The following is a 288358-nucleotide window of genomic DNA, read 5'->3' on the forward strand; positions in this document are numbered from 1 at the left end:
CCAGACAACTAAATGGATGTAGCTAGGGAGTGAGCATTAGACCTGCTAGCAGGTGGTTTTAGCCTCAGGACCTAAAAGTATTACTCACTACTAGAGAATGACTCCCAGTGAGTAATAAAGACATGAGTGGGGAAAGCCATCAAGTTTTTGCAGTAGTTCTGTGTTCTGTGACAATACTGAGGAGAGGGATATTGTATGCTTGATGCCACACTTCATGTGCTAATTACACCTCATGGTTACATTTCAGATCTGATTCTATGTGGCAGTTTCAGTGCTCACTGAAAGCTGTTGTGGGTAAAGAGTTGTTGAGTCCTGTAAGTTAAAGTTGGAAGGGAACTGAGCATCAAGCAGCTGCTCACTCACTCCTTCCCTCTCAGGGATGAGGAGAAGAAAATAAAACAAAAGGCTTGGGGCTTGAGAGGAAGACAGAGAGGAATTACTCATCCATTATGGTCACAGGCAAAAGACAGACTCGACTGGGGAAGGAAAAAGAACATTTGAACACCACCACCACTACTTAATTTACTAATCAGAGTGGGATAGCAAGAAATACAACCACATCTTAAAAACACCTTCCCCCTACCCTTCCCTTCTTCCTGGGCTCAACTTCAGTCCAATTTCTCTACCTCCTCCCTCCGAGCTGTCCAGGGGGGTGGGGGATGGGGATTGTGGTCAGTTCATCACACATTGTTTCTGCTGCTCTTTCCTCCTCACGGGAGGACTCCTCACACTCTTCCCCTGCTCCAGTGCGGGGTTCCTCTCACAGGAGACAGTCCTCCATGAACTTCTCCAACATGAGTCCTTCCCATGGGCTGCAGCTCTTTACAAACTGCTCCAGTATGAGTCCCTTCCATGGGCTGCAGTCCTTCCGGAACAGACTGCTACAGTGTGAGCTTCGCTCAGAGTCCTGGCCTTCTTCAGGCACAGCCACCTGCTCCGGTGTGGGGTCCTCCATGGGCTGCAAGTCAGGCTCTGTTGCACTGGTGACCTCCATGGGCTGCAGGGGGACAGCCTGCCCTCTCACCACGGGCTGCAGGGGCGTCACTGCTCTGGCACACCTCCCCCTCCTTTCTTCAACTGGTCTCAGTGTTTGCATAGGTATTTCCCTCACAACCCCTCTTCTTCTCAGGTTCCCCTTCTTAAATATGTTATCACAGAAGTGCAGTCACTGTCGGTACTTGGCTCGGCCTTGGCCAGAGGTGGGTTTGACTTGGAGTCAGTGGTACTTCGAGAAACTTCTCACAGGAGCTGCCTCTGTAGCCCCTCCCCCACTAACAACAGCCCCCCCCACAAACCCAAACCCAACACAGCAAAGTATTTTGCTTTTAAACAGAATGAAATAGAAAGATGATTAATTTAAAAAGCATATCACTCATTCGAAACAGTCACCTTCTGGTACTGCAAGCCCTGAGGATGCAATAAAGCTATATTAAGTCTTACATACTACACATGAAATTAATTCAGTTCATCTTTCTTGCCTATCCACTCCACTCAAGGTACCTGAACTTTTCCCAGCTGTGGTGATTTACAGTCACCTACAGGTGGTGAACTTGTTCCAGTATATGGAGCTATGCAGCAGAGACACCAAAGTACCATCTGGCTATGAGGCTTGCCTTTCAGTAAGGAGAGTCTCAGAGAAGCTATGTTACCAAAGAAGACATAGTCTAATTGTGTGGACCTTTCTCCTGATGGAGACTCAGATGGGACATCTTGGGACTCACTTGTAAGTTTCTGCTGGACTAGGGGCCTGATATGTGGAGCTGCACACGTTTCCCTGCCTGTATCCCAAGATGGAGAAGCTGAGAGGTTCAAGCAGGCCCAACAGAACTTCATGAAGAAGGACTGACTTCTGGAAATTGCAAAGGATTTCTGCAGTTTAATCAATTTGAAATTAGAGGAGATGGAATCTGTCAACTACATCAGTACCTTCCCAGTGGTAGAGGAGCATACCCTGTTGGTAATGTGGAGCACTAACAAGGAGTCCCAGACATCTCAAATTCTCTCTGACACATGAGGTTTTATAGATGAAAACACAAGCCTTGATTTTCTAGTTTTGAGGAACACATTCTTTAATTATAAAGGCATCAGTGTTTATCTGATTTTTCAGACAGAAAAAAACAGCAGCTTCAAAGTGCAAACACCTAACCCTTCTTTTTACTGGGTGAAAATTAAGATGACAATGATAATATTATTAAATGCCAGCTTTGTCAATTAATTTGATAACCCTCTAAGTACCTAAGAAATGAGAGGAAATAACTTATTATGGAGAGCCAAACTATCCACTTTGAATGAGTGACAGCTCACTTTTCGTGAGATACCAATAATGTGTAGTCTTGATGAAGGAGATTTGGACTGATTTTATTTCTTTGTAAATAAGATCAACTTTCAGATGCTGGGAAGATGCTGGGTTTGATAACTGCAACTGGCACTGACCCAAGAACAAATTAAGTTTGTCATAAAAGAGTGTGACAATGTGATCTTGATTCCACAGCTGTTAAAAGGGTACCCTATGGCATATTCAAAGGAATCATAAATCTCATTAAACCGTTGCCAACAACATTGATTATGTTTATTCAGTGGATTGTTTCATAGATGAGGCATTGATATTTACGCTCAAAACTCTAGGGCCAGTTACTTAGGAAAAGTGAGTCTTTCTTAAATTCATAGCAGATCTGAAGATTCAGAGCAAAGTGAAGATTGCTTTAATTTTAAAACTATTTTTTCAAGCAGTTAATGTACTCTCTTGAGACTTGATCCATTCTCTTTGTTTGGTACAAAGGTCAGATTTTCCATGCATTTCTGTGTCTGGAAGTGAAAGTCCTGCCTGAAGTTCTTATCACCTCTCCACATGTGTTCAGAAAGTTCAGCTATGATTCCAAGGTCAGTGAAGTAAGGTACAGATGAAATGTTGTCCACATGTAGCTTAGGTAGGCTGAAGACGACAATCAACAAGGTTGACATACTTCCTTCTAGATTCCTTTTACATTCTATGATTCTATGATTCTATGGAGAAAACTCTCAATAGAAAGCAAGGAATGAATTGACTATAGAAACATTAAATAATTTGAAAGAATGGTTCAGGTCAAAGCCAAATCTTAAGATTTAATAGATAGAACTAACCTACTTGTAACAGTGCTGTCTAAGAGTGATAGCAACTAGACAGGCATAACAACCATTTTCTTAATGAAGGCAGAGTTTAAAGTAGTATTCTGACAATTAATGTCAATAGGTTCAAGATTTCATACCGTATGTCTAGCTATTTATCATTTGTTTGTTTACTTTCTTGTCCTCTCCTTTTTTCATGATTACAGTTTTTTTAATCTTTATCTCCTTTTCATCCTAGAGTAAAATGCTTTTTAACCATATAATATCATGGCATTTAATTCAATGTAATTATGACCTGCATTGTCCTCAATTTATCATCCCTTTAGTAGCCTCATCTTGGATGAAAGTGCAGATTCAAAAAAGACAGCCTCACTGATCCAAAGGGGAGACACTGAACTCCCTGAGCAAGTAGGCATTTTGTATTATGATGTAGGTAGAAGAGAAGGGTACCATAGAGAGGTGACTAGTACAAAGCAGGGAAGGTACCTGCCTCATTTAGTGTTTGCAAAGGAAATACAAGGTGATGTGAGGGATCCCAAACCACCAGTCATGGAGCTCAAGAGATCACATCCCAGATCCTCCCACAAAAAAGTAGAAACCTGTTTTCAATAGGCAGAGTCCAAACCTTATACAAAACAAAAATCTCTTGAACTAAATATGAAATTTTGAAGACCCTTAATGGAGGCAGGTCTCAGCAGCACTGAATGCCAGCTAGAATTTCTGGTGTTATTTCTAGAATTTTTAGAATTTCACCTCAACAGATGTATCTCCTACAGCAAAAAATACTGTAGCTTTCTCTACAATAGAGACAATATATTTCATTCTCTATGACGTAGCATCAAATGTGCCAGAGCACATCAAGTCTCTTGAGAAGAGGAAATAAACCTTCATCTCTGTCATTTTCAAATCAAAGTTTTGACTTAATTTTACTGTAAATATAATCTTTCCATGTTAGAACTAGAAAGTCTTCCTAACTGGATGAGTAATCAAAGCTGCAAAATGCTTATGCTTGGGTGGCTAATCAGAGCTGCAGACTGTCTGGTTGCTTAGAGCTAGACATGCTTTCATGTTCAACTGAATAATTAAAATTGAATGTTTTCCTGTAGAAAACGAGATACTCAGGGCCTAATTTGCAAAATATTTATGTATTAGCAGTTTGAAGACTCTGTCAAGAAAGAGAGGAAGAACTAAAGAGCCCCATAAGTATCTAAGCTTTGAATTAGGATTTGTTTTCCCCATCAGAAGTTTAGCTTTTCAAAGTAATCAAAGTTGGGGGAAGATGTCTCTTAAATGGTGGCTGTGCTCCTCAGAGATTCCATCTGTTTCAGACAGAAAAGATTAAAAATAAATCCATACGATCAGGTGCACCTGCTTCAGCCACAGTAAATAGCAGGGTAATGGAGGACTTGACAATTTTTATCATCAGTGCCTGGTACTTGTGGAGCGCTTTCCAATTCTGTCTTTTGCAAGACTAATTTATCATCACTGGGAGTTTTTAAGGTTATGCTATAGAATGGTCTCTAAAAGTGGCTTCCTTGTAAAGTCTGTGCATATATGACTCCAGAGTGATCTCCCTCTGATTCTCCACCTTTAAATACAAGAATTTTGATTGATATGTTCAGATCCAAAAATTGAGTAAGATTTAAAGTCAGCAGTAGATACCCAAAATGTCTGACTCCCAAGACTACACAGGGAAATTTACACAGCTACCATTTAACATTTCAGTGTAATCTAAACATTCATAGGCTGCATGGAGTCAAATCATACTAGGGTATGGTGCTAAAATACCCAAACTGGTGGCAAATACCATTCAGTTACAGTAGTTTCAGGTAGGTTCTTTTGGCAGAATTGCATGTAGACTAATATCGATGACACACCATGGATATATGTATGGTACTTTCAGTTCTAGAGCTGGTTGTTTGAAGTTAGTTTGGCTATCTATGCCTGGCACTTGTCTCCATGTTGACATAAACACAATAATTTAAATCAAAACCCTTTCTCTCAGAATTATAGAAGAACAGTGTATTCTTACTCTAGTGCAGTACTAATCCCTTATACACTTTCTGTGTGCAGCATGTAGAGGTTAAAAAAAATTCCAAGTCAGTTTGCTGGACCAAGATAAATTAAGACACTTCCCCTTCAAATTCTCATCCTTGAGAGAAAAGTGTCCTACCAATTAGCATTTCTGAAAGTCAGGAAAAGCTGACTGCAGACCAAGCATTGTCAGAGCTAAACATATGGAGCTTTAGGCACAAGAAGAAATGTAGATGCTGGATGTATCTTCATTAAACAGAGGGAGTAAAACACTCACATATGTGGCAGAATCCCCACAGATGTCAATGGGACAAGGATTTTTCCCATGGCAGTGTCATTTGATTTTCACTGGAATGAGAACTCTACTGGTTTATGAATGAATACCAAGGTAGTAGAATTTACAACTATGAACACAGATTTTAATCAAATGCAGTTACAAGGATCCCTCTATAGAGAACTGTGGTTGGTTACTTTGCAACAGTTCAAAACTTTTAAAAGACAGCTTTTTTACTGCTTCCTCTCTGTTTCAACCTTTGTTGATTAAGAACTTCTACTGTACTAAGGTCTGGGAGGAATAGGGAAAACTAGATACAATGCCTATCTTTTACTAGAAGGGAAGAAGGCAGCATTGGAAATTGTAGACCTAGCCAGCTAACAAAACAGGAGCCATAATGTTCTTATTAAAAGTCAATAATGAGAAACAAAACCAGCTATACTTATATCTGGAATTCAGAAGGGTTTTTGACACTTATGGGATGCTGTCCTCATCAGCCAGCCAAGACATTATATTCTAGAAGAAACAACATAATGTAATACAAAATTCATTGAAAAGCATCTTCCCTAGCGAGCAATCTTCAGTGTCTCAGTGACATTAGGAATGCCTCAGCTAAAACACTTTGTCTGCTTCTGGATGCTGAGCTTTAAGAAAGGTGTAGACAAACTAAGAACTGAAGTAAATTGTTAGCAATGACAAGAACTTAAAAACCAGTGACCCATAAAGGAGAGGCTGAAGGATTTGAGATTTGATGTAGGAAAAGTTAGATTGAAGGATGACAATATAATTATCTTTCTATCTATAGGGATCTGATCCCTATCTATGAGTCAGAGGGTGCTGAACATGACAAAAATTATCCTAATTTGCATCACAGATGCTCTAAACTAGCTATTTTGGAGCATCTTTTTTAAGTTGACAAAACACTGGAGCAGACCAGCAAGGAGGTTTTTAAATCTTCCGCACCAGAGATTAAATATGCATTTGCAGGAGACTGTACATATGGCTACTCAGGAGTAGCTATGTTCAGTCTTAGAGTATTGGGATTTTCAGCTGGAGGCATAATCTGATATCCTGCAGCATGAGCTCCAGAGAATTTATTAAAATAGACCAAGTTACTCTGAGGGAAGGCTGTTTGCATTTACATTTTTTTTTCCAGTCGTTCTTGTTCCTTCACATGTGGCACCAAGAAGCTTTATTTGGCTTGGGAATCGGTCTAGCTCTAATGCACTGATCTGACTTCATGCCTACATTATTAAGTGCTATGACATAACAGGAGCTCCTGAAGACCTGATGTTCATACTACATAACAGCTTCCTTTGGACTAGCTCTAGTCTGGTCCCATGGATTGAATGCCCAATAGCACTTCAAGCACACCACATGAGTTCCTGTAGCACAGGTGTGCTATGGATCCAAAAGAAACCAATTTTCCCTTTCTGAGATCACTCCATTGTGCAAACCAGACTGCAGTAAATGGGGTTAGTCAAGAGATTCACTTCAGAAGACCCAAAACATTAACGTAGTTTCACATTTGTTAATTCAGGCTGCTTCTAGTCTGTGAAACACCAATAAAGATTCATGAGATCTGCAAGCTTTGAAACTGCTCCACATTGGATTGATGCACATATTTGACGTGCACATATTTGATGTATTTGACATTAAGGTTATTCCCCAAATCACTTTCATTAATATTGTGACCATGAGTATGACCACAATAGCTCAGCTAAAAGTAGAAGTAATATTTACTTGGCTGGACATCAAAATTTACCTACTATAACCCCCTCAGTTGATAACCTTGTTTTCAAAGAAGACAAATCATCATAAAGACAGGGAAAAAAACTTACTAATAAATCTCTAATTATTAATAAACTACTAATAAATCTCACAAGATCAGACTTATCCCTTTGGGTTTAACATGTCATTGGTAAACAAGTATTTGATCTCCTTAGACAGAAAGTAAATTTAAATAAAAGCAAATATAAATGAATTTTCAGTTACATTTCAATTACACTGTAAAAAGAGAAACCCACAGGTACTTAACTCAAATATAGATGTTAACTCAGGCACTTCAAAAAACAAAGGGAGTTGCTAAAAGACTTTTAGTTTGGATCAGAAGTTGCCTTAGAGGTAAATCTCTCAATTGCATTCATAATGGTTTGCAACCTGAAAGTTTTGGAATATGCAATCTAGATCCCTTTTGGATAGAACTAACCTGGAAACTGCTCCAGTAGCAATCCCAATTAACTGCAACCACTACTGGGCTGACCCAAGGCAGCCAAGAATGCTAGTCCAAAATAAAATAATAAATAAATTAATATATTTGTTCATTTATTTATTTATTCAAGTCCAAATGAGTCCTTTTCAATTCCAAAAGAACCTCTCACATTAGCAGAAATACTCATAAAATAACATGTCTGAAAATCTAATTTAGATCTGTCTAATCTGCACAGAATTTTACCATTTCCATTGGTGTCTTAACAGGAAGTGCACTCTACAAAGTCCTTTATTACCTGAGTCACATTCACCATCTTGGCACCTCACTTCCAAGTATTCTGCATGCTGGGGTGTTCATTGAAATGTGCTGCTGATAGAAGATGCAGGAGAAGAACACAGTTGGTGTCCTATTATCTGAGCAGCTGCATCTAGATCAAAACATCTTTGAAGCACAGCACAGCAGGAACCTGTGAAACAAATGGTATCAATTGTATTTGGAACATTGGGAGTTTGGGGATCAAATCTTATCACAGTGCATAAGCAAAATGTTGGGATGATGTTGGATGACACTGCTGCTAGACCAGCCAATATCTAGTGTAATATAGTATTAACATGAAATTCAGTATTTCAAATATGCTATGACCTTGTAATGTAGTTTCTAACAGTATCTTCATTGTAAACAATATCTTTCTCATCCTCCACAGTCATGCACAACAGGAAATTAAACAATATTAGCTCCTAGTACTTCTCTGCTTATTTGCCTGTTAATTGAATAATAAACCATAGATGGTTGCAATTCTGTCTTCAAGTCTGAACCTGAGGTGTTCTTCATTTAACTACCACTGCTATATGCTTAAAATATGATGAGCTTGAGGACAAAGAAAGAAAAGGAAAAAGTAAGAAAATATTTGGTAACATCATGGAAGGCTCCAACGAGAAGTTGAGATCATTTATCCAAGAGGTAGGCAAAAGTATAGACAAGCTTCAGGTCTGAGCTGGTGAAAAGGTTGTAAGGAGGTCCATAACTAGGAAACACGTGTGGGAGAAGTGCATGTTGAAACAAGAAACCCATACCAGAATAGGGTGAAGATGGGCAGAGATGTGTAGTGTTGAACAGCATTCTCCATCTGTTGTTTCATTCCATTCCTTCCACAATACTCTCCTACCAAACTCTTCTTTTTCTCTCTCCACTTGCTTCTATTTTTTCATTCTCTGGAAAACTTCTATCACTGTGAAAATATTAGACTGCTGCAAGGATCCCTTGCTTTCCAATGCTGGAAACAAATCTTTCCAAAGTAGAAGCAAGAATTATCACCTCTGGTCTTGTAGCATTTCAAGTAATAACTTAGGGTTCTTCACAAGTCTCTCAAGAGGAATGTTTTGTGATAAGTCAAAAGCTCCAAGTGTATCAAAATATTTTCACTATTTAGAAATTAAAGTTTGTTGTTGGCTTTTGCTTTTATATGTATGTAATTTTTGTATATATCTTTTCCATTTTCACTGATGTATAAATATTCAGGGAAATTCCCTTCTCTGCAATTTTTGAAAATCATAAATATTTATGAATTTTCTCAAATAAACACCACATTTAAGTAATTAAGTTGTTGTCTTCCTCTGGCCTACAGACAAATTTTCTGGCACACATTTTACAAATACAGACATTCCTGGAGGCATACCAAAACGGTGCAACAATTCTTGTGGTAATTGTACATGATCCTTCATATACCTACACACTATTACCTAGTGTTCTACAATGAAAGTCCTGTGCTATCCCTGACATATCCCACAAAGAGAAATCACCTACATCACTACAATACTAAGAAATCACTAAAAATAGTGAAAGCCACCGCAGAGCATATATTAAGTACTGCCAGTTCTCTGCCAGGGGATCACTCTCCGTTATATTAAAAATTCGTATAGTATACAGACTACACTTCAAATTCAACTTGCAGCAATAAAAAAAAAAAAATATTGTTCCAACAGTGATGCTTTTATCATGTTTCTGTGCACCATAAGACACAGTAAGTGATTTAGAAGAATATGAGAAGGCACATGTCCAAAACCATAGGCTTCTCCTCAAAATAGAAGGTAAGGGATCTGTGATAGCATGTTCTTGTCAGCTGTGGTCAAACAGTTAGCAACTGTCAGGGGTTTTAAATAATTCTGAAAGTTTCTGAACTTTAACCCTTCTCAGCGATTCTCCCTCTCTTGTTTTCACTGACAATCTCCACAACACAGCCTTCAGGCATCATTTAGGCAGGTATCATTCAGCTACCTTAAGCTTCCCAGTTAGTATCCATCAACACCTCTTCATTCTCCTAGTGGCATCCTATTTGCATGCCTCATCTAGAACAGTGATAAATGGGTAGACTCTCTATGATCACTGCAGAGCTTGTTTTGTGTCCTTCATGAATCTCTACAGTTGTGGAAATTGCACTTTAAACTGTAGGCAGTATAATTTTCTGAGAACTGAAGCATTTGTTATACATGCTTTGTCAACTTCTATGATCAACATTTCTAAGAAAAAACAGAACTACTCAAGGTAGTAGACCATAAGCTTGTATTTCTCCAGGACATCCCAGTAGCCCACTAGAGACCCACCCTCCTACTCTTAGGAAAAAATAGGTCTGATTTCCTGAAAACCATAGAAGCATGCATTACCGTAAATTCGGTCTCAAAAGAACCCTCTTAAGACTTAGTTTGAAGTTTTAGAAGGCAAGCATTCTTTATTGAAGTGCTGGATGCACAGGGGATCGTTCCACTTAATGTGCATACACTAAAACAAAAGTTCATCCTTTATGTACCTTAAAGACATGAATATTCACACATTTTCCAAGAAGTCTCCACCTTTCTCCCTATCTACTATATTTACATAATGCTGGCACTGCAAAACTACACTATGAGTGCCGCCTACTCCTTTTTTCCTTTTATGATCAAGAGTCTTTTGAGGACAATTTCTTCTCCTTGAGTGTTTCCCAACTCTGTTGTCCTGCCAGGCTGTTCTTTCTTGTTTGAGCATTTCTGCCAGGATGTATCTATTCTCAAGGTTAAGATATCTTTTCTGTACATTTTAATCACTCAGGCCTTGTTAAATACAAAGTTAAACATTGTTTGGTAAAAGAATTTCTTAATATTCCCCCCTTTGACACTTTCAGATATACACAACTGGGTACAACATGACCACATAAGGTATAATGGAATGCTTCTCTTATCACTAATAGTTACAGGCCTCAACTTCCAGGCACCAACTGCTTTCAGGCATCAGCTAGCAGGCATCACATGCACATATATACAGTTAGGACGTATTTAGTCTAAAGGTAACTTTGATTCCTCTTGATTTCCCCAAATCAGGGAAAAATTGGGATCCACTAAATCCCAGTTCCATCAAATGTCCTAAGGTGTGACAGCTGCAGATTATTTCAAAATACTTTTTTGGTTTTGTTAAGAAGCATTATGTAGTTTGTAAGGGAGCACTCTAGTTGCCTGAGCAGTAGAAGCCTGTGCTGGGTTTGTGTGGCAGGGTTTTTAGTAGCGGGGGAAGAGGCTACAGCAGTGGCCCCCTGTAAGAAGCTTCTCTAAGCTCCTCCGGCTTCAAGTCGGAGCCACCTCTGCACCAAGGACAGGCCAATTAGTGATGGCGGCTGCGCCTCTGCGATAACGTATTTAGGAAGGGGAACCTGGGAGGAGGAGGAAGAGTTGTAAGGAGGAGTTGTGAAGGAGACACTTATGCAAACATCAAGGTCAGTGGAGGAAAGGAGGGGGGGGGGAGGGGGGTAGGTGCACCAGTGCAGATATTCTCTTTGCAGCCTGTGGTGAGAGGGCAGGGCCGCCCCCCAGAAGCCCATGGAAGTCCACAGTGGAGCAGACGACAACCTGCAGCCTGTGGAGGACCCCACACCAGAGCAGGTGACGAAGGCTGGGACTCTGTGGGGAGAAGCCCCCACTGTTGTAGTTTGGCACTGGGAGGACTCCAACACTCTGGGGGGACCCACGCCAGAGCATCTCAGAAAGAGTTGCAGCCTGTGGGAAGGACTCACATTGGAGAAAGTTTGTGGAGGACTGTCTCCTGTGAGAGGGACCCCACACTGGAGCAGGGGAAGAGTGTGAGGAGTCCTCCTGAGGAAGAAAGAGCAGTGGGACTGACTGCACCCCCCATTCCGTGCCCCCTTCACTGCTGGAGTGAAGGAGGTAGAGAAATTGAGAGCAAAGCTGAGCCAGGGAAGAAGGGAGCAGTGAGGGAAGGTATGTTTAAGACGTGGCAAGGCTTCTCACTGTCCTATGGTCTGTTAAGTATTGTTGTTAATGTCTGAATTAAATTGATGTTCTTTTTTTCTTCCCCTAATTAATCTGTCTTTTGCCCTCGACCCGTAATGGGTGATTCATCCCTCTCTGTCCTTATCTCAATTCTGGAGCCTTCGGCTTTATTTTTCTCCTTCCCATTCCTGAGGGGGAAGGGGTGAGTGAATGGCTGCATGGTGCTGAGTTGCCCTCTGGGCTCAAACCATAACAGAGCCAAATTTATTTCCACAGAAATCTGAAATATCTTCTCACCTAGGACAGGGGCACATTGACCCAGGATTACTAAAGAGGATGTTGTCCAGGAAGAATGTACATGGAGAAATTTAACATCTGCCTAAAATTTTAGAAACTTTTGCATGTCTAAGGCTTAAAAACCAATCTTGTTGTATTAAGAAAACTGGAATATTTCTTCTTTGAAACACTTACAGTTGAAAACAGTAGAAACATTTTAAAACAGATGTGTGATAGCTCTTTGGATTTCCTAACCCAAATGGCATTTGCTTCCTAGAAGGTGGAGTTTGCTTTCCATTTGACTTAAAGTTAAATTTGTGCATAACAGTCAGCTATTTGGCATGCTTCCCTGTCTTCCAGCTCCGGAAGGTATTAGCAGTGCTTCCACTATGTAGCTGTACCTCTGCTGTCAAATGTCTTTCTAAAACTCTCATCAGCAATCTTATCTTTTCTGAGATAGGCAGCGTCACATCTTAACTTTGGAAGACAAAAATACACATTTTTAATAACTTTTAGTTTAAAATACATTCTGTTACCTGACACTATTATTTAAGACAATTGCTTCCCTGGTAGCTTGCTTTCAAGCTGGAATTTTTGTTATCAAATGTCAGTTCTCTCTTCTCATCCTTTCCTTCACATTACACAAGGAATGCAAAAACAACAGACAGAAAACAAAAACAATTAAGAGCTGTCTTTTTCCTCTTCATAATATGGATGGGAATATCTAATAAAAATGGGAAGCTTGGCTTTAGAACTGGTATTGCACAACTACTCTTCAACCTTAAATCTGTTCAGCTACACTGCCCCTCGGGTGCCCTACAAACATGACATGTATGTTACATTGCACAACAGTTGCTTCACCCACCACTGAAGTGTAGGTCCCTTGGTGGTGACTGCCGCAGGACTTCAGGACCATGCGGCTTCGCTCTCTGACAGTAGAAGGCTCTGTCAAGGGAGCTTGATCCCGCAATCTGCAACACTGTTGTTTCAGTATGAAACTGATGCTCACAAGCTGATAGGCCCTACATTTTGGGTAGCCCTTAGGAGTTGCAGCCCTTGTGTGCATCCCTGGGCAGCAGCTGGGCGCCAGCTCCCTGGTGTCCAGTGGCTCAGGAGGCGGAGGGCTGGGGCAGCCAGCCTGGGCTCCTGGTGTTTCTCCTGAGGGGTAAGCCCTGTCCCTGAGAGCAGGATTAGGGACACTAGCACCGTGTCTGTGCCGATTTCATTACTGCATTCCTTCATGGGTCAGAATAAACACACAGGAGTGAATAAACGCACAGGAGTGACATGAGGTTTGCATTCCCAGCCACAATGCAAATTTTGTTTGTCATAGTGACCAACCTTGTACTGCGCAACAAGGAGATAGTCCTGAAATTTTTCTGTCATCTCTGGATGTGTTAAGGCAGCTTTGTGATTTGCAATTTGCCCGTGACTCTTAGGCACTTCAGCCCCAAAACAGGCTTGCCAAGCAGGGTGGAGACACATGGGGAAGGGGACCTCCAGGAAAGACCATATTTAAAGCAGTTTGATGCATCATCCAAGACTTGCAGAGGAAAGCAGACAATATCCAGAATTGATATAAGCAGCAGGAAAGGGATTAAAAAAAAAAAAACAAACCACCAACAGGCAACTGGGTTAGGACCCGAAAAGGCAGGAGTTTAATTAATTTCAGACCTAGGTAATTAACTAGATTTTTAGCCATCATAATTTAAAGTGTAATTTGTGTCTTTCTGTCATCACCACTGAAAGTGAGCCTGAACAATCCCACTCCCCCACTCAGTAAATAAAAACACGCCACCTAAATGAACAAGGAGTGCTTGGGCACTTCAGTGTGCATTTTCTCTTCATTACGTTTAGCCAAGCACTAATCAAAGCAGAGGTACTCTTGTTTTCTAGTCCTCATTTAATCTGAAAAATCCTCTTGCATTTCAGATGTGCCAGCATATACAAAGCGGGGACAGAGTTGCATCTGTATGATGGTGTTTCTGCCCATGTGAGTTATTCTCCTTTCTGTATTCAGTGTTACAGAGCATGTGCACGCCCCTGTCCAGCTGCATTCTCTCCCGTATGTGCACTAACACACGGGCATGAACGGTGCATTTCATGCAGGGAGATACACCTCCCAGGCTAGGCTGGGCCGCAGGATATCTTATCAAATCTTGAGTTTCTAAGATTTCCACATTACAGGCTGATATCCAAGGCCAGTTAGCTAAACTGCATCACCACCCTTTTAAAACTCTCCTCCAGTATAAATCCATATTGTTCAGCAGACTGGTATCCTTTCCATCCTCATGCACTTTCATGCTGTCTCTGCAATTCAGCCACTCTCACACTCAGGACACACAGACTGTGCCTCTTTGTTTTTAAGGATTTAGTTAATGATACATACAGTCTTGGAAACAAATAATTTCACAGATTGTAAGAATAAAGAAATCAGTCCTGTTTCCTAGAAATTTCTTTGAGGGACTTCCTGATACTGGTGTGAAAGAAAAGTATCTCTGACTGATGCCTTTGCCTCAGCTGTGGTTATTTCTAGTGTTTCTTTCCTCTTCCCAGCAGCTTATTTGAATAAAAATTACAGAAATCTTATTTTGTGGAGTTCTTCGTGACTCTGTTGAACAGGGTAGAAATCAGTCAACATAGAAAACCATGCAAAAAGTAAACTAACTTTTCATTCAGTAAGAATGTATGTTTTTAATTAACTGAGAGCATAATCAAGCATAGAGCATCCTTTACACTTCCTGAAAAATATTTTTCTCCCCAAAATCCAATGAACAACAATTGCAAATTGTACTTGAAAGCCATGTAATTTCAAAGGATCAAAGATTTATTTCATGGAGAATGAATGGCTAATGTGCAGCACACTAGGTATAGTCTTTGTGTCACTGAGCATACTACAGAAAACATGTCAATTTTCTTTTTGGGATAAAAAGATTAAAACAGGAGAAAGAGAATAAACAGGGTTGCTGAGATCCATCTTTTTTGATGTAGCAAGAGAAAAAAACCTGTCAACTTCAGTCTTTCCAAGAGTCACAGAACAAGGGGTAATACGTTTTATTCCTACAGAAGTGATATTCTAGGACATAAAAGATTTCCTCTCTTTTGTACTTCTCAGGTTCACACTGATCTTTTTTTCCTTCTCCCCTCAGGTCTTTCTAGTACCACACCACAGGTGGACAATTCCCCAGGCAAAGCTATTTGGATGAATACCGAGCTGAAAGCGAGCTCTCATGAGCTGGTTTGCTGTCAGTAAAGGTACATGAAAACCACAAAAATTATGTCTCAGTTTTGACTGCTCTGGCAGTAGAAAAGGAAAATTCTCTCCTACCAGAGAATTACCCCTCTGAATGAATCCACACCTGCTGGTCTTTGGGTGAGGGTCCTGGAAGGCAGGATGGGCCTGGGAGGGACGCCTCTGGCTCCACAGCAAATGGCAGCAGGGACAGGTCAGATCCATGAATGGAGCCTAACGCACTGAAAAAGAAAGCCTTCCAGAAGAACTGCATTTTCAGCTTTCAAACTGAATGCAAAAAATTTTAAAAGCACTGTTCAACTCATCTCACAGCAGACCTTAGCTGTGACCTTCCAAGGGCTTTCCAGGAGAACACCCCCATATCTTTTCACTTACTTAACTGAGGAGCGATCATAAAGAAACACCTAAACCTAAACACCAAGGGACAGCCAGGTGAGACAGAAGGTCTCCAGTCCCCATTCACAGCATAAATTTTAGTACATCTTTAGTTATGGTGGAGTTGGGTATTCTCCACAAGAACAACAGCTTCACTAAGAAATGTTAATTCTGTAAATCAAATGCCTTTTTAAATACAATTTACTGAGAAAGAAAACTATTAATTTATTTCTCTCGGCATTTGTCAAACAGCCCTTCCTCTTTCTTTCTTGTATGGCTGCAGTGATGAATTCCAGAGCTCATCTGTTGATGATGCTGGCACCTAACCAGTTCCTCAGCTCTCCTTTTGCCTCATCCTAGAAAAACTAAGTCTGACTGTAAATGAGTGAGGCTGAATCCTTTCCAGGAAGGAGAAATCTTAGCACCTGCAAAGTGGATTTTGAGATTTTGATAATGGATTTTGAGACGTTACAGTTTGTTGTGGAGATCACTTCGTTATTAAGTTCCTGGACTTCAGGGTCAACAAAGCAGTTTGAAAAATTAAGCTGTCTAGTGATGTCATGGGCAGAAAAATTAAGGTTGCAACAAAGAACGTCTTTCAGCATCCTTACTCCCATTTGAATTTTTATTGACTGACCAAAGCTCCTTGAATTTTGAGAACATCACACCTTAATTGTCTTTTTTCCCCTGACTTGCTGTTTGATGATTTACAAGAAGTGGTTGCCTCTGAGGTGGAGCCAGACACATCCCTCTCTCTTGATTACAGTAAAATTCAGAACTTTGTATAGAACCATGCTGTGGCACTCAGCCTGACTAGTAACTCATCAGCAGGCCATGCACATTTCCAAGCAGCTGGAATGACTGTGGTGGTGCAATCCTTACACCCCCCCTCCCCCCCCCTCCCCTTTGTTGGGCTGCTTGGTGCTACGTGCGATTCCACCCACATCCCCGAGCTGTACACCAGTCTGTGGAGATAAGGACTGATAACATTAACGAGCCTGGCTCCTGCCTCCTCCCGATTGCTCGGAAATGGCCATAACAGCCCATCATCTCCTAAGGGCCTGGCACACCTGTGCCTGGGATGTGGTCAAATGGGAACAATAACAGAGTTGCACAGTCATGAAGTTCTTGTGCAACAGCTGGAAGGCACCAGATGGTATCTGACAAAAGTCAATTATCTTGGACCCTATAAACTGCAACCACCAGGGACACCCTTTGAGCTCTCCTGGATCGCAGCGGGCCTGTGACCAGCACCTCCCCTGAGCTGGGACGCCTCTCAGGTACCAAACCCTTAAGGTGTCGTCTGCTGCCAGAGCTGACGGAAGGCCAGGGCCAAGTCCACCCGCTCGAGTCTCAATTATTGCCCGTTGAGGAATGCCAAGGCATTGGGAGTATTTGCTCTAAACTCGAGAGGGAAATTTTCTTTGAGCGAGCTTCTCTTTCACCCGTCCTTTCTCTGTTCATTGGGGGGTGTGTGTGTGTGTGTGTGTGTGTCGGTACATACCCTTGTTTGCGTGTGTGTATGTCCGTTCTGTGTTCATTCTACTGAATCCAAACTCCTTTGTTTCTGTGTGTCCGTTTTGTTTATGGCGCATGTATATATAAAGGTACTGTTAAGTAAGTTAGTGTGAATCTTGTCATTTTAGAATCTCTGAATAGGTTGCTTTTCTTTCTTTCAATATCTCTGAATCATTTTGCAGTAATAAATAGCTGTTAGTTATTAATAAACCTAGCTTTCTTACTAAATCATTACCGTGTCAATACTTTCATCCACGACAAATTGGCATAGTCGGCAGGATGACAAGCAAAATCACAAAATACTTACAAAACCACGGTATCCAACCAAATACCACCTTCCCAGAGGACTGGGCTTATAATAATTGGCACAACTGGGAAGAGGTAGAAAAACAGTTAACTAATGCTAGAGGTGCAACTAAATTTGGAAAAAATAAAGGTATGATTTGTAAAATGCTGGGAGTGTGCCTGGAAGCTGCCTGTCATGAACAAGAGAAAGTTAATCGTAAAGTACAAAATTTACAAGATGTGATTACAGGGCACAAATCCACGAATTTGCTGTTATCGATTAAAATAGAGCAGCTGCAAGAACAACTTAAGGAATCCCAACTAAAACAACAAAAACTGGGGGAACGCGTTGAAATGATGCTAATGCAGTCTCTGAACCCCCCTGATATCATTCAAATCAGAAAATTAATTGTGTCCCCTGAAGACTGGGATGGTAACATTTGAAGCGATACACATAATGACGACTCAGACAAAAATAATCGTTTTCAGCCGCCTGAGTCTCCTCCACTTGCAGTCAGACCAATTTTTAAAACAGAGGAAAAAACAGGACCTCGGGGTAGTGCGAGAAGTCGCATCAGCAAAACAACCCTCTTTGATCCAATTCAAATAGCCAATTTACAAGATCGTTACAGCCGTAAGCCTGGAGAAACTGAAACTGAATACCTATGGAGAGTGTCTCTAAACGGGGGAGATAGAATTTTACTAGATGGCAATGAAGCCAGTGGATATTGGGGTCCTGGTGTCTTTTTGGGTGCTGGTCCCAACCCCCCGAATGACCCCCACTCACTAACAAGCAGAGTGGCATATTGGGCTGGTGGCATTGATGTCTTAGAGAGAGGAGAACCTCTGTTAATACCTATCAAATCTCTAAATGACCTCTCCGCAGCTTTTACAAAAGCTGCCTGTATTCAAGCCATGCATCAGTGTAAGCCTACTGATGTTCCTCTTTCGGCAACTGTAGCTCCTGCTATACTTAAAGTACTGATAAAAGGAGCCCCTGCCATGCTCAAACCTTTTCTCATTGCAAAACGGGATGAGATCCAGAAAGACTTAAATTATAACGAATTTATAAATTTAACACAAACTATTGGAAATAGTGGGGAAGAAGAATTAGAACCAAGAGTATTACCCACTTGGGCAACATTAATGCATGGAACTATAAATCATGCCCGAGAAATGGGATGGAATGAAATTCCCAATGAAACAAAAAATATAGGTCGCACTGTTAGGCAAATTAAACAATTGCATCAAAATAATTCTCAGGAACAAAAACCCTCTGACCGACAACCCAGGGGTCAGGAGTGGAGAAATGAGCTATGGAAGCAAGCATTGTCACTAGGAATTCCTAGAGCCGCGATTCAGAGACAGCCTACCGGCGTCATTCTGAGTCTAATTCAGGCATTTAAGAAAGGTATCGCTTCAAATGCTCCAACTCCCCCGTCAGCAGCTCCCAGGAAAAAAAAAAAAAAAAAAGATAACCCTTTCCTCCCTCAAGAGGATCAGTTGCAAATCACAAGATCAAAAAACTGATAAGGTCCGGACGGCAATTGGGCCTGCCAGTCCGGCAGGTAGAAGCTTATCAGTGGATAAATGAGAACGGCCCTTACATTTTAATTCCAGTTGGTCCTCAACAACAATTAATAAACTTTTTAATTGATACTGGTGCACAAATTTCAATAATTACACAGCGAGATGCTGATAAGCTAGGCATACGACCTGGCCGGCGAAAGGTTAAAATTACCGGAGTTACAGGAATTAGCACTGTGTGCCAGACAGCAAAAGTTAATTGGCAAAAAACGTGTAACATCTCTTTGCGATCAAGGAGCATTATGAAAATATCCTGGGTTTTGACGCATTGAACGGCCGGACCTGGCGTTTGCCAGACGGCAGTCTGTGGTCTTTTGGTTCAATTGCCAACCCCAGCCCTAATAAAAATCAACAAACTGCCACAGTGCGTGTACTCCGTGCAGCTCCAGCACTTCCCGAATCAAAAATTACTAATGTCCCACAGTATCCAATTTCTGCTACAGCAGGAACTGGAATTTCTAAAGTAATTGCAGACTTAGAAAAATGACAGATTATTTCCCGAACTCACTCCCCATACAATTCTCCTGTCTGGCCAGTCCGTAAACCAGACTGGAGGTGGCATTTAACAGTCGATTATCAGTATTTAAATGCCAATACAGCCCATTGACAGCGGCAGTCCCCAACATTGCAACTTTAACCGCTACACTGCAAGCCGTGGCACATCCTTGGATGGCAGTGCTAGATATAAAAGACATGTTTTTCATGGTCCCTTTAAGGGAAAAAGGTAAAGAAAAATTCGCGTTTACATGGGAGGGTATCCAATATACCTTTAACAGACTCCCACAGGGATATAAACACTCACACACAATGGCTCATGCTGCACTTGCTGAACTTTTACAGACAGTTTCACTCCCTGCAGAGGTAAAACTATATCAGTATATAGATGATATTCTAATTGGAGGACCCTCTCCTAACAAGGTGGGAGAAGTGGCAGCAACAGTTTGGCAAACATTGCATGAAGCAAAAATTGAAATTCCACCTGAAAAATGTCAGGGACCAAGTAAAGAAGTGAAATTCCTGGGCACTTGGTGGATTGCTGGAAGTGCAGCAATCCCACCAGATACTCTAAATAAAATAGAACAATCAGAAATGCCCCAATCTGGAAAAGAATTACAACAGCTAATGGGCACTTTAGGATATTAGAGAAAACATGTACCTGGCTTCTCCATCATTGCCCATCCACTGTATTCACTTTTACAAAAAGGAAAATCGTGGAGATGGGATTCAGAACATGAAGAGGCAATTAAAACTCTAATACTGGAATTAAAAACATCAATCCCTAGGACCTGTTCATCCTCGTGACCCTATTATAGCAGGATGGGGTTTTGCAGAACATGGTACTTATTGTAACTTATTTCAAATCGGCCCTGACAGGCCAGAGAGACCTTTACTGTTTAGCTCAACTGCATTCAAAGAGACAGAACAGAGATATTCAGAGTGGGAAAAGGGTCTTTTGTCTCTAGTCTGTGCAGTTAACCAAGTTGAGAAAATACGTCAAGAACGTTCAGACCAGAGGTCCCTTTAATTTATTAGACACAATCCTAAAAGGGACTGCTCCTTCAGAGGGAATTGCACAAAAACCTACAATTAGGAAATGGTATGCCTATCTAGTGGGTGTGGCAGATGAAATGCAATTAAGTGAAGGACACACAAAAGTTTCTAAATTACAAATGCCTATTAATACTGACCCCCTAGCATTACAACAACCATTCAAACCTTCACCAATTTTAGATGCACCTCCCTTCACTGAAGATTCACCAACCGAGGGTGTCTGGTTTTCCAATGCCTCAGCAAAAAGAGTGGATAGCAAATGGCAATATAAAGCTGTTGCATTAGAAATCAAAACAGGCAAACAAGTTATCAAAGAGGGTGAAGGCAGTGCTCAAGTAGGAGAGTTAAGAGCAGTTGTTTTGGCAGCACAAAATGAAGCAAAAACCATTTATGTAGACTCTTATGCTGTCTGGGCAGGTGCCACACAGTAGCTTTGTCAATGGGAAGCCCTAAACTGGGAGATAAATAAATCACCAATCTGGAGAACTGAAGACTGGCAATTACTATTAACCATGGCCAGAAAAACGCCATTCCAAATAGGATGGGTAAAAGCTCATGCTAATGACAATAAACCAGCTACAAATTGGAACCAAAGGGTGGATGAATTGACAAATTATGAAAATAGACATTGAAAATTCCTCAAACCCCACATGGTATTGATTGGGAGAATGGTTACACCAAAAATTAGGCCACATGGGTCGAGAAGCACTTTACTTTTCAGCTCGAAGCTGGGGATGGCCCCTCAGTAGAAAAACATGTGAAACCATCCTGAGTGCCCCCAGTGTAAATTAAAATTGCAGATGGACCATCCTGCCAAAGCACCACCTTTACACATTAAAGAAGTGAAAACTTTGTGGTCTACTTGGCAAATTGATTACATTGGTCCTTTAAAATCCTCTACCGGCTACAAATATATTTTAAGAGGTGTAGAGATAATATCTGGACTCCTTACAGCTACCAAGTGCCAAAAGGCTAACGGACAGAATACTACCTGAGGCCTTTCCTCATGGTTCTCAATTTTACCTGTCCCTGATTCTATCCAGAGTGACAATGGCTCACACTTTACTAGTAAAGAAGTACAAGAATGGGCAAAGCAAAAGTGGGTATTTCACACACCTTTATTACCCACAATCTAATGGTATAGTTGAACGAGCCAATGGACTGCTGAAAAAATATCTTAAACTACATGAAGGACAATGGGACAGCTGTCTTTCTAAAATTTTACAGCAGTTAAATCGGTATGGTCCCTATGGAAGTCCAATTACTTGAGCCTTCTTAACACCTTCTTCAGGAAAAACCTGCAACAATGAGCTCACCTGGTCCTCAATGAAAGTAGGACAGCCTGTGATGGCAAAAATACCATCTGTAGGAACAATACCCGTAACCCTGGTCAGGCCACGAGGATTTTTAGCATGGGATGCTATTGATAATAATGGAATAAAACATAAAATCAGTACTAGATGGATTTATCCAGTATCCTAAGGGGTAACCTGTACAGCTCCCCCCCCTGCCCGCCCACCCCCACCCCCCCCCCCCCCCCCACCCCGAGACTGTTCTTTTCTTTCCTTTTCAGAAATAACCAACTCCATCAATGACATCGTGGAAACAAACACCACATCCAGCAAGCCCACCAGTAGCACTGTGAAAACAATCCTCGTCTTTAATATGAGAGTCTCTGCAGAATTGTGCCTACCCTTTAAAAACTGGACAAAAGACTCTTATCACGGTCCAGCATGATATAGAAGAAATACATCAAGTGTTAACAAGAGTCAAAAGGGATGGAGAGCATCGATGGTGGGAAAGCTTATTTGGATGGTCACCAACTGCAACAGGACTGTTTAATTCCATGTTCCACCCGGTCGTGATTTTCTTAATTCTAATTTTGATATGTTTACTGCTCATAATTGTATTGTATATTAAGGTTTGGAGGATGGTTAAACAGATTACTCAGTTGCAGAAGTATCCCTGTGTGTACACCATCCCAGAATAATGGGGTTTTTTTGAAGCTAATCAAACACAAAATTTCCTTCAATTGTAATTGGATTATGGCATCCTCTGTTTATAGGCATAGAGGCAAGAGGCAACAGGCAACCACACTGCCACTCTATGGACAAGATAAATTGACTTTAGTCATGGGGTGGATTGTGGTGGTGCAATCCTTACCCCCCCACCCACCTTTGTTGGGCTGCTTGGTGCTAGGTGTGATTCCACACACATCCCCGAGCTGTACACCAGTCTGTGGAGATAAGGACTGATAACATTAACGAGCCTGGCTCCTGCCCCCTCCCGATTGCTCAGAAATGGCCATAACAGCCCATCATCTCCTAAGGGCCTGGCACACCTGTGCCTGGGATGTGGTCAAATGGGAACAATGACAGAGTTGCACATTCATGAAGTTCTTGTGCAACTGCTGGAAGGCACCAGATGGTATCTGACAAAAGTCAATTATCTTGGACCCTATAAACTGCAACCACCAGGGACACCCTTTGAGCTCTCCTGGATCGCAGCGGGGCTGTGACCAGCACCTCCCCTGAGCTGGGACGCCTCTCAGGTACCAAAACCCTTAAGGTGTCGTCTGCTGCCAGAGCTGACGGAAGGCCAGGGCGAAGTCCACCCGCTCGAGTCTCAATTATCGCCCGTTGAGGAATGCCAAGGCATTGGGAGTATTTGCTCTAAACTCGAGAGGGAAATTTTCTTTGAGCGAGCTTCTCTTTCACCTGTCCTTTCTTTAGAGTTTATTGGGTGTGTGTGGGTCTGTGTGTGTGTGGGTACGTACCCTTGTTTGTGTGTGTGTATGTCCATTCTGTGTTCATTCTACTGAATCCAAACACCTTTGTTTCTGTATGTTTGTCCGTTTTGTGTATGCGCATGTATATATAAAGTTACCGTTAAGTAAGTTAGTGTGAATCTTGTCATTTTAGAATCTATGAATAAGTTGTTTTTCTTTCTTTCAAAATCTCTGAATCATTTTGTAGTAATAAATTGTTGTTAGTTATTAATAAACCTAGCTTTCTTACTAAATCATTACCGTGTCAAAACTTTCATCCACGACAATGACAAACAAACAAACAGAAGGCAGCTGTCTGCTGGCTAGCCCTTAACCAGGAGATGGCATCTGGACAGGATGACCACAAGAGTATGTTTTTGCAGGCAAGACAACTAAGAACTTGATGTAAAAGAATATAGGTAGAGTGGGAAGTCATGATGGATATGCACAGCTATTTCATCTTCAGAAAAATGCATCCCGTATCTCCTCCCCAAGAGAGAAACAAAAAAATTAAAATGCCACATGATGTACATGTGTAAAAAAGTTCTTGTGAACACAAGTTATTGACAATCGCATCAGCAATGGGTTGGAGCAATGGGTTCAGACTAGAACCCATTCTTCACATGGATGTCTTCTGCTTTTATAGGTCTGTATAGAGTACTAGAGGTACTAGACAGTACCTCAACCTACAGGATTTTACTGAGTAAACATGGACTTGTTCTTGAAACTAATGCTGGTCTTGAGCATCAAAGATGTAAGGACATTTAGGGAAATTCACTGCAATATAACTAAAAAAAAAGTGTTCCACAATTATCTGAAGTTGTAGACACTTAGGAACTAGAGGTACACGAGTGTATAGTCTTCATCCACTAAATTAAGGTATTCTTTCCCAGCCTGGAGTGGAGAGGGATGGGAAATTATACATACTAGTATATACAATCAGCATGTGTTCAATAACAACAGCAAGCAGAACCAGCAGGCTGCTACTAATACATGAGTCAGTCTAGATTTCAAACCAGATGGACATCTCCATGACAAAGTTGGTGAGGGAGTCAACAAGGGAAGGCGTCCCACTGGACCTTTTGTTTGCAAACAGAGAAGAACTTGTGGGTGGTGTGATACTTGGAGGCTGTCTTGGGCATAGCGATCACAAAACGATAGATTTTTTGATTCTTGGAGAAGTAAGGAGGAGGGTCAGCAGAACTGCTACTTTGGACTTCTGGAGGGCAGACTGGCCTTTTTAGGAGGCTTGTTGACAGAGTCTCTTGGGAGGCAGTCCTGAAGGGCAAAGGAGACCAGGAAGGCTGGACATTCTTCAAGAAGGAAATCTTAAAGGCACAGGAGCAGGATATGCCCATGTGCCAAAAGACAAGCTGACGCGGAAGAAGACTGGCCTGGCTGAACAGAAAGCTTAGGCTGGAACTCAGGAAAAAAAAGGAGAGTTTATGACCTTTAGAAGAAGGGGCATGCAACTCAGGAGGACTACAAGGATGTTGTAAGGACTACAAGGATGTTGTAATGTTATTCAGGGAGAAAATTAGAAGGGCCAAAGCCCAGCTAGAACTTAATCTGGCTACTGCCTTAAAAGACAAGAAAAAATGTTTTTATGAATACATTAGCAACAAAAGGAGGGCTAAAGACAATGTCCTTTATTGGTTGCAGGGGGAAATGTAGTGACAAAGGATGAGGAAAAGGCTGAGGTACTTAATGCCTTCTTTGCTCAGTCTTTGATAGTAAGACCAGTTGTTCTGCAGGTACCCAGCCCCCTGAGCTGGAAGACAGGGACAGGGAGCAGAACGAAGCCCCCATAACCCAAGGGGAAATGGTTAGAGACCTGCTACACTACTTAGACACACACAAGCCTATGGGGCTGGATGGGATCCACCCAAGGGTACTGAGGGAGCTGGCGGAAGTGCTCACCAAGCTGCTTTCCATCATTTGTCAGCAGTCCTGGCTAACTGGGGAGGTCCCAGTTGACTAGAAGTTAGCAAATGTGACACCCATCTAAACGAAGGGCTGGAAGAAGGATCTGGGGAACTACAAGCCTGTCAGTCTGACCTCAGTGCCAGGGAAAGTTATGGAGCAGATCATCTTGAGTGCCAATGCATGTGGCACATGCAGGACAAGCAGGTGATCAGACCCAGTCAGCATGGGTTTATGAAAGGCAGGTCCTACTTGACTATTCTTATCTTCTTCTATGACTAGGTGATGGAAAGGCTGTGGATGTTGTCTACCTGGACTTTAGTAAAGCTGTTGACACCATTTCCCACAGCATTCTCTTGGAGAAACTGGCTGCTTGTGGCTTGGATGGGTGCACTCTTCGCTGGGTGAAAAGCTGGCTGTATAGTTAGGCCCAAATAGTGGTGGTGAATATAGTTAAATCCAGTTGGCAGATGGTCACAAGCAGTGTCCCCCAGGGCTCAATATTGGGGCCAGCTCTGTTTAATATCTTTATCAGTGATCTAGACGAGGGGATCGAGTGCACCCTCAGTAAGTTTGTAGATGACACCAAGTTGGGTGGGAGTGTTGATTTGCTCGAGGGTAGGGAGGCTCTGCAGAGAGATCTGGACAGGCTGGAGCGATGGGCTAAAGCCCATTGTATGAGGTTCAACAAGGCTAAGGGCTGGGTCCTGCAACAACAACCCCCTGCAATGCTACAGGCTTGGGGAAAAGTGGCTGGAAAGCTGCCAGTCAGAAAAGGACCTGGGGGTGTTGGTCAACAGTCAGCTGAATATGAGCCGGCAGTGTGCTCAGGTGGCCAATGCCAATAGCATCCTGGTTTGTATCAGAAATAGTGTGGCCATCAGGAACAGGCTGCCCAGGGAAGTGGTTGAGTCACCACCTCTGGAGGTATTTAAAAGACACATGCTTAGGGACACGGTTTAGTGATGGACTTGGCAGTGTTAGGCTAATGGTTGGACTCACTGATCTTAAAAGTCTTTTCCAACCTAAATGATTCTGTGATCTCAGTTGGGCAACAGACTTTCTAAGTTTGAAATACATTATAGCATGGTCATGGTTCTGGCTTGTAATCAGACATTTTCTGGAGACCTGCACAATTTAATTTATAGTAGAACCAGAACACAGTTTTACATAGAAAGTCAGATTCTATAAAGCTGGTGCAGTAAAAATGAGTAAACTTGAAAAAAGCCTTGACAATTTCTGCATCAGAGAATGATGTTTAAACAACACAGAAGGAAATTAAAGAAAAACAAGTAGGTAACTATGATGACAATCATGGAGAAAGAAAAGAGAGGAAAGAACCCTGAAAGAGAAGATAACTCTGAATTATCCTTTAACAGAGGGTCCTTGTGGTAAGAGCCCAGACAATTTACAGTGACTGCAGCAACACATCAATGGGGCAAGACCACTCATTATCAGTAAGGGCATGTTTCTGGACATGTTGTATGTTAGGGCTGCCAAGGTAACAGAACGAAAAGGGATGATCGGGGTTGAAAAGGTGCTGTATGTAAGATCTAAGAACTGGCAGCTCCCAAAGCATGAGACAAAGCCTTCCACTGACAGCACCAGAACACCAGCTGCTGTGGGGTGTTACACACAGGTACAGCTGCTTAACTGCACCTTTCTTTCATTAAGAAGTCAGAATTCATTCTTGTGTCAAAGCTTTACTCATTCCTGCCACTGCAATGGACCCCAATGGACCTACAGTTTAACAAACAAACCCTCAGCCTTTTGCCCCTTCCCGTGCATTTTGGGAGTACAGCCACAACAGTAGCTCTGGGGGGGTTGTTCACTGGGGGAAAGATTCAGTCCACAGTTCAAGTGAAAATATTTACTCCTACAAGATAAAAATAAGTTAAACAACAAATCAGTGTAAAAATGCTCACCCATTTAATGTTCTGGTGCCCAGTTTGAATGCAAACACAGAGCAAATTTAGAAGCAGTAACAAAAGGTGAAGAACTATTCCAGAGCTTCACAGAAAACAGAGGTTAAAAAAAAACAAAGGTTGGAGAACATGTGGATAGAAACATGTGCTTCTTTCTTAAAATCCTCCTGCACTTTAAGTTAAATCAGCTGTAAATTATAAAATATAAGCTATACAAATTAAAGCAATTAAAAATACAAATTTCTTGTCAGCATGTTGTTGTGTTGAAAAACAGAGGTTTTGCTGCAGAGGGATCAAAGAACCCTGTCGCCATGGATTCACAGCAACCAGGGTTATTCCTTTGTTAGAAAAGACGCACATGGATGCTCAGACGGGACACTTTTAGTTGCTTCACTCAGGTTTACTTTCTTGGTGAGGGTTAATGATAGAGAGAAGAGTTGGCAAATCACAGGCTGAGTTTTGCTGTCAGAGTTACGATAGGAGCTGCTTGGCAGGAGATGGCTCTGTGTTTGCTTTCAGGCTGGGTGCCAGCCCTGGGAGAGCCCCTCGGGCCACCTTTCTGCCTCAGCCCTTCGAGGCAGCCCGGGCCGGGACAGACCTCCACAGCACCCGTCCACATGCTCAGCTAGACTGACATCAGTCCTCCCACGCGACCTCTGGAAAATAATTTCACTGGTACCTCATCAATATGCTTACTAAAGCTTTGTTCGGGCTACTGAATGCTGATGGTTGTCAGACAATTTAACTAAAATCTGATTACACTTCCTTATAAGTTTAGTGATACTACTCTCACATGAATATGATGTGACTTTTAATATTCCTTCAGAGTAAATCTAAATAAACAATGTGTTGCACTATTACTGTTTACCATGTATGTTTCTTTTCTTTCTAGGAAAACACAATATTGAGAAGTCCAGCTCACGTGGGTTAGGGCACGCACACCTTGCAAAGTCTCGGTTGAAGTGAAAACAGCATGCTACTGCCGAGCTTTGCTGGGTCATTTATGTTCTGTTATGGAGATAGCTGGACTATTCTCCATGCAGCTCCCAACCTGGTGCTGTAGCAAAGAGTTTCAACATTTTCTCCCAGGGAGAGCATTAGTCCCAACAGCAAAGCCAACCACATCCCTCATAAGATGTTTGGAGATGATAACTGGTCACAGGACTTCAGGGAAAGGGGCCACCACAGAGCACATTAGGCAAAAGGAAGAATCAAGTTTTCAACCTTTTTTCTGACTGAAGGAGGGAAAAAAAAAATATTGCTAGAAGAATGCCCAAATCCCATCTCAATGATCTTCCGACATGCCCCTGTGTCCTGAAGAGACAGTTTCAAACATCTTTGTTTTGAACTTACCTTTGTGCAGTTTCCAGTGTGTTTCTTTTCTGATAGAAGTTTGGTTTTTCTGCCAAAGAAAAGACACAGAAGAAAGGAAGGAATCTTGTGCAAAAACCTTCCTCTCTTTTATGAAGGGAGAAAACATGTATTTTGAAGTGCATGAGTAAGAGTGATTGATAGCTCTACAGGAATTTTTTAATGACTCTGCTTCAGTAATTGAAGAAGTTAATATTGATGTTAATAGAATATTTTTAGGGCCTAAGACAGAAAACTGTAAACATCAGGAAACAGATACTTTCTAACTAGCTACAGGGCAGCACAAATATATAAAAATAAACAAGCTCCTTTTAATCTTATTTGTATTTCAGTCTTAGCAGAAGTCCAGACTTTAAGTCCTTTTTAAGGGCTGCTTCTCTGAATTTTTAAACTGGATGCTGGCTTGTTTTTTTGTCTTTCAAATGTTTATTGATTCAGTTATTTTTTTAAGCACCAGCATGTGAACATCTGAATCCCAGCAGGCTCATATGTATCAATGCTTAGAGTTATTAATTTCCCCAAGCTGTACAGCCATTTGTAACCCACTGCCATATGGCTCACTTCTCATCTTCTGTGCACATACATATAAACACGTATGATACTCAATTTATTTAAAATATACCCTCAGCTTTCTCTGAACGTTTTTCTCAGTTGGCAGCAATTGTATATCCTGTTTCCTTGCAAGTATTTTAACTGGAAAAACTCAAAACAGCTTAAAAAGCAACACACCTTCCTTGACCTGGCTTTTGAAGAGTTTCTTTGAATTTGGGTTCTGTGATGTCATCACAGGAACTCTAACCCATACCACAGCTAAAGGCACAAAAGTTTCCTCCATTAAAATAGAGAAGGAAGAAAGAGCTGGCTCAGAAAGGACATGAAAGCAACACGGTTTAGCCATGGTTCAGAAACACATACTGTCTCCCAGGAGCCCTTAGGACTATACCTGCTTATTACCTATCATACTACCCTTAAACTCATCTAACAACTCCCCAAACCCATTCTCAACGTAATTTAGTCTTTGCCCCTCTGGCTCTGGAAACATGCTTAAGAGTTTACCTGTGTACTAGATGGAAGAAATCCTCCACTGGGCAATTCAACAGTCCTTTCTGGGCTGTTCAAGCTTGGAGACACACACACATTTTCTGAAGACCAGAAGGGCTCAGTTTTGCCATAAATTTCACAAGGCAGAGGACTACAGCAAGTGGTGGTTGAGGAGTGTGGTTTTAACGCAGCACATGACAGTTTCCTTTAACTGAATGGCAGAGGCACCAAGAGGTGAGCGTGACCTGGCAGATGAGAAGGAAAACTGGAGCTGTGCCATTTCATACCAGTACCATAGCTGTTTAGAAAGCCAGCGTCCCAAAGCTGAGGGGCTTGAGGCTGCAGACAGCAGAGCACTGCTGCCTGTTTGCTTGTAACAAAGCATAAGGAATCGTGTACCCAAAAGCAGTTGCTTAAGGGGCACGAGAGATGGAGAGATTGAGCTTTGACCTGACATTATATATTTTATATTTCAAACCCAACCACACATAAACCTTGCATTTCAGAGAAAAGTCATAGAATCTGTCCTGGTTTGAGCCCAGAGGGCAACGGAGCACCACGCAGCTGTTCACTCACCCCTTCCTCCACAGCGCTGGGAAGGAGAAAAATTAATCAAAAGGTTCAGGATGGAGATAAGGACAGTGAGAGGTCACTCACCCATTAATGGTCACAGGCAAAAGACAGGCTCATTAGGGGAAGACAAAGGACGTCACTTTAATTCAAAATACTAATAACATTTAACAGACAGAATGGGACAGTGAGAAGCGTTACCATATCCTAAAAACACCTCCCCCCACCCCTCCCTTCTTCCCGGGCTCAGTTTTTCCCCCAATATTTCTACCTCCTCCTCCTTCAGTGGTGCAGGGGCAGGGGATGGGGGGTGCAGTCACTCAGGACTTTACATCTATCTCTCTCTCTCTCTCTCTCTCAACCTTCCAGTACTTAAAGGGGGCCTACAGGAAAGATGGGGAGGGACTCTTTAACAGCAAGTGTAGTGATAGGACAAGGGGTAACAGTTTTAAAGTGAAAGAGGGTAGATTCAGATTAGATACAAGGAAGAAATTCTTTACCGTGAGGGTGGTGAGACACTGGAGCAGGTCACTCAGAGAAGCTGTGGCTGCCCCCTCCCTGGCAGTGTTCAAGGCCAGGTTGGACGGGGCTTTGAGCAACCTGGTCTAGTGGAAGGTGTCCCTGCCCATGGCAGGGGGGGTGGAACTAGATGATCTTCAAGGTCTCTTCCAACCCAAAACACTCTATGATTCTGTGTTCACACAGTGAAACGTTGTGCTAACTAGCCTACAGCTCCCTTTGTTTGGCCACCTGAGACCTGCCAGTATGTTGAATTTCATGGACCTCAAAGACTGTAGCCATGTAAACAGACACAGTGAACCTATTAAAAATAAGCTGACCACTTTTTCCCCACTTCCAAATGGAATACCTAACAGTTCAAACAACTCACACACAAAATTTTCTCTGAAACACAAACTGAGTGACAGATACACTGATGTCCTCATGGCATTAAGACACACCAGGTTCAAACTTTGAGGATATTGCATCTGTTTTTTTAAAGTGCAAGACAAAGATTTCTAAGAACAGAGAGAAAAAGGTTATTGATGTCCTTCCCAGAAAAAAAACAGTGAAACAACAATAAAGCAGCCTGAGTTTTAGGGGTTTTTTTGTTTCATGTGAAAAGGCAGATTTTATCATGTCACATTGGATCCAAAGAGGTTCAGAACCACACTGCTAACAGCAGCCAATACTTTATTTAAATATCTTGTTAGCTATTATACTTGTGAATTTTTCAGACAGCAGTGAGCACCTGGAGCTACATCAGGCAAGAAACAGCACAAAAGGAGTAATGTCGATCACACCAGCAACCAGGCAGTTTTGATGATGACTTACCCTTGCAAATGTATATAAAATAGAAACGGGAATTATTGATCACACACATGTTCTCTTTCTGATCGATCCAACTGCTTTGAATGGAGCATTGCACATATTTCATGATTTTAAAAGGTAATCCGTGTATATTTTATCTTGCCTAAGCAAGCTTATTCTGCACCAGTTCCCATGTTTTCACTCCTTTTAGAATCTGACATTGCAACTCACAAAAATATCTGCACAGCATCAGGGGTTTTTTTCTGTTTAGATGGTCATCAGCTCTTGATCAAATCAAGAGCCAGTGTTCCTGGTCTCTTTATGACTAGACGTATCCATCTTGTACCTCATGCCCGTATTTTGGATACTCCATGTGCAAGTCTAATTCAGTTATTCAGGAAACTCCAGTAAATTGTTCAACCTTAAATTAACATAAGATACTCTATATTTATTAGAGACGACACATGGAATGAACAGCCTCAAAGAGAAAATCATTAAAGGCCAATCAGCAGCAATTTCAGTGATAAAGTGACCGAATTAGTATTCAGCAGATCTTATTTCTTTTCCCACTATAAACCTCACTTGTTTTGATAAAAATAAATGCTTATTACTCCTGCATCATTTCTTCCAACTTGAGGCATCTGCTCAATACTTGGCCTCTGAGCTGTTTAAGTTTGGGTATAATGCAATACTGAGGTATCATATATTTAATCCCCAGCAGAGGAAGAACTCCAGGATTCATAACTGATGTTTTCACAGAAAGCAGTTATCATGACATTACAACACATTTATGCCAGACTTACAGGTGTTTGCATTTTGATGTGGGACAACAACACGGATGGGAAAACTTAAGCAGCAATAAAGATAAACCAAAACCAAAATACAGTTTCCAAGGGGCCTTTTGAATTAACAATCAGGATTTCTTCACATTCAAGAACTTACTCCCAAGTATAAATCCATGTTTTAGCGTACAACAAAATATTTATACTTAAGGTCAGACTGCTGGCTTCACAACAGACTCATGAAGAGGTTAATGAAGAATCTATGTTTTGCTGTCAGTAACGTCAGAAGATTCCCCTCTGGAATCCACCCCACCTTCCCCAATACTTTAAGGCAGTATGAATACATACATGTGTGTGCATATATAGATGTAGATGAAAATACAAATGTATAAACACACACAACCCTTGCACATTCAGAATGCAACTAATACATTAAGAAAAACTAGTGGATAATGTATACTCATCATAGCATAATAAAAGCAACACTCTAAAATTATTTATTTTTTGAGTTTCTTGTGTTGTTCTTGACAATTCCTTCCTTGCAAGTGCCAATTTAATTAGAGTGCAATATTACATTGGAATATTTTATAAAGGATATTTTGCCTAGAGCATCAGATCAGTAAAGATTATGATAGGTAATTTCCAAGTCAAAACTTGTTAATTATATCTATCATAGTATTTTAATAGCTATCCAGCTACCACACAAGGGTAAACATTTTTGTTAAAAGAAAGCAGGTTTTTTCAGAAGTAGCTTAAACCTTTTTTAAAGGAAAAAAAACTCCAGCAATTACTTCTCCAAGCAAAGTAGTACTAAACCTTGAGTCTGAAATTACTGCAATAGTCTTGACCTAAACGCTTCGCTGATACTTGGTTCTCCTACCTCAAAGACTGCAGCTAAGTTGTCTTTTGACCTTGCTGATCTTTATTCATAGCACAAATGCAAATGCACTGCATGGGGAGGAGGGGAAACAAATCTCACCAGACCTCCAGAACGCTGTTACAAATGGCACATAGGACTGGCAGTACAAAATTTTAAAACAAACTAAAAATTCTTATTACACACTAATGTGTGATTGACTGCAGGCTTCAAGTTCATCTAATCTGCATAATGAGAACAGAAAATATAAATTGACAGAAGGCAAGGAATTTCAAACATTATAGTGGTAATAATGTCCATTATTGAAACAAAGAACAGCAAACAAATAAAATATAAGCTTCAACCTTATTTGTTACTCTCATGGGGTCTGATGTTTCATTAATGAAGAGCCACTTTTTCACACAGGACATATGTACAGACCAAATCCTTCCTCTTTTCCTTCACCCTCCTGAAAAAAGCACCCCTGTGTTGAGGTAGAGGAAAGCAGTGCAGATCTCTCTCCTTTGATCTAGAAGGGTTTATCCAGATCATTTGGGTCTTGTACACAAAAAAGATACAGGATAAGAGGATGCAATGTGTACTTAACACAGGAATATACCTGAATACTTATCAACCCTCCCCAGTAACTACCTCCATAAATGTGGATGTACCCCCTGTGCAGGGGTTTTCACAGAAATGAACAAGGAGTGCAACAGTGCACATCCTGGCAACAGATGAGACCTTGCAGTGCAGACACCCATCAGAACTTTGCCCTAATAGATAGCTCCTTAACATAACAAGTCTTATTTTAAGGAATTTCTTATTTCTATTTTGTTTCAGTAGCATAGGAAGGATGCACATTTGAAATTAACAGAAATACTTTAAAATAATTAAAAACCCCCTTTATTAATAAATTTAACATTCCTTCCATTTATTTAAACTTGTAGAAGATACATTCCAAATATGCAGCCAAGGAAAACACTGAAAAAGAAAATTAGAAATAAATAATGCAAGTCTGCAATAGCCAAGTATTTTCTCAGAAATTCTGTAAACAGATTGTGATTGGGACCTCTCAGGAAGTACTGTTTCTTAAAATGTAAGATTTCAAGAAATAAAATCCAAGAAAAATTGAAGTATGGTTCTCAGAAAACCACCTCTTTTAAATATCCACCTTCTATACTTTGTATAAGCCTACATTAATATGCTGAACAAAGAAGCCTTAAAATTAAGTGGACACAGAAATGGAAATGCTGATAGGAAGTGCCTCCCTGTGGTTTGCAGCCATTTAATTATAGTAGCTTACTCTGCAACAGCACAGAGGGTTCCTCAAGGCAACAAATCATTTAAATAATACAATGTCCTTAACTCTCATAGAAAGCAAAATAAAAGAGACTATCTGACATATCCTTTCTGAGAACACCATGATTGCAGATAGATAAGTAATATGGAAAAAGGAATTAACCTCTTCCCTGTGTTCAGTTGTTCCCAGGACCAAACAAGAACTCCCTTGAAACAGACACACATTTGGGCAGAATGTGAGGTGTAGTCATTACATATTGTAATACAGCTCCTGAAGAGGTAACCATTTCACTTGACCTTTCCTTCTCTGTTGCAGGAGACAGCAAAATTATGCTTCCAGATATCTATCCCACAGTAAGGAGAATTTGACAAGAACAGCTGAAATTCTCATTTATATTGAAGCTTCCTGCAATAGACCTGAGATGACAAAAGCATGTTAGCTATGAATCCTTCACTCCTCCTTCATTACTCTATTTCCCAAATTTCACAATGTGTTCTTAACTCTGTGTTCCCAATGATTAAATCTCAGGTTACTAAGTAATATTCATATAAATCTCAAAGCACTTACTTTATGCTGCAAAGTAATCAACTACATAAAATCTTTTCTAATCACCTCTGCCTGAATTCTACCACCTTGTTTGACGTTATTGCCCAACAATGAAAATTTAGATGCAAACCAGTAATGAAACAGTAATACATTCACTGAGCCTTCTTAAAAAGCATTTTCAAGACAGATTTAAAAAAACAGAATGAGAAGGGAAGGTTTGCAAATTGTGTTTTAACTTACTCAGGTAGGAGTACAGAAAAACTTTTCAGTATTGGATATACAACACAGTAACTGCTGTAAGGAGGAGGAAAATCAGCTTCCTTGAAAAGCTCCTGCATTTGGAGGGTTTTTTTGCAAGCCACAACTGCTTGTTTCCCTCTTAAATTCTCACTATATTACTTCATCATTTCACCGATACTAGTCTGCAGAACTTATAGGAGAGTCAAAACAATCACAACTCAGAAACTACTAGTCCATAAAAAAGGAACACTTATTTTTCTCTCAAGAGATTCTTACAGAGGTCTGAAATAATATTGGAAGAGATGCAAACTGCTAGGCCACTTGTTGTATTTGTGTGTCTCAGTACTTTGGTACCACAGAACACAGCAGCTTTCCTGCCAGTACACAATATATTAGGCATTCTTTGCTGTGGAGCTGTAAGCAAGCTATGAAAAAAAACCAAACCACCTAGGGTGGAGCTCTCACAACTGACCCTTTTTTGGTTTAACTGTATTGACAATGTCAATTTAAAATAAGAAACAAAAATCTTCAGATACAACTATTCAATACAATTAACCATTCCAGTTTGTTAAACTGAAGCATGCTCATGGCCTCTGTACTCTTACATTGCAAATATACCACCTCTGGACTTGTGCATCACAGACAGAATGCTTAACTGGTAACACAGTATTTACAGTGGTATCTGAGGCAGAAGCAGCACTTCTGAGTTTCTCATCTCAGGGTACAATACAGGTGCTTTTCCTGTTAGCCATTTTCTAATTGTAAATTAGTCACTTGACATGAAGCACAATGTCAAATGAAAATGACACAACCGAGAGTATAACCTGACCTTGACTAATACCATTCAATATGCAGCCACCAGGTATACATTTACCCTTGCTTTGCTTCAGAAAAAGCTACTAAAAGCTATCTAGTGTCTCTTAGAATGTGAACAAATTTCTCTGCAAGCATGACCGAGTCCCAAATCAGTAATCTAAAATCCACATATACGAGGAAATTATTCCACTTGAATTAATTACCTGTATAAGAAACATAATACTGCATTCATGTCATTCACATTTCACTCAATACTGCTTAATATTGAAATATTAAATAATTTCTTTGGCCAATAGTATTTGAATTTGGGATTTTTTTTTCTTTATGATACATACTACTTTGCACATCATATGCTTGTAACTCAAGGCTTTATTTTCTTTATCTGACTATTTGTTTCATAAACAGTGGCATTTAAAACCAGAAGTGAATTCTCAAAACTCAGAAGTATGGCAAACACAGTCATTTGGAAAAAACATTCACCTACGCAATAGCAGCCTCTGACAATTTCTTTGAGAAAGCTGTTAGTGCAGAAGAGATTTTCCCACAGCTCTGAAAAAGCTTACTTCAGCGACAGCAAAGTTGAAAAACTTTCTCACTATGCTACAGACAAATTTTAATGAAAAATTTTAATTCCCCTATAAAATATCTCCTTTTTAAACTTCAGCAAATTGTACTGAACTTCTCAGATCATTTACCCAGCCAGTTAACAAATTGTTAACACAAACTACAGCAGAATATACTAAATAATTAATTTCCAGAGTTCACCTTTATTAAAAACAACGTTTTTGTTGTGAGAACAAATAATCTCTCACTTGTAGCTTGAAAGCCTAAGATAGGATCATTGGCTTCCAGGGTTGCTACTAGCTGCTTAGCAACCTGTCCTACTTGTCTTCCTTCCTTCCTGTTGTAGAGAACCGTGGACAGAGGAGTTGGCTGACGATAGATGAAAACTCGTCGCAAGCACTCACAAAGAGCAGCGTAGGAGTAATCTGGAGCACAAGCCATGAACTTCTTGTCTTGCTTTGATGCTTGGACATAACCTGTGTAGCCCAAAAAGAAGTAGAAGGGATAAGTAATATATCAGTTTCAACAGCACTTTAACTGGCTAAGACAAAATCAAGCTTAGCTTAAAAAATAATATGCAATTAGTAACAAAAAAATGAAAGAAATATATGTTGTTATAAAATAAGCCAATAGTTTTTGGAAGTATGCATCAACCAATTTAATACCAATATACATTCTTCCTAACTGGTGTTTTTGATGCACATGTACCCACATCTAGCACCTCTCTGCCTCAAAAGGTCTTCCATTTCCTCAGCAGGATCATAAGGCACAGATACACATCTTGGGCCAGCATTAGTAGTCTAAGTAGAATAACCCTTTTCTCTCCCCTCAACTCCCACTCTGTAATTATGTTTATAATTTAAGATTTCTGAGCCTATCTAATCTTGAATAAACACTTAAAACTTATCTTCTATTTAGAACTGACTGAAAAAAACATTAGTTACTTTTCAACACACTGTAATCTTTGTTAATATTCACTCAGAAGGGAAAGGCTTCCTTTTCCTCTCCCATTACAGAACTCAATTAGTAAACAGATTTATTTCAGACTGATTTTTTTTCACACTTTTATAAAGAAACCTGAGACACAATCTTTGCAGAGTGATCTACCATCCTTCTGAAAAGTTACGTGCTTCACTTCCATTGAACAATGCATGGCAGTGACAATCACTGAAAGACACCAAGCATGCTAGAGTTTACTTTTTTTGGCTCTCCCTCTTAGGGAGAGGTCAAACCCTCATAGGGTAGAGGTCAGACTACTTGTACTGGGGCTGGCTGGGATGGAGTTAATTTTCTGCACAGCAGACCATAAGGTGCTGTGTTTTGATTTGTGACTAAAACAGTGTTGATAACCATGCGATTTTTTGGCTATTGCTGAGCAGTGTTTGCACATTGTCACACTTTCTATTTTTCCAACTCTGCTCGGCCCCAGTAGGTTGGGGATACACAAGCAGTTGGGAGGGGACACAACCAGGGCAGCTGACCCCAACTGACCAACGAGCTCAACCCATAAGCTTTCTTGGTTTTGCTTTTCCTGTTCCCTCCCCTGTCCCACTGGATGTAGGAAGGGGAACTGGAAGAGAGCAAGCAGCTGTGGGGTGCTAAGCCATCCACCAGGCTAACCCACCACAGTACCATCATACTTCAATACTCCATTTGCATGCCTTGAGGGTGTTTTGGTTGTTTTGAGGTTTTTTTAAACATTAACCCTAAAACTTCTAAATTTACAAATGCTTGCTACTGTCCTCAAAACATGTTCTCTATTCAAATCCAGCTTGACAGTTTTCACCACAAAACAATTAGTAAATAGCTAGACTACCAGTTTACATGATTGCTGTACTGGGAAATATTAGGACAGCCAGAAAAACTTTCCAAGTGTAACTTCATTAATTTAATTAATATATTTAAACACTGACACTAACAATAAAAGGAGGATTTAAGTATAGGTTTGCAGGTGAAAGAAGCTTTTGAACCAGGGGACTTGTATTTAAATGGGATTTCCCAGAAAGAAAATCATAGGCTAGTTTTTTAAAAAACAAATCTAAAAAAAGTCACTGTCCTCTATTTTCGTGGCCTACATTACGACACTGTTAGGAGCAGGGGATTTATATAGCAAGACAAATAAGCAGTCAGTGAAAGATATGGGCTTCTTCAACAAACTGTGGTAAGAATGGGCAAGATCACACAAATGCTCCTTCAATCAGAAGCAAATCATTAGACCTTAGCAGCCAAAGGTCTATTCAAGACCAATTGCTTTTTTTCAATAGAAAGTTGTTAGAATGGATATACAGAACAAAAAACTTGGTCCCTTCAGTTTCCCTTCAGTTCCTTCCCTAGCTTTCAGTCCAAGACTTGAACTGAAAAATACTAATTTTTCAATCATCTTTGTATAGCTTGTTAAAAACTAATTCCAAATGTTCAAGCAGAGGAAGAAGGAAATAGGGCTATTACCATTGCTTTGATCAATATAATGAATACTGTAGGTTTTGGAAAACTAGCCTTTTAAGCTAGAAAATACTAATTTTCACTACTAGCTCTTCAGAAGTACTTTTAAATTTGATTGTAGATAAACTAGCTGATGACTTATATCACCTCTGGCATATAAAAGGTGAATAGATTAGTACAGAAGTATAAATTTCAATGTAGTACTGTAAAATAATAGTACAATAAGGAGAAAGAACAACAATGTTGGGTTTTATCACCTTAGGTACAAAAAGGTCACAGATACCATAATTTCCTTCTTGTTATTTTCAAAACAATAGAAACACATACTTAAAACAGTACTACAAAGGCAGCATAGAAACAAATAGTAATTTGAAAAAACATCTTAATCCTTATGATCCACTTTTTTCCCAGCATAATGAAATTTGAAATGAGTAAACAAAGAACAAATTGTGAAATTAATCCCTTTTGTTAGAGGATCTGTTAAGCTGCTTACAGCTTAATTTGATTAAGTTAAAACAACAGGCTATTAAAAAAAAAAATCATTCACATTACAAAACTAAATAAATTGCAAAAACTCAGAACAAAACTAATTCTGTGTTATCATAGAACCACAGAATGGTTTGAGTTGGAAGGGACCTTAAAGCTCGGCCAGTTCCACCCCCCCTGCCATGGGCAGGGACACCTTCCACTAGACCAGGTTGCTCAAAGCCCCGTCCAACCTGGCCTTGAACACTGCCAGGGAGGGGGCAGCCACAGCTTCTCTGAGTGACCTGCTCCAGTGTCTCACCACCCTCACGGTAAAGAATTTCTTCCTTGTATCTAATCTGAATCTACCCTCTTTCACTTTAAAACTGTTACCCCTCGTCCTATCCCTACACTCCCTGTTAAAGTGTTCCTCCCCATCTTTCCTGTAGGCCCCCTTTAAGTACTGGAAGGCCACTATAAGGTCTCCCCAGAGCCTTCTCTTCTCCAGGCTGAACAACCCCAACTCTCTCAGCCTGTCCTCGTAGGGGAGGTGCTCCAGCCCCCTGATCATCTTTGTGACCTTCTCTGGATCCGCTCGAGCAGGTCCATGTCTTTCCTACACTGGGGGCCCCAGAGCTGAACACAGTACTGCAGGTGGGGTCTCACAAGAGTGGATTAGAGGGAGATCCCTCGACCTGCTGGCCACACTCCTCTTGATGCAGCCCTGTTGGTGATAACCTACGTGAGCTCTATAAAACACCTAATATCTTTCCTTTCATTTTGGACCCAGACTGAGAGTGGTGTGGTCAAACAAATGTGTTTTGGGGAGGGAGGGAATAAATTGTCACATTCATGACATTATTGAAGGAATAGGTCTAGAGAACACTTAGAGAACAAGAAGAATATAGCAGACAGCAGAAGTAAATTCTGGACCAGATTAATTTTCATGAAAACCAATCTATCTGTTTCTTACTTGAAAGGTATAATACTGGGCTACGTGGACCATACTATTTAATCTGATATAGCACTTCTTATTCTTGCACCCATATTTTTCAAAGTACTTTCTGCTTCTGAGCTTTAGGATTCTGCTTCAGTGTGTAAAAACAAATTCTTAGTTCTGATTGCAAGAATACAGCAATAACTAAGAATCCTTCACAATCACATTGTCTACTCTTCTGGCAATCTGTAATTTCAGAAGAGTTAGGGGCTTCTTCAGCCAGAGCTGGCACTTATGCTCCTGATTGATTTTTCCTGTCACGATGAATTTTTTTTTTTTTTTCAAATTCATGAAAACTTCCCATGTTCATAAAGTTTTGTGACAGAGGGTTCCAGAGCTTAAATGCGCATATGTGAAGTATTTCTTTTAGCTTCTTTTCAACCTACTACATACCAGCATCATTTGATGCTCCTAGCTCTTACAACAGAAGAAATAGTGAACAATCATGTCCAATTCTTCAGACTTGTCGCCTGGGACATCGAGATAGGAAAAATCTAAAGGTCACTTATTAAAACATCCTACCATAAGCATATATACAGTGCAGCTGTTTCCCTGATGATTTCTGTATGAGTGTTAAGGTGGTGATTGTGCTTTTAAGGCTTTACCTCAAGTTCACCTATCCAAGAAACTCTCCTTTTTACTGTGCAATACTGTGCTTGCATCCTGTATATGGTCTCAAATGGCCTATTTTCCTCCCAAGGCATAAACACTTTTTTTCTTACGTTCTAATATTTCTAAAATTAAGCTACCATGCTGCTATGAACAGAATTATAGTACCTTTCAAGTCAAATGTAATTAAGTGAAATATCAACAGAAGCCATACTAAGAGTATTCAGGTAAAAAAGTCTTAGACAGAGGAGTGTGACACAGAATTTAATTTCTTACCTAAAGCGTTAAAAGTTGCAATGTGTTCCCACATGTTCTCTGGTTGGTCAGAGTGGGGCTGCCAGAGAAGAGCATCAACATCATGCCTCAGACAGAAGCATGGCATTTCTCTGGGATCCACAACAACTGAGAAAAGATACTGGTTGCTTCCAAGATTAATCTGAAAACAAAACAAAGAAATACAAAATATTGATTCAAAGCATAAATAGCAGATTCTGTCACACATAGTGCCAAAGTGAAATGTTCAACAGCTTCATGTTTGTTAGTTGACAAAATGTTTGAATGCATTACACTGCATCCTACTGATCAACAGCTCAATACACTACAGGTAGCTAATAAATTTCAAGTAGATGCTATTAAGTTTCTTGGGATAATATTTAGGGAAACATGATGTCTACTACACAAACAAATGGGAATGTGTTTTGTGTAGAAACGGTTTTCTCTGATACAGGATCCTAACCTACAACTTCTGATGTTAGGAAAAGATTCTCTCTAATCACATCTGGTTTTCTGCAGTGCCAACGGAGAAGAAAATACTGTCCCTCTGCAGGAAAAGTTGGTAAGCACTGGAACAAGAATTAGTTAGAATATTAAAATTATGAAATGTCAACAATTTTTTATTCACTCACAATCAAATAGTTACTAAATTTGAGATTATCACATTCTTCATCAAATATGTCTAGATCACCAAAAACATTCAATAACCAATTCTGTTCACCAGGAATGACCAATTACATAAGATAGACAAGACAGGCATATCCTGCTACCAGAATAAACAATAGTAAGAATACACAATAAAACAACACATATTTTGAGTTTTCTATTGTGAGGAACTGAAGGAGTTAATGCCTCAAACATTCATCGAACTGTCTGCTGTACTGATCTTCTAAGGAGGACCACTGGCTCTATTGTGTAAGTTTGATACTTTGTATGAACAATGCAGGCCTTGCTAGTGACTACAATCTTCAAGAAGAGCTAGAAGATTGGTAAGAGGGGAACACCTGCCCCAGAAGGAGACAAAGGCTGGATGGTTGCCCGAGAAGCATGAAGTCAGCGAAAACCAGCAGTAACTGGGGAAAAGGTAAAAGTGGCAGGGGGAGATCGCAACCATTTTCTCAATTGGATGAAAGGGTTAATGCAGTCCATACCCTCTCAATGCCTGCGCAGAACCCATGCTCCACCTTTCCTCATCTCTCATGATAATGAGTTCATTCAAAACTTGTCTCTCCTGTCTAGTATGCAAACCAGCCAATCAGATGAACTTAAAAGGCAACAGAAAACTCTGCTGTGTGTGCACCACCACCCAAGATTACCAGACCCGAGACAATGCTGGAACCTGGGGTGGTGATCTGGATCCTTTCCCTTTCCCACAGATTTATCAATAAGAGACCACATTGCTTATTATCCTTTTCTAAGTTTAAGATGTTTCTACCACAAGTAAAACGTTTTAACCGGTTGTTTGGTGTCATTTCACCTTAATTTGACCCGAGGGGATCATGAAACCTTTACAACTCCCTAGGCTCCCAGTCCGGGTCCTAACATCTATGTAAAGCCTTCTTAAGGAAGTTAATAGCAATACTTTTAATGTAGCACTATGACTAGCAAATGCACAAAGAGGAAAGAACAATCTGTTCCCTTAATGTCTATCAAGAAAGGATGCTCAGGAATTCCTGTTTGTACTTGCAGCTGATCTACATTGTTCATGTTACCACATGAACAAATATGTTTGACCTATTTTTTATATCCAGAAGCTATGTCTGCAACAGCAACATGCAGGATTACACTCTAATACATAGTACAATGCATTACTTCTCAATGAGCATTTCAGATGCTGACATTTGTTGACTAATCGTTCTTAAACAGTTGTCACAGCACTCTTTATTACAGGTATTGTGAAAATAACTATGAACCTCAAGCCTTTTATTCCACCATTGTATAAATGTCACAGGATGGGGTCTCTGTCTTGAAGACCCAAATTTAATCTTAACATAAGATCCAGTGGACAGAAACAACAGCTATCAAGACACAGAAATTTGTTTACTTGAGGTTATACAGCCTATGGCAGAACTAATACAATTATTTCAGCTGATTATGTTCAAGTCTAATGGCTCAACTTCAAAACAGCCTTCTATTACTATGCCATTCAACAGGCATACAAATTCTTCAGTTTTATTAAAGCTACAAAAGAGATGAAATAATCCTGTCTCCATTAGGGCCAGATGGAATCATGAAATGTGGGTTACTCTAATTTTCTAAGCAACTAAGAGGCAAAGAAACACTAACAAAGGTAATGTCAAGATAACTAATAAGATGCCTTAAGGAGAACAAAGAAAACAAGAGGCAGGTGTTATATTGGTGCAATGTGCTGAGCAACACAGAAAGTATGAAGTTCTAGTCCCTCAAACTCCTTAAAATCTGAAAAAGGTAAGAAGTCAGCAGAGGTTAGGCAGATGACACCAAAGGTGAGTGGAACAGACCTCTAAGCACAGGAAAAATAGGCAGAATGAAGGGGAAACAACTTGAGAAAGGAAACAAGTTGAGAGTTCTCATACATTCAGCGCAAGACTCACTCCCATGGGACCCTACTGCACGCTCACAGTAGTACCTGCTTCTCACACCTGGGAAAAAGTCAATCATGGGGATTGTGCATAACAGGGTCACAGACAGTCAGTTACAGTATGATTTGACCAGAAGAACCTGCTAGAAGGGCCAGCCTTCTCAGCCATTTTTCATCAGTGTGACCTCTGTTTTGCTGATCCCCAAAAGTCATCGTTATTACTTCTATTTCACTCCCTGATCTCCCACGTAAGAAAAGCAAGTTGTTCCCAGAGCACTAGAAGGAAATAAAGCTTGGCTTCATACAAACTGAAATTACATTTCCACAAGGTTCTCTTCCCCAGAACTCCTTGTAGAAGTCATCTCTTCTTGTTTTTAAGTTCTTTCCTCCCATAATCCCTACCTGGTTTGTTGAGTATGAGGTAGAACAGTCTATGACTAATCCTGAGCTTTGGTTGTGCTTACAGGCCAAATAGCTACTGCCTTTCAAACTGGATATGAACTGAGTTACTGTGGTGGTGTCCTGGTTTTGGCTGGGATAGAGTTTAACTCTATCCCAGTCAAAACCAGTACAGGTGGGTTTGACTTTGTTTGGCTGCCAGACACCCCTGCAGACACTCTCTCACTCCCCCTCCTAAACAGGACAGCAGGGGAGACTAAGACAAAAAAGAAAAAGCTCGTGGGTTGAGATAAAGATGGGGAGATCACTTACCAATTCTACCATCGCGGGCAAAATAGACTTTACTTGAGGAAAACTGATTTAATGTATTACCAATTAAAAATAAAGTAGGATGATGAGGAACAACGAGAAATATTTTAAAAAACCCTTCCCCACACCCTTCCTTGGCTCAACTTCACTCCTTCATTCCCAACTCTTCTACCTCCCCCACTACCAGAGTGATGCAGGGAGATTGGGAACGGGGTTGCAGTCTGTCCTCAGCACTTCCTCTCTGCTCCTCCTTCCTCTTCATACTGTTCCCCTGCTCCAGCATGGGGTCCCTCCCATGGGATACAGTCCTTCAGGAACTGCTCCAACATGGGTCCTTCCGATGGGCTGCAGTTCCTCATGAACTGCTCCAGCATGGTTCCTTTCCACAGGGTATGGTCCTTCAGGAATAGACTGCTCCAGCATGGGTCCTCCACGAGCCATAGTTCCTACCAGAAAACCTGCTCCTGTGTGAGCTCCGTTCCATGGGCCACAGCTCCTACCAGGGGCCTGCTCCTGTGTGAGCTCTCCACTGGCTGCAGCTTCATCCAGGGAACATCCACCTGCTGTAGTGTGGGGTCCTTCATGGGATGCTGCATGGATATCTGCTCTACGTGGTCCTCCATGTGCTGCAGGGGGACAAGCTGACTCACCATGCTGCTCTTGATGGGCTGCTGGGGAATCTCTGCTCTGGCACCTGGAGCACCTGCTCCCCCTCCTCTTTCTCCACTGACCTTGGTGTCTGCAGTGCTGTTTCTCTCATATTTTTTCACTCCTCCCTCTCACTACTGCTGCACAGCATTTTTTGCCCTTTCTTAAGTATGTTTTCCCTGAGGGGCCACCAGCATCCCTGATGCGTTCAGCTGTGTCCTACAGTAGGTCCACCGTAGCTGTTTGGAACCAGCTGTGTCTGGCACAGGGCAGCCCCAGCCTCTTCTTGCAGAGGCCACCTCTGCAGCCCCCCTGCTGCCAACATCTGGGTATGAACACCCAATACAGCTCTACAAGATGAGGCATGGTGCACAGGTGTCTCTTTCTTATTGTTGTATCTGATCTGACAGAAATGAAGCATCTTTGAGATGGATAACAGACAGAGCACTCTTCTCATCCACAGCTCACTTCATTATGCATCAGTCCTTCAGATAAGGGAGAGAGGGTCGGACTCCAAGGAATCAACTTTTAAGAAACTTCTTTGCACTGAGGAAGTAATTTCATAGAGAATCAAAAAACTACACAAATATTTATGACACGACAGTAAAACCCCAACATTAGCACAAAAGTAGCTTTGAAGTCACCAGCAATCACCATTTTCAGCCAAAGGTACAACAGTATACAAGTTATTTACATATGACAAGAAGTAAGCCTTATAGCAGACATCACTGAGTAACTTGTGCATGTCTTTCAACAGCAACTACACATATTTTTAAGGGTCAAGCACTTAGTATTTTGTAAATCCCTTATTTAGTAATGCATACATCAAAATTTAAAAAATATATCCTTTTAGAAGTACCATGTCAGAAATGTGGGAGTTTTACAAACATCAAGTTTTTGATTTTAGTAAAAATAAACATCTGTAGTTAAGTAAACAAAACACCCAACATGCAATTTAAATCTACATGTGTCCTAACAATAACATTATTACATATATGATAAGTACAAGTGTCATGTTACTTAACTATTGTTAATTTTTACATCACAAACCATTTTGAACTGACTGAAGGAATTAAGGTTTCTTCCAGGTTTTAGTAAGTTTGTGGAATATGTAGAGAAATATTTTAAATGTACAGCACCTCAGCAAAGTAGTTCTGAACTTTAATTATTTTCCTCCGGAAGTAATTTACAGGGTTTTGAAAAACCCAATAAATACTATTTAAGCTGCATTAGTTGCCTATTTTACATGCAACAGAGATACAGATCACTTGGACAGAGTGCCCAAATGCAAAAGAAGTTTTATGAGTGTTGTCAGAACTGAACTGCAATGAAAAAACATTCAACCTGAAGCAGTTATTCAGGCAAAGCATCCAGAACCAGAAAAGCTCTTGAGGAAAGCCTTGCCTCTTCTCTTGTCTATGACCACTAGAGCATCTCCACTCCAATGGACACACACAAATACATGACATGCAGTTTTAGTTAACGAAGGTCATTCTGGCACCTACTGAAAAGGAAGACTCATGCTTCTATATAGGCGTACGAGCAAGGAAAGAGTGACCTTATATGTCAGCTAGCAGAAAATGAACAGAAGTTCTTCTGTTGTGTTTCCATAATCAATCTATCAACAAAAAAAGTCTTCTGCCACAGATCAACTGCTCTCTGAAACTACCTACTGCAATTAGCTATTCAAAGATCTAGGTTTACATAGTCCATTTCCTATTTTCTGCGTGCTCCACAAATCACTGGGAATACTCTCTTCTTTTGTATCTAAAAACCAAGAAGCGTCCTCTTCTCTTAAGGCATCCCAATTCTGCTAAATATTGGGATGCCTGGGTTTCCCCATTGCAGGCACACAGCATCACTTTATACTTCAGGCATCTTTCAGCATTTTTTCAACTATTAATTTCTGTGCATTTTGTCATACATGTGCCTGCAACTGGTTTTAACGTAATACAGAACTCAAGGATATGGTAGTATACATATTAATCTGCATAACACAGAAGGCAAACTTTATCTTGTAAATGCTACTTCAAGCAGTTCCAAAAACAAGGTAATGTTTTTAGGCAGCCTATACTTCACCTGACAAAGCCCCTCCCCCTCTCCAGCAAAAAAAATTGTCCATCATGCATGTCTAGTTTCTGATAACTTGGTAATACAACATGCTGTGGACCTAACTTAAAGAACTTATATTAATAAAGCAAGTATCTCTCTACAGGAAAAACTTAACAACTGCATTTGAGCTAGAGCACACAAATGTAATTCTGCCACACAAGAACAGGCCAGTATAGCAATATATTTGTCAAAAATTGCTGGTTGTCAAACCCATTTATTTCAGTTGGATCATTGCCATTGAAATGCACTAGAAAACGTCACGAAGAATAGAATCAAGTCTCTTTACAGAACAGGTATCATTACATTATCAATGTTTTATATCCTTAAGTTATAACTCAAGATGGGAAATGTTCCTATATACATATTTCATGGACTTCGATTCCCTAAGATTCTGAACATATGTTTCACAAATTTCTCTCCAACTTAAGAGGAAAAAGACATATTAGAACTGTATCCTACTGATGGTTTACTACAAAGGAGAAAAGCTGTATCAGCAACATTTCTTAAGGAAATAGGCCACTGAACTGCTAACAAAAAAACCCCAAACAATTTGAAAGGCCTAAATCAAAGCAAAAATATATTCCTGTATGGTGAAAAATCTACTGAAATATTCATGTTACTATGTCCTCCAACAAGGACCAAAACCACAAGATCACATAGCTGAGGTTGGAAGTGATTTCTGGAGGTATTCTAGTCCAATCCTCCCTGCTCAAAGCAGGGTCAGCTAGAGCAGGTTATACATGCATGAAAATTTCCTACCCACAGTAATTATCCCTTTGACCATAGTGTTTTAAACACATTAGCCTCTGGATTACTTTTATGCCACCCATTTTTAAGACCTCTTTACAAACACCCTGGAGTTCAGACTTGTTCCACAATGTCTTGCTGCCTGCTAGAACGCAGTATGTGAGATCTGCCTTTCCTGAACCTGTGATATCATAATCCTCCTGTGAAATGTCTCCTGGGGCACAAACTTCTTACCCTTCAGGGCAAGACACAGTATTTTAGGCTAAGTTATTCAGACATTTATCCAGTCTGGTCTTGAAAACCTCAAGGACAGCAGCTGCACAACCTTACTAAGCAACCTGATCCATGCTACAATGATGGTGTGAAAGTTTTTCCTTCCATCCAGTTTGAGCTTCTTGTTTCTACTTGTGTCTGCTGTCTCTTGTTCTCTTACCATGCATCACTCAACAGCTGAAATCCATTTGAGCTGAGTTGCTATAAAATTACAGGTTTTGTCTTCTGACAAATGTTAACTATCACATCACACGTATCCACAAAACAGACCACTTTCTTGGTGAAGCATGCTAGCCTTTAAAATTAATCTTTTTTTCTTTGTCAGCACAGATGCATGTACAGGCATATATACACACGCACACACACATACAGACATATGCATCTATACTGCCCAATGAAAAAGGTATTTTTTTAAAAAAAAAGAACAAACCAAGATCTGCAAGACACAGACTTAAGACTTCTAGAGCTTTTCTGAGGAAATGGGAAGTTATGAACTGGTTCAAAATCTTATCCTGTAACTACGACATTTTCTGTAAAAAACAGATTATCCTATAAGTACTTTGCATGATACAAGGTAGTGATGAGGTGTAACACCAATGTTTATTACAAGCTTAATAGAGCCATCTTGAAAAAAATCCCAAACCCAAAAAAACCACCAAGATGACAACTTGATCTGTGATGTTTTCATATGATTATTTTGTTTCCCACTTTAGTCAATGGACCAGATCAAGTCCTAACTTACTGTTAGTCAAAGATGCTTATAACCAAGATCAAGCCTCCCATCGAAGCATTTTGCTTACAATCTGTTATTTCCAGTGTGACTAACAAACAAGTATCATAAGGCGATCTATGCTCCAGCTCCTTAGTAAAAAGCGTCAACTTTCTGTCAGGCTATCCGAAAAGTTACTGAGAAAAATGCAAGCTAAGGAATCTAGAAGAATTTTATGCCACTGAAAAAGACCCCTTTCTTATAATTATTCTGACATAACTTTGCTTTTTCAATTGGCTCACCTGTGAAAATATGTATTTTTTAAAAATCAGATTAAAAGGAGTCTTGTTTTTACATTAAAATGACATTGAAGAACATATCGGTTGATAATTTCTGTTGCTGCTGTGATTTTACATTATGGAAGAAATTTGTGTTTTCAAGAGTTTGCACAGATTTTTGTTCTGATAATAGAATTCAACTTGCATATCATTAAAAATGTTTTAAAATATTTCTGCAATTTTGCAGCACTTACTACATGAGTGACTTTCAAGGTATCACCATCAAATCTGCACAAGCTTGCGCTATCTTCAAGAAAAGCATCACATTCTTCTAATTCTTGAGCATTACATGGTGGGTTTTCCTTTTCAGGGTTTGGATTCTGAAATAAAAAGACAATGAACTACACTGAAAATCCAAGCTACTGAATGTCTATCTATCTATATATATATTCCTTTTCATAACAAAAAAAGTTCAGTAGAACAGGAAGAATCATTTGCATATCCTTACATACTTAAAGATCAAGCTATTATGTACTTACTCAAAATGAACAGAACCATTTCTGTTGTGGAGGACAGCATGAGTGGTAGGTACAACAAAATCCATTTCAGTTTAAGGAAAGGTACATAAGCCACTAAAACGGACAAAAAGTTCCCTTCTGTAAGTAACAAAAGTATACAATCCTGAAAACCTATGCAGGTTTAGGAAATTTACATTAGTGTAAGCTTCTTTTAGATTGCCATCAGAAATGCTATTAAAAAATGCATTAATTCATTTTGCAAGTAGCTCTAAATACATGCCTCCTTTTAGCTTTGCTAATAATTATTTAAAATTAATAATGTTGTTATGTAGATTTTTTAATGCACTCAAAACAAGAAAAAAATGTCACTTTCACTACTAATTCGTGAGGAAGATACAACGCTACTGCAGACAGAAACAGCTCACTTTTGCTAATGACATCTTCCTTGGAGAATTTTCAAAATCACCAAGCTATGTTACCTTTCTCATATATTTTAAGAACTAATTTAATGATAACTGAAAGGGACCTTTAGTTAACAGAAGGCAAAAATACACACTTCCTTGTTAAATATGAACTAATGTCACTTCTTGAACAAAAAAGACACCATCTTGACAACTAATATAAGCTGAAAGCTGAGGCCAAACAGAATGTGTAAGGAAAGATTAGACAGGGCACTGACTCAATTCATCTGACAGGGAGAAGTTCTTGAGTTCCTGTGCTCATTTCTTCAGCCATTTCAGCTGATTATTAAGAACTTTATTTTGGTTCAGTCCACAAAGAGAAAGAGATCAGCACAAATTTTTTTTAATTGCTAAGACAATTTAAGGTCAAAGAAAACAAACATGAAGCGATAAAGAAACGTCCTTAAATGACAGAAGCCAGGAAAATTAAGTGTTATATACTGCAGGCTTAATATACTGCACAAGACTTAACACAGCGTATCTATCTCTTTATAGGCTAGTCTTTGGGGTTCCCCTCCAGTTTACTGTTTCATTGGGTGGCTTTTAAAAAACCTTCCAGGTAAACATCATTACCACAATCAATTGAGATGACCAAAAAGAATCCACGCCTTTATTATACATATGTAGCTGAAGTTCCGGTATAACAAAATACATAACATTTATTTAAATTAACAGTTACCTAAGGAAAGATTTTTTTTTACATGATCATTGTTGCACACATGCTGAAAAGTTGATGATTTTTTTGGTCACACTTTAAGCTCAGTATGAGTTACAAAAGAAAAGAAATTTGAAGTTCCCAATAAATCTATGGTCAAAAGGTGTACTACAATATCTTGCCTACAAATAGTGAGGGTGAGAGGGCAGAAATCAATTTAGAGCACTAATCAGAGTTTATTTTAATAACACTTTTCAGCCTTATTAAAAAAAGTAATAATCCAAAAGTAATATATATCAAGACCCATCGGGAGTCACACTTCACAAGTTTTAGATGAGATGCCATTTTCTAATTAAACCAAAAGTATCAAGCAAACAAGAGCTAAAAATTACATTTTATTTTGGTTTAAGTAGACTCCTTGTATAACAATAATGCCAGAAAGTTAATGAGTCATGCTTATGTTTTCCTAAATTTTCCTTTTTAAAGTGTCATTTACACTCACATTTTGTAAGTCAAGTATAGTATTCCTAGGAAGACAGTATAAAAGTGTTGCTAACCTATTGCTAAACAAGATTAAAATTTACTTAAATCAACTGCTTTAAAACAAACTGCCACATCATAAGTGGTGGGAACAAAATTTATCTTCAGTGTTTAATCAAACTTCTGTTTTGGTGCAGACACTATCATGTAAGCTAAATACAGTCCCCAATGAAGATGATATTAGTGTTCAAAGTATATTCACAACTCTAGTGCCATTAGTTTGTTAAAAGTTTCAGTTGAAAATGAATGCAGAGTTAGAATTCTGAATAGTAAATGAACAGATAAGCTCTGTCAATTAAGTGCAAATTAGGATATCAGGAAAAGGCAACATGCAAACCTACAAGAATTTTAAATGTTTTATTTTCAACTCCTTACCATTACTTCAGAGGTAAGATGCATCAGGCTTTCAGTTATTTCAGAGCATTGGGAAGAGTCCATAATGAATTCCCCTCGTGTGTCACCAACTATTAGCTCTGGCCACCGGGGTCCCTCATTTTTCTTAATTAGAGAAACTTCCAAACTAAAATGCAAATAGAAGACGAAGAGTAGTACATGAAAATACTGCATCCATTTCTCACATTAGTCAAAAAGCTCTAAATGTAGATTTGAGCACTTCTTCCCTCCAAACTGAATTAATAATGAAAATCACGAAACAGAAACCATTAGCATTCAATTTATAAAATAAACTATTCTAACAGAAAATATTCCAAAGAAAAACAGACCAAGGACATGTGATTTTTAAAAGCCTAAGAAGAAAGAAAATGTATTCATGTAAGTGTCCTCAAGGTTTTCAATGTAAATGCAGGTTCTCCTGAAGCAGTCTTATTAAAGTATTTTAAATACTGTAGGAGATCACCTGTAAAGAAATCTATCCAACGAGTAACAGAATTTTACTATAGAGGTTCATCTGAAACCTATGAAGTGCTACTTAAGTGTGCAGTACCTTTATATAACATCTAGGACAAAAATATTTGTATTTTATAAACCTCAGAAATACCACAATAGTTAATTATCTACATTGTGTACCTAAAATCATATCTCAGAAGAGGTATGATTTCTGTAACCTGTAAAAAACCTGTTAAAAAACACAAAGTGAAGAGAACCTGGTATAACCATCAGGAACAACTAACTAACTAAATAGAAAACAAGAGACTTAGCACCAACACATTTAATTCTATTTAATCATTGCATTAGACCAACACATGGATATAACGATAAAATGAGAGCTAGTTTTATAATATTCATTTTTAGATACACTTATAGGGTCTACAATGACAGTCTTTTACCTGACTGAACAGGAAAACCTTCTAAGTTACTAACTACTGCATTAGAGCAATAACTATTCGGTGAACTCTGAATCAGTTCCTGAAGCAATTACATTGGTATTAGAAATAGCAGACTTTTACAGAAGATATTTAGAGCATGTTTTAGACTTTTAATCAACAGAGTTGAAGTGGCATTGCAATACCTTTAGACATTAAGAACATTAAGAACAGAGTGCAATTTATTACTTCAAAATGTGTAATTAATATTTCCCATTAAATAGAAGTCTGAGATTCATGTAATATTGCTCACTCGATTGAGTAATAAAAAAAATGAGTTACTCAGCTGAGTTATTTTTCACTACGATATTTAATAATCAATGAAAAGTCACATTTTAGTATATAGTATTAGTATAATCTTTATACAAATATTAGTCCCTCTATTTAATTCTTTTGGAGAATAACTATCTTTTATAACTAACCTTTTGGGAAAAAGCCAAGATTTTTGATGAGGGAAGCTAAAGGAAAATCACAGAATCATAGAATATCTCAAGTTGAAAGGGACCCACAAGGATCATGGAGTCCAAATCCCTGCTCCTCGCAGGACTACCTAAAAATAAACCATATAACTATCAAGAGATCGAAAAAAATTTTAACTGGGAATGTCTTGCAGAAAATGTCACACTAGTTTTCTTATTATAAACAAATCTGACAAGGTATACACACCTGTGCACTTCATATAGAAGATTAAACAATGCAATAATGAAAAATATCAAGCTTGACCAAGCACTCAGAAGTCAGTATTATCTCTACCATATGTTTTTCACTTTGTATTTTAAACTATTATAATGGCAATTATAATAGTATTACATACAAAGCAATATGCAAAACTTTCATAAGATACAGACACTCAAACGTTTAACACTCTACTCCCCAATTTCCACACGCGGGGAATGGTAGTGAAAATGTATGTATTTACAAGTTGTAATTTGAAACTGTAATGACTTTTTTTTTCCTTTTTTCTACCTGAAACTCAGACTTCATGGTGTCAGAAAGCTATGGTTAATATAAAGTCTATTGTTCACTGAGTCTTCTCAAAATATCTTCTTAGATGGCCATATTTTTCATAACATTATGGCTGGGAACATTACTGTGCCATTGAAACAAATCTGTATTCTCCCCACTTACTGCATGCTGGTTCAGGTTTATAGGAATAAAGTTTGTGCATCTCAAAACCTCTGAGAGGAAACTAAACTTGGAAACTCTGCAGACCAAAAATGCCTAATGGAGACCCAAGGACAGATCTGAACAGTTACAGGTTTATTTTCATATCAGTAAGCTTCACATATGCAGAAATAAATTATTGAACCGGGACTCTGAGATAGAAAAATGAAGTGCACACACTCTCATAAAATAGGTATTAGATACTGAAAAGTGAAGGGGATCAATAAAACCACCTGCCCTGCTCTAAGGCTCTATCGGGTAAAAAAACCCTGAAATCTTCCTATTGTATGATTAGCTTTATTACAATATATTGCATTTAGAATAACTAAACTGTAAAACCAGTAATAAATATACAGCAAAAAGGGAAAAAAACCCAAAGGAGCACTGAATTTAAAACAAAGGTAAGACAGACTGAAAGATTATTTTACAAAATGATACCACTGAAATTTGATTCTTGAATTGCTGGAGTCAAAAATAAGATTTCCAAGAAATATGCATGGTCAAAGGGACAGTTTTTCTTCAGAAGAAATCACTAACTACAGCACAATCATATTTTACTGCCAGATGCACAGCAAGAACCACTTCTACACTACTAGATTATTAGGAATTTCTTTTAACACCTGTATATTTTTGCTCAGAGCAAGTATTTGGTGACTGATAATCAAAGAAAGTTCAAAAACTAAAAAAAAAGTCAATAACTAAGAACTCAAAAGTTTTCATTAGTAAGTTTAGTTTATGTAAATGCAAAAGGGACTGTAATGCAAGTAGCAAATACTGTTATCTGGTATTTATCGCTATATTTTTCAGAACCCATAGTGCTTCAAAGTAAAACTATATTGGATATTAACGACTGGTATTAGAGAAGAAGAGGCCAAGCAGAGAACAACAGAAGACATTTCAAAATGCCTTGGAAATGGACACAACTAATACATTCCCCTCACCCCTGTCCCATGTCCAGGAGGCATACTGTTGCCATTAATACATAAGGAACTTCAAGGCAGAGGTTTTCTTAACCAAAGAAATTATTGATCCTTAAATCTAGTTAATGGATTTAAGTACTTTTGTTGCACTCATGTACTGGCTTTGGCTGGGATAGAGTTAATTTTCTTCATAGCAGCTCGTGTGATGATATGTTTTGCATTTGGTTTTGATTTGGATAAAAGATAAATATGCTTAGTGATATAGGCAAGTTTATATTTTGCCAAATTTATGTCCTTTATCACAGAGTATTTGCAAAACTTTCCCAGTGAGAAAAATTGATTTTTATCTTATTTAAAGGAAATACCTCTGTTTCCACAGAAACAACTCCTTTCTTCTTACATTTTTTCACGATGACACCATATATGGAAATTACTCTTTAAGCAACATTTAACCAAATGTTATAAGTAGATTTCTCAAATTGATGTGAGTCAGAGCCAATCAAAATTTCAATTGTTTACTTAGCAAGCGGCAACAAGCAAAACAGCGCTGGGCGGCCGGGGAGCCCTTGCTCCACCAACGGCGCGCACTCACTTCCCGAGGGTCCGTCTTTTTTATATCCTCTGCCTTCCGGTATCGGGTCACTCTGAGAGGTGTACCCTGCATCTGCGCACTTTGCAGCTAGGGGGTCGCTCCATCCGGGTCTTCCTCACGTCACCAACTCCTCGTATTTCCTGCTTTCCTGAGAGTGGCTCACAAAGCTTTTGTTTATATCTTACAGAGTATAGACACTACCCCTTTTTTCTTCTCCCCTTTGTCTTTCTCCTCTTTGTCCTTCTTCCTCTTCTCCCTCTTTTCAGTCTTTTGCACAATAGGAGTCCTTGCTTCAGCATTTCAACTTAGATAAGCACTTACAGTCAGTTAGTCGTTACACAATGTAATAGTTAAGATTAAGTTTAGGCTTACATAGTTTATGGAATAACATGTCACGAGCTCCCAGTATCTTTAATGGAATTTGATGAACAAACAGTTTACTGTCTATCACACCAAACCTGCTTGTTTCAAGAAATAGTGGCTGATTACTTTATCCTAGAAGAGAGCAAAAGCAGTAAATGTCCAAATATGTATTATATACTGACTGACCTTGTTGCTTTTCTTATACTTGTTGGAAGATCCAAGACAAATTCCATCACAAAACATATCTGAACTATGAAACTTCAAACAGTTTTACTTATTGACCCATTTCCTTGCATTCCCCCTCCCCTATCAGCCTGTATCCCTTTTCCCCACACTTTATCTCATGTTTAAATAATTGGTTCAGAACTTAGCCTGTGGTTCTGCATTTACAGAACAATCAACACAAGGGGTTTCCAGTCTGCAACCAGTGTTACACAGAGCCTATGACAGACTAAACCTTAGGGGTGGAATGTGACTCACTGAACAAACCACTAAAATGGAAGATTACTGGTGGAGACTGGCAAGGGGATGTGCCCACAACCCTCAGGAAACAATGCAAAGAAGCTGACCTTATCTCAACACAAAGGGTGGCCTTTGTTTTAGATAAACAGCTATCAACAGCTGAGTGGATCAACTGGTTGATGTAAATGCTTCTCCTTGAGTTCATGAAAGGAGTGTGAATATCTCCTTGAGTTAGCCAGACCAGCAGGGGAGGAGTAAATACACGGCTCAGCCCAGGCACAGTATAAAAACTAGACAATAGAAGAATTTGGAAGAGAGCAATGGCTGGAGCTGGCTTCAAGCCACTTATTCCTTTTTGGCAATCGGGGATGCCCAGCGTTGTGACGGTGAGCATATTATAGAGACTGATAATGGTAATCACATTGGAATGGTCACTAAACCATATATTGTAATTGCTATATTTTGCTAACTGTAACTTATATTTGTATCAAGTTTTCAGTGTATTTTCTATCACCCTGTTAAATCAGAAACCCTGTGTAACATCAACTGTCTTAAAATAAATTTGATCATTACACCCTCCATGTGTGGACTAATTAAAAAAACTTGGTCAGAGAGTATTTGAACTCTGACGGGTCAACACATTACAGCTGCAGCTCACAGTCTTTTGGCTGAAGTGAACAAACCGGCATGAATGCCTTCTATATCCAAATATCTTCTATATCTTAAAAGGAGTACCAGAGGTAGCCAGATAAAAAAAGATTAACTTTTCATCCTGTAGCCCACTTCTGCAAATATGGCCTCTAACAAGGGAAAAAAAAAAAAGAAATCTCACAAATTTAATACTGTAATAGGCATTGAAAAACAACTGATTTAAGTTTGTTCTTATTTAAGTATGGACATTTCTACTACTCTGAACTGCTTTTGTGATTATGTATTAATTATAATAGCTGTGATATTAACTAAGGCCACAGTAACTACCAAATGTATAGATGGCCAGCACTGGTTAGAATACTTTACCTGTAGCACAGAAATATATGGATGTCTAAATTCACAGATATTACAACGAGAATACTTGAAGAACGTGGACAACTATCTTGTACTAAGTCTATACATATCAATATCTGATAGCTGTGAACTTACGCACAAATCCCTACTTGAACATTTAAGAGACTAATATGAGACTTCTATACAATGAAACACACCCCTAGGTTAAATAAACAATGCGCTGGGTTACAGACTGTAAAACATATGAACTTTTCAAAGTTCAGAAGTACTATCACAAAGCTCTTAGAGCAGAAAATGTTTAGTCAGTTCCAGACCTTCAAGCCCACCTCCCTCAAGCAGACAAACAGAAATGCACCAGTGCAACTGACAAGACAAGGTATAAAAATTCCAAGGTACTTTGACAGGTGTTATGGGCTTAAGGTACAAATAAGAACAAGATCATTAAAGTGTGGATAAACTACTTATTTTTTGTAATGCACATACTGTATTTCATTCATCACGACTCAAGTTTTACTTTGAACCATTCAGATGGTGCTTCAGTTCTAGCTGTTCTGACCAGGTAGCACAAGGGGAAGTACAACTGCAAAAGATGAGCAGAGACTTTAAATCCCTCTTGTAAGTGGAAGGATCAGTACGTTTAAGCAGTATTTAAGCATTCAACAGCACTCTCAGTTCCTGAACCACAAGCTAGGACAAAACGGTACATGTAAGTGTTCACTGCACCTGTTAACTGCAACAAAGAAACTGGCTTATAACACAAGCTTTTATCTTCAAGTCTCAAACAGAAAACTTGGAAGGGTACATTTCCAAATACACAAGGATTTCATACTCCCTTTTACATGTGCAGAAACACATGTGGAAGTAAATCTGAATACTTACATCACCTTCCACATATGAAGCATTTGTATTGATGCAAATGCTGTAGTCAATTTGCACCCATAAAAATCCCTAAAACAATGGTCGAACATGTCACTGAGATCAGTTTAGGGCTCTGAAGGGCCCCTGGAGGCTCTACTAACAATGTAGAGCCTAAGTAGAAAGCAAAGTTAGGTTGCAATTCTCTACCAGAGAAATAAAATTCTAGAACTAACAGGCTTTGAAATTAAAAAATAAGTAACTTGGGCTATGGTTTAGGGATCTCTGTATTCTTTCCCCCCCCCGCTCTGTTTTTTCATGTTTTATTTCAGAGAGAAAGAGACAATTAAAGTTTACTTCTCAAATAAAACCATGAACATTTCTATTTGAGGTCTACAGCATGTTGAGTTCACACAGATTAATTTTATATCACGTACATATGTACAATGGATTTGGAAAATATAATAAGGAATTTATAAGTCAAACCTGAAGAATTTATGTTACATTATTACCAAAAAAAGCTTCTGTTTGTGGAAAGCTGAAGTAGAAGAGAAATTATTAACACAAACAACAGGGTAAATTCAGGCTAATCAATCCTAAAATTTAGTGGAAAAAGTTAAACCAATTAAGTTTACTCTGCTTACAAAGCTATGTTTAACATTTTGATATCTGGGGGGTTTTCTGGCTATTTGGAAAAAATTAAGTTTTTCTTTAGTACTACAAAATATTACTGAATTTACTTACTGAATTTATTACCAAAATTTCATAACTATATGATACACTATCTTTATGAAAATCATTTAACAGTTTACCTATTCACTTTTCCACTGTGATCAACTAGAAGTGAATGGACAAGATTATTCTCAAAGAGAATAAAAAAAAAGAGGTAGCCATACAGACAGGTAGTCATACAGACATGAATGGGTGAATCTCCAGTAGCTCATATCACCAAATATGGTTTTAGAAAGGCAACTAACAACATTAGAACAGGACATTAACTCTGGCTGCCAATAAACACAGTCAAAACATGTGAAAATAGTGTGAGGAATTATGAGCATCAAGGTATCCCTAATCTTGCAAAGAACTGCTTCACAGCTCAGTAGTAGAAACTCTCAATTTCCTAGTCTGATACAGGTTTAGCTGTCAGTACAGACAGTTAGACATAATGCCTTTTATCTGAAATAAAGAATTTATTATTTTGTAAAAGCTGTTCTGTGTTGTAGAAAATAGCTGGATACACAGTTTACAAGCAAGTAACTGTAAGAGGAGGGAATTACTTTCACAAGTAGCTAAAGAAACCGTATTGTGAGACAGCATTGCAAAAGCCAGTGAACTATTTTCAGCAGAGGAGATAAATTCTTGCAGGGAGAGATGCAGGGTGTAGCACTAAATGAGTCCATTCCCACAGGGGCCAGAAGTCAGATAGGGTATACACTTTGAAATCAGTTTTTATCAACAGAAAAACTAAAAACTGCATACAACACCTTTTGTTCTCTCTAATTATCCATGTGCAGCTTTCATGGTCCACAGATGAATAGAGTTTTCCTTCCATCAATGGAGGTTGGTCTTTCAGTGTAACACATATGTTATCAGGGGAAAAGAGTACTTTTATGTCATCCTTAGTGATGCCTTGAGGAATGTGAACTGTTATTGTCACATCATCTTCAGTCTGCTGCCAGTAATAGAGAGGGTCTACAATTGGAAACATGCAGAAAAATATAAACTAGATTACAAATGCTGTCCTGGATTCCACAGCATGCAATGCTGGGAGATAGGGAATAGAAGTTCGTGGAAGAGTGAAAATTAACTTTTACTCTGAACAATTTACATAAAAATATTTTCTGATTATAAAATGGAGAAACATTTTGTTAGCAATCAGTTTCATTTGTGTCCCTTGTCTAGGGAACAAGCTTATATTCATGTCTATACTCAAGTATGCTGATAGTTAATGCCCACTGTATAACTCTATTACTCTAAGTTTATTGTAGCATTACAAAATTGATAACCAAAATGTACTTAAATACACTGAAACACTAATCATTAATAATTTGGTTGAAGAGACATCAGGTGCAGTGGTACTAACAAGTGACTGCATGCTCAGAAGTATATGCCATTCAGAGTCGTGAACATTTTTTGACTGACTATTCACCAGAAATTATTTTAGAAGACCAAGTAGTCTTCATCTGCCTCAGTTGATGGAGATGAAACAAAACTTCCTGCCCAGAGGTAATGATTGACTTTTGCCCTTGGGTCTAGAATCTGCCTGATGTCTATCTTGATTATCAAACTCCTATAAGAAGTAGCCTTTTAAGAGAAATGTTTACACAAAAGGAAGCCTATGACAGCATCACTGGGTAGTGCACAGTTGGTCACGGAAAACACACATACAGATGCATTCACTTTCTAAAGAGCAATCTTGTACATGTTACCTTCCTGTTTAGAGGAAAAACTACAGATAGACCCTTTGGAAGCCCTCAAGTTGTCACAATACAATACAAGATTTCCTTGATCTAAGCTTCACACATCAGCAACCGTGACTCTGGAAGGACTCTTACACTGTTGCCCATTACCATGAGTTTCCAGTTTGCAATGGATCAGTCACAGGTGCTACAAATACACTTCCCAGAAACTGTTAGTATCTGAGATATGACAGCCTTCAAAATTCTGAACTTTAACACAGATTGTATCTGATATTAAAAATCTTAGTTTATGAGAAAACTGAGTGACACCAAAAAAGTAGTTTAGACTTCCCTTCTCCCCCATCTTCAAGACAGCCTTCTCATGTCAAAAATGTGCAGAGGAGACTATGAAAGAACAAATTAAAAACCAAAATACCAATGTGCAACATAACTGCCTTAATATTTTTCTATCTATTGTTGTAAATTTCTATCAAAAATAGAGTTCTATTGCTAGCACATCTTGTTTCATTATCTGGTATCTATTATGCTTACAATTTTATATAACCATGCAACTAAAACTGCAGCTTACATTAGGTTTAGCAAAATAAATTCTCTCTTAAAGAGATATTAGAGTTGCCTCTAAACTAGGAGTTCAGGTTTCAGTACTTTCTCTACCATTAGACTTTTATGCCATGAGAAGTTTTCTAAAGGTATTGCTGCAAACATACTCCACCGAATACAGATTTCTGGGCTTTGGCAACACCATATGTGCACATACATGCATGAAATGAGCTACGCTAAGAGCCATATAGTGCTCTTTACTGTGTTTCTTTAATCACTCCTAGCATACAACTCAAGCAGCTCTTAAAATCCTTAAAGCATTGAACACGTTAATTCAGGTGACAACTGCATAGACGTTGCATTGTGGTGTTCAGTGCACTCCTTTGCCTCAAAATTTATACGTACAGACTGTTCTTAACACAATTACAGAATCACAGAATCGTCTAGGTTGGAAAAGACCTTGAAGATCATCCAGTCCAACCATTAACCTAACACTGACCATTCCCAACTACACCATATCCCTCAGCGCTATGTCAACCCGACTCTTGAACACCTCCAGGGATGGGGACTCCACCACTGCCCTGGGCAGCCCATTCCAACACCTAACAACCCGTTCTGAAAGAAATGCTTCCTAATATCCAGTCTAAACCTTTCCTGGCGCCAACTTGAGGCCATTACCTCTTGTCCTATCGCTTGTTACTTGGTTAAAGAGACTCATCCCCAGCTCTCTGCACCCTCCTTTCAGGTAGCTGTAGAGGGCGATGAGGTCTCCCCTCAGCCTCCTCTTCTCCACACTAAACAACCCCAGTTCCCTCAGCCGCTCCTCGTACGACATGTGCTCCAGACCCTTCACCAGCTTCATTGCCCTTCTCTGGACACGCTCGAGTTATTCAATGTCCTTTTTGTAGTGAGGGGCCCAAAACCGAACACAGGAATCGAGGTGTAGCCTCACCAGTGCCAAGTACAGGGATCAGATCACTTCCCTGTCCCTGCTGGCCACGCTATTGCTGATACAAGCCAGGATGCCATTGGCCTTCTTGGCCACCTGGGCACACTGCTGGCTCATGTTCAGCTGGCTGTCGATCAACACCCCCAGGTCCCTCTCTGACTGGCAGCTCTCCAGCCACTCCTCCCCAAGCCTGTAGCGCTGCTGGGGGTTGTTGTGGCCCAAGTACCAGCACCCAGCATTTGGCGTTATTGAAACTCAAATTATATGCACAACGTCACAGTTATCACAGAGTGTAACATTAATACATTCCAGAAAATTGATCTTTTTGCATTGTTTCCCAAACAGATTTTTGCACCGTTCACAGAGACTGTGCTAGTATCACGCAGTTAGGATTGGGTCTTTAACCAATGCCTCATACTCAGAAGCAAAAATAAAATCTGAAATAACACAATATAACTACATATACATACATAGTACAAAGACTCAGTGATATTTAAGATAAAACAACTTTATTAATAGGTTTTTCCATACTTAATTTTGCATTGATCTTAAAGAAAAAAAGTATGGATGACTTCTGCTGAAGTTTATTTTTTTTTCTGAACTGTTTTTTCACTGGAGAAAAGACAATCTTTTACAGGATTCTCATTCTTTAAAAAAAAAAAAAAGTTGTTTGTTGGATTTTTTTTTTAATTTAGAAAGGCAAGTGTAAGTTACATATCAGAGAGCTTTCTGATGAACAACTATTTGGGGGAGTCAATGGGTGCCACACTGCACTCTCTCACCTAGAAGTCTGTCTTCTTAATTTGAGTAAGTCAGCCAGATGCTTAACTTAAGGTGTTACCTTAGCAATTCAACTGCTAGCAAATACTTAGTATAGTTCTGTTTGCAAAATACTCTTTTTCTTAGGACAACAAAATTCTTTAACTGTCTCCTATGCAAAAAAGCTTCTCATATAAGTTTATGGACAATACAGCTTCCCAGGGTGAAAACAAACAAACAAAAAAGCCAATCTGTCCTTAAAAAAACATAAAAATCTGGAAGGTAGATATGAAGACATTTATTGCTAGAGTTTCCAAACAGATGCTAAACTGACAAGCTATTTTCTAAGCCAAAAGGGAGAGCAGCCTATCATAATGTCAGATAAGTCTTACCTTTCTTCTCATTTGTTGCTTTTGCACTGTCATTTTCTTCTAATTTGTCATCTTGATCTTGCATAAATTTGAATGGTTTGTAGGAAACAATCATTAGACCATCCCCACTTGGCTCTATTGCTGCATAATGGGGGACTGATTTTCCTTGTAAAACTCTCCTTTTAAAGATTTCATATCTATGATCACCTATAAAATTAAAGAAATTAAAAATCTTAGTGGCAATATTTTTTGAGAAGACAAGTCATTATACAAAAATCTCATTACACTCAAAAATACTAAGCAATCCTACCAGTTAAATCACAGTACCACAGTTTAAAAAGAAATCTCTCTTCTGTTTTCCAATGAGTCTGTTAAACATGTAGACCCTAAAGTTAATCTAACATTGTCCTTTTTTCTCATGATGGCTTTGTTGATCACAGGTAGCCCAGCAATTCACAAAACCACTCACAGCCTCTGTACAAACAAGCTTTCCAAATACTTTCTGAGCTTCTGTAAAAACTTGAGAAGTGATGAAATAGCTAGTGCTAACACTTTATTCATAATGGAAAATGCTTGTCTTCCTTGACTTTTGTAAAACACTGCCATTTAAAAGGGAGCTCCCAGATGTTAGCTACTGGCATCGAGGTCCATGCCATTCCATACTGTGCTCCCAAACACATTGAGTACTGATGACTCAAAACACCAGTAAGTTGACAGGTTCTAGCACAACGTTTGTTCTCCATTAGAATCTTACTGCCCCCAGAGTCCTCAATAACTGATCGACTTCTGAATAATAACAGATGGTACAAATGGATTTGTAGCAAAAAAACCCCCCAACTTGATAAAATTCTCACAGGTGACAAAATTATTCCCAGAAATTGTTTAGTTTTTCACATTTATGCTTCATCTCTTCATTAAAAGAAATCACTGTACTTGTAACTACAGCTTTACTTGAAAGAAACTGGGAACTCATTAGCAGAGACGTTAGACAACATGAGATTATGATGGCAAAAACCATGTATGCCACTCTAGTATTCCAAAATGTGTTCCTGTTTTGATCTCAATGTTAAGCTTAAAGAAACATTGAAATCGTAGGAGAATATAGATAATAATGGACAAGCCAGGTATAATTTAAGACCTCCACTGGTTTTCCTGTTTGGTAAGCAAGAAGTGGAGTACAGAGTAATAAGCAGACTACAATGTAATTTAGGTACTTAGCGGTGTTAATTAAAGCCCCCCCTTTTTCCTAAAAAGTTTGGTCAGGACAGGGGGGTGGTATTAATTGAAGAGATTCAACCATCCTAATTAGAGACAGAGTAAGAGATCTATACAATGAGAAGACTCCAAGTAATAGGATAACCTGCTTTAAAAGATTAGCAAATTAGCTCATCTTAGATACATGACCAAAAAGAACATGTCTTTGTTGGGGTGGGAAGTTAGCCACTCATTGAACAAGCTGTTATTTAACTGATCGAATTTAACTGTGCACTGAAACATATCAAATTTGTTTGCATGTCTCTCTTACAGCATTTGCTCACTTGTTAAAAGGCTCTATAACATGTCATTGTGACCAAGCCTATTTTCAATCAATCATCAACACTTTTACATTTAAGTCTTTATGATCTTTTCAGTCACTTTATACTACATGATTTTTCTTGTAAAGAAGGTCACAAGAAAGCTAAGCACATAAAATTTTCTGAATCTAATACAGTAGCATAGTGGTTCTTCATTTCAAGCTTTTACAGTAAGGATTCCTAAAACATTAGTTAACTAAAGAAAACAACTACCTTTCAAAGGGTGTACCTTTGTCACAACCCTCTGAAGTACCACAAAATGTGAACAGACCTAACCACTGCTTCCATTCAGATTTATTTTCACGCTTCCATTTTTTGATCTTTGGTAATACAATAGCGGTAGGTGTGATCACTTCGGCTAGACAGCCAGACATGACAGAGACTCTCAGTTGTTGGTGTCAAAAGCCATAAGTATGTTTTAAGGCTTCACTTTGATGAAGCATAGATTTGGTAATTTGGGAAATGGCTTGCTGATTAACTACTTATTTTTTACTACAATCTGATTTGATAAACTCCACCCACAGGCAGAGTTTCAAGAACAGTTAAGCATAGCAATTGCCTACTGAGCAATGAGGATGTAAAGTATTGCAATTCCTCAAAACAGTTTTTATCTTCCAAGACTGGTTCGTACATTGCTCGGATTTGTGAGATGTTTATTTAAAAGAAATCAAAACTTATTTCTCTCTTCATAATTAAAGTTTGCTTTGAATCTTGTTATTTACATCTCTGCTGACTGCAATTACAAAAAGTTTGTCTGTTCCTTGGAAATGCTGGAGAACTGGCAAGATTTTTGGAAAGATTTTTAAATCCACTTTTATGGAAAAAGTTTAATTCCATGAACATTTGCTTTAAGTAATAAAAAACGCACTGTAAAGAAGGATTTGTTTATGAAAACATACAGTATTAAAAAATATAGTAAAAATCTGTGTTAGTGCTCCCTAAGAAATGGTCTTCAGTTCTAGACTGGCAGTATTACTGATTTAATTTTTCTTACATGACATAACCAGTAATATTCAGAGGTTTCTTTCTCTTGTTGAGCTGCTCACAAAAGCGTAAGACAATCTCACATGCCTTTCTGGCTCTCTTAGAAATATTTCCATCACCCAAGGTTTCAACAGCAGACAACATGAATAAAGTCACTCAGGGCAACAAAGCTGGTGACAGAGCTGGAAGGAATGTCCTACGAGGAGCAGCTGAGGACTTTGTGTTTGTCTCCTTTGGAGAAAAGGAGGCTGAGGGGTGACCTCATTGCTCTCTACAGCTTCCTGAGGAGGGGAAGGGAAGAGGGAGGTGCTGATCTCTTCTCCCCGGTATCCAGTGACAGAACACATGGGAATGATTCCAAGCTGCATCAGGAGAGGTTTAGACTGGACATTAGGAAGCATTTCTTTATCGAGAGGGTGGTCAAACGCTGGAACAGGCTTCCTAGAGAGGTGGTCGATGCCCCAAGCCTGTCAGTGTTTAAGAGGCATTTGGACAATGCCCTTAACAACATGCTTTAACTTTTGGCTAGCCCTGAACTGGTCAGGCAGTTGGACTAGATGATCGTTGTAGGGCCCTTCCAACTGAAGTCTATTCTATTCTGTTCTCCTATCCATACTATATATGTAGGAGACTGAGGAACATTTGGATAGTAACACTACAGTATGCAGTCAACTGCTTTAGTTCAAGCAGTTAAAGAACTTGTTTCTATCGGTATCAAAACTATATTTTTTGGAATATAATGAACAAGACTGTATAACAGTCTTCCCAAAAAGGTAAGTTAATTTAATCCACACATCTTTAAATCAGATGCTGAAGCATATGGTCTTGTATCCTTTATGGAAATCGCTATATTTAATGTAAGTATATACGATCATATTGAACAGATAAATTACCCTTTGCCAAACTCTATTAGGATAGTACATTAATTAGGAGGTATTAATACACTAATATGTTTTTCATGTGTTGGTCTAAAATTAACTGAATAACTTCATACTCTTTTATTGTAGGAAAACCTAGAATATACAGTATTTACTTTTCATGCTACAGTTCTTAAATTTATCTCATACTAATTCCAGTTCCATAAGACTATTAATTGGAGTCTAAAAAAACCACAAAAAACCCAAAACATAACCAAACAAAACCCCATATCCAGCTGTACAACATTTTGAAAAGTGCAACAGATACTACTTAGAAATAGTTCTGTATAACCTGATTTCACAAGACCAAGCTAAATGGGAATTGCATTTCATAATGTCACAAAGTAAAGTTCTATTTTGTTTTCCAATTACCTTAACCGCACATGTATAAAACTTTACTTCTTAGTGTCTTCCAAAGGTTTGCCAGAATTTAGGTCTAAAACAAATAACTTTATCTCAAAATGTAAGAAAAAATTATGTATGTAAAATCCAACCTGAAGTTTTGGGGAAAGGAAATATCAGAACGTGAGGAACAATCAACTTCTAAGACAAAGAATAAAAGCATGATTTTTTTTATTTTTTTAAAATTACTCACCAGTAATATAAATGTAAAACACTTACCCTCTTTGCTTATCTCCACAACTGTAACCCATTCCAAGGTAATATGAAATCCACTTCCTTTTGTGTCCAATTCATCTTTCTCTACCCTAAGCAGTAGCACAGCTACTGAATGCATATCAGATTTTACAAATGAAACACTGTGTGCTATAATAAATGGACTTCCTAGTTCTTCATTAAACACAATCTAGAAGACAAAAGTGTAGTAAAAATCAGTTAAAACTGGAAGTCTTGCTCTTTCTCAGCAGTGAAAGGCTTCAGTGAATGTCAAATCAGTTAAAGTTTGCTTCCCACAAACCTCTCTGCCAATATGAATCCACCATTTCTGGTTCCTCCTTCCTTGTCTATCAAGCCACTGCTCTGAAATGTTTTTAATTATTGTTTATGTTATAAAATAATTATAAGGGCCCATTAAACAAAGCACAAAGATCCACAAAATTCTGCATTATGGTTGTTGACTGCTACAATAAGTAGAGGTGCAACAACTGATGAACAGAACAGGATCCACAAACACAGCGTATCAACTGGGGACAATGTCTCACACTCAAGATGAAAATGTAGGCATTTCACTAAGGCCCTCACTATTTCTTTAGACACTAACATCCTGAAAATCTTTGTAGACCTTGACATGTGTAAACAAGAAGATGAAAAGGTCCAGTGCATCGCTGCCAGTGTTTAATCATCAGCCAGTACTGAGAGGCAGGGGGTTATTTGGCTACTATCTTTACAAAGAGATTCAATTTTCCTTCTCTATAAAGTTTTATGAAGGGGAGTAAGAAACAAAAACATGTAATTAAATGAAGAAGTGTAATATTCATGTTTAGGAGGAGCTAGGGTTAGAGGTTTTTGAATTTTTATGTATATGGTTTGGAAAAGTCCATTTGATATTTGGACGGGACTAGGTAGGCAGAGTTCGTAAATATTACTGTCATACTGAAAGGCGAATAAGCACCACTGTAAACATGAAATAATTTCATACAAAGGACTGCACGTCTTGTAGCTTGAGATGTTTAGCATTTGGTACCTACAGCTGGAGGATTTTATTCTAGAAACTATGTATTTCAGCTTTTCTCAAAAAAGTACTAATTCAGCAAAAACCTCAAAATTAATCTAAACAGCATTTATTACCAACCACCCAAAAAACAGGATGACCTATTTCCTAGGTACTGAACTCTCAAAAGATGTAGGGGAAGGAGCTAATTCATGATGTTGAAACCTTATACTTCAGAACATACACCAGAGCTCCTGCCAATACTAAAACCCCCTGGACTGCTTAGGAAACTGCCCTCTAATAAAGAAAACAGATGCAGAAATGTGGGTGCTTTATACCACATTCGTCTTTCATGAATAAAGAGGAACTAACCACAGACCACAAGACTCATAGTAGCTCAGGTAGAAATGTAACCTAATTATATTTGTTGTGTGCAAGTAGGATGATCAATACTATTGTTAGAGTGTAGTAAGATCACTTTGATGTGGATAGAAAAAATGCTCCTTATCAAGGCTCTTTAAAAGAATTAATTATGAAAAGAATTTAATAACAAAAACCATAAAAACATACTTCAGTTACAACCATCAATTTTAAGCAAAAATATTAAGCACCAATAATTTTCCAGATCTAAGTGCACAGTATGAAGATTTTTGCTGCTGGAGTGGAAGTGGAAATAATATTACTTACATTATACCTACTCTGCAGGTAACCCTCAGCATTACTTATCAAAGATTTTTAATCAGCAGTTTTGTTTAAGTTTTATTCTAGTCTCTGTGGATGTATTTTTAAGAGGGGGCAAATTAAATGATGAATAATCCAAGCACAATTACATCTGCACAGACAAACATCACTCTAACTTAAAAATTAAAGTAGCTTTAGCATGATTAACAATAGTTTCAGACTTTTTTAAAAAAATATGTATTATTCCACAGGCCATTTGAAACAGCAAACAATAAAAGATTGGGGGGCAATCCTAGACAGACACATATGAATAGGGAAGGGAAAGGGGAAATGGTTTTTAGAAAAAGTTCAGCTAGAGAAGCACTTAGCCACCTATTCAGAAACACTTTTACTTAGACATATTGTTCTTCCATCAAAAGGCTGTTCCCTTTCAAACACTTGAATTTTTGTTATTTTGTGCATAAAGAAATCATTGTCACAAAAAATCAGTGATTTTTATACTTGAACACAATCCAGTATCAGTGATACAGAGTTATGATTTAAAGCTTAATTCTTCACAACATTACATACATGCAATTCTCATTAGAAATGCAAGAATAAGAATTGTTTGGTAGATGTACAATTCTTGAATATGCTATTGCAAGACCTACCTCCCACTTTTCAGATGCACTGTTTCCACGCTTGCCTGATTTAATCAAATACAGTCTTCCTGTACCATCAGAAAGGGTAACCCATGTGGAAGATGAGAAGTGTATGGAGGCACAAAGGCGATTATCATAAGCTGTCAAGTCTGTAGGTAGCCTGAAGACTTCCCTTGGTTTCTGTAGAGCAGTGTCCTATAAGCAAACAGTCACACAATAAGACCTTATGAAGTATTTATCAATCTCAGTAAGTATTACAGACAGATTAAGAGTAACAAATCTCAGCAGCAATTCATCAGTTTCTTTGTGCAGTTGAGAGTATTTGGGAAAAAGCAGGTAGCAAGCATCATTCCCACATATGTGGAAAAGGTGGTAGAATTTCATTATTGCTTTGGTTTCTATTTACTGAAAACATGAGTGCTCTATAATTGATATTTCAGCACTCTATTTTTTCCTTCCCTTTTACAGCACTAATTACATTTTGCACTAAAAAAAGGCTTTTCACTTCTTTTTCCCTAGCAACCCCATATAATTAATCACTTACCTCAAATAATTCTAGTCCCAGTAAAAATGTGGAGATTTAAAAGAAATGAAAGCCACAGAATTGTACTCAAACTAGTTCATAAAAACTTCTACATTAAAAAGAATTTTAGCCTATTCACTTAAACAACTGGTATATTCAAGCTCACATATAATTTCTCAGCTTTCCTAGAGTGGTCATTTTATTCAGTAAGTTAGAGAAGTAACAACTGTGATTAGCTAGCAAAGAAAAGCTGTACTAATTCATATAATATTTGCAAATAACGTTCCTATCCATAATTATGATTATACTACACATCAGGATAAATTTAGTTAGCATACTCTATCAGTGGCACACTGCAATCTTATTTTTTAAGCCAAACTACAAGCATGGATAGTTTTTCAGCATGAATAAACAGAGATGCTATAGTGAACAAACTGCACAGATGATGTAATTCCCCAGTGAAGAATAAAGACATGGATTTTTAAAAAACAATATATATCACTAAATTTTACCAAAACAAAAAAGAAAAATCCACTATTTGTTGCTGTGTAAACTTCACACAAATCAGCCTGCTTGAATAATAGTGCAAAATGAATATTACCAATTTCATCTATATTTCTAGCAATTGTTCTCCACTTTAGCTCTGTGTTGCTTTCTTAATTTCCTGCTAATTCTAACAGAAGAAACTGCTTTTGTGCTGTAAATTGAATTTCCAATTGTTGTCATTAAGTACAAAGGCATGTCTTCTAGGATATCTTTTAGCGATTACTCTTTATCTTGTGCCTTCACTCTCACATACAGCCCTTACTTTGCTGAATTAGGTTTTGTAACTCTCTGCTCATTTGGCTTGCAGAATGCCAGTAATGCCACTGCCTTTACTGATTCACTACGATTTACTTCCCTTTTCTGAGTTGAAGTGATCTCTAAATATCCAAGACACTTGTTAGAAAAAAAAGACCTGACCAAATCTTTATGATTTAAAAAGAACTTGGTATCACAGTTTAAAAAATGGTCAGGACATGCTTTATCAGCAATACATTTTGATCAGCTACTTCAAAGTAAATCAGGCTGCAGTATTAAGGACACAAACAAAATATTTTTACAGAAAAACATAAGATGCAAACTGGAGATTCAGCAACATCATGGTCACATCTCTATAATCTTTCAAATAACTGAAAGAGAACTTAATTGTTTAAAGTTTTCCAACTGACCTAAGTAGTTGCTAAATAAAATGGGCTGGCAGTCTGTCACAAGTGGGGTCCCCCAGGGTTTGATACCAGGCCCCACACTGTTGAACAACTTCATAAATTACCTGGATGATGGAATTGAAAGCACCTTCACCCCATTTGCTGATGACACTAAACAAGATAATGAGGTAGACATGTCATAAGGGAGAGCCATCTTGCACAAGGACCCAGGTAGCCTGGAAGAGTGGGGTAGCAAGAACATTGTGAAGATAAACAAAGACAAGTGCAAGGGCCCGCACCTGAGACGGAATAACCAAAGAGCCCTGTACAGGCTAGGGTCTGTGTGTCTGGGGAGCTGCCTTGATGAAAGGGACCTGGAAGTCCTGGTGGACAGCAAGCTGAACATGAGTCAGCAGTGCACCACTGCAGCAATGAAGGCAAATCAGATCCTGGGCTGCATCTGCAGGAACACTACTAGCAGAGATAGAGATGTGATCATCCCACTCTACCCAGTGCTTGTCTGGCTGCACCCGGAGTACTGTGTCCAGCTCTGGTCCCCACAGCTGAAAAAAGACATGGACAGACTGGAAAGGGTCCAAAGGAAGGCCATGAAGACAATCAAAGGGATGGAGAACCTGCCCTATGGGGGAAGACTGAAGGAGTTAGGTCTTTTCTCCCTGGAGAAGATTCAGGGAGGACCTCATCAGAGTACTTAAAGGGTGGCTACAAAGAGGATGGAGGCTCTCTCTTCACAAGAAGTCACATCACATAGAAAAGACAAGGGACATTGGGTAAAAGTTGCATCAGGAGAGGTTTTGTCTTGACATAAGAGAATTTTTTTACAGCGAGAAGAATCAATGACTGGAACAACCTCCTCAGGGACATGGCAGAGTCCCCATCACTGGAGGTTTTCAAGACACAACTGGACAGGGTGCTAGATAATCTCATCTAGGTTCCTTTTCCCATGAAAGGTGGATCATATGATCTTTCGAGGTCCCTTCCAAGCCAGGCTGTTCCGTGATTCTAAAACAAATAGTGGACATTAACAATATAATTAAAAAAGAAATATTCACCACCTTGCCCCTTGTACTGATTCACAGACTTCAGGATCTGATCTGAGGTCTCCAAAAAGGTCTTCCAGTAATAACAAAGAGAACCAATTCCTGTTGTTTCTGTTCTGTATCTTAAAGAAACATTTCTCATGAAGTTATGGTCCTTTCCCCTCATGTTGCAGACAGTTTTATACATATATCATAAATGAAACAAAATTAGATACAACAGGTTTCATAGATATTTTGTAGGCTAGTGCACCTACATATATTTGAATAAATAGTCACCTCTGGAAAAAAAGGTGCCTGACCGGCCTTCACAGATCAACATTTCCCTTTTTAGGCTCAATCTATCTTCTTAATCCAATTAGACTATGTTGAGAACATAACTAACGGTCATAGAGCAAATTAAACTATTTTCAGTTTTATTTCACTAGACTCATTTCCAGTCAGTTGATCCACAATTATTTTAGAAGCTCCACAAACCAAAAAAACTCTGCTTAACGATAAGGAAATTCTTCCCTTGTTACTAAAACTCAGCATTAGTGTCACTAAAATGAAAAGATACTGAAGTAGAAATATATCTTTAAAAACAGAAAAACGGGATTTGAAAGAAAAACATCACAGGGAAAGTTCTGAAGATATTTACAAGTACGTAAAAGGAAGCACAAACAAATAGAAGATTATTTTTGTACTGAAAACCTAAGGGGGGGAAACAAGTAGTTATCTATTCTGTGCCACACAAAATGCACTCTTATTATAGTAAGGGTGGGCATGAGATTAAGAAATAGCAGTGAAAAAGTATCAGATTAAAACAGCGTCTCATTACAAGCCCTAAAATTTCAGCCACAAATTCTTATAATATTTTCTAAGCATCTCCTGTCCCTCGATTTTCACTCAAGCAATGGATACCTTGGCGGAGAAAGTCATCTCTATACATATCTACTTCTAGTAAAAGAAACTCACTCATTCTCATCTATGAAATAAGGCAGTCAAAAATATACATACAAGGCATCATCTTTAAAAACAGTTTTTTGCCCTGGTACATGTGTATGCAATACAGAAAGAGCACATTTGTGCATGCAAAGCATTCTGTGGCCCCATTTGTTGAGAATCCTGTATTTGAGAGGATTTAAAATCCTTCATATTTTCCAGATGTTATTAAAATCAGATGTGCATTTAAAACATGTTCAAAGGTAAGCAAGAGAAATTGGATTTGGGTAAGTACCGTTTTAATAAGCAACAGCAAAAAAGACCAGATGACAAACAGATAGTCTGCTTGCCTTTTGGGCCTGCTTGAACTTGTATTAGAGATTACTGTGTACTACAAAAAGGCACAAGGGCTATTATGAAACCTGCAATGGAGAAGATGCAAATTTGTTTTTTAATTATTGGAAGCATTCAGGGTCACTTTGTAGATTCAGTTGTATCACTATGCCCCTTGAACTATTCCACTAATTTATAACACATTCAGGAGGGGAAAATGAAAGAACTAAAAAAAAAACCAAAACAGAACCAAAACAAACCCACAACCCAAACAAACCAAATAAAAATCCCACAAACACTAGATACAAATAGTTTTGGCTTCCTCATCTTTTACTTAATTTTAAGCTTTCACTGAAAGGCAGTGTTTTCCACAATAAAAATGTTCCATTGTAACTAGCTATGTTACAATGACTACTGTGCCTAGGGGAAAAACCCCAAAAAACAAAAAACCCCCACCAAATCCCATGCATCTTACATGGAATGAAGCAGCATCATTCCTGTTAACAGTGGTTTACAGGGCTATACTATGTAGCATTATGGAAGACCACACTTTTGTTAGCCTTCAAGTGAATCTTAACAGTAAGCTTTAAATAGTTTTGGATGTAACATTAAAAAAAATTATCAACTATCAACCATTTAATCTTCTAAAGCTCATAACAGATTTATCAGTGCTGAGCACTAACGTCAAGACTTGATATATCTCCTAAAAAAGTGAAAAATAATCTTAATTACACATTACAAATCCTCCCTCTCAATAGGCAATTTCACTAATTTAACTTCAGGCATTTATTAGAAAAGTCTCTAATCTCAGTCCAACAATAAAAAGGATGGATTTACTTGAAGCTGAAATAAAGCCTGCCCTCAAAATGCTTCTGTCAGATTTGCTTTTTGACTTACTATTTCACTGTTCACCAGCTGGGTAACAGGGGTTAACAGTAACTCCCTACTTCAGAAGTATGAGCGGATGCTGAGATACTACAATCATGTATTATACTAGCAAGAACTGCCTAAACCAACTACAGTCATTTTTACAGAAGTTGGGTTTACTCACTGAAATTAGGTATAAATGACAGCAATGCAGTTTTTTTAAGAAAAAACTAGATGCAGCTTCTCTTCAGACCCAGTTCTTCATCTTCCTTCACCTCTCTGCAAAGATTCTTAGTTTATTTAACTTTCACTCCCAAGTCACAGAATCATAGAATGCTTTGGGTTGGAAGGGACCTTAAAGATCATCTAGTTCCACCCCCCCTGCCATGGGCAGGGACACCTTCCACTAGACCAGGTTGCTCAAAGCCCCGTCCAACCTGGCCTTGAACACTGCCAGGGAGGGGGCAGCCACAGCTTTTCTGAGCAACCTGTGCCAGCGTCTCACCACCCTCACAGTAAAGAATTTCTTCCTTATATCTAATCTAAATCTATCCTCTTTTAAGTTTCAAACCTCATCCTATTCCTACACTCCCTGTTAAAGTGTTCCTCCCCATCTTTCCTGTAAGCCCCCTTTAAGTACTGGAAGGGCGCCTTAAGGTCTCTCCGGAGCCTTCTCTTCTCCAGGCTGAACAACCCCAACTCTCTCAGCCTGTTCTCATAAGGGACGTGCTTCAGCCTCCTGATCATCTTTGTGGCCTTCTCTGGACCTGCTCGAGCAGGTCCATGTCCCTCTTATGTTGGGGTCCCCAGAGCTGACACATTACTCCCAGTGGGGTCTCACAGGGGTGGAGCAGAGGGGGGGAACCACCTCCCTCAACCTGCTGCTCACACTTCTTTTGATGTGGCCCAGGATATGGTTGGCTTTCTGGGCTGCGAGTGCACACTGATGGCTCATAGTCAGTTCTCCATCCAATAATACCCCCAAGTCCTTCTCCATAGGGCTGCTCTCAATCCACTCATTGCCCAGCCTGTATTTGTGCTTGGGATTGCCCTGACCTATGTGCAGGACCTTGCACTTGACCTTGTTGAACTTCCTGAGGTTTGCACAGGCCCAGCTGTCAAGCCTGTCAAGGTCCCTCTGGATGGTACATCCCTTCCCTCCAGCTTGTCGACTGCACCACACAGCTTGGTGTCATCAGTAAACATGCTGAGGGTGCACTCGATCCCACTGTCCATGTCTCCAGCAAAGATGTTACTCGGTGCTGGTCTGAACACCAACCCTTGAGGAACGCCACTTGTCACTGCTCTCTGCTTGGACATCGAGTTGTTGACCACAACTAGAGCGTGACCATCCAGCCATTTCCTTATCCACCGAGTGGTCCATCCATCAAATCCATGTCTCTCCAATTTAGAGACAAGGATATCATGTGGGACAGTGTCAAATGCTTTGCACAAGTCCAGGTAGATGACATCTGTTGTTTTTCCCTTATCCAGCAATGCTGTAATCCCGTTGTAGGCATGATTCGCCATTAGTGAAGCCATGCTGGCTGTCACCAATCACCTCCTTATTTTCCATGTGCCTTAGCATAGTTTCCAGGAGGGTCTGCTCCATGATCTTGCTGGGCACAGAAGTGAGACTGACAGGCCTGTAGTTCCCCAGGTGTTTGTTTTTCCCCTTTTTAAAAATGAGGGTTCTGCTTCTCCTTTTCCAGTCAGTGGGAACTTCACCGGACTGCCATGACTTCTCAAGTGTAATGAATAGTGGCTTACCCACTTCATCCACCAGCTCCTCAGGACCCACAGATGCATCTCATCGGGTCCCATGGACTTGTGCACCTTCAGGTTCCTTTGATGGTCTCAAACCTGATCTTCTCCTACAGTGGGCGGTTATTCATTTTCCCAGCCCCTGCCTTTGCCTTCTACAACTTGTGTGGTGTGGCTGGAGCACTTGCTGGTGAAGACTGAGGCAAAAAAAGTCATTGAGTAGCTCAGCCTTCTCCATATCCCAGGTAACCAGGTCTCCTGTCTCCTTCTGGAGAGGGCCCACATTTTCCCTAGTCTTCCTTTTATCACCTTTGTACCTATAGAAGCTTTTCTTGTTCCCCTTGACGTCCCTGGCCAGATTTAATTCTTTCAGGGCTTTGGCCTTCCTAACCTGATCTCTGGCTTCTTGGGAGAGTTTCTCTGTATTCCTCTCAGGTTATCTGTCCTTGCTTCCACCCTCGGTAGGCTTCCTTTCTTTGTTTGAGCTTGTGCAGGAGCTCCTTGTTCATCCATGCAGGCCTCCTGGCATTTTTATCTGACTTCCTCTTTGTCGGGATGCACCACACCTGAGCTTGGAGGAGGTGATCCTTGAATATTAACCAGCTTTCTTGGGCTCCTCTTCCCTCCAGGGCTTTATCCCATGCTACTCTACCAAGCAGATCCCTGAAGAGACCAAAGTCTGCTCTCTTGAAGTCCAGGGTAGGGAGCTTGCTGTGCACCTTCCTTGCTGCCCTAAGGATCTTGGACTCCACCATTTCATGGCCACTGCAGTCAAGGCTGCCCTTGAACTTCACATTCCCCTCCAGCCCCTCCTTGTTGGTGAGAACAAGGTCCAGCATAGCCCCTCTCCTCATTGGCTCCTCTATCCCTTGGAGAAGAAAGTCATAGTCAATGCATCCCAGAAATCTCCTGGAAAGCCTCCCTCATCTTTTCCACTGGCATTTAATTCCAGCTCTGCACACTTCTATATTTCTTGAGAGCATACTCTGCTTCCTTTTGGCCTCTGTCATTCTGTTTGGCTATTTCAGATTTCATCTGTGTGTCTTCACCATTACAACCACCCCTTTCCTTTAAGCAGCTCCTTTGCCTCAGCTGCCTGTGACACTAACCCTGATTTTGAGCCTTTTAAGCAACCCAGGTTTCTACTCTGTGTAAAAATTCTGGTCAAACAGCTCCTCCACAGGCAAAGTCAGGCAGACCAAGCTAGCGTGTACTCTAGTTGCTCAGAATAAGGCAGCCAGTGAGCAGGTACGAGAGGCAAAATGCAAACTGCAAGTTTAAAAATTCCCTGTACTGTTCTTGACTCCCCCGTGCCAGGCTCCATTTAAGTAAGCATGTCTTAACTATTTAAGCTAAGCAGTGAAATTTTACTTAGCTTCTCTGGCGTGCCTGTAAGATTAAAATTTTTAAATTCTATTAAGAAATTGTGTTGTTCCAAAGTTACAAACAGTTTGTCATACTGTACAAAGAAGTGGTATTTCCTAAGAGATTTAGAACGAGTTTTCCAAGGAAAAGACAGGGAATAAGAAAAGACAAAATATACCAAAAGAGAAAGGAAAAAGTGAAAGCCATAAGTTATATTGCAATTTTCATGAAGTAGCCATAACAAATGCAAAACCTCCTTTTTATGGAAAATCAAAATACCTAGGTGTTTGACACATCTCTCTGAGCAAAAATGTCCACACCCAGCATTCTGAATAGCAAAGAGACAAATATTTAAAACCCTGATATAGGTGTCTAAAAGATTTGTTGTTCTTCACTTTATCTGCTTCCTTATTCTGACTTGTTTCAAACAGAATTCCCATGCTGTTTCTGGTGCCACTGATAGTTGTTCTGCATTGAAGTTAACTGATAGTTACGGAAACAGCATGCCACAGCTAATTCTTACTGGAATTCAGAAAGATGAAAATATAGATACCATTAAGGGTTTTAATGAAGTGTGAGAAGAGTTACTGCTGCCACAATTTCTCTGTTCTATTATTTGAATATGAAAAGAAACAAAGTTGTCTTTGCAAGAAGAGCTGAAGGTCTAGAAATCAAGTCCAAATATTTAACTGCTGGAGGAGTAAACTTTGAATATTTTCCAGCTATATTCTGGTATTACAAACATCAAGCAATTAAAAAAGTCAAGTAATACGCAAAAAACCCCACAAAGATCAAAAAAACCCAACTCAGTAATCCTGTCACTACACTACTCAGTGGGTCTTTAAAACAAAGTACTGATGATGGCTTATTAAACGAAAGAAGTGCAATAGCTGTAATAGAAGAGTGTTAAAGCTTTTATACAGTATTTCCAGCCAAGTCAGGGTAACAGTTTTTTCAACGTGGTATAAAAACCCACCTGAATCCACTGACTTAGGAAAAACTGCTTATGTTGATCACTTTTCTTTTTCAATTATATCTGATTTTGAGCAAGCCGCAAGGTATTACCTATACTTTTTGGCCTTTGCAGATGATTTAAAACACCTAAGTTGCAGGGATAATTCATGATTTATGGATAACTAACACACTGCCATATTAGAATCAAAGTTGCAACCAAAACAGGAGGCAGAACTAGAAATAATTATGTGTTAAAAAGCCTACGTGTTCTTCCACTTTGGATTTAGGATAAGCATGTTAACCTGGTTCCACCTTCTGTTTTAAAAACAACTGACATTAATTTTAATTGTGGCCGTTGCTGACTTGTAAGCTATACTTGGCTGAAAACAATATTATTTGTAATATACATTTAACTAATATATGGCCAGGCACAGTTGTAATGAGACACCTCGTTGATGTTTCTGAACACACGTTCCTTTTTATACATATGCAAACATGTTTCCTTTGCAAAACAGCACTGTATTGTGTATTAGGACACAGGATGGCAGCTACTTATTTCACAGTCCAGTTGAACTGAAACTCGTGACAAGGTATTAAACAAGCGTTATTTTCTTGAAGGTTACAATGGACCCACCAGTTCTATGGAAAAATATTTATTATTTCAATTTACTGCGCATAAAAATGCAAATTAGTGCCTGTTGTAAAATCCTTTATCTAGTTTATCTGCTAAGAAAGAAATTTACACACTTTAGTGCCCTTCTAATAAAGGAATGTATTGGGTGTCCATGTTGTGCTGGCAGTGGGGAGCTGCAGGGGTGGCCTCTGTGAGGAGCAGCCGGGGCTGCCCCATGCTGGACACAGCTGCTTCCAATGGCTCCAATGGACTTGCCACAGGGCAGAGCTGAGCCTGCCAGCCAACATGGTGGTGTGGAGCAGAGGTTTACCTGCAGCCCTTGGAGATCATGGGGATGCAGGTTGTCCCCCAGCAGTCTATGGAGGACCACAGCGGGGCAGATATCCACACTGCAGCCCATGGAAAACCCATGTGGGAGCAAGCTGCCTGGTAGGAGCTTTGGGTGACTATGTATCTCATCATCCTACTCTAGTTTTAACTGGCAATAAATTAAATTAATTTCCCAAAAGTCAAGTCTGCTTTGCCTGTGATGGTGACTGGTAAGTGAGCTTCCTGTTTTTATCTCAATCCACAAGCTTTTCTGTTTTATTTTCTCCCCTTCCCGTTGAAGAGGGGGAGTGAGAGAGTGTCTGGGTGGGTGTCTGGCAGCCAGCCAAGGTTAAGGAACCGTAAGGAAAAGACACAAAAAATGAGATTGTAACAAGCCACTGTTCACAGGCAGCTTTCTCTGACAAGCTCCTTTCTTTCAGATGTTCCTACTGGGAATCAAGATGATCTCAAAAGATTTGGAAGAAATCCCAGAAGATTATTCTGTTTCAGCAAGAGTCTGCCAAAGGGTCCAACTGCTTCTATGTTCTATGAAAAGTAAAGGAACTATCTTGCAGCTTCGGTTCTCAGCCTACCATCCTCTGGAAACCTGCATTTCCTGAAAAATCTAGAACTACCATTTCAGGATTTTCCTCAGCTTAGCCCTGGTCTCATAATTTCTAACCTCAGAAACCTGCAGAGTAAACTACACTCTCTCTCAAAAAAAAAGTCACACATCACCCTGTTTTCTTTTGTTGCACAAGGACACAAGCCAAATTTCTTGGTAGCATGACAACGGGTATCTTCCTTTCCTCAGAGTCTTTTACTCTTTAATGACCAAGCACAATTGCATGTACCAGAAACAGTGTCTTTTCCCTCCAGAATGAAGAATAGCTTTGTAACGGAAACTAGTGCATCCATGCATCAAAATGGCTCAAAAGAAAGTTTCACTACTTAAGAGTATCAATATAAAAGCAGAAAACTGTCATGTTTTTCAGACTTGGCCTAGCCTGCTCACACTCCATTTCAAGTTTGATCAGGGCCACCAGCATCTTTTTGCCTCCCAGATTAAGCTATTAGTCCATAAATGCCTGCATTTCTAATTCTAACGCATACAGCTTCTTTCTTGCACAGAATCACAGAATCAACTAGGTTGGAAAGGACCTTGAAGATCATCCAGTCCAACCATTAACCTAACACTGACAGTTCCCAACTACACCATATCCCTCAGCGCTATGTCAACCCTACTCTTAAACACCTCCAGGGATGGGGACTCCACCACCTCCCTGGGCAATCCATTCCACTGCCTAATAACCCGTTCTGTAAAGAAATACTTCCTGACATCTAGTCTAAACCTTCTCTGGTGCAACTTGAGGCCATTCCCTCTTGTCCTATCGCTTGTTACTTGGTTAAAGAGACTCATCCCCAGCTTTCTGCAACCTCCTTTCAGGTAGTTGTAGAGGGCGATGAGGTCTCCCCTCAGCCTCCTCTTCTCCACACTAAACAACCCCAGTTCCCTCAGCCGCTCCTCGTACGACATGTGCTCCAGACCCTTCACCAGCTTCGTTGCCCTTCTCTGGACACGCTCGAGTCATTCAATGTCCTTTTTGTAGTGAGGGGCCCAAAACTGAACACAGGAATCGAGGTGCGGCCTCACCAGTGCCGAGTACAGGGGTAAGATCACTTCCCTGTCCCTGCTGGCCACGCTATTGCTGATACAGGCCAGGATGCCATTGGCCTTCTTGGCCACCTGGGCACACTGCTGGCTCATGTTCAGCCGGCTGTCAATCAAATCCTTATATCTGCAATGATTGTATTTTCAAATTAGCAAACAACCAACAAGTAAGGCAGGGGAGAAAGAGCCAGCAACTAGAAGTGTCTACTCTTTTCTTCAGCTTGTCACCGTATCTATCTTCCCCATAATGGAAGCAGATGCAACACTACTGCAATACTAATGCAATATTATTAACGAAAACATGTTGGAAACCTCAGTTAAAATCCTTTCATCCTTCCTGGTGAACTGCATTTCTGTTAATCTACCTGTCTTCCTGGCAATAGCTTCCCCCAGTTTTTGCATTCGGGTCCTACTTGACAGATTTTCTACCCTATCTACCCCCCCATCTTTTCAAATTTAATAATTTTTTTAAAAAGTTTATTCTTACCAGAGTCACTGACAGATTCATAACCCTTCCAAACTGATCGACATAGTAGACATTATCCTGGTACCAGGAATCAAGGTGAAGATAATTATACATGCCAAAAGCACGCATGTGGTCAAGGGTGTACTGATCATCACGAAGTTTCACTTCTGCTACAGCTGGGGGGAAAAGAAAAACAAAACACCATTTTAACATTTATTTATTTATTATTTAATAAATTAAAGTTCAAATTAATAATTTAAAAATAATTATTCCTTCCTTAGTCCATAGGTCTGGTTTATTTGAAGAAAAATACATTATGTATACATAGTTTAAAATTTCACCATAAACTTGGAAAGGTCATCCACACTGAAGGCCACTACAGTCACTCACTGTGATCAAGTAATAAGTATGACCATTTACAGTGGCCCATTGTGGTGGGTTGACCCTGGCTGGAGACAGGTGATCACCAAGCTGCTCTATCACTCCCCTCTGCAGCTGGACAGGGGAGAGAAAATATAACGAAAGGCTCTTGGGTCAAGATAAGGACAAGGAGAGATCATTCAGCAATTACTGTCATGGACAAAACAGACTCAACTTGGGGAAACTAATTTATTACAAATCAAAGCAGAGTAGGATAATGAGAAATAAAAACAAATCTTAGAACACCTTCCCCCCACCAGTCCCTTCTTCCTGGGTTTAATTTACTCCTGGTTTTCTCTACCTCCTCCCTCTGAGAGGTGCAGGGGGATGGGGAATGGGGGTTACGATCAGTTCACCACATTGCCTCTGCCGCTTCTTCCTCCTCATGGGAGGACTCCTCACACTCTTCCCCTGCTCCGGTGTGGGGTCCCTCCCATGAGAGACAGTCCTACACAAACTTCTCCAACATGAGTCCTTCCCACAGGCAGGACTTCACAAACTGCTCCAGTGTGGGTCCCTGTCACGGGGTGCAGTCCTTCAGGCACAGACTGCTCCAGCATGGGTCCCCCATGGGATCACAAGTCCTGCCAGCAAACCTGCTTCAGCATGGGCTCCTCTTTCCATGGGTTCACAGGTCCTACCAGGAGCCTGCTCCAGCGTAGGCCTCCCACGGGGTCCAGATTCTTTCAGGTGCATCCACCCGCTCCAGTGTGGGCTCCTCCCCGGGCTGCCGGTGGAGATCTGCTCCACCATTAACCTCCACGGGCTGCAGGACACAGCTGCCTCACCATGGGCTGCACCTCGGGCTGCAGGGGAATCTCTGCTCCAGTGCCTGGAGCACCTCCTCCCTCTCCTTCTTCACTGACCATGGTGTCTGCAGAGCTGTTTCTCTCACATATTCTCACTCCTCTCCTCGGCTGCAGCTGCACAGTTTTTCTCTTTCTTAAATATGTTATCCCAGAGACACTACCACTGTCACTGATGGGCTCGGCCTTGGCCAGCGGTGGGTCTGTCTCGGAGCCGGCTGGCATTGGCTCTGTCAGACACGGGGGAAGCTTCTGGCAGCTTCTCACAGAAGCCACCGTTGTAGCCCCCCCACTATCAAAAGCTGGCCACACAAACCCAATACACCTATACTGTCTCTTTCCATCATGTATTAAGATCCAATTTGTCAATAACCCTCCCAAGATGAAACACACATGCAACAACAATGTAAAACATACTTTCAAGTCTGCTTGGGAAGAGCACAAATCATTCCTGATACATACATGGTATTACAGTGAGGGGAAAAAAAACTCTGCTCTATGGTAACTCCAAGAAAAAAAACAGGCAAAAGAAATATCCTGTCTAACTACATGGATTCCATAGCCTTAAATTCTGAACCAAGCTATCAACACTTGCAAGGAAAAAGATTAAAACAGTACAAAGTAGAATTAATACATGGTCGTTACAAAAAAAAAAAAAAAAAAAAAAGTCTTTAGTACTCCCACTGAGGTTGAAATCTCAAGGAATGTCCATACCGTCAAAATTTCAGACTAAGCTTTTTCTAACTGAAAGAGGCTACAAAGAACAGCTGTTCACTATAATGGTACCTTCTTCAAGGCAAGAAGCATGCTACCTACAGTCATCCACTTGAGCAAGATTTTTCCACACAGAAATCCTCTCCTCAGCTACCAGTAATCAGAACTGAGATTATCCTTCTAAGACTAACCAAGTTTTTATTTGAACTAGCTACAGCAATTTCTTCCTACTCCATATCTGTAGAGACCAAGGACCTGTAGTTCCAACATCTCAAAACACAGAAAATGCTCAAGTTTTAGCAAAGACATTAGCAGAGGTCTAGTCCATCCTTCCGCAAATAGTCTCAGACAGACTGGAGTTCCAGTTAACTCTCCACTACAGTCATCCCAGGGTCCTCAGCTTCCCCGCAGGAAGTTTATCTCAAACTTCACACAGCAAGCAAAATCCTTTAGAACACTGGTTCTCAATCTGTGGTCCGCAACCCCTGGGGGGGCTGCAATGTCATCACAGGGGGCCTGAGAAGGCTTAAAGCAGGGGTGGAGAACATCCAGCCCAGAAACATTTGGTCTGGCCCGCAGCAAGCACTGCGCCTTCTTCTCTCACAGTCCCCTCCCCTCAATGCTCCTCTCATACTCAAGCCCCTTCCCCTTCCTGCCCTGACATGCTAATATATTCGGTGCTAGTATGCTTGGTGGGACCTATTTTAACTAGGTGGTTTTTCTCTTAAAGACATTTTCTTAACCCAATGACCCTCTTTAGGGCCACAACGGGGCTGAAATCTGTTCCTCCAAGTGGTGGCCCTGGACCCATAAACAAAAATATATGGTGACTGAACACAGACAAACAAGGGGGGAGGTGAGAAGAATTGTAAAAAGTTTTCATCAAATTTTCATGTAAAAATTGGCATCAAATTCAGAATTAGCATGTTAAAATACCATAATATGGGCCATTTGAGCAAGAAGAGTGTTGATGCTATTATTTAAAATTCATATGGAATCATTGCAATAAAGATATTATAATAGGAGTGTTGCATTAACAAATTAATTCATTTCCCTTTCTCTCCAAATTTGAAGATCCTTCATGAGAAAACTGAAATAAATATTTGATGCAGTCTAGTGCTTTAAATCTTGAATTAAGTCTTGGTGGTCCGCTCCCACAGAAGGTATTTAAAGTGGGTCTGTGGTGAAGGAAAGGTTGAGAACCTCTGCTTTAGAAAGTTATAAGTAAACTCTGTCAGCCCATGATGATTAGCCTTCAAACCCGGAGTATGGGTAAAGCACCTCAAGGCTAGTATTTCTCATGGCAACAGGTATTTTAGTTCCTACTTTTTCAGCTTCCACTTTCTTCTCTTTTCTGCTCAGAAACAGGGCAAAGCTATTTCCAGTATTTCACTTCCATCCACCCCTGTAACAGGGACCATTCACAACTCTATGCAGCAGTCCTCACCTTAGATTTCTTACACTCTTCTTTAGCATCTACTTAACATCTACTGAAGAAGCAGTAGTTTATTCTACTCTGTCAGAACACCAATTACTGCAAACAGTAGTTCATTTTGCAGTGCAATCAGCGCAATAGCTACCACAATACCATTAATCAGATAGTCACTAAATGGCTCAGAACTGACCCCATTAGAGATACTGGCTATTAACATAAAAGTGGCTATAGGAAACAGTGCAAGATTAAACTGTCTGATTAAGAAAAATCCAGTCATACAAAATGCTTGCAAAATGACAGTATAATTAGCAATTAGTCTCTTAATCACTGTTGATATGTGCAAACCAACAGCATTAATTCCACTCAGCATAAAAAAATCATTATTCATATTCACCACACAGGAGGGATTTCCGTACCTCTGCAATTAATAAATTACTGTTCCCCAAGTCATGGCCCTTAAAAAGAACCCTAGAATATCAACAAAGAAGTGAGAAGAAAATATACCTGTCATAATGGGAGAGAGTGCTACCCATTCCAATTTCAACTTTAACTAATTAGGATATTTTACATTAAATTACACTGTAGAAGAAATTAGAAGAATGTGTTGTGAAAACACATTTTAAAGCTGTTTGTACAATCAAGCTTTATCAGAGATATTCTTCCCAACACCAAGAGATGATGTGAGTAAACAATTAAAACCAAAACCAAATATAATCCAGGGTAATTATTTTCCAGTGAAACCAAATATGTCATTTACTTCCTGTATAGCTACATTAACTGATCTTCTGAAATTAGAATACACATGCAGAAGCACATAAAGCTTTTTTAGCACAGAAAACCTAAAATAGTCTTATTTTGTAAAGCCGCCTTTCTCCGTTTCTCCAACCCCACCTCCCCTCCCCCTAGACCCATTGCTACTGTCAGAATTGTAACTAAAACACATACAAATAGTGAAAATAGTCCAAACTAGATGCTTCCTAAAGCAAATGTATAAGCTTTCAAGAAAATTCTTGGAATAATATACTATTGATTAGCTGACTGTAAAGCAACAAATTTATAAAACCTGGAAGAACATAAATAAATCCTCTATCCTTTACTTTTTCAGCATGTAGTCCTGACAAGCCCTGAATAATAAAAGGTCAGGAATAGGAGATCCAAATCCCTTGCGTAATTGCAGTATGTAATTAATTCCTCATAAGCGGAAGTCAGAAACTATACAACCTGTAGGTGATTTTAAACCAGGAAATTAAACAAATGTGTATTGTAATGTCATGAAACACTTCAAATAAGGTTAACAACTGCTTGCAGAATGTATCTTGTATAGGTAGCTCTCTGCCAAGAAGTAATTAGAGGAAGTATTCCATCCTCAATTAATTGAAACCCATTTTGTCATCAAGTGAAATCTGTGCACAAATGCCACCTGCTATCACATACCATGTGCTCAGATAGTTTATAGAAGGTTTTACACTAGGATGAAGTTCATTCCTTCCTTTCTACAGTCTTCTAGGTTCAAGTTTTCTTGATGGTCCTTGGACAAATGAGGAGAAAACCAACAGAGCTGAGTGCAAAAAAAAAAAATGAGGGACAAAAGAGAGAAGAAATGAAGACTTTTAATAAAGTAAATTCAGAAAAAGAGAAATTAATATAAAGGGAAAAGAAGAAATACATCAATCATATCATCACCTTAGTCACAGTTACAAAGTTTTACAGTTTTTTCTTTGGCTGTTTGGTCAGGATTTTTTGCTCATTTTTTTTTTTGCTATTTGGTTTGAGGTTGTGGGGGTTTGTTTTGTTTTGTTTTGGTTTTTTTTTGGGGGGGTTGGTTTAGTTTTTTGTTTTGTTTTTTAAGAGTCAGACTAATTCACTACCTTCAGGTTTTTGGGTTCAATTAACAAGCAGCAGTTAACAACAGCAATTCAACAGAATGATACATGGTCTCCTTGAAGTTTCTGATTAATAAATCTGCACTACTAAAACCCAGGAATATTTATTCATACTCCGTCATACCAGAAAAGTGAGCAAATATACAGAATGTATAAATTAAATCTCAGCTTTCAATATTATTTCCCAACAATCTCATTTAGGCGGTATATTTCAGACCAGTACAAAAAAAAATATGCCACTTTTCTAGAATTGTATTTATCTCCAGCTCCATACTTAAAAAAAAAAAAAAAAAGACTCAAAATAGTTCAAAGATCATTTTCACTCACACTGCCTTTACTTAAAAGCAAAAGCACTAAATACAAAGAAACTCAAGAATCAACAGGAGTAAGACGTCACTAACCTAACTGGATCTTATTCTATTACTCTGCGCTGCAGAAAAAAATCCCCTCTGAATAAAGAACACTATAAAAGGACTTATACTTTAAATGAACAGTGAAGTCTTAGATCTGTCATCAAACACTATGAAGCTGAACTGGGGGAAAAAAAAGTAGAGAATAAAGGGTGAGAGATTGCTCCCCACCCCCACTCCCCCTTTTTAGATGTTTTACTGAATACATAAAAACAACTTTACAATACCAGAAAATATGTAAAATAATTATATCAACATATTATTTGGGGGCATTGAATGTTACATGCTTGTATGTCATACTTTGTTTTGCAATGCCACCCAGTGGACACAATTTAGTACTTCATACACATTTATCTACTACTAGAAGAGATCACATTAATTTATTTTCTAGTATGAGCATTCAAAGATCCTCTATCCTAACAAATCTATCTAACAAACATGTTTTTACTGTTAATGGCAGCATCATCTCACTGCAGTCCTTGAGTAAAAGTACAAGGTTTGTTTATTTTACTGCAATGTGTTAGTAGACTAAACACAAAAATTTACTGTTCAGTAAACACGTAGCTTGCTGAAAACAAGCACAGGCAGACAGATACCATGCAATGAAGTATTTTTCTGCCTGATCAAATTACTTACACAGGTGTGAAAAGTAAATGGCATCTATCATGCACTAAATTGAACAAATAATTTGAATGAGATCCAAAAACTAGCAAGGCATTTGTGAAAGTATCATTACACAATGCCTTGATTTATAAGCTGACTTGTGCCAGCTGCAAGAACCATTTTAACAACAGTTCCAAGGCAGAACTTGCCTCCTTATTATCTTTTTCTTTCTCAAGAAATTAAAGGACAACACAAGAACAGATACACATGTGCCTGAGACTTAAACCTAGATTTATGAACTACAGCTGTAAAACACAGAATCATCTAGGTTGGAAAAGACCTTGAAGATCATCCAGACCATCCATTAACCTAACACTGACAGATCCCAACTACACCATATCCCTCAGCACTATGTCAACCCAACTCTTAAACACCTCCAGGGATGGGGACTCCACCACCTCCCTGGGCAGCCCATTCCAACGCCTAACAACCCATTCTGTAAAGAAACACTTCCTAATATCCAGTCTGAACCTTCCCTGGTGCAACTTGAGGCCATTACCTCTTGTCCTATTGCTTGTTACTTGGTTAAAGAGACTCATCCCCAGCTCTCTGCAACCTCCTTTCAGGTAGTTGTGGAGGGCGATGAGGTCTCCCCGCAGCCTCCTCTTCTCCAGACTAAAATGTCTGGAAGTGGCTCACAGTTTTTTAGTATTTTCCATACATTAAAGACTTTTTTCTACATTTAATTTTTCAAATGGAAATGGAAAATGCAAATGGAAATCTCTATAAATGTTTGAAACATATCAGTGCCTTTGGGTCCATAAAAAGACACAAATACATGTTTTCCATGTAGCATTACTAATGGCCAGCTACTTTTCACTAAAGTACAGTGAATGGGCAACTACTTTTCACTGAAGTACAGACTTTCTAGTCTAAACACGCTGCAAATAGGGCAGTCATTTATTAACACCATTTTTCAAAAAAAGTGATAAAAACCCCATAAATTCACACGGTCAAAGGAATGCACCCTCTGCATATTCTCCTGACTTGCAAAAGGAGCTCCATGTTTGAGTGAATGATTACTATGCCTTTCAGCTGTTACTGTATCAAAAAGCATACGCTGCAGCATATGTATAATGGTTCTGCCAAATAGACAAGATACACAGGAAAGGCATGAGAGATATCCACATTTAAATAAATTCTAAGCCTCTGGAAAAAGGAATGAAGTTACATCTGACCAGTGAAAGTCAAGAACACGGTTCTCATTCCTTTAAAAATGTTGTGCATCTTAGACATGCTCCTTGTTGGAGACAAGGATTTGCCCCACAATCACTGCGTTGGGCTCTGCTGAGATCACATCAGGGCAGAAGAGGTGGGAGTAAATGAGACGCTCTTTGCTCTCTCCCAAAGGTTCAGTGATCTAAAAGAAAGGCATTACAAAGTTCAAAGCAAAGGAAGAATTTGAAAATAAGTTATGAGAATAAACTAAGGAAAATAAGGAGAAAAATAGACAAAATTTAGGATGAAGAGTTGGGAATTAAAGGTATAATAGTATGGGACTCGTTACTAGTCGAAACATGTTACCAGGATGAGAAATGTGAAAAGAGAATGACTGTGAAAGTTTAGATTAACTAGGACAGAATGGGTAAGAGTAAGGAAGAAATACAAGAACATACAAATCAGAGTATTTAAATGGAAACATGAGATATCAAAATTTCACCATTCTTCTTCACTGTGACCATATATTTAAGAAATTCACTAGAAAATTCCCCTCTACCACAGATCTAATAAATAAATAATTAAATAAATGTTTTAAATTTTTTCTGCTTCAGCTGCACATCTGACCACAGCAAATTCCTGGCAACCACAATTTGACAGTTAAAGGCAAATCAGAACTGAATACTAAGTTTTACACAACAGTGAGAAAATTAAACTCATTATAGTCCACATGAGCATGACACCACCACAAGTTGCCCCACAATACCGCGTGCTGCAGTACCTGCTCCAGTAGTAGCCTGCATCAATTCCATGTGTCAATTTTTTTTGGTCATTTTATTTTATAGCTAGCAGTGAAATTCATAAAAATAGATAATTATAAAAACATAGATGAAAATATTGACAAAGAAGATTAATGCTTAATACACAAGTTTGTAATAACACTTCATAAATACTTCAACTACAGCTGAGTTAACTCAGTTCTACTTAAGAATGAGCAGCTATTTGTATTTATTGTCACTTATTCCAGGTACTCTAAACCTCACATGTTCATCTTACTGCCATGAAATTTGGGTTGCCACACAGGCAGAAGTCCAAATCCCAGGTCATTTGAGACAAGCACTCCTGAAATAGTTTCCTGGAAAACAAACAAAAAATTCAACAGTCTTTTTACATTAATCTTCCAGATTCTACTACCACATTTTTGCACACAGTTGTGAACAAAATCAGAAATTAGTCATGCTGACAGTGTTCCTAAACATTTGACCCTTTTTTAAGCCATTGTACTTTACTCACTCCAACTTTGAGGAAATAAAATCAAACTCTTCACTCAGTGACAAATATTAATTTAATAACCCACAAATTACTGACTTCTTCATCACATTCCTGAGACTTTTAATCTGCTCACCAATGTGCTAGAAAGCAGAAGTAAGTCCTTGGCCTTCTCAAACAGTATTAATTTCTTCACCCATACAGTAATTTGAAAAAGCCACAGCCTACACACCATCCACAGTCTCTACAACTCAACCCATTATTCCTGCGCAACATAAAAGTTACGTTACAGAAGGATGCCCTCAGTCTAACGCGTATGTAGACCACTGACACCAGGAAATACAAAGTTCAGGTACAGAACATCTCTGTACTGTGAGGAAACTGCCTTGAAGTAAGCAGAAGAAAGCCAGCAAGCAGAGCCAGATGTATGGCCTGAGAACAGGCTGAAATATGGAACATAAAACATCTAGAAGATGGATATAGGGCCTGGTTTGGTTTATATTTCAGGTTACTAGTTTTAAAAAACAACAATAACAAAAAAGCTTTCCACTCTTCAGTGGACTGATCTATATATATACAAACACACACATGGAATGGAATAAGTGACTTGGTCTTAATGATTTTGTAGGACAGTCAAGTAAGTTAGACTGGAGTCAGGGTCTTTGTGCTTTGGGAAGTGGAAAATGAAAAGAACACAGGCACACATATCAATCTTCTGTCACACACAAACCAATCTTCTGTCACACAAGTTACTGTAACTATTATGTAGAATATCTGAATGGACAAGAACTGACTAGATCCGTCTCTCCATTAGCAACTCCATCATTCAAACATTTTAATGAAAATCTGTAATCCTCATCTATTTCGAACAGGTGCACAATTGACTATCCAAGAACCACACAGCTTGCTTGACCGTAAGCAGAAGATCAAACAAAGGACAAACTGAGAGACTACCCACTCTATGCGAACTGTTGCCATCTTTGACACAGCTGTAGTACGCTTCTAACACACATACACTCACATTTGGACTGTCTTTTGAAAGGTGACACTTAAATCAATCTTACAGTAAAAATGACAAAATACATAACAAAAATGTTACTCTCATTAAATTTTACAGTCCTATCATAGATACACATACAGTATCACCTTAATCTCATTCACTCGTCCTTCAATAAACAATTCACATACAACTTCCATCTTACTGGTGACAATTCTCCATGGCAAACACGCCCTTCTGACCCTCTGCTAATACAATGTATTAAACTCAAAACTAAACATATAACAGGTAACTCTGTAGACAGGTATATTATTTAGTAAATTATGAGGGAGAGATCAGTCACAGAATCAAAGAATCGTCTAGGTTGGAAAAGACCTTGAAGATCATACAGTCCAACCATTAACCTAACACTAAAAGTTCCCAACTACACCATATCCCTCAGTGCTATGTCAACCCACCTCTTGAACACCTCCAGGGATGGGGACTCCACCACCTCCCTGGGCAGCCCATTCCAACGCCTATCAACCTGTTCTGGAAAGAAATGCTTCCTAATATCCAGCCTAAACCTTCCCTGGCGCAACTTGAGGCCATTACCTCTTGTCCTATCGCTTGTTACTTGGTTAAAGAGACTCATCCCCAGCTCTCTGCAACCTCCTTTCAGGTAGCTGTAGAGGGCGATGAGGTCTTCCCTCAGCCTCCTCTTCTCCACACTAAACAACCCCAGTTCCCTCAGCCGCTCCTTGGACGACATGTGCTCCAGACCCTTCACCAGCTTCGTTGCCCTTCTTTGGACACGCTCGAGTCATTCAATGTCCTTTTTGTAGTGAGGGGCCCAAAACTGAACACAGGAATTGAGGGGCAGCCTCACCAGTGCCGAGTACAGGGGCAAGATCCCTTCCCTGTCCCTGCTGGCCACACTATTTCTGATGCAAGTCAGGATACCACTGGCCTTCTTGGCCACCTGGGCACACTGCTGGCTCATGTTCAGCCGGCTGTCAATCAACACCCCCAGGTCCCTCTCTGACTGGCAGCTCTCCAGCCACTCCTCCCCAAGCCTGTAGCGCTGCTGGGGGTTGTTGTGGCCAAAGTGCAGCACCCGGCATTTGGCCTTATTGAAACTCCTACAGTTGGCCTTAGCCCATCGCTCCAGCCTGTCCAGATCTCTCTGCAGAGCCTCCCTACCCTCGAGCAGATCAACACTCCCACCCAAATTGGTGTCATCTGCAAACTTACTGAGGGTGCACTCGATCCCCTCGTCTAGGTCATCAATAAAGATGTTAAACAGGAGTGGCCCCAAAACCGAGCCCTGGGGGACACCACTCGTGACTGGCCAACAACTGGATTTAACTCCATTCACCAGTCAACCCAAATTGCGTATAACTGTTCCAGCTTTATAAAAAAAGGAAACTAATTCATCCACCTTACAAAAGACCTAAATTGCACAAATCAAAAAGATAGAATGCTGAGAGATTTCAGGGGGCATGGCTGAGGTTGTAAGCACATACCCAACATGACTTTGTGCTAGCGTTCTTCTCAGTGAATTAACCCATTAGCGGGCCCACACCTCAAATGTTAACACTTTGCAGAAAAAGCAGAGCGTGGAATGCATAGCCTGAAGATCCACCTCTGAATTGCGGGCAGAGTAAGGAAGAAAAATCGCTAATTTGCTAAAGTAGAAGATACTAACTCCATATATATTTCTCTAAATTGCGTGTTCTCCATCATGCTCATACATACTACTGCTTTGAACTACCTCAGCTGGTCATCTGGCCTCACCACGTGTGCACAAGCCAGACCAGATCCAGCACACAGGTTTTCTTACCCATTTAGAAACTAAGTTTAAACTCACAGGGGCAGACAGCTGTAAGGCAGTGATTTGTGATTTGAGAAGAGTCAGCGACCTTGCTCCACCATGAAGCCACAAAAGGCTGGGGGGGGGGGGGGGGGGGGCGGCAGCAATAACAACACTTCAGCCAATTATAACGAGAAAAATCGAGACGAAACGCTGAGTCTCTCAAACACCCGCCGTTCCCGACAGGGGTAAGCGCGCGGGCCTCCCGGTAAGGCGGCCGGGCTTCCCCCAGCTCAGGGCGCGCTTAGACCGAGGGCCGCTGGGCCGGGCCGGGGAGCACCGCAAGAGGACGCAGGGAAAGGCGGACAGACCCGGTACCCTCCCCCGCTGCCCGAGGGGCCGGCCGGGCCGCAGGGCCACGGGGAGGCCCAGCGGGCCCACTTCCCCCTTCCCGCGCCGCGCAGGCCGCCGGACCCAGCCCCGCTCCTCACCCGCGTCGAGCCCCAGCTGGTAGCAGGCCAGCGGCTCCAGGGACAGCTTGTAGCCCTCGAACTTGGGGTCCAAGAGCAGGCGCTTGGCCTGCAGGGAGCAGTGAGCGGCGCCCGCCATGCCGCGGCTCCGGGGACAACTTCGGGAAGGGGCGGCAGCTCGGCGGCCCCTCGGGCGACGCGCGGAGCCGCCGCGGAGCACCACGGACCGGGCCGGGCCGGGCCGGGCCGCAGCGGCGGGGCACGCTGGGAGCGGTAGTGCAGGCCCGAGGGCAGCCCGGGGCCTGCCAGGCGCCGCCACCGCGCTGTCAGCACCTCCCCAGACTACCTCTCCCGGCGGCACCCGCGGGAGCGGGGCAGCGGCGGGTGGGGCGTCCGGGAGGCGGCTCCGCCTCCTGCCGCCGGGGACTGGCGGCGCCGCGGCGGGGTGAGGCGGGAGCGCGCTGGGACCGGGCCTGGGCCTGCCGGCGCCTTTTCCCGCGCCCACCTCCTCGCTGCGGCCGCGGCGGGGGGGCGCTGGGGGGGGCGGGCGAGGCGCCGGGCGGGAGGGCCGGGCTGCGGGGAGGCCGCGCTGGCGGGGGGAGCCGCGCCCGGGCAAGCGGCCCAGTGGCCTGCCGGTGCCGCCGGGTGCATGGCGTTCCGGTGCTCTGTGACACCCTCGTCCCCTGAGCTGGTCACACACTGGCGCTCCGGTCACGGGCTGCCGCGATGTGGAAATAAACGGACGTGGCACTGCGTGTAATTCCCTGCAAGTGACTTCTTTTTGTCGTGTCAGTGACACCAGTAGTTGTGAAAACTCTCTTCTGCTCTGTGTAGGTTTGTGAAAAACCTTGGTTTCCAAAATGAATAAAGATGCCCAGATGAGAGCAACCATTAACCAAAAGCTAATAGAAACAGGAGAGCGAGAACGGTAAGTAGGCTTCCTGCTCCTTGCCAGTAAGAGGCTTTAAATGTTATCAAACTTGAACTGTATCTAGAAGTAAAGATTAAGTAAATTTAACTCTGATTTGTTCAAATCCCTGCATGTGAAAGTCTTGTGATTCACACAAAGCTATATATTTTAAAAAAACCCCTTATTTTTGCCTTTTGAACAGTTATTTTAGTTTTACACTTGAGAAGCTGGGAAAATAAAGGATGGGTGGTTGGCTTATGAACTGTAAAGGTTGTTTTTATTCCAGTATTTTGAGTTGGAAAGCTCTTGGTTCATATAAAAATCGCCCTTAAATGCAATTTGTCACAGTTAAATCATATTTCCTGATAAAGAGAATGAGACAAAACTTTCTTTTTTTGCTTTTACGTTTTTCTTGTGCTTCTCTCTCCTGCTGTTAGGGAAAGAAATATACAATGGAACACATAGAACAGCACTTGTGCAAGTCATTGTAGAGATCCCAATAAAGGCAAACAAGTACATTACGCAATGTAGTGTGGCAGCTAGTTTTTGGCCTTCTGTTGTCTCTTCAGTCTGTTCTATTTGCTTTGTTTTTATGTATCACTAGTGTGTTTATGACATTCTCCTCCTCGTAATTTCCCTGTATTTGTTTCACCATGCACCAAAAGCTCTATTTCCTTCATTTTTCAAGGCCTGTACAAGGAGTCTTCTTCCTAGGTCATCGCACAGCCCTGTACCTAGTGTAACATTTTGTAGACTGACATGGTGTCTGTGCTGTACTTCTTTCCTGGTTGTGACAATCCCCTTGGAGATTGCAGAGCTTCAGCAGACCAAGCAATTTCTTGAAATGGTATTGGGACCTATTTTATTCTAATTTAAGAGTAAGAAGAGTTTTGACAGGATGCCAAAAGTTGTATTATAAACAAGCTTTATCAGAGCTGTACTATAATCAGAGACAGAGAGCTCAGATTTCTTGAACTAAGAAATATACAGAATCAGTGAATGTCACCTATATTGTTACTCTGCTCTTTGTTATCAGTTCATCTGCCCTCTTCACAATTCACTGGGTAAAAGAGATTAGACCTACACAGTTCACCCTCTTGCTGCAGTCCTTTCATTCATAAAAACAAATTTTGCTAGAGTTATTTAGGATGGTACAAGGTAAGTAGGCTTGCTAGCTGATAGGATAAAGATACTAAAGCTTATTTTATCATATCTTACTTTAATTTTCCCTTCTTCTGTTTTGCAATACTAATTTTCACTTTCTTAGCTAGCTTTCAGTATTTTCTTTTGATATATGAAGTAGATGTATCATTGCGGCAGATTGTTGTGTGTCTTCTCCATGTAATGCTTGAATCTTTGTTGCTTATAATTGCTAACCACACTTAGGAAGATAAGATATATGGTCCCTTCATCTTCACCCAACATGCTGTAAAGTGTAACTGGGGAGAGAAACCTGCAGTTGAAGACAGTATAGCACAGAGTTCTCCTTTCAGAAAGGAGGGGGGAAGGGTTTATTTATTTTTAAGGGCTGGTTTCAGGTGAAATATTTTAATTTGAAAGTTACCATACATTTGCTAACAGAGTAGACTTGGGCAGTTCAAGTGATTCAAGGACTTCTACCTCTTTTCTGTGGCTGCAGCATCAATGCTGCCTGAAGAAATACTGTGAATTAGCTTCTGAGCCACCAACTCCTCATAGTCTAACATGGTAAAATGAAATCCCATTCAGGTTAGGATTCACATGCTGTTCAGCCATTTCTGCTGCTGGTCTGGGAGTTCTGCTATGAGTAGTAATTGTAGGCTTAACTTTTACACTGAAGCATATTTGCGCTCTCAGGAATGTTTTCCTAACTAGTTTGTATATTGTCTTAACAGCCTTAAGGAGTTGCTGAGAGCCAAATTAATTGAATGTGGCTGGAAGGATCAGTTGAAGGCACATTGCAAAGGTAACAGTGGTCAAATAACTAATATCCTTTGTAAGCAACTGAGGTTCTGGTCAAATAAAAGTCTCAGATGAAGGCTTTACTGCCTAACAGTCAATTTAAATGAGACTTGGACAAGAGGAAAGTACCCCAGGTGATTGGTTTTATGTGCAAGAAAGCATCTTGTCATCTTGGCAAAAAAATCTTGAAACTTCTCTGATCTGAACCTTAATAAGCTTCTGAGAAAAATACTGGAATTGATTCCCTAAATACTCATTATGATAAAGCTTTTTGTTTCGAGAGAGATGGCTTCCTTACCACAGGAGAATAAAAACCAAGATAAAGGAAAAATGGAGCATATACAGCGGTACACAACTTAGAAACTTAAGAGAACTTTGTTGTCTGCATATAGGAGATAAAGAAGTGCATTTGTACTTTCTGAATATGGTTCTTGAAAATAAGATCATTCACTTAGATGAGAGAAAACAAGCAGATGAACATCTAAATACCGAAATCTTTAGTTTTGAGTTAAGTATTTAGCATTACTGCATTTTACTGACTGTATATAACTGTTATAAATAGTATTTAAGCATCTAGGAATATTAACACATGATGAAATTTCTTTACAGCAAATAACAAACCCCTTGAGCCTTTGCTTTAATTCTGATTTGGTCTATTGTGCCTGGCAACTCAATACTCCATTACAAAGTTTTTCTTTTTGTAGGGCTGAGTGTGTTAAATTGTTTTCATAGGTGGATATGCAGAGAAGGCTGAAATGATGCCTGCTTGCAGTTGTCTGCCTGATGCTGCTGCCAGAGATTACCCATTTCAGTAGTACAGATAGCGAAAGGGATGTTTATCTGCCTTCTCAACTATACACTTTATACTCTGCTGTAGCAAAGCTATGTAGAATTATTTGATTTACATTAGTGCTTTGAAATGTAACTGCAGCTGCTGAGAATGCAAATAGAAGTTCATTTGTCCCTGTTAAGGACCTAATAACCTCCAAAAGAAAGGACAGAGAGGGATTTTGGGGGCTTTGGGGGTTTTTGTTGTTGTTTTGTTGGGGTGGGAGTGACTTTTTTTGGTAGCTTGTTCTAGAGCCTCTTGCCATTGTGGATTAGTGCCAATAATTGAGCAATCCAGGATTAACTCCTACAGGGAATTCAGCCAAGGAGAACAGTTTACAAATAATTCATGTGATATCAGTTCAGAAAACATATGTCCTGGAGACAGTCAATCCTACATACTGACATACGGTTAAAAACATTCATGTTTAGACAAAATATTTTAGGTTTATGCTACTGAATTGAGGTTTCTTCTCAGCATTGACTTCTGCATTTTCAGTAATCTTCAAGACATTCTAAATAGATAATTGTTTAAATACTGGTATGTATTAATCATACAGTGTATCTTAATCATAGCTTTTATTTTGCTGTAGGTGTATATCTGTCTTTCAGATACGCTTTTTTACTTTGCTGAGATATATAGAGAGATGTTTAAACCAGTTAGGAAGAGTAGTATTTACTGTCTCTGTGCTCTCCCTTGTGTGTTCCAAAGTCTTTTTCCAGTTGCATCTCTTTCTCACTATTATGTAAACAATGTGTTTGAAGAGATAAGAGGACCAACTTGTGAACTGCTGCAACACTCTAGTAATATGCACATCTGGTAATGTTCAGATAAGCTTGAACTTTGGAACGTTTGACTTTAATATACAAGCTGATCAAGATGCATCAGTAGTGACAAGTTCCAATCCTTAAGCTTATGGTATGAATGAGAGACTAAATCTACTGTACAGTGCAGTAGGTACTGAGTTAATAACCTACATTTAAGTCACATGGTACTTCATATTCTCTGATGACCTATGCATGCAGGTTTTGTCTCTTAATCATTGGCACAGGTTTTGTTTTCTAATGAATGGATTAAAAGACTTAAAATATCGGTCTTGGTCTTCCCCAGATGTCATTAAAGAAAAAGGATTAGAGCACGTTACTGTTGATGATTTGGTGGCAGAAATCACTCCCAAAGGCAGAGGTAAGAAAATGCAAACATGGGTGTGGTGGTACGTCAATAAACATACCTATCTGTATTTCATTGATATTTTGCAAGCAACGTTATGAACTTGCCTATGTGGGATTCAAGGAAAAATGTTAATAGCTTGATATTAACTAGAAATTAAATGTGAATTTGTATTGTGTAACAGCCGTTCAAAATCTGTAATGAGCTCTGTGTGTGCAGACTACTTTTGCAGGTTACATTATTTAGTCATGAGTCTGTATTCATCTTTATAATTGACTTAATGATCCCAAGAAAACTTGGGGTACACAGCAGACATGTTGTAAAATTTCAGTTCTTTTTAAGATGGAAAATCAGAACTAACAGTACTAGTGTAATGGGAAGTGGGAAGAAGAAAGGACGTAGCATACAGGTACAGAAAAATGGAATCTCTTAAGGAAATACTGCAGTCTTCTTTATATAGTTCTTTTTGGCCTCTCTGATAGGCTTTGGTGTTAGTGGGAGAAAAATCATTAAGTCTTAAATAAAAACAGGCCTTGAAAATAACCTGCTGAAGACCCTTGCTCTGAGGTCATAGCTGAGATGTTTTGGTTTTTTTGCTTAAATTTGTGAAGAAAAAAGGTAGGATAATCAAACTAGTTTCTGGTGATTATATCCTGTTTACTGTTGAACAATCCTTCCCCTCAAACTTTTCTTGACTATGGCTAAGCAAAAATCTACCAATAACCGCAGTATTCTCAATAGACTTCAATTTCAGTCGATTCTAAATGGGAAAAATATAGATGTGCTATATGAAAATCAAGTAGCTTCAGTTACTGTAGATATTAACTTCAAGAACAAAGAAAGAATAGAAGTAGCTGTTGTAAAAGGCTGATATTAGCATATTTTCCATTTTGTCTTTTTTACTTCTTGCTTCTTATTTGTGTTTCAGCCTTGGTACCAGACAGTGTAAAGAAAGAGCTCTTGCAAAGAATAAGAACCTTCCTTGCCCAGCATGCCAGTCTTTAACTTTGACATTCGTCTGAGATACAGTGTTTCTGTATTATCTCAATCATGTCAGGATTTGAATGCAGTTTACATTAAGGATGGAAAAACATTTTTTTTTTTTTTTGTATGATGAGTTGAAGTTTCTTTGCACTGCATTGATTTCTTAAACTTGGTGTTATTTTAATAAAAAAATTTGTGGACTTGGGATTCTAAGGCTTTTCTCTGCAAGTGCACTGTAATATGGTGTCACCTATTCCAGTTTTTAATAATCCATAATTTTATATTGTGCAAATCTGCTCAGATTTTCCAAAAAGAAGTGTGATTAACAAGTATGTTAACTAGAAATGCAGAAGGGGTAAAAAGGTTTGTGAAAAATGGGATATGATACACTATCTGAGTAAGTAGCTGGACAGCATGAAAAAGTTAAGACTACATGAAACTGTTGGCGGGCACTCCTGTCGGTACTTCTTTGCTAGAGAGTGAGTGGTTTGAAGTCTCTGACTTGTGTTGCAAATATCGACTCAGTAATTCACGAGTTTGAATTCTTCAAACAAAAAAAAAGCAGTTCTATCTTTCATGAGTAATTCTCTCTTCGCATTTACTTTAATTAAAAAGAGTCACTATTCTGATCCATGACAGCTACTGTTTCCTAGCTTTGCCTGTATTACTGCTAATTTTTAATTATGTGATTTTTTGGGGCCTTCGGAAATTTAAGTGTAATACAATAATTTGCCAACGTAGGTCTCTTAAGATGATACATTTTAAATTCTTGTATCTGGGACTGCACCATCAGCCAGGTCTATAAATAGCTGCAAAAATAAAGATGAATAGAGAGGATCAGGAAAGGGGCTTTGAAGTGAGAATGTTTAATTTTTGCCAGCTTCAATTTGAGGTGTCTTAACAGATCATGAAGTGGAGGAGAAGCATAAGCAGAAACTGAATGAGCAGTTAGATACTGTTGTGACTTGGCTACTGTGAAAAATGAATTGACTCAACATAAATCTTCATACTTCTAATTAGAAGAATACTCTAAGAACTGTCACTTGGAGTGCAACTCCAAAAGCCATGCTTGCTCCTGTGGATTTGTGCCATTCCCCAGCCAGTGCTGCGAGCTGTGCAGGGCACACGCACCTCACGCGTGGGGCAGGTTGGGGCTGCTCCCTCTCCCCCCCACCCCCGGTCTCCAGCCCCGCTGCCACCCCCAGCCCCTCTCCTTTTGAAGAGAAAAATAACGCGTGTTGCTGGAGCAAAGTGCTTCCTTCCCACGCCGCGCAGCGTGCTCACTGGCTGAGCTGCACTAGTCACCTGTGCAGGGCTGGGATGAAATGGCAGCGGCAGGGTCATCCCTGCCAGGCTGCAAGTATTTTACTAACTTGTCTGCTCAGACTGCGAATTGGGGAATAGACGTGAGAGGAGAGTCTAGCAATAGCTGAAGGTGAAGGCTGGCACTAGACAAAAGTCAGTATAAACGGGGCAATGCCAATGCTCAATGGGACAGGATGTAATGGGTTGTGAACACCTTTTGTCTACACAAGACCAAGTTCCTGTTGAGATTGGAACGTTGCAGGAGCCAGGATCAGGGATCTGCTGCAGTATACAGGAACTCCTCCTGAGGGCCTTTTCTGTACTGTTCTAAATCTACTTTCATGCCAGTTTGAGCATACTTGCCGTATGTCATTGTCTCTATTCTGTTAAATAACATGGGTGTTAAATAATGGTGGATTTCAGAAAGGAGAAAATTCTTTCTTAAAAGTTGGTTTTTAAAAAGTTTATTTGCATTGAGTATGTTAATTCAATGTTTGACTGCAACTTCATTTGCAATGGGTATGTTGTTTGAATTGCATTTATGTATATTTATTCTGAGCTCTTCATTCTAGACTTGATTTACCCAATGCTAGTAACTGACGGGAGTACAGAATGTTTCTTCACAGAGTCTAGCAGAATATACACTAGCTGAGTGGTTTAATATATGGCAAGGCTGTAAAATATCTTCTGTGTTCATACTCCTTTGTTCTTAGAAGTCTTTGCTGATGTTCTTTGATATTTTGCATGTGACTTTAAAAATCTTTGCTCGATGAATGGCTGCAGTGTGTTATGGGCACACAACAACTTGCTCCAGAGCTTCCACTCAATTTACTTCACTGGGGTGGGAGAAGGCCAGACTTAAGGTCTTCACACACCTAACTGTGGAAAGCTTGTTGTCTGATTAGTAAACGTTTGAGATTCCATCTAGAACATGACAGTTGAAGTCAGTTGCTGTAGCTGCGGTGTAGTTCTCCTCTGTAGGCAGCTCATGCTTGGCACAGAGTAAAGACTGAACACCGTATAAATTTTCAGAATGTTGTGCTGACCAATCTGAAGTTAAAGACCTGACAAATGGCACATTCATATGCTTCCAAAAATAAGTTGTAAAGTTCTGCCCAGACTGGCTTAAAATGCAAGGGCATTCAGAGACTCAGAAGGAAGAGGAGAGAGTGACTGCCCTCCAGACACACCAGTGGCTCCCATCTCAGGCTAATGCTGGCTGCTCTCTGACATAAACAGCCCCACTCCACGTGTTCCCGCAGTGAGTTCTGTTAACCACACCAGCGCAGCCTCCATTCAGTAGCTAGGCAAAAAGCACGTCTGACACCATGTGCAGATCCAAATTACACTGGGGCGGACTGGTCAGAGAGATCTTGATGGATCTTCTAAGAAATGAAGTTAGATTTGGGGTGATATCAACAATGGGAGATGGTTTCTTGAGGAATAAATAGGTCCCCTTAGTGGCCACATATTGTTTTTTAACTGCAGGTTTTAATCTTAGATGCACAGGGTGGTTTTGTTTTGCAAACTGTTCTCTGCACTATCTCAGTTTCTACTCATTTGGTTGAGTATTGAAAACAATCGGTAACATTCAGGATTCAGCCAGAACATTATTATTCTGTTGATGTTTTTTTCACACACTGAAAAATAAGGTGATCTGTGCTATTAAAGGTTCCATACCTATAGCATATGCAGACAGATACATTAATTACTTTTTCTGCAAAATGTCAGCATTTTCAATGTCATGAAATGCATCTGTTCCTTACAAAGGCAGACAGCACCGAGAACTAGATAGCCAAGAAGTGACAATTTAGGATTCATGTGAATTACCTCAGCTGTGGGCATATACTTCTTCTAGATGGCAGCCCTATACATACACTCTAGTAGCTGATTTAGCTTGGTCTTTTTGTAGACAAGACTATAAAAAATAAAATGTTTGTAAATTGGCATTGAAATAATATGTCAGATAACAGCTAGAGTAAATTGGCCTGGTTCTGGATGTGCACTAATCCAAATTCTATGTGACAGTGAATTGAATAGCCCTACTGCTGTCAATGAAAGACCATTAGAAAAAAAGTTAGCTTAGCCTTTCCCTTAGTCAGGCCCTGAGGGGTCTGAAATACACAATGAACTGAAACTGGTTAGATTCTAATTTGTTTGGTAATTATTTCCCCATGAATACTTCTCCACATTGACATAGTCCAGCCAAATGTTATAAAACAGTAACACCAACAAGAAGCTCTGTTGAGATGTCAAAACTTACATCTTAGGTAGAACCTTATCATTTTGCCACTGCAGGTTTTTCAATTGTTTGGGGTTTTTTTTGTATTCTTTTTTCTCGTTCTTCTTCATTCTTGTTTACTGTCATAATGTTTCAGTAAAGATCTTTGTTACTTGGGGAACAAGTATGTCTGAAGTCTGTTTAAATCCAGTAGGAGCCCATCAGTGCTATTAAAAAAATACTGCTGCTTCTCAGTTCTTCTCTCTGGAGGGTCCTTTGGGGTGACAGCTGTGCACTATGTGGCCCATGTCCTCTTTTCTTTCATGTAATGGAATATGTTTAATTGTAGTGATTGTCGCACCTTGGTAGTTTGGCTTTAACTTACTTAGTGATGATTGAGTTTTCACTGAAGCAATGAAAAAATATCCAATGCTTTTTACCTGCTGGCTTTCTTTAAATTTCTAAATATTTGCAATTGAAATCAGAATTGTGTTCTACTTGGCCTGTTTTTCACAGCTATTTAGTTTCTAAAAGAAACAGCTGTGGCTGCAGAGCCCAGTTTGTAATGACTAGAGCCCAAAAAGAGGAAAAATAAATTCCTTTCCTCATAAATAATTTATACTTCACCACTTTAGTGTAATGAATAAGTTAATCAGCATTCTGCTTGGAATGAGAAAAGGCCCAAGCTCGCTCTAGTGTATTTCACATTTACCATGGTGCTTTCCATCTGAACAGTATTATTCTTAAAAATGTTCTTTGCACTTACCTTGTAACTAGTGAAGTGATTTCGTAGTAGAGCATAAAAAATATCCCCCTAAGAAATCCCTGGTGATTTATGTTTGTTGGAGATACTAAGAAAGTTGTTACCCATTCTTTCAATCATTGATCCTGAGGTAAAGTATCAAGTCACTGCTGATAAAAGCTGTGGCTGACAGCCTGTGGGTGAACACTGACATGGGCAGAGCAAGCTGGCCTATTCTGTTGGCTGGCTCCCATCAACTGCCCATGTACATCGTCAGCACAGTGTTCAGCTTTCACATCTAGTGCAGAGGGCAAAAGCAACGCTTAACTCCCTGGAAAACAATGACACTGGAAATCACAGTGAAAAACTCATCATCCGCTTCCATGGGATCTTCGGATCCATATGTGAACAGAGATGAGCATAACGCTGATCTTAGCTTTGTATACTGCATTGCTGAGACTGATACTCATGATGTACGACTCGCAATTTTGAAAGGAAAAGGAAAAAAAGGAGTACTGAAAAAGGAATTATTGAGGGCTAGCACTGCTAGTTAAGCTTTAAAAATCTCCCAGTGTTAGTTTCTTGAAAAGAAAGCTGATAGAAAATACAGTTATGATGTGTCAGAACATCCTCAGGGAGAAAACAGGAAACAAAGGGCACTTCAATCTAACAGAGAAAGGCATAAAGAGTAGATGGAAATAGAAGTCAAATTCAAATTTAAAACAAGATGGCGTTTGTAAAAGTACAGCTGCTTAATCACTGGAACAAACTATAAAGAAATATAGTGGATCCTTCATTTTCCAGTGCTCTCCTGAGTACAAGATGCCTTTCTGGAAGAGCTGCTCTAGTTCAGAGTTACTCAAACTAGCTGGAAATGCAGTACTCTTCTCTGAGTGTTCCCTAGAGCTGGCAGCAGCAGCTCAGTTTCTTCCAGCTGTGAAGGGGAAACCTGAATAAATACTCCATGTTTATATTTCTGCTCCTTTGCAAAAGAAACAGAGCCATCCCCAAAAAATGGAAGAGTCCATAGCAGTTCACTGATTTGTATAAATGTCTCTGCTTTTTAACTCCTCTGTTCAGGAAAATCTGAGTGGCTTCTTAAATGCTATTTTCTAACACTTTCCAAGGTGAACCTTTTAATGAAGTTTCCATAAAGAGAAATGCTGCTTTAGTTGAACACAAGCAGAAGTTGTTAGCTCCACTACTGGTGTAACTGGGTAGAATGCAATGCCCTCAGAATCTATGATGGAAGTGGCAGTAGCAGTTAAGCATTACAAAATCTTTTTTTTTGTAACTGGGATTGAAAAATGCTCCTATCTAGCTAAGCTGTTTGTTAACTTTTTCATGCACATTTCATTCTGAGGTAAGTTTCTGACAAAATCCTGGATCAGTTTGCTAATATTTGAGAAGTTCAGGTTACATTTCAAAATTCCTGTTGACATATTTTTTGCAAGGAGGTATTTCATCAAGCAGTCAGTGGATGGAAGAGGACTGTCCTTTCTCTGCTGAATAAAGATCAGAAAGAGTATTATTTATCCCTGGTTCCTGTTTACTCACTGCTGCAGTCATAAAGATGACTTAAAATGCTTCCTCACTATCATGAGGTAAACAGGAAAATGATAAATGTATTTATTTCACTTCCTCATTTCCCTTCTTCAATTGTTGTCTTCTCTAGACTATATATGTGAGGTTACGCAGCTATATTCAAAACCAGCTGTTGGTTTTTCCCCCCATCAAAGCTGGGATCTAGATGTCCCAATCCAAGTTTTACTGAGACAGTAAAGTTTGTCTGAAGCTGGCATTGATTTTAGTCAGGTTTTGGGAGCTCAACACTTCCAAGAGCCACTTGGGCTTGGCACATAGATGCTCAGATAAGAACTTGAATTTTGAAGTTTTTGAGCTACAACATAGGTCTTTTTTTGTTGAACTGATTTGTTTTAAACTGGGAAAAGGGAGGATTCATGATTAATTTAAGGAGGTTTTTTCTATTAAGTTCTTTTCCCAACTGTAGAATAATTCTTCTTGAAATGAGATGATTAGACCTGGCAAAAGGCATGACATAAAGAAAAGAAACTCATATTTTACCAATAGGTAGAAATTCTTCTAACACACACTGAAGTATGAAGAAACAAAGAACGGTTTCATGATTCTTGCCCCTCAAAAAAAAAAAAACCAAAAACCCTAGAAAGAAAATCCTTTGCTTTCTTAAATGCCTTTGTCAACAAAATTTCATGACTTTTATCTTTCCACGCTATGCACTCTCCTCTCCTATTTCCCTAAATGCAAGTCATACACATGCAGACACGCAAACACAAGCATATCCATGTAGAAAACTATTTTTACAAAGCAACATGCTAGATACTGAAGTATTTAGAGGATTTGAATTGAAATGCTAACGCTATGCCTAGGATCCATCTTCTAATAACTTTAACCTAGTGCATGTAATTCTTTTTCCTTGTAAGAAACACAAGAAAGTCTGTGAACGTAAGTCAAGCAAGATTACTTAATGGCTACATACTACAGGAGGGAAAGGAAGATTTTCTATTTAGTAATGAAGTGATAAATCAGTTCTATAAAGAATAGGTCCCATTATCTTCTTCCTAGTTTTCAGTTGGGGAATATGAGGATTATAAGGAATACAAAGCATAAGCTTTCTTCCCATATAAAAAAGCTAGGGAATTATCTTTTTTCCTGGCAATTCTAAGACTATTTTCTAGTTTAGTTTATGCACCTCTTTTATCTATTAAAATCATTAACAACTGAGAACCAATATAGATCATAATCACCTATAATACATTTTAAGTGGAGTTTAAGCACCAGTATCCACATTTGCTATCTAAAAGCTGCTCAACTGCAACCAAACGGTAGTTACAGAAGTTCTTAAGTATTGTGACTAAAAAATACATTTATTGATGCAAAGTTAAGCCTATTGACAAGCTTGTCTCTGTACATGCTGGAGTTGTCCTGTTGTCTGCAGCTAAAGGTATGCACAGGCAACCAGCTGGCACCTAAAGGAAACTGGGATCTAGGAGCCAGAACAGAACGCTTTAATCCCCCTGAGATCTGAATCCCAAGCACACCTTGCACTTATTGAGGGGATTTACTTCCTGACACGGTGCAGCAGCAGGCACCGCTTTCTTTAGGATGTGGCTGAATGAAGAGGAAATAATTGGGATAACTTATATATGGAGCTTAATAGTTTAATCACACAGTCAAGATCTAAATAGCTGGTAGATTCTTTATTTGGGAAAGAGAAGAGATGGTTTGGTTACCTCCTTCCTGATCTTCCGAAATGTAAGTAATTCCACAGTTTAAATCTTCTGCCTCCTGGGAGAATGGCCTTATTGACAAGCTACAGTCTTTTCTGTCATCAGTCATGGGGGAATCAGAACTCCAATACTTCTGTTCATTTGTGCTACTGTAAAAGAAGTAATAACTGAGAGAGCAAAAGGAAGCCTGGCTCTTGATTAGCTCACTCACCTGGCAGGGACTGAGAAAACTCGGTTCTGGTACCTACTTCCAGCACCGATTCTATGTATTAACCATCATCATTAAATACAGGAACACTCTAGGATGGAGGAGCTGGTGACATCAGTAGAGGGAAGAATCCAGGATCATCTCTCCAGGAAATTTCTCAGCATCAGGCTAAACTCACACATTCTTTAAGTTCTTTACAGCACTGAAAAACTAACCAGCCTCTTTCAACCTGAGGTGGTTATTCCTCTAGGCTGCCTGGGGTTCTGCCCCCTAGAAGGTCCTGTCAGCTGGCCAGGCTCCAGTGTGAAGGTCAGTGCCTCGCAGAGAGATGCTAAAGGAGACAGAACCCCTGAATCATTCTCAGGGGAGAAACAAAATCTGCCCAGTTCAGCAGCAGGTCAAACCTCCGCAGTCTGCTCTGAGCTCAGGGTGGCCTAGGCAGTCACTGCTGCTCTTTGGCCTCTCTTGGCCACTGCTTCCAGAAAAATTACTCTGGGTCTGCACCTTCTCACAGTTTTGAACATGATTTTTTATATATTATATGCTTGTTAAAAGTCAGTTTGTTGAATTTTCCTACAAAGGCCTCTCACCAAGATCACTGGTCTGGAAATTTCCTCTACAAGGCATATCAAGACTTAATGTGCATGAAGGAAGGAATTTAAGGTATGCTGGCAGAGGCAGCAGAGAGTAGAGCTTCAGCTTGGAAGACCTTTAGAGACAAAAGATGCTTTCATGACTACTTGCCTACTTACTTGGGAAAGGGAACAGATTTTTGTACATGCTAGGATAAATATTTGCCTAAATCTAGGCAAATTCTTTGGACAATACTTAGATTTTTCCAAAAAGAGGTGCTCAGGTATACTACAAAGCAATGAAAAATGTATCTAATGCTGGAACTTCCCCCTTTCATCTAGATTCAAGACAGTTAATGATGAAATTTCAGAGAGCAGAATATGAATTTGTAGAAGCAGTATAGAAATTTACTTCTGAATTGTGTAGTAAAAACCTGCATTTTTTTCTGTGGTTGAAACTACAAAAACTCTGATCAGAATCAAACACTTGTTGAGGGTAAAATCTCTTCTGCAAATGTAAAACTTGAGTTACTGCACAATTCAACAGGACTGTAACTAATGAAAGATAAGATAAATACTATTTGTAGCTTTAACAAATGACTGAACATTTGGGAGAGAAAGCATTGAGAACACACAAGTAAATGAAGCACATAAACCGTAGGAAGGAGAATTCATATTGAAAGAGAGATTGTATCTCTTACAGACAGGATGAAGTTATTAAATAGAAACATGAATGTATCAGGATGACATCTACTCAGTGGCTGTGGAACAATCAACCATGAAGTGATGGAAATTGCTTTAGATCTAAAGAAGTGACACTAGCAAACTTGCAAATTGTCAGGTGAGATGTTTAATCCTTAATATCTGTAGAAGAAAAGCATTAATTTAAAAAAATATAATACCCTAACAAACTTTATTAGTTTACTGTAGCAGTACTACATTTACTGTGGTAATGAACTATCTAAGAAGATCTTTTTGGGAAAACTAACTGATCTGAAGGAATCTGAGTTAAAAACTTAAAAGCTAAATTTCCTAAAATTGAAGTTGCATAATTATGTTTTTACAAAGACAGTTATTCTTCATTAGTGGTCTGCAAATTTCCAGGATTTTTTCCTATTAATACAGCAGCCACACATGGGTCTGTTGCGCATTTAGGGGGATAATGTGGGTGAGCCACTCTAGCAGTTTTTGTCTTAAGTGTGGGTGTTTATATGCGTATTTTAAAATGTTTCATTCTCACTGTGGCATATACCCTATCAAGTATATAGACTGTAATGCCAAAAACTGAATTTGTTTTCAAAGTATCACTGGCTATCTTCATAACCTGACCCCTCCCAGTGTGCCATGCTTGCAGTTTTGCTTTTATGTGTGAATGGAGATGAAGATTATTTTTGTTTCTGCTTTAGGCAGAAAGCTATACTGAAAGGTGTAACTCTTTGCTACACAAATGGTTTTGAAATGGTGCTTAAAATAACACCAGCACTGCACATATTGAATTTCTCTTACTGAATGCAGATTCTGCAGGCGTAGGGGTGTCAGTCCCCACCGGAGCAGCACTGTAGGAGCACTGCCCTTCAGCTTGGCCATAGCTGTGCCCTGACTTACTATGGACTGTTGATTCTGGACCAGTAGACTGGCTCCCTGGCTTGTCCTCGGACCTGCCTCATCACCAGAAACCTGCCTGAGAGCCTAAACTCTGAGCTGCCCCCAGCCCTGCCCTGCCCCGCCCCAGCCATATCATGCCTGGCTGCTTGTCGCTTTGGGGCCTGCTTCCTGATAAGGAGCTGGGGAAATGCAGTTACAGAGTGCGGCAGGAAGAGGGAAACGAAGGAACCCTTTATACCAGTGCCTCCCCACAAGAGCCATCCTCCCAGCATCCATCTCCTCACTGCCTGAAGCAAGGGAACAGGAAACAGCAGCTAGCAGGTTAGTTCTACTGGCAGAACAGGAAGTCTTTAAGGGATGATATTTAAGGAGAGCAGAAAGAACTGGGTGGTATGGTTTAGAGTTGAAGGGACTTTCTATCAGCGCCTTCCTAGAAGTTGACTAGGCCTCCCAGTAAGGAGGGGAGAAGGCCTCCCTTTACCTCGCCTGCTGAGTCTGTTGAATGGAATGCAACTGGAGGCACACACAGAACTCTGGAAAATTTTACATTAGATTGCTTAACATCTTCCTCCTTCTCTATTCTGCACATCAGCAGTGAATGAATACACTGTACCCAGAACCTAGTCAGTTAACGCGGACGAGCACTTTTTGAAGCATTTGGGCAAACAGACTGAGAAGACCTCCTGCCAGCGGAGGCTGCACCCTGTCAGAAGCTACTTCGGCCAATTTTTTTTTTTTTTTTTCAGTAGCTTCCAAATTTACAGCTCAGCAGCTAGCCAATCACAAAGGAATACCTTTACAACCACATAGGCAGCACCTTGATAACATCAAAAAACAACGCTTTTTTCTCACAGTTTTCCCCCAGTTTGAGCCAAAGACCTGGCTGAAACCCGCCCTGGGCCAGGCGGCCGCTGAAGCGAGACGCGGAGCGCGGCCCCCGCCAGGCGCGGTGCGGGCGGCGGGAGGGAAGGAGGGCGGCAGAGAGCGAAGGCTGCTGGCGGGGGCGGGCCGCGGGGCAGCCCGGCGCGCCCGTGCTGCGGGTCGAGCGCCCGCCCCGCTGAGAGGCCACGTCGCCGCGGGCCGGCGCCCCGGCAGCCGTTGGCCCCGCGGCCCTGGGCGGGAGCCGCGGGCCCAAGCGCGACCGCCGGTTGGCGGCGCGACGGGAAGAGGCGCGACCGGAAGGGGCGGGCCCGTCTCCCGGGTGACAGGAGGCCGAGATGGCGGCGCGGGAGGCGGCGGCGCAGCGGTGCGCGCCCGGCTTTGAATGAGGGGCGGCCGGCGAGGGCGGAGGCTGCGGGAGCGGCTGCCTCGGCCCCTGGCGCCCCGCGCCCCCCGGAGAGCCCTCCCCCTTGGGGCAGGTGAGCGGGGAGCGCCGTTTCCTTCGCCGCCCGGTGTCTGCTTCCGCCTCGTCTCGTCTCGTCTTGCCTCGGTGCGGCCGGGTAGGGGGCCCGGCCTTGGCGCCTTCCCGTCGCGGGACGGGCCCTCGCGGTTCTCCCTCAGTAACGCCCCCCGCCCCGTTCCCCTGCGCGCTCGGGACGCCCCGGCCCCGGGGCGGTGCGGCTGCCGCCGCCGCCCCTGCGCCCCGCCGGCCCTCGCCCGGCGGCAGGCCTGCCCGGCCGTCCCCGGGAGCGCGGGGCCCGCGGCCGCGCCGTGTGTCTGCCCGGCTGCTCCGGGCCCCTTCTGGGCTGGGGGAGGGGGGACGCGAATCGCACGGGCTGGGAAAAACCTGAAGTGAGTGACGGGTAGACAGGCAGCGTTTGGGGACTGGGAGGTTTGGCAGCCTGTGGAAAAGGGGAGGGGGGACACGTCCTGTCAGAGCTGACGAGGTTTAGGCCTTTTCGGGTGTTTCTAGGGACCTGTGTACTGCTTGGGGTTACCTAATCTGAAATTTTTCTTTATTCAGACTGACAAATTGCATAAAAGTTAATGTGAAAGTTGCTCGGTACACTTTTTAAAGACTTAAGAATCTCTAACAGGTCACAGAAAACTTAAATGCTACCATCTGGCTTCAGTGCTGTCTGTAATAACACCCGAGCCTGTGGGATGGTGGGGCACTATTTCATGGTCATGATTTGCAATGTAAGTGCTTCAGTTGCATATCTAAGGAAAAATAGTATAGCTTGCTGCTTTATAGTCCTGAATACTCTGGAAGTATGGACATGCCCTGTAGAGATATTTTTAAGCCACCTTGCACAGCATGTCTTGTAGTGTATCTTGGTTGTAAATAGCTGGTGCTTGTCGAGACAGGGGCTGTTGTAAGATGATTTTGAGGTAGTGACAGTGAGGGTGTGTTAATTTGTCATCACTGGCTTTCCGTGTAGCTACAGATAACTTAAGTCCAGGATGACTAATAAAGAGTAGAACAGGACTGGGGTCTCTTGAGCTCTGTTTATGTGTTTGAGAACTTCTCCAGTGTGGCTAAGTGAGTTACATGAATTAGTGCATTATGTCAAAGACTTCTTTCAAATGTGAATGAAGTTGTAGTGTAGTATCATGGGATTGCATGACTTCAACTTTTGTATTGTGTATTCTGGTTTTCAGAAGGCAGTAGCATATATAGATAAGGAATTGTCAAAGTGACTGTCATTAGTGGACGTAAACTTTCTATTTTGACTAACGTTGTCTTGAAAAATAGAACTTATTCGAACTGAGAACAGAAAGCTTCAAGAGATCACATTAATAGGACTGGAACTATATTCAGTTTCTTGGAGAGGAAGGGTGAGATGAGGTGATATTACTATAAATGTGCTACTCCTAGAGCCATAAAACTTCTAAAAAAAGTTGAAATTCCGTATGTTGTACAACAGAGTGTTGGGTATCTGGGAATAACTTAAGAATCACCAGCATGCACCAATTTTTATTATCTTTAGTTAGAGAGATGAACATTCCTTCTTGAATTTTGATATCTTCTGCAGCTCCTGATAGTCCTGAAATCTCTCCCTGGATTTGAGCACCCTGGATGACTTTGCTCACTCCCATAAATGATAGGCAGAGTAGTCTTCTCTCTCAGCTGCCTTACAACTGCTTAGTTAGGGTGCTTGCAATGCAAGTTGGAGCATTAGTGTTGGACACTAGTGGACATCCCCCAACCACCTACCTATAGTTAGATAGAGGAGGTGCCTCCTAATCTTTGGATTCTGCTCCTCTCTCTAATGCCATAGTAGCATGGCTTCAAGGTTTAGTCATGCTGCCATTTAATCTATCCATTTGTCAAACTCAGTGTCAAACAAAGACATTGACCTGCTAAGTTTTTTTCCTCCTCCCTCAGTGTTCCCAAGATTATGTTTCTATACAAAGTGATTAAAAAAAAAACCAAACACAAACAAACACAGAAATCAACCAGGAAGAGGACAGTGGAACCTCCTCATTAGGCTATAGAATCATGGTTGCTCTCTTTGAAATGCAAGAGATGCTGGTTGTATCTTTCAGTACCTGATTGGATGCTGTGCCTGAATCATTACATTGCCTTTTTTAAAAGACGGAATGTCTTTGTACATCTTGTACGTGATTTGGAGGAGGGTTTGTGTGCTTGAAAATAATCAGATTTTTTTAACTCTGTCTACTAATCTTCATAAGATTCTACGTCCCTGTAAACCTACTTGGGCATCAGTTGTGGCCACACTGCTTTTGTAAAATTTCATACAAAATGAACTTTTATGAAACCCTGTCCTTGCCACTGAAACTTTGGACTAATCATATGGTACTTGCTAGGCTGTTCTAGTGAAAACATACTGGTTTAGTGGTGATTTTGTGGGCTTTTGGTGCTGACACATGTAAGCACTCAAGGCCATGTTAGTCTTTTGTACTAGGAAATGGACTTCTCATTTTGCTTTAGGAGGGTGAGGCTTTTTTTATGGCTACTCATGTAAATATGTAGTTGGCGGGGAACCTTTCCGTTTCAGACGAGTTATTTTTAGTCTCAATTTAGACACTGTCCTTTGGCTATTTAGCTAGCTGTGTTTAATATAAGTTAAAGTCACCATTTCCAAGATGTTTTCATGTATTTATTCCAGTGTTGCAGATAAGCTGATGCAATTTAATCAATTCACAAAGCACTGGTAATTCAAGGCAGAAATTCCATTTTGAAGATGGTGATATCTAAAGAAAACTACGCAATACAAATCAGTCAGCGTTCTAGAGGAACAGAGGAGAACAGGATAGTCTCTCTGAGTGTTTTGACATCTTTTTCACTGACAGTAGGAGATGTATTCACTGGGAGAAAACAAGTTTCTAAGCAGTTTTAGTGCCACAAAGTGACTTTATTTTAGAATTGGCTCTGTCTCTTGAAATACTGTTTAAGTGCTGTTTGTGTGTGCAATTAGGTATGAAAGAGGAAGTGCTTCACCAGATGACAATGTGCTTGTACAGTGAAGGCCAGTGAGAGTCTTGCTTACTGCATAGTTGACTAACTGAGATGGCCTACACGTGCCGCAGATGGTTTGCTGGCTAGTGTCAGTGAAGTCAGAGGTGCCAGGAGTTTTCATGAGGCCACTGCTGCAAGCTGAAAGCTATGTAAAAATGTTTCAGTTCAATAAACATCTGAACTTTCCCTCCCTTCACTATATTTCCTTTATGGATCCATAAAAAGGTTTTGGGAGTAAGTTGCCTTATTCTTCTGATGTGGCTCTAATATGTTTAACATCTTGCTGCTGCCATGCTTTAATCCTCTCTGTGCTCATCTTCCATGTAAGCAACTGCAGTGACTTTTTACCAATAAAAGACACTGAGCTATGCAAGTCAAACTCCAGCTAAATTTGGTGTCTGTTACAAAATTGTTCCTAAAATTAAATTAATTAGGATTCCTGTCCTGATTTATCTGCTTATTTGTATCTGTTGTAATGGAACTTAAAAGTTCAGTTGACAGTAAGTCTGATAAATGTAATACATTAGAAGCAATCTCAATAATCGGGAAAGGAAGCTCTATCCCATTTTACAAATGGGAAGCTGAGGCATGGTATGCACAAGGGTGTATTGGGCTGGCAGACAACTCTATCAGATTTTCTGAATTCTAGTCCAGTGTTTCACCTTTGCCTCCATCTGTTAAGAAACGTTCTAGGATTCTTGCTGGAGCACTGCCACTTTGTATTGTGTGTCTGTGCCATCCTGTATCATAGTCATCTGCTGATATAATTGTAGTTCCTTTTGGGTTGATTATCAAGGAAAGGCTTAAGAGAAGAAAAGGAGTAAAGAAGGTTGTGGCCCTGCCATTTAGATTACACTGTTCAGTGTTTGTTTCCATTCATGAGATAAGGAAGATACATGGTTGTGTTTCTTTCCAGTGTTTGACAAAGATGGACAAGAAAAGAATGAATGCTTTTTCACTTAACAAGTTTAGTGTAATGTTATAAGGTGAATTGAGTTTGCAGTGAACTCAAGAATATTAAGGTTCTTTGTACATTTGTATTCATACAACTGCTTCAGAATATAAAATCATTTACCTTTGAGAAAATTAATTAACTACCTTTAAAAAAAAAAAAGGAAGCACCAACAAAAAAAAAAAAAAAAGCCCCCGAATCACTCAAAACCTTTAGCTAACCTTTACATTTTCTTTTTGGTTAGTGCTGTCCTTAGAGCAACAATGAAAATGCTTCAAGAGCTGTTTCAGACACTGGGGAGAATGCTTGACTTGTCCTAATCTTGAGCTAATAATTAGTTCAAGATTCTATTTTAAACAGCTTTTAGCATATTGCTGAAATTAATGCATATATACTGCTTCATATATTAATTAGCAGTATAAAAACTAGGTGCATGGATGAAAGTACTTTTTAAAGGTGGATGATTGCTGATATTACTGTGACTGGATGATAGCATATTGTTGCCAAAACTCTGGTTGTGCATCTGACAATTTGTAGTGTACAGAGCTTAACTTAATTGGAAAGACTACAGTCAAAGCTCAGAGAAGAGGTGGGCAAAACGCTACTTACTATCTTGAAGGGCCTAGTGCTCCCACAGATGAAGTGAAATGCAGCTCCCACAGAAATATGTTGTGATTGTGTGTCTCTACCTCTATCATAACTCTGAAACTTTTGCATGACATGTAGAAAGTGGAGAGGGACGAGTCATTTGATTGTTATGGGGAATGATGGTAGCTATTGAACCCTGTCAAACAGGCATATACTGGTGATATTAGAAGTATAGCCACTCATGTATGGGAATGACCTGGGGAAAAATTGATTAACTTCTGGTGGCTAACTCTTTTCAGCAGTGGACTTCACAAGCTTACAAGCCAGACTTCTTATGGTTTCTGTTTTTTTAGTTGTTTAACTTTATGTTGTGAAGTCAATACAGTATACAATTTGCTATATAAAAAAAATAACATGGAGAGGAGTTGAAAAACTGAGGTGTTATACATACATAGATGTACACGTACATATATATATATGTAACTGACACACTTGAATGTTGTTTTGGTTTTAGTTTTGCACTTAGGTAGTAAACTTCCCAGTCCTTTGAACTTGGGCACAAATAATATTGAGTCTACAGAAGTTTTTGAGTAATTGTTTCTTCCTAAAACAACCTTTTCAATTGGTAGTTAGTTTTAATTTAGGATCTGTCTGGAGTGTCCAGTATGGCAGTTAGGTAGGCTAAACAGTGGGGAAAATGGCTTTACTCTTTCTAACATTGAGTACTTTTCTACTCCTTCCCTCTTGCCCCCAAGCTGATAGAAGAGTGAATTCTGATAGAGAAGAGTGGAGTGAGCTTCTGAACAAGCTTCCTTTCAGCAAAGACGTACCTTTATTCTCATTTCAGCAGGTCACCTGCTCTTCATACCTCAGATCTCAGGTAGATGGCTTCTAGCTGCCTCTTTTAAAAGTAACAGTTTCTTTCACCAATTCAGTGTTAGTTTGCAATGATTTCTACCTTTAGAATAGAGAACTGTCCATCTAGTTACTATCCACTGTTTTTTCACTAACATCCACTATTTCTGAATCCTTCCAATTCTTGACTGATGCATTCTCCTGTCACCTAGATATTGTCAAAATTGCTTATTCCAGAAGGTAGTGAAGTGCTTGAGCACAGTATGAAATGATAGTTCTGTCTTTAAAACTAGAAGCTAAATGTGTTGGGATGGTGTCTGCTGTTCTTGCTTCTTTGTGGGAAGTTTGATTGTTTCCTACTCCTGATAGATGAAGAGCCTGTTTAATACCCACTCTTGCATAAGGTTCTCTACATTTTTAAGTCTCCCATGAAATGAAATCAAGACAATGCTAGTGTTGAAGTAGAGGTGAAATGTGTCCTATGAGGCCTTTTTCCTGAGTTACAGCTTGGTAGTGGAGTCTGTAATTTGGTGGTTACTTATTGATTTAAGCCTTCCATTTTACAGTAAAAGAGTCTGTTTGTTTAAGAGCCACCCTGTATGATTTTTCAGTAGCAGAAATTCCTGATCTGGACTGTATGTGAAGCAATATTTCCAGTACTGTATTAGTACAGTGTTTAATACTAGTTACATTATCTAACAAATGAGCACCAATAAAAAATAAATCTAAGCTCCATGAAGCTCACAAATCCCATTATGTACTTTTTAATAAAATCCTCAGGGCAGTATTGGAGCAGCCTACCTAATGATCCACCTTCCTGACTCTTCCTAACTTAAAGCCTGGAATATAAAAAGTGATTTAAATGCCATAGCATATTTGAAATCAAGCTGTCCTTCCATGGAATACTCATGGCCTGAGGAAAATGTCACAGGGCTGCCTTCTCTTCTCACCAGGAGGTATGTTAAACTTGCAACAGAAAATGTTGTTACAAGTGTAGATGTATATAATGAAAAGCTATTTGTGAAGCCTAACCTCTTATTCTTTACTCTGAAATCTTCACCTGTAGAAGAGAGAAAAGGGATCCTTGAATTAGAGGAGATTATTCTGACTCAGTCTGCACCTATTTCAGGGGATCTGTTGGAAATGTGATATACTGAGTATAAATTCTCTAGATTATCAAATTGATACTGAAAAATAGCTGCCAACATAAGTGACTTCAGCCAAAAATTATTTTTTTCTTGGCTGGGTTTGCTAGCATGATCCAGTCTGGCACAGGAACATTGATAGATCTAGGGGTTAACTGGTGCTATAGTGCACACAGGATGAACAGAGTCTTTCTTTGCTGATGATTTTTCAGTGACACTGGTTCTAAAATAAACAATGCTTGTTCTCATCATACATTTCTATCAAAATGGAAACTGAATTTAAACAGCCAATTTTGGTTTTTGACTTAATGACTAAATTTATAATTTGTATATGCAAGACTTGCTCGAGGAAGTGTGAGCTTACTGATGAATATTCTGTTCTCCTTGGCATTGCTAGTGTTCAGTGCCATTGTTAGCATCTAAAACAGATCAGTTGTACAGTCACTGCAACTGATTGCCCACACTTCCCCTTTAAAGTGGGGACTTTACCTATGATTATGTGCTGTGTCTTTAAAGGCCATATGTATTATTTACATCAGTGAAATGTCCTGATAGTAGGCAGGTAGCATCTTTGCTCCAGGTACCTTCTCTCTTTTCCTGCATTAATATAGTTTCAAAGAATGCTCCTTGCTTATCAGCAACTAAAGAAATTGACTTTTAAGAACTATGTAAAGATGTATAATCCTCTACATCTAACTTTTTTCTTTTTCAGGAAGGGTTTCTCACCATGGCCATAACACAGTTTCGACTCTTTAAAATCTGTACTTGCCTGGCAGCAGTGCTTTCTTTCATTAAAAAGTTAATATGCAGGTAAACATACCTTATTTAATTTGGTTACCTTTTCTTTTTTAATTACAGGTTCTTGCACTTCTTTCCTTCTCCCAACACCCACCCATCACTTTTCTCAGTTCTGATTTTATTAATGACAAAACAAGACAGATAGAAACTAAGTCAAATTCATTCTTTAATCTGCATATTTCTTCAAAGTTCAAAAGTCTATGTAGTGCAGTTGTGAGTGTATTTTGTGGTATGATAGCTTTTATGAGGAGTGTTTTCTAAACAGCTATGACAGGGTTTTAAAATTGCCTTTTGAAACTATTCTGTGTCAAACTTTAAGAAAAATTGTTCTCTGCATTTTCTAGAAGAACTTGGCAAGTGATATTTTGGTTTTTTAAGAGATTCAGTGAACAGCAGCATCCATGTATTCATCAGTCAGTAGGCTTTCATTATAAATGTAAGCGATTCTCATCCTGCTTTGTCATGAAACAGTTTTCTGAGACTTCAAAATCTTCTGCCTATTGAAGATTCTTTCAAATGTTTGGAGGACAGTGATTAAAGGGAGCTGCCTTTTTTTTTTTTTTTAATGAACAGGAGTTATTTTTTGCTTATTCTTGTAAGTTATACTTAGTGTCCTTTTGAGTTGTAGACTCGTGAACGCAGCAGTGTAGTACATAGAAGCATGCAAAAAACCCTCAAGAGTTACGGTCATATAATAGTAGAGTTCAGTATTACAATAGCAGAGTACCTGAGGTAGATCTTTTCGGCACTGTGCTGTCATGTGAACTTTTACAGAATGTTGTTTTACATAAACAAATAACAATTGAGAGAATTGTATTCTTCTTTTGTGTATGATGACTACTACTTTACTAGTGAAGTTAAAACATATGCAGAATATGTGGTAGACAGAAAATAACTGTTTATTTCATATTCACCTTTACCTATTCCAAGAATAAGAGGAAGCTCTCAACTGGTTGGTAAAATCACTACAGATCTAGTGAAGCTTTAAAAAGATACATTTGAGTGCTACATACAGCTATACAGATGTCAACCTTAGTTCTGTGATTTGAATTCCAAATTAAATTAAGAATACTTGCTGTTCAAGTTCTGAAAGAAGTCAAAACACTGAGTTGATGATAGTTTCTATATTATGTGGACCCTTCATCTCTCTAAGTATTAAGATAGCTTTTATAAGCAGATAATTGTTTAGTAGGTGTAATGACAGTATTTTCCTTCATTTTTCAACTTTTGAATGAACAGTTAAGGAACTGCTTGGAAGTAAAAAGTAGAACTTTTCTTCTGTGAATAACCATTAGTTGAAAGAATGAAAACTTAAAATTTTTCATATAAGCAAGTCAATGGATAAAATTAGTTTAGTCTGTTAACTGCAGATATTTCTCCTGTTCAATGTCAGCTGCAAAGCATAGCTTGATAAATTTTGTTTCCCTGTAATGCACCCCTGCATATGAGTATGCCTGATAACCAGCAAATCTGATTTAATTAACTGTGCATTTTAATTCAATGGATATGAGCTAGTACTTATTTAAATTGTATAGTTTACATTAGTTTTTCATTTAAACACGTGCTTGTAGAAATCATATATCTTTCTAGTCAGCATAAAGCCTCCATATAGTACTAGTCATCTCTTCAGTTAAAACTTTTTTTTTGGTAAGCAACAGCCTGCCTGAGTCCACTGTTTCCAAGAAATAAAAGGTACAAAAAGAGATGAAAGTTCATTCTATTTAAAATCTGTATTTATCTTCTCCAGCTGAGAAATGAGGATGCTGCTAATTAGTGAGGAGAAACAAAACCAAGAATTCTTGAGGCATTTGGCATTCAGAGCAGTGATCAGTATCTGTCTAATGATGGTTGTGAAGCAACTGTTCCTATAAACATCTTGTTCCCTTTGTAGAAGCGGAGATACGTAGCCTTCGTCAGCGCTGCCCTGTGTAGCGTATTCTTTCTCATGTTGTATGACAGAAGCTGTTCCCTCCCACCTTCACCCTTGTCAGTGTAATCATTTTGGCTCGATGAGTAGTTTTTATAAGCCACTTGCTGGAGTCTTCTAGATCATATAAACAGGGAAGTATGTATAGTTGCAGAAGTGATGGCTTAGAATAATATTAAAGATATGTATGTTGTACAGGTCTGAGGTCTGAGGGAGGATGTTTCCAAACTTGGGTTTCCTTTAGAGACATCAGCTAAATCTAGTCAGCCAGAACCAGAAAGTCTCTAATGTGTTTGAGGAACAGTGTGTTCACCTTTCTTTTCCCCTAAACTGTGTTGCTTTTCAGCTTAAAGGGACAGTTTCTAAAGGGGCTTGAGGTAATTATACAAAGCTTGAAATCATTTGATGATAGCACCTGTTCTTTCCTAAGGAAGAATCTATTGGGCTTAAAAGTAGGAGAAAAATATATCTAATCACTCACCAGCATGCAGCAGAGGTGGTATTACAAGCAATTCAGCTATCCTGAGCTTATGGTAGAATGTTTTATAATAGTAAAACTAAAGGATACGAACTCCATCAGTAGTAATAAACAAAACTTAACTTTTTCCAAGCTGCATAAGGTCAGTTACATGACTGTCTTGCTATAGGAGCTTACACTCCTTGGGGACAACATGAGTGTGAGCCTGAATTTCATTCTCTTGTGTGGTTTTCAAATATAGTGAATGTCAGCTAAGAATATTTTAATTATCATTGTGATCTTTGAACACTGTCATTAAGTAAATATTGAGGTGGTTTATTTGCAATGCATTAGTGTTTATTTTCAATTAAAATCGATACAGTTGCTGAAATGTTTTCATTGAACAGTATTCTTTAAGTAAGTAGATGAGTTTATTGAACAGAAGCTGTTGACGCATAATCTTGTACCACCTCTGTTTAGACTTTGAAGGAAAAAGTGCTTTAGAGGGGCTTTCAAATCAAGCAGCTCAAAGCGATTTGTTAGACGCAGTGTAACATCTAGGACAAGTACAAAGATTTCTTAGTTTGCAGTAGAAATGGTTATCTTTGAACAAATGTAGATCAATAGCATTTGCTTCATAAGCACTAACAATCTAAAAATTGTAACTGACTATGCAAATAACTGAGTTAATTTGTTCATTTTCATATTTCTTAAGTTGCTTGTCCTCTATTTCTACTGCAGTTTGAAAAGTAAATTGCACTTTGAAATTCTGGTGACACTGCTTTAAATTCGTGATGAAATTCCTTTGTTTGGCAGTAGTTAATACTAGGGTAGTTTAAGCACTTGATGTTTTAGCCATGACTATTTTCAGTAGTGCTGTTCTCAGACTTCCTTTTTGTTTTTCTTAAACTTAGTGCTCATGTTTTCAGAGCTTGGAGGAATCCTACATTTTTCTTTCAGGTCTGGAAGAGGGCGAAAGTTAAGTGGAGACCAAATAACTTTGCCAACCACAGTGGATTATTCATCTGTTCCTAAACAGGTAATTGCTTAAGTGGTAGGTGACTTAATAGATAATCACTTAACAGAGTGATTATATCAGTTCTACAACAGGATTGGTATATGTCTTTGAAAGATATAGTATTATATATGCTATATAATATTAAGTATATATCTTAGCAAGATACAAAGAGACAAATTTTTACTTGCAGATAATATTAACTTGTACCACATGCTTATATTCAGCCTGAAGTAGAAGACTGGTCTTCATGGGATGAAGATGCACCTACCAGTGTGAAGATTGAAGGTGGCAATGGTAATGTGGCTGCTCAGCAAAATCCTTTGGAACAAATGGAACCTGATTATTTCAAAGATATGACACCAACTATAAGAAAAACTCAAAAAGTAAGTATTTCACTTTCAACTATATTTATGGAGGGTTTTCCTTGCTTTAAAATAGGCTATAAGTAAATGGGCAAGGAGGTGCTGATAGTAAAATTGAGCTGTCCTGTCGAAATGAGAATGGTGCTGATGTGTAGTCTAACATGTTCAGTTAAAAATACTGACTCTGAGATCTTAATGAATGTGATGCTCCAGTCTTAATGTTACTGGAAACTTACGAATAATTTCATAGTCTGAAAGCTCCAGGAAGTGTAATGTGAGAACCCTCAAGTCACTTTAATTCTGAAAATGGAACCACTGCACTAAGATATTTGTGCTCATGCCCTTCCATTATTTGAACAGAGGCATTCCATGTCCTGCTCTTCTGAAGTCTGAGGTAGCAGCCCTGCTGTTTCAGAAAACAATGGTTACTTGTTTCATCAAGTTATACTGGGGAGGCTGGAATTAGGGAGCTGATGTGTCAAAATAGCTTGCTCTTCAAATATCCGTTTTTATTATGGAGACAAAACAGAAGGCCATATCCACAAGAGCATCAACACCGTAAATAAATGCTGATTAAACTTCTGGTAATTGCAAGTTTTGTTTCTATGTGAAAATCTTCCAGCTGGGTACTTACAGGGCTTGGAGTCAATTGGAAAACCTTTTTCACCACAAAGGCAGTCAGGTACTGGAACAGGTTACCAGAGAGGTTGTGCAGGCTCCATCTCTAGAAATTTTCAAGACCTAAGTGGATAAGCCTTGAGTACCTTCATCAGCCTCAGAGCTGACAGTGCTTTAAGGAGGTTGGCTTACAGACCTTCAGAGGCCCCTTCCAAATATGAATCGTCCTGTGAACTGGAGATGATACTGGGGTCAGTTTTCTGTACATTCAGGATCTGCAGTATTCTGTGGACTAAATTCTTTTAAGGATTTTGATCTCCTAAAATCTGGGCGGCAGAGGAGGACTGGGGAGAGGGGGTTTTCTCCTTTGTATCTAATGACATTTTTTGCCTAATAGAATGAGCTTCAGGTTCAGAACAAAATGTGAGAAGAGTCCATGCTGTTTGATACTGTATACTGTGTATCTCTAGTGATGACAGTAGTCACCATTCCTGCAAACTTGGCCTTGTTACCACCCTTAAATATGAATTTGTGTTTGTATTTCCACTGAATCTGGGCTCAATATAAACCCCAAGATCTGAGGTGGAATCTACTCGTGTTACTGCTCATGTCTTCAACGTCTGGAAATGGAACTTCAGTCAAATAACAGTCTGTCATTGCTAAATAAGATGGTCTAGTCCTGTTTCCTTTATTGCACTGGTACTAGCATTTGTACAGTCAGTGGAACTGTGAATGTACCTCTTTTGGAAGCAGCAGAGACTTAAAGTAGGCTAAACAAAACAAGTAAGTTGGTGTCTTTGAGGTCAAGACAAGTAAGGGATACATGATCTTAGCAACCATGTCAAATTTGCTAATGAGCCTTTTAGGAGAAGCATTAGTGCATGTTTTTCAGCTAAATCAGTACAGAGCTTTACCAGTTGATGGGATAGTGAATTACATTGCAACTATTGAAACTGTCTGCACAGATATGCTATTGAAGTAGCTAAGAGAGCTCATGTTCCAAAGCAGTATAGCTGTGCAGACAGCACTGTCCTCAAGAGTAGTATCTTACAGTGACCTATCATGGAAGCAGGATTTCTCCAAGGAATATGTCATGTAATTGGTAGCTTATATGAGTACTGTGAGAAGTGGGTATTTGATCTGTAATTCTTTGTGCCCTTTCTCTGTCTTGATAAAATCATAGGTTTCCATGTGACTTAAGAAGAAGCTAGTGGGGGGAGGAGGGAGTTCATGGGTCTCTTGCATTTAGCGTCTCTCATTTATCAGTTCATTTGGCTGTACAGCTTCCTAAACCTGAGCAGGTTTGAGACACAGTGCAGTGTTGTGTAGCTGTACCTTCACAGGCACAAAGTTGTATGATCACCAGGGAATCTGTGCAGTGCTTTGACTTACCACTTTTCCTTTTTTTGAATATCTTCAGATAGTTATTAAAAAACGAGAGCCTTTAAATTTTGGGATTCCCGAGGGAAACACAGGATTCTCTAGCAGATTAGCAGCTACACAAGATATTCCTTTTATTCACCAGTCTGTAAGTATGCTCTGTGTATTGCTCTTGTATTTGACAGTTAAATGACCATTCTGTAGGAGAAGGAATAGTCTGCCTAAGGTCTGCATTGTGGGGAGCAAGAGGAATAGTTGTGAAATAATGTAAATTGGTTTAAAATTGAGTATTTGGTTCAAAGCAATGAAGTAGTTAACCTAATTTTAACTAATCTATACTACTGAGAAACTCTTTAACAGGTCAGTGGTAAAAACGTAAGAAGCTTCTAAACACTTGCAAAATACAAAACCAAAAGAGGAGAAGGCTTTCTTTTTTTATTTTTTTGGTGAAAGCTTCTGGGTTACCTTTGCTTAATTATCTTGGACCCATTTTTAACTTTCTGCTTCTCTCTTCCTTTCTGTAGGGATTGTATTCTAACAGTCTCCTAACTTTTGCTCTTTTAGCCTTTGAAAAAATAGTCTTGTTACCTAAGAGCCTGGCTGTTTAGAGGGAGATGCTCTCCCTCCCTTCCTCTTTGCCTTCTCTAACAGTGCTTCTTCTTTGATTAACATAGTGTACAAAAGGGTCTAGGCAGAAAGCAATACAGCATGGTCATAGCACTTCGTTAGACTGTCAGCAATGAAAAGGAAAGGACTTCTAGTGAGTAAAAGCAGCACTCAAGTAATATTGGACACACAAATGTGTGGATGTACATGTTGGTTTGTCCTTGCAACTTCCAGAAATATTTTACACTATCTACTCATATCATCTGCTCAACTTACCTTCTTCCTAAAAATGCACTCCAGTACTTCCTTCTGCCCTCTGTTACCCACCAGTAGAAACCAAAAAAACCTTCCAACAATTACCTGGAAAAAGTCAGTAAAGCAGGGGAAAACGCATAGAGAACAAGTTGAGTAGTACTGTCATATCTCAAATATTTCTGGAGTTCTGAAGCATCAAGGTTAAAAATAAGTGTTCTACCTAATTTTTCCATGTGTTTAGAGCTTCTCTTCTTTTGTTTCAGCCTGAACTGGGAGACTTGGATACTTGGCAAGAAAATACTAATGCCTGGGAAGAAGAGGAAGATGCTGCCTGGCAGGCAGAAGAAGTTCTTAGGTAACTAAAAATAATGTAACACCATGTAAACTTTTTACATGTAAAAGAATCAAATACAGGTTTGTTTTTTGTAATGCCTTTCTAATAAGTGCTAAGAATTGTTAAACAGTTCTTAAGATAAATGATTTTTATGCATCTAATCTCTCTAACTGGTACTTGGCAGAATACATTTTGAATCTGATCAATTTAGTAGATGAGATAGCAGGGGAAATCTGAGAATCACTGGGACATTGGAACAACACATGAACACCCCCCTCAAAAAAAACCCACCGAAACACCACCACCAACCCCCCAACTCCAACAATTTGTTATGTACAAATAGCATGTTTCAACTTAAGTAAAATACCACTGGATGCTTTATAAAAGGATCATAAGCATGTGCTGTAAAGTAAACAGAATTCAGGGTAGAAGGTGAAGTGATAAATATGTTCTTAGAGTCCCTGTAGGAGCTATGCCCCTCTAACAACTAGCTGATAAGGCTTGTATGTAAAATCAGTGTCTTGCACAAAGTTAGCATGAATACTTTATCTGGTCCATTTGTGTTCTTTTGTTTTTTTTCTGCTTGAAAACGTGGAAGGAGTATAAAGGGTAAAGAGATGCAGATTGAGTTTAAGTTAATCACATGCAGTGATTTGAATTGGCAGTGATTTATGTTAATCTGTTTCATGTCAAGGTTTTATCAAACTTTAATTGCTTGCTACGTCATCAGATAACCTGCCTCAGATAGCTCCAGCTTCCTAAACTGCTCTTTCTACTCACAAAATCACAAATACATGGCTTCAGTGGGACAACAGTGATAATATGAAATAAGGACATGATATAATAAAAAAAACCTTTCTAGATCTGTGAATCTTTAAAAGAAAAAAAAGTCTTTGCAAAAAAAGGATTCTGGTCAACTATTTAGTGTAATATTCGGGAAAATTTACTTTGTTCAACCAGTCGAATAAGACAAGAGGGAAGTCACCAGCACACTTTTGATGCATTACTGATTGATAATAAATTCAATTCTAATTGTCAGTCTTGCTCTGCAGCAGCTTAACATGTGAGAATAGGGTTGTAATGCAAGTATTTTTGTAAACTTAATCAGATATGTCTCTGTGTACATTCTGGTCAGTATCTTAGTGGGGTTTTTTAACTTCCATACTGAAACTGTTTCTGGTCTTTCACTAACGTATCACAAAAGTACAAGCTTTGTGATATGAATAATGTGCCTTTGGACTGTTTTTGTTCCAAGGATAGCCCCTTTTCCCGTAAAGAATATCAGTAGGCTCAGTAGGTTCAATATACCGTACATACGGTATATTGACACTTAATCTGTGATGCACCAGACAAAGAAAATGAAAGACAACGAAAAATACTGCTTTTTTTGAACTGAGAAATGAAACAACTACTTTTGCTAACTGCAGAGGCCGCATTGTACTTTGGTTAACCCTTGCCACATTCTATTACAGATGTTTTTAGGACTATGGAAAGAAGGACTCAAACTTTCCGAAGCAGGGACTTGTTTTATACAAATTGGCTTCTAAAAATAATCTGCTCTGTGCATATGCCACTTTATTTCCGGAGTGTAAAATTTGTGTAGTGGATATTCCCAGGATGGTCAAAGGTATATTGTCTGCTAATTGTCAGGTTCATGCTCTAGAATACTTAGAGACATCCCTTATGTGGTGATAGCAGTGGGATTTTCCCCAAAACTCTGTTTTTCAGAGTTATCTTACTTGGTTGGAGCTGTTCTAAAGATTTCAGCCTGGCATCTTTACTATTGAAAGGCTTCAGCTCAAGTAGTTAACTTTCATTTCCTCCCTGGCCCTACTAAAAAGTATCAAACTTTACTTGGTTTGGATGGGATGTGTCCAAATATTTCAAGTAAATAGAACATGATTAGAACTGTGACTGTATTACGTACTGTTTGTCCAGCTATGAATGGCCACCTCAGTACAACTGATCATTGTGTAAGCTGTATCCCAGCTGTGTGAAGTGAAATCTTTGTTTTATTCATGACACATCAAATTACAATGTTTTTCTGTAATTGAGGAAAATGCTGGCTGATTTTTAGCAAGATTGATAGGAAATACCTTCTGGGTTTACAGTTACTCTCGCAGTAGGCATCTGTGGTATAATTAACATCTGACATTTAAAATAAAACATAAGTATAGTACTTGACAGGCCTGCCTCTGTTTACAACAGACTGTAGTAAGGAAGTGATCTGGAGTCTCTTAATGCTAGAAGACTGCATTGTGGTCTACAAGATGATCTGAAGGTTTCAGACTACTAAATGGGGGCCAAAGTCCCCCTAACCCTCCAGAGCATTAATGATGACTGTACTGCAGCAGTGCTTATTGAGAGTGAAATGAGTGTGCAGAAGAGGTAAGGATTTCCCTTACCTAGCTATGTCTGGGTACCTGCTGGTGCTCAGTTAGCATTCAGAAGTGTCTTAGACTGGAGTAATTGTTGTGTAGTAGTGGAGTGCTGATCAATCATGCAAAAATGGGCTGTGGCCTGCTAAATAGCAGAGAAGACTATCCTGTGGCCTCACTGGTGACTTAATGTGTATGTGTGACAGTTGAAATAAGCACGTATAGTAAGCCAGATGCTTCCTGGAATCAAAGCATGCTGAAAGACAGTGCTGAGGAGTAGGCTACTAGTGCCTGAGAGGTTCCTGTAGTCTGTTTTTTTTTTTTTTCCTCCCGTTCCCCAGCAGGTTCTGGGCTGAGATGTGCTAAAATTTTCCAGTCAGTGATGAATCAGCATATTGGGTGATAAACTGGATTTTCCGTTAATTGAAGTTAGTTAGAACTTGTTTCTTCTGCAAATTGTAGATACCTATCTGGACCTTAGACTTTCTAATACCAATGAAGTTTTTTTTTTTCCTAGTGGGAACTGTTAAGCTAAATGCTTGTGCATTTTCTGTTGTGTTGAAGTAGAAGACCAAATGGTATGAAATCATTCTTATTACAGTTATTCAGAAGGTATACAGTAAATAAAAACATACTGGAATAAGAATGTCTGCTAACGGTGTTCTGATCATAATTCATGTTCTGCTAACCAATGAGAGAAGTTCAGGGATTTTTGGACGTGTGTTAGGAATGCAAATTAAGGTTGACATCAGGAATGAATACTTTCCTGGTTTAAATAATTTATGTCATTCCGTCTAAGCTCTGCTGAACTCCTTGCTTTGGAACCCAGAAAAAGTGAGTCAGATATGGCTGCAGTTCATCATAGGCTCTTCCTTTATTGAGAAATGAAACCTTTCTGAACCTGAAAGGTAGTAACTTTATGTTGAAAACATGCAGGCAGTTTGGAACAGAGATCAGTGTTTTGACTAATGACCAGGTAAAAGAGCGGTGGAAAGTAATCACTTTGTGGTAAGCTAAACAATATATTTTTTGGTGACTTCAGTTTCTCTATCTGAGGTGATGTGAAGATTTCTTCTCATTTGGGCATAACTGAAATCCAATAAAATTACTCAGCCAGTAGAGGGCATGGAAACTGCTTCTCTGTGCAGAGTTGTTCTGTATCATGCAGTTTATAGGGGGGAAAAGAAACATGATCTGCTATGGCTTTCCTCACTTCAGAATTGCAAATGAATAGCAGCATTGCTTAACACCTCATGTGGCTTTTTGGAGTTCTACTGTCTCTACATGCTGGCTGGTGTACATCTAGCTTCTTGCCTTCTGCATCAGTTCAGAGGTGTGGGGAATGTAAGAAAATCTGCTACTGCAAAGTGGCAAATATTATTGCTCTGCATATGCTAGACTGACAGCACTGTCAACTATCCAGCTTTCTGGTGGAGTGTGGAATAGCGGGTCATGATCTCAAAAAACTTGGGAGGTAGATCTTGATGCAAATGACTAATTTCATTCTTCCATGACAGACAGCAGAGCAGCTTAATAAAGTATAGGAAAATTTCTAACCATTAATAATCAATCAAGAGAAACCATGAAGGTATTAAAGAAGTGCAGTCCCTCTCCTGTCCAATGCAAAGATAATATGTAGTCTTTGTACGTCAAATATTTCTAAGTTTTGTGTGCCCAGTTAGTCCATAGTTGTAATCTACCAGAGAAGGTTGCTTCAGGTGGTGATACTTTTTAATTCTTTGTGTTTTACACTCTTAAATGGATGTGCACAGGTAATTTGGATACATTGAAAGCAAACGCCTTACTGCCTTGTCAATTAGAATTCTTTATTCTTTTACTAAGCAATTCTTTATTCTTACTGAATCTGTGTTAAATTTCACCTTTTTAAGTTAATGAAGCTTCATTTTTGTTTAAGTCCTCTTGCAAGCAATGTAATGAATTTTTCACACCTAATAAACTGAATCCAAAGCAGGAGTGAGACCTCCTTATGCCATTCTATTACTACTTATGCAATAAAGGAGAGCACTGCCATGTGCCACTTGGAGTACTGATCCGGTTGTTGCCCCTGTGCCACTCGGTGATGTGTTCTAGCTGAAGTGGAGGAATAAAATGAGTGGATTTTTGTGTTGGTTTTTTCCTTTGCTCTAGTCAGCTATGTATTTGTTGAAATCAGAAACCTGTATCTGTAGACATACTCTTTGAACTACCAGGTAGTGATATCTGGAGTTTTATAGCAATGATAAGAAATAATGCTAAAAGGATACACAACTGAAGACTTCTAAATTAGTTTTTTATTTCCTTAAAGGCGGCTGTTTATATTTGTACTGAATCATAGAGTACAACACAGATCCTGAACACATGAAAGAGAGTATTAGAAGTTATCTCATCTGATCATGAGGAAAATGTTTGTAGTAGTTGCATTACAGAGAGGATAGCTACTGATGCCTCTGCTGAGAGGAAGGGGGGACGCAAGTCGGTGTTCTAGACAAGTCAAACTGTTTTGGTCTGTATTTGAAAAGATGGGTAATCTTGCCTCTCAAAGCATTAGATAGTGGTTTGGGTTTTTTTCCCCTAAATAGCTCTAGGCCTTATAACTGTCATATATTCTCACTGATTCACTTACCCTGAATCTTTGAGTGGCTTTTAGATTGTAAAATAATTGAACAAATATTACTGCTTAAGACTAGATTAATCTGGAAAAAGGGCTTCAGCACAATTAAAGAATAACTGTTCCAAGCTTAACTGCAGTAGACTGAAGCTCTGTTTTTATTAGTTATAATAACCTATTTTTTGACAGGAACTTAACATATGACCATGCTGAAAATTGGATTCCTGTTATTTAGTAAGTCATGTTTTCTTTAATTACAGACAACAGAAGATAGCAGAAAGGGAAAAAAGAGCAGCAGAACAACAACGAAAAAAAATGGAGAAAGAGGCCCAGAGGCTAATGAAAAAGGAGCAAAACAAAATTGGTGTAAAACTGTCCTAACAGAAACCAGGCATCAATGGCAGTGCCAGTGAAAAAGCAAATTTCAGCTCTACAAAATACATATTGGTATTGATTTAAGTATTTCTAGGACTTCAACACGCTGCTTGGTTTCAATGCATTCTTCAGGTCATCTTGGAAGCCAGGATTCTCCCAAAATATCTTGAACTACTAGTAGGTGGTTCTTAAAGGAGAAAAAAAACCCCACAGAAAATCATGCCTTGATGGAATGATGTTTCCTGCAATAGTTCTATTCCAGCACCCTTCTTTGCAGCAAAAGTGATTGAGCAAGGATGTTGATTGAAAGACACTCTTATTGAACATCTCAAGCCTAGAGGAAAGAATGTAAATATTCAGTGGTGGGAAATATACTGTATTGTCTGTGCTTACCTGAAACATGTAATTAAACAGTTTTAAAGAACCCTTTGTGCTTCCTGCCTGATAAAGAATGTCTGCTTTTGCCTTTTGATAAAAGTATTTATAAATACTTTAGAGTTTTCCATGGGAGATCATACTGACCTGTGCAGAAGAAAATGACTTGTTGTGGATGAGCTGCAAGTCTAAATGTACTCCTGGTAGAGTATGCTATGGTAGAGCACAACTTACAGCTGGACACTGAAGTGGATTTCTTGTCACTTTGTCACTTGCAGTTTCCTGTGCTACCATGCCCATTTACATGCGACACTGCCATGGCTATCAGCAGTGGCGTCACCACACAACAGTGGTGCACACTGCTTCTTTCTTATGAAGGCTTATGTTGTGAACGTAGGGGAGCAATTTAATCACTTACTTGTATGGGTCAATTTGTATTTCTAGCAGAAATTCTTTTACTTCCTACAGTTAGGAAAAAAAAAAAAAGCGCCTCACACCTTATACGTAGGTAGTATAACTGAAAAAAAAATTGTGTCCTCCTGTTAATAAAGCTAGTGTGAAAATTTTCCAGTTAACAGCGCTTCTCAAATTCCATTTTTTTTTTTTTTGTACATTTACTGTATGTATTTACAGTGGAATTCCTTTGGTAAAGTGTGCATGGTAAATATGCAGTAGGAGACAACAGTGCTTTAATGAAGAAGAAAAGTTTAATGTTTGATGGAAAGAAAGGTGTATGGGAGGAGGGGAGTCCAGCTCAGAGCTTCAGTGAATGCCTTCTCCATCTTCTGTTATCCCTGAATTCATGGATTGTATGGATTTCTTATCTTGTGATACATGAGCGAAGACAGTGAATTCTGTGCCTGAGACTTGTTCCCTGTGCATACAGGGAACAGTAAAGTTGTGGAAGAATGGGAAGGGGGGGGGGGGGGGGCTATCTGACTAGATCATGCCTGCCTAGAAAAATGGAATTTTTAACTAAGTTGCTGTAGGTTCTGACAAGTTTTGCTTAAAAGAAAGGTAATTGAGTAAGAATTACCTTTAATGGTCTTAGTCATGGAGAAAAGGTTGGGTTTTTTTTAAATGGTTAGTATGCTTGTCATGTTCCTTAAAATCTTGCACAAGTCAACTGATTTGACAGCAATTTTCAGATATGAAAAGTCATTGAGAAATGTTAAATTTAAAATACGTTTTAGAAGGCAACAATATGCACTTCTGTGCCTATTTTCTGCAGAAGTGTTCTGGCTGGAGTGGAATGGATGACTACAGTGTGTTCAGACTAAACAGTGGTATGGCAAGCAAATCTCAGAGTACCCACCCCTGAAGTATTTGTCGGTGAATGGGAGATAGGGAGAAAGTCTGTGAATGAGCTTTAACAACAATCTGTGTCTGTCCTTTTAATCACACTGATGAAGCGAGGAGGTACAAGTCAATTCTTTCACTACTGCTGACACAGGGCAGGGAAACCTATTATCTATTGCCTCTTTAAGGTAAAACCTGTTGGAAGCTACATCTCAGCTTTTAAAAAAATTAGTGCTTACTATTGCTATTTATGAGACAATGTAAAATAGATTCAAATAAGTACTATTTATTAAAAATAACAAAACATGGGCTAGTTAATAAAAAGTTAGAAACAAAGCCCCTGAACACATTGTGAAAGTGCATTGGTTTTTTGAGCCTTCATACATTTTAAAATCCATTGGGTGCTGCCACCTTCTTGCATGTGAGCCCTCCTGCCTTGCTTTCCCCTCTCCTGCTGCGTACTGCTTTGCTGTTCTTCCCTCTATCTGCCTGCCTGTCCTTGAGCAGAGCTGCTCTAAGGATGACTCCCATCTTCTCTACCGTGTGCTGACGTGATGCCAGTAAGGATATGGTGCTCTTGTAGGTAGTATCTTGCATGTTAAAACCACATGCATTGCTATCTGTTTCATCTTTTTCCTGTGCTATATCTTCTTACCTCCTTCCTATATCTTGAATTTTATCCTCAACAAATGTGAAAACCGTTTTCCTAAACCTTTGGCATAGCTGCTGCTCTATTCTTTTTTCCATTCATTTGAGTTCCTTGAGGGGTCTCGTACACCCACTGTGTTCACTTGTTTCCTTTCCCTCCTGCTGCCATAGGCTCCTCCTTTTCCCTCTCATACTTGGCCTGTTGGCCATGTCTTTTTTTCTTCTTTACTGAAAGCTAGACTTGATTGCCTTCACAGTTATTCTTGATTATGGAGGACTGACCTGCCAGGATGACTGAAGAATCATCCCTTCCTTGACTGTGCTGTAGTTGTTCATGTTTGCAGTGTCCTGTGTTCATTTGTCTGAAGGGTTTTGGAGCAAAATGCTCTTCTGTGGTAGGACATACATAAAACAGTGCTTTCATTTTAGTATGTTTCTAGAGGTTGGGATTTAGGAGAGAGAGTTGATTTGGGGGAAAGGAAGGAGAAATGAGTAATTAGAAGTTAAGAACAGCCTTGTGAGAGGGTGGGCATAAGTAAACGTGCAGGTGAATCTGGTGGGGAGGTGAGCAGTGCCTGAGCCTCAATGTTTTCAGCAGCTTAGGGACATGTCGAGTACCTCTTAAGCTGGATTTTAAAGAAAAGCTTTTTTGTTCCTGGGTTAGAAAGAAAAATGTGTAATGGGATTATCAACAGGCGTTGCTTCAGCCCAGGAAGAAGCTGACTTGGTTCCTATGCTATAAGCCTGAATTCAAGTAGACATCTGCTGCTTTACCCTTAGCCTACAAGCTGCTTGTCCTCCCCACCTGCATGCTTTGAGACAAGACTTTCCAGTGTGGTATGGGTGTGGGTATGAGCATTTTCGAAACTCAGGAAAAAAAGGATAGGAGTTTTTATTGACCTGTTTGGAGGTTGATGGTCCTCCCCTAACTACTCCATACAGCACCAGTGGGATCCAGGTGAGTTATGACTAAGACGAAAGCGAAATATTAGAGAGGAAAAAAAATAAGATGGTATGTTTGTAGCAACTATTAGCGTATCTTCTGTGAACTGGAGTGTTTATCATGGGACTTCAGGCCTCTTACAAAGGGCACCTTGAGCTGTCTACATCCTTGCAGCATGGAGAAGGTGGAGGCTTGGAAGCAAGCTGAATTTTGGGTAGAGATCAGAGCAAGGACTTTTATCAGGAATGTGATGGGAAATCTGTCACCTCTCACTGAGCACAGTTAAATGCCTTACAAGAGATGAGCAGACCAAAAGGTTTTTAAAGGCAGGAAGCAACTTTGATGTTATTCTGGTGTTAGCACCTTATGTCTTAAACAGCATGTTTAAAAACACTGCTGCTAAACAGAGCCTGACCAAAACATGGATTGAAGTAAGATTGGCCTATTGAAATTTTAAATATAATTGTAGGTTTGTGCTGATTTGTTGCCTCTTGCTGCAAAAGAAACCCATGTAGTTGCAGGTGAGTCTCTCCTAGAACTGAAGATCACTTTTTTTCTCTAAATTATGCTCCATTTCACTGCCACTTGAAGATCACTTAAATGATAGTGGCTGTAAAAGGGAAATCCAAAATGATAATAAAGTTGGTTACACCAGGTATAAAATATTGCTCTCTTGGCCTTGAACAGACATACTTTGAAGTAGGAATAAGTAATTTTCTGTAATATGTTTCAGTCCCAATAAGAGATATCTAGGAATGATGAAATTCCATGGTAGTGTAAAATTTACATTAAGCCCCTCCAACTATTAATTTTGGCCCTAGTGTCCATATACTTAAAAAGCTTTTGAAAGTGACCTTTGAGCAGTATGTATTGCAGTAGTGTCATAAGGCAAGCCATCTTGGCTTGTACACTGAGACTGCATGACTCTCAGCCAGGTTAAACAAGGCCTTCTGCACCTCTGTTAAATGCTGGGAAGACTGGTATTCTTCTGGGAGTACAGAAATGAGAAGTTAGGGATTTCCATAAGATTTCATTGGGTTAAAGACTAGGTCACTTGCATCTGTTAATGCAGCGTGGGTGCAGCAGTGTGGGTGACGTGCATGTCCACAGACCAGCTGGAGCCTTTTTCTCTGGCTGAGCGCTTATGCTTGGAGCTGTACTTAGGTTTTCTCAGTCTAACTCTGTTCTCTGGGTCCTGATGGTTTCTTACGCCCTGATATAGTGCCTCTTCCCCTCGGCACGTACCTTGACAGCTCAGCTGAGATGGGATTTTTTTTATAGTTTCGCTACAGTAAAACACTCTCACGTTTGACATTTCTAACATGCTTTACTGAATCTGTGATTATAAAGGTAATTTACAATAAAGCAATTAAATAAATAAGTTAAAACACAATACACTTATACATAGTATTTCAAAGGGCTCAAAGGACTATCGGGTTCCAATACATTAAGACTTTAAAACAACATTAAGATTCAAAGTGTATCCACGCCTATACTTATTGTAACAATTTTCAAGACTCCCAACAACGTACATTTTTGGTTACAGTCCCCGTATATGCACAAGACCAGTGAAATGCTCAAGCAATTATACGATTGAGAAGAGCACTACACGAGACAGGCACGAACGATGTGCTGGAAGCTGCCTGGGGAATATGGGTTTTACTTCTTTACTTTGGACAACAAACGGAAAGCGCTAGCATGCTTTCTGGAGCACAAGTGTGATACCCTTAGTGGGAACAAGTCTCCATGTCACTCACTTAACACTATAGTTTCACAAATGTTTTAGGTTAGTGCTGCCTAAAGAAATACCCCACCTTTCTCTGGTCATTTGTTCTTGTGCTACCCTTGAGCCAGCGCAAAGCACTTGTACATTTGCTCAGTGAACCAGCTAGGGAAAGGGACTGAGCTTAATGCTAACTCAGCAAAAAACCATGACAGAGCACTAGCTGTAATTCTCCTTAATTTCCCTGGTCATGTTCAATGTGCAGATGTGCTGGCACCAGAAAGACACCAGCACAGGGGAGGGACACAGTCCCTGGGAGCAGGAAGGCTATTTCTGTAGGCAGCAGTACTGTTAAACACACCAGTTAAAAACATCTTGTGGAACTATAGGGTTCAGCTTTTTTATTTTGAAACAAGGAACATGTTTTTGAACTGATTTATAGTGCAAATCAAATAGTCAAAAGCAAAATTATGGACTCTGCCAGAATATATAGTAATTTCTTACGATCTATCTCATCCCTCTTTCTCTCTGCCTCAGCCAGTTGGTGCCCAGGGACAGAGCAGACTTTAGGTTTTGATATTGAAAGGTGTACGGCGTAAAGAGTGCAGGGCCACCAGGCAGCAACCACGAAGCAATGCTCCGATATTGTAAATGGGATCTGTTCCTCCTCTCTGAGTACTGAAAGCCCACATGATAGTTGGCACAACAGGGGCTGCTACAGCCAGAACATCTCTGAGGAGACTGCTGCTCCAGTATCTCCTCTTTATTCCTATCTGAGATAAAGTATTGACACATCCAAAGGCTTCATCGTCATGAGGTTCAGTAAAATCGAGTTCTTTCATGAAATGGTTTTCATTAACTCTGTGCTCCACCTTTCTGCATGGAGACTCCATAGGAGACAAAAGGATGGCAGAGTTTGGATCACTTGGAGTTAAGTCCACTGTGATACCAGAATCACTGAAACTTCCAAGAGAGAATTCACCCAATCCCTTCAGTGAAGAAGGTGGGCTTAGAGGACAAGCATCTTGAGCTCTGAAGATGTTTTGAATGAGCTGCTCCACATCTAGGCTATACGGCACTACGTCAGTCTGGACAGCCTGTTCCACCATGATGTTGCTGCTTTTTTCTTCCTCCTGGGAAGAAGCTAGTTTTTCATCCACCACATTTTCAAGCAGCTCTTCATTCACAGCAGAACTGGAGGGAGCTGGATCAATCCACTCAGAGGTTGTGGTGGTCAAACTCTGTTCAGATGAACCACTCCCATTACCTGTGTCCTCATTAAGAAGAAGCCCACTATCTGCCACCTCCTCCAGAGCTTGGTCCTCTGTGATAAGGCTGGTTGGCATCGTGGCACGCAACGCTAAGGGCTTCCTCTCTGAGTCACACGTGTACTCCAGGCACTGTTCATCCCTCACAGAGTCATTCTGAGCCATCTCCATGCTCTGCAGCAAAGATTCCAGTTTCTTGTTTTGAATATTTATGTCTATGAAGTATTTCTGAATTTTTTTGTCTTTCTCAGCCAAGCTGTTTTTCATGGTTTCAATAACCTGTTTGAGTTGTTTAATTTCACTTCTTGCTTCCTTTAAGGCCAGTTCTGCCTCCACACGATTACACTCTTCTTCAATCCAGTCTTCCCTCATCCGTCCCAGCTGAGCTTTGAGCTCTTCTATTTCTGTTTCCCTGTTGCAAAACAAAAATGTTGTAACACTTCTGCTGACTGGTCAGTTAAAGAGTCAATGTGAGGCTCCACCACACTGCGATGGCTATGCCACAGAGATGCTCCAAGAAGGTAGCAATCTCCTCCATGCACCATTTGCTGCCGCCTCTGAGAGAGCTGGCAGAAATGTAAGCCCGCTGCCAAGACATGCTGGCTGGCTGCTAACTGGTCACCAACCTCGACACACAGCCAGCAGCCTTGTGGGCTGTGCCATGATCCTGGCATTTTGAGGTGCAAGTGGTGACCTCTAGGTCAGGTCCAACATCTCATCTACTGCCTCGCCCTGGAGGAAATGAGAAACAGCTGCCTGGATGCGGCCTCCCCGGGCCTGCCAGCAGCTCCTCACATACAACCAGAGCCAACACTGGCCTCAGACAGCAGGACGGCTCAGGGCTGCAGGCACCTGGCTTGCTTTGCCCAGCGTGGAGCCAGAGGCTGCTGCCTTGACTTGCAAGCAAGTGGGGAGAGGGGACCCCTACATGAGATCCAGCCCTTGCAGATGCAGAGGTCGGGCTATCCCGAGCTGGACCACAGGGTCCCTGCGCCTCTGCCTTGGGGCTCCATTCAAACAGTCCTTTGTGCCCACTTCAGTTGTGTCTGCTGGAGAGCCAGCTCTCGGAGCACAGTTTTAGTAAAAGAGATGACATCTGTTGCTGTGTAATGCACATTGTCACTTCTTTTGCTCAGTGTCCACACAAAGGACTATTGTGAAAAATTAGTATCCAAGTGACAAAAACACAAGCGGGCACACTGGTTTGTGTAAGACCTTTTCTTTCATTAGGGGAGAAGGGGGACGTTTGTAGTCATACTTCACTGAGTGAGGTAAAACAGGAGACTAAGGTAATATGTGCTGTCAGATAGAAACTGGTTTATGTATAAAAGGTCTCAATGCTAAATCAGACTGGTAAAAAAAAATCCTTTAAAAATATTCTATTGTGAAAGTTCAAAGAAGGGAAAAGCGAGCTATATTCATAAATAAACTGCATGGTACATATTCCCTGAGAACGCCATGAAACCTGAAATAACCTGAAAACAACCTAATCAGACTGATAGTATTTCAAATTTCATAACGAAAATTTTATGTGGTCAAGAAATGAGTAAAAACATTCAGGATTCCCACCCCTAAATGCTCCTGAATATATCTTTCTAACTCTGATTTCTGAAGTGAAATTTACCTTTCTTTAAGTTTGCTCTCAGATTCCTTCAGCTTTGTTTTCAAATGCCGTACTGTAACTTCTTTCTGCTGCAGAGGAGTCAAATACTGCTCTGGATTTTGTGGCTTAATGCTGTGATTGTCACTACAAGAATTGTATCTCCCTGATCGCCTGAAAGGAAAAAAACCAAACCATCGCATAACATCACTCCCACAATTCTTCAGTCCTGGCAAATAGAAAAACATCCCACTGGCTGATACAAAGCTGAGTCTACACTTGACTCATTTGGGGCTCCTCAGTTTCTGCACAAGTGACTCCCTCTGGCAAATCAAAATACTTGAGGAAACTCCTGATTTGCGGCTATAGTGCAAAATTCACTATTTGCCATACTTGGTTTCAGTGCCATTATATCAAATGAGATATTTAACTTCAAAATCCCTCGCCATCCCCTCACCCGAAATAGGTGGCATGTCCAAGAGCAGGCAGCTGGGCTACTGTCAAGGGCATCAGCTGCAGACACGGCCAGGTGAGGTAGCGTACGGACTGAGTTCAGCTCCACACGTCCGTTATGAAGCTGAGCATGCTGAAACCTGGATTCATCCTGTCTAACTTTAGGTGTGCATCTGACATGCTTGGCTGTTTTGTTGCCTGAGAGAGGGAAACAGCAGCAGTGTGGTGGCAATTACTTCTCTGCAATATGTCACATGCTCTGGCAGGTCTCTCTTTCCTGTACAGGAAACTGCACAGGGAGGTGCCTAAGGCTGGGCAGGGTGAATTTTCGCTCGAGTGTATCATGTTTTCTATACTGCCTCACCCAACTCTCTCCAAAGCCAAAGGACCCTTAAGAGGAAAGAACCAGTAAATGCCCATGAGAACTGACAGCATGAAACCACATGAACAATCCTGCCTTGGAGTGAAAACCAACTACAAAAACCTTTGACTAAAAGCAACCTTGAATTTTACAGTACTGGAACAATAAAGCTTTTACAAGGGATGGAGCACCCTGTTGACTGTCTAGCCACCAATATGAGGAGTCACACCTATGCTGAGGAGCAAGGTGACCTGCTCGGCAACTCATACAGCTGATCCCACGTTACAGCACAGAGAAGGTAAGTCAGTGTGCTGAATAGTGGGATGCTGAAATAAAGACTTGCCTCATCACTGGGCTGCTGTCGCTTCCTTTGTATGAGCCTGAGTTGCTGCTGCTGGCTGAAGAAGCCCTGTAACTCTGATGGATGTTAGCAGGGCTCAGCTGGTTTTTGCACAGTGTTGACAAAGGGTCCTTTTCACGGGAAGCAGGTGGGCTGGCTCCAGACTTGTAGGATAAGGATCCGTTATTCCGACCATAAGGGCCACGACTGGAGGGGGACACAAATGGTTAAAGCATATTGGATTATCCTCATCACACAACCCATTATGTGTCTTCTTTAACACACACAGTTGTCTAAACACTAAATCAGACAGATAACTGTGAGGGGCTGGGAAGAAAGGGAGTCCTGAAGTCATCAGCCACTGCATGTTCTTTCACTGACTGTGGGGCGCTCGGACTGAATTATGTGTTGTAGGGAAACCTCAGCCGTTTTCACATTTCTCTGTGGATAGCACAGTTCCCAGTGACTCCATCAGATCGTTTGTGTTCCCTGAACCTGAATCCATTAAGTAATGAGAGGACTGCAGTCTGGATTAGTGCCAAAGGAATCGTGCTTCAGCTTTCCCCGGCCAGGCCTGCAGAGAGATGCCCGTCCGTGGAGGTTTGCTGAAAGACTGCTTTCACGCTCCTCAGCAAGCAGCCCGAGGGGTCACAGCATGCAGTGAAAACAGATTTTGTTTGAGCCACTGTTCTTTTCTGCCTTTGGCATACTGGGTGCTTCAGCTGTCATTGTCAGCTATTCATTTACTTAGATACAGTTTGAACCCCACTGAGAGCAGGCTGAAATGGTATTAAAATAGACAAAGGAAAGCACGGCCTTTTCTTTCTTCCTTCCAGTTTCCCTCATACATATCTACCTTTCTTTTCCCACTTTTTATTAAATAATCTGATGCCAACTGTGTGTGCTTGAAAGCAATTGGTATCTGCACTGCTCGACAGCTGCCAAAGGGCTGGGGTGCTCTGAGGACAGCTTCTTGGGGTGCATTCCTCGCTTGCTCACTTGGTTTGCCTTCCTGCACTACTACCCTGCTACCTTCATCCTCCCATAAAAGTTGCTCTTCTAAACTGTAATGAAAGGGCAAGTTTAAAAAAAACACGGAAAAAGGCAAATCCAGCCAGCAAAAGAAAAGGCTTGAACATAAAAATTTAAATACCACAGAATTATGAAGCAAAATCTCTTCTTAAAATGGTCTGACTTGGTTTCCTCCCTTCTCTGAAAATGGAACAGTTTATAAGGAACAGATGGTTGAGTGGCTGCTGCAAACGTTCATCACACTGCTGCGGTTTGGGTAATTTTGTAATTATTTTACAACGAAGTGCAGGACTGTAGTTTGTGACAACATTGAAATGTTTCACAGTGAGTTAAGTCAAACAGTTAAAAAAGAACATATTGCAAAGGAGACATCTCCCACTTTGAACAGTACAGCACCAACTCTGGTGTGAGGCAGAACTTGCACAGACTCTGCATAACACAGCAATGCATTTGAAGGAGCACTATTATAGAGGACTTCTGTCCAATTGAGTAGGTCAGTATGCTCTCATTTAAAGTTATATTTAAATACATAATAATATATGAAATGATACATAGTCTTACAGAAAACAAGGTGATTTTAGGGCTTCATATTATACTTAGTAGTGTTTTTTTGCCACAGCCAGTACCTTGTTAGATTTGATCTAGAGAGTGCTTAAGTAATGTTTATTTTTCTATCAGTCGCACGATACAGATAGGAAACTGCTCATTAAGCACCATTCTGCTGATCTCTGTACACTGGGGCACACTGCGACCTTGGAGACGTCTCAGTGACTTAAGCACACCAGTGTCCCGCTGTCAGTCCCAGCCTGTTTGCCAGCTCTTCCACAAAGAGCAGGAAACCAGTCCCGTCAATTTGAACTCTTTCCTCCTACTCCAAAAAATGTAAGCAGCAGGGATTGCGTGGGCAGAGCACAACATGCGCTGCTTCATCCCAATGCCCCCGTATTCACAAGCTGTCTGGATTTGCACTTCACATGTGATAGGGGGAAATCTTACAGAAATCTTTCATGAAAGGTTCATTTAGATAGATGAATATGATAATTTTTTATTTGCATATAGTTTTAGTTATATAAAGGTTGGGCAAGGGTGTTTAAGAAAAAGCATCAAAGGAACTATTGTCTACTTCTTCCTACAAAAAATAAGGTCATGATCTGGAAAGGTATACGCCAAGCTGACAACTTATTACAGAGAGAAAACAAAGTGATAAGACCAAAAGGTTAAGGTTAACTGGTTACAAGTATTGCTGTTAACTAACATACACCCAGTTGTTTCCTCCTCCACTCCAGCAGACGCCTTTTCTGCTTTACCTGATTGTATCTCCCGTACTTGTTATGAATAAACAACAAAAAAATACCTTTCAGCTGATCTGGCATATTGACAATTTTTGTGCTCCAAATATTTTTATTTCCTTTCTCATATCACAGTTCTCATCAGTGTAAGATCATACTTTCACCCAAATTGTTTTAAAACTCACAATACTGGTATTATATGTATTAACTAAAAGACCTTACGCAGTAGTCTAGCCTTGCACTAGCAACACTTGCACTATTCATGAAAAATTACTTTGCTTACTTGCGAGAAAAAGAAGATTTTTTGCTTCCAGCAGCAGCCATATGGACTTCAGGTGCTGAAATACTGCCTGTGCTGCTTGAAGAACTAAAATCGGCTTCACTCCCTGGAAAGGAAAAGGGAAGAGTGAAAACATGATGGAAATTATAACTCAAAGACTGTTTTCAAAATAACAGTGAATCACAAGCATCCTTCCTTTGTCCGTCCTGTGTGAATTTCAGAAGTTGCATGAATTTTCAAATATCCCTGAGGACAAGCGCTGGATTTGTTCCAGATTTTCAACATTTCTTCAGAACTGGCACTTCAACAAGAGCAGAAAAAAATTTGGACACAAAACTCTCACACCACAGAAGCCATTTTAGGACTCAGCTAGGAACACTGGTTGTGACAACCTGTTTGCTTTCTCACAGCCATCAATACATGAACGAGGCTGCTCACCTGGCTCCTTCAGGAGCACAGTGATTAGGAGCGCACAATTGTAACTGGCAATTTCTCTTTCTTTATACCATATGAAAACACTCCTTGCTGGGAGGAAAGCTGCTTCTCTTTTGGTTTCTGAGACTATGTACACATATATGTATATATCTATAAATGTATATAGGCTAACAGGGTCTAGGCATATATATATGTACACACATATGCAGATTTTCATGTGGCACAGAAGCATAGTAAGGCAGTTCTAATAGCCTTAAAATAATCCAATAATCACATGTGGTTCTCAAGTACTTCTCAGGTGCTAAACCATCTATCTCATTACTGACTTCTATGCATCACAGCTTTTATTTCCCAACCTCTGGCATATATAAGGAAAACTGCTCTCATTTTGCTAAGGTCAGTGTAGGTGGATGTACTAAGAAAATCTTATCATCTGGAAAAAAAGCCACCCTAAAGTTAGGATTTTTTTTCAGTCTGTCACTCACATGGCAAATGTCACAAGTCATATCCAGGTCTCACTCTGCAGAGTCACAATAGTGGATGACAACTTTATCAAGGGGATGGAAATAACTTTCCAACATCCTTCAAGCAGCCGGTCAGCGGGAGCATCTCTCACCTGAGAACTTCTGGGTGCTGTGCCATGCACAGACACCCCTGGTCAGCGGCTGCAGACTTACCACAAATCCCATTTTTGCTATCTTTTCCACGAGGGGGAGATGTAGCTGCAGTTACCATCATCCCCACCGTGTCAGATAAACCTTCAGGTGCACAGTCTCTCTTAAATCCTTTGCAGAGCTGATGGCGACAGGCATTCTTGCACCCCTGAACACCTGGGACTGGGAAAAGGCCTGTTGGAGCGTGTCTTCACAGCCTTCAAGAGGATGTGACACGCAGCAACCACCCTTACCATTTGACAACTCTTTGCAACCGGTTTTAGGATCAGATGTGTTCAGATTTAACCCCATGCTTTCCCAACCTCACCAGGTCTGAGACCAGTCCTTATTTCCCTGTGCCTCTGGTTCAGCCCAGCATATCCCTCCGCCCAATTTCAAAGTGTTCATATGCAAAGATTCAAAAGGGTATCACAGGGATACAGCTTTATCACTTCTAACCAAGTCCATGCCCACTACAACACCCCTGATAATCAGACCCAAGTGACCACAGCTGTAACCCGATCAGAACTGTGTGCAAGTTTGCAAGGGGAGGGAGAGAGAGCAGCAAAACCGCTTTGTTTCACAGAGTATTTATATCATGTCTACAGATGTGACCCTCTCCTTGGGGAAGCAAAATGAGCGTGGGACGTTATGTCCAAAGCTGCAACAGAGTTTACTGATAAACAAAACACTCCCATCTACAAGACTGAGATAGCAAATACTGTCTCAGTATCATGCTACTCCCAAATCTACTTTTCCAAGCAAGACCCGAACAGGTAAACATATCGCACAGATTTCATACCTCTGGTGTTTGGGCCCCCAAAACATTCCTGCCCTTGCAAGACACCAACAGCTTTCCGAAGTCAAGTCCTGGCTGCGGCACAGAGAACAGGAGTCCTAGCTGAGGCTTATCTCTGCTTAAGTAGACCACATCATAATCAGATCTCACTATCGAAAGCATTTCGAAGAAGCAAGGCTTAATAATAGCCTCTCCCTGACCCGCCTGGCTTGGAGCGCAGCGCAGCGCTGGGAAGGGCTGCCGAGCTAGGCACTGCCAATAAGAGTCAGCAGAGCCTGGAGACGCAACCACCTCGAAGGCTGAGCTTTCTGAAAGACTAAACTGCATCTGAGACCAGGAATTGTGTCTACAAAGCACAACTTAACCTTTCTGGCCCCAATTCTGATAACAGCTACACCCAAGCTTAACACTGAGCACAGAAGACTACTTATGCTTAAAACTAGTCATGTGGCTATTTATAGGATCTTCGAGAACATTTTATAAATTAAAGAGGGCACTGCTAAGTGTCGTTTCCAAGTGCATTAGTGATGTTCAAGCCAGCTCTGCATGCAGCAGAGCTCAACAGCAATGTTACTAGGAGACTTTAAAAAATATTTTCTCCCATTTGGTAGACATCTCTAAGCAAAACAACATGGCACCTATCCATATAATACCAATTGCAACATATTCTCCTGGGTAAGTGTGACTTCCATCTTACAAATGTCTCAACAAAGAGATGAAACTCCTTGCCTACCAGCAATGTGGGCAGGAGCCGAATATGGCCTCTCATCTCTCCTAATGTCATTCTCCAGGCTGACAGCTCCCTAAGGACACCTGTTGAATATTTTTGTCGCTGTGACAATGTGATTGTAAAAGCTCATACATGTAACTCCCAGAACAACCCGCTGATTCAGTGTTAACCATGAAAGAGGCTGACGTTTCTCAAAAACATATTCTTTTGTCCCAACTGGCCATAACACTTGTTTAGCTATGATCTGAGACTCTCCTGTTAAGAGGACTGTCTTACCCACCCTCTCCTGCAAAAGATGCTACACGTTGAGACATCAGCTTTAGTGGTATCTCATCTGACATTCATTCATACATATTCTTTCATGCTTCAGCCACCCAGTGGCACCAACAGCCTGCCAGCAGGCGAGCTGTCTCAAGAGTATGCTCTGATGGAAATGCTCGTGCCACACGTATGGCATCCAACACTGGGAGGCCCGTCGCTCCGGCCTCCCTCCGCCTTGCAGCAGGCTCCAAGCAGCCGCATGCCCATGCCATGGGAGCAGAGGTGTGCACTGCTCTGTGCAATGGGAAAAACAACACAAGGATGGCCAACAAAGGACTGTAACGTTTTCCAGGATTGCTCCTTGCCTGGAATGGGTATTTGAGAAGCTGGCATGAAACAGTGCAGCATCTAGCACCATCTCTGCACTTCACTGCTTGACAGGCAACGGCACCAAGCTGAGAGCATGCTGCAGTCAGCATCACGCTTTGTGCTGCCTTTTAGTCTCCTTGATGCCCTGACAGCATTGCAACAGTCACCTAGCTCCAGCTCACATGGAGGGGAGAAGGAAGCCTGCAACCCCACAACTGCATGCTGCACTGCCTGTGACAAGGAGTGCAGGCAGCGTGGGCAGGCACAACCGGGCAGAGGCAGAGAGGGCGGTGATGGTCCAGCAGACACGTGTGCTCATCTGTGTCGTGGGTCGGGGACCACAGCTCGGGGTGCTAATGCTGTCCTGATGTAGCACTACAATTGACTGGGAAACCTCCTACTAATTACTCAAGGGCAAACTTCCATCCTGTATGTAATGGAAGTACAAACTTTGGGGCAGGACTGAGGAGAGGAAGAAAGGACTACCCGTGCAAGGGCAGGTACACCTCCAGCTGGCACTAGCACGTGGTTATCTCACTTGTGCTGTGCAGCCGTCGCACCCACGGCTATAGAAAAGCCCTACCTTTATCTCTGCTCTCCGCACTGCCTCAGCCATAGTGCAAGGATAATGACACAGTACAGTGACCATATCACACACTGTATTCACAGCTTTTACAGGTAGAACAGGTAGAACAGATTGGGTATATTGGGCCTACCAGGACAGTATGCAAGCACAGAAATACCATGTCATGTATGTATATATGCATATATAGTATATACAGACAGTATATACATTTCTTACATAGAGTCACGCAATAACCCCACATGCCCACCTAGAGTATGGCATCCCAGTCTGCTATTTCTAGCCATTACAGGTGGTTGGATACCTTGTTGTATGGTCTTCTGGCTGCAATATTAAAATTTTTCTTGCACTTTAGCATTTAATCTTTTTCCTTCTGTAAGAGCAAAGCTCAAACTTTCTTGTGTGCATTTTATTGTCCACTTGTTATCTAAATAGTAAGATTAAAATATGGAAAAAAGGAAAAAGTTCCCGTAATATCTGTGACAGGAACATTGACAGCTGAGCAGAACTGGATTCCCAAAACTCGGGATGTGTATGAGCTTATTAAAATTTAGTCTTTCTGTGTAAGTCTTTCCTATCTGCAACTTCACCACTGTTTCATAGCTGCCAAAGTATATAAACCACCGAGCTTACCTATCTTCTGATTCCATAAACATGACCTCTTTATAATATATATCTATCTCACTCTTGATGCTAGGTTTTGCATATTTCACCCAGTGAAACAGAGGTGTAAATAAAACAGTGCTGACAGAGACAGCTTGTCCTCAAAATGTAAATGACTTAAATTTGCTGAGCTTCCTTGCCTTCAAAAGCACCCTGTTATATGACAAAGAGCCCAAAATATGCATATATGTTCAGCACTTCAGTGCAGCTACTAGAGGAATAAGTGGCATGCTCTCTCTGTAGATAGCTTTATTTAGAGACCCCACGGGAAGAGACAGGGCCTGACTGCGTACAAAATTGCAGAAAAGCCATTAGAAGCAGCTGAAAAAGTAGAGAGAATGTAGTTGTAATGCCTCCTATTGAAAGGACCTGTATTTTAAAGAGATTCGGTTTCATTTATCTTGAAACCTTTAACTCACAGCTACATCTCTAGTTCTAATCTTTAACAACATAAGAAGTGTATTTCCAGGAAACACTAATGCTTCTTCTTTTCTATTTGATATGGGGTTGTTCCTGCAAGATTTTATACACCACAAGCAATCTAGGAAAGAAAACCACACTGCTTACATGCACTGTAAGATGCAAATGTAAGAAAAAGAAGCTGCAAAGAAGTGATAAATCTTGCTTTAGCATTTCAGGCTTTTCTTCAGATAACACCCTTAAAAATGACCCATTTCGAGGGCAAAGTCTTCTAGTGGGAAATGCACTCGATTCACAGTGTCAAGCCCATAGCTGACAGTGGATTTTGGTTCCAGTCCCTGGCCTTTGACTTATTACATATTTGACTTGCTATTTCTATATGTGAGACTCTTACCTTGGAACTTACTATTATATTTCACACCAGACAGTAACTGGGTAAAAGCAGATATAATCCTGGGAGCAGGGAACAGGACACAGGACTCTCCTCCATATGGACTGCTCTAATCTTTGGGTGACACAAGCAGCTCCCACATGCTCTACCTCTGCCCGTGTCTCATACTCTCCACTACCACGAGGTCTAGAGTCAGTGGAGGAAGCTGAGGATGACCAGTAGGTCGCAGTGGTTCAGGAACTCTTATGAGAGGCATGGATTTGAACTCCTCTGCTCTACGGAGGGAACTGAACTCAGATCTTTTCCCCGAGCTCTAACTGCTCAGCTGTGACACAAAACAGTGTGTCAGCACTAGCACTGGCCATATTTCAAAGGAATGCTGGTTGCCTGCACTCGCAGAAATGGTCTAGCTCCTGTACAGAGAGGTTCAGAGTGAATCCGAAGCATGCATGTGGGCACACTCAGGACTACAAGCAGGTGGTTAAGTCTGGGAGATAGGCACTCTTCTCTGGCAACTCCTATGGACTGCTGGAGGTGTACTCCTGCCTGGCATGCTCTCTGCTGTGAATCTGGATTTTAGTGCCTAACCACCCTGATTTTATATGTAGTTTAGCCATCAAGCTCAGATTTGTGAGTTGCATTCCCAGAATGATGTCAAGAAGCTGAGCAGAGCAATGCCTGACATTGTTGATCCTGAGGGTACCAACAGGCATCGCCTCCCCTATCCACTGTGCTGGCCAACAAAGCCATCACTCCCCACTCTTGGGTGGACACCCACCCAACTGCTTGCTAGTGCTCGCTCATCAGACAGATCTGTTTGTTAATCACATTTCAGCTGATTGCACAGTGCAGTAACAGCTGGTAATTTGGGCAGCTGGCAAAGATGCAGTCAGAGAGGACGTGGAGCAAAACTTTCAGTGACTATCCACAAATTGTTTAAACCTGCTGGGTGAGGAGGCTTCCAGCTCAATAGCAGACAGAAGACTTTGGGGAAAAACTGCAATGCAGATCCTGCTTCCCTCTGTTTAGATCTAAACTTGAGTTTACAAATGATCACTTTAATTCAGGCTGCTGGTTGTGTGATCTAAAGTAATCTTGCTTACTTACTCTTACTTTGGAAGAAGGGTTGTCATCAAATAATTAAAATGTATCTCATTAAGCAGTTTTCTGATCTCATCTAAATACTATAGTTTTGGTAGTAATCTGAACTACATTAATGCAAATTATAAGCATTGCAGATCTCAAAATGAATACAGAATGTGACTCGTGTATGCTGTGAAACCACAATCAATCAAGCTCTTCTCTACAAACACAGTCACTACAAACTAATTACTGATATTGGCTGAGAGCCATCATGTATATTCTGCATATCAATATGATCTGGGCTTGTGTTTTCCTTGTTTTTAATTCATGGATTTGTAGAGCAGCCGCAAGCAGATGTTGGAACAGACAAAGGGCACTGCAAGCTAGGTTTTTTTTACTGCTTTATATATCTTAAGGAGATTCTTCATACGGAAATCAGCCTGACCTAATTATTTTTAGCGCTTCTATATGCAGTTCGAGCTGTTCTAACACCACCTTAAAAATGGCTCCCATAAATTTTCTCTTCTCAACCTGAAATGACCTTTGTCGGGGGAACATATGTTCATGGAGCAAAAGGGAACAATCTGGAGAACTTACTTTCCTGTTCAAGCAAAAAGGCTCTTTGAATCAGAGATGGAAGGATGCTGCTTTGCTACACCAACCTCAATAGAAACACTGAGACCGGAGGTTCAAAAAATACAGACAGATAGTTGTATAACATGATACTCAACTTACTTTTGACAGTTTTATAAAATGTATGTGTAAATCCAAATGTATGTGTAAATCCACCTATGGACAAGTAACTTTTATAAGCATATAGTGTCACCTCAAATTTTTTTATGTACCTGGCAGCGCTATTTGGTCTGTTTGAAGGGAAATGGATAGGCTGGTCAGAAGTATTTTTAGGAGCTGGGAAATGTCATCTTTGGCAAGGATGACTTAGCTGTACACAGAAAGGGAGCAAACTCCATCATAGACTGGGAAAATATCCCAGCCCTCCTGTCACGTTGGTGGCAGAAGTTTAACAAAGGACTTTCAGAGATCCCTTCAACACATCTCCTAAATCTGGTTTGCATGCTCAAGAAGGAGAGAGGCTGGCTGGGGCACAGCAATTAATTGCCCAGGCACGTGTTCACAGCATATATGCAAATTCATGAAATCACATGCTAAATGTGATTCAACTGAAAGCTTTTGCAGAGTCACCCTTAACACAAGACACATGGTTTTCATTATAATGTGCATAAACCATTTTAAATCAGTTTGACATGTTTTCAACAGACAAGAGAAAAACACTGGAACGAGAAACATATCTGGGAGGTAACTAACTAAACAAGCCTGCAGTCCCTGGATGAAAAGCAAAATTTGTCACAAGCTAATCAAATATTTATTGTAATGCACACGTTGAAATGACTACAAACAACTAATAGAGTTCAAGTGTTATCTATTCAAAAGAACAGTAAAAGCCTACCCAGTATATTGACTGGTTGCCTAAACTGTATTTTTTACAGTAATAAAGTCCAGGTAGGTCTAAGGGCAATGCATTTCAAGTTATGACTGCTGTCATTTGCTGCTTTTTTCCCCCAATGGCACTCTTATCGATAAGAAGCACAAATGATAGGCAAGAAGCCTGTGCTTTTTCAGTTTATTAATCTCTGTGGGTTTGCAGTCACACTGTATTCTGCCAACTCTAGCAAACAGTCACAGCCTGCCCAAAATTTGAAAGCCAACAGCTTCCTATTACTTACAGAACTTCAGAAAGGAGGAACAGAGACCTGTAATGAATTGCCTCAGCATGGAAGTGAGACAAGGCTTGTAATACTAATAAAATCTGAAAAAAAGCACAGAATTTTCATTTCCTTTACATACTTTTTATGTAGCGGTATATATAAGATATGCCATTATAAAGTAGGTTTACTATTTTGTTATGTCACATTAAAGCGATATATTTCAAGCTCCTTGGGGAAGCGATGTCTACCTTGCAGCGGCTGGAGGCTGGATTTACAAAAGGATACCAGGTCCCCAGCTCCCAAGGGGGGAATTTTGGAGGTGGTGCTCTCCCTATCTGCTACCTCCTTCAGGAAATACCTCCTCCCCATCAGTCTCAATCAGTAAAGCTGCTCAGCTGTGTGGAACTCTTGTTTTTGGGCATGCCTAGAAGCAGGCCGGCTTTAAAAGTGCTGAACAGTTAGGTGCTTGGCTCCTGTCTAAAGACCAGGGTGACTGTTTCATACTACACCAAATACATCAGGGTCCACATAAAGCGGACTAAAGAAAGCTCTCTTCTGCTGTCTGCTTTACTGGGGAAAGGATCCACCTGGGATTCGCAGGGCCAGATTTAGCTTTGAACTGGGAGGAGGCTCCATAGCATCTCCCCATCACACCACCTGGGACACGCACCATATCCAGCAGTAAGAACTGGATGAGGAGATGGAGTTCCAGTCCTCGCAGCTTATCAAGCCTCTCTCCAGCTCCTCCATAAATCCACTCAATTTAGGATGCCTCTCTTCATTACCCCATGCTACATGGGGGAATCCAAACAGACCTGCATTTCCCACAGCTCCCACCACCATGAGGAGACCCTACCCAACACCTGCACACAACACACTTGAGAAAACTAAGCTCTACAGTCTAAAGGTTTGGGCAAAGTTTCATAACCTCTATCTAGTTGCTCTTCTGGCTGTTGGATTTTATTTTCTGTTTTTAATTTTGGTTTGTTTATTGGAACAGGGACTGGACGTGCATTTGTCCCTTCTCCTAGGCTCTTCCTGAGCTCAGAATCGTAACTTCAAGTGAGAACTAAAACAGAGTGAAGGCACCTAAAACACAGCTTCACCAGGATTTAGATATCTAGGCACATAAAAGCAAGTAAAATACCACTGCTTAAACAGGTCAAGTGTTTAAAATACCACTGCTATCTGCAAAGACCTGCTTAGTTGTTTATCCCTGAGCTTCCACTTCTGAGTCCAGTAACCACCAATTTTCCCAGTGTCTTTATACCACAGTGGAATCAAAAGTGTGAGACTTGCGTGACTAAAATGAAGACATTCCCTTAGCTTTTCATGCCTACAGATATATAAACATAAGGAATATATAGACATATCCACTCAATATTGCTCAAAAAGCATTTAAAGTAATCACTCTGAGGGAAACAAAAACTTGTAGGTATTAATCTGGTCATCAAAAGACAAAGTTCAGAGAACACTGAAACTAGTTATGATTTGAAGTCAAACATGGCCAGAAAATGGAAAACCAGAATTTTCTACTTTGTTTGAAGTGGTGCTTTAATTTTGAAAACTAACAAATTTCTTTCTTCTTTCGAAAAGGGAGTAAAAACATCAAAAAATCTCCCCAAACATTCTAAATATTTTAGATTGAACACTGTCTTTGTTCAGTCTGAAACAAAGGTTTTCTTTAATGTTTTGATTTGGCAGCAAACCCCCAAATCAGTTATTTGCATAGCTCCACTTTGAACATAGTAAGATGTCAGACAAAAAAGAAATAAGGGATGTAAAGGAAAATAGAAAAGGAAACAATCTATCAATTCTTGAGTAAACATTGCTTAGAAAACAGTTTAAATCCCAGGATTCTCATTAAAAAGGCATTAATAACCTGGAGGAATTCCAAAAAAGGTCAACAATAATGATAACAGGATTACAGGGCACTGTTTATGAAGGGAGATTAAGGGAATGCAATTTGTGTATTCTTAAGATAAAAATGAATACTGGCAACACTGTTTATCATGGGAAGGAGGAATACAGCTGGAAAACTGTAAAGAAAAATATGTAACAGCAACACAGAATACTGGATGTGAAGCGTGTTATTTCATGAAAAATGACTTGAAATAAAAACTGATGGTTGGTGGGAGTTATGCATAGTAAAATGTAGCTGGAGTAGGTTCAGAGTACTTTTAACCGGGGAATCAGAAAGCTATTTTAAACATTCGCATAAATAATACAGATTGTAATTTAAAAGCAGAGCACAAAAAACCCAAATCTCCTCAGGGAAGATTCATAATGGCCTCTTTCATATGCACAATACTTCTTTCGGTGGAGGTGAAACAGGTTGAAAACCCCAGAAAGCAGCCAGAAGGAGCAGAAAATTTGCTGCAGTAAATACACAAATTGCAAAGCATGTTCTAGCTTGACCTCACACATATTTTAAAACAAATACTTAAAGAGTGTGCAGTGTGTATAGCATCAGTTTCTCTTTTTTGGCTCCTATTCCACTCTGGATTAGCAGAGGAGAGAAAAAAAAGCCTGCTTGAATAGCCAGAAAGAAATTCTTTTGACTAAAGATCATAGCTATTGCCATCCTCCATACCTGCCTCAAGTCAGACCTCTAAACCCCAGCACCCTTCTTATGCCAGGCACTCAGACATCTTTTTCAGATGCAGAAGCACGTTCCCCACAATCCCCACGAGACCTGCATCCCTATCAAAAGGCATCTGGAGCTAAAAGATGAATTCGCTGGCACAGGTCTCACCCTGTCCAGCAGCCCGGGTGCTCCCTACAAAAGTCCGATATCTGCATCCCCTGCTCACTCCGATTTGCAGTTAGAGCCATGGCACTCTCACAGTCCAAGTACAACACTAAGCTCGAGGTTGCAGGCATCCTCAGGTGAGAATCTCCCTTTAATGGTGGCTGTCCCACTTTCTGTACATCAGGACAATTAACAGGCCAGAGACAGAGAGAGAAAGGAGTTATGGTGTGCCCGCTGGGAACTTGGCTTCAAACCCCCAGTAAAACAGTTACTAAATTAAACAAAGTGGAACACCTTCCTTGGGAGCAGACTCCCTGCATCCCCTCAGCCTGCCCAGCAGCACTGTATTAGGGCACTCTTCTTTGTGCTCAATTCCATCCTCCAAAAGAGGCACAAACAGATCTAAATATAAGTTTATTTTCCCTTTACTAAACTAAGTAACAGGGATCTCCTTTTATTTACTTTTTTTAAAAAAAATTTTGTGATGAAGGAGATAAGTACCTAAATGCAAAAGATTTGTGCCCAAGACACTGAATTGCAGGTGGTCTGTGCCATCAGCCCACAGCTGGGCAGGTCATTATCTAGGACAGGTGGGACTCTGGGCTTTCACCATTTACATGTCAATTCCTCCTTTGCAACTTGCTGGCTTCTATTTTGGATCCTCCATTTCTGCTGTGACATCTAGGCACTTGCTGCAGCCTGAGAGTCTTCTGAACAAAGAGATATATGTCTTGAGAGGACACAGTCCAACCAATAACTGCCTACATCCCTACTAAGCAACATCTAAAATAAATTTTTGGAAGAAGTGGATTATAAAATGTGTGACACGGAATTAAAAGCTTGTCTTTTTAGGCCACTTTAATTTGACAGGAATTGAAATTTGGGTTCAATAATGTGAAACACTTTAAAGCCAAAACACTCTCTGTAGCTGATATTTTGCTTATTCTTGTTTGAGAGAAATACTTGGATATTTGAACACATTTTCCACATCAATTCAAGCTAATTTGTTTAAATTCAAAGTTTAAATCTAAAATACATATAAATTCAAACTAAAAAAGTATTAGGCTAGTAATTTTAACCTAACCTTCCAAGCATCTTTTCCTCAAAATATTTGTATTCTGATTATACTCCAGTATTATCTCTTGGAAGTTACAGAGCACTTTTTTCACTTCAGTGAGATTTAGTTAGCTTATGCACTAAAAATACTTCATTCCTGTAAATTCACAGTGCAAAACGAGATACAGAATCTCCCTGTGCAATGCTAGGCACCTTGGGCTGTAGACCTCAGAAACAGGACAAACAGAGGGTGCCTAAGGTTATCAGGGATGAACAGAAGAGGAAACGGCATCTAATTAGACCTTGAAGATACATGCATGATCTTCAAACACAAACTTTCTTCCACAACTGAATGGCTAACACTGACTGACTTTCCTGTTAAAAAAAAAAAAAAAAAAAAAAAAAAAAAAAAAGACAGAAATAAAAGAGACAGAGACTGTACTTGGCTTCAGTAAGGGCTAACAACACAGCTGTCAGAGACCTGATGAGGAACACAGGAGACAGGGGTGGGATTCACCTGACTAAACGTGGATGTCTCCAATGTAGACACCCATGTCTGAGCCAGCCTTGGTCCCATTTTTAGTCATCAGAGAGCTAGTCACCATAACTAGTGAGTTCAAGGCACTATTTATCTTATCTTAAAGTAAATGCTTATGTACCTGGCCAGAAAGACCGCATGCTAGATTGACTGAGTTTATTCATTACACCTCCTTTAAAACAAAACAGGATCTTACTGCACTTGTGAAGGCAGAGACGATTACACCTACATTACAGATATGGAATTGAGGTCAGATAAATTACCTCTGCTCTATTCAACTTGGCTCAAGACCGTGAATTCACATCTCTCTTACCTCTGAAACAGCTCCCATAACCCCCAGAAGAAGAGAAATGGCAGATTCACCTGTTAATGCTGTTCCACCTCCTGCTAGCAATGGGACTAGTCAATGGACCAGAGAAAGAGAGACAGTCCACGTCCGCAGCTGACAGCTCCTGAAGGTTGTCTAAGGAGACCTGTAGATTCAAATTCTACCTCTTCTGAATCACAAAACCTAAGGGATTTATGCCAGACGCAGGAGCTCCAATGGCTGTGCTGGGTCTCCTGACCCAACTGGGATGAAACATTCCAGACGTGTGACAATGACCCAAACATTCTAAACCATGCAGGGGCGCCTAGGCTACGCAAATGCCAGATCCCCCAACAGCAGCTTCCACCCCACTGCCATCCACCAGACCTCACAGCACTGACTGCTACAACACACCAAACCTTTGCAGGGTGACGCCCCTCCACGCTCAACTCTAGGATGCAAGCTTTGAGGATAGTGTGGGCTTGAACCCAGATATGGTGTCCTAGCTCTGGATGTGCATGTTCATCTCCCTGGGAACCACAGCCCAGTCCTCCGGTACCCATGGCGACCGAGTCCTTAGTAACTCCCTGTGCTGGCAGGTCAAGTAAGCAAATCTACACAGCTCCATAGCAACAGACGTGAAATTAAATCGGATCCCATCAGTAAAATATGCAGGAGGCCTCAGTGCATACAGAATTATTACCCAGAAACACTGTTATTTAAAAAAATCAGCAGTAGTTATTTTGTATGGGCCCAAAATGAAAGATGAAGAGAAGAAAGCAAAAGTGAATGAGAAAAAGGAACACACAATTGTATTTGTTAGACCCTGTGTTAGAAAAGATCTCAGAAACTTTATTGTCTCACATAAAATTATGAAGTCCACAGATAAGAAAGGGAGAAGAGTGAGATTAAAACTGTACAGAAAATAAACGTTGTGTACTGTTGGATTTGAATGTCAGGATGGTTACGTTGGCTGCTATCAGGTGTGGGACAGAAGTGAAGCATTCGAATCATGTGCTTCCTCCCTTTTTATTGCCAAGGTGATATTTTAAAAAGCAGATGGAAAGCCTTCCAAAATCACATGTAATTGACCACTGTGTATATGCTCTTTGCCAAATATTGAGCTGCTTAAAAATCTAATGCTCAAGTTAAAGTTATCCTCATCTGTAACTGGTTTAAGTTACTCAGGGAACCCGGGCTCTTCACTTGGAAGCTCCTCTACACCCCTCAGAGAACTTATGCTTTACGCTTACAATAAGTACGGCAACATCAAGAGATTGCTTATTATTAATTCAAATACTTCAAGAAGGTACAAAAGAAACAAATATATGGACAATTTATGGATATAGGCAAGATGCTCCATCATTTGTTATCAACTTACTTCACACTAGATCCATCTTCAGAACATTTTTTTGTTCTACGACTGATTAAACTACACTGAATTGGGTGTAGCTCATTTCCTAATTTTGTCATTCTTATGCACTCAACACCAACCACGTATTTAACTATATGAATATTCCCAGGAATTGAAGCATGAATCTTCCCATCTTCACTGCACAAGTGAAGTTATGACTGACTGACTGCAGAATGAGAGCACTGTGTACTCTGATTAAATCCTGCATTTGTTACCAGGTTAAATGTTCTTTGACATACCCTTGCTCTTAATTATCCCTCCCTCAGAAAAGGTGCAGGCTTGGAATGTGGGTTATAACGCACTGCTAAATAAGTCATAGCAGAAAGAGAGACATTATACTGCGGTCACCAGTCTTCTCATCACTCTCCACTTTGTGTGATTCTGCTTTTAAAATGAAGCACGCCATTTATTTTAGGGATCAGTCAAAGCAGATTGCTGTTTCCAAATACAGGTTTTCTGTTGTCTGGATTTTTTAAATGAGTGTGACTTTGCATTAGAATACATAGTACACCAGCAGCATTTTAAAAAGTGTTTCAACATAAGAGGTAGAAGTACCAACTAGTAGTTACAAAGAACAATGAATCTCCTTGCATGCCATAGGATCTATTCAAGTTAGCACATACCGTAACTTGGTTTTTGTATTCTGTACTGTTGTTCCTGAACAACAGGGACAACAGTTCTGTTATTTTTCCCACTGCTTGCAGAAATTTGGTACAGAGAATGAACAAAAGCCATGCAAATACAAGACATGATGTTGCTGGGTAAGTGCACCAGTAAAATATGTCTTTCTAATATTTTATCAGCCTTCTCAAGATAAAACAAAGTCCTACCATTGCATCCTTCTGCAACTAGAAAGGCTAAGTTCTTGAGAGTGAAGTATATTTCCAGAATTACCTCCAAGACAGTCCTCTTGCAGAACTCATCTGTTTTTCAAATGAGGCACATATATATATATATATATATATCAGACTCAGACACTATTATTCCCACACTGTCATGCTGAAGAGAGAGCGAGCTGACAAAAGATCTGCAAAATCATACAGCCGGATGTCAGCAATATAACCTGAACCAGATCTTTTACATTTTGTTTTAAAAATAACTAAAGTGACTGCCTTTAGAATATAGACACATATGAAAGTCAAGTAGCAATACAGATAAACTTATCTGCTAATTTTACACTAATGGATTAACTAGCCACTAACTAGCTGCTACTATTTGCTTGCACAGGGTGCCCCCAAGAATAAGTTCCTGGACATTTAGTATCCTGGGAATCTAATTCTCACATACCAGACAATACAAAACAATCAGCAGGAAGAGCATTATATTTTAACAGCTAGACATAGGCTTATTTAGCTCTAACTGTAATATTCCTAATTGCCCAGGGTCATTTCCATTGCATCCTTTTTGTTCACTATGAGCTCCAACACTGATTAAAAAAGCACCTGCACCTACTGAGTACTCACAACCAATTTAAGGCCAATACAGTCTGCCCCACCTGTTTCTCCTAAAATTCCTAATAGCTCTAAAGCCTTCAAAGATTAATCCATTCAGACTGGGCATCCTACCCCAAGGCTCATTCACTCATGACTTGACAAATTCACCACGAAGAAGTAGAAAAGGTCATACTGGCAACACATTACTTACTATGGCTCAAAGTTAAATGACATTTTTAATTGAATAGTGATTGTTAGAAGTTACTTTTTTTATACTTTCATTTCTATGAACTCATTATAAGTGACATGGCAGTACATGGACATGAAAGGTAGGGCAGAAAAAGCACAAATTGTGTCTTGCAACTACTTAACTACAGATCTGGGTGATGCACTATTTAAAGGAAAAAAAGTCCTACATCGCAGAATCACAGAATTGCTGGGGTTGGAAGGGACCTTTTGAGACCACCTAGTCCAATTACCTGCTCAGGCAAGCCTAGCTGAAGCAGGCTGCCCAGGACCATATCCAGTTGAGTTTTGAGTATCTCCATGGGTGGAGACTCCACAAGTTCTCCGGGCAATCTGTGCCAGTGTCTGATCACTATCACAGCAAAAAAAGTGTTTTCTTGTGTTCAGATGTGATTTCATGTTTTTTAACGTTTCATGTTTTTTAATTTGTGCTCACTATCCAACATAAGTGCTCTATGTGGTGAAAGCTTCTGCTATTAATTTGAACAGAACAAAGTTTTAATGCTTGAATTCTCAATGACCACTCTTCTTGAAATATAATCTATAGCTTAGACTACATATAGTTTATATAGCTATAGTTTCTATATCTAGAGATTATATAATCTATAGTTCAAATGCACTGTAATCCAAAATGTTACTATTTTAGCCAGATTCAGTAACAGATGGCCAGATGTTTTATCAGCAATGAAAATGAATAACTTTTTTTGCTGCTACCTGGAACAGTTATTATTGAACTGAGCTATGAATGACAGCCAACCAGTTTGGGAGCTGATCCTAACTGTGGCTCACCTAGGCCTCCTTTCATGCAGTGGTGCTTACACCTCTACTCTGCAAGCTCCTGAAGGTGCAGAAGGGACAAGTCGGGGACAGTCTTAATGTTTTAAGTCTTAATAATTTCATAAGAAACTTCAGCAATTCCATGGGCTCTAAGAGATAGCTCCAACAGTAATCTAAACTCATACAGTAAACTGTCCCAAGTGTGCCCATGACACCAAAAACAAGAAAGTAAAGACCAGAACTTTAGCCAGAAATGCTGAACAGAGTCACCTGATCAGGTGCCCTTCTCAAATTATGATGCTCACACACATTTAAAAACAAGTACATCTCTGTGTTACTTTAAACATGCAAGTCTGTTAAAAGTTATTGACACAACTCTTGCCCAAGATCCCCTTATTCATCCATGTCTTTGTAAGTTTATCAGTACTTTGCAGTTTGCAGATCCAGATTTGCAATCCCTGCGCTAAGCATTCTAATGGAAGTAAAAAAAATGAGACTGTCAAAAGCAAAACACTTCCCACTATCCTTAACAACATGTGGACATGAGCTGCAAGGGATTCGGGATGAATCTTTGCAGGATGACTACAACAAGAATGTGAATGTGTAGAAGTGTTTATGCTCCTGTTCAGCACAGCAGCCTGATACAAAACTAAGACTAGTGTTTATTAAGCTTTTTGCACCTTTTTGCAAGGGCATTTTCTGCAACACATTTTCTATTGCTTTTAATACTGCATAAATCAATCACATCCAAAAGAAGGAACAACTTCTAAAATCCTGACATTAAAAGGCTTGTTAACTTTCTCCTGGAGTGGATGTTATATATCTTCCTTAACGTTCCTGTCCTCTCCATCCTTTCCTGGGAAAGCAGGCACAGGTTTTAAGCCAAATTCACCTATAACACTGCTGTGATTCAGATTTAATGCACAATAAAAACCATTACCAACTATCCCAAATGAATAATTTTTTCATGATTATAAATCTTTCAGAGGTTCAGCAAGATGCAGTGATAATGCATTCCAGAGTTAAGTATGGTTCACTATGCAAACAACATAAATTATGAATGATATCCAAATCCAGTTTGTTAATACTTCAAGAGGTGAAGATGACTTAGATCCATATAACAATGCCTTAGGCTGTTAGAGAAGAAAAACTATGTTGTATTTCATACTTCGAAGTATAGGAAAGAAAGATGAAGTGATGTTGCTAGAGTAGCAGAAAACCATTGGAGCTTGGGAACAGCCTAAAAACATCCCAGGGTTCATTCTCAGTGCTATCCCACTCTGACATTTCCTGAATTATCTAAATATTTGTGTGAGTGTTACTTCTGAGATTCAGCATGTTCCAAGAAAACAATCCTGGAAACAGATACATTTTCGGCAAAATAACAGGCATTTTGAAGGTGCACACTGACTGATGTACTCTCCTACAAAAATGTAGCACAGGACACAGTCTGTAAAAGATAGTGGTAGGCTAGGTTTTTTTCTCTGATGTCTGGCTCCTGCTATGTAGTCATTATCACAAGACATCTCAGATAAATAAAAAACTAGAGATTATCTCCATACATCAGTAAGAGCTTTTGGTAGAGAGAGGTACTATGCACAACTGTTTTTGTGCTGTAGCTTGAGGTATCCAGCTGTACACAGAACTAAGTTATGTACGACAAGGACACGTTGCTCTTATTCTCTTCCCGGGTCCCACTTCCCTTCTACTCCTCCCCTGTTAACTCCCTGCATGTTTTGCTATGTGACAATGCCTCCTCTTTGCACAAGGGCTAGATCTTCCCAACTGAGCCACCAGAAATTCATGCACAAGTAGGTCATGAGGAAGGGACTGGATCCACCTGAAGCCAAGACAGCAATGGGAGAGAATTACATTAACTCCTGTGGCCAACAGCAAATGAACCTCAGCTGTCCCCTCGTGTGCTCTCCATTTCAGGAATGTCCCTCACCTGTGTCAGCTCTCACACTGACTACGATGTGGTTTCTGATAAGTTTCCACTAAAAAGGTGTGAGGTATTTGGCAGGAGGAACTTAGAATTACTCTATAAATCAGACCTGGTTCCTGCTCGGAGAGTTTTTATGGATCTCAGGAGTGATATGCTTGAAGTCTAGAGACAAGTTTTCTGGCCTTAGATATCAATCACTGCAGAGGTACCGACAGCTACCTGCAAGAATACCTAAACAAAGTCTGTTCAAAGACTTGAAATAATACAATCAACTAAAATGAAGATGACTTCTGACTATTACTGCAAAAGGCTAATAATTTGATACCACAAGTCAATTTAAGTGTAATAATCAAAAACAATTAAGGAATTTATTGAAACAAGTGCATAACTCTTTTCCATGTGTATAGGATTCCAGAATAAAAAACTTTAAAAATTCTTCATCCACATTTTGATAAGCTACATCCATATTCACATACAAGATGGTTGTGGTAGCCATGGTGACAGATTTGACAGTCCTATACCATATTCATTGCATTCTGCTTGCATTAGATTCCTTGATTTTAATGGAACAGAAAACAAACCTTGAAAAAAAATTATTTATCATCATCTATTATGCAGAGCAATGGGAGACTGGAAACACTCAAGTAACACTGTGTTATGAAATGAGCTGAAGAACTTGCGGAGATAGTGGTAAGACAGATTTAACTGGCCTTTTCAATGACCAAGCCAGCCAAAGAGTTTTTGCAATGGATTCTCTACTGTTTCTGGATTAAACATGGTACTAGTAAAGCTGACCTGGCTCCTCATGAAAGCATCTAAATTACTTCCAGAGGTAAAATGACTCTGGAAACAGTATAGCCAGGAGGTACCTGAGCTCATAAACAATGTCAGTTCTGCAGCTGGCTCTGTAAAGGGTCAACACCCTCTCTGTCTCCATGATTAATTAAATAACAGCACAAATATCCTGACCATTTGTAATCAAGAGCTGCTTCTACATGAATCACAAAAATATTTTATGTCTACTCATTAAAATGACAGCAGCAAATGACACACTGGGATATTTAGTCTTGGATGTGCGACAAGCAGGTGCTGATGTAGCTGGTGGTCTGAGGTGGCCCATTAGCCTGAGGCAATGGGAGACATGCTCCTGATTCAGCCAATGTAGTATGCATCTACATCTGTCTAACTCCCACACGTAGGCTGCCCGTTATCTTGCCTTAGTTTGACATGTTGTACCCCCAGAGCTATCGCAGCCTGGCAGCATAAACTTTAGGCAGGATCCAACAATAAATCTAACAACATCAGAAGACTATAATTCTTTGCTTTGATAGTAAGAGTCATTTATCTTTGGCCAGTGAAATATGTGTGCAATTACCATGAAATAGGATAAAATCTATTTCAGTTGTTATTTGACATTACAATCAAGCCTCATAAAAGAAAGCGAAGATGTCAATTAATTATATTTCCATGAAAAAGCTAATACCGGCAGTGTTCGCAAATCCTGCAGGTGGCTCCATAGAAAGAACTCAACTATTTTTTTTATTTACTATCAGCATTAGTGGTATCACAGGCAGGACAACACAATGTATGTAGACACCCGTAGATGTACTAGTCAATTAGAAAGTGTAATTAAAGAAATGAAAATAACTATACTATACTCACCCGGCTTTACAACGCTTGTCTTTGTCTCCTTCTTATATCGAGCAAGTTGTGGGTTCCCTTCACTCATTGTCCCTGGACTGAATTTCTTCCTGGGGAAGTCTCCATCGCTACCAGTGCAAAAACTGATTGGACTGTTTCCAGCATCAGAAGGAGTCTTAACTGGAGATACTGACTGGCTACTAGGACAGCCAGTGTCATCTGAAGAGAAAAGGGAAAACATAAAAATTTCTAACTAGTAAGTACATGAACATTAGCAGAATAAAAAAAAAGAAAAAGGTGTTTGAACTACAGCTGTTTACAGTCAGTTACCTGATATGCACAACCTTGGCCCTGAAACCTGGTGAGAAGCTATTGGTTTCTCCCATTTTGTGAAGAAGTCTTGAATATCTTGTGGCAGACTAAAATGGCAAGTGCTTGTTTCACTGTCTGACAAAATACAAAATCAGGGGCTACATAATGAAAACTCAGACCTAAGACAAATTCTTTTGACTTAGCTAGGTTAGGGAATATTATGGCATGAAGAAATGCACGTAAGACACAAGAATGGCTTGTGTAATGCACACCGGATGAAAAGCAAGCATGTGCCACGTGGTCTCCTTCAAGCTATGTTCCAACCTGAACAACACGAGAATGACCTACAGCCCATATGCACAAAGTCAGGATTTTCATTTCACTGGAATTAATAAAGGTTTCTCAAAATTGCTTCTCCTTTTAAAGCAACCATGATCACAGAGCTCTTCCATTCTTGACAAGTGGCTGTGAGGTACCTGATTCTGTAGAGGGTGTGTTATGCACAGACTGCTTTTGTTTAAAGCTGAATTCCTCTGAGGGCACACCAGCGCTTCATGGCATCAGCAGCCACCTCAGGAATAGACCCGCATTCCTGACCTCCAGGTATACAAACACTACTGTTCTTAACAATTAAATGCAAAGTAAGAAGTCTGAGTCCAGGTGAAGTCCACATATCAAATGCCCCCTTCATCTAATCACATGTCCTGTAATCTTGAGTAATCACAGCTCCCCTAAAAGTCATGGTGGTTTTAGAGATACACAACAAAAACAAACAGGCTACTCTGACACTGGGAAGCCTTGAATATTTACTCTCCTGGAGAAATGTAATTGTTTATTCTTTCCCAGGACAAAATGAAAGCTGCCATCTTAATTATGCAATTGCACTCTGCTCCCATTATCTTTACCTAACATGAAAGTCAAAGAAGTACCTGCAACTGAGCCAAATCATTTGCATGATCATACTGCACTTACCACTTCCACCCTGTTCATAATTTAGGTCAAGCCCAATCTTGCAATGAGCTTTGCATGGGCAGATTGTTTAAAAAGTCAGTATATGACTGTGCATTTATGAGGCAAAAGGGGCACCCCAAAACTACCTCCTCCCTGCCTGCCCTCCCTCCGCAAGAAAGAGTAGTTTTTGCTGTTGCTGACTATTGTTCCCTCAGTACAGTAAAACAACCTCATCCTTTCATGTGAATCAATTTTCCTTCGTGCCTGGCCAGTTACCCTACCCTCACCTATTTCCAGTGTTCTGCTTCTCATTTCTCTGTGTCCTGCCTCCAGTGCTGAACAAGTTACCTAAAAGCGCCGTCAGTCCCATGCATGCTATATGCATTAGGATGTAGCAGCAGCCTGAGGTGTTGCTGACCAGGCCTCTGAAAACTGCCAGACATGACGCCAAGCCACAGGGGCAGCCCAGCCTACTGCCAGGATTACCTCCCAAGGCACAAAGGGCAGTAATGGTGCAAATCACTTAATCCAGCTTAATCATATTTCATTCCTTCAAATCAGCTCCATTAAGCCTACAAGCATCTCCTTTGCGATCTTGCTGCTGCCTTCTGCAACTCAGAAATATTTCCTAGAAAAACACCAGGAAGGAGAAGACCACTAACTAAGGTTTTCAGCCCATCCCTGCATTTACCCTGACTAAAGTAGGATTGTTGCTCACATGATTTTTATTTACTTTTTATCCTTTCCATTCCCATCAACATCACAATATAACTCAACACAGAGAAGAAAGAAGGCAGCAATTTCCTCCCAGATCAGCACCCATTTCCTTCTCCCAAGGGTTGAGAGTCTCTTCTGCAGGCTGAATGAATGCTACCTACAGGGCAGTGGATCAGCACAGCTGAGTGGACTTCTGAATTGCATTTAAGCAGCTCCTTCAGCTATGTCCAAAGCATCTTCTATTTAGAAGCACACAAACATTTATAATCAAGTATATTCAGAAAATAGTGCAGGTTCATGCAGCTTATTTTCTTCTTATGACCTTTCCACTTCGATATTTCTCTATGTGCCATTATTTTCAAAACTCTGTGTTTAAAAAAAAAAAAAAGACAAGAAAGTATTTCCTTCATTCCTCCACCAATAAAATCACTGCAATAGGTGGACAGGTTCTGCAGACCTCACAGATGTGTTTTGTAGGGGAGACTTTATGTACAAGTAACTCCCAAAGCTATCACAGAATCATAGAATATCCCAAGTTGGGAGGAACCCATAAGGATCATCGAGTCCAACTCTCTGCTCCTCACAGGACTACCTAAAATTAAATCATATGATTAAGAGCATCATCCAGACACTCCTTGAACTCTGACAGGTTTGGTGCCGTCACCACTTTCCTGGGGAGCCTGTTCCAGTCACCGACCCCCTCTCAGTGGAGAATCTATAGGGTTGCTACCTAGAAGAACCTCAGAAGATGATAAACCTTTAAACAATGACAGAACTAAACTACAGTGTTAAGAATTAGGGCATTGAAAAAACAAATATGTGAAATTAATTGCGATAAGGAAATAAGAGTAGCTAAAGAAAGCATATAAAAATAGCACATAAAAATAAATATTTTAATTACCACTCCGCCCATCATTGCCTCTGACATCACACTGGTGACACTGTATGATCAGATTATGTCATATCTACATATTCTCATTTCATCCTTAAGGACTTCAGTTTTTGATGCAATGGGGCATTTATTAAAGGAACAAATGAGCCTGGCACAAAGAACAACAGCTCTTCTCTACTTATACCCCTTGTGACCTTTAGACACACCAATAATCAGGTGAGCATTCCCACTCCAGTTGAAGTAAAAGAATGATTTTATTGTACTCCCTCTCCTCTGATCATTTGCTATTTTTTATGTAATGTATAACTTTTACTCCTTCTACCTAGTATTAGCCAGAAATGTGAACAAAATTATAAAGTTTTGAAATCTAGGGCAAGCCACAGAGAAACGTTTTTCTGTGTCAGCTTTTTGCAGTGCCTTTTGAAGAATCAAAATGTTTACTATCACAGAAGGGAACAGCTGCATATGAAATTCTGGTGCTCACCACCAAAGGCAAGCAAAGCTCTGCTGTAAACTGGGGGGATGAACCTCCCAGCTGACCTGCAACTCACTGTTCTGGCACAAGCAAAAGTTCTGGTGAACACTGAGGTGCTATCCAGCTGCTCGGTGCAAGCCAAATTGCCTGCACTTACCTTTGTTCTTCCCTGCTACCGAAGCCTAAAAGGGCTATTTAATTGTATTTAATATTGCAGGTGAAATCCATGCAGAAGAGCAGCAGACCCTCCCAAGGACCCTGACCATGTGATGCCCACTCCATCCCACAGCCAGCCAGCCAGCTCACCGCTGCAGCAAACACCTCTGCTCCTTGTCTGCGAGAGGAAGGATGCAACTGCGGCAGTGTGGGTTCAGTATTTCCTACAGACCTGCAGGTTCCTCCAAAACCCTGCTGACAACTCTGACAGAAGGAGGTGAAGACCTCCACCTGCCTAGAAATGCCCAGTACAAGGAATCTATCTCCAAAGTAGGCAATGGGGTAACAGGAGCACATGAGCCCACAATGGGATTCACTTTCTGCTGAAGACATAATGTGAATATAGTTTGCAGCTAGGTCAGTTAAGGATTCAGTCCTATACCTCAGCCAGAGCTTTCCCCCAGTAAGGATTTCAGGTCCAGACTTCTCAGGAATACAGACAGACCTCATTTACCTTCTCAAGCACATGAACATCAGGAAGATAGAAGAGAGAAAGCTGGCAAATAATGCTGTGCAAGTCCATACTTCTGATCTTGCCTGTATTATTTGTTGGCACAAGAGGAAAAAACACATAAATGTGTAACACAAAACTTTCATTGCTTTCTTAGCAATATTCATGGTGTCTTTTTTCACAGTGGCCTGCTAAGAGTATTCTGGGAGTAGACTTTCCCTTTGAACATCAGCTGGATTTCATCACTGAAACTCTATGTCCAGCCCCTCTCCCAGATCAGACAAGCTTGCCAAGTTTCAAAGCCAAGCACAGTGTCTCCTCAAACAAACAATCAGGGAAGTTGCTCAGAGCACTCTGACATTTGCATGCACTAACTTTCAAATAGTAAAGTCAAAGTATAACTAACAGTGTTAAAGATAGTAATACTCTAACAACTGACAAAAATATTGTTCTCATAGAGTTTAAGGCCGTATGTTGTGACTTGATAATTTTCTCTGATTTTCTGAGCACAGAGACTTTAGAAGTTTCACTGGAATATGCCTTAAAGCCTTCTTTAGAAAAATACTGCCTTTCCCTGAAGACTTCAAGAAATACTGGATTTATGAACTCCCTATATAATCCATCCAAATAATTAATGATGCTCTCGCTGAGGAACACAGACTTATTTTTACTCTCACTCCTAACTGCCAGATCTATTTATGCACTTTTATGAGTCTGAAGTGTCCATCCCCTACCTGATCCCTTGTCTACTGTCCCACTTTTGTCTTCACTTAAAGTTCCCTTGACCAGTGTTCAGGCTGTACATCCTCTGTATTTCCACTAAGAAATGTGGATTCCAGAACTAAACATGGGCCTCTAATGAACTTTTACCAGTTCAGTGTACCAAGGCAAAAACTGGTTCTGGACTTTTCCTAATGGTTCCATTTTGTTCATCCCAGGATCTGTAGTTTGGGTAGCCATGGCTCTGCCAGGATGGCACACTGCGAGCTGGCCATTGATGGTGAACCACCAAGGGTATTTCAGAACTTCTCAGGATAATCTCCCAATCTGCTTGTCTGTTCCACATTTTTTGACCCTCTATGTGTTGCTTTGGTCTTCTTTTCATGACTGGTCTTGTAGCACAGGGGTGTTTTATGCATTAATGAAAGTTGCTGACAGAGACTGAAGGGAATATATCACCTAGCTTCCACCTGCTAAGGCTCCTCCTGTTTTAAATGCAGAGAAAGAGGCTCCTCTGGAGGATGAGTCAGAACAACAGTCCAAATTAGACTTCTCCAGTCTTCCCACTACTCTGAGTCACTGTCTGGAGGATCTCATCTCTTTCCATTCACTAGTGCAACCACCATTCTGACTTCAGCAACTGAACCAGTAAGATGTAAGGGCTTACAGCCCAGTCGGAAAACATTGCTAAGAAGAGATTGACAATATCATTCTGGAACAACTGGGCAACACAAAGACCACAGTAAAAGCAGTAAGATGAAACGTAATAGTATAAAATGAGTAGTACACACAGAAAGACAGAGGTGGAGCATATTCACATACACATCGTCAGTCTCTCAATAGATAGAAGTCTAACTCCTACCTCATCATGACACTGAAAGGCCCTCTGGAGGCACCCTCACCTTCCCAGCAATGATTTAGGGAGCACAGATTAAGGTAAGAACTGAATATTCTCCTCAGCTCCTATTTGTACTAAAACATCTCATTTTTACTGCAGCCATTTCAGAAGGTGATTTGATGTACTCTAGAAGATTAGTCATTTGCTACAATTTGTCACCTACAAACCTGCAAAATCACACAGACTGTTGAAAAAAATATTCAATAACCTCACTAAAAGTAGTCCTAAAAATGCTACTAGTTTTGGTCCTTCTGACCAATTCTAAACTAATTTTACAGTTATTTTTAAGATCTGTTGGCGTTGGTATTTAATAAAATTAATCAGAATATCATGTGCTTGTGAGGCAAGTGTCTTAGCAGGAGTCAAGTACACTAAAGCAGAGCAGAAGAGCAACCAGAACTATAGCCCTGTCAGGAAAAGAGAGGAGATTTATCTGACAAGGCCTACTTTTACAAAATCCTGCTAAGCAAATTAATTCCACATTTAATCTCTATGTCTCTGCAGACAGAACTTGAATTAACTATGTTCCATTTTGCCTGTGAACGAAGGCAGGCTAGCAGCTCCACCACTCCCTGAGGTCACCTAGAGAGGCTGTGCAAACTCTTGCCCTTGAAGGTTTTCTAGACTTGGATAGACAAATCCATGGCTGATGTGACACAGTGCTGGAAGCAGTCCTGCTTCAAAAGAGGCTGGATGAAATGATCTCCAGAGGTCCAGTACAACCTACATGCTTAGGATCATACTTTTCCTTTACATTTTTTAGATATTCCACAGCTGGGAACTACCCTGTTTTTCCCAGTTCATCTTTCAAGCAGGAACTATTGATTTGCACTCTATCACTCTCTACAGCTACCTTAAAGGACATTGTAGAGAGGTTGGTGCTGGTCTCTTCTCACAGGTAATTAGTGACAGAACTGCAACAGGGGAGGTTCAGACTGGAAACTCATTAGGAAAAAATTTTTCACAGAAAGAGTGGTCAGACAGTGGAATAGGCTGCCCAGGGAGGTGGTGGAGTCACCATCCCTGGATGTGTTTAAGGGTCATTTGGATGAGATGTTGGGGATTAAGGTGTAGGGGAGAACTTGTAGAGTAGGGCTGATGGTTGGACTCGATGATCCCAACGGTCTTTTCCAACCTGAATGATTCTGTGATTTTAATGTTCTAGTCATAAAATCTAACCCAGTAGTGAAGTAAGTAAAATCAAGACTAAACATCTTCAACCCCTTCTGACTGTTGCTGAGGTTCCTATCATTAATATACAAGGCGACTTTTACATCTATTCCTCACCAGCCCCTTTGACCTTGCTTCCATCACACCCAGAGGCTGATCACTAATGGTCACTATCAAAAATTTAGCATGAAAGCTGCTCACTGGATTTGGAAAGAGGTCCTCTCTGCTCACTCACAGCACAGCATAAATGATGACAGGCTCAGATTGTGTAGAAGAGGGGAGGGGAAGGTGACCTGACCCACTCCTAGAGCTTGGACATCTTTTACCATGCAGTATTTCCCATAAACATGTCCTTAAAGGTATCAGCTCTTGACATCTGACTGTACAATAGCTAAGTTACACTGAAGCATCAAATTTTAATTGACTTTGGCAGCAAATGATGCCTCTACTAATCCTCCTTCTATTTGAACATTTCACTAATAAGCAGGACTGATGTGAGTTCTGGGAAACCATCTGAAAAAAGGACTATATAATTGTGGCTTATTGGCTTTGTCATTACATTTATAGCACCACTAATGGTATTAGTATTACAGAACAAAAGCATCAAGGCTTACTAGTAAAAATATCAATAAAAATAGTACTGTTACTAAGAGAGCACTATGGTCAGGAATAGAACAGCTCCTAGAGTTTTGATATCACATCACAGATAACATTTGGACAAGGGGCTTAAGATGATAAAGGACTGAAAATCTAATTGAAAATTTTAAAGAAAAGTTTTAACTAAAGGTGAGGAGGGGAAAGAGTCTGAAAAAGAGACAAAGAAGTCTTGCCTGTTCGGTAGGTTTTTTAAGTGCTTTAGTAGCCCTCACTAACCTTTCCTGAGGCAAAGAGCTGGAAGTGGAATCACCACTGCTCCGTCTGGTGGGATATCCTTGACTACATCCAGTATAAGAAATATTACCCATTTAATATTAACATTATGTGAAATACATGCATATATACAGATGAGTTTGTGTGTGTGAGTTTTTATGTGTTTAATTCCACTATGCAGCAAAGGAAGAAATTATAAATATTCTATCCAATTTTGAAGGTATCATTTTTGGAAATAAGTATCTTCAGCAGACCATATAGAAATTTGTACCTGTTCCTCAAATGGTACAACATGTTATACTCCTTTGTTCTCATATAGCTCTGCCTCCATGGCTGACAGTGTATGACTGTAACCCTCACAGCTTCAACATCACCTCATAAGGTTGCACTACCTTCTAATGATGCTTGGAAATCACGCATATTCTATCCTTTTTTTTTTATTGCTACCAAATCCAGACTGGCACTTAGCATCACCACATGGTGATACATATACATCAAAACACTGTGCAAAATTTCAAGGACATATATAAACATAGGGTTAAAACATGTCATATAGAATTTCTTTTAAAATATAAAGATTCTCTTTTAATACAAAAGAAATCAAAAGACTTCTGATTAAAGATTAATTTCTGCTACAAGTTGTGATGTTCTTCAATATGCATGGCAACATTCAACCCAACAAAAAATTGCATGAAAAGCACTTTAAAACAAAAAGTATTAGATTACGCATTGGTGGTGAAGAAAGTACATGATATAGTTTAGAATTCAGTTCATAGTACACAGCAAGCTGAGACAAATGGGGTAGTAGAAAGGATGAGGTACTGACTGTTCTCAGGACACCATCCAAAATGTGCCAGAGAGAACAGGAACTCTTCTAGTGACCTCTGGAGGCTCTGGGTCAGGCTTTAAAGGTTCACAGTGCTGACAGATCCATAAAAAGGTGACAACAAACATTCAAAAGGTTTTGGCTTCCAGATGCTGTTGTGTGACACAGGAACAAAAGGATTGTTACTTAGTAAGACGGAATAAATAGTCAAGCTGAAAGGGAAGCAGGCAAAGGCCAAAAACTGAGGAACAGGCAGCCTTTGCTTTTTAGTACCTAGGCACTTTTCTCATTTCCATGTTTGGAACAGATCTCAGTGCTTCAGAAACAGAACTGGTGGTTAACAATATGAAGCAATAATAGATTACTGCACATAAGCTGGCCCAGAAGGAAATTCTCCAGGGAAGCAGCAGTGAGAAAAGGAAGCATGTCCGAAGTGTCACTCTTACGCAAGGGCCATACATGCATTTTTGAAAGCAGATTTTGTTCCAATGTTTTTGTAAACTAGTATCACAGTAATTACTTAACTGCTTTACACAGTGCTGCAAAGAAATGCGCTGGAGAAGACCTTCACTTCAGAAGTTTGAAAAAAATGGCAAAAGGACTGTGGAAAGGCATAGCATAAAAGACTGCAGGAAAGAGAAGCTAACTTTCAGTGTCACATACTTAAGCACTTTTAAGCATATCTCTTTGGTTCAATAACTCAGACTAAAAAAAGCCAACAAATAGTAAGGAACTATTTAAACACAGTATTTTTTCCTATAACAAGAAACAAGAAGAATGGGACAGCTCACTGTTTCCATAATAATACATACATATGTACATACACATACAAACACAAATAATAGAGGTAATTATTTTCAGTAATTTGTATTAACTCTCTGGCCTCCATCTGTTGGTTTGTTAAAATACTGCAAATTTGTTTTCCTCTTTGATCCAGAAATATATATTTAAGCACACATACTCTAATAGTGTAGTCTCTAAGGCTATCTGGTTTACCATACTGCTTCAATGCTCTAGCAATGAAATTATTTACTGGAGTGCAAGAAGGCACAACTTTCTGTCCAGTAACACCTGCACAACCCTTTTCTTCTTGTCTGTGGCTAGCAATATGGGTTGCACATTCACATGGACTTTAATAAGCTTACCTAAAGCCTATATGCTTATTTTGACATGCGCACTGCAAACTTAGCCCCAGCACCCATCAGCAGCTGAGCCAATTGACAAATAATCTGCGAGTTCAAGGGGACTGTTCACAGGAGCAAGAGCAGGGAACGGTAACGCTGAGATTCCTGTTGCAGCACCTACACCCCAGGGCTTACAGTGCAGCCATGGTACCGGAGTATATTTATTGTGCCATGCATGTAAAGAACAAGATTTTAAAAAAATTTTACACCAGAAAAGAACAAGTTATGAAATAAGCATTGAACCCGGATCTTGAAATCTGAAAGGAAAAGCAAAAAAGAAGCTTCAACTCCTATTTCTGAAAACTTTGTTCGGGAGTGAGTCACAATCATTCCTGTACAGAGATGCTCCTGGTTTTCAATGACCTGTAGTACTATGCAGACCAGTTAAAGAGGTGATTTGCAGGTAAGCCCAAGAAAAGAGGAACTGTTTGCTATGGGCCTAAAACAGCTCCTCTGGCTCATAAAGTCTTTTGCTGAACCGATTATTAAATGCACAAGTACTTCCTGCAAAGCTGCATCTCAGTTGACAAAGTGCCGCTGCATTACCTGCAGAAATTCATGAGGCTGGCTTCTGAGGAAAGGCTGATGGAAAGCTTGGGTGTCGTTATAAAGGCAGCATGTAACAACTCTTCTTCGTAAGAACAAATTTAAAAGCTAAACTGTTCAGAGGCAGAAAATAGGAAAAAAGTATATCCCAAACTAACTAACTTTTAAAATGAAAAGCTAAACAGGCTATTACTGAGTTTAGCACATCCAGGCTGCCTTCAATCCAACATGCAACTGGCTCGGTATCAAAAGGACATGTACACAAAACCCAAGGATAACGCCCCGCCCTAAGGATCTTATTTCTTGCAGGCAAACACTGCAACTGGAACTACCAAAGGCTGCCTCGGTCTGGCTGGCAGCAGCTGCTCAGCCATGGACCCGTGAGCAGATGATTTGTTTGCGATGTTTAAAATCACGCTCTCGGCCCGACTGACAAGGTAAGCGCGCGCAGCCGCTTCAAAGCCAAGTGCGACTTGTGAGGAAAACACGCATGACACAGGCAAATGCTCTGTAGCAGCTGAGCCAGACGAAGCTGCTGGTAGAGTGTTTTTTCATCGTTTGACATCATACGAGTTCTGTGGCTGACATCCAAGCCGAAGGAGGGCAGCAACTGAAGGAAGAGAAGTGCTCCTGTATCAAATGACAAACAGGACCCCAGATGCGCTAAGATTTTAAGGAAGGATTGCTCATGGTGAATACTGATACAAAGGCTCAGCTTGCCTATGCAACATCCAGAGAGCATCCATGTTCACTTGGCAGAAACAAAGAATATTAAAAACACATTTCGTCAGGAATATCACAGATAAGATTAAGTCTCACTGTGTTTCATACGGACTTACAAAGCAAAACTGACATAAAGTCAACTGCAAATATTTGACCAACACGATCAAGTGAGTCTCTGATCCAGTCACACAAGACAAAAAGTGAGCTGATCACACAAATTTAAAACTTATCTCAGCCAGAACAATTTCTTCAAAAGAAATGAAGCGTTAAACCATAGCGTCTCTTGTCTGCTGCCAAGAGGCAGCACTGCCACGGTTCCCAAAGGTTCCCCCTACCTAAACCAACATTATTGATACCTGGAAGACCCTGCTGCTCTCATTTAGAGAGAAAGAAGAACTCCAAACCTTCTCTTATGCATTGGGATCAATGTAAGCACCCAGAGAAAACGGACAACCTCAGAAGCTCTAGGGAATCAAACAGGAAATACATATTTAAATGGACAAGGAAAAAAAAAATAATTTCTACTGGAGGAAAAAGAAATCTACTGATCGTAACCACTTAGTGTCAATAATAAAGGAGGAAAGGTGGAGAGCAACTTGTCAAGAGAAGGGTAAAGAGGAAAGGAATTATTCCAGGGGTCAAGTCACCCTATCTGCTGCTTATCAAGAACCTTTTGGAGCTTAATGCTCCAAAGAAGACATTTACCTAAATGCTCATGAGCTTTTTCATACTGCCATCACACTCTCGTTCATCACGTTATTCATCTGCTCACCTATTCCAAATTTATTCCTTGCTACTTTTAAATACACTTTCTGCACATGCCACTTCTCAGTTAAGATGGTAAGTGTCAACTTAGGCACCAGGAGAGGCAGGTTAGAGGCTGCGGCCCCTCCACTCACCTCTCCACACAGCTCTTCACCATTCCCTCCCCAGAAACAGGAACGAGCAGCCACCTGCTGCCGCTTGGGAATTTCAATCTAAATTAGACATAATATGATAAAGAAGGACTGTAACTGGAAGACAGGGAAGAGACGTCAGTGAATGAGGCAATCAAGTCAGGGACTGTTGTCATACCTGCATCGCAGTGAAAAATCCATCAAACCTGTCAACAACAAAACCACGTCCTGGGCTGGAGGACAGTGCCTTGGCTGATCCTTCCCTGCATAAGATTTGAAGGCTCACAGCAGTCAAACTGCAGTCAAACTGTGTGGGTGCTGCAGGCAGCTTGAGAAGCACAAAGCTCTCGGCATGGGGAAAAAATCAAACTAAATCAATGCAGCATTCATGGAAGAATAAAAGATGAATTACGAAAATAAATATATGAGCAGTTGTGCTTAAGAGGCAGGTTAAGAGACCAGCATCGCACTCTTGAATATCTCTGCGAAAGGTGCCTTAAAACTGTCAAGCCATGAGATCAGACACACCCAGAGTAAATACAAAGCTCTGCTGGGCCTCAAGACTATACAGTGCAGCGGGACAGCAAGGGTATTACTTTGGCAGCTCTGTTGAGTAGATCTGAAGAACACAATATAAACCCAAAAGATATAAAAAATGTCGTTAACCAGGATGAAAGGCTTGTCAACACACAGGGAAAAAAAAACAGGATAGAAAGCAGTCATTTCAGACAGATCATAAAAATAATGTATTTATAGAAAGCTTCAAAAGATTTTACTTCTTTGTAACTGGCAAACTCAAGCAGGTAAGATGGAGGGATTCAAAAGGCATGGGAAAAAGACTTCAGCATTCTTACAGTACTATGTTGTTTGTTTAACACCCTGCATTGTTCATTAAACAATAACCAAATAGATCATTCCACTGAGCCTGAATTGCAAAATCTATCCAAGCTAGACTCAAACATGGATACTGTGTTTCTCAGCTAGGAAAACTGACTGTTCTTGTACACAGTGTTCAATACACTGGTTTTCATTAAAGGAATTCAAAAATAATAATCTGATCCACTGCAGTGAAGACAAAAATAAGTATGAGTGTTTCCGGCTGTTCTCAGGAAAACCTTTGGTAACAAATACTTTATGAATAAACAAAAAGGAAGTTCATGAACTTGCTCTGATATTAACTATTACAAAAATACTTGTGATAATTGAGATTTTTATTTAGACAGAGAATGTTATGCTCTCCAAAATACTACGAAAACCAAATCCTTAGGCACCAAAATATCTTTAAAATTACCACACATAGAGCCCAAGGTGTTCATGATGCGACCCTCAATGCTGCTATCCATGTGCATAACGTCATACTTGGTGAAGAGTTTCACTGAATTAGAAAATTACTCACCACTAGTAGGTATCTGAGTCATTCACTGCTAGTTGAGGCACTTAAATTGTGCTACACTATACACTGGACAACTATTTAACATAAAAAAATCTGTTTTCAAGTTGTCCCTGATGTAAAGGGATACACTAATTTTGAAGAGCAAATGACATTTGTGTGGTTTACAGTTGGAGAGTAGTAATTTACTTCTGATATATCACCCAGCCATTGCCCCCTCTGTAGAGACGGCATCGTGCCCAACTCACATCTGGCGACACACTTGTCAGAAGAAGCCTGACTTCTCAAATAAACAAAACTCAATTCAATATGACAGCGAAAACTTGACCTACATATTTTGTTCTGATTTATGCATGGAGATCATCGTCACAAAACCAAAAGGAATTGCAGTATTTGACCCAGGTCTGATAGCCTTAGTAGCAGCTCCCCTGTTTTACAGACTCTTTGGCTTACGGGCTTTTCAGAATGCTTCAAACCCACGCCACAGATTTTAAGGAAAATCCTTCTCTTTAAAGCAACTATTCTGCCACAGTAAAACCGCCAACTTTCTAGCAGTGGATAGCAGAACTTGAAATGGAAACATCTGGTGTCGCTTACGGACACGTATTAAAAGAACAGATACTGGACTTCCCTGGAAAAATCAGTGGCTGCCCTTCTTCATCTGCAAAGCGGGATGCTCGTCAGGGCTCGGTACGAGCCCGACACAGGGATGCACTGGCCGGGGGTGACCGCGAAGCCTCGGGGGTCGGCGTGGTGGGGCCCAACGTGACCCCCGGGCTGAGGACTGAGGCGGGGGGTCCGTCTGCGGTACCTGAGCAGAAGCTATTGCTGCTGACAGTCCTGCCGGAGCCCCCGGAGGAACTGGGCGGGTTGAATTCCCGGCTCTCCTCTTCCGAAAAGGGCGACTCGGAAGCGGGGGATACCTTCTGCTGCGGCCGGAGGACCAGGCGAGGGATGCGGCTGCGGGACACCTCTTTCTCCAGCTGCGTTTTCTGCTCCTGCTCGGGAAGGGACACCCCGGCGTCAGGGACCCTTCAGATGCCCCCTCCTCCTCCCACCATCCCGGCAGGGGCAGGCAAACCCCGGCCCCCCGCCCTCCCGCCCCTGAGGGGCGGGGGGGGGTGGGGAGGGCCAGTGTTTGCCTGCCCCTGCCTCTGCTCCGTCCCCGCAGCCCCCCCCCGCCGCCCCTTCCCTCCCCGGCTCCTCACCTTGCCGCTCTCCCGCAGAGGCCCCATCGCTCCTCAGTCACGGCGCAGCCGGGGACAGGCACCTGGCATGGGCGAGAGGGATGCGCTAAGCCGGGGTTGCCGCCGCCGCCGCTCCTCCTGCTGCTGCTGCTGCTGCTGCTGCCGCTGCGGCGCTGGGGGTGGCGGAGCCCGGCCCGGCCCCGCCGCCGCCGCCGCTCCCCGCCCCGACACGTGGTGCCGCCGCGCCCGGGGCCGCCGCTGCCGCCCGCCCCGAGGGCGCCGGGCAGGTGCGGGGACGGGGGCGCGTCCCCCCCTTCCCCCACCGGCCCGGCCCGGCCCGGCATCCCCCGCACCCCACCCCACCCCCCCCCCCCCGCCGCCCGGTTCGGCATCCCCGGGCGGCCGGCGCGTCGCCTGGGCACCGCTGTCCGTGGGCTGCCCCGGGGAGGCAGCTGCCTGCTCACTCCGTGCCTGTGCTGCCTGCTCCTGGTCGGAAAAGGCTGTACGGGGCGTAAACCTCTGAAAATAGGGGCAAGCTGAGCGCAGGCTGTGTGTGCGGGGTCACGGATTTACCGCTGAGGCACCGAGCCGGAAACGTAACGGAGAGCAGATGTTACCAGGACAAATACGGTGGATGCAGAGCGATATAAATAGCAAAATGCGTCAGATGTCCTTATTATTCAGTGACAGCTTTTATGGAACATGTAGAGACGTAAAAACTTACTTGATTCTCAGACAATACATTGCATAGTATATTTAATTATTGTATCATCTCTCTTAGCTTTCACTGCCATAATTGTTGCTGACCCTCCTATTGATTAGTGCACATGTGTTAACCTTGTTCATCTGCTCCCCAGAGCGGCTCTGCTTAAAAGACATGCATTTATTAGCAGGATCGCGATCTGGGCTGTATGCATATCCACACAGTAGGTGAAAAGGACTTACTTTCCACAAAAAAGGATGATGAAATCCTCGAGATGGAGTTCATTTGAGGTTCCACAGAAATGTCTGCTTGTACAACTTAATGAGCTTGCAGAAACTGTACTTTCAGCAATAGCATTCTTGGGCAAAGATTTCCTTTGCATGTGTGCTTCCTACAAAGGGCCCCAATCACTGTTGGGAGCTTCTGTTTGCTATCAGGGCATAAATATTAAATACTGTCTCAAATATAATTAAGAGCAAATGTGTATTTTATGTGCGGTGCAGAGAACATGCCATCAGTAATAGGAAAGGTGATGTATTCATCCAGTCCTCAAAGAGGAAAGAGGATACTGGTGAGTACTGACACACTGATTGTTGCATATACAAAGAGTTATAATTACTAATTTATTAACCTGGCATTGGGATTAGATCCATTACTTATGTAGAGCTTCAAGCTATGCTCTGCCAAAGATGATACCATCCTCCCCTGGCAGTGTCAAGACATCTATAATTCAGAGAAGTGAGGTAGTTACAGCTGAAAAAAATGCTTGAAATTCCTGTATTAAAAATTCTGTGTGCTTATAAGATATCATCTAAGCACTGGAATTACCCTTCCTGAGGCACAGAAGAGCAGGAAGAATCCTGGACCTTTCCCTACTTCTCCAAGACTGTTTCCATGGAAAATTGCAAATCATGTATTTTAATAACACAAATTTGCTCTTCCCTTTCATAGAGACTGGGGCACCTGAGACCGTGGGTTTCTCCTGCGAGCCACACATGGCACATGTGCGGTGGAAATTTCCCATGTACATTTACAAAGCTGTTGTACTGGTAGAAGGAGTAAGAAGAAGCTGTGCAGCAGCACTGCCATTGCCATAGTAACTCAGCTCGAGAGTAGTTGATGATGATTCAATTGTCGGAGCCTGCTTTATCTTTTTCCATTTCAAGCTCAAATTTTTGACTTGCTGAGAAACAAGATCTGAAAAGTAAAGTCTTCAGGCTGCCTCAGGATTAATAATGGGATGAGATTCCCTTTGATCTCCTCTCCTCTTTGCAGAGAGATTTATAGCCTTATCATAAATCATAAAACAATCATTAACTTTCAAGCAATTTTTTTTCCCTTACAGTCCATGTATATCTAATAAATATTGAGGAATTAAGTCACATTTCAGCTTATTAAAATATTTTTACTGTGCACTAGTTAATCATCAGTACTGGGAGGAACACATACTTAACATGATCATGTGATATCACTCTTCTCCTCCTCTTGATGTCTTTTACAAACCAGCAGTATTGCTGTATTACCTATAAAACTAATTTTCATAACCAGTATGTAACTCTGACCAAACCTGTATTTGCTGTAGAAAGGAAAAACGTTATATATTCATAAGAGCCTCAGAAAACCTACAGAACAGAGTATCTTCTTAGGCTTTTCCTTGCTCTACTCTGTGCTGAAAAATAGCAGCTCTTCAGGAAGCCGCAGAGGGCTGCAGATTCAGCAGAAGCGCCTGGACTCCAGGAGCTGCCAGGGAAAGCTGGGCTCTGAGCCAGGCCCTTGGGTTAGACCTTATGCTTTCCTGAAAGGGGAGCAAGGTACGTGAAGCAGTTTGTATTCCAGGCTTTGCTACTAAGATCTTCACTCAGATGGAGCACTCTTCCAGAAAAAGTTGCAAGGAAGAGAGGACAGGGTGAATTATAGTGGATCGTAGAGTACGTTTTGAGCAGCCAGCAGTGAGCAGCACAGACACGAGGAACTCAGTGCATTGCTGCTTCCACATGTGAACTGCTAAGAGAAAAGCTTCACCTGATGTTTTTGCAAAGCTTTCTGTGAAGTTTGTTTTTGTAAGTTTATTTGTTCCATCTGATGGTGCATTGTTTCTAGACATCTGCAAATGCTGTTTTCCAACGTGCTTTCTTGCACTGTAGTATTTTTGCTCATGAGCTGTCAGGATAACAGCAGTAGAGCAGTCCAGTAAAGGTCTCAGAATCCTAATTAAGTACCCAAATACCTCTGTTCTGAATCAGGCACTTCAGAAGAACAAGCAAAAAAAATTCTGTACCCATGAGAGAATCGCTTCGAGCTCAGCAGTACACACAAGGGTACCTTTGCACCCTTTAGCACAAGAGGGTTATTCATGCTGCCAGCAGAGACCAAGTCTCAGTTGAGACCTTATGCATGGTACAGCCTTGTATTCTGTCTTTCTGATCCCATGAATCTTCCTTCTTTTCTGTGAAGTAGTTCAGTTTCAGAAAGAAGGCTTCCACTCCTAACTCACTTACTTTTGACCAGTCCCTCGCAGAGGGGAAGCAAGCAGGACTTCTAGGAAGTCAGAGGCTGTGGTCTCCCCAGATGACAAAAGGAGTCAAACCTGTACTTTTTTTTTTTTTTGATGTAATAATTAAAAAACTGAAGAATGATTCCTGCCTTATGTGAATTCTGACTAAACAGTCACCTTTGTTATTTTTCTGCTGTCGATATTTGCTAGTGTTGCGTATACTTGCAAAATTTGACTTTGTGGGGAAGTGACATGCTTCTTCACTCAAGAGTATTGCCTGGAGGATGCTGGTCCAAAACCAGGCTGGCTCGTTTCTCAGACCAGGACAGTTTCAAGTTTTTATAACACTGAAAGCACTTGTGGACAGTAGGGATGAAAACCAGAGGCATTTTGTGACCTTATGTTCATTAGGGTTAGGTGGCTTTCTTGCAAAGTTATTTTGAATTGGAGAGTTTTGGTGCCTAAACTTGTCTAAATTCAACTTTGGGCAGCTGAATTTTTTTTTTTGGGGGGGGCGGGGGGGTGGCGCTGAGCATTCATGGGTCAGCAAAGTGCAGACAATACCTTATAGTGCTTCAGGATCGTAGGCCAGATTTTGTTTTTGAACCACATCTGCCTCTGAGGTCAAAGGAAATGCTGCATGGGGCAGAGGGCAGAGCTGGGCCCTGTAATCCCGATACTATGTGATTTCATTAACGCAGGCACATAGCTGATAATGCTTCTGTCCACGACCTAGAGAGCATCTGTACTTTACCAGCTGAGGCTTATGATGCTTTGACATTTTTTTCCCACCCAAAATATGAGAATGATGTTGAAATTAGGTTTTCAGAATTTGGAAATGGGTAAATGTTGGGAAAGTTGTGAAAGCACATGAAGCTGGAGAAAATCAAGGAAACTCTGCAAATTGTCAATAATTAAAAAAGTCAATTAAAATAATTGACTTGGAGATCTTTTTTAAACATCTACTTTGTAACCAAGTGCTTAATATGTAGGTAAGCAAGCATAGTGAAAAGCATTGGCAAGTATACAAGATTGTTCATTTGCAATCATCTGTATCAGTATATTAGTAGGGATAGGGCAGATAGAAATGGAGAAGTTAGAACATAAAGAATTAGAAGATTATAAAGAAATCTAGATTTAAAATGTCAGATGCAAAATGCTTTTGCATAAAGATTATAGATGAAAAATCAGTATAGAATACAATCAGATAAATGAAAAAAGATAAAAGATAAAAAAGATGGAAAAGATGAAACATTCATTGAATATTATATATATGGATTTAATACTTATGAATGCTACTTGTACATTTCTTAATTTTGATGGGTGGTGGAAAATGGACTTTTTTTCTGCTTTAGAAACCTGGTGTGCAATAGAATTAAAATCCAAGTGCAAAGTCTTGCACCTGGGTTGGAGCAATCCTCAGTATCAATACAAACTGGGGGATGGATGGATTGAGAGCAGCCCTGTGGAGAAGGACTTGGGAATACTGATGAATGAAAAACTGGACATGAACCAGCAATGTGCACTCGCAGCCCAGAAAGCCAACTGTATCCTGGGCTGCATCTAAAGAAGTGTGGCCAGCAGATTGAGGGAGGTGATTCTGCCCCTCTACTCTGCCCTGATGAGACCCCACCTGGAGCACTGTGTCCAGCTCCCGGGTCCTCAGCACAGGAGAGACATGGACCTGCTTGAGTGAGTCCAGAGAAGGGCCACAGAAATGATGAGGGGACTGGAGCACCTCTCCTGTGAGGACAGGCTGAGAGAGTTGGGGTTGTTCAGCCTGGAGAGGAGAAGGCTCCAGGGAGACCTTACTGTGGCATTTCAGTAAAGTGGCTTTATAAGAAAGATGGAGAGAGACTTTTCACCAAGGTCTGTAGTGACAGGTCAAGAGGCAAAGGTTTAAAACTAAAAGAGGGTAGACTTAGATTGGACATAAGGAAGATTTTTTTTATGATGAGGGTGGTGAGGTGGCCCGGAGAGTTTATGGATACCACCTGGCAGTGTTCAGTGCCATGATGGATGGGACTTTGAACTACCTGATCTAGTGGAAGGTGTCCCTGCCCATGTCAGGGGTGTTGGACGAGATATTCTTTACAGGTACCTTCTAGCCATTCTATGATTCTGTGATCTCCATTCTGACTGGCCTTATTTCAAATGAATTCCAATTCCCCAAGCAGAATAACAGCCTCTAGTTTGCTTATCAAATGTGTTGATCCTGTTTTTCTATTCAGATGGGCTGTATGTCATATCAGGAGATCTCACTCAAACACTTCACAAATGCTAAAAAGAACACTAGTTGTCGCTAACTATTTTCATAGCAATAGTTTACATTAGAAGTCTTCAGAGAATTACCTGAAAAATTCTCTCATCTTTAAGAAATATTGGAAAATGAGAGAAAGATGAGATGACTATGCATATCATTATAATATATAGAAAAGAGCAAAAGGGAAGCCTTGCTTCATGTCAGTCTTGGGCAAAATAAGAGAATAATTAGTTTGGGATTTTGGCAACAGAAATCAGAGGTTAAAAATATAACTAATAGCTATCAGGAGGTCTTTTTAGGAAGCATATCTTGTAAAAAAGACTCATTAGAGTGAATAGTAACATTTTAAAAAAATACAGCCAAAGTCAAAGAAAAACATCTGGGACAAATAGTAAAGGTCTGCCAACAGGATGGGAAACTGTTTTGGAAAGCAATTATGAGAAAAATACTTTGGACCCATCGTAGTGAATATCTCAGTGTGAGTTCTTAGACCATGGCTGTGGTTAAGAGGACTAATGCCGAAGAATTGGAATATTTAGCTGAAATAAGGGAGTGATCTTGTCTGTGTACACAGCATAAGACATCTGCTAGAACAGTGTGTTCAATTCTAGTGGGGGAGAGTTCAAGGGAGATGTTATTTTCTGCAAGACATTTATTTAATCAGACTTCTGATAAGAATTGTGATCTGTTTGTACTAGGCAGATCTCTGTCAGTACTACTCAGTGAAATGCAAGCCAGAAAGCATCCTAAAGCAGTGCACACCCTCAGATGTTTGTGTAGCAGCCTATATACATAGAAGGGACTTGGATTGACTTGTCTGACTTCGGGCAACTGAAATTACTGCGTGAAATTATGAGATATATAGAGGCAGAGTCACTGAAAGCAGGCACATCTGTGCCTGCACCCACACTGGAGATGGAGGTGCAAGGAAGGACCTGTGGCCTGGATTTAAGCTTCCCTCCCCAGGGATCCCAAGGATCTGCCAAAACTTGTGACTCAGCTCTGCATCCAAACAGTTTTGGAAATATGGGAAATTTGGGTTAAAGTGCAGTTTAGATCTGCTTTTAAAATACAGTGTAAACACATTAAAAAATCTAACTAGAAACAATTACTGTCTTACCATAACAGGCACTCCCATCAAAGGCTATTATTTTTTAAATGTGCAGTCTAAGTGGCACAGAAATGTCCTGTGTGTTTTAGACTACAGTGCTACAGTGATCTAGTAGAATGAAATCTGGTATTGTTATATTGTTCCAATTTATCTAATTCATAAAATGGTTGTATATAACAGGACAGGTATTTTGATAATCTCTGAGAAGATTATTGCTTGATCCAGTGTAAAAGTTTAGGAGCAGACATGTTATGACTCCTGAAATTCTACCATCTGAGCTGAGTAAGTGTAGCTTACTGTACCATATGGCTTTTTTAAAATAATGTAAACTCTATACAGGTTTGCAGTAGAGCTTGGGATGCAGCTGTGGTGAGGTCCTGAAAAAAGGTGATTCTGTGGATTTATTTCTGCTAGATGAGCCCTGGTGTAACCAATAACCCCAATTTTTTTAGGGTTTGGTGTGATATTGCTGAAACATGAATACTCAAGGAATACAGATTGTTCTGAGATGGATATGTACATAATGACTTCTACTTAGTTTTGAAAGCTTATTTGCTTTGGAGCAAGTGTTCTCCACTTTTTTTCTTTGCTCAGTCAATATCAACCAGCCATCATTTAAGCTGGAGGATACAGGTATGGTGGATCTGACAGAGACATTTTTCATATTAAGTCAGAATAAATGAGTAAGTAAGTAGCAGTAGTATTCAGTGGTTAATTATTTCTGAATGCTGCATCTCCTGAGGTTATCAAGACAATAAATTAAGTATCTTGCTTTATTTTCCTCGGTACCTTATGTATGCTTAAATAGTGTATAGCACTTGCAGCACAGAGTGGATAGAAAAAGTATTTGATTTGGAATCTGGACTGAAGAGCCACTTGAAGAAGTGTACTTGATGTTTTTAGTTCTATCTGGAGACAAGTGTCTCTTGATGAATACAGCACTGGTGAAAGCAATTTTATGACCCCAGAATGGGTGTCTGAGAAGTGTCTGCTCATTTATCTTGCACACTGAGTTGGGTCTCTCCGTTCTGAGGAATGAAAGATTTATTTCTGAGCTACTTTTATTCTGTGCTTACCCTGCAGATAGAGAGGAGTCTGATTTCAAATGCTCTTCAGTGTGGGAAAGACAAAGGATGCAGTGATACCTGTATATCAGAAAGTTTCCCAGGAATTGAAGCACACTCCTGCAGAGGTCTTTAGGTGATCTTGAAATTGGTTGATGACATTTAATATGGTTAAGAGAATAAGCTCTCACTGACCTGGAATCTAACATGTTTCTTATGAGCTCTCCCCTTTGAATCAAAGTAATGCCTTGCCACTTACCACATGCTTCTGGCAAAATGTAATGATTGGAACTAGGACAAATTTAATCAATTTATGGGAAGAATCGCACAGGAGCAAAAGGCAAAATGAGAGACCATCATGGTGGAGAAGGAGGTGAGGTCTAGAACGTCCCCACAGGCTCCATTGTATGAACCTGAAAGTACTGCCTGCATGGTAGCCAAGCGAGATGTGATATAGGAGGTGACGGTCAGTTCTGAGTCCCTGGGGGACAAGGTAACAGGGAAAGGATATCTAGGGTGTAGACATGATCCAAAGCACTGCTGGCCAAAATAATATGATTTACCATCCTCACTATATGAAACACAAACCCATCTGAACTGCCACTGAAATAAGAAAACAGCATACATGTTATACAATTGCCAGCATCAGTAGCTGTTCGGCTTAAGGCAAGAGCAGAAACTGTATTAGTGGAGCATTATAATTTGAGCTCAGGATAACTGAATTGAATTTTAATCATATTTCGCAAGTCACAGTGATAAAGAATGGTCAAAACAGAGGCTTTTTACCTCGTGTCCTTTTAAATGACAAAAATATGAACAATACTTCCCCCCAAAAGCAGACTTTAAAAAGTAAGAATCTTACAAAGTCTTTTATCCTAACTATCTTATTAAGTACTGTATTAGTCCTTCTGGGGTTGCTTAAATAATAAATTCTGGGATATGCCTGGGATATGTTTGGTACTGAGGTCCTGTGTTGAACAAGTAGAAATTTATATGTTGGTACTTATGTATAAAATAGTTCATGAAAACATGAATAACACCAAAGAGGACCCAGAAACATGTTTTATATTTATTCAGCTGATGATGTAATGTATATATTTTGGTCGTATCCTTCCTAGCCTGGTCTTGCTTCTGTCAACTTCCCAGTATCAATATATATAAACCAAGGATCATATCATAGTTACTGCCATCCTCCTGCCCTTTCTCCTTTCTGCTTTTATTGATGTTCTTGGCTAGACACTTATTCAGCAGTGCCCTCCACACAGTCACTCTCCAGGAAGGTTTAGAGCCTGAACTGCGAACACGGACAAGGCCTTTTGGTCTATTTTGTCAGTATCTATTGCAATGTGGTCTTGAACAGGGCCTTGGAATGCCACTCCACATAAACAGTAGATGATAATATTAATGGGAGTAAATGATAGATCTTAATGCCTTCAACATCAAAAAGATTATCAGGATGCCAGCTGGGCTATAAATTCTTCAAGTAATCAAACAGACTGGGTAGTCCTTGACGCCTTTTAAATCACTGGCATAAGGATTTTGAAGAAGTGTGTTTGTGGTTCGTGTGTGTGGTTCATGACAGTTTTATTTCTGCTTGATAACATCTCCCATATGAATGAGTTGTGTTGTTACCATTCTCTCATTCCCTTTCGATAAGATAATTGGGCTATCTGGGGCAATTAAAAGGCAAATACCACTTTTTTTATCTAGGCATCTGCTTTCAGACAATGGTAGTATCATATTTTCCACAACTGTCAGTAAATATCAGTGACACTTCCTTGATACAAAGGCTTGTGAAGTTTCTGAGAACACTGAATATGCAAAGGGCAGAAATAGAGTGCTCCACTTTCAGGAAAAGATGTGTGTTTGTAGGGCTGCTGGAGAGCCTTAATGTTGTTTAGAAATGTCAAGAGGAGAAAATGAGATTTTTAATCTTAATTTTACATCTGATTTGATAATTTTATTTATATGGTAGGTTTGTAATTTTATTTCATTTTTCTCTAAAAGCAAACAAGATAAACAAGAAAATATTTTCTATTGATCCTGAATTGTCAACCATGTCAAATATACTGTTTGTTGATTTATAGTCTGGTTATTTAGCTGAAAAAAATGGGTCCAGTTTGAGCCATGAATTTGCATTATGGGTAACGTAAGAATACATTAGCTTCCCTTACCTTTTTGTTCAGACTCAGTTGAGTTTTGCAGATGTTGCCCTTCTCTGTGGATGAGGACCTCGGGCTGTAGCCTGGCACGAGGGCAAAACTCCTGCTGAGATATGTGTTGACTCATGCCGTGTTGTTCCAAACTTCCTGGAGACGGCCCAGCCAGCAATCCCCAGCTGCACGTCTGACACCCAGTCCCTTGACTCAGTTTAACTGCTAATTGCACCAAATGCCTCCTAGAATTTGAGTGCAGGGGGAGCAGGGATGCAGCAGGGCAGAGTCCCCTTGCTTACCCTCTAGGCAGCTCGTATTAACAACTGGCCACCTTTTGCTTTCACTAGCAAGAAATAAAGCTGCCTTGTAAGACTGTAAGACACTGGCAAGACAGGGATCTGTGTAAGTGTAGGGGATGGGGAGGAAGCCTGTTGGATGTGGTTCCATACCCCGTTCCCCATGGGAGGTGCCCTCGGTACAGTGCTGCTTGGCACAGCTGGATTTCAGCATCCCCTGCTGCAGTGCAAAGCAGGTGCTGGGCACACTTCAGTTCAGGAAAGACTATAGGATTGGGCCCAAATATTTCTGAAATATGATTCAATCCCATAGCCCTTGTATATCCATAATTACCAGCATAGCTGAAAGGTTACATCCTGCCCTGCGGTTCCTACCTGAAGTAAAAGCTAAGCTTTGAAAATCATCTAGTGAGGAATTCTTCTGGATACTAAGAGCAACTTAAATTAATATAATTATTGTGCACCCATTGGTGATATGAATTTCAGAAGATTCAAAATCCTCATTAGTAAAAACATCTGTTATTTAAAATTACCGATTTTACACATTTGTTTTCCCAATTTCCTTGTACTTTGCTATATTAATCTAGACGTCAAATGAACAGTGGGCCTTCTAACTAATTTGGGGTGTAAACAATGCAGATTCAACCCCTTAGTTTCAAAATTGTTCATTTTTCCTTTGTAAAAGTGTATTGAATGCATTTATATATAGTAAATGGTATATTCCCTTTATTATTCATATGCCTCTTAATTTTTTATAATTTTTCATGGATATATTTAATATAGATATTTTATAAGTCAGTATGAGAGACTGTCATTACAGTTTACTGTGAACTTGAATTGAGTTTATAGCAGTCAAGAGCACCCACTCAATCCATTGGAAGCATTGGTCTTGAATCTTCATGGAATGCAAATTTAACCCACATCAGCACATCATCCCATGAGCCTGATGTAAGGACTGCTATTTAGTTCATCAGCAATTATGCACTGGCAACTCTGCAGGATCTGGCCTCAATCCTTCCCTGCTGGAAGATAATTTAAAAATAAAATCTGCATAAACAATATTCAAATAACACCCAGCGTTGTTTTTTATGGTATCAGTAGAGTTAAAAGAAACATTCTTCTAGCTGAGACTCAAGAGAGAACTTGTGACAAAATGAAATATAGCCTGCTGAAACCTACTGTAAGCAAATACCACAAGCTGTGCCAAACAATTATATTAGTTTCACTGTAAAAGTAACACCAAATAGAAAGAAACGACTTGCATATTCCTGTCACCATTGTTTTTTAAATGGTACATCCATGAAGAAGGCTAGCAATCATCCGGCTAAAAAACTATTAACCATAATCTGTTTATACAAATATACCATGCAGAGAGAAGTTTTAGCGCCTTGTTTTTTTATAAGGAAAAATGGATCTGAATATCATATCAGCTTCCTAATCCTATTTAGGAATATTTAGAAACCCTATTGTTATTTCAGAACGTAATTTTCATTACAGTTTAAACACTGGTTGACTCCTCTGATCCTATATGCATACAGACTTTTTTTCTACTTTTAATTTAGAAAAGCTATGGTGTAATGCATCTGCTATTTGCAACAAAGCAGGAAAAATGGGATTAATGTTTAGATCATGCCTAGTACATTATAACATTTGTAACTCTATAAATGGATTTCTGTGGACACCACTGAAGTGGTGAGGTTATATGTACTTAAAACATCAGGTGAGGGATACATGTGTCAAAACCAACAACTTATGGTGTACTCTTGCCAAAAGATACTAAATTTTGTATGCTTGTCTAAGAAAAAATAGGCTGTCAACTGGTCTGAGATCACGTACTCCTGGCTCAGGGCCCTTGATGCAATTTCTCATCAGATACTCCAGTGCTTTTTCAAACACTGTGTCTGTAAGCTGACCTCAACCTCCCAAGAAACTCCCTTCTCCATCGCAGCACATGAAACTGGACATGACGGGAAAATACAGAGCTTGATAATGAGGGGGGACTTCATCTTTGTCGTTTATCAGAACACATTGCCAACAGTTTTGATTTCAGAGCCGAGTTCACCTTCTTCTTTAAGTAACCCTTTGTTTTTGCCAACTGGGAATCTTCACAAATATTCAGTTTTAGCAATGCTTCAACAGGAATACAAATAGCTCAAAGGGTTTTATTTTTTTCAGAAGTCTGTATATTAGTTTATTTGTAGCCCTAAATATCATCTATTGGAATGCATTGTACCTCACTAAACTTGTTTTTCAGAGTCTGTCATCAGTCAACGATATCCCACACATGTCACTAACCCCACGCAGTCTAATCCCACCAAGTTTCTGAATTTGAGTAATTTTTTAGATCACCTAGCAAATAATTCGGTATATTTTCAGGGTTCCCTTATTCATCTTCAGCCAAGTACTGTACAATTCCTCACTGTTGTGGCTGGCACAGAGTAAATCATGAGTAAATCATGAATATGAAGAACGTAAGGTGAAGTTTCAGCTTTGAAAGTGATTCAAATATTGACATTATTAGCAAAAACTGCAATGAAAACTTCAAGCTTGTTGTCTTGCCTTATCAATAATATTTTATTATTTTCTCCTGATCCTATTTTCAAGCTGTGAGAAAGAACTGAAAAGAGCTTTCCTTGCTCTGTTTTGTTTTTTGCCTCATTTGCTTTCTAAAGTTAGTCTAAACTACAGTTTCTTCCATGACCTCAGCTAACTTTTAAAATCACATTAGCTTTTACGGGTACTTTGGCATGAACCATAAAATGATCTAAGCATTTTAATGACTTCACTGAAATATACATTTTTAACAGTGCTTTTATCTGCCAGCTCCCTGTGACTTACCAGGCAGTGTATTGAAATTGTTCATGTAGAGGGCAGAGATTTCTTGCTTGCTTTCCAGGTTAAAGCTGGTGCCATTGCCCATAAATTGTATGGGTTTATAATTTAAAAAAAAAAAAAAAATTCACAGAAAGAGTGGTCAGACAGTGGAATAGGCCGCCCAGGGAGGTGGTGGAGTCACCATCCCTGGATGTGTTTAACGGTCGTTTGGATGAGATGTTGGGGGATATGGTGTAGGGGAGAACTTTGTAGAGTAGGGCTGATGGTTGGACTCGATGATCCCAAGGGTCTTTTCCAACCTGAATGATTCTGTGATTCTGTGATAGGGCACAACAAATTATAAGAAGTCATTGAGCAGCATGTTTCATGCTGAAGCATTTTTTAGATTTAGGAATTTTAAAATATGAGCCAACAGTAGGAACTGAACATACAAAAACTGTTGCATGAAAATGACCGTTACTAGTTCTATAGTTTGACTGATGATACTAGTAACTCCTCATTTCTTAATCTGGTTATATGTGCTTGTCCTAATTCATGCCATGAGAGGCTTCTCATTTGGTTTTGTGAGGTATTTGTATATTTTCTATCATGTGAAGAATATCGTGCAGTTTGGTAAAATTCCATCATCTGTCTACTTCAATGTGTAATAAAAATTAGTTCAGAAATATGAAGTTTGTTTTCATCTAAGATATGAACATTTAAGGATTTTAGAAGCAAGTAGTCCTTTGGCGCTTTGTAGGGTGGAAACATCCACTGACAAGGTCCACTTTCAATGACAGGCTATTAATAGCATCAGCAGAGGTGGTGTTATTTTTTACTTCTCCAATTAAAATGTCATGTTCTGTAGAAACAGAAAAAGTAATTACATCTCTTACTGGATTCATATTGCAATGTGTCAGAAATGCTGTTCATATTCCTTGGCTTTTTCACAGTTCTTAGATGATGTGATGCCTTTTCTGACTTTTCTTAATGATCACTTATTTCTGCTTTTATTGAAGCCCTTGTAAGCTTTCTCCAGCTTCTTGTCAGATGCCACTATTCAGTTCCCAATAGGACTAAAAAAAATATGAACAATATGAAATCATACTTGGAATTTTTCCCATTCAGAAAATGCTTTTAGACTAAAGAGTATGACCTCATTTGGTATTTAAAATAATGGCAATATTAAATAAATTCAAATTTACTTTGTTGTACGGAATGAAGAAATTAAATGATACCTTATTCTGGATCAGGAAGACTGCACAGGAGTTGATTTAATATTTCTAATAACCGGACTTTTTTGTCATCATCCTGCAGGTTCTGGATCTTGGCAAATATCATTCTCTTTGTAATAATTATAAATGCATTTGAAATATTCTAAGTGGTACAGATGACATCTTATCCTGTTGCTTCTTATGGGGATGTTGGAGAAGCATGAGAGGAGCCATGATTCTTCAGGCAGTGGTGTGCATATGCATTCCCCAGGGCTGCGTAAAGGCACAGGCACGTACTTATCTGGAGATGCTCAGACTTTCTGTTGTTGCACATAACAAATCAGGTTCCTTTCTAATGTCAGTGTGTGTGTTTTGGTTTTCTTCTTTGTGGATTATATCAAATAATATATATTGTTCTCTGTAAATGGTTATTGAAATTATTCTAGCAGTAAGAGTGTGATGGTTTAGCCCCTGCCGGGGTCTGAGACCACGCGGCCGCTGCCCCTCCCCCACAAAGGGAGTGAAATACAAAGCCCCAAGACTGAAATAAGGAAAGGTTTAATACAACAGTGCAATAGCAACACAACAAACCACAACAATAACAATAACAGTAATAGTGATAGCAATGAACAGAGCAAAATAGCTACCAAATACAGCAGTTTGAAGCACGATGTACAAAACCACGAGTGAAACCCCGCTCCCGCGCCGGGAAAATGTGACCTGCCAGGATGTGAAGTCCACATGGTATCTGAATAACCCGGCTAGAGCTCCCCCCCCTCTGCTGGGGAAACTTAACCCTATCCTGGTTAAACCAGGACAAAGAGTTTCAACTATACCTATGTTGTTTCTGGTGGATACATGTCTAATTTTCTATTAGAAGTCTCCAGTGATGGTTTCCATAATGTCGCCAAATAAATTATTCCTCAACTCTTAATGATCTTTACGAGGTGTTTGGTGTGAACTTTCTGTGCTAAAATGTTAAACTTATTACTTCTTGTCCTGTCCACCCCGGCCATGAAGAACAGAGTGACCTTTTTGTCTTTGTAGAAACTTTATATGGGTTGAATATTGCCCTCTGCTTATCTCTTATGTATGCCTAACACCTGTATTTTGTGCAAGCTTTTGTTTGATGGTCTGGATTTGTAGTCCCCATCACACCTATATCAGCTCTAAGTGGCATCCAAACCTGGACATGCTATTCCAGTTGAACTCCTGCAAGCTGAAGAAGTATTTCATGCTCTACATCTATAGAAACCATTATGTGTTTTTTTCTCTTCATATGACAGTGGGGTTAGCTTGTGTTTCACAGCAGTCCTGATCCCTTACTGCAGAACAGCTGCCTAACAAGTTCTACCTCATTCTGTTCAGCGCATTATTCCTTCATTAATTTTAATTTATCCTTTTTAGAAAGTCATCCTATTATACTAAGATGATATAATTTGTTAGGATGGTTTTGAATTCTAAGCATTCTTCAAAGCATTGACAGTCCCATTCAGCTTGGAGTTGTCTGCACATTAATCATATACTCCTTATTTCATCATGCAGGCTATTAATGGAACTGCTTGCCAGACCCATGGCAGATCCCTGAGGACTCTACTGAAATATATCCTACCACTTTTACAGTGAACCATTGATAACTGTCCTCCTCATATGATTTTGTAACTGGTTTTGCACCCAGTCAATGATATGTTAATCTCTATCATGTCCCTAGTTTGCTTTGAGAATGCACTGTCAGTACAGTGTCAGAAGAAGTACTAAAATCAAAATATATGACTTCAGCTGTTTTTCTCTTGCCCACAGGCTTGTCACCCTGTCACAAAGGAATTTACATTGGCTTGACATAATTTATTCTTAACTAATCCGCATTGGCTGTTAGTCATCTCCTGTTCCTCTGGATGCTTACAGATAGTTTGTACAAAAATGATCTTTTTTGTTAGGACTGGGGAGGAATTGAGGTGAGACCAGCACTGTGGCTGGCTTCTAGTTGAACGTCGGTGGATACTATCAGAATAAAATCTACCTCTCTAGGCTCTTCAGCCTGGTTGCCCTTCAGACTGCAGCAAGGATCATTGCTGACTGAGAGTTTAGTAACAGGGCTGTGTCTGTGCCAGTCAGCCTTTGTGCCAGGGACTGTTTCCTGGCATGTTCGATTGACTCCTTGGGATGCAGTTTCAGTCTTCTTAACCTCTTGCATCCGTTTTCAAAGCTGAGATCTTTCACAGTTGTCACCAGTGGTAACCACTTGACTGGCAAGTTATCTTTTAGTGAAATGAAACTTGGCAGCATCATTTGTTCATATTCACTGAGTGGTAGACTAACAATTTGGGTTTTTTCTTATTATTGAAGTACTTCAAATGTCCCTTGCTAGTTGCATAATTTTTCTTTTTCACTTGTATGAGAGTAATAAGTTTGTCTTGCAATTAAAATCTGTTATCTGATCGTTCTTTTAGAGCAAATTTCCATTGATGTGTTGGATGAAGGGTGTACTTTCACTAAAACATGTGGCAGCTTAATATGTATATTCGTGTCACTACATTTTAAAACATAATGTCTGATATATTTTTTTCAGAAAGTGAGCATCTCAAAGATGAGAATAAATACCATAATCCTATATATTTTTTGCATGTAGATATGCGTATATAAGAAATGTATTTCTCTAGGAATAAAGTGTGCATGTGTGCTTTTTAAAATAATAAATTCATCAAAATAAATTTAATGAAGCTATTTAATGATATACTTGGTTTTACCTCTTAAAAGAAAGAAAACCGGTTTTGGTGTTAGGTAGTAAATATATAGCAATATTTGAAAAGACAAAATAATTCTTAACTATGGTCTCTCTGCATAGTATTATAAATTATGTCTGCTAATATTACTCTAGCTCAAAAGAATTTTCTATGGAATTAATAGAAATCCTTCCTCCATATCAAAACCAGAAAATATACTGTTTTTAGAAGGAATTTCTTCTGACAGGTAGTCATCCTATATGAGAAATGCAGTAAATCATTCTAAAGTCAAATACATTTTTTGTATATAAGGGAAAAACTTATAAGCTAAAATGTACTGAAAGAAGGCCTTCAAAATTAAACAGGCATAAAAGTGATGCTGTACTGTCAAATTTTACTTGGAAATTTTGGGGGTAAATCAAATTTTTCCTTTTGGTTTTCAAAATCATATTTATTATAATGCAAACACTTAAGCTAGTAAAAACCTGAGAAAGGCCATAGGAGCTCAGGGTAAATGGCTGTGTGACAGTGTCCTGCCTGCCACTGGCCAGCACTGCATGCATGAGAAATAATAGAAGGGCAGGGTTATGCATGCAGTGATATATCTGCAAAATATTTTCTTAGCCTGTGGCAATTTGTAGGTCAAGGGCTTTCTGTAGCAGAGGTGAAGTCGTCTTATTTTATAGGTCTAGCTGGATTGTGATCTATGAATTTGCCCAGTTGTTTTCTGCAGCAGTCTCTACACTCTCACCTTCTGCAGAACAGTGTTTCATGGCTTAATTAGATGAGGGGTCACATCACTAATTTTTGTTTAATTTTTCCTCTCTGATCACTGCTTTTTCCTATGACCAGCTGCTCATTCCTCAATTGTACAAGTCTGTCTAGGATGGAAGAGGCTACTGTCCCATCCTTAACCCCTTTCTTCCCTTACCTACTGCTTCCTCGCCATAGCTCTAGCACAGAAAAGAGGGGACATGCTTTGGCGCAGCCCCTGGGTGTTGCTGGCACGTTCCCCAGCTGCTCGGTGGAAGTGGGCTGCAGCACCACCAGCCAGGGCAGAGGGAAGGACGTCTGTGTGTCCTATAGACTCAGGCATGATGGGTGGAAAAGGCACCCTAGGAAGGCTGTAGCTGCTATTCGGTTGCCAGAGCTGAATAACAAAAGGGCGGTCTTGCTGTCTCTTGCTCTGTCATCAGACGATTGAACTGATTAATTATATACATTGCCTTCAATTAAAAGTTTGCTCTGACAGTTTGACACAGACCAGGTGAGATGAGTTCCTCCATTTGAAAACTCACATACATTTAAAAATAAATAGGGCTAATTTTGAAAGCAATAAAAAAAAAATCAGGTGAACTTAGGAAAAAAGTTTTCCAAATGTAAATTAATTAAATGTAAAATAATTGTGCCAGAAAAAACATCATTATGCAGTTCAACAATATGGCAAAGAGCTCCCTTATTTGCTTTGACGGGCCACATGAAGATGCTTCTGCTAATAAGACTGGAGAACACAGATGACTGTACATGTGGAAGCTCCTGGAAATAATGAAAGCAGCTCATAAACAATAAGTTGTACACTCTATGTTTGTTGTCATAAATACTTATTAGCCTGTGTGTTTTGTCTGCCTGAATGCAATGCCATCTTTTCTGATTTTATTCTTTAATTATTACTGCTGTTTTCACTTTCAGGGATCATAGCAGCATTTATGAAATTAGCAACACCATACTAGTGTACTAGCATTCTCTTTCATGCATCTAAAAATATCAGAAACATCCTAATTTAAAAGGTGAGATGGTGTACTACTTCATCTAAATATTTTCCATCCCAGAAGACTTCTGTTTCCTAATTCCAGGCTGCAGGCTAAGAAAATTAGTAAATTTGTTATTTGGAACTTGGATGGACTGTTTGATGGATAAGGAATTTCCTGGATGGCTGCATCCAAAGAGTTGCACTCAATGACTCAATGTCCAAATGGAGATCAGTGACAAGTGCTCTCTCTCAAGGGTCCACACTGGGACAGGTACTGTTCAATATCTTTATTAATAACATAGACAGTGGGGACTAAGTGCACCCTCAGCAAGTTTGCAGGTGACACCAAGCTGAGGGGTGCAGTTGATATGCTTGAGGGAAGGGATGCCATACAGAGGGACCTTGACAGGCTTGAGAGGTGGGCCCATGCAAACCTCAGGAGGTTTGACAAGGCCAAGTACAAGGTCCTGCACATGAGTTGGAGCAATCCCCAGTATCAATACAAACTGGGGATTGAAAGCAGCCCTGTGGAGAAGGATTTAGGAATACTGTTGGATGAAAAACTGGACATGAGCCAGCAATGTGCACTCGCAGCCCAGAAAGCCAACTGTATCCTGGGCTACATCAAGAGAAGCGTGGCCAGCAGATCGAGGGAGGTGATTCTGCCCCTCTACTCTGCTCTGGTGAGACCCCACCTGGAGCACTGTGTCCAGCTCCCTAGTCCTCAGCACAGGAGAGACATGGACCTGCTTGAGTGAGTCCAGAGAAGGGCCACAGAAATGATGAGGGGACTGGAGCACCTCTCCTGTGAGGACAGGCTGAGAGAGTTGGGGTTGTTCAGCCTGGAGAGGAGAAGGCTCCAGGGAGACCTTACTGTGGCATTTCAGTAAAGTGGCTTTATAAGAAAGATGGAGAGAGACTTTTCACCAAGGTCTGTAGTGACAGGTCAAGGGGCAAAGGTTTTAAACTAAAAGAGGATAGACTTAGATTGGACAGTTTTTACGTTGAGGGTGGTAAAACACTGGACCAAGTTGTGGCTGCCCCCTCCCTGGAAGTGTTCAAGGCCAAGTTGGACGGGTCTTTAAGCAACCTGATCTAGTGGAAGGTGTCCCTGCCCCTGGCAGGAGGGTTGGACTAGATATTCTTTACAGGTCCCTTTCAACCAAAACCATTCTATGATTCTACGGTTCTGTGATTTTCCACAGAACCTTTAAACAGGTACATGGGTGAGGCAGATACATACATTCATGTTTAAGATTACAGGATGTTAAATCTTTTCCAAATAACAGATGCATACATCTCAACAATATTCCAGACCTGAAGAAATCTTGGTATATTATTTGCCTGCACTTGTAATATGCCATTTGAAAGGCATAGAGTGGGCAGCAAGAAGTCTGAATTAGCAAGGGAATGAAGTAAAGAGATGGGATAACAGAAAAGCAGAATAAGTTTAATGGACTTCTATTTACATCTTGAGGAACAAAAGTGCCCAGCGAGCTGTTTGGCAGACAGTGTTCTCCAGCACCCTCTCCTGGCTGGCTCAAGAATGGCATTGCAGCCTTGAAAAGAGTCAGCTCTCTTGGGGAAGGGGAAGATAACTGTCCTGGTTTTGGCTGGGATAGAGTTAATTTTCTTCCCAGTAGCTGGTACAGTGCTGTGTTTTGGATTTAGTATGAGAATAATGTTGATAACACACTAATGTTTTTAGTTCTTGCTAAGTAGTGTTGCTACTAAGTCAAATATTTTTCAGTTTCCCATGCTCTGCCAGCGAGCAGATGCACAGGAAGCTGGGAGGGAGCGTGGCCAGGACAGCTGACCCGAACTAGCCAAAGGGGTATTCAATACCATAGGATGTCATGCTCAGTATGTAAACTGGGGGGAGTTTGCCAGGGGGTTGATCGATGCTTAGGGCTGGGATGGGCATTGGTCAGTGGGTGGTGAGCAATTGCATTATGCATTACATTTTTTTCCCCCTTGGGTATTATTTATTCATCTTTTTGTTATCTTTTCATTACAATCATTATTATTATAATTAATTTTTTCAGTTTCAATTATTACACTGTTCTGATCTGAACTGAGGAGCTTTACCATTTTTTTTCCAATTCTCCTCTCCATCCCACTGGACTACACCTACATTTTGAATGGAAAGTCAAAATGAGAATAAAATGGATGAGCGAAACAAAATTATTTTCTTCTTTCCCAGCAACCCTAAGCCTACCTACAAGATCAGAGAGGGGTTAAATTTGTCATAAATTATTATTCATGGCCAGTTGATAAGGCTGTGCAGGAAACAAAATCATACAATTGCATTTTCACATGCTCAGAAACAGACCTAGAATAGCCACCTCCGGTATGTTGTGAAGCCACAGTGCTGGCACTGCCAGAGGAGAAAGCAATCCAGTGGGTACAGGAAAGCTGGAGAGGGACTTTTTACAAGGGCATGTAGTGATAGGACAAGGGATAATGGCTTTAAACTGAGAGAGGGTAGATTTCAAATAGATATAAGGAAGAAATTCTTTCCTGTGAGGGTGGTGAGACACTGGCACAGGTTGCCCAGAGAAGCTGTGGCTGTCCCCTCCCTGGCAGTGTTCAAGGCCAGGCTGGATGGGGCTTTGAGCAACCTGGTCTAGTGAAAGGTGACCCTGCTCATGGCAGGGGGTTGGAACTAGATGATTGTTAAGGTCCCTTCCAACCCGAAGCATTCTATGATTTTATGATTCTAACTCCGCTACCCTGTGCCTTCCCCCGCAGTGGAGCTGTAGCTTCCAGTCACGAACCACAGTGTTTCCCAGGGGGCACAGCACAGGGCTTTTAGCTGTAATTCTGGAAGGGGGGGAGTGGTAAAACAAAACCTGTGTACTGGCAAAATGGGTTTCATGCCTAACATGAATAATTTCTACAAAGTATGCACAACAGAGAGAGAAAGAACACTTTCTAATCAGGTAACCGCTGACTTCAGTTGCACATATACTCCTAAAATGCAGTAATTCTATTAGTCTTTCATTTCATTTGGTTCATATGAATGCTAGGATGTCGTGAAATGAAAGGCAAGGTTCTTAAGATCAGACTGTTTTAAGAAAATGCTGACAAATTCTGTATTGCAAAAATATATCAGAGAAATGAAAGTTAAATGTTTTTCATGACTTGAAGGTATTTGTAAGGATGTTTATACTTAAAGGTGTATATAATACATAAGATTAAATGAATCTTATATAATATATATTGTATATGTAAATAAATACATATATAAAACATATCTGAAAAAGTTTAAATGAATATGAAGAAGTGAGTAAATTTCAAAGCTATTTTCTCATAACAGCAAGAATAAGCCAAATGTAAGGCATTAATTTATTAGAAATTTGCTATCTTTGATCAGAGGGTATTTAACACCCTTAGAATATTAGTCTGAAGAATAACACATAAAAAAATGAAAATATTTTGTTTACTTAGTGATTTCAGCCAGGTATTGCAGGTCAGACCTTTCCCAGCTGAGTCCATATGATGCTGCTCATATTTGTCCTATAGTCCAGTGACTTTAATTATGCTACGGACATGGAAATGACTGCACCAGGAAGAACCACACTCCACTGCCATGGAGATATTTCTGGGGAAGTACCCTTGATGCGTGGAAAAGGAGAATGCCTAGAGACTGTCTAGGCCTGCTCAGCCTCAGGAAGAGCATTACCAGGGTAATAAGCTCCATGTCACCCTCCAAGTGGAGAGGTCCCTCAGAGATCTTTGCAGTGAATGGGGGGTTCCTGTGGTTGTACCTCTAGCTTCTCCTCTAGCTTCTCAATACTCCTAGATACTGAAGTCTCCAAACTGTCTAACACTGAAAATTAATTTGGTTGAGTCTTTTGTAATATAACTCTTTCAGTTCTTTGCATGGCTCCTGATATATAGAATTTACATTGGATTTTACTTGCTATGCGAGAAGAGACGCAGATCATATGGCCTAAAATTGATATTTCTGAGAAACAGGTTTTTAATGATCAGTGTGTAAATTGTAATTGCAGTTCTATTATTTTATTTGGCAGTATTGTAGTACTTTTGTCTTGAAAAAGATGTAGTAACTCTGGTCACAATTGCTGAACAGAAAATGCTTAAACTGAAATAAAAATATCTGTGTCTCTGTATTCTTCAGTGGTTTGTGTAACTTGTCAGACCTTAATATCAGTAGAAAGTTTTATAAGCACATATATTATTACTCATACGTATACATAAATTTCTCTATATATGAATGTACAAATACAAAGCTAATTCAAGCTGGTGTAAGAAAATGAACATTTTTCAGAATCATTAAATGAGTCCTCCCCTCAGAGTAATTATAGTCACACACCAATGTCTCCAGACACATTAATTTGACATAAAATCACACCCCTTGTGCTGTATGAACAATGGGAAATAAGAGATTTTTCCTAGTGCATATCTATTTCAGCTACTGGAGAAACTGTTACTATGTGAATAGGAATAAAAATTCCTTGTAACTCATTTATTAATTTTCTTTCAGTTTGCCAGCTATTTTTAGGGTTTTAGAGAAATCACACTTTTTGTAATTATGCAGAGGAAGAGAAAGTCCCTTAGAGCTTCACTTATTCAGACATTAGGAAGACAAATGCAACTGTCCAATACGTTAATTACAGAGCAGTCTCAAGGGACCAAGATGGTAGCAACAACTGCTTCAAAAGAAGGTGTCAAAGGCTCTTAAACTGAAAAGCTCAGGGAACAGGAAGAACCTTGCTCTGACCAGAGCTGCCCAACGTACCTGCTTTCATAGGCTTCATTGGAGATCCTGACCTATTGATTCTTGGTGGCCAAAAGCATTGTTTATTCTTTTAATAGACTATGAAATTTTTGATGATTTGTGCTAGAAATTTTTGCTGATCAAAATAAATGTAATAATTAAATCTACATGAGGAACATGGCAATAACTGGATATCTAGAGTGCTGAAAAAATTGCTGCAGTAGTTAACATTCCTTTGCCTAAGCCTTCAGTATTGAGATGGAGGGTAATTACTTTCATCTTGTTCAACAATTACATAAAAATTGTAGTGATGTAATTGAATTAATATAAAGCATTAGATATCAGATTCTGTTTTAAGGTGGTTTGTTTTTTTTTTTAAATAATAATGAGATCTCTTACACCTTGCTTCTAAAACCCCCATCTGCATTCAAACCAACTGCACTAATGGTTTTCAGAAATAGTGCAGAAACGTAGGTCAGGAAAAAATGCAGTGCTACTCTCAATTTTACAGAATCTAATGGTATTATATCAGTTTCCAGGCTATCAATTTTGAAATCAATTCACTGAAGTAGCACTATTTGAATGACCCAGTCACCATAGCACCACTGTAAGTCATGCAACTTGAATTAACTATTATTATTTAGGCTCGAAGTCAATCTCATGACTAATATTGTCAACTCAATTCTTATTGAGATTTAATTACAAATGATATTCCAATCTTAGTATTCTAGAGAACTGTAGTAAAACCTCATTTGGTTTTAATGTCTTACCAGCATGCTAAATTATTCTAATTTTACAGATCATTTTAAAGGATTTAAAATTAGTTTACTGTTTAGATGCTCTGCTTCTAGGCAAAGAAGGCAGCAACACAAGCCATACAACCTTTGAAATGCATACAGAGGAATTTACTGCTTTCTGAGGAAAGCACAGCATGCGGTTTTTGTTGAATGCGTACTAGGAGTAGTGCTCTGGTACTAATTAAATAGTGGGTTAGTGTTAGGTGTTGAAAGCATGAGAAAAGCAAAACAGTGAGAAGTCTGTAAAGCACACATATTTCCTTGACACAGGGTGCCCAGAGCAAGCACAGGACGGGATGGAGGGCCAGTGATTTGTGTTTGTCGTGGTGCCAAGGAAGAATACGAAGTGAGGCGTAGGCCGTGCGGTCCCATTCTTTCACTCGTCTCAAGGAAAGATTTATCTCTTGATCTACCCTTTTCTCTCAAGGGATGATTTTTGCAGTAGCTTGCCGGTCTTGTTCCTCATCCTCCCTTTTTTCTCACAAAACCCAGCTGTTCCCCTTGCACCAAGGAATGTACTGTGTGTTTACTCAAAAGATAATGGCTTGACTACAGTCCCACCCACTCACACAAGATAAATACTACCCCAAGTTTGTACCTAACTCAGAGGGACGATAATCTGACACCAAATCAGAGGGAGAGATTGACGGGTTTGTGCTCTCGCCCCCCCCAGAAGGGACGCCTTTTGGTAAGATTTCCTCGGCTACACCAAGTGTATACCTGGGAACTTAGTGTGTGTGACTGCAATAGTTTTTCTTTTGTGTGGTGCTGTATAGCCAACCTGCAGTTTGTGCATTTATCGTAGGCAATCTTAAAGAATCTGTAGATGTTGCGTAAAAATAAACAGTACTATTCATGAATCTGACTGCTTCTCTTGAATGCAACCAGACTTACAGTATATGGGCTGTTTGGGCTGGGCCAGACCTATAGTTACGGCCCCATACTATTCGTGAATCTGACAGCTTTTGAACGCAACTGGACCTACAGCATACGGGCTGTTTGTGTGTACGGGTCAGGCCTATAGTTACGGCCCCAACTGACATACCTATTAAGGGATAAGTCCAGCCACCCCTAGCCCCTCTAATCTCTGAGGACAGGCTAGAACGCAAGGGGATTCATCTCTTACCAAATTTATTCTCACCCTAAATGCAACAGTTAGATGTGGACATCATTTGCAATTTCTAATCACATAGTATCTATAAAAAATCCAAGGGAGATACTGATCCAAAATGTTTGAGATTATTTAGTTTAGGAAGATGGAATCTGTTAAAAAAGTAGTATTTCACATGCATGTGTCTGAGTGAATGCTTCTTCAATATCTAGTGAGAGATACTAGCTGGCCTTTTGACTTCTGTGTATGAATGGGGGAAAGGACAGTGGAAATATGGAAAATGACACATGGATGTGAAAATATGATTTCTCCTGCTTCTTTGTCTATGCTTCACATTTAAATTCTCTTGCACAACTGTATTTCTTATACCTTTATGGAGACCACCTTAGGTAATTGATTGCCTATTTGGGAGAGATGGCCAAAAATCTAGTTCCTCAGGTCTTCAACTACCTGCTCTTCCTCCTAAATTTTCTGAAATTTTCAGTAAGAAAGCATCCATGGATCCTTCACTTCTCTTGACTAGCATATGCACAACCATCTGAGATTTCATAGTGTGCAACTAATCAATGTCTAGGACTGTTTTCCAACCCACAGTCTAGATCACTGGCTCTGAGGACAGACTTACTGAAACATGTCCTCCCTCTGTCCCCTCACATATAACTGACGGCTCAGACAATTGGGTACATTAGCAAGGATGTGGTAGTACCTCTTTTACCTCAGCTGGGGAGTTGTCCCACATCCAAGGAAAGGGCAACGCTTGAGGGCTTTGATAATTCTCAGGTGGAGATGTCCCAAGCCCATTTGCTATAACCATTCAATCAGTTGCAAAATATTAATTAGAGCCAGAAAAAATATGCCTGTCTAAACAAACAGATATTATTGGCCAAAATTATTTTCCAAACTATTTATTTTCTTGAAGAAGATTAAAAACTAAGGATCAAATTCTTTCCATGAGCTCATAAGTGAAGAAATTTGTCACATTATCTAACAACTTTTCACAGGGGCTCTTAGGGTCTGCTGATGGGTAGACAGTGCAGTTTGAGTCAATTTTCCTCTTCTATGCTAATGTTCATTGATGCAATTTTGCTGCATTCATTGAGAATACTCAAAATCTTCATAGCCTCAAATGAAAATAATTTCTTTTGCCATTTTCTGAATCCATGGCATACACAAATGACACAACATGGTATTTATTAATTGCTCAGCTTTATATGTATTCAGCACATCTTAGAGAAAAGCAATTATCATTAATTCTTTCATAAAAGCTATATCTTTAGTATGATAATTCCATGAGAAATAGCTAGCTCTGAAGCAAATAACCAGCATTTATAATCTCAAAGCCTATTATCATCAGGTGAATTATCTCTTTAAACACCTTTGGTCCAAGAGGATATATTATGTTGCCAGTGATCTTCCTTGGCATTATACATAACAATTTAATTAAGTTCACAGTAAATTTCTCCTCTGTTCCCTTACACAGTTTATTTGACCCATACAATTCATTTATTTTTGCAATATAAGAACTTTAATAAAGTAAATGAAAATATGTTTTGCAGTATGAGACACATTACAGTTGTTTTGCATCACTTATAATTTATTTTATTATTTTTTTTTTTAACAGGTTAACGTCTTTGCTTGTGGACAGATCAGAAACTAGTGAATTTCTGAAAAACTCCCTGTACCTCAAACCCAATGCTATATTTACTTGCAAAAGCACAAAAGACTGACACCATGGTTCTGTTCTAGGCACATTTTCTAAGGATGTGCCAGGTGCAATGGGAAGTTATGATTTCACAGCCTGACATCTTATTCTTTCCCATAGTCAGCACAGGCTGAGAAACAGAGAATAGCATCTTCCTACTGTCAAAACTGTGTGCACAGCTGATAGCTATACAAAATTACTGTCAAGTTCCTTCTTCACAGGTGATGAAGCAAATTACTGATACACTAAAATTGGTCCTTAAATGATCCTAATAAAAGAAAGGACTCAGGCACAAAGTTTCTATAACGTACCAAGTGATGTTGCATTAATTGAGCTATAGTGATGAACTCCATGCTTATTTTTATGACACATACAAAGTCATTTGAGTTAATGTAGCCATTTTTCAATGCAGACTAAAATGACTTGAATTACATCACCCTTGTGCCAGTATAAGAAAGTTCAGCCTCTAATTCAGCTGATAAATTTGATCACTTGTTTCAGTCCATAGATGACAGTTGCCTTTTTGTATGGAGTATTTTGTTTGTATTTTCCTTGAATAAATTAAGATACTTTAGAAACTCTGTATTAAATTTGACCTTTCTGAAAAGTGAAGATAATTTATACTTATGCACAGATACTTTATTTACTTAATGTCTGTAGAGATTTAAAATCTAATAATGAACTTGAGTGTATAAAAATGGTACAAAATTCTGAGCTTTATAAAATTTGCTAAAACATGACCAGTGCTTCAGTGTATCCTGAATTAGACAGCTGATTGTGAGTCTTCCCATGCAGAAGATGGTTCTAAGGTGAGCCAACACATCAGCAAGCTACTGTACATCAGCAGCTTTGCAGCAACTGTCTTTGGAATTGTTTGCTTCTCTCAAATGAATGGGGAATTGCCTTTCAATCTACAAAGGGTAAGCTATCTTAAATTACTTCACACTTTTTAAAGGATAAGAGGGCACATGGACAATTACTGTGGAAAAAATGATGTGTGGTAACTTGTTTTGTGCACCCAAACTCCAAGTGTGAAATTGATGGAAGAGCTGAGCAGTATCACAGCCTTCCCAGAGGAGTACTGACTGGGAAAGAGGAAACTACTGTAAATGACAAGGAGAACTTAAAGGAAATAAGCATGGCAGATCAGATGGAACACCTTTTCCTTCTTCATCCCTAATTATTGATAAAAGTAATTTTTCTTAACTGATTCTGAGGATCACAAGTTTCATCAAATAAGGATGCAATAAACTCATTTCATATAATGTCAGTGTAGGTAAGAGAATCTACAGAGAACATTTTCTTAGGTCTTTTGAACAGCAAAGATATTATGTGTGATTTTTCAATAAAACTGAAAACAATAAAGAATTGAGAGAATATTTGAGACATAGATTTCACAGATGCTAAGTACATTAAGGTATCCATTCTTTATAGCATACAGACCAAAAGATTGTACATACAGAAACACCATTTGAACCCTTTATATGATCCAGGTAATTCCAGTAAATGTCAAATGAGACTGTGTGAATCTATATAAGAGTGAATGCTGACATTCAAGGTCATGTAGTTCCTTAATTTATGCTGACTTCAGTAAGGCTAACTGTGGAGTAAAGAAGAATTTGAGTGTTGCTCAGTGAAGCACATGACTGTGAGCATCCTTGGCATGGGGGACTTAAAATATAAATGAGAATTTCAGCTTTCATTTTCCTATGAAGATAGCAGAGAAAAGGAAACCCAGCTATTTCTGAGTGCAAGCTTATGACAGCAAAAACTAGGGCACCTGTCTGTAGTGGTGTTGCCTACACTTCATTCAAAGTCATAGGCTCTTCCTGTAAAAATTCACTGCTCTTCCTTTCCTCCCTGTAGTATATTTACTGCTTAACATTAAGGAAGCAAGTAACAGCAATGAACTTCAATATATAGTCACAACAGATCAAGTCAGAAAGAATGGCATACACTGCATGCTGCTCTTCTAATCTGCACACAAAGAACCATGAAGATCTCAGAATCAAAAGCAAAGTAATTTACCACTGCTTGTGATCCCACATATCCAGAGAAGAGCACGCTGCCTTGCCAGTTAGGCAGGGTTATGAGTTAAGCACACTTAATGTACCCATTTACACATTTTGACCTCTTAAGGTACTCTCACTTCAACACTTTCATGTTAAATAATGAGATTTTATAAAAGAAAATAGATAAAATATTTTACATCAAATCAAATAATTCTATAGACTAGACTAGTTCAGTTGGAAGGGACCTACAATGATCATCTAGTCCAACTGCCTGACCGCTTCAGGGCTGAACAAAAGTTAAAGCATGTTATAAGGGCATTGTCCAAATGCTTCTTGACATTGACAGTTAGGACCACCTCTTTAGGAAGGCTGTTCGAGTGTTTGACTACTCCCTTGGTAAAGAAATGTTTCCTTTATACACTTCAAAACTCAGCAAACTTTAAAAAGATAAATTTTTATATGTCAGACCTTTCCAATAAAGTTATATATTTCTGCAAAATTAGAAGGCTAAAGAGCATAAACCTAAATAATAACCCTTAAAAAATATATCTGGGAATTGTAATCAAATTAATAATTGCTGTTTGTCTGTCATTGTCTAAATTATGCTGGATTGTACAGTAGGTCTGAGCTGGTTTTCACTCACATTGAAATGCTGCCTACCCTGATAAAGACTATTAAAATCAGGTAGTATGAAATGTTCTCTAAAAGGCCAAAAGTTATCCAGAATAATATTTTAAGGATTATTGTAACAGTCAAAGATTAAAATTTCTATGTTGTTCTCTGATATGAAACATGCTGGTTTCTTGATTGTTGTATTATTTTGTAGCTATGATCATGAAGGATTTCCAAAATTGTTTCCCTCCCACAGACATTTTTTTTCTTAATCTTTTTAGTACTGATTCCTGGAACAAATCCGGTTGTTTTGATTCAGGAAAGCAAGCAGAGCTTGGGCCAGCAATGTCAGTACAATAGGAACAATAAATCTCCTTCACACTTTAAACAAGAAAAGACTTGCCTTTTGAGAAGAGATGAGATAACACAGCAACAGCTGTGTTCTTCTTAGAGAACCCTTAGAGAACTGGTAAAAGATATCTTCCGTTTTGATCTGGATCCAAAGAATGAAGCTGTTTAAATGCACTTAGCATGCGGTTGTTGTGCTCCTTCCAAAACAGAAAACAGAGATACATGCACTAAATCCTTAGTTGCAGAACTGCACCTTTGTTCTAGGCAGAATGCTAATGGAAAACCTGCTACTTCACACTGCTCCTGTTACTTTGCTGAGCAATGATTTGATCTGACAAAGAGCTTCTAGCCAAATATCCTGTTAATAAAATAAGACCCGCTGTGCTGCACCCTTTCAGAGTGAATGTGGACAAAAAACCAGCAACAGTTAAGGGCATGAATAAATGAAGCTGAAGGATATAAAAGCCTTGGCCATGGTAGTGTTTGTTGCTCTCCAAGAAATTCTTGTACAAAGCATATTCAGTCAATGAAAATAAAATGTGAATGTTGATTAATTCCAACCCTTTCTTAACATGCTCATATCAATTACAGTGAACCTGTCTGAATGACAGTGTAAATCAGATATGTCAGTGCTGTTCTGGAGTACTATATGCCTTCTGTGAAGGACATATATTGTTTAAAATGAAAAAGATGTATAAACAGGTGTAAGGAGATTAACTGAAGCCAAGGAAAATACAGTGTAAAATTAAGAACACTTTCTTTCCATGAAGTCCATGATAAGATTTGAGTAATTTAAATCTCTGTGGCATAAATCAGTGGAATCTGTTTTGGGCAGTACCATCTGTCCCATGGCAAGTGTCACAGCTGGGACTGTGAAAAAATCCATCTTTTTAATGACTCTACTCACATGCTTTGAATACTGTAAATTAAAAGAAAGTTGGTTACGTGGACATTCAAATCCATTAATTTTGACCTTTTTTTCACTCTTCAGTAAATAGTCATAAACTCCTAGTAAGGAAAAAACATTTAAAAAGCAAAAAATAACAGCTAATCAAATTATAGGATAGCAATGGAGTTAATTGTTATGTTACCCAATAGAGACACTCCTAAAGGACCCTCAGGGATTTCCCATGCATACAAGCTAGGTAGCCTTTCTCTGGTATCTTTCTTTGGGATTTCCATCTTGTTTTCTTTGTCTCAGGAGTGCTTTTTTTGCACTGCTTATGAGTGTGACTGCTTTATTACCTTTGTTTATGTGGTTCTCATTCATGTCCTTCTTCTCTGGCCACTTGCCAGCCAGAGAACAGCTTCACATGTCCGATTTATGTTCCTAATAAGTGTCTTTCTCAAAAATCCTAGGGTCCCTGTACAAAGGACTCACTATCCCCCTGTGGAAGTAGATGTTGTCTTAAGTGCTCTCTTGAATCAGATGTTTGATCTTGTCTTTCTCTGATCTCTTTGAAATGCGTTATTAATTCCAGAGGAAAAAGAGTATCACCCAAAATCCAGGTTTCTTCTTAAGTTCAGCCTAGGTGTTCTCCTGTTTTCAAGAAAGAATGTGGAGTCTCTTAAAGTGCACTGTTAAAACCAGCCAACTGCTAACACTTGATCATAAGAACCCAGCCATAACTTAATGGTTATGTTAATAACCATTAATATATAGAATTATTTTATTTAAACCTACAGCAGATTCTGAAACAATCAGTGTGAAAACTCATGGCAGAAGAGTGACTTCACTCCTGTTGGAGGAAATGGGTTCATTCTAGTGAAATCGATATAAAAATGTCTCTGTTTTGGAAAGGGATTAGCACTGTTTTAATCTGCTTATATATTCATAGAATCAGAGAATGGTTTGGTTTGGAAGGGACCTTGAAAGATTACCTCGTCCACCCCCTTGCCATGGGAGGTGACATCATATAAAGATGTTTGTATAAGAATTAATATTGTCCCAGAGTAATTAGTTAGGGTTATTTTTTTGATCAGTGCAGGTAAGACTTTCTTGAGTTGTTTTGATCGGTTTGCCTTCATGGGGTTAATACAATTTCTAGCTTTTGCTGTGCCAAAAGCTTTTCCCTTCTGCCGCGGTGCCTGCGGGGAAGCGCAGCGGTGGCGGTGTCTGTCACTCTGGGTCCCGCTCTGCTCTGGGTCCCGCTCCGCTCTGGCTCCTGCTACGCTCCCTCTCCCGCTCCACTCCGGCTCCCGCTCTGCTCCCACTCTAGCTCCGCTCCTACTCCAGCCCCCGCTCCCACTCCCGCTCCAGCTCCTGCTCCACTCCCTCTCCCTCTCCCTCTCTCCCCTCTCCCTCTCCCTCTCCCTCTCCCTCTCCCTCTCCCTCTCCCTCTCCCTTTCCCTCTCCCTCTCCCTCTCCCTCTCCCTCTCCCTCTCCCTCTCCCTCTCCCTCTCCCTCTCCCTCTCTCCCCTCTCCCTCTCCCTCTCCCTCTCCCTCTCCCTCTCCCTCTCCCTTTCCCTCTCCCTCTCCCTCTCCCTCTCCCTCTCCCTCTCCCTCTCCCTCTCCCTCTCCCTCTCCCTCTCTCCCTCTCCCCTCTCCCTCTCCCTCTCCCTCTCCCTCTCCCTCTCCCGCTCCCGCTCCCGCTCCCGCTCCCGCTCCCGTTCCCGCTCCCTCCCTCTCCCTCTCCCTCCCTCTCCCTCCTCTCCCTCTCCCTCTGCCTCTCCCGCTCCCTCTCCCTCTCCGCTCCCTCCTCTCCGCTCCCGCTCAGCACCGCGGACAGGGCTCGGCGGAGCGGGCGCCCCCCCGCTGCCTGTCCCGCTTCTGCTGGTCGGGGCGGGCCGCGGGGGCCTGGCAGCTCGCCCCGCAGCCGGGCAGTGCTGGCCCCACCGCCCTCCTTCAATCCACTTCGCCTCTGAAATGCGCGTGATGTATGCATGCGACGGCCATTAGTCCTAATGGGATGCAAACCAGACTCCAGTCTTACGGGAATTGTCCTTATGGAAGGAGCATGAGTGATGATAATGGGAAATGGACTCACCCTTAGACATACCAAATGGAAGAGCTGAGAGTAATTTGCACCTCTCTGATGTAACCTCGAGAGCACTTTAAAACAGCAGAAGACTAGCATAATATACCAAGGTATTTGTCCACTCAGCGTTGCATTAGATAAATTTGATCTACAGCATAAGGTGCGTATTTCACTTAGATGAGTCAGAGAGTGTGTAATCTTCATAAAACTTATGCTCAAAGGTAGATGGTATGAATTGCAAAAATGAAAAGGCATAAGCAAAATGTTATTTACATCTGTCAGTCAAAGAATTGAGTCTGCACACTAAATGACAACAGCTGTGATGGTAAGTAACAAAATTCAACAGAGTTAATAAAATAACATGCAAGCAGATAATCTTTCTGAAGCTTCTTGGGCTATTCCAGTGCTGCTTTGTTGCTTAGTAGATGGGTAGGAAGACTGATGTTTTTATAAAAGCTTTGCTTTTATTGCATATATACCCCTGGCTGTGGAGCACATCCATGAGATCTCATGATTTCCCTGCTTGCTAGATTTTGGCCCCTGATGAAAGATCTGAACTCACATGGTCACTGCTGTCATATAACACTTGCAGAGTAGCTTCAGCCCTTTCATCTGTAACAAAATATTATACAGGCAGAAGTTCAAACAAGAAGGCAATTCTTCAAAACCCACACAGGCAAGATAGCTCAGTGGAAGAAGATATGTGTTTTTTCAGTGTAAAAACCTGAATATATGGTAGTCCTGGTTAGGAAGAAATGGTCTTGACTCAATGGAGTTAAAGTAGCATTTGAGATTGTAATTGGAAGTGTTCACACACACATTAAATGGGCTTTTATACATAGGGTTGTAGCTGCTTCTCCAATCATGAAAGAAGAAATGCCTTTCAAAAAATCAGACATACTTTTGAACTAGTGCAGCCTGTCAAGGGCTGTTCATAAAAAGAAATCATCATATGACCTACTTCAGTGTGTTAGCTAAAATGTTTTTGGCACAATAACAAGAGAGAGATGGCTCCTTGCCATATGCCTCTCTCTCATACCTGGAGCCATCAGCTGCTTAATTGCCCTCCCTTTCTCCCTCACTATAGCCCTAGAATACAAAATATTTAATAAATGTACATTGTGCTTTTATATTAATTGTAATGGTTTTCACATTCCAATATTAAATTGAATGTATATATGAAGTTCTCAAAATGTGGGTGGATAAGGTATCCTGTATGTAGGCTCTTAGACAGCAAAGACATAGCTCACAGCAGTACTTTTAGAGGTACATGTGTTTAAAGGATCAGTCTTAATCCCTTGAGCTTCACACAGGCCCAGGATGTACTGACACCGATATTCTTAAACACAGCAGTGACATGGTACTTAAACAAGACAGGATCTAAGCACAAAGTGTAAAATGATCAGTTTCTTCTGTTGTGTTTGTGAAGGAGAGAGAAGGTATGAGGAGCATAGACATCACAAGCACTCTACCAAAGCTCCTGTTGCAGCTGTGGAGATGGCAGAATAAGCTGTGAAGCAGCCATGCCATCTCCATAGTAACAGAAAGGCAAGGATGATGATTCAGTATTGAACATGCACTCTTCCCATTGCTATGCAACCTCTTGCCTCGGGATTTTTTAAGTGCAGTCTCCAAATAGAACCTTCCTTTTGCCATAAAACATTTGAAAATACAGAGATTACAGAGCAATCCTGTACTGCTGGACAAGTCTGAATAAACAATGGAAAATTTTATGTCAGAATGCTAAGCCATCACAAATGTAAAAATCATAAACATACTTTTTTAATATTGAATATTGGATATGATTGAATATGATTTTGGAATAAATCCTACCCTTATTGAATAAAGAGTTAAGTGATATTACATGCTTTTAGATTCCCTCTGTTCGGTCCCCACTCAGGGAGCTCAGCTGTAAATCTTTCAGTAGCTTAGTGAAAGGAGGTGGATTAGACTGTATGTTACCCACAACCACCTCTGTGAATCACTTCGACAAATCTGTTGTTTTTCTTCACCAAAAAGGAATGCAAAAATTAGTTCAAATTAAATTACCTGAAAGTATCATAGGGGAAAAGTTATTTCCTAAACAATATCTAAAAAGCCTTCAGTAGTTTGGAACCTGGTTACTGGTGGGTACATCTATGTGGGTCTTTGCCAGCAGGCTGGAGCCTGCTATACCCACATACTAGATTTCTCCACTTTCCTCCAAGCTAACTGGTACCCAGATTACTATATTAGTGTAAAGATATACCATGGTGCATCTCTTATCAATGCTTATTAGCAAAGACATACGGTCACGCACACCACAGCTTCTGGGATGCTGGCAACGTGAGGTCAGTGTTACCACTGACAGCCACAAAAGACTTTCATGTATTCTGTTCCTTGGTCAGCGCAGCAAATTTGCGTGCAGGAACTACATTTCACGTAGCACATGCTGGAGATTCAAGTCTGCATACACCAAGGGTAGAACATGATGCAAAGACCCACAGCTGGAACCATAACCTTCTTCTTTGCTTATATATTCGGAAAATATGAAAGTGTGACTAGTTCTTCTCCACATTTTTTTTCAGATTTTGTCCTTCTTTTGACACCTTTCTTATTTCTTTCCCCAGCAGATTAATCTCTTGTCTCTCTCCCGGTGCTGTAAGTTTTTCATTCTTTTATTATTTTTATTGCTTCTTTCTCTGGGATTTTCTACTATCTCTATATGGAGAATGTTGGCATGGTCAATGGGCAGAAGGATTGAAATCACTAAGGCAGTAAAATGTAATCTGATTTGCATGTCGTTTTTCTGTAATGGTGAATCTTCCATTGAAGCATTGAAAAGAGGATTTATACATGGTCAAGGATTTAACCCATGTTTCCTAGATATGATGGTGATGTCAGAAATTCACCCCAAAAGACATTATTGCTAGTATGTACAGGAAATTAAGTATGTATAGCTGCCTGTACTTGTTCCTTCTAATGACTAGATTCTGAATCTTTTCCTGGCTTGAAATGAAATGTTTTAATTACATTTCTTTTTTAATCTGTGCATGTTTTTTTTTTTTTTACTGAAAACAGCAAGTGGTGAGATACGAAACCACATGTCTTAAGCAAGTGAGAAGAATAAAGAAAATATTTCTGAGATGCTGGTTTTGATATTAACATTTCCTGACAAGTTTGTTACACTACCCAGCAGCACTGACCTTATTATGCCAGTCTCATTTTCAAGCAGCCTCCATGCAGCAATGGGAAAAGAAGATAGGATATTTTTATAAAATACAAAGTGTACACAGATCACAGTGCTCACTGAAGCAAACACATCTTATGATGACTTTAAAGGAACAGTAAAAAATGATAATAATTGGGCTGTTTTTTCTTTAGCTTGTAAGAGAAAAGCTACTACTATTCAAATCATTGTGCTGGAGTCTAACCAGAACAGATATGTAAGAGTTTTGCCTGAGAATTCAATAAGATATTTGAGAACAAATCCCTAAAACAGATGCTATTAACATAGGTATGTGTATTGGTTTACATGGCAAGGTTTTGGCAGCAGGGGGGCTGCAGGGGTGGTTTCTGTGAGAAGACACCAGAAGCTGCCCCCATGTCAGGCAGAGCCAGTTTCAGCCAGCTCCAAAATGGACCTGCTGCTGGTCAAAGCTCAGTCCCTTAAGCTTTACTGGTAGCACCTCTGTGATAGCATATTTAAGAAAGCATAAAAAATTCTGCACAGCACCTGTGAGACGGAAGTGAGAATATGTGAGAGAAACAGCCCTGCAGACCCCAAGGTCAGTGAAGAAGGAGGGGGAGGAGGTGCTCCAGGTGCTGGAGCAGAGATTCCCCTGCAGCCCATGGAGAAGACCATGGTGAGGCACCTTGTCCCCCTGCAGCCCATGGAGGACCCCACACCGGAGAAGGGTGATATGCTCTGATGGAAGCTGCAGCCCATGGAGAGCCTGCACTGGAGCAGGATTCTGGAAGGAGCTGTGGCCTATGGAGAGGACCCGTGCAAGAGCAGTTTGTTCCCAAAGGACTGCACTCCGTAGGGACACACATTGGAGAAGTTTGTAAGGGACTGTATCCCATGGAAGGCACCCCATGCTGGAGCAGGGGAAGAGTATGAGGAGGAAGAAGCAGCAGAGACAAAGTTACCAATTATGAACTAACCCCAACCCCCATGCCCCATCCCCCTGAGCTACTCAGGGCAGAGAAGGTAGAAGAGTCAGGAGTGAAGCTAAGCCTGGGAAGAAGGGATGATGGAGGGGAAGGTGTTTTTAATTTTGTCGTTATTTCTCACTATCCTACTCTGTTATTAACTGGCAATAAATTAAATTAATTTCCCTGAAGTCATGTCTGTTTTTCTCATGATGGTATTTAGTGAATGTTCTCCCTGTCCTTATCTCAACCCATGAGCTTTTCACTGTATCTTCTCCCTCTGTCCTGCTGAGGAGGGGTAGTGATAGAGTGGCTGGGTGGGCACCTGGTGACCAGCCAAGGTCAATCCACCACAGTGTGCTTCAATTTCAACAAACACATTTCACACTGGCAAGTTTTTACAGGGAAACATTTTTTAATGAGCTTTAAAAAAGCACCAAGTATTCATAGGTTACAGAGTCTTTCCGTTCTTTAGAATACCTTTGGTTTAGCTCTCACCATCTGAAGGCCCTTCCATGACCCATTGGAAAGGACTCTGTATTCTCAGGCTGTCCCCCACAGATTTTACTCTTGTCTGAGAAACTCACGATAGATACATTCAGCTGTTGCCCAAGGTCCCTCCTTCTGGAACAGGCTCACAGAAAAGCTAACCAAAAAGACAAATAAAAACCCATTCACAGAAAGGTAATGCTCTGGCTTCAGACCAGAACATGGCTTCCAAACTACATCAGTGATGCAAAGAGAGGATGTTTTTATTTCTAAGGGCAGAGGGAAGACATCCATTCTTTTTCTCCTTAACCCCTCTATATCATGTGATAGTACAGCCTTGTTTAAAAGAGTTAGGAGAAGTTCAGAATAATTTGATAAATCTGTTTGCATACTTCCAGGAGGGGTAGTAATTGAAAGTTCAGTCCTGAGAATTACTTTTACTTGCAGAATAGTACAAGGATTAGCTGTTTCTCTATAATCCAGTTTAACATCTACTTGAAGATAAATTAAGATAATATGAAATGGCAGGTGATACAGAGCTACCTGAGCTTTACCACATATAGCAACAAGACTGTTAGAAAGATGACAAATGTTAGCATGTGATCTGCCAGTGGATGAAGAACAGGTAAAAACTGAGCAATTCTGGACAGTGTCGGTGCAGCCTTTTTTGTTAGAAGCAGTATACCTGTGATTGACTAATTCAGTCCCTTGATGAAAATCACTGCTGTATTCCTCACTGACATTAAGTGTCAACCATTTCAAGCTGACTTCTGTTTTTCACATTTTTCTGCTGACTCTACAGCTCTGATGTAGCTCCATGACCATTCATGGATCTGAAGCCCCTAGAGCCTGGGAAGCTCCAGTCAGTACATACCACCACAACATTAGGGGCAATGGCTGCTACAAACACATCAAACCAGTTTCAACTCAATGCTGACTTCCCACAGAATATCAGATCAAGTTCAAAACCTTTGTCTCTTGTTTTCAAAGTACTAAAAGACTTGAGTTCAAAGAGTCTAAAAAGTCATTTAACCTTCTAGGTTGAACACAATGACTGAAGATAAAGGAACAAGCAAATGGCACAAGTTAATCACCTGTGCTTAATACAGTACCAGAAGAACTTGTATTATGGCAGAGGGAAAGAGGATAAAACATAGACACCCTTGCTGATAATCTCAGTGGAGGTGATATAAACAACTGCCATTTGTCACCAAAGCTGCTCGCTTGTGATGATAAGTGAACCATGCCTGTGAGAAGTTTGCTCAGTCATGGCTTATCTTTAAGTTGTAGATAAAGGATTTCAGTTCCCAGAGCTGTCAGCTGATATGTATTGCAATGTCTCATATCCACTGAGCTGCATCTGATACCTGCTTGATGGTATTAGCCCTGCAAATCTCTCATGTTCCAGTTTGACTCAGATCCCAGCTCAAGTGCTTGCCATGGAGTGAGATCTTTAGAAGATTATTTTCTGCTCTAGGAGCTCATTTCATTTGATATCATCCGGAGAACTTGAGAGACACTGGAGTTGTGTCTTGGGTGTTGGTGGCGGGATGTTTCTAGCTGTCAGTCCCAGCATTAGAGTGTACTTATACTGTTTACACACTAAAGAAAAAAAGAAAATCTGTTTTTCTGGAGACTTCAATCACTTGCCCATTAAGAAAGCTGGGAATCATCTTCTTATCAAATTTAAAAGTTGTGCACTTCCATGAATCAGTCAGCCTGTGCTTTGCTGCTTCTGTGATCAGACATGCTGCAAAAGAGAAGAGAATATGGTCGTAAATGATCATAACACACAAACTATAAAACAATCATGGGACAACAGTATGAATTTAGTGACAGTGTAGGTATCCAAAGAAGACAGGTATTTGCTATAAAGTTAAGAGATGAAGTGACAGAAAAAAATCCTCTTTTCTTCAAGGAAATATGTTTACTTAACCTTATATTTTCCCAGTCCCTATAATATCAAGGGAAATGTCGTATATGTATTCCTCTCATGACAAATAACTGCCATGAAGTCCTAGTGAGATTCTATGAGAATAGTCAGGAAAGAAATTTTCATTCCTATTTTATGAGTAAGTTAGAAAAATACAAAGCAGAAGAAATGTACCTTTTTGTCAGCCAGGTGGAAGGATACACCTCACTCCAAGTTGTAGACTCTTGGAAAGAAACCATTGCTTAGCTTATATATAATTTGTCATGACTAGTCTGGATTCTTGGGCTTTTTGTGAGAAGTGATGGTGATAGCACGCTAGGAATATTTTACTGAACATCGAAGAAATCAGTCAAAAAGAGAAGAGGGTTAGGGAAGCTGAACACTGATCAGACTTTCTATCTGACAGTGATTGCATTTTAGAACAAAGGTGTTATTTGTGTGCAAAACCTGTAGTTCATCTCAGTAATCAAAATGATTTCTGACACCGCAGTGAAAACGAAGCCCATAGAATTACCTGCTGGCTTTTCCAGGGTTTCCATAAGATTTCATCATCCCTTCTCCATTGACAGGAGACAGGAGCCCTTCAAACTTCTTTTTATGTTTTCATTATCCTACAAAATCATACACCCTGTGCTGAGAAGCTCTGGATCCACCCTCACACAAGCTCCATTGTATTTGTTACTGAAGAATCACAAAATCTTAGGCGTGTGGACGACATCTCTTCCTTTCTCCACATTAGTCCCTTTTGTTCAGGTGCTGTGTACCACAGAGACCTCTGGAGCTGATAGCTCCCTATGTGGGTTCTGCTGTGTGAGTTGATCTGAACATATCCCAACTTGACCCAGATAGTCCTCTTACTGATTATTCTGAGGTGGTTTTATCAACAGCCAGCTTATTTCAGCAGCACTTTTATTTCTAATCTTAAGCATCATATTAGTTCTGTATGTTATCTGCAATTTTATTCATTGCAGATATTTTGCATTCAGAGTAAATTGTAATTCAAAAAAATCATGAGCCTTTCTTTTAAATTATGATGTGATGGCCATCCCTCATATATTGGGTTTATCTAAATTCACTGTTGAGTACTTCTGTTCTTACATTCCAAGTTAATAGGATACAAGTAGGGTAGCAGTTATCAGACCACAAATATATCTATAAAGCCCCCCCAGTAATCTATAAAGTCTTCATGGAAGGCAGAAGAAGTAGCTGACAATGAAGTAAGCAAGGATCACAATCAGTAAATCACCTTCCACTTTTCAGGGTGTCTGGCTTTCATTGAGCTTATCATGGGGACTGTTTTTCAGCAGAGACTATTTTTTCATGCACTGCACTGCACCAAGGAGTGTCAGAACTGATCAAGTAATAATAGTAATTCACTTTGATTTGCTCGTTGGAAATAAGCACTTATGCTTCTTTGCTACTGAAAGCAAAAAGAGAAAAAACTCATTAATACAGGCAGATTCTGAGAGCTGTTCAAAGCAACCTTGACCATCCAGTCTGTCTCTTTGGTTTGGCTGTGAGAATATTATGGGCTACTTATGCCTTGCTGAAGCCACATCTACTAGTCTCCAGCTGTTCAGTGATGCAGTCATCTCATCATAGAAACCATCAAGCTCATCAGTGATGTACCCTTGGTATATCTGTGCTGGCTCTTCCCAAATTCTTGTACTTCATATACCTGGAAATGGCCTCCAAGAAGATTTGCCTCTTAGTTTTCCTGCAGACAGATATTAAGTGAAATGGCTATCCAGGTTTTTTCCTTGTCTTTTGAAGATGGGTGCCACATTTGCCTTCTTTTCTGTCACTGGGGATTTCATCTGATTTCCATGACCTTACAGTGATGATTCAGAGTGGCTTTACAATAACGTATGACAGCTTGTGCAGTACCCACAAACACATCCCATCCAGTCCTTTGGGCTCATTTATATTCACTTTCCTTAAGTGGTCCCTAATTTGGTTCAAAAGGCCGGAGACAGCAGTGTAGCAGGAAAGTGTCTTTGCACTTGTATCTTAATATGAGAGCATTTACACCATTTTCATTACACTTGGGGGTTGTAAAAGCATCTGTAAATCAAAACCAGTTTAATGAGTCATTGAAAGGGGGGGTGAATTGGGCTATGACAATATTGTTCCACCATCTTTATATTAAAATGGACCACACTTAGTATGGCAGGGATTTCCTCTCTTTCACATTTCAGATTTTTTTTTTTTTTTAATTTGAATCTTACTTCTGACAGTTGTAATTAAACAAAATAATTATGCCTGACTTTGAGTTACTCAGTAACTGTCATGCATTAAATCTGATCAGAAAACAGAAGATGATAGGGACTCTTGAATGTTCCCTCCTTCTAAGACATTTCTTGTCTTAGCTCATATCCCAGTGCAATGAATAAAAATAAAAGAAAATTCCATGAATTCCAGTATAAAACTCTAAGTCATGCTTCAGAGGGCAGCATTCAAACAACACACCTTGTTTGTCGGACTTGATATAAATCCACATGAGACACAACATTCTGATTTACATGCATGAATTGTCATTTATTTCTATTTTCTCAAGAAATTCAATCTTAACTATATAATTTCCTTCTAGTGATTTTATGTGGGTTTTTTGTTTTTTACATTGGAGATTATTGGATTATATATTATATTCTTGGATTCAAGCACAGCACAGCTAGCTGGTCAAGGGAGGTGATTGTTCCACTCTACACCACACTGGTGCAGCCCCACCTTGAGTACGGTGTGCAGTTTTGGGTGCCGCAGTATAAGGAGGACATCAAACTATTACAGCATGTCCAGAGGAGTGCAACCAAGATGGTGAAAGACCTCGAGGACAAGACTTATGAGGAGTGGCTGAAGTCACTTGTTCTGTTCAGCTTGAAGAAGAGAAGGCTGAAGGGTAACCTCATCACAGTCTACAACTTCCTCAAGGGAGGCAGCAGAGGGAGAGGTGCTGATCTCCTCTCTGGTGACCAATGATAAGACATGAGGAAATGGAATGAAGCTGCATTAGAGGAAGTTCAGGTTGGACATCAGGAAAATGTTTGTCACTGAGAGGTTGGTAAGTCAGTGGAACAGGCTCCCCAGGGAAGTGGTCATGGCACCAAGACTGTCAGAGTTCAAGGAATGTCTGGCCAATGTTCTTAGTCATATGATTTAATTTTAGGGAGTCCTGCCAAGAGCAGGGAGTTAGACTTGATGATCCTTATGGGTCCCTTCCAACTTGAGATATTCTGTGAGTCTAACTGAGTCAAAATAAGAAGTAAAATCTTCTAAGCAGACAGATTTCCACAGGACATGATTGATACCCAGTTACTGAGATCTAGAGAAACTTTACTAGAAGTGACTCTGAGCTCACATATTAGGAGCTACAGCAAAGCAGAGAACCGGTTCCATGAGGTGCTGAGTTGTTTCAAATCTACTGGATGTCACTGAGAGTTGAGTGTTACGGAGAACCCATGGCTTCAGGCCTGCAGCAGTCACACTGCGAACCCACAGGGTTTAAGAGCTGTGCACCAGAAGAGAGACTGCAGGGAGGCTAGACTGGATAGGCGTTATGGTCCTTCAGTTTAAATAATCACTGTTCTCTCTACTCCTGCTTTCCATCCACATTGATGGCCATCACTCTGACAACATTCATGAAGAGCAGGATTGCCCTTCTATATCTTTGTCCCCACCACCTGGCCATAATACAAGCTGGAATAATGCTGCCTCATACAGCTCTTGGCTCAGAGGTAAGCTTTAGCTTGGAAGAAAAGGCTGTGTCTGATAGTATATCAGCACGTGGTTAATATAGTAGGTGCTTGAACCTCTTCTATTTCTCCTCATTTCTTGTTTCTTGCTCATGGTTTGCAGTCTGAATGTCAGGGAAAAAGATGCATTCAGGATTGAACCTCCTTCTCCCTACATCATAGGAGTGAAATCCTGAAAAAAATCCCTTTCTTAATTACACAGAGAATACAATTTTCTGATTCAGGATTGTTATTCCAGTTTACCTGAAAACACTGATAATCCAGACCAAACTGTTCATACCGTTTCAGAATGAAAGGTGGAATCTGCTAAAATCCATCTGGCATCATGGTTTCTTAGAGACAAGCAATTCTAAGGACAATTTATAAATGTTTCCAAATGAGGGCAAATGCTGACATCCAGAGGCAGGTTAATGTAATACTTTACAGTGGCTCATGCAAATGTGAACACTGAATGCACCACAATAGGAGCTTCAGGAATGGCTTCTAAGGAACCTGTTTGCATATTTGCACCTGTAATACAAGTAAATATTAGCATAAAAGAATAACAACAACAATAACAAGCAAAAGAAACAAAAGCAGAAAAGAAAGGATATATTTTGAAATGAGGTGGCATGGATCCTTTAGAGGTCTGTATTTCTTGGAGATGGCAAATGTTAACAGGCAACAGCTGCAGCTTCAATGCTCCTTCTTATACATGGAACATTTTCCTGTTCCACTTCAAATCAAGGCCACCAAGTCCAGTCTGTACTTCAAAGCCCTCCTCATGATTTCTACACCTGTGCTGTCCGAAGTGAAAACCCGAAGTGAAAATATTACAGAATCTTAGAGAGAAATTTTGTGAGTAATTTCATTATTGTCTATCATACAAAGAAACTTTACTGGAATGACCTTACTGAGGATGGAAAGAGAAACATTTAAATGTTAGGAAATCTAAACTTACAAATGTATTATTTCACAGTATTTTGTTCATGACCATGACAGATAATATTTTTTTCCCCACAGGACTACATTTCTTTCTTAGTGTCTGGCCCAAAACATTATTATTACTCACTCTTCATATCCCAATTGAAAAACAGAGTTATATATTCCTTATCTGTTTGATACAAAATCATCTTAAAAGTGAATGAATTTAATTTCCCAGTACCATGACAGGAATACATTGCATTAATCCTATTTTACAGACATTGAAGATCTGATACTGAGGATGTCTTAAATCTGGTGCCTAGCTTTAGACAAACAGAAACTGATTTTTAAAATTCTCTGAAGCTAAGATTACATAACACTTTACATGTTCAAAGCACCGACAGATTTTAGGGCATAAAGAAAACCTTTTCACCATGAGGACAGTCACGCAATGGGACAGGCTGCCCAGAGAGGTTGTGCAGTCTCTATCCTTGGGGTTATTCAAAACTTGGCTGGACTTGGGTCTGAGAAATGTTGTGTCTCTTACAGCTGAGCCTGCTTTGAGCGGAGGTCAGACTAGAGACCTCCTGAGGTCCCTTCCAGCCTGAATTACTCTGTGATTCCATGACTGAGCAATCAGGGAATTCAACCAACAATATTATAAGTTATGAAGAGCATGGGACTAGAGACTACTTGCAGAAAGCTTCGTTTAATTGATTAGCTCAGCACCACTCTGGGACAGAGATGAAGGAAGACACTCAGACTCTTAAATCATCACATTTTATCTTGTTCTGTAACATTGAGACAAGAATAATCTAGACAACTACCTTTTAACCTAAAATTCAATCAGCCTGGGAGGCTGTAAAATAAGAGAAAATATTTGACCATAGTCCATGAAGAGATTTCATTTAAAAAAATACATTTGTCCACAGAAACAAGGCTAAAAATATAATATCTAATGACCATTCATTGCTTCGCCTGAGGTTTAGGTGTTTATAAATTAAAGTCTCTGTGGGCTTGTTGGTCTGCAGAGATTTTCCTAAAATATTGAGTGGTTTTTGCCTTACAGAAAAGGCAAGGGAAGTCTGATCTAAGCAACAGCTTTTTCTTCCTGTTATCATAAAGGGCCTGAATGGTGATGCTAGGGACACTGCTCAGAAGTAAATGGGTAATTGTATAATTAATGATTATGTCATAATGCTTCAGTGCTGGCTTTCCCTAACTTCCAGTGCCTCATTTTATACAATTAGTAATATTTTGTTCTGACAGAAATGCTATCACATAAGATGAATGTAAATTTTGGCGCTATTCAATTCACTTGAAAGTCCTTAAGGGATTTCCTCTTCCCTGACTTTTCTCACCAGACTGTTCATCTTAACAGCATTTAACTTGTATGTTTCTGGTCTCAGTGCTCTGTCTGCATGAATCCAGACCCTACAGACATGAGCTGCACTCAGTCTCTGCCTGCCCTGACAAGGAAAGGGATTTCTCCAATAACCTTTGCTGACACTGGGCTGTGTTGATGGTGCAAGCTCTCATTGCTAAAAGTACTGTCTCTATCTGGGACAAAGCAGATGTTGTGTAGGATGGCATGCTGCTGGATGCAATAAACTGTCCGTAGAGTCATGTCTTCTGCTGATGTTCAATACTTGTGGCTGAGCAGGAGCCAGCATGTGTCATGGTAGCTGTGGTGTGCTTGGAGAAGAGGCAACCTCTCTGCATGGCTGAGGATGTTATTGTACAGTTCTAGCCACAACAGTAATGTCTGGTGTTACTTTAAATACTCTCCTCTGAAACTGGGACAGAGCTTTCTGTTGCTGTTCCAGCCCTTTCCTTCTGCCTTTTTGTATCCCATGACAGCTGTGGCCTGTTCCTCATATTGGAAATAGCAAGTCCAATTTTGTCTTAATTGCTGTGAAGCCTTGGGCAGGCTCTGCTCATGTCTTGCACCACGGCTCTCTTTCCTTTTGCTGCTGACCCTTGTTCAGTGTTCCCAAGTCTGCCTTTAGGTGCTCTTGGATCCTCCTCCCTAGGTGTTATCTCCCCTACCTTGCTTCATTCTTCCCTCCACAAATAATTACAGCAGGCAAAAAAAGCCTTCATCTATTCTGGGCAAGTTTTAATGTCTGGTTTGGTGAATTGTCCATACAACATATTTCTAATTCAGTCTAGTCTCCCCTTCTCACTCTGAACATCTTCCAACCTGTTGAGAGGAACATTTTATTTTAAACTTGTCACCAAGTTCTGGAAAAGGATAGGGCCCTGTGTGTGCGTGACATGACACGAGGTGCTAGTCAACATTGGGAGGGAACAGTCTCATAACAGTGGGATGGGCAATGATTTGGTGCTTCGCTGCATCCAAGTCTGGAATGACGGTTTTAGCTAGAGCTGAATTAAATTTTTACTACCACAAGATGGCAGATGAGAACAAGACAAGACTACAGGGAGGGGATTTAACAGCGGTAGTTTTTCCTCACCTTTTAGCCAAATAACAGTTATGGACAGCGATTCATTTACCTTGCGGACCACAACGGGATCTCCATGGCAAACAAGGAAATCTTTTCATTGATGTCGAAGGGAAGCAGATCATGCTTGGGAGACAGCTGGCAGTAAAAGAATAGCATAAAAACAGCTCAGAGACTAATGACGTCAAGATTCAAGGTGGCATTCTGGCTTTTATGATGCTGATTTTTAAAAGAAGTACATTTTGTAGGTATGAATTTTAGACTTTCAAGTAAGAGCATGATTATAGTAAATGATCCTTTTTTAAAATTTTTGTACTTTTAAATTTTTTTTATTATTACCTCAACTAAATGTACTTGTCAGGATGCAGTCCTTTTCCTGAGGTGATATGTGACTTATCATAGGCTGTTACATTTTCCCCATTTTAATCTAAATGACCATCTCTCCTTCTTAGGTGGCCAAAAGCCTGAGAAATCTTCCCCTGCTCCAGGACACTGCCCTGTTTGAGGCAGATAATCTCCCCACCAAACCTGGAGCTTTATTTCATTCAGCCCTGACCTGCTGTGAGCACCCTGAGAACATGTCCCCTGCAGTGTGGCCACTGCTCTGCACAGCCCTCATGGGGAACTGCGAGGCACAAGGGCCAGTGCTCTGCTAAGAGATTGTGACACTGGCTAAAAATCTTGGAAGCAACTGACAAGTCAGATTTCCAGATGGGTCCGGTGGCGTCAAGTGTTTTTTTCAGTGTTTTGTTTGAGAGAAGGTAGGGGCTCTGTGTAGATTTAGTGTCACTGTAAAATGTAAGCTGCGTACGAATGAAACAATACACCGTGCCTTAGCAAGAAGCTAAACAGCACCAGTCTGGCAACTCTCCATAGCACAGGCCCATTGAATTACAAGTGAAAATCAAATACAGCAGCTTTTAAGCTTCTCCCCACCATCCAAAGCAGTCTTGTTAGGAGCCATGGCCACGTGCCCCCTCAGGCAACGGCAACGTGCAGAAGTGAGGTTTGTAGGTGCGAGAGATGTGGTGGCTTTGCAGGCCCTTAGCTCCCTGCAGCCCATTGCTCCTTCCCCAAAAGGTGTTACTGCTCTTCAGAGCAGGGCAGATGGGGGACACCGGGGCAGCCCCAGGGTGGAGCCCCAGTGTGCAGCCCCAGGGCAGCACATCCCTGGGGACGGGCCAAGGCCAGGCCAGGACGTGGGCCCAGCTCGGCAAGGACCATGGCCGGGCAGGGCAGGGCAGGGCAGGGCTGTGGTGCGTCAGTGGCCATGGGTCAGGCATCAGAGCCTCAGCTGAAAAGCAGCTGCCATGGGCTGGGGTGGGCCCTGGCTCAGCCTCCCTAGCAGGACGGAGGCCACCCTCGGCTGCCCCAGCTCTGAGCTGGGCCTGAGCCCTGCAGCCAGACCTCCCACCCTTGCAGCCGTTACAAAATCTGATCGTCCTATTACTAATTTAGTCCTATTATTTCATTGCTGGGATTGGCTGTCTCTTGGCTTTCAGGTAGTATTTTAAGCTTTTGGTTTTACCCAGTAAGCCCTAAGTGGCAAGGTGATGCCTGTTTGAGGGATTACCAATGTTGACACATGGAGACTGGCTGGAAAAATGAATCCCACCTTGCAGAACGCCTTCACATCTGAAGGCTTGACACTTGTTTTGCAAGCTGTGAACCAAACCCAACACCTTTAAAGTTCCAGACAGCTAATAAATGAACTCTTAAATGGCCACCAACATAAGAGAGCAGAATTTAGAACAGTCTTTTATGTCCCAGCTGAGTGAAGGTCCAGGCTGAAAAGCAAGTCTCTCTTCAGTTTGCCTAATTGAGCTGATCTGCATTCTACAAATAATCAAATATTCATTAGACCTCTGGGCTCCATAGCACTTTCTTATTCCCTGTTCTGCTTCTTCACTGCACTGGTTCTCTTGTGTTGGCCTCTCAGTTACAATCTAAGGAGCCCATGCAGAGATATTTTTCATGAAGCTGGATACATTCTCAAGGAACATTAAAATTTTGATGGAAATAATGAAAAACTGTTCACTTTTCTGTAAATGAGTTAAAAATTTTTTAAGGATGTTTTGACATGATACCTTTCAGATTAAGAGTTGGAAAGTGCTGACTAGATAATCTCTTCTGCCTGTTAGCCAGCCTTGGAACCATCTTAATATTTGGATTGAAACAGCTGTAGTTTCTTGGTCCTCAAAACATGCTCTACTGCCTTATCTTCCTGTGCTGTAGTGAAAAGGTAACAATATGGAGGGATAGATGCTTTTGTGGAAATGGAGAAGGAAATTGTTTCTGGACAGCTAGGAAATAAACCAGTTTGTTAAAGATATAACTTTATAGTTATAAAGATATAACTTTGATATAACTTCACTAAGTACCAGGGAGTAGCAAAAAGTATTACTTTCTGGCATCTACAGATGTACATGAAGAACTCACTGCTCTGACTATTGTCTTTCATGTTTCCTATCTCCTTGAAAATTTCATGTGGGATTTCTCCACAGGAGCAGTGACTCAGTCCATGCAAACCAACAATTCTCCCACTTACCCTCCTGTGATGGAAATTTTATTTTAGTTGAATTGGGTGCTTACAGTCACAGAGGAGAAAGGAATGTTTGCCTTTTCAAGTGGAGGAGAAGTCAAAGAACCCTCAGAGATGGTGAGTTCTTAAATGAGATTAATGGCATCTCCTAGTTGATCTTGCATCCCCAAACAAAGAACAAACTTTAGGCCACACTGAATATGTTCTGACTTCAAGCCAGGATAGTCACTAGGCCTTTCAGGTTTCACGTCCCAGTACCAGGATTGCCGCCTTTGCTCTTATTTACAAGAATGTTCATATACAGTAGGGGAATTATGACTCAAACCCCACCCTTTGGTGGTTTACAGGCAATATGAATCAATACAGACATTGCAAGAAACTGAAACAGTTCAGACATCAGTCTGCAATGGCTTGGCCAAAAACAGGACTGCATGACCTTTATTCTTTGAGGCCTGAATGTATTTCAATCATGGTAGACTTAACAATCATCTATACATACATGTGCACACATATATGTATATATCTACATACACACACGCATGTCTCTCTATATATGCACACATATGATGAGAATCATATGAAATAAAATCTGTTCCAGTATACATATATTATACATATAATATATATAGTACCTATATGTACATTGGTCCATTTGCTACTATAAGTGAGAATCACATTAATATATGTAACTTTATGTACGTACACACTTTATACATGCATGCATACTTATATGTATAACTACTATATACAAATGTATATAGTAGATATAGATTATATATCTGTATGTATACAGGTACATATGGTATTTATGTGATTCCAAAAATGTAAGCATTTTATAATCATATACTATTCAGTAGCCATAATTCAGCTTTTTGCTGCCTAGAGACTGATCTCAAGAATGAAAGCACACTAATCGTAGTCTGTTTTGGGCCATCTGTGAGAGAGAGACCCTGTACTGAGGCAGAGATCCCGATTTCTGATTTCTGAGACCCCACATAACTTGCACACCAGATACTGAATACTGAAGTGTAAATAGCAGTAATCATCCCATGCACTGTACTGTAAACAGGATTATTGATGATGTTTCTATAGACTCCTGCTAATAGTAGTTACAATCTACTCAAATTTAAACAAATATGATGTGCAATGAGGGATTTCTTCTGGGAAAAGTTGTGCAATTGCATCAACCCTGAAAAGGCCAGGCATTGCCATTTCAGGTTGTCATGTCCACCTTAGTGCCAAAAGCCATTCTCCTGTTGACTTTTTAAATACCAGAACTATACCTAAAATGATCCCATAAAAGAGCTGATTGAGAATCAAGTTCATGGCTTTTCAACAGCAATCAATTCAAGCACTTCAGATTTCCTGCCAAGAAAATAAAATGGAATTTATTTCTCCTGGGCATGTAGGAAAAAGAATATTCTAGGTTGTTTTCCAAAAGAAAGATGATTATGGGACTTCTCTGTCTGTTGCTTCTGTCCTTGCAGTAGGTTTTGAATCTAAAGCTTAATTTCAATCATATTTAATGAGTTATTCCTGTCCCAAAATTTTGATGAAAAATGCTGGCAGGAAGAGGAGAAAGATAAAATTAGTGGCTCTGATGAGATAAGGGCTTAAGTCTGAACTCAACTGATATTTCTTTTGTGGTTTGCAGGTTAGTCATTTGGCATGTTCGCATGGCAAGTCAGTCACCATGGGCATAGCTGGAATCATCTGGGAGTTAGGAGGAAGAGGAGAATTGTGAGAGTACGGATGTGGGGAAAATGTGCATAAATGTCACTTTTTGAACTAAAAAAAAAAAAATCTGTAGGAGGACAGGCTTCAGTACCTATAAATATTCAAGGAACAATGTTCCCACCTGAGATTAAATAGAAGATTTTATTCAACACTTTCCAGACCGATCAGTGCCCTTTGCAACTTTAAACTGAAGTACTGGACGGAGCTCCTTAGAGAGCATTCAGGGAGTCTGCTTAGCCAAACATGAGGCAGGCTGTCGTGTCACTACAATCAGCCACTGTAAGTGCAGTGTCTGTTGTGCTGTTTTCACATTCTCTTGCAAGTTCAATTCTACTAGTGGCTTCTGGACTCTGTATAGCAACACCTTTAGAAAAACACCTGACTTTTGGTGCCTTTTCAACAACAGTTAGCATAATGTAAAACACTTTAATTGATGTTCCTTAATCAATTACACTTAGATACTGAAGTTAATAATTTACAGTGGAAGTATCCTTGCACTTTTTTCTCATGCTATCTAGCAGAAGCTAGTGTTTGCTGATATAGAAAGGCCAGGGTCAGGTATAGATATAATTGTTTGGGGTTAAAAACCTTATAGCTGACAAGTATTAGTCTATGTAGCAAAGGGTGTTAGCAAAAAGAGACTCCATATAATATTACTAAAGGACTACAATGTTGGAAACTGTTCACAGTCAATGGAGGTCTTGCTAGTTGTCTGCAAAGAGGTTGTTGCAGTGATGTCACAACTGTGCCAGCTGTCATTTAGAGTAAGATTAAGACTTCTAAGTATTTATCGGGACAACTGCTCTTATTAAAAGCTACAGTATGTACCTAGTAAAATAAAAAAGAAAATTTGTCATAATTAATCTGATTTTTGTGATACCATCAGTTTCACATTGGAGTATTTAACATCTCAGGCTTCTTCTATACTAGTAAATCATTCAGGCCAAACTTTATCCTTTGGTTGTGAAGGCAAGCAGCATTGTATATCCCATGTGTGTTCATCTAAGTGATCTTCTCCCCTGATAACAGGATAGTCTGGTCTATACAGCCTACTGGGGAGGGTTTGGTTTCATGCTATACCCTGAAACATGCTCAGACATTCCTTTTCTGGTGGCATACTAGTTGGGATACACCAGAAGCATGGTGGGCACACGCTAACGGTTAAAGAACACAAACAATCACATTCAAATGTTTCAGTGAGGCTTTGACATTGCTAAGTTTAGTAGTATAGACATAGTAGCTGGTTTTTTGTCTAGGCTCACCACTTAAATATCAACTACCTGATCAAACATTTGAAAGACTGAAGCTTCTTTTAAGTTGACAAACAGACAGTTAGATGCTACAGTTTATAAGGAAACATAAATAATAGGAAATGTCCAGAAAGCCTCTGGATGTTGGCTAAGCAATTGGATCAAAGGACCCATGGTACTATTAAAAAAATCTTAACATTCCAGGGTAACCTTCAGCCTGAAGTGTAGAGCAATGTAGTCTATAGTCCATTACCCACCATCTTTCTAGAGCACAATTAAACCTGGCATCTTTGCTGCACGACAGGTGTGTACCCGGTCATATGATGAACATATGTGTGTAGCTGCTGGATCACAGGATGAAGTGTGCATTTCTGAGATGCCAAGTGCACTTCTGTTCACACGCTTGCAGGCGGGTTCTGAGAAGGGCTAGGCCAGCTATATGCAAGAGGATCACAAAATGGAATTATGTCTTAATAATGTCATAAGGTAGAAATGCATTCAATCATGTCACATATTGGCATTATGTTGGATAAGTTAAATTGTGTGACAAGAAGGGTGCCATTAAATGTAGTGCTTCCATTTCCATAAATGTCTGTAGAGTTTACCAAAGGGAAGGATTTCTACCACCATTTTATCTTGGCAGTTTGGACTTTGTACAGAACAGAGAATGCCTATTGCTGCACAATACCTGACACAAAAAATAGGGGCCAATCTAAGAAAAAGCTTTTATGTAATTCAGTAATTACAAATAATGAGGTAAAGAAACAAGATAGACAGACTTTCATATTTTGACCCTATTTCTTTAGGAGAAAGTCTAGTTAATACATTGTGAATACCATTTGCTAGGTTTCATGCAAAGAACAAAAGACAGGTTTATTTAAAGGCTGTAAAGGGTTTGTTGTGACCCTGGAGCCAAGGAAAAATGCCCTCTGCAAGACATGAGGCAGATGTGCTCTGTAGGGAAAACAACTGTAATGAGAAAGGTAGTTTGAAGGGTCTGCTTAATTCATAGTATTAATTGAAGGAATTAGGCGCACAAGGAAATAAAAATGAAACATTTTCTCAGCTGCTGTCACAGATGTGAATCTTCATGCAGCAAGAACACTTTAACTGGTAACACACAAATACAGAGGTGACAGCAAGTGCTTGGAGCCTTGTTTAATTGAGCAAGAGGAGTAAGGCACCTCTGGTATATTTGCAGAGTACTGCAAGGTCAAATCTAGTTTCTCTAAGTGGAGTGTATTTACTGCTAGCAGGTATTTTTCAGGGATGAAGGATTCAGGGGGATAAAGTTCAAAATATTAATGTCATTCTTAGTATACATTTCAGTCTAGCCCAATATGACACTCATTAATAAGATGTACAGTATGCTTTTAGTAACCAGCCTTTCAGGAATTCAGAGATGAAGCCACATCCTGTATAAAAGTACTTAGCATCTTACCACTCACAAGCTATCTCTAATTACATGCACCAGAACTCCAGAACTTTTCTATTGTAAATGTGTAATTAATTTGCTTACTAAAAATATTCCAGGTCCTGAAAGTGTCTCAAAGCTTAGTTATTGAGTGGCTGTTTCAGAAATATGGGATTCAGGAAACAGACAAAGCTGGATCAAAAGGTATTATCATGAGAATTTTAGTGAGATTTATTTTGAGCAATGAAATACCTGGGAAAAAATGCTTGTTACAGTAAGGCTATGAATTCCCATATGATTATTGCTGTTTATATTACTGTAGGGAAGGGGCAAACAATAAATATCACAAGGCAAGGGTTTATCAGGACTTTTCCTCTGAAAACCGGTAAGAATATCTGAATATTTCTAGCCCTATATATTTTCCCTGAATGGTAGTTGAGGTCTGTAGTTTTTTGCGTGACATCCTTTGCACACTTAACAGTCACACTAATAGCAACTGCATATTAAACCAGAGATAGATTATTCTTCTGATGAATAATATTAGCACTTTCTTTGAATTACCTCTCATTTTGTGGTTTTCCCCAGCTGAGACACAGAGGTAGCATGTTATTGTCTCTTGTTTCCAGAATGATCACTGTATTGGCTTTATCCTCAAAAAACACTTGGCTGATGTCTGGATGGGTGCACACATGAAAAGGAAGCAGCAGGAAGCTGAACTCAGATGACTTCTGGACCTAGAACCAGGTTAACAGAAAAAAGAACTGTGTTTCTCGTACTGCTGTTCTGTGTTTCTACACAATAACTCCAGACATTGTTTCTGGTGGCACTTAAATATACTTCCTCTCTGTGCTGGGTAGTGTGAAATGACGGCCTGCTGGAATATGAAAGAGGAGAAAGTCACTCAAAAGTTTTGTGGAAGAAAAATCATTTATTGCTCACTCCATTTTACCTGTGATCTTTTAGCAATTACGATTTGCAAGGTCTTAGGCTGAGTCTTTTAAGTATTTTTCTTCACAAGATTCCCATTATTAACTAATGACAGTATTGCTTGTATTGTTTTGATGGTGAGACATTTATACAAAAGATTTTTATGAAGAAGCTCATTTCTGCTGAGGTCAAGATCAAGAAACATCTTTACCTCAGATTTTAAGAATAAGTTATGTCTCATTACAGTAAACTTCTAAGGAAAGCAAGTAGAGTTTAACATTTACTTAGGATAAATATTAAATAAACATTGATGTTCTGCAGTGAATGCCATGCACCCTCATCAGCACTACCTGGGACTCTTTCCATAAACCCCAGCCTGGAGCTTAGTGGTTAATTTTTATCCGGATCTGCTGGGTGATGCTGCTGGGGTCTGTTCAGTAGGAAGCTTCTTTTGGGCCAGCCAGATGCTCACATCCCCTCTGAACTGAAAACTGAAAAGCATACAACAGCCATTCCAGGAAGGACAGGGAAAACAGTAATAAATACAGAGTATGCCACTAGAATTGAGAATCTGGAACTGAGGAGCATCTTGGTGAAGTTTATGAAAAGGCATTGTATACTCTTTTTCCAGATCTGGACTGTCACATGGGGAACCTTGCTGCAGAATAACTTTAAAAACTGTAAGTTGATAAGTAAAAACAAAAGAAACATGATCATCTAATATAATTGATCAGACAGTAAAGATTATTGTGTGTTACTTGACTGGCTTCAGAAATCAGTTATTTCTAAGGAGCTAAACAGCACACAAAAAATCTCTGTGGAAGTAGATGAGCTACCTTTGTTCTAGCCCTCAGTGTTGTTAATCTTCAAGGGGGCACATAACATCTCCTCAAATCCAATCAACTAGTGCCATTTAATTCAGCTACAAAGTGAATCAGAGCAGCAAACAACAGAATAATCAGGTTATTGCACTGAGATGCTGCTTGTTATCCTCTCAGTGAGTGAAGTCTAGTTTCATGTTTTTTCCCTAAACATATTCATCTGCAACTGATTAAGTGTTTTGAACACTACCATTTAAAATCTTCAAGTCTTTGGTTAGAGCAACTGTCACATTAAGAATGTTCTTGAGGACTTCTAGGCAGAAATGAGTGAATAATTTCACAGGTCTAAGTAGGGCAAAATTATTTTCACATTAGCTATTTGGATTTTATTTCCCCTTGACAAAAATAAACAATTAGAGAACTCTGAATTGGACACATTATGCGCTACCAAAAATGAAATATTTTGCTGTTTTTTAAGACTCCTTTTTACTTATTTAGATAATAAGTTTGGATTTGTTTTAATTAAATGTCATTAAGAAACAAAACTGGTACAGTTTTAATTATCCCAGTTTTCTAGTAGAAAAAAAATAATGGTAATTTCACAAAGAGTTTAAGGTTACCTGAACAGACTTTTTGTTTTTCATTAGAAAAAGGTTGTCCAGCTCTATCCTTGTATCACAGTTACTCATATTATCACCTTTGGTAAATAATTGGTTTTGATTTATTTTTCTCTAAATGTGTGAAGAATTATTGCAAATGATGAGATTTTTTTCTACCAAAGACAGGAGCCAATTATATCAGGAAGTACTCTAAAGGTCAAAGCTGTATAGGTAGCTTATTGTCACAGCTCTGAAAATCCTAGTGTTTAATTCTCTCAGAAAGAAAGACATATAATCAAGAGAAAAGCATGCAGCATGAAACCATTCCTTTGGTTATAATGGTGAAGGTGTTGAAATTGCGTACGCTGTTTATTTCTGATGTCTTGTCAGATGATGTCTCTTTCAACGTCTCTAGGGGTGGAGTGTTTCTCCTAAGCTTTTCTTTCATGGTTGTCAGTTTGAAAAACAGTATTCATGTGAGTAAGTGCTGCATCTGCTGCCTGTATGAATTTGGGATATCCTCCATTGATAAAGAATTTTTGTCTAATTAGCCATTTAATTGAAAGCTGAAATCAACAGCCTCATTTCATATTCTGATTTGCTGAAACCAATATGGGGTGTATAGTTCTTGTCTTTCCTTTAAAAGGTCCAGCCAGGCAACTGCAAATGACGCTGGAAGTTTGGAACAACAAAAAACCCTTTGTTGGAAGGAAACTGTTTTCTTGGCCAGCTCCCTAAATAATAGTGAAATGCACTTGACAAGTTTTAAAGCATCAAACACAGTATAACCAGCTGGTCAAAAGAGGTGATTATCCTGCTCTATTCTGTGTTGGTGTGGCCTTGCCTCGAATACTGTGTGCAGCTCAAGGCCCCACCATTTAAGAAGGATGTGAGGGTCCCTGAATGTGTCCAGAGGAGGGCAAGACAGCTGGTGACAGGGCTGGAAGGAATGTCCTGTGAGGAACAGCTGAGGACTTTGGGCTTGTCTTGTTTGAAGAAAAGGAGGCTGAGGAGTGACCTCATTGCTCTCTACAGCTTCCTGAGGAGGGGAGGGGAAGAGGGAGGTGCTGATCTCTTCTCTCTGGTATCCAGTGATAGGATGCATGGGAATAGTTCAAAGCTGCGCCAGGTGAAGTTCAGACTGGACATTAGGAAGCATTTCTTTACCAAGAGGGTTGTCAAACACTGGAACAGGCTTCCTAGAGAGATGGTCGATGCCCCAAGCCTGTCAGTGTTTAAGAGACATTTGGTCAATGCCCTTAATACATGCTTTAACTTTTGGCCGGCCCTGAACTGGTCAGGCAGTTGGACTAGATGATCATTGTACATCCCTTACAACTGCAATATTCTATTCTATTCTATTCTATTCTATTCTATTCTATTCTATTCTATTCTATTCTATTCTATTCTATTCTATTCTATTCCTATTAATTTTTTCCTGTCTTGGCTGCTTGGCTGTAATCCTCAGGATAAAGGAGCACGTGTTTACAGCTCTTGGTCCAAAGTGGGCACTACTGTTGGGGGGCTATAACTGTGGAGGACTTTGGGAGGTAAATATCAGATTTTGCTGTTGTGTGCCTCTGTCATACAGCACAGGTCCCTGTGTTAGGTGCTTATAGTCTACTTACAGCAAATGGGGAGAAATAATGATCTGTCAGTGTGTCTAAAAGAACAGCTGTGTTGATCAGGGAGCTGCCCAAAATCAGCTGGTCTATAGATGATGTGCAGTATAGTCCAAGTCTGTCTGAAGTCCCTCTCTCCTCTGATGCATGTGTATCTCATTTTGTTGAAGAGATGCCATCCTTTCTTCAGGTTCAGTTGGACATCTCTCCTGAAGGTAGCTTTCTGGAGCTTCAAAAGCAGGAAGCAGATATCCAAACTGTAATGTAGGCTGGTGATTAAGGCTTAGATTTAGGAAATGGAAGATAGTTTCCTACTGATTTCCTAATCAGAAACTTATTAGTCATAGAGCCCCTTTTCCCCTTCTTCTCCAGAGGGAGCCAGGACAGAAGCAGAAATAACAGATCCATTGGGCCTAGAGGACTTATGTGGAAAAGATGACAATTCTGAAGATTACTTTTAGGCATTATGCAGATTTAGACCTGTATATCTCGTTAGTGATCCAAATAGTATTGAGAACTCCCCATTACAGATGTGTTCTCCAACGAGTGAGCAACAGCCAGTCTTTTGCACGTCTTTTGACCCAATGACTCTTATTCATATTTCTGCACAGTGCATACATTTGGCAAGTATAGTATCTAGGAGTTTAACAAGACAGCTGTGTTTAAAACTAGAATTTTGGCCACCCAAGGCCAGCTTTCACTGTGCAAGTACCCTGTTTTACCAGATATCTGTACCTCTGCCTGGACTACACAGAGCTCAGAGCAATTAAAAATCCCACACTGCCTGTATTGAGCTCATCTTCATACAAGGACTTGGAACTTTCCACTCCAAAATCCTGGTCCAGATGACGCAAAGAAAAAAATTAATGGGTTATATGCTTACATTTAGTCTGGCTTGTAGAAACAATTGTAAAAGCTGTCTGTACAAAGCAGTATAAAGTACTTGATTTTTACATAGATTAAGTTTATAAGGTGTTCTTATACCTTTACTGAAATAAAAAGGAGATAGTGGAAACTGATGTTTTTCTGATTGTTAATTCTTTCTTATGAGAAAATCTTACAAGGAAATACATTTAAATCAACTTGGTTATGAAGAGTCATTCAAAACCGCTAGATTTTAACAATTCATACTTGGTGTATTTTGTTAATACTGTTTTATTTTCTTTCATCTAGAGGGGAAATAAATGTTGTGTTGTAAGGTAGGAGCTCCTACAGAATATTGTCCTATTCTGATTTCCTATAGCAAGGGTACTTTGATATGGATCTTTGATTTTATTCCATTTCTGAATATGATTTCTGAATAGTTATGTGAAATAAGAATGTTTATTTTAAATGCATCTGAGCTGTTCTGGTGTCTTTTTGTTCAGAGGCTGGTGGGGTGTTTTTTAATGCACTCTCTGAAGTCTTCAGTAACTATAAAAAGGAGAGCTGGATTTCTTTCCCTAGGTTCTATGGTGAAAAAAAAAGCTGTTACAAGGTACAGCCTTCTTACCAACACAAATAGAAAATAAATGTAACCATTGCTGAGTGATTTAAGAGGACAGTTTGTAGTCAGGGTATAAACTGAATTCTTTCCTCTTATTTTCTAGTGAAGAACTGTGAGATGGTGTTGTTATTTGAAGTGAAGGTCACAGCTCCACTACCATCAAGCCATTATTTGCACCCAAAACTTATGTCCCCTATTTTAGAGAGGTATGTGGGCCGTGACTCATAGTCTGCTGTAGACATGCTCAAACTTTGGAGAGGTGTTGGGAATAAGATTAGTCCTCAGCTATCCTACTGACTGATTTTGCTGACTACTGACAATTGTACACTGGGATGTTCGTTCCCCAAACATGATGTAGAGTTCATACCTAACTTGAGACCTTACCTAACTCAAGATGCTGGATTCCTGCTGGGGCATGTGCTGAGGCCTTTCACAGACCTTTCCTAAATTTTTTAACTTAAAAGTAAGTTAGAAGCTGACTACATGACAGAAGAAGTAATAAGAAACAAAAACATACTAAAAATATTGTTATTCACAATACAGACAGACACTCATGAGTCCAGATCCCCACAAAAAGCCTCCACCTGAAATATGAAAATACAGTGTATGCTCCTGTGCATGAAATAAAATTGATATAACTGTGGTATGGTAGAGATTAAAAGAGTTTAAACAGTTCATTTCCAGGAGAAATGTAAAAGAAAAGCTTTCATGCAGAAAAAGACTCAGATTCCAGAGAGAGAGTATTTCAGTTGCTGCTTTGTGCTTGGAAGGGTACAGAAATAACCAAGCAAATGAGTGCTTACTTTAAAGAGCAGATGGATAATGGTCAGAACTGAACATGTAAAGATGATAAACTAGAAAACCAAAGAAAGCCTGCTTAAGCAGTACACTTAAACTTCTAAGTGCACATGTAGATGTGGAGTTGGACACTTAAAATAGCCATGCTACAATGTACAACATTAATAGACATTTCCTACCTCACTGTCCATCAAGAAAGGATTGTCTTATAATTCATCAGAGTGATTTTGATGTATTATGTTTAGCTGTGTTGGCTTTACTGAACTGCTCAGATTAATCAAGAAGGCTACAAGAAAGCTATCAGATTAAGATTCTCCTTGCAGGAACTGTACCAGAAATGAAAGACTTGAACAATTTGAAGTAACAGTGGCAAACCCATTAGATAGTGACATATTGCAGGCAAAGTTATCAGTAGTACTGTCCTTTCACTAACTCAGATAAAATGAAATACCAGTTTTCATCCCACTGCAAATAGCAATAGTTTAAACTTTCCCATAAAAGAAAAGAATATCAGAATTGAATTTGGCCAGGATAATTAAAAAAAAGTCATTAATTAAAAAAAAATCTTTGTCTAATCAAGAGTGAAAAGTATACTTCTCCTCAACAAAAAATCCTGATAATACGCATAAAATATTGAGTGCACTGCATTTAATATAATATTAGAAAAGGCTGGAGTGACAGTTGAAAACTACTTGCCCAGATGGATTCTGGGAAAATAATAGCTGGAGAGATCAAGGCTGAGCTTAATTAACCTGAAAGTAGAGCAAAAATTGGGGCACTATTCTTATTCATTAAAAGTAACACTGTAAGCATACTAAGATGCACCTATAGACATTTTGCGTGAAGATAAATTGACTCTGTTATGGCAACTAATGGCATTTACCTTTTCTTATAGAAGTTCCTTTGTTAGTTCAATGATTAATGACTTGGATGACAATGTTCATACTGTTTAATGTATTTCAGGGCCTGGATGTCTCATCTATGTGTATACATCTAATCGGAGATTTTAACAAAAGATCCTATTTGACACAATAGCAAAATGAAAAAGAAGCGTTCATTAACTGATAAACATGAGTTAACTAACAGACTTCAGAGAAAAAAATTGAGTGTAGAGGAACTGGTACAAGCTCAAATCCGCAATGTGTATACTAACGAAACCAGAGGGATAGTGTCATTCTCTGCTTCTCATGACAGGTAGGATCACATAGTTCATGTCCATACAGCCAAATTCCTTCTCCCTCCAGAACAAGGTGGCTGGTCCTTGGTGCCTCCTGTGAATGGTTTCTGGCTTTTACAAACTCCTAAGCTGCCCCAGGTGTTGTCTGGGAGAGTGCTAAGGGGACAGACAAAAAACATGTCAGGGATGGTGTTGTTAGCGTGGATCAACTCTGTGCTTATGCGAGAAATTGTGCTGTGTAGTAGACCAGTAAAAATATAGATTTAATGTCTAGAAAGTCCAAATATCCACACAGACCATATGTAAAGAAAGGAGATAACTACTGAGAACAGCCCAGCCAACCAAGCAAGCTGACAGAGATACAATCCAGCAATAGCAATATTTTTGGGGTTTCTTATTTTGGGAAGAAACAGAGGTCTTACTAGACCTAAGTTATAAAGAAAATTAGGCTAAAAGTGTAAATTAGTTTATAAAAGAATGAATTTAAATAAACAACAGCACCACAAAAAGAAAAAAACCCCCACCAATGTGTGAGTATGAATTTGCAGTGTGAAGTTCCTCCAGCCTTCCAACTTGGATACTGTCCTAGTTCCTGAATGATGAAAAAACAGTCCCTTAATTTATGTTTTCCCTTAGGATGTGATTTAATAACAGAATAACAGGAGTCCTGTAGTAAATGCTTCAGGTTAAGGGACATTGTCTGAAATCCGTGCTAAGGCTTGGTAGTATTACACTGAGTGTTTCTCCTTGCAAGACATGAGGTTTTGCTTTCTGTCAGTATGGAACAAAGACCCTGCCAGAATGAGGAATCCCAGTGCTCTTTCACAGGAAGTGTGAGCTCCAAGGCACACTATTAAGAAAATAGAATATTATTGAATGAATATTATTCTTTTTTTTTGAGAATCACAGATGCACGAAACTATATAACAGCAAAATATTGTTGTTAAATTTTTCACATCCAGAATCTACTTCACATTTGCTAAGGTTAGATGAATAATGTTTCCAGCCTAATTAACCAACTAGCCCATATAGTAAGTTACCTCCCTCTGAGATTAACATGAAAAATAGCAGGCTGTTGCCTATTGCAATTACAGAAAAGAACACAGGATATGATTCGTAGACATGAATGAGTTATTGTCAGTCACTTGAAATTATGCATGAAAAAATAATGTGTGAGAAAGTGAAAATTGCTAACTGCAAAGCAAATTCTTTCTAAAAGTTAATTTTTCATCAACCATGAAAAAAACTACCTCTTTTTAGGCGTTTTTATTCAACATTGCATGTGTTCACAATAATCCATGGATAATTATACTATTATTTATGAAGATTGTTTTCTCTGGTATTGATTGCAAGATTTTTTTTTTTCTTTTTCCCCTGGCAACATGTCAGGTGATTGCTGTGATAGAATGAAGGGAATAATAACACAAAAGGAAGTTCATCTGAAGGTCAGCTGTGGACACATATTGTTCTCTTTCACTGATGCTTTATTGCAAGTCTTCTAGTTTGACATTGACCACCATTAACACCAGATATATATACTGCCAAATTAATTGACAGGAGAAATATGGGCCAATCTATGCATGGTTTCACAATCACAGTTCAAACGTGCATTATAGGACTAGCAAGATGCTTCATTAATGCCTCAATCATGCTGCCATGTATAGCAGACTGAATATGTCCAGCCAGTCCTTTTCTGGTCTAGGGATTGAGGAACACCAGCTGTTTTGCACTTTGGGGTGTTTTGGGCAGCTCTCTGAAGGCAGAAGTGATGTGTTGGGGTGGACAATCTGTTTCCCAAACCAGCCACCCCCCAGGAACCAGACAGGTTAAGTATTTAATGTCAGACAAAGGCAGGCTGCCTTCTGCATTTCAGCACAGAGGGAGTGATGTGTCCTTTTCACCTGCTGCCTAAGCAAGTACAGCATCAGCAGCCTGGATCCACATCTGCTGTGATTGTGCTATGATGGCCCAGCTGCACACAGACTCATGGCAAAACTCACTCTCCTGCTCCTCATGGACTGCAGACCACGGCAGATGGCAGAAGTGGAGGTCAATTTAGCACAGGCTGAACTGTTCATATTGCTAGGAAATCTTGTGTTGCCTCTAGTGAACAGCCACCTGCTTCATATAGCTAGGTTCATGAAGAAACTGCTGATTATGCTAGCTGTTTGGGATTGGGGTGCCTGCCAGAAGGAACATTCAGGCTGGGAAGAAGCTAATGGTTATTGTTAGAAGTGTGAACTTACCCCTAATTTGCTATGGTGGACAGTGAACATGAGGATGCCAAGCAACTTCAGGAAGAAGGCTGTGCTAGACATGAGGGAGATGGTATCCCTTGATCCTCTCACAGTCATCAATCTCCTTTGAGTTAGAAAGATTTGCAAAGTAACATCCACTCAGGTGATGAACACATGAAGTGTCATACCGAGCTTTTCTCCATGAGATTCCCCTGTTATGTAGACACCATTGATAGGATGCATTTTATTATCAGCTGCCTCCTACAACCAAACCCACTTTCTAATCAGCTAAAAAGGCAAGTTGCTCTGCAGCACTGCAAACCATGGTAGATAATCAGGGCCACTGAGCTCAACAAGTGCTGAACTGGTCTTGACAGGCATTCCCTGCCTGCAGACATGTCTGCAAAGCACTGGTGTCTGTGTAGAGAATAGCAAGGCTCAGCACAGGTGTGAAAAAGAGGGTTCCTCATTTCTCTCAAAGCATAGATAATGTAGAAATTACTTTTTTTTTTTTTTTTTCCCATGAACTAGTTTATAAATCAATGAAAATTTTCTCAGCTAACTCCATGGTAAATTTATGCTGATGTTTCTTTGTAAGTATGCAGTCATTCAACATTTCATGGCAAGACTGAGATTTTTCACTCTTTTTGTATCCATTTCAGGTGAATGATAATCTATGAATGATGTCATGTCTTCATGAATGAGATCAAATAACCAAGAAATTACTGGAAGATTGGAAAGCTAATTTCTCAAATACCTCACAGGCTGTAGGTGACTAGAAATATCTGATGTCCATCTTGATTAGGTATCTTAAAAAATACTGAGCTAATTTCATTATAGATAATGGAGTTAATGTGGGAAGCATATAGGAACTGCCTGATATTCTTTTTGTATTTTTAATTTCTAGTTACTAAAACTGCTTGGGGTCAAGGGAAGAGGGTAACTTTTCTTAAATTGCTCCCCTTGAACTGAGGTTTGATGATACAGGGAACTCATCTACAGGTTTCCTAGCACTCAATCCAAAATGACAAGTTCACATGACACAGAGCACTGGTCTGCAACAAAATCACAGTTCTAAGCTGCTGTTTTAGTAAGCTAATGTCACTATGGCTAAGTTGGTGCTTGTTCCACTGCTGCAACTCCACACTAAGGAACATGAATGCCCTCTAAAAGCCTTGAGAACTGTCAGACGCTATCTAAAAATAACTGATCAGGTAGATAGTGGCTTGTGCCATCACATACATTTTTTTCAAGGGTGTTCAGTGAGATCTACCAAAGATGCCTGAAGAACAGATACTGCATTTGGGAGCTGATTATCTAGTTCTTTTTTATTTACATTCCAGGGTGGGAATAAGGTCAGAATATGGAGTGTGAAGATATTGTTCCTCTGTTTTCAAGGTAACTAGTTATTTCTGTTTCAGATCAAATCTAGAGCATAAAAATAAAGAAGTATCTGTTTTCATGAAACAAAATGAAGAGTTGATTTAGGCATGTTCAGGTAGTACATTATTGCTTTTTTTCTAAACCAAGACAAATATCTTAAGAAGTACCATATAGTATTTCAACTCTTCTCAAGTATGCAGATAATGCACCATGAGTCTGAGACTTCCATTCAGTAGCAAAACTGTAATTTATTTCAGAGTTTATTGGTTCAGTCATTAGTTCATTCAGTTCATTCAGTTCATTGGTTCAGTCTGGTGATCCAGAATGAAGAGCAAACACAGACATACACACACACACAGAAAATCCTAAACTGACTATTGTTTATAGTTCCACTATCTACAGACAACTATAATTAAGCTTTGTTGCTTTAGGTATTTATTCTAAACTCAGGTTTTTAAACAGTGACAAGGGTTCTGCAAGACTCAGTTTCAACAAGTGGATATTTTACAAATGCCTACTTAAATTAATAGAGCTAGCTATCAATTTTCATCACCTGGGTCTTCTATGTAAGGTTTTGAGAGGCACTTTTGATACTACAGAGAACTTCTCTCTTTTCTTTGATTATTGAAAGAGCCTAAACAATCAACTCAGGCTATTTCTATGACTCAGGCAGCCGAAAGCAGATGAATCCCATCTGCTGCACCTGAGGATTCTGAGAGCTCGCACACACCACTTTGGGTTTGAAAAGGGCAAATTGTGTTTGCACTCTCAGACATGGTCCTTAACATTTACAGGACTGATAGGTGTGCATTTACAGGTAAGCAAGTAGCCTCACTCTCTGCACTGTTTTCTGTAAGAGTACTTATTGTATTTTAAGTGCATCAGAAGTAATGAAATTAAATGAATGAAGAGACAAAGCAATAATAATTAAATTATAAATAACACTCCATAGAAAAGAACATCATCCCAGTTCAGAAAGCAAATGTTACAGGGACAACCTGGAATTTTTGGTCAACTGACTTTAATAATGTTCCTGTGTCCTTCATGCTGGAACTTCTACATCCACATGTGAGGAAGCTAGGTTGCTGACTGTACCATTTAAACATTTCACCATTAGCATTCCTGAAGAGTTCATTTTGATTCACTGGAATAAGTATGATAATTTATGAGCAATACAGAATAGAGTCTGAAAATTTAAAGCTCTCTCCATTTACTTGTGGCATAGGTAAAGCACTACCCATTTACACAAGTGGATTTACCATCTAAAAAGAACACTGCTCACGGGAGCACTCTGACTTGAGCACTGTGGAAATGTGCACTGCATTCCCGTACATGCTTTCTTATGGCAGTGTAAAACAGTTGCTTCTTGCTAGCAAAGACTACACTAGATAAATAGTACCCATCTACAATGATTTTTGCAACAAGGACAGTAATGCAGGTTCAGGAGAAGTAGTGGGCCTGGTCTTTTTTCTATAAGGATAGAGGGTAAAAATCAGGATATAAGAAAAACTTCCCTAGGGAAGATTCTACCATTTCTCATCTGCATCCCCTTCTCTGCTCTTCCTCTCCTTATGCCCATCCTTTCCCATGCACTTTGTCTTCATTCACACATGGCTACCTCTCTGTGCTACTCACTAGTGGCTGGATAGAATGTAAAGCCATGATTTTTTCATTTGATCCCAAGTACTAAAACTACATTTTATATCTTTTGAGTCTTTTCGGTCTCTTTATGTATATTTTATGACTGTTGTTCAGAGTTTCCATCTCAAAGGGTAATATCCAAAGACTTCTAATCAAACATTCATGCCACCAAATGTTCTCTTTGATTTATTTTAGTTTTTATGTTCTGAAAATAAAACTGATAAAACCCTTTAAGAAATTTAAGGTTTTTAACTTTTTGAGGGGAGAAATTCTCATAAATAGTGAAAATTAACAAATTTTAGTTTCTTTCAATTTGATGGATGGCAGCACTGGACAAAGCAATATAGAAGTGATTCTCTGAGCATTTTTAATGTTTTAGATGCATGTGTAACTTTTTTTTTTTTTTCCCTTGGAAACTTTAAACCCACATTAACTTAATTCTATGAAACTTGATTGGAAAATCAGAATTCAATTTTTACACCTTGAGCCTTTTTTACTTTTTTGCAGCCTCTCACAATGCCAAATAAAATACAGCACTTGCTTAGCAAAAAGAGGAATACCTTTTTCTGTACTCTCAGTCCAATATGTTTTCAAAACACAGATTAATTGATTTTAGGCTCTCAGGGTGTGTCCTACTTATTTTACTGACATGAATCACTTCATTGCATTCCTGGGAAACAGAGGAGGCAAGATTTAATGTCTAGAAATAAAAAGGTGTTGGTGACTTATTCTTAGCAATTAGAACTGTTTCAAATTCGTACTGTTACATCAATAATTGCAGGTGAGCAGACAATATTAATATGTAAGACTTCAGATTATTCCAGCTGTATGGGATACAAAGGTTTATTGCCAAACCAAATAACACAGAGTAACAAAACAACACACGATACATAGAATGAGTAGCTTCTTTTTCGCAACCTTGCTGGTCAGACTTCTGTTTGCAAGGTTCTTCGGTTGTCACTTCATAGCTTGCTCATGCTAAGCTTCTCTTTTTATTGTGTTTCCAAGATCCATTCAGCTGCACTGAAGTGTCCTTGTCATGGCTGTATTGAAGTACATTTTTTTTCCTAAAGTACTCTGTATCTGTAACACTTTGAATTCTGTTCACCGTAGTATCACTCATGCCCTTGTCCTGCATTGGTTTATACCTATTTACCGCACTCATCCCCTACAGTTAAGGGTCTGAGAGAATGTATATCTCTTTATACTGATTAGGAGTGACAATGCAGTATATGACTTGCTCATCAAAGCAAACTAGAGTCTACAGACACAAAATGTTACACTGGCTACAATAAAGGCAAATAAATTGCCATTTTCTTGCGGTGCAGCCTGATGCAATGCTAAAAGAAGTGTGTTTTTTCTCCTAAGAAGACCTACTTATTAAGATTATGTTTTCATTGCAGATATGATCTCCACTTGATGGATCCATTAATGTACCTAAGTCTGTTTTATGTATCTAGGTTGTACTGTCTTAGGGTACTACAGTACCAGGTCTGTCAGTCTGACATCGGTGCTGGGGAACGTTATGGATCAGATCATCTTGAGTGCCATCACATGGCACATACAGGACAACCAAGTGATCAGGCCTAGTCAGCATGGGTTTATGAAAGGCAGGTCCTGCTTGACAAACCTGATCTCCTTCTATGACAAGGTGGCCCACTTAGTGGATGAGGGAAAGTCTGTGGATGTTGTCTACCTGGACTTTAGTAAAGCCTGTGACACCATTTCCCACAGCATTCCCCTGGCAAAACTGACTGCTTGTGGCTTGGATGGGTGCACACTCTTCTCTGGGTAAAAACCTGGGTGGATGGCCAGGCCCAAAGAGTTGAGGTGAATGGAGTTAAATCCAGTTGGTGGCTGGTCACAAGTGGTGTTCCCCAGGGCTCAGTACTGGGGCCAGTTCTGTTTAGTATCTTTATCAGTGATCTGGATGAGGGATCCAGTGCACCCTCAGTAAGTTTGCAGGTGACACCAAGTTGGGTGGGAGTGTTGATCTGCTTGAGTGTAGGAAGGCTCTATAGAGGGATCTGGACAGGCTGGAGCGATGGGCCAAGGCCAACTGTATGAGGTTCAACAAGGCTAAGGGCTGGGTCCTGCACCTGGGTCACAACTACCCCCTGCAATGCTACAGGCTTGGGGAAGAGTGGCTGGAAAGGTGCCTGGTGGAAAAGGACCAGGGGGTATTGGTTGACAGTCAGCTGAATATGGGCTGGCAGTGTGCTCAGGTGGCCAAGAAGGCCAACAGAGTCCTGGCTTGTATCAAAAACAGTGTGGGCATCAGGATTAAGGAAGTGATCTTACCCCTGTACTTGGCACTGGTGAGGCCGCACCTGGAATATTGTGTTCAGTTTTGGGTTCCTCACTACAAGAAGGACATTGAAGTGCTGAGGCATGTCCAAAGAAGGTCAGTGAAGCTGGTGAAGGGTCTAGAGGCCAAGTCCTATGAGGAACATCTGAGGGAACTGGGGTTGTTTAGTCTGGAGGAAAGGAAGCTGAGAGGAGACCTTATTGCTCTCTACAACTACCTGAAAGGAGGTTTTATCAAGACAAGTATAGATCTCATCTCCTGAATAACAGGTGATAGGACAAGAGAAAATGCCCTCAAGTTGTACCAGGGAGGTTTAGATTGGATATTAGGAAAAATTTCTTCACCAAAAGGGTTGTCAAGCATGGAACAGGCTGCCCAGGGAAGTGGTTGAGTCACCACCCCTGGAGGTATTTGTGTAGATGTGGCACTTAGGTTTAGTGGTGGACTTGGCAGTGTTATTTTAATGGTTGGACTCTATGATCTTAAGGGTGTCTTCCAACCTAAATGATTCTATAATTCTCTGATTCTATGAATACTACAATGGCAACCTTTGGAATAATGCAATACCTATACATTTTACCATTTCCTATCTCTAACTGCATTATCCCTTTTCTAGGGATCAGTATTGGTATTTCAAATAACTTGATCAAAATTGCACCATGGTGGACTTTTTTCTCTTGCACACCTGATTCAGAAGAGAGGTGAGTACCTGAAAAGCTCTCCTTTCATTAAATCTAGCTGCTGCTATTCCAGGAAAAAAGCCTGAAAATATGAACGGGTGAATTTTAAAGATCTCATTGGGTGCCCAAGAAAAATTAATGAATTAATAAATTTATGGTTTAAAACCCATCATATTTCTGTGCTATCCAATGACTGTTTTGCATGTGACCATTCACTGGAGCAGACAATAGTCTTTCTGTTGTCACCGAGGTACCCAAACCTGTGATTGCTCTCTCTGGCACACCCTTTGTCTGGCAGAACATTTTCAAACATGCTGCAGAAATCTTGGTACCTAAGCAGGAGCTAAATCAGATGGCTGCGGGTCCAGCTTCTGGCATTTCACTTTAAATATTTGAATAACTTTCGGCTTGTGTCTTATTTTAAACTTCTACAAGTTTAAGTTTAGTCATTTTCACATGCATTTTGATGAGTTAACCTTCATGATGGAATCTAGGGAAGTATTTCTACGCCCAAAGCTAGACATATGCCGAAGTAGCTAGGTGATTCAGTTTCGTAACTAAGCATTTGCCTTCTTTAATATATAGATCAGGCATGCGTTCAAGCACAAATTAAAAAGTAAACTTTAAATATCTCTGGAAGTCTGAGATTTTGAAAATCAAGTCTGCAAGTCAATCTTCCAAGGCATATAGAGTAGATATTCTGTGTACCACTGAACAACAGGATTTGTTCCTTAGATATATGCAATTAGTCATCTACTAGTCATCAATGGAAAGAGATTAGGCACTTCTAAAGTTAAATTCATCATTTCCTAAGGTAAATGTGTAGGAAAGATGGTGTGGGTTAGCCTTTACAGATGCCTATCTCTCTTCTTTGCCTACAGTGGAACAGTAAGTAAATAGTTCAGTGCTAGTGAGCCACTGGCACCAACTGAAATTTCAGTCTAGCACAAGGATTTCTTCGTACCAGTACATTAAAAGTACCAGGGATATTGTCTGGCACTGAGGTCAGCTGATACAAAGTGGCTGGTATTCTTACTACTGAATATATTTTCACTCTAAAATGCTGCAGAATGCTAGAAAACCTGAGGATTGTTGTTAATCCCTAGACACGTGAAGGAACTTTATGGGACAGTACTAGCCAGGCTGCACTAAACATGCCAAAGTTCTTTTTAACAATTTAGCAATGTAGAGGATTGAGTTTGAGCACCTAGAAGTGCTTCTTACACTAATAAAAGCAGCAGTTTAGAAACAGCCAATGACAAGACACTGCTGAAATATATGTGAAGGGCTAAAGATGACTTCTGGAATTATAATAAGGGAGGAAAGAGAAAACCTATGTTGTCGTTTGGCAGCTGGTAACTATAGGAACTTGGATCCACTGGCCTGTGTGGTCTTTTCCATGTCCAGGTTCTATTTAAATGCAAATTTTTGTGGGACAAAGGAAGAGTCTTCAATGGAAAATTATGCTACAGACTATCTTTTTCAAAATAAATACTATTCACTGAGAAAAACTTTTATTCAGAATAGTTTGTTGTGTACTTAGATGTTTTCTTACTAGTTTTGGTTAGTGCAGGCAAAAACATGTGGATATACTACTCAAACCCATAATCTTTTATCTGAAAGCTCTTAGGAAAACTGCAGGAGTATATTTCTAAGCAAACAATTTCCAGACCCTTTAGATCAAGACAGTCTAGATAAAATAACAACCAAGAAGATAATTTCTTAGCTTCCAATGTTTCTCTAAACACTATTTACACTCCCACTCACTACAAGACAAAATAATTATCTTACTTAAACATTTGCATTTATCACTTATTATGAAAGTTTGTCCTGTATGTCTCATCTGAATTAGTGTGCAGTAAAAACTCCTTATCCAGAAACACTGCCAGTCATGAGCTCAGTTCATATGGCTTTTGCCATCTGTGAAAGAAGATGTATGTCTGGAAAGAAAAGATAAATGTTACTCCTGGGGAAAAGTAAATTCTAGATTTCCCTCTGTAACAAAACAATTTAAGTTTAGGAAGGTAAGAGATCTGCTGGTGCTATGAAAACCGTCAGGTAACAGGTAACCAGTAAAGGAAAAGGGTGCAAATGGGAAAAACTAGAAATAAGAGTAGTAGAAAACAGAAGGGGAGGCAATGGTACAGTAAGACAAGGGCTGGTGCCAAGGACATCGTCTATTGTACTCCCACGTGCAAGTCTGTTGTGCTCTACTGATCAAACTCATTTTCTTTTACTTCCTAGAGTAACTTTCAAGACAGTCTTTATAAAATCATATTTCATTGAGTCAGCTGAACCAAATATATTTTAGAAAGTCATGTGAATTCCTGCCCTATTTAAATTATTTAAGCCCCAATATATTATTTAGTGTTCTGTGTGTACATTTGTTTTTGGACAATCAATCTCTGTGTATTAAAGAAATGGTATTCTGATTTGAATGCTATTTTAAAATGGTGTTAAGAGTTACTCTCAAAAAGAACTTTTAGAGCTCATAATACTTTGTGTATTTCAATAAACTACAAATGGTTCTTTCCTGTTTTATATGATAAATAGTTTAATTTCACTTCTCTGCTCTCAAACAGATGTATACTGTGCAATATAAATGTATTCTCTAACCTCTCAGAATTGTAAGTTTAATCAACATGTTGTTTATCTATCTCTTCAAAAAGGATGGCATACACCTTCCCTAATAGGACCCAAAGGTGTCTGTCCCTTTTGCTGGGCTTTACCTTCTCTCTGGGCAGCTACCTGAGGCCAGATGCCTAAATGAGAAGGGGTGTTTCCATGGAAGGGGTCTTTTCATGCTGAAGGGAGGAGCTCCTCTTCCTCCCAGTCTGATGGGGACTCTGTTTTTCCACCGTTTGATGCCTGTTTTTATTTCTCATGCCAGAAGTGGGAGTAGTGGAAGTCAAGTGCACTAAAAGCAACAGTGAGGCCAGATTTCCAGGTTTAAAGCCTGTAAGGAAATTTCTGTTCCAGTGTGGCTGTGGAAAATGGAGGATCTCTGGGTAGTGGGAGAGGAAAAGGGGCTTTCTGGGCAAGGTAAACACACCGAAAGACACTGACACCAGGAGCTGGAATATCATGGTGGGAGGAGGGAGATGGCAAGAACTCACAGTATAACTGATGGGATAATGGGCTACCTGTGGTTATCCTGGTTAGGGACAGGACAACAAAGGAGCGTTCATGTTTAGGAACATCAAACACTGCCCACTGTCCTTCCTTACAAGGGAGGATCTAGACCTAAGGAAAACTCTTCTGCTGTTACATTCTCTTACAGGGGTTATTAGTCCTGTCATGAATAGTGATACTACATCTTAGAGGTGGCCATCCTGACTGTTTCCACTCTGTAAAGTTTGCTGACAGATTTTGTTGCCATTCAGAGAAAGTGATTGTAATTTAGAAAATTCCAGTAGCAGGGTAGTATTTTCTTCCTAGTTTTAGAGAAAAACCCCAGCAAACCAATTTGACTTTTAAGGCAGACAACAGTGGGAGAGCAAGTCAACTTCCTTCAGTTCTTCAGTTTTCCTGGAGTAGGGACAAACTGTTAAGTACTCTGTGATGGAGCAGGGAGTTTACAAGCCCTGGAGACCCAGCTCCAAGTGTCCGTTCATGTGTGTCATGCTTTCCATCAGGCAGTCTTTGCAACAGAGACCTGAGATCCACATCATGATGCAGCAGGTATTGCAAAGCCTCCTTGGTGTCACGTATTCTGGAAGCCATGGAACCCTCCAGGTGAGCTGGCAGGGTCTTTGGTAAAACTCTGTAGAAAATATTTCTGAGAAGTGTTTTGAAGACCTGTCATTTTTTTTTCATATTGAAGTGGCTTTACTGGAAAATTCCCAACCAACTTCACTACTTTTCGCATGTAAAGTTTACTAAGCGTGCAAACGTTTTGGGATTTTAGCTTAAACTTATAATTAACTAGATTGAGGAGGAAATTAAAAGATCAAAGCTAGTTTTCATCTCTTACTAATTCTTTCCTATCACTTGGATCTTATTAATTAGACTGACCAAAGAACTGGGGAAAGAAGCATATTTTCTGTGAATGGAGGTCTTAAGTGTTCTTTTGCATCTCTGTTTTCTAGGCTTGCTTTGCTTCCTTAGTCTCACTCATGTGACTTTATTCAATTTAAATTGCAATGTCTCTTGGATTTAAATAATTAACAAAGCCAAGTGATATTCCTAGTTACAGATATTTGTGAACAACAGTGATACCTGGTATTTTATGTTGAAAAATGACTTTCAGGAGTCAGCAGATACATTTTTACAGTAAGAAAGTTGAGGACTAGGTGAAGTACAATTCAACAAGTTAAATAATTCAGAACAAAGACAGCCTGTTTTGTTTCCAAAACCTTGATGTCACATTATAGTTTTAACTCTAAGATGTTTTTTCTACACAAGAACATACATGTTTTTCTTAATAAATAACACAAAATTCTACAGAGATGGTGCTCCACAGTCTTAAAATAATCCATGATTAGGATTGCCACACAAAGTGAAATTCCATTCTCTCCCACCTCTATAAACAGTCTGTGGGAGTATTGCTATTGGAATTTGTGCACAACAATGGGACATACAAGAATGAACATTTTTTCTAATTATTATGCTAAGTATTTTAATTAGGACAGGTTCAGACCTTAGGACAGTAGCTGACATAGCCAGCAGTACTAATTTATGCTATCTAAGACAATGGAGCAGCACTCAATATCAAAGAAAACCAGTCTACCAATTTTCATTAGCCCACTGTATTTCTTGTGTTGTCACCACTATTCGAATTGTTGTCTTGACTAAATCTCTTAAGGTATTTAAAATCCTTGTTTGCACAAAAGAGAAATATTATTTCCTTAGCTGAGCATGCTTTAAAAGATGAAATACTGAAGACTGAGACTCCTCAAGACTATGGTAATGGCAGCCAAAGGACCATTTTCTTTTTTTATGTAATGGGTCAACAACTTTCCTTGGAGAAAAGATTTATCAGAGGAGAAAACTGGCAGGATGCAAAATTAATAAGTTAGAAAATCCTATCCAAAAATCATGTTAGGAGTGTGGGCCAATGGTAACTGGGTAACCATGTTTTATTAAAGAAAAACTAATCGCTGTATTTTTTAGTAGATCCTGCTGTCTTTGCCAGATGGCAACAAAATAACAAGCAACACTGCTGATGGAAGCAAGAAAATAGGGACATATGCACCTGCTCTTCCTACTGCTTCAGAAATAAAATATTACTCATTTTGCCAACCATGATTGCATTAAGTGACAGTTTTGCCATAAGAAATCAGCACTTGCTTTTTATGGTTTAAATAAAAATATAATGTTGCTCTGATAGCCTGACACACTGTATAGTTACAGAGGAAACATCCTGTATGCTTCCAAATGCTGCCCTTCTACGTTACTAAAATCCTTTGGAGCAATATCGAGAGGTACATGGCAATTCCACCTTCAGCTGCACCCGGTCTTCTGAGGTTGCTGGAAAGCTTGGGAATTGGAGTTGTTTTTCCTCTTCATCATGTTTTTCTTTTATTCTGTGTATACTTCCCTTCTTTCAGCTGGGTTTTTTTGATCATTTCCTTTTCAATAAACCATCAGCGAGCAATAACTTTTTGATTGTGAAGCATCAGGGCTGTTCCTAAATGTCTTTCCTTGTGTGTCTCTGGTATTCCACCACCATTTTCCTAAACGGGTGTATCTTCCCCTATTCTGTCTTCAGGTGTCTGAACATTGCTGAGAACTTATCACTAAAGGTATCTGAAGTATTGAGGTGCCCAAAGCCACAGAAAGGCACCTGCAGAGGATTTCCAGCAACTAATTCCTATCAATTTCACTGGCATCTTGTAACCACAGTGTTTCTAAATATATTATGAAGTTCTTCTAGTGACCTAAAAATTTATCTTACTGATTATTATCTTAGTATTGACCCCTTGGCTGGGCTAGTATATCTATATTTGACTGTTAGTATATAGATTATATTGATAGACTACTAGCATTTCTGCATTTGACTTCATAGGTCTAACTGTTCATTTTTTATCTCATATTTGTACTTATGGTTCTCATAGTCCAACCTCAATCTATGTCCAAGATTGCATTGCTAGTGCCCAGTTTCACTACTGAATAACATCACAGGCTTTAATATTTAGGTATATGGAATTAGCTGCTTCTGTGAGAAGTAAATCACTATTCACGTCAGCTGAGTGCATATGGTCATGTTTTCCTTTTTATCTGCATGGGTATGAATAAGCTTAATGCTTCACAGCAAAATGGCTAATCTTTCCACTGAATTTGTGGAGTCTTATTCTTTGCCATGGAAGGTCCCATTTTCAGTTCATGTAGATAAATGATGTTACGTAGTCAACATCTGGAGCACTTGCCAGTGTGTTGGACACTTCTTTAAACATTGAAGAGCCTCAAAAAATTTTTTTGTTACACCATCTCTGACACATATCAATCTGTCATGGTTTACAGAAACTCAGGATCTAGAAAAATATGCTTTCTGGTCTCAGAAAAAAAATGTCAAATTTAATGCCTACTATGCTGTAATGAAACTATCCCCTCTTCCCTCTCAGTTTATTGACCTCTTTCCATGTACAAGTCCAAAACAGCAGTAGTAAAGAATAACAAGTAGTAAAGAAGAAATAAAGAAAAGCAAACATTTAATTTCATTGTTAGTCTGATGGCTGTGTATTTGAATGGAAATTATTCTATTAGCCAAACCTTCATTATAAATGAAATTAGGAGCCTCCTTTCTAAACTCCTGCAGATAGTGAAGCTTTATTGAGCCAAACACTATTTTCTTTTAATAGCAATAACATTTTATTGCTGACAGCAAGTTTCTATTCTTTAGAGAGAGAGTAAATGATTGAAAGTCAACCTCATCACTAGGAGGGCTGCTTTGGACCGCTGCTGATCAAGCTCTGTGAGGAGGCTGAGGTAGACACAGTGGATTAAAATGGTTCTTTTTGTTACTCACAGGTAAATTCTGTCCTGCTGGTGGCTGTGGGGATTTGCTGCTGTCAGTCTAAAGAGTCACATTAAGTAAAATCATGAAGGGATATATTTTTCCCACGGTAGGATCAGAGTTAACTGATACTGATTCAGTTCAAATCAAAGTGATTTGAAATGAATGCTGTTAGATTCACAGGTGACTATAACTATGAGCTGAATTGGCACAGAGACCTTATGGAAAAAAGATGTTAAAGTGGCCATATTTGGACTTAGTCAAATATTAAGAAAAACATAAAAGAGAAAAACAATTAAAGAAAACTGTTAATGAAAGCTGTCAAAATGTTGGGTTTTTTTACCCTGATTGACCATGGAAGATTACACCAAAGCTTCTTGTTTCCAAACAGCTACTTTATTTCTCAGTCCCAAAGATGAGGGCAGCTCTGTGCTGCAGTGCTAACAGGATGGAGAAAAATGAGGTGAAAGCTGATTTGCAAGACCCCTGCTACAGGAGTATGGAAATACCTGATAGGATCAGTACACAATTTTTAACAGCATAAAACCTTTCTGCGCAATTCTTTTTGGTGAATAATTAGGAAAAAAACCCAATTTCTTTCAGTTAGTATAGTCTGCACTTCCTTGGACTGACACTTGGGTGACCATTTACCTGGTGGTCTATGAATTAGAGAAGGTAAGAGGGAGATGATTGATGCTCAGAATGTCAGAGGAAGCATGATTGCTGTGGCTGGTGCACTTTGGACAATTTCTTAACCTGGGACATCTTCTTTCTTTCTTCTTTGGAAGGAACCTCTTGGAAAAACAAAAAGCTTCTCTCTTCGTTCTGTAACTAGAGTATTTACTGGGGATTCTCACTATAAAGTTTTGAGACTCAAAAAAGCTGTAATTTGAAGAAGTTCATATTGTTAGAGCACAGCAATCATCCCTACCTTTGACTGTAACTTAAAAAATAAAACCACAGAAGAGCTCTATGTTTTAACCTCTCCACAGTGCAAAGCAGCAAAGCTACTCATTTAATTCTTCCCACTTTCCTTGCTGTAGTACTGGCTGGCATCTGATCCCAACACTGCTCAGCACTGTTTCCCTGAGCACGGCCCACCTTGCCTCTGCAGAAGCTGGCAAAGCTGCATGCTGTCCTGGACCCTACTCCTTGCCACATCCACCTCAGCCATAGCTCTGGAACAGGGCTGTTAGGACTGGCATGGCTGCTTGGCTTTGCCTGAGTCTTGCAGGTGCCTCCAGTGTACTTCACCGTGCTCCGTGCTCCAGGGGCATGGCATGGATATGTGTGGGAGCCGTCACATACCTCTCAGAATTTGTGCACCTGGGTTCTGCACTTGTGCCTTATCACTGAAAGGTGTTTCATCATGTGCTGTAAACTTGAGCTCCTGGGTACATCAAATGTGTGGTTATTTCACCGTGGTTAGAGTGCATGGCTGTTCAAACTCCCAAGTTCTGAATTCAAGCTGGAAAAATGTCAGTACATCAAAAAGTGTTAATCATGTTCCATTATGCTAAGATGCTCTTGGAAAAAAGGAATCAGACAATTCTGCTTTCAGGAAACTAAGCAATGTCCATAGATAGATTTCAAAGAAAAATATTCCACTGCAGGTGCTGTTGCTGTAATAATAAATACACATTTCAACTTGGGATGGAAAAACAGTATGAGAATTGCTTTTACGGGCCATTATGAATGAAAAAAAATCAAATCATTGTTTATGGACATTTCTCACAAAAGGCTGGAGTAATACATCCAAACACAAACTCTGTGTTAGGTTCCTATGTACACAAAAATAACATTACAAAAGTGTATGTAACATACCAGTTGTGATCATATTAACAAATGGTAAAATCCGGGTGAACAAGCTTTGGAAAGATGCTTTGTATAGCTTATACTTGACTTAGGTTTACAGCTATGTACAGTAGCTCATTTAGAATAAACAACTATTATACAATACTAAAAAATGCTATATAGCAGATTGATGAAATGGATTAACAATATTATATTCGGTAGATAAATTCTGTAAGCTTTAGTTATATTTGGTCCTATGACAACTGTATTTTTTGTAGCTTGTTTTGAAGAAAACTTTTAAATTTTGCATAATAAAATTCAATAGGAGGAAAATCTTTTGATGGAAATTTTCCTGAGAGCTTACTGGTTCAGTATCCTTAGAAAACACAGATGCTTTAATAATATATTTCCATCGGCTTTATGGTCATCCACATAAATAATTGCTCATAAATAAGTAACCAAATACCCAATAATGTGAGCCCCTGTCCATGAAGGGGCTCTTCAAAGGCAGCAAGGTCTGATGAAATCAAACTAAAAAAAGTACTTAAGTATCAATTATAAAAGATAATGGATTTATATTTGCTATCTGGGAACTCAGAAACATCAGAGTTATGAGAGTTATGAGATAAAATCACTTTTAAAGCTATGTACTTTGCCCCAGGACAACAGAGAGATAAAACTACATGTGAGATGGAGAAGCCTGGTTCTCTTCTCTGTTACTGTTGGAACACTACTTCAACAGAATTACACAGGACTGAGAAAAGCATCTGTAATCCTGAAATGAACATAGTTTCAGTTCATCATTGTGCTCATCCTATTCCCAGGCTGGTCAGCCCCATGGGAACACCTGTCACATACGAAGTTAACCATATGGAGGATGAGGACTTTCTGAGGGAGTTCTATGTGCAAAGCTGTCTTTGCCTTTCTTTGATGTACTGCAGGCACTGAAATGTGTCTCTCTTCACTTGGGGTCTGTGTCTAAACTCCACTTACAGTAAAAGGATGTCTAAGCAGTATGTTCAGTAAAGTCAACAGAAGTATTCAGCTCACCCTAAAAGAGACACCTCTATCTGACTAGATAGTTATGCAAGCTCTACTGACTGTATTGGCTGAGGGTGCAGTTAATTTGTCCAAATACAAGTGTCTAATATCACCTGCCATGCCATAGGGCATCCTCCCTGGGCCCCACCTCCTGCTTTGGAAGAGCACAGGTCTCTCTCTTGTCCTGTGTTGTATCTGCCTGACCTAGGTGGATGTCCCAGGCATACCAGGGTGCCTCAGATGTCTACATTTAGGCAGCTGAATCAAACCTTGTCATTTCTAATGACTAACACGCAGTTTAGATACTACTGCATTCGTAGACACGTTCTGGTACCTACATCCTGAGGTGGAATCTCATTTTAGGTAATATTATTATAAAAAATTTGCAATTATACACATACATATAGACATCTTTAAGGACAAATACTTATTTCAGGTATTTTAGAGATACCCTTGCATGTCTAGCATGTGTTGCCTTTTGCCTGTTTTAGTTATTTGCCTGAAGAGAACTGAGCTGTGCCCAAGGGCCTACTCTTTTCCTGCTCATAAAAAGAATTTAATGAATCAAAATCAGCTTTTCAAATCTAGTGTAGATGTCCAAAGCTACTCACCCTGTGTGTGTCTGCATGCATCACTGTGTTTATGGGCTGAACTGCTCAGAAGTCATGGGGCTCAGTTTCTCCATTGGTGCTGTGCAACTGGAGAAATCCTGCAGACTCCAGGATCTGCCTGAGCTTTGTCACTGACACAACGGGGGAAACTAAGACTAACACAAGTAATATGGTATATTTGAGGAGGCTCGTGGGACTGTGCAAAACTTACTATGGGACATTCAGGAGAATGGCCAAAGCTGGGGAAAGGAGGATCAGGAGGGGCTGAGGAGGAACAAGCTGCTCCTCTGCAAGCAGCTGTCTGACAGAGCCCTGCAACTTTCAAGGGCTCATCCCTTCCTTTGGTCTTCTATGTTGTCTCCATTGCTGCCCAGTCCTTAATGTCCCTAGTGTCTGTGAAATTTCTTTCTTATTTGGTATTTCTTTCACACTGATTAGTCCTTAACCATATAACTTAATGAACTAGAGGCTCTCTCATACTTCATGTACCTTTACAGTAGTATTATGTTATTTTTTCACTTCTTTTCTATGTCTTTCAAAATGTGTTTTATTTATTGATTGAAGAACTTAGTGCTGGAACAAAGGCACCACTGTACATTTCATATCAGTAAAAAGAAGAGAAGTACAGTAGGAAGCAAATGCTGGCTTGAGTTCTCCTGTAGAGGTACAGTAACTTTCCATACAAAATATTTGACAAAAGGGGAAAATCTCAAATGTTGCTATTCAGTGAGTTCAGAGCTACTCTTTTCTTCCCACTACCAACTTTCAATGTTTTAGTGCAAAATTCAAAGGTTGATATCAAAACCATTCTGGAAAGTACTGAGAGATGTGTCTGGTCCTTGAATCTTTGAAGAAAAACTGACCTAGAGCATGAAAGAGTAATTGGAAAAAGTTGTCTTTTTGGCATGGAATAGGTCATTGACAAGATAAAAATCAGACAGAAAGAGGGATTATGGAGATTTTAACAGTAAGAAGAATGTCATAGCTCGCTCTATTTTCCAGAAAAAACCAAGACCTCTAATGTGTATTGTCTGTATTTCTGACATAATTGATGCTAACTCAAAATATCTTCAAACGGTCAGTCTAATGAATGACTTGCATGTAATAGCAGAGTGTAGGCTACTGCTTCATGACAGAGACACTCTATATAGAAATATGAATAAGAACATAAATAAATTACATAACTTACATAGGAAATATATACTTTTACAGATTAAAGGCTGCAATTTAAGGCAGTCAATACTAAACTTTAAAACAGGATTTTGCAGTAGTATGGTAAATTCTTGCATCTGCTATATAAAAAAAATTGTGACAATCTAGGTTGTTTTTTGTTTGTTTCTTTTTGCTTTTAGTAAGAGGTGCAGTGCTGAAAGAAATACACTTAGGGACAATTATCCAAAGACTGCAAACTATCTCCAAAATTACCTCTCTTTTAATTGCTATTTGTTTTTAGCACTACAACAAAGAATCAGTATTTGTATGCGACACAGAGAAGTATCCCAAAGCTATCAACTCTATAAAGATTAGGACCGCAATTAATTATCCTGCTCTCTAAAGCAAGTACAGAAATGGTGTTATCAAAATTACCACTTTAACAGATTGTACATCACAATAAAAGCTGATAAAAATCTAATACAAGAACCTATTTTAAGATGCTGCTCAAACTGTCTGCAATTTGTTGTTATTGTTTAGCATCCAGTCTTGAAAATGATCAGTAGATTATCACAATCACTCTGAGCACAATTTAGGGTAAATAATGGTTAGGGAGACTGAAAGTGTCAAAAATCAGAGTTGTGTTTAGATTGGTTTGTATTAAAGGTATTTTACTGGTTTTGGCTGGGATAGAATTAATTTTCTTCATAGTATTTAGTACGGGCTATGTTTTGGATTTGTGCTGGAAACCGTATTGATAATACAAAGATGTTTTAGTTACTGCTAAGCAGTGCTTACACAGAGTCAAGACCTTTTCTGCTTCTCACCCCACCCCTACCAGTGAGTAGGCTGAGGGTGCACAAGAAGTTGGGAGGGGACACAGCTGGGACAGCTGACCCCAACTGACCAAAGGGATATTCATAGAATTATAGAATGGTTTGGGTTAGAAGGGACCTTAAAGATCATCTAGTTCCAACCTCCCTGCCTTCCACTAGACCAGGTTGCTCAAAGCTCCATCCAACCTGGCCTTGAACACTTCCAGGGAGGGGACATCCACAGCTTCTCTGGGCAACCTCTTCCAGTGTCTCACCACCCTCACAGTAAAGAATGTCTTCCTTATATCTGATGTAATTCTACCCTCTTTCAGTTTAAAAGCTTTACCCCTTGTCCTATCACTACATGCCCTTGTAAAAAGTCCCTCTCTAGCTTTCCTGTAGGCTCCCTTTAGATACTAGAAGGCTGTTATAAGGGTGTCCCCAGAGTCTTCTCTTCTCCAGAATGAACAGTCACAACTCTCTCAGCCTGTCCTCACAGAGGAGGTGCTCCAGCCCCATGATCATCTTCGTGGCCTCCTCTGGACCTGCTTGAGCAGGTCCATGTCGTTCTTATGTTGAGGGCCCCAGAGCTGAACACAGCACTCCAGGTAGGGTCTCGTGAGAGTGGAGCAGAGGGGAAGAATCATCTCCCTCAACCTGCTGGTCACATTCTATACCATATGACATTATGCTCAGCATATAATACTGGGGGAAGAAGAAGGAAGGGGGCATGTTCAGAGTGATGATGCTTGTCTTCCCAGAGTAACTGTTATGTGTGATGGAGCCCTGCTTTCCTGGAGATGGCTGAGCACCTGCCTGCCCATGGGAAGTGGTGAATGAATTCCTTGTTCTGCTTTGCTTGTGTGTACAGCTTTTGCTTTATTTATTAAACCGTCTTTATGTCAACCCATGAGTTTTCTCACTTTTACTCTTCTCATCCTTTCCCCCATCCCATTGGGAGGAGTGAGTGAGTGGCTGTGTGGTTCTTAGTTGTTGGCTGAGTTAAACCACAAGAGGTATTAAAAAGATGATCAGGGCAGAGGGAGAAATTACTTCCTGAATTAATTTTTTAATGAAATATTCTAATGAAAACTATTCATTTTGAAGTTTTGAGTTCCTGGTATTTCTGCAAATATGGGATTAATTCTGCAAAATTTATTCATAATCAGTAGTTCTTTAAGTGTTCTATTTATTTGATAGATTATATACAAACAATAAAGGAGATAATTGTTTCCTTTGCCTTGAATGGTCATACATGACTGGAAGAGCTGTGGACTCTAAAGCTTTTTAGTCTGCTATAAAATTACCTTGGATATCAACTAATAATAGAAACAAGCAATTGATAGGGTTCAATTTGAATTCACTATCTATTCCAATACCTGGGTACCTAGCAGGGAGCTGAATTGATTTTTGGAGAATAAAACTTCAGGATCAGGCAACTGAAGAGACATTCTTTGTCAAAAAACTCCTTAGTCATCCTGTTGTAAAAGTTGTAGACATGACCAGTCTGTGGTACACATCCCACATTTTGTGCAGTTTGGCTAAGAAGGCACAATATACATGGGTAGTTAAACCAAGTGCATTAATTTTAAAAGGAAAATACAATCCAGCTGTCTGTAGATGTGATTGAGTTTGAAACGTTCTTAAAAAACTCGTATGAAAATATTCTAGTGTTTGATGACACTTTCTTCCCCAGTTACACACATGTCACATGGAGCTCAACCTAGGCACCACACATCTGTCCCAGCGTAGGACACTGACACCCTTGTCATCACCTCTGTGCGTTGAAGCAAGACTTCTTGACTTTTCTCTTCAACTTTTAGATTTCTCTTCAGCTTTCTGACTGAAATTTTGATTCTCTGAATCTTCAGGTCTCAGGTCTTCTAAGAGAGAGAATTTTCTCTCAGGTCTTCTAAGCTCCCTCTGCTCAATTAATTATGTATGTGCCTGAGGTCAATTTATCTCAATTGCTCGTACCTGCAGTGCAGTGGAAGGAAGGCCCAGCACTTGGCTTTTTAGCCAGTGACTCCAAAGGGAACTCTAAAAGCTTTCCTTGATCAGTAATGGAAAGGCATCTCACAAGGTCTATGAGGAGTAAGTAGGTAACTTTATCTGTACTTTGGGATGCTACAGTTCATATTTTATCAGGGAAATGTACAATGATGTCTCAGTAAAAAATGTAACATCTATTGACTGAAGTCAGTAATGGTGACTTATTGCAAACTAAGAACCTTATTCTGAGTAATTTAAGTCAGTAAGACGTTTTCCAGAGTCACTGGAGTAGAATGGCTGTAGAGCTCACTTTTAGGTAACTCAACTTCAAAGACCAGCCTAAGATTTTAAGATGCTATTTGTTCCAGTCTGTAGTAAAACCCTTACATTTAAAATAACCCAAATTAAAATCAGCCTGATAAAAGAGGAAATAAGAAAAATCTCTTTTGAAAGAGTTTGAATAAATTAGTTTTGACTCAGAAGTTCTCCTGGATGGGTCTGGAGACCTGGAAGCCACTCATCCCAGCTGAGCTGATGTCCTGTTTTTTGGGGTAGCTGGCTCCTCAGACTATCTGAGTCTCCTGTGTCAGGGCAGGCAGGCAGGTTTACAACATACGTTCTTTGAATTCAATATATTTTTGCAGATATTATGTTTTAGACAAATCAACAATTGCCTATCAGAAAAACTTTCCACTGGAAAATATCCAGCCAGACTTTTCTGAAACGACAGCTATTATGTGGAAAAACCCAGAGTGGTATGTCTATCTTATCTTTGAGATCTTCCTCAAGGTGATAGTATTTTAGGGTTCTGCCCGCTCAAGTCTTCAGAAAAAAAAAAATGCAAAACTATTCCAAAAAAGTATTAGTGGCTCAGTACAGGACATAAAATTCAGTCTCTTTGGTACAATGACAAGAACTTTGCTTGGTCCTACTTTTTATTTCACCAGCATGAAAGTTCAGGTGCAATTCAAATCTTGCTAAATGATGGACTGTGCAGACAAAATTTTAGAGCAGTGCAAAGGGTGTTATATCTGGCCATCATTAGAAAAGTGGCTGCAGCTGTGCTTGTGACTGGACGCCAGCGAGATTAATCAGCTGAACCACTGACATCTGGTTATAGGAAAACTACAACTAGGACATGGAAAAACAGCTGGAGTATAAAATCTGAAGTGCTCACAAAGAGTCATAATTCATCTTCAAGTCAGAAGAAAATAAAGAGCTTAATACAGATGTGCATATGCAAAGAAAGAATAAACAAGAAGCAGACATGACTTGGTACATGCTAGAGGCATGAGCTGCTCAGTGTAAATGTGCACATTTCCCTCTTTGTAGCTTTTCAGCTTGTATCTCCTTTTCCCCTTAATGGAGACACTGATAACTAGAGGGACATTGTGCAAGTGGCAGACTCATCCATTTTTTTTCTTCAGTTTCTTTTTTTTGTTAATAGATCAGATCCCCTTTCAGCCTCTTCTATGACAAGCGTCCTGACATGATGTGATGAAACCACTGCCTGCAGTCTCTATTAGCCTGCAGGGCACTATTAGAAAGCATTCACATAACTGAAAACTTGACATTTTGCTGGTGAATATAAGATCACTGCAAGATCTATGCATTTCATGTGTTCCATCAAACCCTCAAACGTGACACAGTGGTGGATAGTCTGGCATCTCGCTGTCCATAGCAGAATGATTTTTATGCTGAGCTGATACAGAACAGCTCTTGAAATGTTATACTCCTTTACAGATGTCTCCCAAACCCAAATGCATCCTGGGCTTGTTGTAGAGACTTCTATCTGTATATCTGGGAATGATATTTCCCCTGTAATCCCAGTGCAAGTGCCCAGACCCCTGAGACCTCTGCACTTTGGATTCAATGAAAGCTGCAGACCTTTGCAAGCAGCCATGTAGAAGGTGGATTTTAGTCTTATCTTTTTGCCAATTTTCCATGCAACTGACACAAGGTTCTTAAAGAGAGAATTTGGGGCTGAAGGTTTGCAACCTGAAACTATGTTTGTCAATAATTCGACAATTGGGTTTTGAAACCAAAAAAGGGTTTGGTTTCAAAGATAGGCCCAATAAACAAGTGACACAGAGTGACAGGTCCTCAGCATATCTGATATCAGATCTCTTGACCAAAGCCTCACACCATACGTGAGAGCAGTTCTGCTCAGGTCTAAGAGTGCATCATCCAAGAGCTGACACATTGGCCATATTAGTCCCTAAACCAGATATATGTTAAATACCATTACTTACTTAACCTAGAAGAAAGCTGTCAAGCTCAGTATACTAATATTCATGAGGTTATCTTGAAACCTTTCAGAAGCTATAAAAAAAATTGAGGGAAGTATTTTTGAACACTCAAAGTTTCACACTTAGGTCTGAAAAAAATATCTGGACAGTTATTGATAAAGAGTTGAATCACATAGGGCAGTTTCTTCTGCATTTGTGGGTATAAATCAGATTTTTTGTCCTGTTTTTGATTAGCAAGACAGATGGATATGAAGTCTCTATGTGCCTCATATAGTTGTACTCCTATAAATATCTTCAGATATAAATATCAAATAGCATAACAGAAATGGTAAAATGATTGTCACTGATAGAGAATACATCAGTGTGTATACAAACACACACTCACACAAAGTTATGTATACACAAAACAGAGGAGACAGTTTGTATGAATACAAGAAGAAATATCAGATTAAATTTTTCAGACACCAGTTTATGTTGCTAACCAGAAATCCTTTGGCAACCTCTTCAGAACATAGAATTACTTTTGGAGAAACCCATGTTGATAAATGCTTGATAAATGGATAATGTATTCTTGTCAGAACAGGACACATCTTGTTGGAAACCCCTTCCCTTCCCTTCCCTTCCCTTCCCTTCCCTTCCCTTCCCTTCCCTTCCCTTCCCTTCCCTTCCCTTCCCTTCCCTTCCCTTCCCTTCCCTTCCCTTCCCTTCCCTTCCCTTCCCTCCCCTCCCCTCCTCTCATTTTTTTTTTATGTTATTCTGTACATGTTGGGTCACATCTGTTGCTTTATGTAGTTGCCTTAAAGGAAAAACAGCTGCTCTTTCCAATTAGATTATGCTGCTGAAGCTTAAAGCCAGGTTTGCATATTCAGAAGACCAATGTCCCTTTATTCTTCCATATTTCATCTCTCCAATGTTAAAAAATACATTGTGTATTAGTGTACCATTTCATATTTTATAACTGAAAAACAGTCATATATTATTAAAAGCAAACAAATTATTTTCAAGATGGGGTATGTATAGCTTTAATAGCACCGTTCTGAAACCTTCTGCTTCGCACTTCTGAAAATGGAAATACAGGTCAGAAAAGAGCTGATTTATGAGATCTTATGTATGACTCCAAAAGGAGAGTGTTGGGAAGGTGTTTCCTTCAGAAATGGCATTTCAGGGCTTTGCAACCTCATACCATAGCAGGTCACATCTAGCAATTTTATTATTAATGCATCCATACTTTAAAAAAATGATATATATTTTATGCTGTTTTTGACCTTTGGTGTTTTTCTAAAAGCATAACAGAAATGGTATCAGCAGACAAATTTTCTGCAACATTTTCTGCCTCCATATCAAAGAAAGGTTTGGAGTTCTGACTAAAGGATTCTTTAGCTGATGACAGCTCTGAAAGGCTTTTCTCATAAAGTCCTGTACCGGCTATAGCGAAAAAGCAATGGTTGAATTAGATTTGAATGTTAAAAATTGTTGGTAAATGTAAGAATAACTATATTGCAATAATGGAAAAAGCTTTCTCTTTCCTATTTCCTTCAGAGGTAAGAGGGAGAATTGTATGTGATAATGCCTAATTTGTTGTCAAAGAACCAGGAATAATTCTGTGATTGAGTAGTCCAGAGCAGCACACTGGAACAATATGAGATTAAACATGTAACAGGACTATATCCATCTATTTACTTGCACAGCAGTAAGGGAAGGGTTAGTTTTTAAATCCCCAGATTTGCTTGGTTGAATAGGTACACTGGTGGAAATCTCTAAAATTTATACTAGGGATTACAAATTGCAATGAAGATTAGGGCTACTGTAACTCTAGCTGCTTCATCACCTTTTCTCATCTTCAAGTCTGAACACAAGAGTGGTTCATGCTCCTAAATTGTTAGATAACTGAGAAGTAATTTGATTAAACTAGAACCATGCTTCCGTGGACACAGAATACCGGTGGTCTCTCTAAGTATGGAAAGGCAATGAATGAGCCAGGGGATTGATGATAAAGCAATGGGAATTCAGATGAAACATGATTGTGTAGGTGATCACTGGAACACACTGGCAAGGAAAGCAGCAAGCCTCCAAGTTAGCACTAGAAGCCCTCATAGAGGTTATGTCTAAGTAAAAGGCAATGTAGGTTACTGCCCTGAGCCACCTACAGTTTTGTTGCCTGTGATATGCAGTAGTCATACTATGCAATCTAAGCCTTTTCTTTATGAGAAGCTGCTAGTACCACCCCACAACAGCCTCTGGAGGGAACCAGCACCAGTGAAAGGGTGCATGCTGAAGGAATCAATGGGCTGAGATGGTCCCTGGGCACCTCCTTTAGGCAGCATCCTAGCACCCTTCATGCCATTTCCTGGGGGCGTCATTTTTGCTAAAACATATAAATAGCCTGGCATTTCTAGGCCATGTCATTTTGCAGCTGAGTTTAGTTAGACAAGAGGGATCAATTCATCTCAGAGTTTCATCTCTTTCACATGTCTCTTTCAATATGAAGCAAAGGTCCTACTTTTTATTTCACCAGCATGAAAGTTCAGGTGCAATTCAAATGTGTACATTTCATTAACTTTCACATCTTTACCTTGTAATCTGTTGTCTTAAAATAGGCTTAAAATTAAAAGTTAACTTCAATCATAAATGTAAGTCCTTCCACAATTACTGCTGTTTCAAATATTTGTTGCATTAATATTTCATAGTTAGTATGTACTCCTTTGAATATTTACTTGGTTGCTTCATTTAGCAAACCTATTTTAAAAATCATATTTACAAACATTATTCAGAAGGAAAGAAAATATTTCTGTGCCTCCAAAATGTAAATTAGTGTATTTTACTTGCCCATTAAATTATGGCAATTATTAGCCATTACAACAAAACCAGTTTTCAGTAACTTGCATCTCAAATTAATTTCTGCAGAAGCTCATAATGAGAAGAGAAAGAGAAAGAGAAAGAGAAAGAGAAGAGAAAGAGAAAGAGAAAGAGAAAGAGAAGAGAAGAGAAGAGAAGAGAAGAGAAGAGAAGAGAAGAGAAGAGAAGAGAAGAGAAGAGAAGAGAAGAGAAGAGAAGAGAAGAGAAGAGAAGAGAAGAGAAGAGAAGAGAAGAGGAGAAGAGGTCTCCAACAAGATAATATGAACAAAATACTGAGCCAGCCTTGCTGCAGAAGTTTCTTCAGCCAAGATTTCAAGAAAAATGGAAGGAAGCCAAATAGAGTACAGGAAAAAACTTGCAACTTTTTCTGCTGTCTCTACAGTATTTAGCTTTTCATTGCTTCATTATCACTATTAACAGTCATGATCACTGGGTTACAACTCCTGTGTCTTGCATCCATCTCTAGTCCAGTGATAAAATATTTTTGCAAAAAAAAAAAAAAAGCACAACTGCAATTAACAGATGCAGAATCTATATCTTGTCTTACATGGTCCTCAGAATAAGAGACGCAAATATGAATCTGATTGGAAGGGGATTTTCCCTTCATGGGTGCTTATAAAACACAGGGTATTTTTTTATTCTAAACCAGAAATACTTTTTTCCAGAATTTTCCAAGGAATGGAAAACCCAGACTTTTGACCATCTTTAGAGGAATCATTGCCTCCCCAAACTTTAGTCTTCTCTCACATGTTCTTTAGTAAACTGGCATGTGGACTGTGATTCAGAAACCCAATTTAGGCATTTCCATACAGTGAATGCAGACATTAGAAAATGTCTGCCTCTGGAGTCTGTGATAGAGAGGATGCAGGCACCTTCTCCAGTTTTCATTGCTGTGGATGAAGATAGAGGAATTCACAGCCCAAGATCGCTCTCTAGGCTAAGGGGTGTGTGTGGGGAAAGCAAAGTCATAATTTGGGAGCAGGCATATGACGGTGTCTTGGCTGTGCTCTGTTTCGTGTTAGCAGTTTAACCTGTAATGACAGCCATTAAAGAGTAACAGGCCTAAGAGAGTGTCTGGAGAATAGCTATAGCCATGGTGCTTGCTTCCCTGCTCTGTTGCTGGTCCAGGACATCTTCTCCCTTGCAGCCCTTGTGCTCTTTCTAAGCCTTTCAAGACACACAACTGATGACCACTTCCGTTAACTCTAAACCAGTTCTGGTTTCCAAACCAAATAACTGGAAAGAGGAAACAAATACTGTTGTGATGGTGACTATCTTTTGCTCAGAAATTATGAGTGTCCTTACAAAGTTGAAAAATTGGATACCTCTCAGCTTCAAAAAGATTTTCTTGCCCAAGGCAACAACATCATTCAGGCAAAGCAGAAACTTGGAGACATGGAGCTGGGCATTGTCCACATTCAGCCTTTTGAAGTTGGTGGGAAGAAGCATGGTTCTGGAGCTGGTGATACATATTTTCCCTTTGGAAGAGGAATGGGGCTGTATAGAATTCTATTTTCTGTTATGTTCTTTTCTTTTATTCTCTGATTGGTTCATGCAATATGCATTAGCAGTCCGTGGGGCAAGGACCCGAAAGAAGGTTTCCTTTCTGACACTGATTTTTAAGGAGAAAATATGTTTTATTCATCTTTATTTCATCTAAGTGTCACAGAGTCAAGGTTGTCTGGTACCTCCAATAAAACGTTCTTGTAGTTGGATAAAAACCATCATTCTGTTCTTTCAAAATGTACAAGGAAATCCTGAATATAATACATTAAGCAAACCAGTGTCTACATGGATAGACAATACATGTAGCTCTACTTTTTATAATATCCTTGTTCCCATATTAGTTGATGATTTATTAAATATACCACAGTTATTAAAAATGGAATGACTTTGATATTGCTTTTAGCTGGCAGAAATTATACATCAGCTATTCCAGCTCCTCAGCCATGTTATAAAATTGGTGCACCATAAGGTCCAGAATTAAATTAAAATGAGGCATAGAGTAACCTAGTGAATGTTGCCAGGTGACCTTCTGAAATATTAATATAGCTTGACCTAAGCTTTATTGCTTTAAACCTGCAACTCATGCAATTTCACACAGGCAGCATAGTCTTGAGATAAAAACCTGATGACTAAGAAAAAGTGGCTTGATTTTCCACAAAGATTTTGAGCTTGCCAGTTGTTTCTCCCCAAGGGACTTGGGCTTGTTGCCCGGGTTAGATGCCCTGAGGTTTACTTTTGATTTGAGTGTTTCTAATAACTCTAGTGTAAGGACTCGCTGAAACACCACATTTCTCCTTTAAGTATATCAGATTGTCATGTATTTTATTAAGGAGAGACTTCTGTGATTTCCCACCATGCTTTCTATCCCTTTGCTTGTTTTTTCTTATTGTCCTCTGCCTTTCAGTGAACCCAAAACCCTCTTGCTGCTTTGAGATGCCTTATAGCTCTAGGTATTCCTATGGAAGAAGAGCTGTAGTGAAACCTTCTCCAGTCACCCTGGACATTTTTTATTATGGTAAGTTCCGTCATAAGCAAAGTCCTTATATTGAAAAAAAATCATGAAAATAATTTGTACCTGCTTTACAGCACTTTTATGTGGCCAGAGTGGTGTAAAGATCCTATGAGACAACTAAAGTTTAGGTATCTATAAAATATGATTATCTGTATAAAAGTATAGATACACATATAAAAAATCGTCCGGGATTTCAAGAGATTTTTGTTAGCCCTCACACTAACATCTCCCTTCCTTTTTCCATGCTGTTGCCTGCTTTCTGTCAGCACAGCTGCCAGGGCTGGCAGAAGGATCTGGCTGAAACAGGGTGATTTTTCTTCCCTGGTGGGGACCCCACTGCCTGGGGACAGATGAGCATTTCAGCAGCCTGTGCGCTGAGCAGGGAGCAGCTGGTCGAAAACGCTGACTACAGGGGAACATCTGAAACCCTGCTGCTCTCCAGAAGTTGAGCACTAATCAGTGTTTCGGGGAGGCATTTCTCTCCCTGTGGTTTATAGCCTGGGAAGTCTTTCATGTGCACATACTGATTTTAGGTACCTCCACAGTCTGACATATATTTAACGTCTGCTTTTTTGGATCACAGTTTTGCTACTGGAATCTACTTTATATACCTGAATACTTTTTTTTTTTTTTTTTTAAGTGTGGCCCAGCATAGCTTTAAACAAGAGTTTAGAATGTCAGCACAAAAAAGAACAAATAACAAAGCAAGAATTGTTAAAGGCTTTCAGCTGCTAAATATTTTTATAAGAAATACTATCCCTCTTAAAAAAAAAAAAAAAAGGAAATGTTTCCATTTAAGCAATAAATACCTGAAAATAAAAGCCAGGTATTGCACTAAGAAAGATATTCACACTGAGTTTTGCTCTAATTCAAAATCTGTCTATATGTGTATTTGCGATACTTCATTGGTTTGGTGATAAATAGAAATAATACAGCAGTGAAAAGTCTTAGGATGATGACAAAAGGGATTTTTTCTTTTGCATACTCCTACTAAAGGATGGCAATCTTCAGAGACACCTAGTTCAAGTCCCATGTGTCAACTAAGCATGTGATTGTTTAATTAGAGTTAAAAATTTGAGAAAGGGACAACTCATTAAAGGTATTGAGAGAAAATGCTCACAGTTTTGTATATGAGTATACTATGGTATAGCAAGTTAGATAATTTAAAAGGTTATTTAACAAGATGGGGAATATTTAAATTGGTTTTGAAGACAATAGCCATATCAATAGAAAAACTTCTGAAAAATTCCTAAATTAAAACCTATGCAAGAGCTATTTATATAATTAAAGAGAATTACTGTAAGTTATTATGCATAATATTGTAAAATCTTTCCATGTTTATCCCAAAATATATGCAAAATATTCCAACTAGGAATTTGATGGTATTTAAGGGAGTAAAAAAAAAAAACTATTTCTAACATTATTTTTACATTTTAAGAAATTAAGTAATATTTCTATTTATCAATATGCAAACTAATATTGTTAAAGACCAAATTTCAGTGTTAAAAATTAAATAGTCATACACTGTGCTTTACAAGAAAACAATTACTATTATACTGCAGATAATTGTGACTAGATCTGTCTTCAAAATATGGACAAGAGTCAGTTAAAAAAGTCACACATCCCAGTTATTTCTTTGATAAATCATAGTTATTTTTTTAATTATTTTTTTGTATTTTGAAAAATGTGACTTTTATTATGATTGGAAAAACAATGTGTCTATAAGTAAGGTAAGTATGAAAACTGTTGTTAGAATGAGGGGGGAAAGCCATTTGTTTTGTAAGATGCATGAAAAGGTTATTTCTCACAAACTGGATCCAGCAGGCTGCCTCACTATCATTCCCTCAAAGTATGATAAAGATGTTAAAGATACATGCCCTATTGAATTAATATGAATTACCAGTTTGATCCTAATACACAGACAAAATATACTAATATTCTATCATGTGAGCTAAGAAGATCAGAAGTAGAATTTACCTGTTTGTATGCAACTATAATCTGAAATACAAACAAACATTATTAAAGCTGAAGTCCCAAGCACTTTTCAAAATGGGGATCTAATTTTCATAAAGATGTCTCAGCCCTGCTCTCATGTTCACTGCCGTGTTAATTCCACCATGAAAAGGACTAGTTGCTTATAATGCTTAATATGAGGATCCACAAACTCCTCTGTTCCCTTGGTCTGAACCCTCTCCTCTTTTCAGGAATATTTGTACTGATTGGAAAAACAGTTTTTTCCCAGACTGAAAGGGACTCTGCTGCCAGCACAAATCTGGAGTTGCAAAGACTCCCCAGGAGCCTGCAAACAGCCCAGCTCTGTTTCTACTGCTCAAAGAGTTTCTATCCTGAGCCAGGTACTTGAGCACTGCATCTCCTCCTTCCTTGTTTTGTCACTACCTGGCATGCCCAGCTCCACCACCTCATCCGTGGCGCTCCCTGCACAGGGCTCCAAACCGTCTGCCTGGCCATGCGAGGGGAACCTCGCCCTCAGACCCCACCAGCCTGTGGTGTGCTCCCTGTTTCGGACGGCCCTAACCCCATGTTCTGTTCATGTTCCTGGTGTAGGGGACAAAGGATGGTTATCAGTGTCCTAATCATAACATGGGCATGTTTCCTATATTCAGAAAGATATATTTTATCCAATACCTGCCCTGTGTCTGAACAAAGCTACTGAAACTATGTGTAGTCTAAAGCTTGGGAGAATAGAAGAGGGCACCTAGCAATCACAGCTTGTTGCCAATTTGTTTCTGGCTCGTTAGAAGCTCAGACCACCCTAAGACAGATGCTCCAGTTACAGCAGAGAGCTCCCACATGCAGAAGCTGCGTGTTCTTTGCCATCTTTTAAGGACCTTAATGTAAGTGTTCACATCTGCCCTTCCTTGGGACTGTCTTGCAGAGCAAGCACTGCTGACTACTTTGCCATCCACGTGGGATCATCTTCAAGAGATACCAATTTTTTATCAATTACTAACTGCCCACAGTGGAATATGTTTTCACATGAAAGCTGCAGTGTGAATCACCATTGTCTCTGTGCACTAAGGAGAAACAACTGTTTGTCCATTCTTACCTGATGCCAGGTGGAGAAGCTGTGTTCATCTCAGTGGAATTATGTCAGCTGATCCAGCTGAAAACCTGGTGGTGTGACTATTGTACATGGCCAGAATGAGTTGAATGTGTAGCTGTGGTTTTAGAAAGATGTGAAGATGCATACTAATGGTTTAAAGGTTGGACCAGGTGATCCTTGAGGTCCCTTCCAACCTGGTATTCTATAATAGTAAAATTTATCACTGTTCATATCCCCATATTAATCATAAGGAAATTAATAACTTCTGTGTTTTGCATGTGAAGGGCCTTCTGTGTTTAAATACATTAAGAAGCTTGTGTTAGGGATGATTTTTTTCTCTTTAATGCTCCTGAGGCTGCTGAACAGATGTCAGCTGCACCTGAACAGAAGAACGTGGCTATTAATATATTGCCAAGCAAATACTGTATTATACACTGCTGCATATTTTAATTGCACTAGACAGTATTTACAATTCAAATAACATAAGCATTCAGAAATTGTGTTGTTAATTTGTGGTAAATTTTAATTTATTAATTTTTCATTTTAAAATATACATTGTCTTGATTTGGTTCAATGAGTGTAATTTTACCTAAATGGCAAGTCCTTACAAATCCAACTTAGCTTTATGATTTACTTAATAATACAAGTCAAATACAATATTAAGATTATTGTCAAGAGGGTCTTACAGAACATATGGAGTATGATCATGGATTAAAGTACTATTTGAATAAACTACTGCTTATGGCCTAGGTTTACCCTTGTGATCTGTCATTTCTGTTTATAATATATACAGTGATGCTACATGACTACTTTATATTTTTTCTTCTCAAATGACATGAATAGAGAAATAATTCTCCAGACTTTGTCCTTAATCTTCATCACTGCTGAAGGAAAAAATCCAACACTGTCCTTCAGTAGACTAGATGGTATTTGCGGCTTCAAACTTGGGCTAAACGCGTCTCAAAACACAATCTTGAAAGTGGCCATATTTCTAAAAGACCATGGACAACCCATACAGACATCCTGCTGGTGTCCTGCAGCTCCATATGTTTCCTCTAGTGTCTGTGAATTTTCTGGATGGTCAGAGATTGAAAGTCTGTCTCGGAGGTGACCAGAGTCTCCCTGGCTAGTCTGTGTGTTGTGAAATTGGGTACAAGACTCCTGAATTTCAACCAAGCCCCATGCACCAATGTAACAGAAGGCAGAAGAAAAGTAATCTTTTGTTAACTGCTTCTCTGCATTCAGAACTCACTGTGCAGTCATTGAAATACTTGCAGGACACTGTAGTTCGGCAGAAATGGAGGGGAACTTATTTGGTGTGATTTTATCCAGTGCTGCTCTTTCCCAGAAACATATAACTAGATGGACAACTGTCTCAAAGGCTGCCAACAGTCATGGGAACATTACCCCACAGGTCAAGTTCGTATATCAGTTATCAATCAGTGAGATAAATGCTGTTCCTTTAAGAAAAAATTGGAAGAACCTGTCTTCTAGCATCCTTGTAGCTGTATAGCTTGTGATTGTCCATGGTGAGTGCTATTGATGTGGTCTTACATTTCTCACCAAAAATCAGTTATTTTTTTCTGGACAAGAGATGCTAGAAACCTGTAGTAATTGGAGAGGATATTTAAAGATGATTTTTAATAATTAGCTAGCACATTTGTGTTTGATTTCACTTATTTAAAGTACAGAATAAAGTAGCTGAATTTTATAGCAGTTGCTCTCTAGAGGAAAGAAATAATGCAAGCAGGAGGAGAAATAAAGCAATGTGCCCCTTCAAGGTAGACCCAGTACCTATGTTTTTTTGTCAGAAACTTATAGAGGGTCCTGCAATATTCAAACGTAAGTTGTTAAAACATGCTTTCAGTTGTGAAAATTTTCTCATTCACATGGGAGAGTAAATCACTATTAGCAGAAGCTGTCTTCTGTCTTTCAGGATGCTACTAGAGATGTGCATCAAATATTGCTTTTTGCTAAAGTATTCAGAGGAAAACAAGAGACTGTACAAGTGTTACCTGTTGCATGTACCTCCAGTGCAAACACTACTAATAAACAGTGTTTGGAACTGAGTAGCTAAAAGCAAAACTGAAATAAAGACAAATGATTGAGAGGAAAATGGTTAATGTTTCTTACTAAAGTGGCAATTTAACTAGTTATTGCCTAGGGCTAACACAGTTGGAAAATTACATAGCTGGAATGAAATGCCCTCTGGAAATCATCCCTAACTTTTCTTCATTTAGTGAAGACTGTTTTACTGAGATATTCTTTTAGTGAGATTCTTTTTCATAAAATTTTACCTAATTGATGGCTGTTTCCTCCCTGCTGTCCCAAACAAACCTGGGGAGTTTAGAGAAACACAACTCTTCAACTCTTTTAAAAAAAATCCTTCAAACTGGTACTGATTTTCTTCTGCCTTAATGTAGTTGAAAGCAAAGTAGAGGGCAGAGAAACCTGACTGTGAAGGAGAGGTTCAGAAGGACAGTTTCTGCCCTTGGCAGTGTGATTCCAAGTTAAGGACATGCACTTCCAGACACAAGATGCAATGATGATATGAGCAATTCAATAAAATGGATTTATACCACTCAGGTATCAGAAAAACTTTGAATTCTATAACTGGTACTTTATGTACATTATGTGTCAGGTTTTAGCACCTTTTTTTTTTTTTTTTTTTTTGGTCATAAGCCACAATTTCTGTGGAGAATCAGTTTCTGAGAAAGCATGAAGTTACCCAAGCAGAGCTGAAAAAAAGATGTTATTTCAGAGAGGCCTAAAAGTTTATACTATGACTGAAAAATGGTAACAACATTCTTTCTACCTTACAAAAACTATTGCTGTAGGAGGAAATTTTCTAGTTTCGTAACATCACAGATGACCTGAAATATATTTTTACTTGATCCATTATTTTGAGCTCTGTTTCTAACATAAGCTTAATTTATTTTTTTAAATAAAACTATACTATATGAGGAGACAAGGATGTCTGTAATTAAATATTTTTAATTAGTCTCCTGAGTTCAAATATTGCATGTTACTCTTACAAAGAAGGATAAGTTGAAACTTCATAGAATCATAGAACAGTCCAATTTAGAAGGGAAATGCAAAGATCATCTGGTCCAACCCTTGTGGGAAAGGGAGCCTAGACAAGATTACCTAGCACCCTGTCCAATTGCAACTTGCAGTTGCATCCAATCGCATTTTCATTCAGTTCAGTTTTCAAACCCATGGAAGAAACTTAGTTCTCACTGTTATTTATGAATACTGAATGGCTCGCACCTCACAAATAGCCACTCCCAGGCAGTCTGTGCCCTATACCCAACCTGATCACATCACTTTTTCCACGTGGAAGTTCCCTGGGAGAAGTCTGGAGAATTCCCTGACCTACAAGTATGTACCCCAGTGAGGGATTACCACATTACCCTCTGCAGAGCTGAGGTTCATCATTTTGCTGAATCTGGTCCTGCAGAACGACAGGCTTGGGAACAGCAGGAGTACCTCAGGCATCACAGTCATGAGGACCTGCCCAAGTTCTGTTGTTTGTTCTATTTCCTATGACCTGCTGCAGTCTGGTCCTGCTCATTTCCTTCACACTGTGCTTGGGAAGGGAGAAAAGAAGTAGGAACTGCGGGGAGAGCAGCACTGGTCCTCCTCCCATCAAGTCTGTAACTGAACTTGGAGACACAAGAGGACAAGGAGATTGAAATAACTTATTCCCATAACTTGTGACAAGGCATAGCTCTGTCCCCACTCTCATCACTGACACAACCTCCTATTGATTTTAATGGACTAACTCCTGAGAATCAGCCCTCCATCATGGGATGTTTAGTAAATTATTATAACTTCTTTTAACACAACTTTAGCACTAATGATCCTAATTTATCATGTTTTCATTGAAGGATGTTTATCCTTACTGACAGTCTTATGAATGTCATTGCACACAGATGTCATCACGATTTTAGAACAGCTCAGATTATAGAAATGACTCAGGCTTATTCTTGAAAACTCCCTGTGGACTACAAACTAACATTTTATCACTTTAGTAGTTATCTTCCTGTGCACTTGAATGAGAAATCTGTGTTTCCAATTAGTCAGTTTAATAATGTTTGTCAAGTTCTACTTATGAGCAATTGTTCAATAAAACCCGTTAATTACATTTTATAAAGTTTCAGTGTAAAAACTGGATAGAAATGCTTTTGTTATAAATCACACTTGGCACAGAGAGGAGCAGAATCATTAACTGACCTGTGTACATTGCAGCTAAAGCTATGCCACCAAAAGAATACCAAGGACAGTGGGTAGCAAAAGAGAGGACAGGTTTAGCCCAGGGAGTGGGAAAGAAGTGGGGAGCTCCCCCCTAAAAAAAGAAAAAAGTCAGGAAACCAGACCCCTCTGACTCTGAGACTTAATGGTGTTTGTAGGCATCAGAGATGCCCCACACCTAACAAAATCTGCATAGCTTCAGGTGGTGGGAATTTTAATCAGTGCACCAATGGGAACTGGACCATATACATTTCAGTGTGATATTTAATTAAACACTATTTTATTTTGTTTGATGTGTGAAATGCCATCTCAGGTTTCTTCAGGGTTTTTTTTATGTGTCATACTGAAAATGCTAAAAAATGGGAAAATATCTTTAATAGTGTAACCAGAGGTGCTAGTGATTAGAGGCTACATCCTCATCTATTATACAGGAGAAATATTACAAGATACAAGATTACAATATGCCATTGTGCATAGCACTTATACCTAGAATTCCTCCAGTGACTGCTGGGAGTTGCCATAGTACATCAGAAATTGGTGAAGCAGAGGTGCAAAAATCTTGCTAGTTTTTAAATCTTTCTCTACTGTGTGCAACCTGGCAGCAAATGATTTAAAAATTATTTTAGGAGTAGTAGAGAGCCATAGAGGGATTGAATTCCTTCTTATAGTTGTTTTGCTACTCACCACTACAAACAGCTGAAGTCACTACCATTGAATTTAGAGGATGTAATTTACTGCAGGACTACACAAAGTTTTCTAGGGACTGGAGATTTCTTTGTTTTTGGAAATTTCATTATCTTGGGATTATTCTATCCCTTTGCACAGCCTGTGAGAGTAATTTGGAAGATTCTGGAAAGAGGAGAAATACAATTAAAAAAGATGACTATTTGAAAAACTACTGTTTAAGTTACTAAATTACACCACCTGTGTGTGTACTGTTGCTTTGTCTACCCAAATTGGACATGATATTTCTTTGTCTCCAAATAAATTTCATGTGAAGACTCATACTTTTAAAGCCTAAATTTTACCTAAGTGCTTCCAGAAAGGCTTAGCCAATGGAAAGCAGTGGGGTCCGGATATAAATGGAATTTAATCCATTTTAACACATCTTTCCACTTATAGAAGGGGCAAAATATTTCTGACATTCCAATTTTTCTATAATAAATTTCCAGTAACAGTGGAAAAAATTTAGTGACCACAAAAATTCTCTGGAGGAAGGAGAAAGGGTAGTGTGGGTGCTTACTTCCAGGCAGTCCTGAACTGGATATTTGAAACCCTTCCCTCTCCTAAAAACAGCTGCAAAAATGAAACCTTAGCCTTATAGTTTGGGAAGGTAAATTCTGTTGAGAAACTCCAGGTGAGGCGAGAGGCTCACAGTGCTGAGTGGGTCATATATTAATATCTTTCAAGAGTAATTAGTACTTGAAGGATGTGGCCACCTAATGTGGCATGAAAGATTAACCCATCTGTGGCCATGCAGCAGGACATTTTCTGAACCAGTAGTAAAATTAAGGAAGCTGCATTTTCCCTGCAATACCCTCCACACCACACCAAGAGCTGCCCCGCAACAAGGGGTTATAAACAGGGTGAGGAACTCAGGAGGACAAATCCTGAAAGGCACATACAACTGCTGTGTCAGACCCGCCTGCCTCGTCAAAGCTCGGAGACAAGAAATATGGCCTCAAAATATGGGCTTATCCCAAATTAGCAGGACTGTCATAAGACACATGTTGCCTGATTTTACTATGCCATGCCAGGTTACCATAGGTTGTGAGATGGTGCATTGAAGGATGCATTTTTCTCAGTGTTGTTCAGTGGAGTAGCAATTTCCTTTGACCTTTTGCCGGGCATGATGTAGTTTTTCTTAATACTTAGTTTTCCTTTCTGATAATATCATTAATTTTGCAGGTTTAGCTGGTGTGGATAAAAGCCCAATGTAAATAATTTACAAACAGCTGAGAAAGCATATTTAAATGTTTTCTGAGAACTACTTCATAATTAGTAGCTAGATTTTTTTTTTTTTTTTTTTTTTTTTTTAAGTAACAGTTTCTTAATGGAAGTTTGAGAGCGTAGAGTCAACATTATTCATGTTTTTTCTGCATTCCAGTTTCAGGTAGGAAAATCTGCTCTGCAAACTGCAGAGCTAACATTAAAATCTACTGACTACCCCATGTATGGTTTACTCTCCTCAGAACTTAATCTGAAAGAAAAGTCTCCTTTATCCAGTAGACTGATGATTAGAGTATCCAGTAGGTTTTCTAGACCCTTGGGTACAACCCCATTCTTTCCCTAAAATGACTGGAACCTGTACCAAAGAAATGTATCCTAATTTATAATTCACGGGATATGAAAGACCAGGTGTTTCTAATCACCACTGTCAAAGTGCTTCAAAGCTATAAACACACTTTCTTGTTCCTTGGGGAACCAGGTAAGACATACAGTCCTCCGTTCTGCTAAGTGACTGCCCAGGCAGCAGGGGCTCCCACCCGTGGGGAGCGGAGAGACCCCAACCCTTCGCAGGCTGGAGCTTGGTGCTTAGTGTATCCCCCCAGGATGAGAGAAACCCTCCAGTGAAGCATCTTGTGTGAGCATAGACCATCAGAAAAATGCAGTTTGTCATCGCTTGTCTCTTCTGGGCAATGTTCTTGGTGGGTTTTGAACAGAAATTGAGTGTAAATCTGGTTATGGTACTCCCCACACAACTGTACCTCCCCCCATGTATTTAAAATCTAGTTAACCTATTTTTGTAACAGCTAAAAACAACTTATGGGAGATGAAAGTTTGTGAGTCATATTTCTAAGGGCAACTGCACAGACCCTTGCAGTTGAATAATTATTAACAAATCTATTATAAACTATATGATAAACTATTAAAAAATCTAGATTGAGTAACTGTCTCCTGAGAATGAAATTTAATTAGTGCTTGGAGACAATTTGAACTGGAAGATCTTAAAATAAAATTAAAAACAATTATGAAATGCTCACATACAGTTTTGGATAAATTGAAAAGTGAAAATTTAATTGACAACAAGTAAATCAAAAGTATGTCCTGGGATATGAGTGTTAATATATCTTTAAATAAAAACCAAAGATAATTAGATTCTTCTGAGGAAGAAGAGAATTAACATAGCATTCACAATGTCATAATTATTGTAAAAACCGTAAGTTCCTGGGAACAGTTTCAGTGGTTGAAATACAACATCCAAGTATTCTTGAAATGGAAGATATGCTGACATGGCTTAAGACAGGTTCTTTAAGGGAATATTTACCTAATGCTTCTTTTGCACAGCATTTTTGAGTTCTGACTTGTAATGCCTTAAAGGAGAGGGTTTTCAGAAGGTTTTAGCGAGTTTTGAACACTGCACTGTTCCAAGGTGGCAAACCTCTGAACTCAGGCATGTAAAATTCGTTGTCCCTCCTCACAGCATTGACCTCCTATAAGAATTTTGTGTTTATTTGGCTCCTTGATGTGGAAATCTTAAAAAATTAATTATGGGAACAATAGTGTTTCTCTCTTCAGCTATGCCAAGGCAAAGTCAGTCTGGGCTGCAATCCCAGACAGACAATATATTGTACTGTAAAACACAACTGTAGAGCAAATGTGCCTCTGAGGCCTAACTGAAGAGGAAGAGTGGTCATGGCTTTGTTAGGATTTAGCTCAAAATTCACACCTGAAGTAGTATGAGCAAAGGAGGTCTAGTTAGTAAAATCAAAACTACTGTTCAAACCACCTTAATGTAAACACACAACACCTGCCTGTCCAAATAGCTCTTTAGATCACATTGACAGTAATAACTTGTGATTTGATTGTCTAAACATGAATGTCTCATCATTAGGGCACCCCAAAGTATCCTGCCTGGCCTCCTGTAGTATTTGTTCCAAAAGGTATTGAATAGCATGTAACTCTTCCTGTCATATCTGTCAGTCCTGTAGATACACTAGAGATACTTTGGATACCCAAGAGCATCTCAGATGGCACTAGATACTTCTTATTAGGCAAGTGAATCAAGTCCTAGAAGTCCACTGATACAGCAAGTTTAAAACTTAGCACATGTGTGTGATATGTGGGTATTGATATCTTAATCTGCAGCTGAATCCCATCCATTGACAGGTTTAACTCAGTTGGCTACATGTAGGTGGTCAACAACATCTGAGGACCCAGAGGGTACCTGTGACATGCATGTGAAGCTGCAGCTATGACACAGGCTTTCTGAAAGGGCACCACCTTTCCCCAGTGACAGCTGGAGGCCAAGGATGTCAGAAGTCTAGGTGCATCAATGAGCCTTAGTGGCCTTGACTAGCCTCACCTGAGACCTCCTACCCACACCCATGGGTCCAGGAGCATTATTTAAGCCTAGTTTTGGAGATTCATCCTCTACTTCAGCTAAACTGGAGGAGTGCTGGTCTCCAGTTCAGCCACAGCTTTGCCCTTCTTGACCAGGCAACCTGTTGATCTGGGCCTCAACCCATGGACTGACGACCTTGACCTTGGCCCTGCATCATCACTGTGATGTTGCTTTATGATCTAGACTCTTGGCTGCACCTGGCCACTACCTCTGGATCTGTACTGTTTGGATATTGTGAGATTGGCCCGGGCTGGTAAGACCCTTGCCCTGCTGGCCCTGGGCTCCATTTAGCTCTTAGCTCACCTTCTCTTAGCGAGCAGCCCTACTCTTGCTGCTCCCTAATGAGGAGTGATACCCTGGTGCACCTTGCAGCTGAATCCTGCACTAGAGAGTTGCACTGGATGCTATGAGTGCTTTCTGCAATTACATTGGCTCCTTTTAGCAGTAGAAGACAAATGACCTAAAAGCCTTTTCAGAGAAAGCAAAAATACGAATCAAAGGACAATGTTGCTGTGACAGTTGCTGTAAGAGTGCATCCTCCCCACCTGTTGGTGGTTTGGCTATCTGTGCTCAAGGGCACCCTAGAGTCAGTGCAGTTCCATTACCTACATATAGACTTTCAGATCTGGTTCCATGAAGAAGAAACTTGTGTTGTGAGTTATTCAGAAGAGTAGGCTGTATCTTGCTGTCTCTGAAGCACTAAGGAACCTTACTGGTAACATCTTATCCAGACCTTAGATTCAAAACCATCCTGATTTCTCTCTTTTCACAGGGAATATTGAGATGTGGTAGCTTCTAAAGGCAATCCAACACATGATACCTGAAATCATTGTCCAGAATAACTCAAGAGGACACTGACACCCTTATACACTGCTGCAACACAAAGACATACCATTGGGAATGACACAGGAGGCGGTAAGAACAGTCTTGTTTGTTACATGGGAGAGAGGACTATGGACTGTCTTATGCCATCTCTTTTTTTGTTTTGGGTTAGTTCTGCAGCAGAGAAAAAAGATGGAGGATTATTTATAAGACAGGCTGTTGCAACCCATTGACTCAGACCCTGTGCTATTGGCAGCTGAGAAAAGATGTGCAGCCAGCATTGAATCATCTGGCTGCTATTCTCTCCATTTGTTCTCTGTCCAACATGTATCTGAAGCATCTTTTTAGTACAGCTGGCAGCATGACTTCTATTGGGTGCCCTTTCACAACCAGGAAGGTTGTAGAGGAACAAGCCTTGAGGCTCAGAAGCTAGTCTGTAGCCAGATCTTCACTAAATAGTACTGCTTCTGTTCCTCAGAGTGGGCCTGGCCTTACTGCTGAGTCTCCTTGCCCTTTTTCTAGGATTCAGTGGTCCACTCTGTGCTTTTTTACCATTGGGACATAATCCCTGAGCGCTCCCTTCTGATCATCTCCTGGAAAAGAGTCGAGGGGGCACCTGCTCCTTTCCGCCTGTCCATATGGTTGGGCTTAGCTCCATTTTTCCATCTCAGCAAGGCGATGCTTGGTGGTATATCCTGCCATGTAAAGGAACATTGGCTAGAGAGTCAGTTTGAATGGGAACTGGGCACAGGAGAGTAGGGAAGAGAGTTTTTCATGGACAACCTTGCAGATGTTATCATCATTGGTTGATTCAGAGTCCTTCCTCCATAGCTGGACCGGTAGCCTGGTGTCATGTGAGACCGTTTTACCTAGGGGCATTGGTGCAGTGTTAGCAGTTAGCTGTGCCTGGCTGCCTTGTCAGTACTGCCAAGGAATTCCAGTTTGTGGGGACTCATCTGGACCAATGACAGGTCCTTCCACTCCATCCTTTTTTTTTCCTTCTTTTAAGCATTATTTTCTGTATTAAAGAAAGTGCTGTCAGTTTTCTTTTTTCCTTTTACTTTTTCTTTTCCTTTCTTTTTCTTTCTGCTGTATAAGAACAGAAGAATAAATGACCACAAGGCACCTACCTGTTTTGATTCAGTAGCAGTCAAAATATTTCCTGCTGGTGGTGCTGATGTTTGTTAGGGTATGTGCTAAAGGCTTACCCCTCCCCACACAGAGGAGCGTGGAGGAAGAGGGCAGTGGGGGAGGCCCAGTGCCCCAGTCAGAGACACAAATCCCTGCCCTGACCTTGCCAGGGCTGTCCTGCAGAACATCAGTCCCACAAATCAGGTAAGACCCAGCACCATGAGTCCCCAGGGGTGGCTCTCTGGGACATTGCACAGACTGAGGGGTCCCTGCCCTGAGGAATGGGGATCATTGTGGGATGATGAGAGAAGCATTCTGGGATTGTGTGAGTCTTATGGGATTCTTAAGGGAGGAACCAAAGGTGGGTAAAGGGATTGAAGTGTATTCTGGAAGAACAAGCATGGGAAAGTAGAGGGATAAGGGGATTAAAGGGACCAGCTGGCTGTAAACAGTTTGCTGGTTGGTATGTTTGTCTGGCCATGCCCTGAGCCTGGTCAGTGTGGTCTGTCCTGTCATCTCATTAAACTCCATTTCTAACTCTTTGCTTGATGTGGGCTCTCTATTCTCCATGCATATACAAGTTTGGGGTCTGGGTGCAGCACACTGGAGTCAGGCCATAGGTTAGAGGCATCTGTGTCTCCACGGTGTCAGCAACTGGAGAGACTGGAGTGTGTGCGTGGTGTGTGGGTACATGTGTCAGCATATCATCGGCAGTGAACACGAAGCCAGACCAGCCAATGAGCCATGTGGTACATTCCCTTCTGCCCAGAGCAAGACTTGGAGCATAACAGAGCGATGAGCGCATGAAATGGGACAAAGTGCAGTAACTGCATTTTGTTCCTCTTGTCTCATCCTACGTGGTGGGTTATGAGGGGGGTGAGTCTTTTGAATTCTTCGAGAGCCTGCATGCCAGTGGAAGAGTTGGTCTCTGCTCAGCAGAGCTGCAGGGTGGGCCAAGTCACCACAATGACTCAGAGGAACAATTGTGTTGGTGATTTTATTAACTGACCACTTTAGTAAGTGAATGGAGATAATTTGGCAACAATCAACTGATAACCATCCAGCGAATGAATAAAGACACTTTGGTGATGAGACTGTTTTCCTAATAACCCGTCAACGATCAACTAATCGCAATTCAATTTGTACAAAACCTATACACATGAATATATGTAAGAAAGAGAGATCAGAATGAGAAAAAGAGAGGAGGAGGGGATAGGAAAAGTGGAAATCACCACCCTTGGATCCCGCATTGTCACAGAGCAGCCAGCTTGGTCTGTAGGTGACGGGGTGACAAAGACCCATTGGGGTGTTGCCTTTATATAGTCTTTCTTAGGCATGCACAATAGGTTGTTCCAGAAGGTTCTCATTTTCTCTAGCTTGTACCTGTGCAGTTAGGCAAGTTCTGTCTCGGGGCAACCACAGGAGGGAGGGGTAAAGAAATGGCGCACCGCCCCAGATCTGCAGAGCTTGCTCTGCTTCTCCCCCACAGGGCATCCCACTCGAGTTGTTTGAGACATCCTCTTTATGACACCTTCTGTTTATGAACACTTTGTGACACCTCTGACTTGAGGGTGGAAGAGTTTTAGAGGTTCACTCACAGCATGGAGAGGCGATCAGGTCACTGGCAGGGCAGCTGGGTTGCTGATGGTCAGAGTGGGGCTTTGTAAAAGAAGTTTTCTCACTTGATAATATTTTCTCTGTTTTTCTGATCCAGATTAAGTCACTGAATTGCAGTTTAAAAAGTTTTAGAATATGGGCAACATAACAGCTGACACCGATCAAGGCAATTCCTGGGTAGGGCAGGTGGTGTTTGTGCCACTGCATTTTTTGGGTGTGCTTCCAAGAAAGCTATGATTCAGGTCTCCCCTTGAAGGAGGGAGGCCTGTCATGGCACATGCTGAATCGGTGTGCTGCTTGGATGCCCTCAGCACTTCTCCTGGGGTCCTCCCTGTGTCCCCTTCTAAGTGGGAGTTGGTCATTTGCACCTGCATGTTCCCTTCCTGCGAATGCTGTCAGACCTCTCAGGCCTCCCCTCCTCTGTCTCCCCACCAAATAGTCAGCTGCCTTCTCATCAGGTCCCCAGCCCATAGTTCCAGCATCCCCAGGATCCACTGGCTCATTGCACCTGGCATTGGTGAGGAAGAAGAGGGAGGAATGTGAAGGGGACCAAAGACTAGAGAAGATCCTGTGCAGAGATGGGGTTTGCTCCTCAGAAGGGAGAAGCCCTCAAGGAGAGGGCTTTCTTTAGCTAGGATCTGTGTCCTGCTCCTGTCCCTTCTCCTGGGCAAGCTTGCAGGCTGACCTCATGTAATGCCTGTGGTATCAGGCTGGGACTGGTCACCTCCAACACCTGACCTGGGTCACCTGGGTGGGGCAGGCATGATCTGTGACCCTGTCTTTTTTGTCTGTTTGGACTCAGTTTTCATAGGCAGCAACCTTAATATTCTGTTTAGAGTTCCAGAGCGTTTCATACCTATTTTCTGCCTGCTTTTCTTTGCATTTCTCAAGGTCTGTGTTTTTGTGCTCAGCTTTGTTAACACTAGCGAGTGCTGGAAGACTTGAGTGTGTTTTAGGAGTTTTGGGACACTGAGAAACTGAAATGTATCTGATGACTGCAGATGACTCCCTCTTGCTTCATGCTTCGTCTTGTTTTTTGTGTAATGGGAGTGCCGTACAAGTAAAAACCACTCAACTCTCAATGAGGTAAATTAGGGGCTGCCGCTAAAAAGGGAATGGAAAATTACCCCTGTTAAATTAGATTCTTTCAGATTCTAAACTAAAGTGCTGATCTTGCAAAACCTTGTAAAAGTGAAAAAGCACTGCTTAAGGTAAAGGGACTGCCAGGTTAAAGGCTCCAGAGCTGCCAATTTTTTCTTGATTTCTGTGTCTTTTACCTTCTTTGCATAGCAAAATAATGTTAAGATGCATATTAAGATATGATTTATGAGAGAATGGGTTGCATGCATTAAAGAAACTTAAAGCTGTAGTATATGTCTCTGAAGAGACATATGAAGTATATGTCTCTGACATATTGATGGCACATAATTCATAATAGAAAGATATAGCACATTGCATTCTTATGTGAACAGTTCAACGTCTGATTTCCTCAAATGCTTTCAATCTATTTATGGAATTTTTTTATTGTTCTTGACCTTTAATTAGTTCACAATCAGCTCATGATCTGGTTAATTTTCCTCTTACTCACTTAAATTGAACTGTAAATAGAGGATAAAGGTGCAATTGTAAGTGAATTAAAAATCTCCTTTTCGAAGTATCTTTGAGTATTTGCTTCATATTCACTGAGCCTTTTTTTGTTTTGTTTTGTTTTTTACACTCGGTTAGGTTAAGCTGAGAGAAAAAATCCACAGAATATATGGTAAGATACTACAAAGAAATGCACACTATAAGAACTCAATAGAACCTATTTTCTGAAAAAAACCCAACAACAAACCAAAACCCCAAACAGTTAAAGTACATATCAGTGATACACTCAGATAAAAAGTCATAAAACACGGTTTTATAATTTAGGATATGAGAGTTCATACCTCTTTTCCATGAACATAAGTCATTTCAGTGCACTCACCTTTGGGATTATTGTTTTCTCTCTTAAATGATTTCATCTGCAAATTTCATTATGGTTCCCATCTGGCATTTCTTATATAATGCTATGCCTTTGCTTTAGTGCATTCATTAAGGTAATTATAATTCAAAGTAATTTCTGAAAATAAGCCTTCATGCTACTACTATGTTCCTAAAACTTTATTACTGTTTGTATCTATGGCACTAAAACTGTCAGGACTAATGGTTCTGCACTGCTTGGCTTTTTTTATGTTTGTTATAAATGCTCTTGCCACTTGTTATTTCAGACTTGTTGCTCTGATTTTCTAGGAAGGAGAAATAACAAGGTGTGCTAAGTGGATTGAAAGGTGTTGGAAGTGCCCTACATTCTTTTTAAAAGCAAAAAAGCTTTTAAAATCAAATAACTGACTGCTCTTAAATCCAGCTGTGAGATCTTATAGTTAGACCCATCACCTAGAGAGCCCAGACAGAAGAGGTAGCCACGACAGTAGTGCTGAACTTCCTCAGTGGTTTTATCCAGTCCTATTCCTATGCTTTCATGAGCAGTTTCTCCCTTCATCTCATCCCAGATTCCAGCTGGAAGTTTAATACCTTAAGTTAAATGAGCTCCTCCTATTAGTAAATCACTGAGGTTAGTCTTCCTAGATGAAGATTCCTGTAAAGTGATTGTGTGGTAGCAGCTGAATAGGTGGCAAAGAGAAATCTATAAAAAAAGAATCTCCCCCTGGAAAAAGACTAGACTATCTAAATGTTCATTTTTCTGAGTTGCCTTCCCGAGTGTGCCTTCACATTCTTCTCTAGTCAACATTGCCTTTCTTTCAAATGTGAGACATCAACCTATTCTCTTCACTCTATTTCAGCTTCCTTTCTCCTTATATTTTCCCTTTTTCTTATTTTGTCTATTTTCCTTTTCCTCATTCTAATTCCAGCTACTTCTTTTGTTCTTGCCATTACAGTGGCTCATTATTTCCACTGCTTTAATCTTCCTTACACTCCCTCTGTATTTCCCTTATCCCTCTACACCGTAGCCATCACTGTTCCCATGATCTTTCCCCTCATGTGCCAGATCCCCTAATTTTGAGACACTCTTATTTTTGGTTTCTAATTCTCATCAAACTCCATGAAGAGCTGCTCAGACCTTCACCCTACAATTGTCTCAGGGAATTTAATGACTCTTCTTGCTCTAGCTTGGGTGGCAATTTTATTTCTTGTATGTGGTCCATCACCACATAACTGATAACCAACATATTTTTATGTTAGGGATAAGCTTTGCCTGTAAAATCTACAAAGTATGAATAAAACTTGAGAGAATAGTTTATTTTGCTAGTGCTCTAAAGTCTCATTCAGAGTAGAGTCAACTTTTATTTTTGTTCTATGAATTCCTCCACTGCAGCTTTGTAGTGTGATTTCTGAGAGCCATACTTCATGAAAAAACATTAATGAGAAATCTTCTTACCTCTTAGTGATATTATTTTTATTTTGTACCTCAGAATGGGTACACTAATGTCACAAAATTCCTCCACTGCCAGTTTTCTGAAATACCTCCTTTTCAAAAATTCAGCCCTCCTCCAAGTAAGCAACTAAGCCAAAGGCAATTACTGTTAGCCCTCAATGACAATATATTAGTGGATATGGTCTTGAATGCATACAGGAGAATTTAATCCTTGAAAGTTTAATCTTTTGTAATGAGATCTGAGCATCCGAAACCATAAAGCTGAGAATATGCACGGACATAAGGCGTTTATCACTCTGGAGATATCAAGTTGAATATATATTGGACAAAAAGGTGTTATCAACAAATTCAGCACTGATGAAAGCTTTTGCACATAAGTTATTTACTTCTGAGACAAGGCTGCCTCATTCATTTGGATGAGTAATTATAAGCAGTTTCCCTGTGAAATGTTATTATGCTTGATGTATTTTACAGCCAGAAAAGAGTATTGTATTTTAATATTTCTTCTTTGTGTGGTACATTCTGAAATAACTTTTCTTCATTTCCCTGTAACTGTCATTAAAATTTCTATCTATTGTGTTTAATTTAATGCTGTAATCTCTGAAGTCCTATTAAAAACAGTCAAGATCACAAATATGTATTGACATAAAAAAAAAACCTGGTTAGGTTTTGCTCCTTATATAACTAGAACAGCTTTGGCTCTCAGAAGAAGATATTTATTTGGCTAACCTTTCCTTCAGATTATATGGTCAAATGACCTTCTGGCAATATTTAGGAGCTTTTAAAGGAAGGGAAAAACCAGACGAACAAACAAACAGGCAATGAAAACTACTGATCTTTTCAAAAGCTCTTTTTTTGAGTCAGATCTTCTTAATTTAGGAATTTTCAAATCTACTAGCTGTAAGATTATGTTTAAAAGAACTCTTCCTAATGCAGAATTTCAATTACTTTGTAATAAATTAAAGAGAACATATTTTAAGGAAATAACCTAAGGCAATTTGTTTCAGCAAGTTGAAGATCAGGCCCATTCATCACTTAGAGGAGTGACATTTGCTTAATATTACCCAGTTCAGCAGAGATACTCCACAAGAATGTGTCTGTATTCTTATTTAAGAGTGCCCACTGAAGCCCCTTGAAGATGAATTCTTCAACTAACCAGGCTCTTTTGATTCTGTGAAATGTCAAGGACCTCTTACGTGCAGTCTAGGAGAGCTGGAACCCCTGAGAAAGCTGCACAGGGAGCCACTGCTCCTCATCACGCACTCTTGAAATGCGTAAACCAAAAGGCCAGGTGTGGCAGAGTCCTCATCACCTATGAAGTTGATTGTATGGGCTAACATGTCTCTTCACCAACTACACCCTGGTAAATGTCTAGCCTTCTTTTGTTTGCCAGAAGGGTTGCTATCCTGAATCTAGAAGGAATTCCACTGAAAGACTCTAGTAAGGGAGGACCACATGCACAACTGTAGCTTCAGCTGGAAACTGCCTTCCTCTTAAATGACTAGTTGAGAGCCACTTGGATGATAGAAGCATAGATACAACACATACGCTTTTCAAGACCTTTGATTTATAGAGA

General features: G+C 39.9%; 4 protein-coding genes and 1 long non-coding RNA gene across 17 annotated transcripts; 2 read left to right on the forward strand and 3 right to left on the reverse strand.

The window, feature by feature from the left end:
- Positions 1–28366: 28366 nt before the first annotated feature.
- Positions 28367–29940, reverse strand: LOC141954674 (uncharacterized). Its single transcript, XR_012632223.1, has 3 exons — positions 29766–29940; positions 28692–28740; positions 28367–28573 (listed from the first exon to the last, which is right to left on the reverse strand). It is a non-coding gene; the product is annotated as an uncharacterized LOC141954674 (long non-coding RNA).
- A 1554-nt stretch (positions 29941–31494) lies between these two features.
- Positions 31495–94163, reverse strand: NUDCD1 (NudC domain containing 1). Of its 7 annotated transcripts, none has more exons than XM_074886640.1 (13): positions 93950–94073; positions 90457–90535; positions 89421–89602; positions 86721–86844; positions 81933–82087; positions 69865–70050; positions 67546–67729; positions 63471–63656; positions 59895–60102; positions 52103–52247; positions 49808–49933; positions 41522–41681; positions 31495–37208 (listed from the first exon to the last, which is right to left on the reverse strand). In XM_074886640.1, the coding sequence occupies exons 5-13, from the start codon at positions 82038–82040 to the stop codon at positions 36916–36918; spliced, it is 1596 nt and encodes a 531-aa protein (XP_074742741.1). In that variant the 5' UTR covers positions 82041–82087; positions 86721–86844; positions 89421–89602; positions 90457–90535; positions 93950–94073; the 3' UTR covers positions 31495–36915. The 7 variants fall into 7 exon arrangements, with proteins under 7 accessions (XP_074742741.1, XP_074742711.1, XP_074742730.1 ...); XM_074886610.1 differs by having other exon boundaries at positions 90444–90535; XM_074886629.1 differs by lacking the exon at positions 89421–89602.
- Positions 94164–94278: 115 nt separating this feature from the next.
- On the forward strand, positions 94279–99962 carry ENY2 (ENY2 transcription and export complex 2 subunit). 3 transcript variants are annotated; one of them, XM_074886672.1, is made up of 5 exons: positions 94279–94373; positions 94763–94856; positions 96713–96783; positions 98719–98793; positions 99707–99962. In XM_074886672.1, exons 2-5 carry the CDS (start codon positions 94789–94791, stop codon positions 99781–99783), a joined length of 291 nt encoding a protein of 96 aa, XP_074742773.1. In that variant the 5' UTR covers positions 94279–94373; positions 94763–94788; the 3' UTR covers positions 99784–99962. The 3 variants fall into 3 exon arrangements, with proteins under 3 accessions (XP_074742773.1, XP_074742782.1, XP_074742763.1); XM_074886681.1 differs by lacking the exon at positions 94279–94373 and adding an exon at positions 94493–94684; XM_074886662.1 differs by lacking the exon at positions 94279–94373 and having other exon boundaries at positions 94494–94856.
- Positions 99963–110874: 10912 nt separating this feature from the next.
- On the forward strand, positions 110875–131127 carry EBAG9 (estrogen receptor binding site associated antigen 9). 4 transcript variants are annotated; one of them, XM_074886694.1, is made up of 8 exons: positions 110875–111042; positions 116343–116467; positions 118300–118397; positions 121730–121808; positions 122012–122170; positions 124188–124295; positions 125272–125363; positions 130589–131127. In XM_074886694.1, exons 1-8 carry the CDS (start codon positions 110949–110951, stop codon positions 130707–130709), a joined length of 876 nt encoding a protein of 291 aa, XP_074742795.1. In that variant the 5' UTR covers positions 110875–110948; the 3' UTR covers positions 130710–131127. The 4 variants fall into 4 exon arrangements, with proteins under 4 accessions (XP_074742795.1, XP_074742808.1, XP_074742819.1 ...); XM_074886707.1 differs by lacking the exon at positions 116343–116467 and adding an exon at positions 117223–117398 and having other exon boundaries at positions 110904–111042; XM_074886702.1 differs by lacking the exon at positions 110875–111042 and adding an exon at positions 117223–117398.
- A 4148-nt stretch (positions 131128–135275) lies between these two features.
- On the reverse strand, positions 135276–177201 carry SYBU (syntabulin). 2 transcript variants are annotated; one of them, XM_074886734.1, is made up of 7 exons: positions 176983–177201; positions 176586–176772; positions 162559–162756; positions 142318–142420; positions 139717–139920; positions 138584–138733; positions 135276–137371 (listed from the first exon to the last, which is right to left on the reverse strand). In XM_074886734.1, exons 1-7 carry the CDS (start codon positions 177007–177009, stop codon positions 136258–136260), a joined length of 1983 nt encoding a protein of 660 aa, XP_074742835.1. In that variant the 5' UTR covers positions 177010–177201; the 3' UTR covers positions 135276–136257. The 2 variants fall into 2 exon arrangements, with proteins under 2 accessions (XP_074742835.1, XP_074742837.1); XM_074886736.1 differs by lacking the exons at positions 162559–162756; positions 176586–176772; positions 176983–177201 and adding an exon at positions 144205–144339.
- Positions 177202–288358: the final 111157 nt, after the last annotated feature.

This window comes from Strix uralensis, chromosome 1 (assembly GCF_047716275.1).
Source record: "Strix uralensis isolate ZFMK-TIS-50842 chromosome 1, bStrUra1, whole genome shotgun sequence".
Taxonomy (NCBI): domain Eukaryota; kingdom Metazoa; phylum Chordata; class Aves; order Strigiformes; family Strigidae; genus Strix; species Strix uralensis.

Excerpts from the sequence above, each read along its gene's own strand:
- SYBU (XM_074886734.1), bottom strand. The coding sequence starts at position 177,009 with ATGGGGCCTCTGCGGGAGAGCGGCAAG. Across the intron at positions 176,773-176,982 it reads CTCTGCGGGAGAGCGGCAAG|GAGCAGAAAACGCAGCTGGA; the intron begins GTGAGGAGCCGG and ends CTTCCCGAGCAG. Across the intron at positions 138,734-139,716 it reads GACAGCAGCCCAGTGATGAG|GCGATCAGGGAGATACAATT; the intron begins GCAAGTCTTTAT and ends TTTTCCTTTCAG.
- EBAG9 (XM_074886694.1), top strand. The coding sequence starts at position 110,949 with ATGAGGGGCGGCCGGCGAGGGCGGAGGCTGCGGGAGCGGCTGCCTCGG. Across the intron at positions 116,468-118,299 it reads CTTCATACCTCAGATCTCAG|GAAGGGTTTCTCACCATGGC; the intron begins GTAGATGGCTTC and ends TTTCTTTTTCAG. Across the intron at positions 125,364-130,588 it reads CAGGCAGAAGAAGTTCTTAG|ACAACAGAAGATAGCAGAAA; the intron begins GTAACTAAAAAT and ends CTTTAATTACAG.
- ENY2 (XM_074886672.1), top strand. The coding sequence starts at position 94,789 with ATGAATAAAGATGCCCAGATGAGAGCAACCATTAACCAAAAGCTAATA. Across the intron at positions 96,784-98,718 it reads GTTGAAGGCACATTGCAAAG|ATGTCATTAAAGAAAAAGGA; the intron begins GTAACAGTGGTC and ends GGTCTTCCCCAG. Across the intron at positions 98,794-99,706 it reads AATCACTCCCAAAGGCAGAG|CCTTGGTACCAGACAGTGTA; the intron begins GTAAGAAAATGC and ends TTTGTGTTTCAG.
- NUDCD1 (XM_074886588.1), bottom strand. The coding sequence starts at position 83,084 with ATGGTGGAGCAGATCTCCACCGGCAGCCCGGGGAGGAGCCCACACTGG. Across the intron at positions 70,051-81,932 it reads TGAATCTGTCAGTGACTCTG|GACACTGCTCTACAGAAACC; the intron begins GTAAGAATAAAC and ends GTTTGCTTATAG. Across the intron at positions 49,934-52,102 it reads ATCTTACCTCTGAAGTAATG|AATCCAAACCCTGAAAAGGA; the intron begins GTAAGGAGTTGA and ends TTTTTATTTCAG.